At 35.4% G+C, this 284,271-nt stretch overlaps 7 protein-coding genes across 12 annotated transcripts; 3 read left to right on the top strand and 4 right to left on the bottom strand.

Moving 5' to 3' along the window:
• Positions 1-6,993: 6,993 nt before the first annotated feature.
• LOC117344192 (ceramide synthase 3-like) lies at positions 6,994-61,545 on the bottom strand. 2 transcript variants are annotated; one of them, XM_033906847.1, is made up of 10 exons: positions 61,252-61,545; positions 43,626-43,752; positions 38,599-38,705; positions 32,893-32,950; positions 22,332-22,382; positions 21,856-21,948; positions 20,750-20,878; positions 19,722-19,828; positions 18,591-18,747; positions 6,994-18,229 (listed from the first exon to the last, which is right to left on the bottom strand). In XM_033906847.1, exons 1-10 carry the CDS (start codon positions 61,425-61,427, stop codon positions 18,071-18,073), a joined length of 1,164 nt encoding a protein of 387 aa, XP_033762738.1. In that variant the 5' UTR covers positions 61,428-61,545; the 3' UTR covers positions 6,994-18,070. The 2 variants fall into 2 exon arrangements, with proteins under 2 accessions (XP_033762738.1, XP_033762740.1); XM_033906849.1 differs by lacking the exons at positions 6,994-18,229; positions 18,591-18,747 and adding an exon at positions 19,196-19,454.
• Positions 61,546-78,151: 16,606 nt separating this feature from the next.
• On the bottom strand, positions 78,152-162,938 carry LOC117343242 (ceramide synthase 2-like). 4 transcript variants are annotated; one of them, XM_033905583.1, is made up of 11 exons: positions 162,744-162,938; positions 161,933-161,941; positions 137,313-137,439; positions 131,651-131,757; positions 125,191-125,248; positions 123,525-123,575; positions 122,938-123,030; positions 122,309-122,437; positions 121,859-121,965; positions 92,156-92,315; positions 78,152-90,168 (listed from the first exon to the last, which is right to left on the bottom strand). In XM_033905583.1, the coding sequence occupies exons 1-11, from the start codon at positions 162,935-162,937 to the stop codon at positions 90,037-90,039; spliced, it is 1,167 nt and encodes a 388-aa protein (XP_033761474.1). In that variant the 5' UTR covers position 162,938; the 3' UTR covers positions 78,152-90,036. The 4 variants fall into 4 exon arrangements, with proteins under 4 accessions (XP_033761474.1, XP_033761475.1, XP_033761473.1 ...); XM_033905584.1 differs by lacking the exon at positions 161,933-161,941; XM_033905582.1 differs by lacking the exons at positions 92,156-92,315; positions 161,933-161,941; positions 162,744-162,938 and adding exons at positions 99,805-99,964; positions 149,501-151,132.
• A 10,117-nt stretch (positions 162,939-173,055) lies between these two features.
• Positions 173,056-186,815, top strand: LOC117343241 (retinol dehydrogenase 12-like). Of its 2 annotated transcripts, none has more exons than XM_033905579.1 (8): positions 173,056-173,130; positions 174,259-174,468; positions 174,971-175,139; positions 175,358-175,492; positions 177,620-177,778; positions 181,133-181,297; positions 181,797-182,060; positions 182,410-186,815. In XM_033905579.1, exons 2-8 carry the CDS (start codon positions 174,289-174,291, stop codon positions 182,721-182,723), a joined length of 1,386 nt encoding a protein of 461 aa, XP_033761470.1. In that variant the 5' UTR covers positions 173,056-173,130; positions 174,259-174,288; the 3' UTR covers positions 182,724-186,815. The 2 variants fall into 2 exon arrangements, with proteins under 2 accessions (XP_033761470.1, XP_033761471.1); XM_033905580.1 differs by lacking the exon at positions 173,056-173,130 and adding an exon at positions 173,148-173,238.
• Positions 186,816-188,918: 2,103 nt separating this feature from the next.
• On the bottom strand, positions 188,919-202,276 carry LOC117343240 (caspase-3-like). The gene is given in 9 exon segments (XM_033905578.1): positions 188,919-190,089; positions 190,793-190,963; positions 192,428-192,536; positions 193,944-194,018; positions 194,020-194,138; positions 195,498-195,581; positions 200,618-200,686; positions 201,031-201,483; positions 202,138-202,276. Coding segments are annotated over 8 exon segments (1,290 nt in total). The 5' UTR covers positions 201,443-201,483; positions 202,138-202,276; the 3' UTR covers positions 188,919-189,838.
• Positions 202,277-206,344: 4,068 nt separating this feature from the next.
• On the bottom strand, positions 206,345-236,900 carry LOC117343239 (WD repeat-containing protein 75-like). The gene is made up of 19 exons (XM_033905576.1): positions 236,775-236,900; positions 225,155-225,284; positions 224,336-224,401; positions 223,678-223,768; positions 222,928-223,040; positions 221,977-222,050; positions 221,146-221,235; positions 219,813-219,904; positions 219,017-219,172; positions 218,718-218,911; positions 216,291-216,478; positions 213,057-213,223; positions 212,748-212,928; positions 211,605-211,696; positions 210,897-210,983; positions 210,405-210,625; positions 209,804-209,941; positions 208,370-208,461; positions 206,345-207,459 (listed from the first exon to the last, which is right to left on the bottom strand). The coding sequence occupies exons 1-19, from the start codon at positions 236,876-236,878 to the stop codon at positions 207,225-207,227; spliced, it is 2,511 nt and encodes an 836-aa protein (XP_033761467.1). The 5' UTR covers positions 236,879-236,900; the 3' UTR covers positions 206,345-207,224.
• Positions 236,901-238,312: 1,412 nt separating this feature from the next.
• LOC117343238 lies at positions 238,313-244,172 on the top strand. The gene is made up of 5 exons (XM_033905575.1): positions 238,313-238,604; positions 239,956-240,081; positions 241,003-241,156; positions 242,451-242,523; positions 243,762-244,172. The coding sequence occupies exons 1-5, from the start codon at positions 238,343-238,345 to the stop codon at positions 244,125-244,127; spliced, it is 981 nt and encodes a 326-aa protein (XP_033761466.1). The 5' UTR covers positions 238,313-238,342; the 3' UTR covers positions 244,128-244,172.
• Positions 244,173-247,917: 3,745 nt separating this feature from the next.
• Positions 247,918-264,996, top strand: LOC117343312. Its single transcript, XM_033905655.1, has 6 exons — positions 247,918-247,980; positions 253,423-253,538; positions 254,087-254,212; positions 254,417-254,511; positions 255,707-255,772; positions 258,189-264,996. Exons 1-6 carry the CDS (start codon positions 247,918-247,920, stop codon positions 258,509-258,511), a joined length of 789 nt encoding a protein of 262 aa, XP_033761546.1. The 3' UTR covers positions 258,512-264,996.
• Positions 264,997-284,271: the final 19,275 nt, after the last annotated feature.

Here is a 284,271-nt window from a genome sequence, read left to right as displayed (position 1 = left end):
ATATATATATATATACGTGTATAAATTGTATATACAATGATTTATATACAAGGTCATGACCTCACAACATGGTGTCGCTATGAGTACTAAAGCTTTTTGTTGATCAACTTACTAAATCACTAAATGTTTTCAATATTACATATATTTATTATGTGCATGTAAAAGTATGATTGAATTTGGACAGAATACGGGCTTGTTCAAAAGTCCTCATCTTGAGTTATGTATGTTCAATAATCATTAATGTATTATGTTAAAAAGAACGTGTTAAAATTTATCTAGAATACACGAAGTTTGGCTGTCTTGATCATCTTCGTAAATCACTAAATATTTTCAATATTACATATATTTATTTTACGGGCTTGTTTAAAAGTCCACATCTTGAGTTATGTATTACTTTATGATCAATTACATGTTCAATAATGTATTCAGTTAAATAGAACGTCTTAAAATCTATTTAGATACATGTGGCTTAATTGTCTTAGCGCATTTAAAAGTTTCATACAACAATGTGCATTGTGTAGCGTATAATTAAGTATTTTGAGATAGCTACGTATACTTTTCAGTACATTTGTATGTTAAAAACGTATTTTTTCACGTACAAATTCATATAGACATATCTATATAGATTATATCAACAGGTTGGTCATTTACGCAATTGATGTGTGCTGTACATCTTAAATCGCTTGAAATTATCTTAATTCTTGAGATCTATTTCCATTTCCGTATAAATTAGATCCCATTTATTTATTCATTTACATATTTGTAAGGGGAGATAACTCTAGTAAAAATAGCAACCATTATATGTCGGAATCAAACGCACCCTTGAATCAAAGTCTCCTACGTGTTTGTAGATAAAGGCGGAAGTGTATAGTGTAAACATGTGAATCAGACGATAAGGTGGGTTGTAGTTCCATGAACTCTTTGTATTATATTTTCATATGTGTTTGTATGTTCTATTTATGTTCAGGTCCAGACCCCAAGCTATATGTTGCAAGCCAAGGACTGTATATACGATCGTTATTTATATTACATAATGCAAGGTCTAACTATTCTATCTGCCAATTGCCAGGGTCTTGGTGACTTATCAAAACAGAAAGACGTGTTTTCGTATCTGAGAAACAAAAAATATAACATATTCTGTCTCCAGGATACACATTTTACACTAGAAACTGAAAATCTGATTAGATCTAACTGGGGACTTGATTGTTATTTTAATTCATATCGTTCAAATTGTAGAGGGGTTGCCATCCTTTTTAACAACAACTTTGAATACAAAATTTTAAACACTAGGAAAGATGACTGTGGAAATATTTTAGCTTTTGATATTGTAATTGAAGGTGAGAAACTTTCACTTATTAATGTATATGGTCCTAACAGTGACAGACCTGATTTTTATGAAAACATGGAAAAAATTGTTACTGAGTTAGGTAATAATCAGTTTATTATATGTGGCGATTTTAACTTTGTTATAGACCCAGATCTGGATTGTGATAATTATACGCAAATTAACAACCCTAAAGCTAGAGAGAAATTTTTGGTAATTAAACAGGAACTAGGACTTATTGATACATTTAGAGAACTCAACTCTGATGCTAGAAGATATACTTGGCGCAGAAGAAATCCATGTAAACAGGCAAGATTAGATTACATTTTTATATCAGATGGATTGTTATCAAGCTTAAGTGAGTCACGCATTGAGTCAGGATACCGATCTGACCATTCAATGCCTGTAATAAACCTTAATTTTACCAAATTTCAAAAGGGGAGGGGGTTATGGAAAATTAATAATTCATTACTTCAGGATTCTGATTATTTAGACGCTATTAGATCAGTGATTGTAAAAGTTAAAAAACAATATGCATTACCAGTATACAATATGGATAACATAGAAAATATTCCTTCTGAGGAGTTGATGTTTGTTATTAATGACCAACTATTTTTAGAGATTTTATTGTTAGAAATTAGAAGCAAAACTATTTCATATTCTTCTTTTAAAAAGAAAGCCAATAATAATTTAGAAAATAAGTTGATAGAAGATATCCAAAAGCTAGAAACTGGGACAATTGTAGGTGACATCGAATTAAATAGCATTGATTCTAAAAAGCAAGAACTAGAGGAATTAAGAAGGCATAAGTTAAAAGGTAATATGATTCGGTCTAGAGCTAAATGGATTAGTGAAGGTGAAAAACCAACAAGATATTTTTGTGGACTAGAATCCCGGAATTTTACTAGTAAAATTATTCCTAGATTAGATAAGGAAGATGGAACAGTTATAACAGGGCAGTCAGAAATTTTGAAGGAAACCGAACTTTTTTATAAAAAATTATATAAGAGAAATGATGACATCCTTGATGATGATTTAGAAGAACTATTAGGTCAATATAATGTACCCAAATTATCTCCCCTTGAATCTCTATCTTTAGAAGGACCAATTACCATAGCCGAGATGGGGAAAATATTAAAAAAAATGAAAGAAAATAAAAGTCCTGGTTCTGACGGATTTTCAGTTGAATTTTTAAGAGTATTTTGGAAGCAACTTAGTCATTACATAGTCAGGTCAATCAATTATGGTTACTCGATATCAGAATTGTCTATTACCCAAAAACAAGGAATTATAACATGTATTCCTAAAGGAGATAAACCACGTAATCAGTTAAAAAATTGGCGCCCTATTACATTACTTAATACTATTTACAAACTGGCATCTGGCACAATAGCGGAAAGATTTAAAACTGTTATCACCAAATTAATAAGTAATAATCAAACTGGATTTGTTCCAGGTAGATACATTGGCGAAAATACACGATTAATTTACGATCTAATGCAATATACTGAAGAACATGACATACCTGGTCTTCTTTTGTTAATTGACTTTGAAAAAGCTTTTGACTCTGTTTCTTGGAAATTCATTTCAAAAACTTTAAATTTTTTCAATTTTGGACAATCAATTATTAAATGGATTAAACTTTTTCAAAAAAACATTCAGTCTGCTATCAATATAGGAGGTAACTTGACAAATTTTTTCGGTATTGAGCGCGGTTGCCGACAGGGGGATCCGGTCTCTTCATATATTTTTATACTATGTGCAGAGATTTTATCGATATTATTAAGAAATAATTTAGACATTAGTGGTATTGTAGTTGACAATCAAGAAATTCTTCTCTCTCAATTTGCGGACGATACTTCAGTTATTCTTGATGGCTCGGAAAAATCTTTAAATATCACTCTACAACAGCTTAATTATTATGCCAGAGTTTCTGGACTCAAAATGAATTTCACCAAGACCCAGGTAATTTGGATAGGTAGCAAAAAGTATAGTAATGATAAATATACAACAGTACACAATCTTTCATGGGGAAGCACAAAGTTTAATCTTTTAGGAATAGAATATGATGTTGATTTGCATAAAATAGTAAAATTGAATTTTGACAAGAAACTTATTAAATTGAAATCCCTCATTAACTCGTGGAGCCGAAGAAATCTTACTCCAATAGGGAAAATAACTATTATAAAAACACTACTTATTTCACAATTCAATCATCTCTTTATAGCTCTCCCGAACCCAAACGAATCGTATATAAAAAAAGTCAACAATATATTATATGAATTTCTTTGGTGTGGTAAAACAGACAAAATTAAACGTGATGTTATAATTAAGTCATATATTGAAGGTGGTTTAAAGATGATTAATTTAAAATCTTTATAACAGGTCTTAAGACAACATGGGTAAGGCGGATTTATAAAGATGATGCTAGTTGGATGTATATTACAGATAAATATATGGATACATTTGCTTTGGCAAATTGTGGACTTCAAAAACTCAAAATTACTTTGGAAGAATGTACAAATTTGTTTTGGAAAGATGTTCTGAAAGCTTGGTATATAACAATAGATGGATCCAATACTTACAATGAAAAAATCTGGAAAAATCCTTTGTGGTATAATTATAACATCAAAATAAACAACAAACCTGCTTTCTGCAAAGAATGGTTCAGGAAAGGGGTAATGTATATATATGATATTGTTAAAAAAGATGGCTCATTTTATAATTTTGAAGAATTTCAACAAAAATATGGTATAAGATCCAACTTTTTAACATTTCATGGTATTATTAGAGCTGTAAAACATTTTATAAATAGTAAACAGGAAACTTTCTCTTCAGCAATCTGTTTACCAAACATACCTTTAAATTTGAAAGTTATACTAAGAAATAAAAAAGGGACACATGACATCTATAGAATCTTGTGCCATAATCACACAAAGCCTACATCACAAAGAAAATGGAGCTTAATTTTTAATATCCAGGAAAACCAATGGAAAGAAGTTTATACAAATGTTTTTAAAACCACTAATAGTACAAAACTAAGATGGCTTCAATACAGAATCAATCATAGAATTTTAACTACAAATACAATTCTACATAAAATGGGTATAAAACAAGATAATTTATGTACATTCTGTAGAAATTTTCCAGAAACCATTGAACACTTTTTTTGGGATTGTGATAAGGTTAGTGTTCTTTTACGTGAATTTAAACAATTACTTGCTGCTAACAACATTTTTGTCGATTTTATTAAACAGGAATTTATACTTGGAAAATTTAGTTTCAGTGATGCAGATTTGGTATTAGATAACCTTATTTTACTATTGATTAAACAATATTTGTTTAAAATGAAATGTTTAGAAAAAGATATCAATTTAATAAGTTTAAAGAACCATATACTGTTTGAACTGAAAGCTCATAAGCTGATGATAGTTAAGCATAAGGCATACCGAAACAACGTTGAGTTACAAAATAATCTTGAAAACTGGCTTAACATATGATTTTAATGATTTTAATATATCTATGATGTGGTTTTATTTAATGTAACAGTTTTGTGCTGACAATTTAAAGTTTAGATATATACTTACGTGTACATTGTATACACTATTTACCATCTGTGTAATCAAACAATTAGTCTGAGGCTGCAAAAGAAAATCCCCCCCCCCCCCCCCCCCCCCCCCCAGTATGTTTGTAATGTGTAAGTTTGATTTGGTGTCTTTATGTGTGTGAGTGACTGAGTAAAGACATATAGAATGGCTACATGTATGAATATATATAACATTATATCTAAATGAATATGATGTATGCTTGTAAGTTTGAATGGACATGTATTGTATTTGTAATGTGATGTTGATAAAATTAAAATTGAATAAAAAATTTGTTAAAAAAAAAAAAAAAGTTTTCCTGATTAACTATAGACACAAACACATTAGCATTCCAATACAAAAATTTGACGTTTATACATTTACTAGGAAGATATATCTACAATCCTCTAAACACAAAGAGAACAACACAGTAAAACATGTCTAATGTGACTCCAGAGAATGGAGAACATGCTGCTGGATCAAAACATTAAAGAATATACTACTCAGATTAGACAGGTTCACTATGAATGTCTTGGTGTCAGATTAGACAGGTTCACTATGAATGTCTTGGTGTCAGATTAGACAGGTTCATTACGAATGTCTCAGTGTCAGATTAGACAGGTTCATTACGAATGTCTTAGTGTCAGAATAGACAGGTTCATTACGAATGTCTTAGTGTCAGAATAGACAGGTTCATTACGAATGTCTTAGTGTCAGATTAGACAGGTTCACTATGAATGTCTTAGTGTCAGATTAGACAGGTTCATTACGAATGTCTTAGTGTCAGATTAGACAGGTTCATTACGAATGTCTTGGTGTCAGATAACAGGTTCACTACGAATGCACAGGTAAGTAAATGTCTGCGTCAGATTAGACAGGTTTTACTGTACTACAACTGTACAGGTAAGTAAATGTCCCAGTGTCAGATTAGACAGGGTTTACTGTTCTATACCTGTACAGGTAAGTAAATGTCTGTCAGATTAGACAAGGGTTTACTGTACTACAACTGTACAGGTAAGTAAATGTCTGCATCAGATTAGACAGGATTTACTGTACTACAACTGTACAGGTGAGTAAATAGCTGTGTCAGATTAGACAGGGTTTACTGTACTTCAACTGTACAGGTGAGTAAATATCTCGATGTCAGATTAGACAGGTTTTATTGTACTACGACTATACAGGTAAGTAAATGTCTGTGTCAGATAAGACAGCGTTTGCTGTATGATAACTGTACAGGTAAGTAAATGTCTGCGTCAGATTAGACAGGGTTTACTGTACTACAACTGTACAGGTAAGTAAATGTCTGCATCAGAAAAGACAGGGTTTACTGTACTTCAACTGTACAGGTAAGTAAATGTCTGTGTCAGATTAGACAGGGTTTACTGTACTGCAACTGTACAGGTAAGTTAATGTCTGCGTCAGATTAGACAGGGTTTACTGTACTAGGTACAACTATACAGGTGAGTAAATGTCTGTCAGATTAGACAGGGTTTACTGTACTACAACTGTACAGGTAAGTTAATGTCTACATCAGATTAGACAGGGTTTACTGTACTAGGTACAACTAAACACTTCAGTTGATGCCTACTTGATCTCTTAATAGAAACAACAAATACATTTCACATAGAACATCTGGCCCAATGGTCCATTGTAGTTACCAAATATAACCTTCAGATATTGTAAAAGAGGGTTCCTGATTATTATCTTTTTATCAATTATGAAAAATATACATTGCACATAGATCGATTGGACCAAGGTAATTAACACCTAGAGATGCTTTACAATGTAATTCAATATGAGGCAGCCATAGAATGATATAATTAGATTTCTATATAAAATCTGGGAGCCTTTTATATTGTCTCCCTTGACCTATCTAACAATGGAAAGTAGAACACAATTGTTACGTACCCTGCAGAATTGTTCCCTATCAATGAAAGTACTGTTACAACATCAACAGAATATACATCCAACTCTAGTTTTGATACAGAATAGAGAGGATATAAAGTTCACACAGAAAATCAAAAATGTTCTCACCTCTCAGTATACCAAACCTAGACATATTCATTTACATTGCATAAAATTTACAAGTTAATTAGTAATCGGTTTTTTTTTTTGTTTTTTTTTTGCACTTGCCTTAAGACCAAATGCTTAACATATTGACATATTTGTCCCCCTTTGTGTAACTCTTTTGGTAAGGAAAGCACCTAATTCTCATAGGCCACTACCAGATTATCTCCAGTTACCAGTACATTTAACATACAATGTCTGCAGGCCCCAGTTTCATCAACTTCCAGAACTTTCCAGAAAATTCCTCAACTTAAAGTTGCATAGGAAAACATTACAGAATTTAAGGAAATATATGTAATCCTTTCCTAGGGAAAATGTTAAAGGAATGTTGATAAAAATGTGGCCTTGATGTGTCAAGGAAAATTAGAAATTTATGAAAAGTAATGGTTTACTGGTACATGTAGGCCTCAGATTACTCCAAAATACATATACATATATATACCATCTAGTCTACTGTAGGATCAGGGGAGATAAATCAGAGGGATCGGTACAGACTGATCAGGGGAGATTATCAGAGGGATCGGTACAGACTGATTAGGGGAGATAAATCAGAGGGATCGGTTCAGACTGATCAGGGGAGATAAATCAGAGGGATCGGTACAGACTGATCAGGAGAGATTATCAGAGGGATCGGTACAGATTGATCAGGGGAGATAAATCAGGGGGATCGGTACAGACTGATCAGGGGAGATTATCAGAGGGATCGGTACAGATTGATCAGGGGAGATAAATCAGGGGGATCGGTACAGACTGATCAGGGGAGATTATCAGAGGGATCAGTACAGACTGATCAGGGGAGATTATCAGAGGGATCGGTACAGACTGATCAGGGGAGATTATCAGAGGGATCGGTACAGACTGATCAGGGGAGATTATCAGAGGGATCAGTACGGACTGATCAGGGGAGATTATCAGAGGGATCAGTACAGACTGATCAGGGGAGATTATCAGAGAGATCAGTACGGACTGATCAGGGGAGATAAATCAGGGGGATAGGTACAGATTGATTAGGGGAGATAAATCAGAAGGATTGGTACAGATTGATCAGGGGAGATAAATCAGGGGGATCGGTAGACTGATCAGGGGAGATAAATCAGAGGGATCAGTACAGACTGATCAGGGGAGATTATCAGAGGGATCGGTACAGACTGATTAGGGGAGATAAATCAAAGGGAACAGTACAGATTGATTAGGGGAGATAAATCAGAGGGATCGGTACAGACTGATCAGGGGAGATAAATCAAAGGGAACAGTACAGACTGATCAGGGGAGATAAATCAGGGGATCGGTACAGACTGATCAGGGGAGATTATCAGGGGGATCAGTACAGACTGATCAGGGGAGATTATCAGGGGGATCGGTACAGACTGATCAGGGGAGATAAATCAAAGGGAACAGTACAGACTGATTAGGGGAGATTATCAGAGGGATCAGTACAGACTGATCAGGGGAGATAAATCAGGGGGATATGTATCGGCCAGGGGAGATAATCTGGTAGTTTCCTGATCAAACATGTATAAATCAGCAAAACAGTCTCAAATGACATTACAAAATAAAATTTGTTCTAAGGAAAATCCATGCAAGAAATCACACAATGATATACTATTACTAGTATCAAACTAAAATAAATATAAAAGTCATTTGCAAAAAAAATCTAATTACAATTATCATAGACTTAAGAATGAAATTGATGAAAAGGAAAGAAAAACAAAACGTTAAAGAAAACAGGTAACACAGGCATAATTAATAAATAATCTACAACCCAGTGTACCAGAAAATCGCATAAATAACAAAAAACATAAAAACAGAGAGGTCCACAGTACCAACATTTGTATGAGTTGATATGGCACTTTTACCCTCAGTGTAAATAGGTAAACAAACAATGGGAAGATTGGTAACAAAGTAATGGCCGGAATCATTAAGAACCAATTTTGAGCGATTGATTGTGCTTTCTCATCCATTGCAAAATATCACATTGGTTACAAGTTTAAAAAAAAAAATGTAAAATCTATAAAATTATGTTGAATTTACGGAAGTGTCATCACTCAGACTTGTATATCACATCCAAAACCAATTTCATCCTCGATCTGTATAATCACAATATCATGTGCAAAAGTGTCCTCCAGCATGTGGTAACATATTAGATATATATTATATATGGTGTATATAATTATACCTATTTTATAACCATGTATTGCTCTGCTATTGTTATGTATTACCAGGTTACAAACTATCGCATGTGTTTGATTTGTCTCCCTTGGGGGAACACTTTACCGTATTTGACCGGGTATAAGCCCATGCTCAGGGATAAGCCCACCCAACTATTTTTTACATTTTCTCTGCAAAGGCCCATATTAGGGAATAAGCCAATCCACATTTTTAAATGTCTAATCCACAATGGAAAAAAAAATATCAATAAAAGACTTATAGGCCTACATCCAGTAAAATACGATATTATGTTGAAGAACTTTTTTTTGCAGGAAAAATATGGTTGCATTATTTCACTGCCAAGACTTGGTATTACCAGGATTGAGGATCTGATTTTGATAAATTATGCTGATTCTTTGATTTTATAATCTGATTAAAATCACATTGTATATCTACGACAGTCCTTAAAATGTGGTAATTAAGTGTACCGACTGCCTGTAAATATTTATATAAACTGATGATTATTAACAAGAAAATGATGGTAGAAACAGTATCCTTATATACACTTGTATCATAAGAGTATTGTTGATAGTTTTGGGTATAGGTTAGCAGGTTTTCCATATTCACAGCAATTCCAACCTAGCATATATAATCCATTCCAAATTCAAATATCACAATATCACTAATCCAGGCACAATGCAACAAGGGACATATATTGCTCCTTTTAAGAAGCTTTCAGTGAATTTAGGCCCGGTGAATATTCTTTACTGAACTGAAGCCCGGTGAATATTCTTTACTGAACTGAAGCCCGGTGAATATTCTTTACTGAACTAAAGTCCTAGTGAATATTCTTTACTGAACTAAAGTTCTAGTGAAAATTCTTTGCTGAACTAAAGTCCTAGTGAATATTCTTTACTGAACTTAAGTCCTAGTGAATATTCTTTACTGAACTAAAGTCCTAGTGAATATTCTTTACTGAACTTAAGTCCTAGTGAATATTCTTTACTGAACTAAAGTCCTAGTGAATAATCTTTACTGAACTAAAGTCCTAGTGAAAATTCTTTACTGAACTAAAGTCCTAGTGAATATTCTTTACTGAACTAAAGTTCTAGTGAAAATTCTTTACTGAACTAAAGTTCTAGTGAATAATCTTTACTGAACTAAAGTCCTAGTGAATATTCTTTACTGAACTAAAGTTCTAGTGAATAATCTTTACTGAACTAAAGTCCTAGTGAATAATCTTTACTGAACTAAAGTTCTAGTGAATAATCTTTACTGAACTAAAGTCCTAGTGAATATTCTTTACTGAACTAAAGTTCTAGTGAAAATTCTTTACTGAACTAAAGTTCTAGTGAATAATCTTTACTGAACTAAAGTCCTAGTGAATATTCTTTACTGAACTAAAGTTCTAGTGAAAATTCTTTACTGAACTAAAGTTCTAGTGAATATTCTTTACTGAACTAAAGTTCTAGTGAAAATTCTTTACTGAACTAAAGTTCTAGTGAATATTCTTTACTGAACTAAAGTTCTAGTGAAAATTCTTTACTGAACTAAAGTTCTAGTGAATATTCTTTACTGAACTAAAGTTCTAGTGAAAATTCTTTACTGAACTAAAGTTCTAGTGAAAATTCTTTACTGAACTAAAGTTCTAGTGAATATTCTTTACTGAACTAAAGTTCTAGTGAATATTCTTTACTGAACTAAAGTCCTAGTGAATAATCTTTACTGAACTAAAGTCCTAGTGAATAATCTTTACTGAACTAAAGTTCTAGTGAATAATCTTTACTGAACTAAAGTCCTAGTGAATAATCTTTACTGAACTAAAGTTCTAGTGAATAATCTTTACTGAACTAAAGTTCTAGTGAATAATCTTTAACAAGTAAGTAATTATAGTGAAATGTCATTTTCTTAACTTAAGTCATGGAGAAATTCTAGTGAAGAATCTTTAGTGAAGTCCTAGAACAGTTAAGTTCTCAAAAGGATTCTCATTTTTTCTCCTTGAAAAGTTTAGAGATTTGTACAAATCTTATAACAAACCATGATATACACTCCTTGTGTGTTATCTATATTACTGGACATTGTGTACCAAACTAAACAGGGAATCTCATAGCTCAAATGAGTTTTGGCATCAGAAACTGTTCACTGGTATGATTGTACTTTCATTTAAAAAATCTCATGAAATCACAGATAGCATGTAAATATATATTTTATACACAAGCTCAATATCTCGGCCACCATAATGTCCAACTGCTGTACTTGTGTGTGGACTATTTCAACATGAAAATATTCAACAGAACTATTTTCATGTATCAATTTTATACAACAAATGTAGCCAATCAAACATAGGTCACTAGATATTATTTTTGTCACAGCTAAATACCACATCATTACAGGATAAAAAGGCCAATACCTGCAGCTCATCATTTTATCTGAAAGTATTTAAATTGCAGTATACACCAATACCGTTTTACTGAATTGCTATTCTTGGATAGATCAAACTCTGCAGACTTATCACAGCTTTTATATAAATGTTAGGTCAGAGAGTGCAATAAGTTCAAGCTGACTTTCTACTTTCCTTCTTGTAAAATCTTGTGATATTAGGACGAGGATGTGAACACATTATTAGACAGCGAAATATATTGCCACATTATTGAAGTACGAGTAGATGTGAAAAATTCCACACAGCAAAGAATCAAATTTGAAATCAAAGCATGTCCATGTTCACTACAGTGATAATGTGTTGTTATTCTGCTATTTCTAATCTCGCAGAAACACAATTGATAAACATCACCTATTAAGTATGTCACACAAGTAAATATATAACAATTAATTGCCAATCTTCATCAACAAGTGATCTTCGAGATATAACCAATTATATTATGACTGTCAATATAACATTATATAAACAATTCAATCATAACTGTCAATATATATATAACTAAATGTATCATAACTTTCAATAGAATCTATATTTAACAATGTTATGGAAACTGTCAATAATTTATATATAATTGTATCTCAGCTCATCATAATGTGATTACAAAAAAGAACAATTATTCTGATATAGTTATAATAATATCATTATAACTTATAACTTACATGTATATCCCAATAGAATAACAAATGCCAACTTTGATAAACTGAACAAATAAATAATTGGAATTAAATATATATTTCTATAATTACACCCAATTGTTTCTGTTAATTTTAATTTTACAATTTGAAACCAGGATTGACCAAAAAACAATCTTATTTTGTTAGTTTTTTTTAGAAGCCAGTGTATAAAGAAGGCGCTTCAGATTTGTCATCTATCCCCTTTCCTAGAAAAGTAGGGGTGGATTTTACAGAGGCAGGCATGCTGAAAAGGTCAAATATGGTATATCCCTTAATCTTAGTTTTTTATGGTAAGAACTGTAAATATTTAAATAGAACAATTATCTTATAACAAGATAATGCCTACCTAAGCTATCTGGTGGGGAACAAATTAACAAGTAGATATTTTAGTCTCCTGAAAATATTCTATCATTGTAATTGAGGACCCTATTGTGTGATGGTGGGGTGGGGACCAATTAGTATGCATTTGATATGGAAATCACAAATTTCAAAAGGCGGTTGACAGATCATGTGACCACTTATACAGGTTAACATGGTAACAAACACTGATTTTGGCCAAAACTTTCTACCGTTACGTCTTCATTTTAGCTTCAAATTACAGTAAAAATATTGTATTTACAATCACAACTTCAAAAGCTTAACTTTATCAATACTGTTATAACAACACAAACAAAAGCAACCCTTGTGAATGTTGTGAACTGTCTATATCAACATCCGATAGTGTGGATCGAAAACAAAATATATATACTATAGACTTCAGGTATTTCCTAGCTAATGATATCTAATGATATAAGCAACACCCTCTGCACATCTAACATTCTAAAATACTCTTTATGAGACAAGTATATCAATTGGTTCATATTTTTTTTTTATACATTATCCAAAATTAATCAAGGCACAATTTTTTTAAGAATCTTATTTTCGAGTTGGTTTTGATAATTATTAGACAACAACAACAACTGATTTTACATCATCAGCCTCCGAATCTCGAGCCGATAAATCACGCCAATATAGAGATGATATATATTCTCTTTCATATACTTAAATCTAAATAATTTATCTACACATGGTTCATGAGTTAATGTGTCTATATTTGTACTTCTTGAAATATCAGAATAGCTACATTTGCCAGAAGCTAACAAAGGCATGGGGGAAAATATGTCCAACATACTGAATTCAGTATCAACACTGAACACCTTCATCAATGATGCTATCCGCAGTCTGCATAGTTGTATATTTCATATACTCATTTTTTTCAAACATCAACATCACATGAACATTCGAATTATTCTAAAACACATTTTGCAGTAATATCAAACACTGAATATAAACTCTTACATACTGAAGTCATAGAATTAGCCCAGTATCATTCCTCCCTCTTTTCTGAAGATGTGGCCTCAAAGTTGGCGACATATAGGACACAATAACTGATGGCCACGGCCACAAGGCGAAGATAAAATTAGATGGTCAGTATAATGTAAAAAACTTTCAGGTATTCATAATCGTATTCCTAGAACTGACTGCTCTTTAGATGCTAATGCAGCGAAGAAATTTGAAGATGTGAAAAAAATTAACATCAAAGTACATTGATATGTACTGGTATATTTTGGTAAGTAATAACTCTGTGTTACATTACTATGATCTAAACTAGGAGTTGTGTGATGTCATTCGGATGTCTCGAGAGAAAAATAAAATCTTTAGCTATAAAAACTTGTGTTACCTTATTCAGTTTCATAAAAGATATTGATTTTACATTAGAAATCCTGGAGATGGAATGTACATTTATTAAATATTTTGTTTGACAGAAATTGGAACAAATGATATTTCGGTAGTCTGAGAATTCAGTTTACTGTAGCTAGGATTGAATTTTGCACGAAACATTTCAGTGTCTACCCCCTGTCACCTTCATGATCAAAATTATAATCAAATTGACATGTCTTTGCTAAGTATTTTTTGGCTCGCTTACACCTTAAATAATTTTCACGACAGAACATTTTTATAATAGTTACTGGTGTGAGTTAGCAAGTGATATAATTATACAAACATATCAGAATGCTCTATCTTTGCTCCGACACACAAAATATAAAGTTTTCCCCATCAATTATAAAGAAATCTTTAACCAAGAAATTCAAATTTTAGCATAAATGCAATGTTGATTTATATATAAAGGATTCTATATACGTGTTAATCGAAATAAATTTTGTTTTTATAATTAGTGATTTTGAAATCCTTTTGTAATGCTAAAATGTTTCTCAGACTTTGAAACACTAAACACTGTGTACATAGTATCTAGTTACTGTACATCAATGATATGAATATGATGAAGTTTGACTATTGATTTATTTCAAAATTGAATTGAAAATACAGTAACTCTTAATCAAATACTAAATATGTAACAAGCAAAAAAAAGAGGTTAAAACTGCAAAATCTGAAAAATCTGAAAAACTGATGGCGATAGATTTGGTGTAACATATTGCTTACAAGTCAATAGAACATATGCATAGTTATATCATCATCATCATCATCTGATAGTCGACCAGTTCATCATCAACTTCATCCTGAAGAAATCTCCACAAAATATTTATTCTTCCAAGTCAAATTCCTCCATATCTACACCCTGAACTCTTCCCTTGCAAACTTAACTCAATATGAGTCATTTTCTTTCATACATTTTCATGCAGACTTTTTTTAGAATATGAACATGTTTTGGGCCAAAAAAGTCAAAATTGAATTATGAGCTCCAGATTATCAGTGAATCACTATTATCGTAATATCCACATACTATATATGTATAATGTTGTTACAAACCAACAAGAATATTTGTTAATTAATATAAAACATAAGTAATTAATTATAAAACATTAATTAAATATTGAACTTTGAAAAAAACCCTGATAATTTTTAGTATAAATTTCTAAAGCAAACACAAAACATTTCATTTTGGTGAAGAAAATTATGTCATTGCTAAGAAAGAAATTGCTTAGATAAGATATTTTACACTGAGGCAAATGTTTTCTGGCAAACTAATACCGGTACATCAAGGGAGACATAAAAAGGTAATTTAAAGTGAGAAAAGAAGTTAATATCTCTAAAAAAAACAAAGTACACGTAGCAAACTATTGTTACTGTTTTGTTGTATATACAGACATTAGGATGTACTATCAGACACATTAGTATACTACTAGGCTATATTACTGTTATGGCTATTCCAGAATTATATGTGAGGGAGGGGTGGGAGGCAGTTGCTGTAAAATCTGATGGATGATTGGGGATATAAACCACATTTTTATAGTATATATTCTTTTCACTAAATATGCTTTGATATTCGAAGGCTGGTGGGATCTCTGGAAAAAAGCCTCCCACCCCTCTCAAATAGATAATTTTGGAACAGCCCTTACTACAAATCAGAATGAAAATTCTCAAAATGTTAGGATTATCTGTGTTAATGTTAATTATATTACCAAAGGTGTCTTCTCAACATCACAAAGCATGTGACGTAACCCAGATATCAAAGCATTACTCATTCCTTCCCTGCTTCCAAAGATGATTCCAAGTGTATCTAATACAAGTTCAGAGTCGACTGTGATGAGTAAAATCAGGTTTTGACACCTGGCCGCTTTTTCATTGAATTACTTCAAAGGAAAATCCTTAACTAAATATTTTTTCCATGGGAATGCATTAGAGAATTTAAGAAATAAATTTTAGTTAATTAAAGAACCATCCTTTAATTCTGTAATACTTTCCAATGGAACACTTATGTGAAGGGATTTTTTTTCTTAGAATTGTTACCACTAAATATGTCACCATTACTTACAGGACAACCAACAACTGTTCATTCCATTGGGGGATGGATGTATACTGAAGACCTGAATCAACAATCTGTTTTACGATTCAATCACCCCAAAACTAAAGGACGGTCCCTTAGGGTTTGGGAATATCAAAAGGCTTATTAGTAAGACTAAGTCAATACACACAACGCAATCTACAGCCCATTTAACAGTAGAATAGGATATCATGAATCTCAATTCGGTTTGGACAGTGTATGAGGCAGATGAACATGACTATGAGATGTGTTAAATATATGGTAGGCATTTGAAGTATCACATACACATGTACAATTACTTTCATTCTTATTCTTGGTGTAATACATAATCATTGCTTAAAATCATCATAAAATTCACAATTATAATTGTCTTCAGAAACTTGTAGGCTGTGGTTGGCTGAGTAAACATATTGACTATTTCTCTCTTTTTGCCTGAACAAAAAACAACATGTCAAACCGTTTCCCCTGTTTGTCTATCAAGTAAGTAAAGTTTGTCCATTACGGTAATTAAAATTTGTCCATAAACTAGAGCAGTGACCTCTGTCCATTAAACTAGAGCAGTGACCTCTGTCCATTAAACTAGAGCAGTGACCTCTGACCATTAAACTAGAGCTGTGAACGCAGTCCATTAAACTAGAGCTGTGAACGCAGTCCATTAAACTAGAGCAGTGATCTCTGACCACTTTCAGTATCTATTGCGTTTTTTACTGGTTGACAATGGGCAGATAAATTGAAGAAAATAAAGAACTATTTGCCTCTCTGGCAAGCCTTGGCAAGTCTACTTGAAAAAAAACATTTAGCTAATCTGCCAGGCCATTAAATTTCAAAAATAGCATAAAAAAGTGAAACTTATTGACTACCAGTAGTTTTTATTTTTGTCTAAAAGTAGAATAAAAAAGAACACTTATTGATTATTTTTCCTTCTTGTCCAAACATAAGCAAGAGGAAAACTTTTATCGACTGGATTTTCCTTATTATCTACACAGTACTTCCCAACAAAGCATTTAAAACAAGAACAAAACTGATCAACCAATTTTCACTGCTTGTCTACACAATTACGTCCAACTTAAACTTAAACCACACAGGTTTTAATCGAAATAACAAACATGGATAATATATACCACATGTATAACAAATAAAAAATAAAAGGATTTCTTACACAGAATTTGACAAAAACCGTATCAATACATTACAATACAACATACTTTTTAATTTTTTTTTTTACAAAAACACAAATTGCAGTAATTCTAAACAAATTTCAAACATGTAATTATATAATATGTTCTGATACAAGTTTTGGTTAAGAATAATCAAATACTATGAATAATTGTCTTGGTTTCCTATAAAAAATAATATATTTTAATATAGTACTACCTTATAACAAAGCTAATAAGGACTTGTCAAAATCAAGTCTCATTTTTTGGTATATCTGTAATAACCAACCTTAAAATATATTTCTGTCTGACATGTTGCATAAATTATACCATGAATTACTCATTAATATGCAAAGGTTATAGGTTGTTTACACTTAGGGAAACATAATTCTTAGAAGAAACTGAGCTCTGGTAACATTAAAACCAGATTCTTTGCTGAAATTGAAATTATCATAAAAACTGCAGTAGGAACATCTAAGTACCATACATTTTTAAATTAAATTTTTCAAACAAGAAAAAACTAACATAAACACTAGCTATGTTCCTAGCTACTTGGTATGTTCTTCGTTTGATTCCCATGTACCTGGATGGACTTTTAATGGACATTATCTGTTAAACAACCTTGGAAGGAATCATACATTTGGTTTTATTGATATCTGCGGAGGGAATGTGGAGTGGTGATCTTTAAAATGGGTATCTGTTTTTTCTTCACAGTCTTGTGGAGAGTATTGGATATTCCACCAATCCTAAATTCCTTGTTTTCCGGCTGGACATAAATCTGGACCAGGCAATCAGCCACTACAAGCCAAACATGGAATTATCTAGGTAGCATTCTCCTGAATACAAAAGTCTTATCCTAAGACTTTCGTTGAAGGAGTCCATCTCGATTCACAGCATCTCCATTGCCCATGTGAGTCAGAACGTTGTTAAAGTCTTTCATCGATTGATTAGCATTGTCATCACTGTTCTCCTCTTCGTCATCATCCTCTGTGTCACTGCGTACATCCTTCTTCAACTGAAGAAATTAAAAACAGTTATCAAGACACCAATTCACTGAGACTCTATTCTGTGGGTTGTAATATTAAGCCAGTCTTAACAGTGTTTTTGACTGGGAAATTTCCTGATATGGCAAGCTGGTGGAAGTTTCTTGTGAAGCAAAAGTGTAATATTAAACGGGAAATTTGAAATTCATGTTGCTGGATTTCATGTCCTTCAATACAGGATTTAAGGATTGTGGTAATTTTGATATCTTCATTGGGACAAATATACAGTTTATTATGAAACTAGGTCATGAACTCCCAGATGTGGGAACTGTAATTATCATTAACTACACATGTACAGAAACAGAAGAAGGAAGAAAAACAGGACATAGTTACCTCCCCTTCGGTGAATTTCTGGAATGCTATAGAGAGGATGGAGTATGTCCAAAGAATATGTAGTACTTGGAGGAAGAGCAGCAATCCCACGAAGATGTTGTGTACAGGGAAGTGATCCACATACTCATGGATTTCTATCATACCGGCATACAGCATTCTACAATTATAACATACATAATCCTGTAACTTAACCATACAGCTGGCATACAGCATTCTACAATTATAACATACATAATCCTGTAACTTCACCATACCGGCATACAGTATTCTACAATTATAACATACATAATCCTGTAACTTCACCAAACTGGCATACAGCATTCTACAATTATAACATACATAATCCTGTAACTTCACCATACCGGCATACAGTATTCTACAATTATAATATACATAATCCTGTAACTTCACCATACCGGCATACAGCATTCTACAATTATAACATACATAATCCTGTAACTTCACCATACCGGCATACAGTATTCTACAATTATAACATACATAATCATGTAACTTCACCAAACTGGGATACAGCATTCCACAATTATAACATACATAATCCTGTAACTTAACCAAACTGGCATACAGTATTCTACAATTATAACATACATAATCCTGTAACTTCACCAAACTGGCATACAGCATTCTACAATTATAACATATATATAATACTGTAACTTCACCATACCGGCATACAGCATTCTACAATTATAACATACATAATCCTGTAACTTAACCATACCGGCATACAGCATTCTACAATTATAACATACATAATCCTGTAACTTCACCATACCAGCATACAGCATTCTACAATTATAACATACATAATACTGTAACTTCACCATACCGGCATACAGCATTCTACAATTATAACATACATAATCCTGTAACTTAACCAAACTGGCATACAGCATTCTACAATTATAACATACATAATACTGTAACTTCATCAAACTGGGATACAGCATTCTACAATTATAATATACATAATCCTGTAACTTCATCAAACTGGGATACAGCATTCTACAATTATAACATACATAATCCTGTAACTTCATCAAACTGGGATACAGCACTCCATAATTACAACATAACACAACTTGTATGTTAATGAGCTTGATGACTTACTTGAATGGAAAGACATAGCACCGCGTGAAGAGCCACAACACCACAAAAACACCAAACAACACCTCACATAACGTCTGCTTCTTACAGTACTTGGCCATTTTTGCACTCTGAAAAATCAAAAATGGGATGAGAGTTATGGTATATGAGGTAAATTTTTATTTGCTGCTGTTTAAAATTTAACTCTTTCCGTACTTTGTGTTCTTTCCAGATTCCGTACCGGAATTAGTTATTAGGCTCGCCCCCGGAAGTTTAAACAAAATGGCAGACAACATGTGCATTTTTGGTGTTTTGTTTTGTTTCATATAGAAACAGAAAGGTTAGTGTTATCTTTGTACATAATTAAGAAAAACATTTAGCTAATTAAGATCTAGATTAGATTTATCACTCTGAAACGTCCTAGACTCTGATATCTAAACTGCAAATGTATATAAGAATCACGTTTTTTGTTTTTTGGCCCTGTTCCTCTACCTCCAAGGGGAGCTCAGGGGGACGTTGCCTTTAATTACATGATAATTTACTGGTAATCTCCCTGGCCTAAGAATGCTAAATCTGATCAAGACCTACTCACTCATGTTGAACAAGTGGTGTTTTAATTCCATGTTCTATTCTGAGTTACATTATGCACTCTGCCCTAGACATGTTATTCCCTGGCCAAGGAATACCTGATGTCAAATTTAGTCAAAGGAAAAGCTGACATGGAAGAAAAAACAGACCAAATACAAGTTAAAAAGTTCACTAATTGGTCATTGATGATTATAAATAAAATCATAAATATAATTGTCTCAAGTTGATATATTTCCTTTCAGTATAGAAGATACATCACAACTTTGAAGAAGGACCGATGAAGAAGGACCGATGCTGATTATTTCATTGATATGGAAATTCAAACATGAATCAGGTTCCAAACTGAGATGTCTATATTTTCATATTCATGAAAATCGCTTCATATCTCGATTCACATTATCCAAGTTTTAAGACTGATTATTTCCACCCACTACTACACTGTGGTAGGCTTTGTCATCACTTACTGCCATCCAGTTGTCTGCGACGTCATGTGTGATGACAATCAAGCAACCAATCCTAGAAAAGTTGATGCCCCAGGAGAATCCCATTAGAGCCAATGTAATGAGGTGGTGAAGTGTCATCTCCATCCAGTCCTGTAACGAGTTAATTAAATACACTCATTTCTACTGTTGTAACGAGTTAATTAAAGATACTCAATTCTACTCCTGTAATGAGTTACTCCATTAAATACACTCATTTTTACTGAGTTAATTAAATACACTCATTTCTACTGATTTAATTAAATACACTCATTTCTACTGAGTTAATTAAATACACTCATTTCTACTGAGTTAATTAAATACACTCATTTCTACTGAGTTAATTAAATACACTCATTTCTACTGTTGTAACGAGTTAATTAAATATACTCAATTCTACTCCAGTAATGAGTTACTCCATTAAATATACTCAATTCTACTGCTGTAATGAGTTAATTAAATACACTCAATTCTACTCCTGTAACAAATTACTCAATGTAATACTCAATTCTACTCCTGTAATGTGTTACTCCATTAAATATACTCAATTCTACTGCTGTAACGAGTTACTCCATTAAATATTCTCAATTCTACTGCTGTAACGAGCTAATTAAATATACTCAATTTTTCTCCTGTAACAAGTTAATTAATTAAATACACTCAATTCTACTCCTGTAACAAGCTTATTAAATATACTCAATTCTACTCCTGTAACAAGCTTATTAAATATACTCAATTCTTCTCCTGTAACGAGTTCCTCAATTACTTTTACTACTTTTACAGTATCATATGATCGCATTTTAAGATTGTAATATTGTAATATTATAATTGTATGTTAAGTATGATTGTCGCGATATGCAATGGTATGACTACATTGTATAGTGTGGTATACAAGTAATCAATTAAATATTATAATATACAATTAAAGTCGTGTAACAAGTTACTCAAATGAACCAAGTTCCAATTCTTCAATTGTTTACTCAATCAAAATTACTGAGTTCTTGCTAGTTTACTAAGTATATATGCAGTTGTTGAGTTACAAAACTTTCTCCTGTAATCAAGCACAATAATTAGACTGTAGTACCACTTACCTTTCTTCTGTAATCAAACATTAGTGAGAACAGCAGACCCCAGTAATACCCCATCTCTATCAAATAATACCAGTACAGGCCATCAGTTATATGCTGAAACAGAAACATAGAAAAAATGTTAGAGTTACCTCCCCTCTCAACACAGAAATATTAGCGTTATCTACACTTTTAATGTAAAAAATATGAGAGTTATCTACTCTTTTGATGTAGAAAATATGAAAGTTATCTATAATTTCAATACAGAAAACATGACAGTTTATCAGAACAAATTTCATACAAGAGAATTTCTTTAACTAAGTCCATCAACTGCTTGATAAATAAGATTTCAAATTTAGACCTTATCCCATAAATCATAAACAGATTCAGGGTTTACCTGTTAATTAGATTTCAACCTTGCCTGATAAAATCACTAACGAATTCAAGATGTATCTGCTAATTAAATTCCAACCTGTTAATCATATAATTAAAGAATGTACCTGATAAGGCCAGCCTATGAAACAGTACTTTGTCTCCCAAAACCAAGGCTCCTAGAAGATAAAAAAAAAAATCATTAATTAACAAAATAATCATCAATTAACAAAAATAATCATTATCTAACAACTTACTGTTTTCTATGAAAACAAACAATAGAACAGCTACAAATTCTCACATTCTAAACATTGTTAAATAAATTCTGCATTTTTATTTTCATCAATACCCAGTACATTAACAACTGATTTATCTGAATATTAATGACATGTATCAAATGTTACTTACAGGACAGCCATAGAAAAATAAATCCTATTTATCTAGCATGTACTAAAAAGGTACATAAGACTAATTTACATAATGCAGTGGTAATTGATATTGAATATTTTAACAAATTTTAATTACACTTTCTACAATTACAATTCAGTATTGAACATCCAATCATCTAACATATCAGCAATATAATTAATGAACACATATTTATTTCAATGTCTTGGAAATATTATCAGCAGTTATTGAGATTTACATCAGATTTTGCAGATATTTCCCTTTCTGTTCAAGATGGATCAATAATACATTATCAATTGTTCATGAAATTACAGGCCATAGACAGAGGTGTACCCTGTATAACACCATTGACCAACCATATCCCATCGTCGGATACCCATGGCCGATCACACTACACATGTGTAGACTAGCTAACGAATGATCAGCTATGGGTATCCAACGATGACCATAACCTTTATAGACTATTTAATAATAAAAATGTATATATCAGATGTATTGTGATAATTGTTGTGTAGGGCGATATTCCACTGTCATACCAGGGAGGTTCCTCGTCACCAACATGCCACTACAAACTAGTATTAATCGCTGAAAATGCATAAAAATAACTGGAGCATGCAAACGGGGATTTAAACATTAAATCATGGGAGCGAAACACATACAGTGTATATGGATGAGAAATTAGTGATTTATCTGTTTTAATTTACATTATCTATCTGATAAATATGTAACCATGACTTGAGTTTACCCAGGAATTATTTTTGTTTAAAATTTTATGACAGCAATTTCATCAAAGAGAATCAGAGATTTGTGTTCATGTAATATTGAATTGATTAACCAATTTATCAATTATTTATCAAAATTTAATAAACAAATTTAATTTTAAAGTCAATATTACAGAAATACATGTACATCAGTGTCAGATTCTATTTATCTGTATCATAATTCAGTAGGTGTGGTATATGAGTTTGGTAGTGTGTGATATGACATAGCTGGATACAGTTTGTGTCTAGGACTTAAATCCAAATCTTAAATCCAAACATACTGTAATATTTTCTACTATCCCTGCACCACGTAATAGTCCATCAGTCCTGAAGAATTTAAATTGAATGAATTAAAATGAATTCCTATGGAAATTCAAAACAAGAGGCCCAATGGGCCTGTATCGCTCACCTGGCTCTACAGCAACTTTGAAGATGATTGAGGTCATTTCTACAGATACTATGCTGATTATCATAGTAAGCTAGGTTTATTCATATTAATAAATTTTCTAGTCCTTCATTGCAGCATTTTATTTGCCTAATATCTGGTCTAGGAGGCTCTTTGCTATCGCAAAATTATTGTTAACAGATTTAAGCCAGTTTCACCCCTGTGACCTTAAATTGTAGGTCAAGGGTCATTCATTTGAACAAACTTTGTAGCCCTTCACCCCAGCATGCTACAGGCCCAATATCAAGTCCCTGGGCCTCTTGGTTATTAAAGCTATAGTCACACCAGATCGTACGATTTCTGAATCGTGCGATTGGGGGCGATTTGGCCGAGTTACGACCGATCGGCAATGTTTGTTGCGATGTCTATTCGCGATCGCATACTGCGATTGGTCCTACGACTGGTGGTAGGTCATCGTACGATTGGTGGTGCGCTTGGTCGCGCAATGACTTACGATTGGAGAAGATTGATCACAAGATCAATCGTAGGCAATCGAAGGCAATCGTAGACAATCGTGCGATGAGTGGTGCGATCAGTGACCAATCGCACGATCAGTCGTGGCAACCTGCGACTGCTCGCACGATCAGTCGTGGCAACCTGCGATTGCTCGCACGATCAGTCACTCGTCACCATTAGATTGGCGTAATCGAACCGCCTCTCGATCCAGGGATGCACCCAGTACCCAGTACTTCTCGCTCGTTGGTTTTGACGCCGTAGTGATGCTGCAGTAACAACATTGCTTGTATATCCGCCATTTTGTTACCTGTACCCAGGAAAGTGGTTTGCGAGGTAAAGACTGGTGGTGCGACCGATCGTAAGGTCGTGCAAACACTCGGGACAGGTCGTGACTAATCGTACGACCAATTGTGAGGACGTACGATCAGTGGTACCACCAATCGTAGAGTGGCACGACCAGTAGCACAACCAATTTACGACTACTTGGCCCGCGATCATGCACGACTGGTCCTGCGTTCATGTGCGACTGGTGGTACGACCGTTCTGCGACCACTTGCAATTTAGAATCGCAGGTCAGAAGTTTTGAACATGACCATCGACCTTGCTGCGACTGGTTTTGCGCGTGCGGTCACCCACGACCACTGCGACTAGTCATGCGCTCATGCTACGATTTCCCTGCGATTCCGATTTTCTTCGGTCGCAACCTGGTCGTAGGTCCGGTGTGACTGGGGCTTAAGAAGAAGTCATATGAAGAATATAGCCTATTTGACCAATATGACCTTAAGTGAAGGTCAAGACAATTCATTTGAACAAACTTGGTAGCCCGTCACCCAAGCATGCTACAGGCCCAATATCAAGTCCCTGGGTCTCATGGTTATAGAGAAGAAGTCGTTTGAAGATTATAGCCTATTTGACCCATGTGACCTTGAATGAAGGTCAACGTCATTTATTTGAACAAACTTTGTAGCCCTTCACCCCAGCATGCTACAGGTCCAATATCAAGTCCCTGGGTCTCTTGGTTATTGAGAAGAAGTTGTTTGAAGATTATAGCCTATTTGACCCATTTGACCTTTAATGACAGGTCAAGGTCATTAATTTGAACAAACTTTGTAGCCCTTCACCCAAGCATGCTACAGGACCAATATCAAGTCGCTGGGCCTCATGGTTATTGAGAAGAAGTCGTTTGAAGATTATAGCCTATTTCACCAATGTGACCTTGAATGAAGGTCAAGGTCATTTATTTGAACAAACTTAGTAGCCCTTCACCCCAGCATGCTACAGGCCCAATATCAAGTCCCTGGGTCTCATGGTTATTGAGAAGAAGTCGTTTGAAGATTATAGCCTATTTGACCCATGTGACCTTGAATGAAGGTCAAGGTCATTTATTTGAACAAACTTTGTAGTCCTTCACCCCAGCAAGCTACAGGCTCCAATATCAAGTCCCTGGGTCTCTTGGTTATTGAGAAGAAGTTGTTTGAAGATTATAGCCTATTTGACCCATGTGACCTTTAATGACAGGTCACAGGTCATTTATTTGAACAAACTTAGTAGCCCTTCATCCCAGCATGCCACAGACCCAATATCAAGTCCCTGGGCCTCTTGGTTATTGAGAAGAAGTCGTTTGAAGATTATAGCCTATTTGACCAATGTGACCTTGAATGAAGGTCAAGGTCATTTATTTGAACAAACTTTGTAGTCCTTCACCCCAGCAAGCTACAGGCTCAATATCAAGTCCCTTGGCCTCTTGGTTATTGAGAAGAAGTCGTTTGAAGATTACAGCCTATTTGACCCATTTGACCTTGAATGAAGGTCAACGTCATTTATTTGAACAAACTTGGTAGCCCTTCATCCCAGCATGCTACAGGACCAATATCAAGTCCCTGGGCCTCTTGGTTATTGAGAAGAAGTCGTTTGAAGATTATAGCCTATTTGACCAATGTGACCTTGAATGAAGGTCAAGGTCATTTATTTGAACAAACTTAGTAGCCCTTCCCCCCAGCATACTACAGGCCCAATATCAAGTCCCTGGGCCTCTTGGTTATTGAGAAGAAGTCGTTTGAAGATTATAGCCTATTTCACCAATGTGACCTTGAATGAAGGTCAAGGTCAATTATTTGAACAAACTTGGTAGCCCTTCACCCCAGTATGCTACAGGACCAATATCAAGTCGCTGGGCCTCTTGGTTATTGAGAAGAAGTTGTTTAAATGAAAAAGTTGACGCCGGACGGCCGGACGGCCGGCCGGACAGACGGACGGACGACGGACGCCGCACCATGGCATAAGCTCACTTGCCCTTCGGGCAGGTGAGCTAAAAATGATTGTCAAAAATGTGACTTTCCAGTACAAACTACAAAGTTTTTCCCCACGCTACACAAACTTGAGATCCAAGATAATAAAATTCACCATTTTGGTATGCACCATAAAAATTTCCATCTATGAAGAATCAACATTTAAATCTGATTCTAGGGTCTCAGGGGACCATATAATTCACAGTTCTGGTGCAAATTTTATTGAAATTGGTTCAAGGGTTTTGGAGAAGAAGTAAATTGTTTATTGATGCATGATGACAGGACAAAGGCTATTAGAATAGGTCTCTTGAGACTTCGTCTTGGGTGTCCTAAGAATAAAATCCAAAGGATTAAGATATTTGTCATATTATCACACTTCGGTGATTGTATTTTTACTCTCCCACTTTCTAATTTCATTACATAGATAGGGGACAACGCTTTAGATGGCACGTCATGAATGATATGTGTCACAAAAATCATAACTTTACTCAACATGATATACATCGGCTACACTGCAAAAACAGATGATGTCATCCAATCGTCACCGAGACATGATTTTAAGAATACAGTGGAATGAGATTTTTGACATTTTCGACTCTCTAGGAAGCGTAATGACAATTTTTTCTCTTTATTTGCCCGGACAGATATCCACATTATAACCGATTTGATATTGTCTTATATCAATCCAGGGTTGAGACAATGCTCTTTACCACATTCTCAACAATTGTATATCATGACAACAATACAATGACGTCATGTCGACAATTCAATCATGTCACTTGACAGTCTTGCATTGACATAACCACAATATTACACACTTGGCGAGCCTCCTGTTTGGCAACTTATATTAATTATAATTCATGTTGAGATCCCCCCTGTCTCACCCAAAATGGAATATATACCTGTGAAGTTAGGGAAATGTCTCACCCAAGAATATATACCTGTGAAGTTAGGGAAATGTCTCACCCAAGAATATATACCTGTGAAGTTAGGGAAATGTCTCACCCAAGAATATATACCTGTGAAGTTAGGGAAATGTCTCACCCAAGAATATATACCTGTGAAGTTAGGGAAATGTCTCACCCAAGAATTTATACCTGTGAAGTTAGGGAAATGTCTCACCCAAGAATATATACCTGTGAAGTTAGGGAAATGTCTCACCCAAGAATATATACCTGTGAAGTTAGGGAAATGTCTCACCCAAGAATATATACCTGTGAAGTTAGGGAAAAACTAACTTATTCGAAAAGTACCTGGTGACCTCGAGTTCAAAAACTATATTGAGTAATGGATTTAAGATTAAATGTATTGTTCTATTATATTACAACTTCAGAAACTCAGAGTGTCAATGCCTACAGCACCCTGACAATGCATCATACAGAATAACCTAATGTCAAAAAAGTAACAATGATTGACCTTAAGGTCAAGGTTAACTGATGTCAATTGTTAATGTAAAAATATTGACAATGCACATACAAATACAAATCTAAAACAGTCATATGATAATTAGATTATGGATTATTTGCAGGGAAATGTACCTTGAAAATATGCTATTAGTTTAACCAATTCAGCTTGTACTCCTTGTTTACAAGACACAAGCATGAAAGCTGTGATATGTGATGTCAGTCATGTAAATTAACATAAATTATAAAACTTTTACATTTACAATCACCACTGCATATTTATTTATTGATTTTACTTCAAACAGCTTGAAGAAGCTATAATCAACAATTCAAAAAGCTGATGGATTTGTCAGTTTCAAAAATAAGCCATGAAATCCTTACTAAAAAAGAATATAAGCTGTAGCTTATTGTCAAGATAAGAGTTGATACATGTCATATCCTAGTTTTTATCGGGAGATTACAATACGAGTAGTTTGTGTTTATTCAACATGTATAGTACCTTCACTAAAACCTTCCTATATATCACCAATATCCATGCCATGCCTAAATAAATAGGGAGAATAACTGAAAAATGCCAAACATGCACATCCAGTTTCAAGAGAGAGTAATGTTTTAAAATTCAGCTCCTAAAAATACCTCCATCATTTGTTACAATTTAGTAGGAATGTCATTCATTTCTCTTTCCATTGAGCACTTTCTGTATAATGCTGAAATTCAAAATTTATACAAGAAAATGTAAAGCCTTTCTTCACAAATGATGGCAATGATGAGATTTATATTATTTTTGACCTAATTGGCATACTTGCCCCTGAAACACACCCCTATTTTCATAATGCCCTAATCAGTTAATATATTGTATGAGGTAAAACTTGGGATAACCTTAAGCTTCAATGTAGGTTCACTGCCATATTGGAAGCCTTTTTTGTATTCAAGTTTTAATTGATTTGAGGTTCAAGCCAATAATTCACCTTAAATTATTCATTGTCAATTAAACACCAAACAACACACAAAGTAAAAATATCCAAGAAATATAATAAAAAAAATATAGGAAATAAAACATTGGACAAGCTTACGAAAATATGAGAATTTGTTAATGTAAAATGATCTTTTTTTCAAAATCAGTGATTATATTAGGTACATATGTATACTGACGTGACATTCCATTGTTAAAGGTTATCTGATAACTGTGAGAACTATCAATGATTATAAATATACTTTTTGCTTTAACTTACATTGAATATTGATATGAATATTCATTTAAAACATGGCAAAAAGTATATAAACCTTAGTAATAATTAATTCAGGCTGCCAAATCTTTTTTTAATATATCTTTAATTACTTAATTAAGTTTAAATCCCATAAATATCTTTAATATCTAACCATGGAATTTTTTTCATGTGTACTCAATTTGTATTCCAGATATCATCAGATCAGTGATGCAGAATTTTCAGAAGTCAAAATTAAATATCAAAGCCATTGATAAAATGTTTCAGGAAATGATATGGATATTTATATACTGTGTTCAGATACCTCCTGCTTTATGAAATAACATCTTGAAATCCAAGGTAAATACTAGGTATAAGATAACAATATGTTAAACTATAAAATGTGTTTTGATACCCAAGACTAATTAAAACAAATCCCAGATCTCGAGTATGATACAGAGCCTCTTCAGAGTATTAGATGCTGATGTATATGTTTAACTAATTTATAAGTTTATATACTTATGTACATATCTAATTTTTAGAAGCTATTTAAAACATTACAAACTCATGATCAGGTGTTTCTTAAACAATCCCCAAAAATACACAAATAGGGCTTAGGATCGATGATTTACCTTAGCGGAGGGGAGGACGAATCTATAAATATTAACACATCCGAAAGTCAATCCTTACCTGTCTTCATTAACAAATCAGTGAAATCTTAATAAACATCATCACATTAAAATCAAAGGTCATTACTCAGATTTTCCATGTCATTGTGTTAAAAACAGAGGAATTTGGTCAGTTTCCATGTCATTGTGTTAAAAACAGGAATTTATCCAGATTTTCCATGTCAATGTGTTAAAAACGGAGGAATTTAGTGATATTTTCCATGTCACTGTGTTAAAAACAGAGGAATTGAGTGAGATTTTCCATGTCATTGTGTTAAATATGGAAGTAATCAGTCAAAATTACCATGACAGGCTTTATATGTTTAGTATTATAAACATTCAAAATACCACGTTCCTTTATCATGAAATTCCTTAATTACAATAGTACAACTCTTCCACTTTTAGAATTCTACTTTTGGGGAAATTAAATTACATGTACTAGATTTAATTTTATATGTGTTGTGTTGTGAAGCCACATGTATTCAATATAAGCATCAGAACAGCTGCTGTGATGTAGGTAATAATAGCTGAATAGAGCTAGAAAATTTGATTCTGAAACAGCTAGAATTGAACAACAACCTCACTTTGAATACATATCTTTTATCACCAATACATATGAACAATTACATATGAAATCAACATCTATGGAAAAGAAATGGCATTCTGTGACTTATAAGCTTATATACGTGCAAAGTAACAAGAGGCCCAATGGACCTGCATTGCTCACCTAGTATTCATTTTTTTGATGATTCTCTGCCTTTCATTTAATCAAAAGAACTTCAATCTAGGCCTTTCATGTAATCAGAAGAAGTCCCTTCATATGTTTGAACAATTTGACCTCTGTTCAAACTTAAAGGAACTTTACCCCAGTGACCTTGACTGTGGGTCAAGGCCATTTCTTTTTTGCAAACTTTGCCTAGGCTTATCAAAGGAATCTTCCACCAAATATTATGAATCGGTGGCTTGTGGAAAGTGAGAAGAAGTCAGCAAATGGTTTTAAGAAATATGACCACTGTGAGCTATTGGTGAAGTAATTTGTTTTTGCAAATTTTGTTGGGCATCATTCAAGGAACCTGTCAGCCAAATATAATGACTCTGGGACACTTAGTTAGTGAGAAGAAGTTGTTTGAATGGAAAAGCTGATGCCAGACAGACACCGGACGACGGATCACTGACAACAGACGGCGGACACTGAATCATGGCATTAAAATATTCACATTGTTTCTACTTCACCCACATGTTCACAGCCTTCTCATCAGCAAAAAGTAAGCTTAACTTAAGAGTAGATCCAGGATTATCTTCATTACTATGACTATCTATAGCTTATGTTTTATAACTATGGTTACATCCTTTTGAGCTATATACAAGTTTTTGACAGCAGCCATCAGAAAAACACAACTTTAATATCAAATAAAATTTATTTTCAGAGATCTGTCAAAAACTGATAGACACATGTAGAGAAGATTTAAGTTCTTGAATAATTTTCCAAAAATTGAGAAATCAAAATGCTGCTCAAGACACAAAGTTTTTTTATTAACTTTTAAAAAACATCGGTCAAAAACTAAGAGAGAAATCTGTACAGACACTGAAGAAATATTGTTACGATCTCACAATACATTTATCAGTAAACACAATTATAAGACACTGCTACCTTAACCATAAAGAACACATAATAGAAATTGTATACAACAAATTCCTTTGAAGACAAAAACTTTTCCACAAAGATCATTCATGTGTTATAATTACTTGGTCTATAACTAATGCTGAGCAAAAGTACTGGTATATATTGTACCAGAGAATTGTTTAAGTTACTGAACCATGAAAACCTTGTCCCTGTCTCATATTTTCATACCTAATATATGTTGCCCTATGACGATAAAATAACTTTGCTAATATACCTTTTTTTTTAGCTTAAACAACACAAAGGCACCTTGTCCATTGATGTGCATTATAATCCTATTACAATATGAATCACAATGATGTCTGCAATGATCAAGGTATTTCCACTTAAGATGAAAATCCCTATCGTTTTAAATTGATATGTTTTTTTCCTGATCATTCTTTATTTCTGTTTCTGCTGGTAACTTATAAGTAAGCTGTTTCAGTGTTCCTGCGTTCCTGGATCTGCCCTTGTAACAACTACTAGACAAAAATGTTCTAACTAAATATATTTATTGACTATATATAACATAAACAGAAGACAACTATCTATAACTATTTATTTGAAATCAATAGGAGCAGATTCCTATGTACAGTATGATTGTGTCAATTTCATTCAACAAGAGCAGATAACTGCGTACATGTGTATAATAAAGTGTTCTGTCTGCGATAAACAAAAGTAGACAGCTCTGTTAATTAGTATGACTGTCAATTTCATTCAACACGAGCAGAAAACTGTGTACATGTGTATATTAAAGTGTACTGTCCTCACTAAAGACCATGGTCAGTAACATGGAGTAATGATGTCACTATCACTAACCAAGAGCAGATAACTCATGGATCAGTATACCTTAAATGGTGATGGTGTCAATAATATAAAGGCATTGTGATATCCACTAAGACAGTACGTTGTGCAGAGTAGCTAAAAGACTTTTAATCTACTTCTCCATTCATGCCTTTTAACAGAAATTGCGCAAAGAATTTCAGTCAAATTTGATTAATTAATTTTGTTCAGCTTTTATTTTGTATTTCAATCATATAATATAATTTCTTCCTTTCACTTTATCTAGAAGATAGATTCCATGTCTACCTAAAACAAAATTGTCTGCACCAGTAAAATAATATCTACATAATTGTAAAGCAGCCTTCTTTTTTTTAAATTGAAATGTATGGTTATCAAAATGCCATGTCTCTGATCAGACTGGATTTATTACAGTGTAAGGTTGAAGAGTTTAATAAAAATACTGAGGTTAGTTAAGAGAAGACATCAATTACTATCCAGACATCACGTAACATAGATAAAGCTCTTTTGACAACAGTTAAAACTAAGGAAAATGGAGGTGTGTGTGCTGATGTTAATGTACACTGTACAGGTATACAACGTTGTAATACTTACATCCCATAAAACAACAACTCCATACACGAAAATGCCACCGTAGAATAGGAAATTCCAGCTGTGAAAAATAAAGAATTTGGAACATTAGCTATATATAGTGGCTCATTAAATTGACCTTATCAGATTTAGGAAAAGTAACCAAACTGAAAAAAAAGGTAACTCATGCTCATCTGGAAATTTATAGGATTTAAACATCTGGTGTTATGTATACATCTGTTAAAATGTTACCCAATTAGTCCTGATACTAGTTAGCAAATTAAGCCTGGTCTGAAAAGCATTTCCATGCAGTCATATCCACATCATAAGCATTTTATGTTTCCAACAAATTTGAAAGTTGTTCTCAGAAAAAAGAAAATTGTTATGTTTTACAGATAGTGTGGCTTTCAACTAAGGCTACTTTTACATAATTACAAGTATTTAAAATGGTCAGTGTGGACCTGAAAGAATTCAATCAGATCAAGTAAAGATCAGGACCAAGCCCGTGGCCTATGGAACATTCCACCATGGCTATATGCCTGTCTGAAACAAAATGGCGGACTCTTGGTGCATTTTAGAATTTCTGGATAAAACAATGTTTGTACACACATACCGCGGCCGGTGTACCATGGTAACAAGGGAACACATTTGATTTTTAGTTGTTTGTATCTTATCAGACTCTACCCAGAGTTGTCATCCCTTACACTCAACAACTCATGTCTGTTAGTGTCACCAAATTTGAACTAAATTGATCAAAGGACTGTATGAGCTATGGGCCTTTATCATATACCAAAACCTGTGTATAGTGACCAGTTTACAAGCAAACTTTCCACCCATAAAAAGTGCATGCAGATCTACATAAGGTTCCTAATATATTAGTTCATAGCAAGAGTAGTTTGGACAATACAGGGCTTCTGTAATGTGTTGGTTAACATGACAACCAAAGGTTATCAATCATTTTGAGAAGTTTTGAGAAACCATTATCTATACCAATATTAACACAATGTGTCAAATAAGGTTATCCCCTGTTGACAGGTTTATACAAACCAAAGCGAGACAAACAGAGAGATAAAAAAAATCATAAACAATCATACTGGGTAATGATAAAACAATACATGTACCCTACCAGCCCCCACTAAAAAGAGGAACAGTGACCTTGACCAGTTGACTCAAAAAGCCTGAAACTCAAAATTGTTCAAGATATTATGATCCTTTTAAATTTGTGAAGTTTGATCAAAATCCCTCCAGGAATGAAGCCACAAGAGTGCTGACAATCTTTTGCATTATGTACATATATATACGTACAAGGCAGACGAAGAGGAACCTATAGTCACTCTGGTTTCACCAATAGGATACTAAAAACAACTGACTCCAATTCAACTACTGTGTAGAAGATGTCTTTTGTTTAAGCATGGACAGATGTTAACATTTCACTTCTGATAAACTGAAGAGCATACATCCTGATATGACTTGAATTGAATTATTAATTAAAGTGGTATTAATCTTCTTAGTATCAAAACAGTGGTTTTACAAAAATGATCTGATTACTATAAGTTGGATTCTTTACAAAGGAGATTAATAAACTTGTGAGAAATAGATTTTTGCCACAGCCCGAAATTAACATGTACTTTTTCTTAAATGTATAGAATGAATAAAAAAATCAAAGGCATGGACTTTAACCTAGTGGAAAATGGACAAAAACCTGGAAATTGGGGCCTATAAAGTTAAGTGAAAAAATATCCAAATTCAAAATTTCATTTGCAATGTATCTGACCCCAAAAAAGATTTCCATACAAAACATTCAGCATATTATTGTTATTGTTGTGTTCATGTCAAACTCTGCTATACTTCTTAACTCTGTAAGTAATGGACAGACAGCTGTAAAGCACAAATTCATATCCCTGTGACAGTTGGGCAGACAGATTTGATATGTAAACATCTTAACCCTATTCGGAAAGGACAGACAGTTGTGAAGCGTAAGCTTCTTAACCCTGTGACAGTTGGATAGACAGCTGTGAAGCATAAACTTCTTAACCCTGTGACAGTTGGGCAGACAGCTGTGAAGTGTAAACTTCTTAACCCTGTGACAGTTAGGCAGACAGCTGTGAAGCGTAAACTTCTTAACCCTATGACAGTTGGGCAGACAGCTGTGAAGCGTAAACTTCTTAACCCTGTGACAGTTGACCATGGGCAGACAGCTGTGAAGCGTAAACTTCTTAACCCTGTGACAGTTGGGCAGACAGCTGTGAAGCTTAAACTTCTTAACCCTGACGGTTGGACAGACAGCTGTGAAGTGTAAACTTCTAAACACTGTGACAGTTGGGCAGACAGCTGTGAAGCGTAAACTTCTTAACCCAGCTGTGACAGTTGGGCAGACAGCTGTGAAGCGTAAACTTCTTAACCCTGTGACGGTTTGATAGACAGTTGTGAAGCAGAAATCCAACATTACTGAAACTTTTGTTTCATTAAAATCAATATCTATAATTTCAAAATTTATTTCATGCCAAAAATATCTGACAAATTCCATATAACAGTTTTGTTATGATATTTACATAAGTACTGGTTTTATACGCAATGTATCAAACTGTTATCTTATTCCAACATGATAGCTGGGCTTGCCAGGAGTCTTCCCCCGACTGGCAGACTTAGGGAGGTGTTATTAGAGTACAAGACATTAGTCTCTGACATTAGTACTATAATCAATATTAATGGGAATCATTCTAGAGTTATTCAACTGTTACCACGCCAAATCCACATAATATATATTTCTTGGGAAATACCCAGTCACCTAGCTAGGCCATGTTTATTTTTCTATATAGTAAAAACATTCTTATTTTTAAATATTTTTGAAAAAAATATGAACAAGTGGCCTTATCAGTTACCCAAGTTCTGATATATTATACTGATAGATGATTTTTAATTCTAAACTCATTTCTTTAATGTAGGTAAAATGTAGGTCAAAGTGACCTAGTTTGGTACATGACACTACCTCATCTAGATGAGCCCATTACTCAAGTAAGAAGTTCCCGCGACTTAAGCAGTGTAGATTATATTGTAGAACAAAAAACAAGAGATCCCAGAGGGATCTTGGTGCCCACCATTGAATGATCTTCATAGGTTCCATGTCAGATTGATCTTTTCTCTACTTTTCCCTTCATTTTACTAATCTGTGCAAATTGAGACATCCCTCCAGTACTTTTCAAACAAGGGAATCCTAGCTATATAAGAAATTTGAGATTTAACGATAATGGCTGTTTGTTTGTCAGGTTGTTTTCAGGACAGACTGGTCCAAAAATGCAATACAAGGGACAAAGGGGAACCTACTTATGAAATTTGAGAAAGATCCCTTCAGTACTTTGAGAAATAGCGACAAACTTCAATTGTCAAAATCCAAGATGGCTGCATGTCGGCCATGTTGTTTTCAGATTGGCCTCAAAATGCAATATGCATAACTAGGCACCAAGGGGAACCTTCACATGAAATTTGAGAAAGATCCCTTCAGTACTTTTTCAGAAATAGCGATAACAAACTTCAACTGTCAAAATCCAAGATGGCTGCCTGTCGGCCATGTTGTTTTCAGATTGGTCTCAAAACGCAATATGCATATGATCCCTTAAATACTTTCTCAGAAATAGTGATAACAAACTTCAACTGTCAAAATCCAAGATGGCTGCCTGTCGGCCATGTTGTTTTCAGATTGGTCTCAAAACGCAATATGCATAACTAGGTACCAAGGGAAACCTACATATGAAATTTGAGAAAGATCCATTCAGTACATTCTCAGAAATAGCGATAACAAACTTCAATTTTCAAAATCCAAGATGATTGCCTGTCGGCCATGTTGTTTTCGGATTGTTCTCAAAACGCAATATGCATAACTAGGCACCAAGGGAAACCTACATATGAAATTTCAGAAAGATCCATTCAGTACTTTCTCGGAAATAGCGATAACAAACTTCAATTGTCAAAATCCAAGATGGCTGCCTGTCGGCCATGTTGTTATCCGATTGGTCTCAAATCGCAATATGCATAACTAGGCACCAAGGGGAGCCTACATATGAAAGTTGAGAAAGATCCCTTCAGCACTTTCTCCGAAATAGCGATAACAAACTTCAATTGTCAAAATCCAAGATGGCTGCCTGTCGGCCATGTTGTTATCCGATTGGTCTCAAAATGCAATATGCATAACAAGGCACCAAGGGGAACCTTCATATGAAATTTGAGAAAGATCCCTTCAGTACTTTATCAGAAATAGCGATAAAAATCTTCAACTGTCAAAATCCAAGATGGCTGCCTGTCGGCCATGTTGTTTTCCGATTGGTCTCAAATCCCAATATGCATAACTAGGCACCAAGGGGAACCTACATATGAAATTTGAGAAAGATCCCTTCAGTACTTTCTCAGAAATAGCGATAACAAACTTCAATTGTCAAAATCCAAGATGGCTGCCTGTCGGCCATGTTGTTATGCGATTGGTCTCAAAATGCATTATGCATAACTAGGCACCAAGGGCAACTTTCATATGAAATTTGAGAAAGATCCCTTAAATACTTTCTCAGAAATAGTGATAACAAACTTCAATTGTCAAAATCCAAGATGGCTGCCTGTCGGCCATGTTGTTTTCAGATTGGTCTCAAAATGCAATATGCATAACTAGGCACCAAGGGCAACCTTCATATGAAATTTGAGAAAGATCCCTTCAGTACTTTCTCAGAAATAGCGATAACAAGAATTGTTTACGGACGGAGGGACGGAAGGACGGACGGAGGGATGGACGGACCACGGACCAAGGACGCAGGGCGATTTGAATAGCCCACCATCTGATGATGGTGGGCTAACAAGACATCTCAGAGGGATCTTGGCTTCCACCATTAAATGATCTTTATAGGTTCCATATCAGGCTCATCTTCCCTCTATTTCCTCTTACTTATCTGATAACATGAACACATGGAAGCTACCTGTGAAGTTTGAGCAACATCCCTCCAGTACTTTTCAAGAAATATCAATAACAATTTTCAACTATAAAAATCCAAAATGGCCACCAGTCGACCATATTGTTTTTCCGGTCAAAATATTCAATTAAAATGGCACAACCATGGACCAAGGGGAACCTACACATGAAGTTTGAGGAATATTCCACCAGTACTTTTCAAGAAATGGTGATAACATGAATTATTTATGAACGAACGACTGATGGAAGACAGATGAATGATTGACCACGGACACAGGACGATTTGAAGAGCCTACCATCTGACAATGGTTGGCTAAAGAGTATAAAAGGACAGATAGATGAATTGATACAATCATCTGTTTAAGGCTAAAGTATAGCTGTCTCTAGTACAAATTGGGGTATGATGACTAAAGAGGATGATGAATTACCCAAAAAGTTAAACCAAAATCCTTGGGATGATGATAAGGTTCAAAATTATTTCTAACAAAAATGTTTGCACCGTTTTACTTCACTAATGCTAAACCCTTAGAGAACCTCTTAAAAGAATCAACAGCATAACGTCATTATTAAATGATGGGAGAGTTATGATACATTTTTACCAAAACATCAATAGACAGACAATTTCATTGAAAGCTGATTCTGGTATACCCATCTAAATTCATTTATTGATTGCAGGGGTTATAATCAGCAATATATTTTGCTACGATCATTAAAAACCCACGGTTATCACAACTGCCTGTGGATTGCACGTTAAATTATTTTTTGCTATTTTTACTTACCAGCATTCACAAAACTTCTGCATGTTACCAGGTGATCCCTGCTGTCTCCGTACTCGAAACCATCGCTGAACCTCTCGTTCAGTTAAACTAGTTTTCTTTACTAGGCTCTGGAAGGATTAAATTGCACAAATTTTACAACATAATTAGATTGAAGGACTTAGAATGTCTCCTAAACAACAAAAAATAGCTATCACATAAATTTTCTCTACACCGTGCCTACATGTACTATATATAAACTGAATGAATTTCGCAACGCTCAAATTAAGGTCACCTTATAAAAAGAAAACATTAATAAACTTCACTAAATAACTTTCTAAATTAAGTTAGACATGTTCTCCACTTGCAATTTCTTTTATTTGAAAACATATGCATGTAGAGAGAAGCCGGTACACCAAATACCGAGTCCATGCTACAAATAACAAATGGATATACTAAAGAAATTCAACCCCAACACAAAGACTTTAACCTGACTCCGACACTGACATGGCATTGAAATATAGCCCCCACTCTAATCCTAATTCTCTGAAAAAGCAATAATGCTTTAATTTGTAAATTCAGTATCCCATGCGGTGTAAAACCCAATATCTTTTTATCTCAATAGAAATATATATCACTCTACCACCACAAAACTTATATGTGCTTACATACAAAATTTGTCTTTGGTTGACACATGTACAAAAATATAAGCCCCAGAAAAAGTGTCACACTCAAAACAAGGGCCATAACTCTGTTTAAAGTCATAATTATGCAAGAAACCCGTCCCAGATTCTGTATACGATTTTGACAGTCAACCATCCCAAGAGATGCAATCACATACAAAATTTGGCAATAATTTGTGATACGCCTGGAGAAAGTGATATTGTAAACAAGGGGCCAAAACTCTGCATAAAGTGTCACACATGACTCAATTTCAGTATGTCACAGTCTGCCATCCAAATAGATATAATCAGGTACAAAAAATTGGATGATATATGGACAAACTGATGCACAGGAGGTATAACAAAGTTCAGACTCTCAGCCATCTCCATTTTACAGCTTAACCCATTTTTATAAAATCAATTATATATATATGCATCACTGTTGTTATTTCAAGGCTCCTAATATATCATGGCACGAGGCCAAATAAATGACTGTCTACCATCATCAACTCATCAACATTTCAACAGTCTGGACGGCTGCCTGAAGGTATCAATCTATTAGAACATTTCCTGCCTTTTGTTTTATTTCAAACTGAATTAACGGGTATACAGAAGGTCCATAGTCTTCTTGTTCAAAAATAAACTGCACTGCAGACAGAGAATACAGACATTTCTATAACATTTCCTATGCGTGGTACACAGTTTAATACGAGAACAACCACGGAAATATTTATGAATGACATTTCAATGACTGTAATTCAACATACATCAGTTTTTGCCTGATGAAGGTGATAACATATCATACTAATACACATTGAAACATCACACAGTAACATTTCACTAAATGTCTTGCCTAAGTAAGTACAGTATTTATCCTAAAATAAGCCCCCTCCTCTAGCTAGTGTAAAGTTAAGTACAGTATTTATCCTCAAATAAGCCCCCCTCCTATAGCTAATGTAAAAGTTTAGTACCAAATTTATCCTCAAATAAGCCCCCTTCCCTATATTGTGTAAAAGTTTAGTACCATATTTATCCTCAAATAAGCCCCCTCCTATAGCTAATGTAAAAGTTTAGTACCAAATTTATCCTCAAATAAGCCCCCTTCCCTATATTGTGTAAAAGTTTAGTACCATATTTATCCTTAAATAAGCCCCCTCCCCTAGCTTGTGTAAAAGTTTAGTATGAAAAGTTAGGGAACCACTATACCTTAGAATAACTATCTAAAATTGATGAGTCTGCAAAAATGAAGAAGGGGGCTTATTTGTTGACATAGTCTTACTTTTTTGCATATAATATGGAATAAGGAAATTTACTAGTTTCATGCATTTATCAATTTAAAAGTAATTCTGTGTAATCTACAACAATGTATGCAAGTTCTAGAGTAAACAAACATAAGTCGAGAAACTGAAAATAAATCTTTTAACCTTAATTTGTCACAAGGTAATTATGTATCTATTAATTTTTTTATGTACAGCATACAACTCTATATATAGAACTAATTACGAAAGATTTGTAAATTAAATGTTGATTACCAGTTAAATATATGTATTGATTTGTGGTATTTTTACATCAAATAATCAATTTGGCATTAATTTACCTGTGTTTCCTAGTCAGTTAAATTTGATCTCAAAATTCAATATGCAAAACAGGGGCCCATGGGCAGCAAATTTAAACATATATACAATTTGAGAAAGATCCATACAGTACTTAACAAGAAATAGTGATAAGAAGAATTGTTTAAGCACGATGGACGACTCCCGACAAAGACCAAATTTAATAGCCCATCTGATGATGGTAGGTTAAAAATTGTGATCAGATTACAAAAAGCAAAGATGTATTTATCACATCTTCAACACATCTTAGAAATGAAAATTGTTTACTTTGCACTTAACTTGCTGTGGATCAATATAGTGTTTATTCTAAGTAAATATTATTTTCAGTGAGAAATTTGACAGCATTTAAGTAATGTACTTCTTATGTATTTATGAGTTATACTGGTGCTCGGTAAAGTATGCCAAGGAGAACAGGACCAAAGAAATTCACACGTGATCTCCAACAGATCATTATAATTAAACGCTCGTGAATATGTACATACTTTTACTGTGCAGATATCATTAGTGTTATATAATGATCATTCCAGAACCTTTGCTAAACTTTGATGGCACATTTTAAGACCTCCATCAAAGAACTAAGAGATATTCCCCCAAGCAGAGTCAGTAGGAATTTTACCAGAGTGACATACTCCTATCAAAGGACTTTTCCACTGCTAGCGACACAGAAACCAAGGTCCAATGGCTCATTGGCCAGTAGAATTGGTCTGTGGTCAAGAAACTGACTTTTTGCCTGATTGGCAAGTGCTGAATTTCTCCTATTTTTTATCTTTTCCTTTGAGTTATTTACTAGTATTACTTAGATAAGTCAACTTATTCAGTTTAATTGGACCACTATGTTTCACAATTCGGCCATGTTTCACAATTTGGCCAGTACTTTTGATCCCAAACTTGCAAAAAGGACAAATGATGTTTTACCACATAGGTTAAAATGATATTCAACTCCTTACTGTCTTAAACCATATTTTATCACATAGGTTAAAATGATATTCAACTCCTTACTGTCTTAAACCATGTTTTATCACATAGGTTAAAATGATATTCAACTCTTTACTGTCTTAAACCATATTTTATCACATAGGTTAAAATGATATTCAACTCCTTACTGTCTTAAACCATATTTTATCACATAGGTTAAAATGATATTCAACTCCTTACTGTCTTAAACCATATTTTATCACATAGGTTAAAATGATATTCAACTCCTTACTGTCTTAAACCATATTTTATCACTTAGGTTAAAATGATATTCAACTCCTTACTGTCTTAAACCATATTTTATCACATAGGTTAAAATGATATTCAACTCCTTACTGTCTTAAACCATATTTTACCACTTAGGTTAAAATGATATTCAACTCCTTACTGTCTTAAACCATACTTTACTACATAGGTTAAAATGATATTCAACTCCTTACTGTCTTAAACCATATTTTACCACTTAGGTTAAAATGATATTCAACTCCTTACTGTCTTAAACCATATTTTACCACTTAGGTTAAAATGATATTCAACTCCTTACTGTCTTAAACCATATTTTATCACATAGGTTAAAATGATATTCAACTCCTTACTGTCTTAAACCATATTTTACCATTTAGGTTAAAATGAAATTCAACTCCTTACTGTCTTAAACCATACTTTACTACATAGGCTAAAATGATATTCAACTCCTTACTGTCTTAAACCATATTTTACCACTAATTAGGTTAAAATGATATTCAACTCCTTACTGTCTTAAACCATACTTTACCACTAATTAGGTTAAAATGATATTCAACTCTTTACTGTCTTAAACCATATTTTATCACATAGGTTAAAATGATATTCAACTCCTTACTGTCTTAAACCATACTTTACCACTAATTAGGTTAAAATGATATTCAACTCCTTACTGTCTTAAACCATATTTTACCACTTAGGTTAAAATGAAATTCAACTCCTTACTGTCTTAAACCATACTTTACTACATAGGTTAAAATGATATTCAACTCCTTACTGTCTTAAACCATATTTTACCACTAATTAGGTTAAAATGATATTCAACTCTTTACTGTCTTAAACCATATTTTACCACTAATTAGGTTAAAATGATATTCAACTCCTTACTGTCTTAAACCATATTTTACCACTAATTAGGTTAAAATGATATTCAACTCCTTACTGTCTTAAACCATATTTTACCACTTAGGTTAAAATGAAATTCAACTCCTTACTGTCTTAAACCATATTTTATCACTTAGGTTAAAATGATATTCAACTCCTTACTGTCTTAAACCATATTTTACCACTAATTAGGTTAAAATGATATTCAACTCTTTACTGTCTTAAACCATATTTTACCACTTAGGTTAAAATGAAATTCAACTCCTTACTGTCTTAAACCATACTTTACTACATAGGTTAAAATGATATTCAACTCCTTACTGTCTTAAACCATATTTTACCACTAATTAGGTTTAAATGATATTCAACTCCTTACTGTCTTAAACCATACTTTACTACATAGGTTAAAATGATATTCAACTCCTTACTGTCTTAAACCATATTTTACCACTTAGGTTAAAATGAAATTCAACTCCTTACTCTCTTAAACCATACTTTACTACATAGGTTAAAATGATATTCAACTCCTTACTGTCTTAAACCATATTTTACTACATAGGTTGAAATAAAATTCAACTCCTAATATAGCTTACTGTCTTAATTAAACCATACTTAACCACATAGGTTAAAATGAAATTCAACTTCTTACTCTCTTAATTAAACCATACTTTACCTCTATCACATCATCTTTGGGAAATTTAGCTTTTTTATATTCTACTTCCAAGATTGGATTTGGCACAGCATTCCTAGGTCGTTTGACTCGAATTCCAAACTGTCTTCCAAACGGAATAAATATTAACCTGAAAAATACGAGAAAAAATATCATATTATTTATTCATCTGCAATAACATTTAAGTTAAGATAGCTGAATATTTGGAATATACAGGTCCTTCCATCATTTTATTATCATTTCAAAGTTCAAACATTGTTCATCCCCTCATTAAGAGCTAATGTCATTTCTAGTCAGGATCTCCTTGTAGTAGAGTGCACGTGACTTCCTCGAAGTCACTGGAGTGGACATAAATGATAAAATGCAAGAGGTCCAAATGTTCTCCAGAGCAAAATTGGGGGTGAAGTTTCCACCTCAAGAACACAATTAACCACTGCAACAACATAAAGTCCAGTGATCATGACCTCAAAATCCTGTTCCTACGAAACACTTATTAAACCACACAATAGCTGTAATAGACAGTATAAAGGTTCAAGGTCCAGAAACAATAATATCGTACAGATACATTACTACTTCACATACACACAGTAGCCACCGATTTCCATAACATTTGAAAACAACTATATTGAAATGTATGCCTTCCTTCACATTTCAAAGTATCTACACTTGAAATTTTAAAATGTTAGTGATTTAATTTCTGACCACAAAAAGTACCAGTATACATGTATATATATTGTAGCATAAGAATAATGCTACCCTTAGATATACATGCACAGTGCATTCCGCTTAATTGGGTTGCCTATTTGCGGGGACTTTTTACCCGATTAACCGACTTATGCAATAAGCCGAAATGCACGTCGCCATCTTGGATTTGGTCCGTAATGGTTGTCAGACTTGGGTCGATTTTGGATGAAAATATTTGCGTTATTATTGTTAATAAACGGTGTTTTTGTTTGTGCTTTTACTGCTGTCAAATTGTCAGATTACTATTACTAATTGTATAAAAATACATGTACATATTGTATTACAATAATAAAATTAAACCTTCAAGATTGTTTCTTATTCGCGACACAGTACAATCGTAGCACCTCAAATCCCCTCATACATCCCTGTTTCATCCACGTGTTCCTAATTTGACATACGATCTAAGGACTCGCCGACAATTACAGCTAGACTCTAAAATCAGTTATGTTTATCATAGAGACATTCTTATGTTCGCTATGAAGTTTAAAATATTCCATATTATTTTCAATTGCCAAAGCACAAGAGATCGGAGAAACCGAGTTTATTTAGGTCGCTTCCTGTGGTATAAATTCATACGAACTTGACACTGGCAATCACTGATAAAACAACACAAAATCCAATGTAATGTTTTTATTAACCAGTTCTAATCCTTACCTGAATAGGAATTATAAGCTAACGTCGGGCGTCTGTCCTTTTACTGCTCGCTACTGGTTTTTTTTAATAACTCACCTGTGTACCGGTGTCGTCACATTTCCCCGTGGCGAACCCCTCACTTTGGATTCGCCACATACAGTAAGCGGTGATATCAATCGATCTGTAGCAATGTCAGACCCAGGTCAAAACCTATTGTTTTGGTTTCTGTTCCGAAGATTTTACATCCCAAAAGTAAATGTTTAATTGTCTAGTAGCTTAATTATGCTTTTAAACCCCAATTACGTTGGCCTTGACATTTTAACCATCTAAATTACCGATTTTGTTGATAAATGTGTAAAACTTAAAGAAATATGTGATGACTTTCGTGAAAATCGGAGCATTTCTATTTTTTGTCCCGATTGTTCTATTCGAATAACCGAAAAATACGACTTTTCCAACCCAATTAAACAAATTTTTTTAACATGATTTAAGAGAAAATGGTTTTGGTTTTTGAAATTTTACCCAATTAAACGAAATACCCGATTAAGCGTTACCCGATTAACTGGAATGTACTGTATATACATTTATATATTAGTGATGGGAATCGGCTGAGATTTCAACATCGATGATCGGATGAACTCGGTTAGTGTCAAACGATCGAATTTCAATTGTTAATCAGTTAGCCTAACATTACATATCATGCATTTTTACCAAACTACACACATGTATATAATCTGGTAAAGTTCTGAGGTGTGTGGTTCAATTCCTTGTCGAAACATTTAGCATTTCTCTGGGAGCCGAGATCGTGGACTGAATTGTATGCTATATTGTTGTTGTTTTTGGTGGAAACATGGATAGCATGCACATATTGCAATAGTCCTCAGTGTACTAGGGGCCCGGTGCTTTAACTATGTCAGAGAAGCATATTTTCTACTGACATGGGTCAGCTATTTACTTAATAATGTACTTTTAGTATGTCTGGCATGAGGTCAGATATTTATCATGTCTGGCATGAGGTCAGATATTTATCAATGTGTTTTAATTGTATAAACATTTGTACGTTAGCTCATTTAATACAATTTCAGGTAAGTTAGCATATTTAAAGACTTGACCATGTGAATTGTATTCACTTATGAAACGTACTCAATTACCTTATTTGGAAAATAATTTGTGCAAGCGCTAGCGCTTTAACCTATGAATAACCTACGAAATGAACCAGCTGACAGCATATATTGGCAAACTGATTGGACTTTATTTAAAGAAAATTTTCGGTCTTGCAACAAAAGTCAGAGCTATATTCAAAAAGCACGGTATATGATTGATCCCCATACAAATAAATGTCTTGGTCAATACATTGTTCTGGTTCGTCACCTTGCCCCAAGCAGGGTATTCCAGTTCATGTTAGCACAAGTGATTTTAAACCCAACTAAAAATAACAGATAATGGTGTTTTGGTTGAGATATTAAGCGCTATTTCCTTAGCCCTAACAGATTCAATTTCAGGCAAGTGTAAGCCGGTAAGACAGGAAATATATTGGGTTTCTTTGGACTATATTTATCCCTTTAAAGATGGTCACGGTTCTATGATTTGGGTAAATATATCAACAAATATGGGGTCACTCATGCCATATTTAGCACAATACTTTTAGTCATTTATATAAGAAATTAGCTACTGGCTTAATGTCCTGATGATAAAGAAATTTTTTTATAATCATTTTTATGATTAATATAACTTTTGGTACATTATATCTTGGCCGATCAAGTTTTACTATTCACTCATTTTTGCCTTTTAAAATTTGGTTCAATAGTTGACAAATCTAACAAGAGATCCCAGAGGGATCTTGGCGCCCACCATTGAATGATCTTCATAGGTTCCTTGTCAGATTAATCTTTTCCCTTTTTTTCCTTCCTCTTACTAATCTGTATAAATTGAGAAATATCCCTCCAGTGCTTTTTAAACAAGGGAAACTTATATATATATATATATATGAAATTTGAGATTTAGTGATAATGGTTGTCTGTCGCCAATGTTTTCAGATTGGTCCAAAAATGCAATACGACAGACCAAGGAGAACAATATGCATAACTAGGTACCAAGGGGAACCTACATATGAAATTTGAGAAAGTTCCCTTCAGTACTTTCTCAGAAATAGCGATAACAAAATTCAATTGTCAAAATCCAAGATGGCTACCTGTTGGCCATGTTGTTTTTCGATTGGTCACAAAATTAAATATGCATAACTAGGCACCAAGGGGAACCTACATATGAAATTTGAGAAAGTTCCCTTCAGTGCTTTCTGAGAAATAGCGATAACAATCTTCATTTGTCAAAATCCAAGATGGCTGCCTGTCGGCCATGTTGTTTTCCGATTGGTCTCAAAATGCAATATGCATAACTAGGCACCAAGGGGAACCTACATATGAAATTTGAGAAAGTTCCCTTGAGTACTTTCTAAGAAATAGCGATAACAAACTTCATTTGTCAAAATCCAAGATGGCTGCCTGTCGGCCATGTTGTTTTCCGATTGGTCTCAAAATGCAATATGCATAACTAGGCACCAAGGGGAACCTACATATGAAATTTGAGAAAGTTCCTTTTAGTACTTTATGATGATTAGCGATAACAAGAATTGTTTACGGACGAACGGAGGGACGGACGGAGGGAAGGACGGAGGGAGGGACGGACGGACCACGGACCACGGACGCAGGGCGATTTGAATAGCCCACCATCTGATGTTGGTGGGATAAAAATCTACTTATCCAACAAAATCAACTTTGAGAGAAATATAGAATATAAGGAAACTGCTGTGCTGAAACAGAATAAAAAGTAAATCTGTTGAAAGATTTTAATTAAGTCCAATTTAACCTCTTTTTCGAATGCAGTGATAAAAAATTGTCTAAAGAAACATAATTAACAAAATTAGTCGAGAACATTCAAAACGAAATTCACGACACGCTCTTCAACGCTAATTAACAAACTCTTTTTTTTTATATGATCAGCATTAACGTGGAATAAACTACCTGAAAATGTTATTTCAGCAAATAACATTTAAACAAATTTAAAACAAACTAGACAAACAACGGAGAAACAAAGAAATGTTTTTTCAATTAGAGCTAGCTGCAATCATAAAGTTGTTAAACTGTATATAATATTCATAATAACACTTTGTATGTACTTTTTGAGTCAGGTAGAGGACTTTATATACCTAATTTATGAACCGGAAATAAACTTATCATATCTGATCTTATCTTTAATTTTGAATATATATAAATACATGTTATGCCCAAGCATTGTAAACATTGCACAAATGATGTCATAATTATCAGGTAAGATGAAACTTCCCTAGCTCCCTGACAGATAATAAAGTGCACTTTATATCTAAGTATTTACAATGACTTTTATTGGAGTACTTTAGAACAATTTCTGATGTCATTAAGTTTACACACATAAATATAATAATTGTCGGGTCAATACAACGATCTGTTATATCAACACAGATCATTGATTCTGTTTGGACCTTAACCTTCACTTCTACTATAGGTACATGCTCTATGTACATGTGATATCTATAGGCTGGGCTGACAACAACCGGTACATATATCAAGGATCAATCTAACCTTGATCAGTACGACCAGGTAGTACCGTATTTACCTGTCATCCCAGCCTAGATATATCATAAGTCAAGGACTAACCTTCACTTCTACTGTACAGTAAGCCCAGTCTTTACGGTACAACCTGCAGGTAGTATCATAATTACCTAGCCCAGCCTAGATATCATAAGTCAAGGACTAACCTGCACTTCTACTATACAGGTAGTACTGTATTTACCTGTCAGCCCAGCCTAGATATTGTAAGTCAGGGACTAACCTTCAGTACGACCAGGTAGTACCGTATTTACCTGTCAGCCCAGCCTAGATATCATAAGTCAACGACTAACCTTCACTTCTACTATACAGGTAGTACCGTATTTACGGTACAACCAGGTAGTACCGTATTTACCTTTCAGCCCAGCCTAGATATTGTAAGTCAGGGACTAACCTTCACTTCTACTATACAGGTAGTACCGTATTTACCTGTCAGCCCAGCCTAGATATTGTAAGTCAGGGACTAACCTTCAGTACGACCAGGTAGTACCGTATTTACCTGTCAGCCCAGCCTTGACGGTACAACCAGGTAGTACAGTATTACCTGTTCAGTCTAGCTTAGATTTTATAAATTATGCAAGGGCTACCTTCAGTACGACCATGGGGGCCAGGTAGTACTGTATTTACCTGTTCAGTCTAGCCTAGATATTATAAGTTATATACAAGGCCTAACCTTCAGTACAACCAAGTAGTACTTTTACCTGTTGTCAGTCCAGCCTAGATATCATAAGTTATACAAGGACTAACCTTCAGTAGTACCAGATGGTATTGTATTTACCTGTTGTCAGTGCAGCCTATATATATATATATAGTTTAAAGACCAGTCTAAATATCGAAATAATTATAACAAAGGATTTTTTTCTGTAATACCAACTGAATTCCAGGCCCATAAACAGGAATAAGCCCATCATCCACTTTTTAATGTGTAATCAACAATGGAAAAGTCTGTGTTACCCTGTCTGTATGTGTTACCCAGTCTATAATTATAACTTAGTATAAGGGTTACCACGTCAGTCTATGTTACCCTGTTTATATGGTTTACTATGCCAGTCTGTGTTACCCAGTCTATAAGAAATGTGAACTACACGTTTGTAGCCACTTGTAGAATTGTTGTGTATGGTGTAAGAGAGGAAGACGGAGTCCAAGTAGTTGTATCTTGGTTTATTTACGTGTGTAGAACTGCTCAGTACAGTCCTTGGAAACCGACTACATAATATAGTAACATCTAACCTTGTATAGTCCTAAAGTCCGAGGTATGAGTATATATGATTGATTGATACATGATAATACGGAAGACGGCTGTCATATAGCCTAAGACAATATTAGATAACCATGTACAACATGTACCATTAATATCAGCAAATGTGTTATATAAAAATACAGATCTAGGAATAAAATCTGATATATATTTTTAACTAAATTTTAAAATAATTTATTATATTTCATTCGTCCCTTTGTCAAAAATGATTTCAAATTAGATATCATTTCGACATCATATAAGTAAATTCTAAAATAATTAAGGGTTACCATGTCAGTCTGTGTTACCCTGTCTATATGGGTTACCATGTTAGTCTATGTTACCCTGTCTATATGGGTTACCATGTTAGTCTGTGTTACCCTGTCTATATGGGTTACCATGTCAGTCTGTTACCATGTCAGTCTGTGTTACCATGTCTATATGGGTTACCATGTCAGTCTGTATTACCCAGCTGTCTATAAGGGTTATAAAATATCAGTCTATGTTAACCTGTCTATATGGGTTACCATGTCAGTCTGTGTTACCATGTATATATATGGGTTAACATGTCAGTCTGTGTTACCCAGTATATATGGGTTAACATGTCAGTCTGTGTTACCATGTATATATATGGGTTAACATGTCAGTCTGTGTTACCCAGTATATATGGGTTAACATGTCAGTCTGTGTTACCATGTATATATATGGGTTACCATGTGAGTCTGTGTTACCCTGTCTATATGGGTTACCATGTTAGTCTGTGTTACCCTGTCTATATGGGTTACCACGTCAGTCTGTGTTACCATGTCTATATGGGTTATGATGTTTATGTCAGACAGATCTACCATGTCTATATCAGACTGGGTTACCATGTCTATGTCAGACTGGGCTACCATGTCTATGTCAGACTGAGCTACCATGTCTATGTCAGACTGGGTTACCATGTCTATGTCAGACTGATCTACCATGTCTATGTCAGACTGATCTACCATGTCTATGTCAGACTGATCTACCATGTCTATGCATATGTCAGACTGAGCTACCATGTCTATGTCAGACTGGGCTACCATGTCTATGTCAGACTGATCTACCATGTCTAGGTCAGACTGATCTACCATGTCTATGTCAGACTGATCTACCATGTCTATGTCAGACTGATCTACCATCATACTTGCCAACTTTCCCGATTTAGTCGGGAATTTCCCGATTCCAGACTCCCTGCCCCGTCTCCCGATCATATAGATAAAACATAGTGTATTCTCCCGATTTTGGAGAATATGTCTTGATAACCCCGTATGGAGCCCCTATTCATCTTGTTAGATTCACTTAGGCCTATGACAGGTAACGCTTGCTAGCTAGTGAAAGACATATGTGTAGGGCATTGGTCAGTTAACTGACCTGCTCACAGACCGTAACGAAATTCTGACACTTCACTGACTGCAAGGGTGACAATACCCCGATAAATAAACAATTAATTAAACCAATTAAGCTGAGGACGCGTGGTGATGGTTTTGTAGCAGGTCAGTCATGGTTGATTAAACGCTTGTAAATGGCTTCGTATACTGCCTTTGATGTCAAGCGCATAAACGACCTCTACTTGAAAGTATATCTCGGACAGAAAAAGTGAAAATAACACTGGCAATGTTATCAACGGAGTATCAAATTTGACAGATTACTTATTGAAATGTTAACTACATTTAAACATTGGTTGATCTTTAGATAATTAGCACAAGGAAATAAATTCACAATAACGACCATATAGACCGAAGGCCTGGTTGCCGGTAGGTAACGTCGTTTCAATCACCGTATCATCAGCATACTTAGTGTCAATTAGCAGAGACTTATTTTGGCAGAAACTTTCCCAATTCACATTTTGAAAGACAAAAACATGTCCACAAATACTCACTTTCTTAAACTAAATACTGTCATGTTAAAAACTTAGAATTTAAGTATCAGTTGTAAGCCTATAGTGAGTACAACTGCTAGTACATGTACAGCCCTTTTTTTTTTTTTTTTTTTGTATTATTGTCTTTGTTGTAATCCAAAGGAAACTTTAGAAATTTCATTCAGATATCATATTGTACTCTAGAGAATTTAATTGACTGACATCTATCTTACAACATAATTTTCATAACATATCTAAGTAAATACTTTTATTTAGAGTGAACAGTGAGTTAAATAATTTCCAGAAATAATTAAAAATGATGTAATTTTGCAGCTATTTTTTTGTGCCTTGTTGCTTATATAATTATCTTTCCAAACTTGAATAAAAAAAATCATTGGCCAAGCTTGAAATAAGTTTTTTTCCCCTTTTTTTCAGTGAGGGAATTAAGGAAGCTTAAGTGATCATGCAAGGAATTTATTTTCCAATAGCAAATTATCTCCCCTTAGTTTTTGTTTGCTAAATGTGTCACGCGTGAAATGTGTTTTCCGGTCAAAAATGTCGCTCACGCACTTTCTCCCCCATGAGAATTTTAAAAAGTTGGCAAGTATGTACCATGTCTATGTCAGACTGATCTACCATGTCTATGTCAGACTGATCTACCATGTCTATGTCAGACTGATCTACCATGTCTATTTTAGACTGAGCTACCATGTCTATGTCAGACTGAGCAACCATGTCTATGTCAGACTGATCTACCATGTCTATGTCAGACTGATCTACCATGTCTATGTCAGACTGATCTACCATGTCTATGTCAGACTGATCTACCATGTCTATGTCAGACTGGGTTACCATGTCTATGTCAGACTGATCTACCATGTCTATGTCAGACTGGGCTACCATGTCTATGTTAGACTGATCTACCATGTCTATGTCAGACTGGGTTACCATGTCTATGTCAGACTGATCTACCATGTCTATGTCAGACTGATCTACCATGTCTATGTCAGACTGGGCTACCATGTCTATGTCAGACTGATCTACCATGTCTATGTCAGACTGATCTACCATGTCTATGTCAGACTGATCTACCATGTCTAGGTCAGACTGATCTACCATGTCTATGTCAGACTGGGCTACCATGTCTCTGTCAGACTGGGTTACCATGTCTATGTCAGACTGATCTACCATGTCTATGTCAGACTGATCTACCATGTCTAGGTCAGACTGATCTACCATGTCTAGGTCAGACTGATCTACCATGTCTATGTCAGACTGGGTTACCATGTCTATGTCAGACTGATCTACCATGTCTATGTCAGACTGATCTACCATGTCTATGTCAGACTGAGTTACCATGTCTATGTCAGACTGATCTACCATGTCTATTTCAGACTGGGCTACCATGTCTATGTCAGACTGGGCTACCATGTCTATGTCAGACTGAGCTACCATGTCTATGTCAGACTGATCTACCATGTCTATGTCAGACTGATCTACCATGTCTATGTCAGACTGAGCTACCATGTCTATGTCTGACTGATCTACCATGTCTATGTCAGACTGGGCTACCATGTCTATGTCAGACTGGGCTAACTACCATGTGTTTGTCAGACTGATCTACCATGTCTATGTCAGACTGATCTACCATGTCTATGTCAGACTGATCTACCATGTCTATGTCAGACTGATCTACCATGTCTATGTCAGACTGATCTACCATGTCTATGTCAGACTGGGTTACCATGTCTATGTCAGACTGATCTACCATGTCTATGTCAGACTGATCTACCATGTCTATGTCAGACTGGGTTACCATGTCTATGTCAGACTGATCTACCATGTCTATGTCAGACTGATCTACCATGTCTATGTCAGACTGATCTACCATGTCTATGTCAGACTGATCTACCATGTCTAGGTCAGACTGATCTACCATGTCTAGGTCAGACTGATCTACCATGTCTATGTCAGACTGATCTACCATGTTTATGTCAGACTGATCTACCATGTCTATATGTCAGACTGATCTACCATGTCTATGTCAGACTGATCTACCATGTCTAGGTCAGACTGGGCTACCATGTCTATGTCAGACTGGGCTACCATGTCTATGTCAGACTGATCTACCATGTCTATGTCAGACTGATCTACCATGTCTATGTCAGACTGATCTACCATGTCTAGGTCAGACTGGGCTACCATGTCTATGTCAGACTGATCTACCATGTCTATGTCAGACTGATCTACCATGTCTATGTCAGACTGATCTACCATGTCTATGTCAGACTGGGCTACCATGTCTATGTCAGACTGATCTACCATGTCTATGTCAGACTGATCTACCATGTCTATGTCAGACTGATCTACCATGTCTAGCTATAGGTCAGACTGGGCTACCATGTCTAGGTCAGACTGGGCTACCATGTCTATGTCAGACTGATCTACCATGTCTATGTCAGACTGATCTACCATGTCTAGGTCAGACTGATCTACCATGTCTATGTCAGACTGATCTACCATGTCTATGTCAGACTGATCTACCATGTCTAGGTCAGACTGGGCTACCATGTCTATGTCAGACTGGGCTACCATGTCTATGTCAGACTGATCTACCATGTCTATGTCAGACTGATCTACCATGTCTATGTCAGACTGATCTACCATGTCTAGGTCAGACTGGGCTACCATGTCTATGTCAGACTGGGCTACCATGTCTATGTCAGACTGGGCTACCATGTCTATGTCAGACTGGGCTACCATGTCTATGTCAGACTGATCTACCATGTCTATGTCAGACTGGGCTACCATGTCTATGTCAGACTGGGCTACCATGTCTAGGTCAGACTGATCTACCATGTCTAGGTCAGACTGATCTACCATGTCTATGTCAGACTGGGTTACCATGTCTATGTCAGACTGATCTACCATGTCTATGTCAGACTGATCTACCATGTCTATGTCAGACTGAGTTACCATGTCTATGTCAGACTGATCTACCATGTCTATTTCAGACTGGGCTACCATGTCTATGTCAGACTGGGCTACCATGTCTATGTCAGACTGAGCTACCATGTCTATGTCAGACTGATCTACCATGTCTATGTCAGACTGATCTACCATGTCTATGTCAGACTGAGCTACCATGTCTATGTCTGACTGATCTACCATGTCTATGTCAGACTGGGCTACCATGTCTATGTCAGACTGGGCTAACTACCATGTGTTTGTCAGACTGATCTACCATGTCTATGTCAGACTGATCTACCATGTCTATGTCAGACTGATCTACCATGTCTATGTCAGACTGATCTACCATGTCTATGTCAGACTGATCTACCATGTCTATGTCAGACTGGGTTACCATGTCTATGTCAGACTGATCTACCATGTCTATGTCAGACTGATCTACCATGTCTATGTCAGACTGGGTTACCATGTCTATGTCAGACTGATCTACCATGTCTATGTCAGACTGATCTACCATGTCTATGTCAGACTGATCTACCATGTCTATGTCAGACTGATCTACCATGTCTAGGTCAGACTGATCTACCATGTCTAGGTCAGACTGATCTACCATGTCTATGTCAGACTGATCTACCATGTTTATGTCAGACTGATCTACCATGTCTATATGTCAGACTGATCTACCATGTCTATGTCAGACTGATCTACCATGTCTAGGTCAGACTGGGCTACCATGTCTATGTCAGACTGGGCTACCATGTCTATGTCAGACTGATCTACCATGTCTATGTCAGACTGATCTACCATGTCTATGTCAGACTGATCTACCATGTCTAGGTCAGACTGGGCTACCATGTCTATGTCAGACTGATCTACCATGTCTATGTCAGACTGATCTACCATGTCTATGTCAGACTGATCTACCATGTCTATGTCAGACTGGGCTACCATGTCTATGTCAGACTGATCTACCATGTCTATGTCAGACTGATCTACCATGTCTATGTCAGACTGATCTACCATGTCTAGCTATAGGTCAGACTGGGCTACCATGTCTAGGTCAGACTGGGCTACCATGTCTATGTCAGACTGATCTACCATGTCTATGTCAGACTGATCTACCATGTCTAGGTCAGACTGATCTACCATGTCTATGTCAGACTGATCTACCATGTCTATGTCAGACTGATCTACCATGTCTAGGTCAGACTGGGCTACCATGTCTATGTCAGACTGGGCTACCATGTCTATGTCAGACTGATCTACCATGTCTATGTCAGACTGATCTACCATGTCTATGTCAGACTGATCTACCATGTCTATGTCAGACTGATCTACCATGTCTAGGTCAGACTGGGCTACCATGTCTATGTCAGACTGGGCTACCATGTCTATGTCAGACTGGGCTACCATGTCTATGTCAGACTGGGCTACCATGTCTATGTCAGACTGATCTACCATGTCTATGTCAGACTGGGCTACCATGTCTATGTCAGACTGGGCTACCATGTCTATGTCAGACTGATCTACCATGTCTATGTCAGACTGGGCTACCATGTCTATGTCAGACTGATCTACCATGTCTATGTCATACTGATCTACCATGTCTATGTCATACTGATCTACCATGTCTATGTCAGACTGATCTACCATGTCTAGGTCAGACTGGGCTACCATGTCTATGTCAGACTGGGCTACCATGTCTATGTCAGACTGGGCTACCATGTCTATGTCAGACTGGGCTACCATGTCTATGTCAGACTGATCTACCATGTCTATGTCAGACTGATCTACCATGTCTATGTCAGACTGATCTACCATGTCTATGTCAGACTGATCTACCATGTCTATGTCAGACTGGGCTACCATGTCTATGTCATACTGATCTACCATGTCTATGTCAGACTGATCTACCATGTCTAGGTCAGACTGGGTTACCATGTCTATGTCAGACTGATCTACCATGTCTATGTCAGACTGATCTACCATGTCTATGTCAGACTGATCTACCATGTCTATGTCAGACTGATCTACCATGTCTATGTCAGACTGATCTACCATGTCTAGGTCAGACTGATCTACCATGTCTATGTCAGACTGATCTACCATGTCTATGTCTGACTGATCTACCATGTCTAGGTCAGACTGGGCTACCATGTTTATGTCAGACTGATCTACCATGTCTATGTCAGACTGATCTACCATGTCTATGTCAGACTGATCTACCATGTCTATGTCAGACTGATCTACCATGTCTATATGTCAGACTGATCTACCATGTCTATGTCAGACTGATCTACCATGTCTAGGTCAGACTGGGCTACCATGTCTATGTCAGACTGGGCTACCATGTCTATGTCAGACTGGGCTACCATGTCTATGTCAGACTGATCTACCATGTCTATGTCAGACTGATCTACCATGTCTATGTCAGACTGATCTACCATGTCTATGTCAGACTGATCTACCATGTCTATGTCATACTGATCTACCATGTCTATGTCTGACTGATCTACCATGTCTATGTCAGACTGATCTACCATGTCTATGTCAGACTGGGTTACCATGTCTATGTCAGACTGATCTACCATGTCTATGTCAGACTGATCTACCATGTCTATGTCAGACTGATCTACCATGTCTATGTCAGACTGATCTACCATGTCTATGTCAGACTGATCTACCATGTCTAGGTCAGACTGATCTACCATGTCTATGTCAGACTGATCTACCATGTCTATGTCTGACTGATCTACCATGTCTAGGTCAGACTGGGCTACCATGTCTATGTCAGACTGATCTACCATGTCTATGTCAGACTGATCTACCATGTCTAGGTCAGACTGATCTACCATGTCTATGTCAGACTGATCTACCATGTTTATGTCAGACTGATCTACCATGTCTATATGTCAGACTGATCTACCATGTCTATGTCAGACTGATCTACCATGTCTAGGTCAGACTGGGCTACCATGTCTATGTCAGACTGATCTACCATGTCTAGGTCAGACTGGGCTACCATGTCTATGTCAGACTGGGCTACCATGTCTATGTCAGACTGATCTACCATGTCTAGGTCAGACTGATCTACCATGTCTATGTCAGACTGATCTACCATGTTTATGTCAGACTGATCTACCATGTCTATATGTCAGACTGATCTACCATGTCTATGTCAGACTGATCTACCATGTCTAGGTCAGACTGGGCTACCATGTCTATGTCAGACTGGGCTACCATGTCTATGTCAGACTGATCTACCATGTCTATATGTCAGACTGATCTACCATGTCTATGTCAGACTGATCTACCATGTCTAGGTCAGACTGGGCTACCAAGTCTATGTCAGACTGATCTACCATGTCTATGTCAGACTGATCTACCATGTCTAGGTCAGACTGATCTACCATGTCTATGTCAGACTGGGCTACCATGTCTATGTCAGACTGGGCTACCATGTCTATGTCAGACTGGGCTACCATGTCTATGTCAGACTGATCTACCATGTCTATGTCAGACTGATCTACCATGTCTATGTCAGACTGATCTACCATGTCTATGTCAGACTGATCTACCATGTCTATGTCAGACTGATCTACCATGTCTATGTCAGACTGATCTACCATGTCTATGTCAGACTGGGCTACCATGTCTATGTCATACTGATCTACCATGTCTATGTCAGACTGATCTACCATGTCTATGTCAGACTGATCTACCATGTCTATTTCAGACTGGGCTACCATGTCTATGTCAGACTGATCTACCATGTCTATGTCAGACTGATCTACTATGTCTATTTCAGACTGGGCTACCATGTCTATGTCAGACTGATCTACCATGTCTATGCATGTGTCAGACTGGGCTACCATGTCTATGTCAGACTGATCTACCATGTCTATGTCAGACTGATCTACCATGTCTTTGTCAGACTGATCTACCATGTCTATGCATATGTCAGACTGGGCTACCATGTCTATGTCAGACTGAGCTACCATACATGTCTCAGTCAGAGAGTTGGGCAAACATGTCTGTTTGTCAACAGGGCTACCATGACTGCACAATCATCAGTTATGTAAACAAAACACTATTTCATACTTCTTAATAGTTCTACCATTTGTATTTAGATGACACCTGTCAGGTATGGCCATGAGATGATGCGGACTATGTGGTACTATTTTTAGGGTACGTCCGAAATTTAAAAGTTGACTGCCATCTTGAAAAACATATAGAAATAGCAGAATGTAGAAAGATACATGAAATAGTAAAATTTCTGTCTGTAGAATTTGGAAATTTATCAAATTTGTGGAGAACATGTCCAACAATAGACCAGAGAAATCAGGAATTGTTTGAGATTTATTATTGTATGTGTTAATTGTTTTCACTACACCGCTGTGTGTACTGTAAATTGTCCATTTCTAGGTACCCGGTGCTTATTTTTAGATATTTTGTTGACTAAAACAGACAAGTGCTTTTATGCATGGTTTTAGAAGAATATCAAAATTTAAAAAAAAATTGTACACCAATTTTTTTTTAAATGTAATATATATGTTCCAGATAGCTTTCATTAATGCATATTTGCACACATATTTTTACAAAAAATACATAACAATATTAATAATTGAAATGAGGTAATTTAAGTAAACAAAATCCATGTGTTTAGCTGATTAGAATGCTGTTTTACATGTTTGGTTTGATTTATTTTGTTTAACGTCCTATTGACAGCCAGGATCATTCAAGGACGTGCCTGGTTTTGGCGGTGGAGGAAAGTCGATGTACACGGAGAAAAAACAATGACCTATGGTCAGTACCAGGCAACTGCCCTACATGGGTTTCAAACTCACAAACCAAGAATTGGAGGGCTAGTGATAAGAGTTGGGGCAACTCTACCACTTGGCCACCGCAGCCCTTGTTTTACATGTATTAAAAACTATTATTAGCTCATAGTACATACATGTGTACATGAACAGGGAAAACAAATGACTGTCAAGTGTCCGACAGGAATCGAACTCTGGTCTGTGGCATGATAATCCACAGCTCTACCTCCTGAGCCAAAGAAGCACCTATACGAATATGAGGTCTTATTCCAACTGATTACATTGGTGGATACTACGACCTCATATCCCATCAGTGTGTGTTTCTTGTAGCTGCCAGTGTCATAAACCATCTAAAACAATAATTCATGTAAACAACTATGTGTACACTTAATTGTTGACAAAGAATTAAGAACTTTATGCACAACCTGCTGATGGACACCTCTTAGGCTAAATATAATCAAATCCACAATAATTCACTTGTGACCTACTGTAATTTGTAAAAAATATTGGGTCACTAAAACAACTTTTCATTTCCTGTTATTATAAAATACAGAACACCTATGAAATGGATAGAGTAATGCAATATTTTCGCAGAGTTTCCTTTGTTTCGTCTATTTCAACTCTAAATTTGGATATAATGCGGAAATAACCCCGAGAGGTCACAATCAAAACAACTATATGGCGGTATATACAAATGGGACCTACGCTTAAACGACAAGAAAGGCTTATAATCACTGATTTTGGATATAGATATGGACACAATATTGTAACTGTGTTTATTTATCATAGCTTTAATTAATCGAATTATGTAAGTCACATCGTATAAAATGTGAGTTATAACTTTTAAGTGACTTTAATAAGAGGTGTCACAGCAACAGGTCCTACGTAGGGCCGTAATTAGAGGTTACATGACAGCCTGTCAAAAGTTTCCAGTCGTGTTAACCTCTAATATTGTTGGAGTAAGGTCCATCAGCTGAGCGACAGAGGCCGTATGTTTAACACTATGTACAAGCCACCTACCGCCCCTTTCGCACAAGTTTAACTATTTAACACAATCAAAACACATGTAATGAATTGATTTTGTTAAAACATACTATGATTTATCATGAGACTAATAAAATATTTCCTTGTGTGCATGATGAATGATACAAGCTTTCGACATTAAAAAATATTTCCACCTTTTCACTTTGTAAAGTTGGGGTGAAAAACCCTCCACTTTAGGAAGGTTGAGTGAAAAACTCCAGATGTTCAAATGTTATCCAAAGGACTGTATCATATATTTATATATATTACTATTATTCTATTATTATTATCATTTTTAAAAAATGTATTGTACTGAAGATCACTGTAAAGTGTAAACTTTCAATTTCAGGGTACAATAGGTATTTCAACTAAAAATAGTGGGCACCAATGGGATTTTGGTTATTGGACAATCTGACAATAGTTTGACGAATCGTCAAAAGCCAATACAACAGATAATGTTACGGTTAATGACCCCGGTTAGTTGGGCGTGACCCGAGCCGGTAGCCGCTACCCGTTGATAAATCCGATATTACGATTGGTCCAGGAATAACTCGCGAGCGTATGGCGTGATTTACGGACGGGGTGATTTTAACGTGACATTCATAATTAATAAAATTCAACATACACATGCTCAGGTGCTGCTAATGGTCATCTATATTGTACACAAACTTACCTAAAACATGCAAATCTAATCACGGTCATTAGTAGGCCCATGAGGATCGAGGGCAGACCGATATCTGAAAATTGTCCATAGTATACTCCGGGTGTCTTGGACCTTAAATCTTCCCATTTTATGCCAGGTGTAAGCCAAAACTTCTCATCCCAAAACCATTCGGAAAAACTTGCCATATCGCTGTGGTTTACACAGCACACGACTTAGTTACACACTTGTCCACAAAACTTGTCAGCAGTCGACTTTTTTAGTTGGATAAACCTGTGTATACACTACGGAATGCGCACGCATACAGAATTCGTGGTCCTTTGAGCGCTTTACAAGTTCACCGGTTAGGCCTACACTCTGCCGTTCAAACTTGCGCACTGTTATATAACATGATGTATTTTGTTTGCTTTATGCCTGGATGGTTTTTTCTAACAAAAGAGGGGGTTTGTTTAATGGCTATGGTAAACCATCGCCGAATAAGCTAACTTGAGGAGAGACCAAGTTCCATTTTATACTCAATTACTATACAGTGCGCGGTAACTAGAAATACATCAGTCCGAATTTTCTGACGATCTTATTAGGCCTACACCCTACAAGGTAACTTTAACATCAGAACCCTTCGGATTAGAAATACATGTACGATAGCTGCATTTGGCCGTTTGAATATCTATTAATTATTAAACTTCAGTAAGAATGAAGTTTAATAATATTTTTTTTACTTAAACTAAAAAGTTATCATGGATCAGTTTTCTTCAGTCAAAACGATTTAGAATTAAGTGTAAAAAATTTCAGCTTAACTTAAATAATTCACGTTTATATCACTTACTTAAAGATGAAATCGTTTTAACTTCAACTAGAATCTATAACCTTTTTTCAGCATACCTCAATTCAAAATCGTTTTAGTTAAAAAGAGTTTGACTTTAAAAGTCGGATTTTTTTTTTATCGTATGTCAAATTCCTTTTACTTAATCTAAAATAATGCATAATCGAAAACAGATTTTTCAATTAAGCCTATTTAACTTCAGCTTGTACGTAATAGATATTAAAGCGGCTTGTCATAGCTGAAGAATCTTTCATAGGAAAATAGGGTCCCCTATACAACATTTGTTCTCGGCATAACTTGATACATGTATTTCCTAAAACAGGCAAATTCTTCTTCTACTTGGTACGATAATCATGAATTGGTGGAATCCATCGTCTATATACATGTATAATTTAACAAAGACAATGTAATAAAGAATTTTTATATTCACCAGTGACCTAGAGAGTCGTTTCCTTGAAAACTGGAAACACATTTCACGTGAATATTGTAAGTCTTTAAATGACTTTAATACGTATAGTATTTGATAATTAGGCTATAAAGAATTTGATTATTATGGAACAATTCATAGCTACAAATATCTGAGGTTGCCTTCACCGTAATTTTCAGCTACATTTTACGTATTTCTACAGAAGATTTTCAATAAACGAGTTACCTACCCAATTCATAATAATTCATTAATGCTAATTAATATAACGTCGTACCCAGGTATTTATTCTGACATTCCTACAAATTCATTGGTTCTTCCTAGAGAAACAATGGGTTATTCTTGAAATTAAATATCTGTGACGTCATTTTCATCTTAAACTACGGAGCTCGAGAGGGAAATGGCTACTTACCAATAATTAAAACACTGACTTGTACGATCCATGATTACTAAGTGGATAATGTTGTACTTGTGTAATTAAATAAGTCAAATATCGAAATAATTTGTAGAAAAATAAGTAAGGTTTCAAAATTTTAAGTGAAAATTAATTATGTGATAGAAAACCGTCCCAGGGTCCAAGCTGCTATGTGGACAGACATATATTTGTGGCTGTAATTACAGATATGTATACGACATCGATATGTATGATGAAACCGTCCACAGTAAATATAAAACTAGGCGAAACATTCAGAAAAAATAGAGTTACATGTAAAAAGAATAGGTGCAAATCGGTACCAACTTCGGGCTATCACGACAACTAACTTCCGATACAAATGCCAGAGTCCAGAGATATAAGTGACACCAATCTTCCACAAAGGCCGGTCAATAATCAACAATCGATTAGACACCATCAATCTATCGTCAATTACATCTGGCCACTGGCGCCCAAACTCCCATGGCATTCTACATCATTACGGTCAACTGCAGCAGGCGGGCGAATAAAGGTACCTCCTCCAGAATCAGGAAGGGAGTTGTTCTGTGTTTAAGACGACATTGAAGAGACCCAAACTGCTGACCAAATTGCAACACTTGGCACCAATTGGCCTTTTCCTTTCTTGTCCACCGTTTGTTTGTTTAGCTTTATTTCCTCTGTTGGTATATCTTCGACGCCCTTCTCATGCCTACAGACAGACTCAAACGGTATATGCACCTGTAGGTATACCCGACTCGCTATATATATACAATAGCACATAAGTTCTACACCAGGCAGAAGCGCAGAAACCAGAGTTCCAAAACTTCTGGATCATCGGAGAAAATATGCAAGGAAACAAGGTGAGATAGTCTTACAATGTTGTACCACTCTACAGCGAAAAAAAGGAGACGAATCGAGAAGCAACCTCTGTGATATAAAAAGTGGTAATAGGCCACGGCGCAGATTGACAATATTCAACCGACCACAGCGCAAATTGACAATATTCACCAGACCACAGCGCATATTGACAGTATTCACTCGGCCACAGCACAGATTGACAGTATTCACTCAGCCACAGCGCAGATTGACAGTATTCACCCAGCCAGAGCGCAGATTGACAATATTCACCAGGCCACAGCGCAGATTGACAATATTCACCAGGCCACAGCACAGATTGACAGTATTCACCAGGCCACAGCACAGATTGACAGTATTCACCAGGCCACAGCACAGATTGACAATATTCACCAGGCCACAGCACAGATTGACAATATTCACCAGGCCACAGCGCAGATTGACAATATTCACCAGGCCACAGCACAGATTGACAATATTCACCAGGCCACAGCATAGATTGACAATATTCACCAGGCCACAGCACAGATTGACAATATTCACCAGGCCACAGCGCAGATTGACAATATTCACCAGGCCACAGCACAGATTGACAATATTCACCAGGCCACAGCACAGATTGACAATATTCACCAGGCCACAGCACATATTGACAGTATTCACCAGGCCACAGCACAGATTGACATATTCACCAGGCCACACCGCAGATTGACAGTATTCACCAGGCCACAGCACAGATTGACAATATTCACCAGGCCACAGCATAGATTGACAATATTCACCAGGCCACAGCACAGATTGACAATATTCACCAGGCCACAGCACAGATTGACAATATTCACAAGGCCACAGCATAGATTGACAATATTCACCAGGCCACAGCACAGATTGACAATATTCACCAGGCCACAGCGCAGATTGACAATATTCACCAGGCCACAGCACAGATTGACAATATTCACCAGGCCACAGCACAGATTGACAATATTCACCAGGCCACAGCACAGATTGACAATATTCACCAGGCCACAGCACAGATTGACAATATTCACCAGGCCACAGCGCAGATTGACAATATTCACCAGGCCACAGCACAGATTGACAATATTCACCAGGCCACAGCACAGATTGACAATATTCACCAGGCCACAGCGCAGATTGACAATATTCACCAGGCCACAGCGCAGATTGACAGTACTCACCAGGCCACAGCGCAGATTGACAGTATTCAACCGGCTACAATACAGATTGACAATATTCACCAGGCCACATCACAGATTGACAATATTCACCAGGCCACAGCACATATTGACAGTATTCACCATGCCACAGCGCAGATTGACATATTCACCAGGCCACAACACAGATTGACAGTATTCACCAGGCCACAGCGCAGATTGACAACATTCATCAGGCCACAGCTTCATCGATATTTCTTTTTCTCACCATTAGGAAATATCACAGAATTATGTTGAGCTCCTTAACGTCGTAAGATGTTTGCCTTAAATCCAATAATTCTGTCCTAAGGAAAATAAATTAGGTGAAGCAATTTCCTTTTGTTAAAGAACGCTGATGAAACCATGGGCTGCCGAACTACTGCCCGACTCTGTGCTGAACAACAATGGTAGTCCGCAAAATGTTGAAAAAATTGGAACTTTAAAACGGAATCTTCGGCATGTAATGAACCAGACAACACAGCTTGAACTTTAAAGGTCGTTGATACTTTGACCGATACCCGTTTCTCGAAAATGTTTTTTTCCTGCTACATTTGATTTTTCCACATTAAACGCCGTTTCTTCATACCATCTACCTAATAGACGGAAGGTCTTCATTCTCTTTGCTTACGGCAAACGGCGACGTAGATACCGGCAAATGCTAGCTTCTCCATACCGACTATACAGAGACATTCGGTAGTCTAATAAGTCATGGGTTCCAGGTTCGATACCCAGCGGAGGCATTAAGATAATGGCCACTGTTTCCTACACTAAGGTGTATACGTGACCATGAACTATTTTTAGACATATTCTTGCAAAATGGAAGGTTGGATGGGTGACACAGTTGTTACACACTTGCCTTTCACCTAGGAGGCAAGAGGTTCCAGTCTCCGATCGCGATCGGACGCGAAAAGGTATGGGGTCTTCTCCTACATTTTGGACCGATCTTTTTCAAACTTGGTATACATTCTCCCTAAAAAAATTCCAACTCGACTGTTATTGAAAAAAAGTTATATTCCCCTTTGTTTATGTCAGTAATAATTTTAGTAGGATTTATAAACGTGATGTGATGTTGTGTTTGCTTGACAAGAATTTTGATTCAACGATTGTTGCAAAAGTTATTGCCTTTTGTTTATTTCAGTATTTGATTTTTGTCTGGAGAGTTCCTCTTGTATTTTCGAAGATTTCTTTGAAACTTAGAGAATGCATTAGAGTCATGATAAAAAGTAATGCCTCCCTCCCCCCCCCCCCCCCCCCTCCAAAAAAAAAAGGGGGGGGGGGGGGGGGGGGGGGGGGGGATCCAGAAGTTATTGGTGTCAATTTCTGGTGTTGAAGTACTTGTTTTTCCTCAAACAGCCAGAAATTAAATATTGACTTTGCAGTGAAAAGTGAGATTAACAGCATACCATGTAGCCCCACTTAAGGAATGCAAATCTTATGTTAATACAAGATAGCACATAACAATATATGACATTCGATGGGCGTATGTTTTTCCGCCCGGGGGTACAGGTGATTATTTGAGGCCGTTGTTATGGAAACGCGGCCTACCAGGACAGGTAACAAAGATACTGCTAGGTCATTCAATTCAATTTTGATCTTCAGACGATTTGTTTCTTTAAATCAATTAGACGATTTCTTCAAAATCATTGACCGTATCGATCGCACAACACAATGATTGGCGGTATAGCACAGAGTTGTATTACAACGGGTTTCCTGAATGTCATTGATGAACCTTGGTTCAGAATTTCTTTCCCGATATATCCGGGGGCTGACCTTACCTGCGCGATCTCAATTACCTCAGTTAAATGTGACATGAGTTCTTGGAAGTATGACAGCGTATATTTTAAATTTTCCGTGGTTCCTAGAATAGCGAGATATATGTGTCCCATAGTAGGTACGAGACTCTCGTATTGGTTGAGAAGCGCGTGCGGTTTATAGCCGACCAATGAGATCGTTTAGGAAGCGTAAGAATAGGTAGGGTTAGTTTGTAAGGCATTTTACGTTTTTGGTCAGTCAGATACCTATACCAGATATGATTGTTATATAGGTATATGGGTCAGCTCAGGAAACAACAGGTTAAATTCAACACAATTCCGTGAAATTCGAGGAAAATAATAGCTTATATAGGAGGCAACACAGGGACTTGAGAATTTTTTCAGTCTACATGTATTTGGAACTCCCTAGTGTGTATAGCACATATTCAGACGTTTTGTGCTATATACACACTAGGGAAGGTCCATGAAGCACTGAGCTGGTACACCCCCGTCTCCCTAAAATAGGTTTTCGGGTTGGGTGGCAGGCTTGGGAACACGGTCTGGGAGTTTGGACACACGATTTGTCTTAGGATTCAACCGTGTAATACCAATGTCACGAAGATGAAGAGTCCCCGATTGAAGAAATCACTACAATACAAAGAATAACACAGTTACCGTAGACAACACGTCGTGTCAGACTCAGGGTAGGGTAGAGTTGTAACCATGGCAACCAGAAAATGTCGCTAAAAGAGAGGAATTATCGAGTGTGAGTTACAACGTATGAAAAAGAAAACATTACACAATTTAAAATTATATGCAAACATTCAATTTTAATTAACGCCGGCTCTAACTAACGACTCTGAACGGCCACTTTTAACAAAAAACAAAACAACTTATAAACAGAAATAAATATCTGAGTACTTATACATGTATATAAAAAATAAAACAAAAAACAAATATTCATATATTTATTTCTGTTTACAAGTTGTTTTGTTTTTCTAATCGGATTGGCGGGAATAACTTCCGGGAAACGATAGCAAAATATATGACAATGCTATCTCGATGTTTTTAGTTCCGTTTCAACTCCATCAACCATTTGTACAAGCTGATAGCTTACAACGATGTATCTTCTCAGAATTGTTCTGACGTGTCATCGACATTTTTCTATCTCAGTCCGGCATTAATCGACGTCAGGCCGATATGAACTCGGATAACGAAAGATGGCTTTCTCACCTGCGGGTAACAACCAAATACTCCCGGCGTGTACCGATGTTACAATTAAGTACAGACCCTAGCAATGGACGCATTAATTCAATTCTTTATTAATCGTAAACTGATACAGTTCATGGATATAAGATTTTTTTTTCCCTCCGGGGGGCCGAATAAACCTTTCCCCTTTTAAAATTTTCCTTAAAAAATTCTTCCAAAAAAAAAACCCTTTCCTTTAAAAAAACCCCTTGAATTTTCCCCTTTCCACCCCCCCACCTTTAACCGGGGCCCCAAAAATTTTTAAAAAAGGGAACAAAACAACCGGGGAAATCCAAAAACCCCCCTTCCCTTTTCTTTCTTTAAAACCCCTTTTCTTAAAAATTTTTTCCCCCCTTTAATTTTTCAAAAAAAAACCCCTTTTCCTAATCTCCCAAAAACAAATCTTTTCTCGTTTAGGAGCCGCAGATACCGGCAAATGCTAGCTTCTCCATACCGACTATACAGAGACATTCGGTAGTCTAATAAGTCATGGGTTCCAGGTTCGATACCCAGCGGAGGCATTAAGATAATGGCCACTGTTTCCTACACTAAGGTGTATACGTGACCATGAACTATTTTTAGACATATTCTTGCAAAATGGAAGGTTGGATGGGTGACACAGTTGTTACACACTTGCCTTTCACCTAGGAGGCAAGAGGTTCCAGTCTCCGATCGCGATCGGACGCGAAAAGGTATGGGGTCTTCTCCTACATTTTGGACCGATCTTTTTCAAACTTGGTATACATTCTCCCTAAAAAAATTCCAACTCGACTGTTATTGAAAAAAAGTTATATTCCCCTTTGTTTATGTCAGTAATAATTTTAGTAGGATTTATAAACGTGATGTGATGTTGTGTTTGCTTGACAAGAATTTTGATTCAACGATTGTTGCAAAAGTTATTGCCTTTTGTTTATTTCAGTATTTGATTTTTGTCTGGAGAGTTCCTCTTGTATTTTCGAAGATTTCTTTGAAACTTAGAGAATGCATTAGAGTCATGATAAAAAGTAATGCCTCCCTCCCCCCCCCCCCCCCCCCCCCCAAAAAAAAAAGGGGGGGGGGGGGGGGGGGGGGGGGGATCCAGAAGTTATTGGTGTCAATTTCTGGTGTTGAAGTACTTGTTTTTCCTCAAACAGCCAGAAATTAAATATTGACTTTGCAGTGAAAAGTGAGATTAACAGCATACCATGTAGCCCCACTTAAGGAATGCAAATCTTATGTTAATACAAGATAGCACATAACAATATATGACATTCGATGGGCGTATGTTTTTCCGCCCGGGGGTACAGGTGATTATTTGAGGCCGTTGTTATGGAAACGCGGCCTACCAGGACAGGTAACAAAGATACTGCTAGGTCATTCAATTCAATTTTGATCTTCAGACGATTTGTTTCTTTAAATCAATTAGACGATTTCTTCAAAATCATTGACCGTATCGATCGCACAACACAATGATTGGCGGTATAGCACAGAGTTGTATTACAACGGGTTTCCTGAATGTCATTGATGAACCTTGGTTCAGAATTTCTTTCCCGATATATCCGGGGGCTGACCTTACCTGCGCGATCTCAATTACCTCAGTTAAATGTGACATGAGTTCTTGGAAGTATGACAGCGTATATTTTAAATTTTCCGTGGTTCCTAGAATAGCGAGATATATGTGTCCCATAGTAGGTACGAGACTCTCGTATTGGTTGAGAAGCGCGTGCGGTTTATAGCCGACCAATGAGATCGTTTAGGAAGCGTAAGAATAGGTAAGGTTAGTTTGTAAGGCATTTTACGTTTTTGGTCAGTCAGATACCTATACCAGATATGATTGTTATATAGGTATATGGGTCAGCTCAGGAAACAACAGGTTAAATTCAACACAATTCCGTGAAATTCGAGGGAAATAATAGCTTATATAGGAGGCAACACAGGGACTTGAGAATTTTTTCAGTCTACATGTATTTGGAACTCCCTAGTGTGTATAGCACATATTCAGACGTTTTGTGCTATATACACACTAGGGAAGGTCCATGAAGCACTGAGCTGGTACACCCCCGTCTCCCTAAAATAGGTTTTCGGGTTGGGTGGCAGGCTTGGGAACACGGTCTGGGAGTTTGGACACATGATTTGTCTTAAGATTCAACCGTGTAATACCAATGTCACGAAGATCAGTGTCCCCGATTAAAGAAATCACTACAATACAAAGAATAACACAGTTACCGTAGACAACACGTCGTGTCAGACTCAGGGTAGGGTAGAGTTGTAACCATGGCAACCAGAGAGTGTCGCTAAAAGACAGGAATTGTCGAGTGTGAGTTACAACGTATGAAAAAGAAAACATTACACACAATTTAAAATTATATGCAAACATTCAATTTTAACTAACGCCGGCTCTAACTCTGAACGGCCACTTTTAACAAAAAACAAAACAACTTATAAACGGAAATAAATATCTGAATACTTATACATGTATAAAAACAACAACAAAAAACAAATATTCATATACATTGTATTTATTTCTGTTTACAAGTTGTTTTGTTTTTCAGAGATCGAATTGGCGGGAATAACTTCCGGGAAACGATAGAAGAGTTATCAGCATTTCATCGAAATATATATGACAATGCTATCTCGATGTTTTTAGTTCCGTTTCAGCTCCATCAACCATCTGTACGCGCTGGTAGCTTACAACGATGTATCTTCTCAGAATTGTTCTGACGTGTCATCGACTTGTTTTCTATCTCCGTCCGGCATTAATCGACGTCAGGCCGATATGAACTCGGATAATGAAAGATGGCTTTCTCACCTGCGGGTAACAACCAAATACTCCCGGCGTGTATCGATGTTACAATTAAGTACAGACCCTAGCAATGGACGCATTATTCAATTCTTTATTAATCGTAAACTGATACAGTTCATGGATATAAGATTTGCATACATTAAATTACAATAAATATTTCCAGGGTCAACCATACAAAATCTAACTCTCTGCTAAATAATTTCCTCGTTATATGTTTGCACAATGAACAAATTTTCCTAAATTACACAATTCTTTTGTATTACCAGATGATAGAAATATAACTATTTTTATGTAGGTGGTTAACAGTTATAGTTACTTACTTATGAAGGGTGTCAAATGAGCCTCAGGTCAGTATCAGGCTGGCCAGGTAGATAAATGTTCTAATCCTCTTAATTAACATATGATGGACAACTAATTAAGTTATTCCACGAAAGAACATATTTAATGAATTATTAATCAGATAATGCATGTTTTATATATTGCGAAGATTTCCTTCTGCCTATATTGTCGTTATTTAATATATTTGACGCTGGTTGTTGTCCCACTAATTGGGCATCTGCTACCATTATTCCTGTTCATAAGAAAGGAGCTTGTAAAGACCCTAATAACTTCCGAGGAATTGGTTTGATAAGTTGTCTTTGTAAACTTTTCACTTCTGTTCTTAATTAACATATTGATGATGTTTGCACGAAATATGACAGATGCTCAATTCAGATTTCATCCTGAATTGAGCACTATTGATGCTGTTTCGCATTCAATTATACCCAAAACATTATCGTCTATATAAGAAACGTTTGTACTGTTGATTTCAGAAAAGTTATTGGGCATACACGTATAGAGGTAATATACTGAAACGAAAAAGAAACGCAACTTCAAATTGTAGGTTTAATAAAATAATACTTGTGAGCATTATGTTTAAATTTCATATGTAATAGTTAATATTGAATATTGATGTAACATCCTTTAAATGTTTAGAGATTTTTAAGAACAGGTCACTTTGCTAGAAGGTCATGATTGGTAGTACCCTACGTGAATCCAAGTTGAAATGGCAGCAGTTTTGAAACCGTGCCCTAATATCGTGTGTCCTCCTCGAACAGTTATCACATCTCTAATTCTTTGTTGCATTGAGTTCATCAGGGCATTGACTTTCCGTATTGGAATGTTATTCCATTCTTGGACGAGTGCATTTGCTAACTGAGGGAGGGTATTTGGGGGGTTACGGCGATTTCGAATTCTTCTGTCTAATTCATCCCACAAATGCTCGATTGGGGACAGGTCGGGGCTATATGGAGGCCAATCTATAGGAACAATGTTCTGTGTCGCAAGAAAGTCTCTACAGACTCTTGCAACGTGTGGTCTCGCGTTATCTTGCTGAAAGGTTAGATGATGCTGCCTAACAAACGGCACAACATGGGGCCTAAGGATCTCATCCCGATAGCGTACGGCCGTTAAATTCCCATTGACTATCACCAAAGGCGTCTTCAAACCATGGGAGATTCCCGCCCAAACCATAACTGATCCACCCCCAAATCGGTCGTGTTCCAAAACACAGGCGTCAGCAAAACGTTCGCCTCGACGCCGGTACACACGTTGACGGCCATCTGCTCGAAATAACGTGAATCGAGATTCATCGGTGAAGAGCATAGACCTCCAACGTCTCATAGGAAAACGTCTGGGCATATGTGCCGTTGCCCATTGCATACGACGTGCTCGACGTTGCGGTGTTAGTGGTAAACCAACGTACTGTCGCCTTGCACGCAAATTAGCCTCACGCAGTCTGTTGATCACTGTTTGGGGATGAATTCGACGGTTATGATTACCAATCGTATTCCTTGCCGTTTCAGCGGCCGTTAATCTCCTGTTACGCAGGTGTGCCAACCTAAGAACCCGGTCTTGACGTCGCGACGTTACGCGTGGACGTCCTGATCTCGGCTGGTCATCGACTCTTCCTGTTGCGTTAAGACGTGAAACTAATCGACTAATAGTCGATTTGTGAACTCTGAATTGTCGAGCGACGTGAAGTTGCGTGTTCCCTGCCAGAAGCATCGCTATAGCACGTCCTCTATCAACCTTTGATAACCGTGGCATAATTGTAAAAGGAATTATTGTTTGCAAAAGTATTGGCGATGATGTGGCTCAATGTTAGTGATGAATTGATACTGGTTTGAATGAAAAAAGAACGCATATGTTTGTACAGGCACGGTTTTTGATGTTTTTACCGCGCCGGAAGTGCATATGTCTCTAGTCACACTTGGGTGATTTTGAAGATTGGTATGGGTGTTAGGCAGGGTGCATGTTTATTTCCGCGATTTTTATACAGATATGTATATTTAATACAAAATTAATCACAATTTTCCATGTTGCGTTTCTTTTTCGTTTCAGTATATAATGTAGTGGAAATTATAGATTTCTTCAGCTGTTTGGGAGTAAAGCTCAAGTACATCTGTATAATAATAAATCTAATGATAAACAGAAACAATTAGCTGATCAAGGCCGGGAGGCTGTGTTTTCTCTCCTTTTCTGTAGTTCTAATATGATCTTTAATTGTACAACCTTATGGCATCTGTTTGATACATATGTTTGTAGTATAATGAATTACGCTTGCGAAATTTTGGGATCATCGAAGGCGATAGACATTGAAAAGGTGCATTTATTGCAGTATATCAGAATTAATTCGGCTGTGTTTTCCGCCATTTTGTATGCATGAATTGTTGTATGATATATGTATCTTGGAATCCTATATGCTGTGTTTCATTTGAGAATAAATATATCCCAGTCGATGTAGGCTTATTAGACACTATTGATGAAATATGAGATTACACATAATAATTATAAAAATAAAACAAATTCATGTAAGTGTCACGTATCAAGTCACCTTAAAATAAAGGGTTTTAATGTGACATAAAGCATTTAAAAAGAACTGACTTCCGCACAAACTTTCAAGATAAAGCCAAATTCAAGTATCGTTATACAACACATCAGATATATAAACCGAAAAGATAAATTGTTTCCGTATACCATGATAACAGTACAGTGTATTCTCTACCACCATCAGACATGGGGTCACAGGGCAAGAGGAAACTCGGACTAAGTATAATACTGATAAAAGCTTAACATCCGGTACTTGCGTTTTATAGTATTGTTAAAATGTCGAAGAACTTCTTTTTTGTGAAACCGGTACTTAAATTGATAATGAACTATTATTTTTATTTCAAATGAAAGTTAAATATAGGGTCTTGCCAGGGAGGTATATAGAATAGATATATAGATTTAACAGAAGAAACACTAGTAAATAGAGGCTTTAACTAGTCAGTAGAACGCATGATACAACTGTTTGTCGCTCTAGAACTCATCGGTGATGAAAAATAGTGAAAATCCTGAAAGTATGTCCGGAAAAAAGGGGAGGGGATGAACATTTGCTAAAATATAGAAAAGGATTAACTAAGTTTATGTTTTAACAAATTTCGTATTTAGATAATTTAAGTAGCTGAACAGTCGCCACTATTTATCACAGGGGCCTGATAATTTGTTACTGCCTGTGTATTTTGACATGCACTTGTGTGCACCACAGGGGCTTGGAAATTGTTACGTTTAAAATTTAAGTTACCTGTATTTGGATTTAACCTAGTTAGTGTATATAACATATTTCCAAACGTTTTGAAGGGTTAGATTAAAATCATGTAAAAATGACACCCCTTTTTTTTTTTTTTTTTTTTTTTTATTATAAGGAGAGTCTGAACATGTGCTATTAACACTAGGGAAGGTAACAAAAACTCAGGTCCCTGTGTGATAAACCTCGCGGAGTAACAGTCAAGAGTTATAACTAGTCAGAATAAGAGTTGGCACTATACAATCTATGAGAAATGCGTTCGGACAAACAATTTGTCTTAAGATTCAACCATGTAATACAACGATTACGAAGACGATATTCCTACGATTAAAGAAAGCTCTATAACGTATGACTAACACAGGTACAATAGACAACACGTGCCGCACAGAGTAGGGTATATCTGTAACCATGGAAACCAGAAGGTGTCGCCGAAACAAATGAATAAACATTTCTTTCAGTGTGGATTTGTCACGTCTTTGGCCTTTTAAAGTAGCTACACATTCTGTAATCTGACGGTCTGCACTCAGTACAGCCTGATAAAATCAATTCTTTAACTCCAACAGGAGAAAAGAAAATGTGACGTGCTTCAAAACCACGCAAAGCTGAAGGGGAACATTTAACCGTAAAGAATCACGCGACAAACGCGATCCTCATAAAGAAAATTCTGGTGACAAATTGGGACTTGAATGAGAAGGATTTTCCTTATATACTGATGCTTTTACGTTTTGGTGCATTTTAAAAAAATAATATTCTGAGATTGTTTCTGGTAGCTGGGATTTGCTGGTGGACTTAAAGTCTCAATAACATTTGGCAGGGAAACATGCACAGCGTCAATTGATAAAGGCGGATACGACCAGGTCAGTGTTTATCGGCTCGTCTGGATTCCTGATTGATTGTTTCCATCCCAGACTGTATTGGAACTACAGCCAGAAGTCACTAAGATCACCACGATTGTTTAAGTAGAATGTTTTGGGTCTTTAAAACTGGAACAAGGGAATGCGCCATGTGAACTGCTACCTCACCCTCTTTCCTACAAAAATCCTTTCTAGATTTCCTAGTTGTTTTGCCCCCTAATAGCATCACTGACGAGTCCTAGAAGGGCGACCCCCCCCCCCCCCCCCCTTATTGTTATTTGGCTTAATATGCTGTATATTTTAATTAAGGTGTCGTTCATTTGTGCTATTTATTACAATTTACCAGTGAAATATCGGAAAGTATTCATTCTATAAAAGTGATATTTGTCACTAGTGAAAAACATACATTTATTGCCCTGGTTGTCCCTACAACCAGGGCAATAAATGTATGTTTTTCACTGAAGACATGACGATTTGTTTACCCAAGGTATGTTATATTTCCCGAGGGCGTGAAAAATATCAAAATATTAGCCACACTCGTGAAATGTATTTGGTATTACTGAAGACACTGTTAGATCTACCATCTATGTACTCCTTTGAAATACTGGTAGATCTCGCGACACCAGTTCAGGATACACCACTGTGCTTGTCACTAAATAGTAGGTCGATTTCTATCTGGATTTACACATCGTCACTGACGAGTCCTGGAAAGACAAATAACCTGTGTAATGCAGCTATGATTTCGTATCTAGTAAATCTGTTACCCGACTTGTATTTAATGTGGTATTTTTCGGCGGTCAGTCCTATAGAAGGTTCGCTATCAGCGCGATGTTTATATTATCATCACGGTGGCCTTCCAACGCGAGATCGATATAGTACATCTATACAATATACCCGATATGGTATTGTTCACTTAGTTTGTATATATACATGTGGCTATTATCACGCGGGACAAGCATGGTAAACCGGACAATGTCCGTGTCCTTGATTACAGTAATCGTTAGTCAAGAAATGGCCTTGACCAGCTCCCATCATATGACACATACCTGGAATATAGGTGCGTGAATTCTCAATTACCGAATACAGAAATTGAATCATTCGTGACGCGTAGTGCTACGCCACCGTCATACTTTCTGACGTTGAGGCCGATATTATATTCATTATAATAGAAAAGAAAGTCAAAGGCCTCCGCTATAGAATATTGACCTTCACACAGGCGAATGCAGCTTGGACCAAGTAATTTTATGGTATTCACAAGTAGTTAGTAGCAACGTCACGCTCGCTTCGTTTTCGCCAAAGCTAGTAAATTCTTCACATTCACAATTAGCCATCATTAGTGGATAATTAGTACTTATCGATTTGTTTGTACCATTTGTTGGTGTCTTTCGATACTTTGTGCTCTAACTGTATGGACCAACCTTAACTAGTTTACTTTTCTCTAACTAACAACCCGTTTGGTCATAGTAATCTAGGTAAACCACCCATAGTTACGCTGTGCAAGAAGATTAGTCAAGCCAGAGACCTATATAGTTGCTCTATCTATATTATTATGTCTCTGGTCAAACGAATGCTTGGTTCTGACGACCCCGATAGATGACATCTTATAAAGTTCACGACTGATCACAGACATTTAGTCTTTCATGTTGTATGAAGACATGGAGATTTTGCAATGAAGACGGTATTCTGTCTCGTAGGAAGTTTGCGTTTGATGTCCAGCGGATCTATAAAGGACACAGATCTATACGGTATTTTATTAAAATCCAAAGGATCTAGATACGAAGCAAGTCATTGACGCAAAAAACTAAAAAGTCTTTTGATTTGTCAAACAAAACCGGCCAGAAAAGCAAGTTGACATAGGTGATTGGCATCATGGGACGTACTACAAGATTATATATTTTAGTTTAATCAGAAGTTACTGTGTGAATTCAAGCCAAGACGACGGACATATCGAAGATGTACGGGATAACATAGGGATACTTGAGTTACTTTATGATATTCATTACGGTCAAGGCCAGATGCTGTTAAGGTCAAGGCCAGTTTATAAGGTTTAATGTCAGACACCGTTTGTAAGCTCAATGCAGATACCGTTTGTAAGGCCAAGGCAATATACCGTTTGTAAGACCAAGGCAAGATACCGTTTGTAAGCTCAATGTAAGATACCGTTTGTAAGGCCAAGGCAAGATACCGTTTGTAAGGTTAATGCAGATACCGTTTGTAAGGCCAAGGCAAGATACCGTTTGTAAGGCCAAGGCAAGATACCGTTTGTAAGGCCAAGGCAAGATACCGTTTGTAAGGTCAATGCAGATACCGTTTGTAAGGCCAAGGCAAGATACCGTTTGTAAGGCCAAGGCAAGATACCGTTTGTCAGGTCAATGCCAGATACCGTTTGTAAGGCCAAGACAAGATACCGTTTGTAAGCTCAATGCAGATACCGTTTGTAAGGTCAATGTCAGACACCGTTTGTAATGTTAATGCTAAATACCATTTGTATGGTCAATATCTGGTATGTGATAAGGCCAAGGCAAGATACTATTTTTAAGGACAAGACTGGGTACTATTTGTACACTCAAGTTGAGAAAGTGTTGGTAAGATCAAGGTCAAAGACCGTTTGTGAGGTTAAGGCCAGAGACCGTTCGTGAGATCAAGGTCAGAGACTGTTCGTGAGGTCAAGGTCAGAGACTGTTTGTGAGGTCAAGGTCAGAGACTGTTTGTGAGGTCAAGGCCAGAGACTGTTTGTGAGATCAAGGCCAGATACTTTGTGAGGTCAAGGCCAGAAACTCTGTGATGTCAAGACCAGAGACTGTTTGTGAAGTCAAGGCCAGAAACTCGTGAGGTCAAGGCCAGAGACTGTTTCAAGTTCAGGTAATGTTTGTAAGGTGAAGTATAGGTAAATGCAGGTGAAACCAGGGGAATATAAATTATACACAAAGCCTTCATGAAAGAAATGAAATATTTTATTGACAAATATTCTGGGCACATCTAATCCAGACTTGGATCAGGCTAAATACTGCACCAGTGTACATCATGGACCCAGTCCCATCTGTGTGGCTATGATGGACCCGGTTCCTATCTGTGTGGCTATGATGGGTCAGGTCCCCATCTGTGTGGCTATATCTACATTACTATGCCTCGGCACCCATACTTATCATGCTACTGCTTGTATCGCTTCATGCATACTATAATTAAATCCATATTTTATTGACCTTATACATTCATCTAACAATATGCCCAGGCCTGGTAACAATGCTGTTCAGTCAAAATTCTTTTAACGCATGCAATTTCCTTGTCCTGCAATGAACCTATCCTCGACTTCAACTCCAGGCATATCATGGGATAAATATGGTACCATAAGGTCAGAAACATGTCTACATAACATAGCCCCATTCCACTTCTATGCTATATATTATGTTAGCTATACAGAAGTGATCTGATTGGTCAGTGGCATGATAAGAGAGTATTTCATTGGCTGGATATGATATGCCTCTGGTCTATGAGGTTGTATCTGGACTGTAATCACGATAATAACCGGATTAATGTCATATCCGACCAACAGAATAGTTATGGTATCCCCATTTTGTACACGGTAATGTAGCAGAATAGATTCTTCATTCTCACTTTCATACATATTTATCTGTAGAATCACAAATCTTGTTCTATTCATATAAGTAAAAAGATTAAAAAGATTAAATTGAAATACATTCATATCATGTTGATAATAAAAATATTTCTCCTGACTTTATACAGATAAACTTGTCTGTGCAAAATTTAAAAACTACTGCTTTTGTAAGTGGAAAAAGTGTACAAAGTCCAATGGGAAACCAGTCATATTCACTTTAAAAAAATTAAAACCATTTTGATTCTTCATATTAATTTGAAACGTTTTCATAAGAAAATTCACTGTTTATATTCCAAGTGCATATATAATTGATGAACACATAATTGAATTACAAAAATAACAACGAATTAATAAATGGAACAAGAGTTCCGCGAGGCGGAACAATATACGCCCGTCAAATGTTTTATGCATCTCATTACACTGTAAAAGTGGTTAGGTGGCATGCTATAACCTTCATATAATGGCATATTTCTGCCATCGATTTTCCAACTTACGACTTAAAGACGTCGACATATTTCCGAGAAGATGTCAACATTATAAATAAATATCAACATAATTTGAAAAATATGTCAACTTATTAGCTTAATTGCCGAGATAAAATAACACCGTGATAATCATCTAGGAAGTCGTAAACTTGGCATATTTCTTACATCGACTTCCTAGATAATTATCACGACAATATTATCTTGGTAAGTAAACTTTTAAGTTGACATATTTTCAGTTTATGTTGGCATATCATTTGATGATGTTGACACCTTCTCAGAAATATGTCGAAAGGCGGCGACTCGATGGCAGAAATATTCCTCCATACCCTCACCTTTCACTACAATGCTTAATTTTCTTACAGTTTGAGGAATACAAGTAAGCAGGAGTTAGTCTCTACCTCATCCTGATTATAATGCCTACCCAGTTTCAAAGAAATCGGTAGAAAACTTTGGGAGATCTCCGGACAAGATTCAAGTACAAGAAATGAATAAAGAGCAATAACTTTTGCAAAAATAGTTGAATCAAAATGCCTCTTTGGGAAACAAATTTGATATTATGATTATAAAGCCTACATAATTTCAATGAAAATTGGTACAGAAATGTAGATCTTCTGACAAAAATAAATAAACAAAGGTCAATAACTTTTGCAAAAATACCTGAATCAAAATGCCACTCGGGGAAACACAATTATATAATATGATTATAAAGTCTACCAAGTCTCAAAGAAATCAGTCAAAAAATGTAGATCTCCGCACAAAAATCAAATACTGATATTCCGCACAAAAATCAAATACATTTATGTACTGAAATAATTAAAGGGCACTGCACCGAACAGATGGATAGATGGACGTACAACGCCATACCATAATGCTGTCATCAAATTTGACGGACGCATAAAAACTGACAAATCGAAAAAAAATATATATATAAAGAGAAAAAGAAAAAAGGAGGTATTAATCAATTTAAGCTTAGTTTATCAATGAGGTCAAACCCAAGGAGTTACTTTCTGGAAAAATCAAGGATACCCTGATCCATGTCATTTCTTTCCAGTGAAGTTACAAAAATCATAAATATCACTTCAACTTAACAAAACAAAGTAACAACAACAAAATCAAATGTGTGGTAAATGGCTGTAAATCAACTCACTTTCATGAAGAATCATTTTTATGTTTATGCTACAAATACATTATTTGCAAAAAAAAAATAAAATTTACAGATGGGAAAATGATGGATACCCGATACCCTACAAATGCTGACTCGTCAGTCTTTCTACCAGTAGGACACAGCATAGTAACTGTATAGTTGTTCACAGGGCTGATGTTTTGCTGCTATTCCAGTTGGACCTAATTCATGCTATTGAATTCCATGGAATACTGTTTTGAAAATATCCTCAGTGCCAACTACACAGTATATCATCAGCAAGCCAAGTTAACAATTACTGTGAAGGTTTTACAAGGGATTCTTAGCTTCTACCATTTCTGAGGGCAGAATGAAATCTTGAAATATGACTCATATATCAAAACTGAAACTAATAGGGAAAATACTGGTTTCCTTCACAAAAAGTCCATTGTTTTTGCTTCAAACATTTAATAACAACATTCGTTTTTTATAAGGTTTGCTATCTACAAATCAACTTGCATTCTTTATGAGATATCCTGTATAAACAGGTATATTCATCTTTATGAGATATCCTGTATAAACAGGTATATTCATCCAAGATATTGCACTCTAAATATTTTAAGAACTTTCATCAGAATGAAAAAAATCTTGTATATCTAATCTTGCTAATAACAAGAATTTTCATTGGCTGAAAATGTTTTAGGTCATCAGCCAATGACAAAAGGACGTAGCTGTTTGAAAATGTCAGTTCTGATTGGCCGATACAGTGACGTAATTTTTTAGTGATTGTGTGCAGTAGATTGAATCTGAAGGATACACTCGAATATATGTGTTATGTTAAGGAGCCATAACACAAGAAAATACAGTGTATATACTCTATGAAATGAACGGTGAATTAATAATTAAATAATTTTTATGAAGTATCAAATATTTGATCACCATCCCTCCTCCAACAAATGTTAAGTTGGCTTGCCATATATACTATCAAATAATCACTTGACCTTTGAGAATTTGAATCTCCCTTAACAAATGAACACAGTATGATGACATTTCAATATAATAAATTACTAGTACTGTATATGAAAGTGGCCTAATAGTTATAAAACTAGTCAAGGGGTTAGTATCATGGTATCTATTTTGTAACTAACCCTTCAGGCAAAACAATGTAAAAAAAAAAAAATTGAAACATGAAGCCCAAGTGATTTACAGTGTGGAGTTGAAGGCAAGAGATCAGCTAGAGTAATGCTTCTAGCTTCATTTTTTTCTTTCTCTTTCGTGAAAATAGAAAAATAAATGACAAGTTTTAGGTTCAACTGCTTATAGGCTCAAAATGAGCAACTTCTGTTAGATTTACAAATATATTAGTAGTTTAATCTCAAAGTAGACACAAAAATATAACTGGCTAGAGTATCAAACCCATCTCTAACTGTTCTGTAACATTCAGTCATGCTCAACAGCTTAGAGGATGCTAAAGCTAACTTTCCTCCCATGGAATATTCATCCAGTGTTGCTACGATTGGGTAGATACAAATTTTGCATGTAGAAATAAGTAATGACTTTACTATAAATCTAAAATTGGCAAGAAAAATTTGGTTTAAAAAGATTATACAAAATTTCATTTGAAAGAAAATACATGTGAACTAGACCTAAACATGTATTACAATTATGTTATCAATATTCATACAATTATATCGTGAATGTATCTGGGCACTGGAAAATGTAGTTCTACATATGCATATATTCTTTAAAGCTTATGACAACAACAATGAACTCTGAAAAAGTTTCTGAAATCCAAGCCTTTTCATCAATATTAACAATGAAATCACAATTTCCTACTAAAACTACTATATCCATTACACAGCTGTCAATTACGACCAGATGTATTGTCATCTAAGCACTAAATACAAAGTTAATTAAAATCCCCCTACATAATTATCTTACCCAAAATATGAAATACTAAATCAATTTTGTGTATTCCATTTGATTTATTACATTCCCCACTCTCTCACCTTGACCACTTTCACACAGTGACAAACTAATACTGCAGTGTTCTGTACATTAGTACATTCCCATCTTTAAAACCAAGAATTCCAATCAATATACATATCTATTCTCTGTATCCTTAGAATATGTCACAGTAAAACAAAGGATTTGCGGTTAAACCATTTGATTGGTTTCAGACCAAACAACCTGACCAATCAAATGTCTGGTTTCTTTCCTTTGATGACTGCAAGGTGCCATACCTCAACCAAATTTAGCCAATCAGAGACCTTTGATCTGCTGCATGATGCATACTCCTGTACAAAGTCCAGCATAGTCATTTTACATGCATTTGGACAATAGCAAGACTATGTACAAAGTCCATGACACATTCCTCTGGTAGATAGAACATCCTAGGTATGTATATGATATACAGGAATGCTGGGATTTTGTAGACAGTTCAATTCTACTAAACCACCTTTCAATGTGTCATGTGATTTGATGGTCAGGTGACACAACTGAAGAATTAAAATCAGCAGTTAGTAGGGCAAATTTACACCTATTCCATTGTCATAAAAACAATGATGCCAGGTAAATAATATTCGGTGATTTTCTATACTACTCGCAAAATATTTAGATTACAAAGTTCATAGAGTTCATCCCTTCTATTCTGGTAATGGACGCAAATACTTGAGTAGGTAGCAAAGATTTGTTTATGTTGTTTGTAACATGAGGGTTATTCTTCTGAAGCGTGACAAAGTTAATATTGTTTTTGTTGTTACATAGTGCGTAAATCAGTCTTGTACGAATGTAGGTAGCCTTTTATAGGGCACATCATCTTATGGTGAGGAATACCACTGCATTGGTTATAATCTAAATATTTTAATTTCAGAAATGTATTATTACCTTATCTCCATCCAAAAGATAAAGTAGTTTTTTTCTCTGTTTTAGAGTTACTTCCCTTTGACAGTCAACTTTTTTTTTATTTGGAGATCCTTTAAATACATTTCTTGGATAAATGATTTTTGTAAAAAAAATGTTAATGTGAAACACAGTCACAAAAGACTGGTAAGCCTAAGGTTAATGGTCAAATTTTAATTTTTCCTTTTTATTTCTTTGATGTTTTTTTCTCCAAATAATTAAATTCCAAACGATGAAAATTATGTCAAATACATCCTTGGTATGACCTTTAATGGAAGCAAATGACTTTTCATTAATTTACATTTCCACCTCTCCTTATTATACACTTTACCATAAATAGTAAAAAATAGTCTTATATACACAGCTGTACATAACCTTAAGCAAAAGTGACCCTGCATACATGCATGACAGTATCGTTGGCAGTGGGTATTCACGACTAGATAAAATAAACCTACATCATTGGACGAACTGACCACAACACAAACAAGCTTGTTTATATTTTTTGCCTAGTTTTGATATATTTCTTTAACACTTATAAGCTAGTATGGTGAAAACATATCTGGGGTTTAAAGGGGATCTTATGACCTATGTGTGATTCTCTACCATTCTGAATTAATTCTATGTCAGTTCATACTCCCATCCATTTAGACGATTATATTTGATGTAACACTACACTGATCTGAGTTGGTGGAACTTTTGTTGTGTAACGGGCACAAAAACTGACCATAGAACGTCTCAATGCTAAAACGCATTACCGACACGACACACCTAAAAAAAAAAACAGATTAAAAAAACATCTCATTGCACAAAATAAAATTTTGATCCCTCATCAAATATCCAGTCATTACCAACAGATGAAGGCACAGAATTTGTTTTATGCCCTCAACAAAAGGCAATGAATAATTTAGTATTTGTATAACTGGGACCATTGTTTAGCTGTAATAGTCTTGACAAGTTTGGCACACACTGACTGAAAATAGTTTTCTATCAGATGTACTAGAAACAAGTTTTTACATTAACATCATTCAATAATCAAAACTCGTGCAGATTCCAAATTTAATTTCAGTAGATTTAAAACAAATCATTCACTGTCAAAACATGAATTACTACATAACAATGTAGACCTACTGAATAAAGCAATGCTAAAAACAGTAATATCGTTAAAAAATACACTCAACCACAGACAAAACACTTAACACGGTTCAGGATTACATCAGTTGCAAAGCAATCTGCATACTAAATGGGAAACACAGAGTATTTAGATTTCAAACCATACAGCTACCCCGGACCTCTCCGAGTCCGTCTAGGTAAACCCCACCCCCAGCTCTAGGCTATCCAGGACTCACGTAGGTAAATCCGCCCCCCATCTCTGGACTACCGGGGACCTCACTAAGTAGGTAAACCCTGCCCCCAACTCTGGACTACAGGGGACCTCATTAAGTAGGTAAACACCGCCCCCAACTTTGGACTACCAGGGACCTCACAGAGTCTGAGTAGGTAAACCCCGCCCCCATCTCGGGACTACTCGGGACTACTCGGGACCTCACTGATGAAAGCTCTGGAGTATTGGAGACCACACTAAGTATATCAACCCTTCCCCCAGCTCTGGACTACCGAGGACCACACTAAGTATGTAAACCCTTCCCCCAGCCCTGGAGTATCGGGGACCCACACTAAGTATGTAAACCCTTCCCCCAGCCCTGGAGTATCGGGGACCCACACTAAGTATGTAAACCCTTCCCCCAGCTCTGGTCCTACCATCAGCTCTATTTCACCCATTTTCTGAATCCCTAAGTGGCCAGCAAGGCCTGTATCTTTCAATCGTTTTTATTTATTTTTTCCTTTAAAAATATGAAGGGTCTACTTTTAAAAGCAAACAGTGTCAATGACATCTGTTCCCCTCTGCTTCTTTAAAAAGTACAAACTGTGATTTGGTTTGAATTTTGCTTTTATGCTGAAAGATGAGTGTATTTTTTCTGCTGAAAGATGAGTGTATTTTTTCTACCACGTATTTGCATCAGAATTGGTTTTCACGTCATATTTTTCCCACTAAGCACCATTAAGACATTTTCCCTAAATTTAAAAAAAAAAAAAGTTAATGACTGTCCTTGTTATCAGTATAACATTATTACAATTTTTATGATTTTGACACCAATTTCCATGAAATATTATCAGAGAGAGAGAAAAGTGATCTCTATGCATGAACTTTGAGGCTGGCCAGAAAACCTGGGTCAGATGGGTGTAGAATCACTTATCAATCACTGCTATCCTGTAGGGAGGGCGGTTTGTATCCACTGTATACATTTCAGTTTAAAGACATACAGTGTATAAACATGATTTACAATACAATAATTACATCTAAAAATGACTGAATATTACCATATTTGATATACAATATTGTACCAGATAAATATAATACAACAGTAATGATCCCATCTCCTAACAGGTGTTCCAATATAAATACCTGTTAACAGTCAAGATATGTAAGGGTAGAAAAAAAATCTACAAATCAATAATCATAAAGGTCTAAATACATCATTTTAATTATTTTGAATTCTTTAAAATATAACAAAAATAGTGTGAAGGAAAACTAATGCTGGATTTCATACTGATGGTTTTTACCTGTTGAAAAGGTCTTCGAGGTTTGACTTACTGTCTACAACCGTCCGGTGTGGCACACTGGAGTGTTGGACAGAAGTCCACCCCTCGGGTGTGGGATCTACAGAGAGTCAACACCCCACCATTCACGGATGATGCTATCCCTATCAACTGGTACTGTACATACATGTTTATGCGTAATAAATAAAAAAAAAAAATGTTGATATTGTAAATTTAATTTTCATGGGTTATACTTTCGACCTGAGTTAAATGTTAAAGAGTTTTATAAACAACATACATTTTTTTCTTCTCATATCTAGTTTGGTTAATTTGAATTGTAAGGGGTTGATGTCTTAACAGGTTCTTGTGTCACACAACCTTCACATTGACATTTTAGTATAAGAAGTTTAGGAGCATTCTTCCAACCCTATGTTGGGACTATACTTCAACAAAGTTTAAAACATCATAATGGACTATCAAAACTGTCAATGCAATTTTAATGAATCGAAGGCTGTAAAAGTAGAAAGATTATATGTTATAACAATGACCAAGGTCAAAGGTCAAAGCTCCAGTGATGACCGAGATGAAGTGTTGTAATGTCTGAATTGATAGTAGCCTGACATGAACATCAGTAAATTAAAGAAAACAAATCTTCACTAGTAGACATTTTGATCAAACATTTCTCATAACAGGTGGGTAAATATCAGTCGACAATATAACGAAGAACATTGGTTATGGTAGGTCCTCTCTTTTACTACCCTACATTCCCCTTTAGCCTCAAGTCTATATCTCTGATAAAAAAAATGCCATGGTTGGTGAAACTTTGTGTGATGACTGGCTTAATTGTCTTCATACTACTGACAAAATGAAGTGAAGGACATTGTTCAGGTCATGCTCTAATCCACCTGAACACCAGGGGTCAATCCGTCTGGAACTTGACCCTCTGGACATTAGACCCTGACAAACAGATATGGATATTGTTAGGACAGATGTCAGTTAAGTTGTGACAATCACTTTTAGGTATGATGCTGGTACTCTCGCTAGCGACAGTGTCATACACCCAATAGAACAGTCACACAGGGAGTGGTCAATTATACAGAAAGAGAACCAATATCATTTAGGATAAACCATGTTCATATAAATTAAAATATCATTAATCCAAACCATACTTATTTAGTTGACCAACCCTCCAAGGCCATTTATCCGGTTTTCCCCATTCCAGTCACCAGTTTGTCTCAGGCTCTCTATCCAGTCACCACTGATCTGTTTATCCCTATATCTAGTCACCACTGATCTGTTTATCCCTATATCCAGTCACCACTAATCTGGTTGTCCAACTATCCAGTAACCACTAATCTGTTCATCCCTTTATCCAGTCACCACTAATCTGTTTATCCCTTTATCCAGTCACCACTAATCTGTTTATCCCTTTATCTAGTCACCACTAATCTGTTTATCTCTCTATCCTGTTACCACTAATCTGTTTATCCCTTTATCCAGTCACCACTAATCTGTTTATCTCTCTATCCTGTTACCACTAATCTAGTTGTCCCACCACCGAGCACATATTAGAAGGCTGCTTGTTTTTTTTCTACATAAAGTCATCAAATGAGTCCAGTCTTCTCATTTGGTGAATGGTGGACTATTTACAAGAAATGAAATAAAGGTGGCTGTATTTCCTATCAGGAATGATCTAAAAAGTGACTGGATTATCAATCAGGAAAAACATGACTAGATCAGCTACAGGGAATAAAGGTGGCTAGATTATCTTCCAGGAATGAAAGTGACTGGATTATCTTCCAGGAATTTATTGGATTATCATCCAGGATTATATGACTGTATTACTTAATTGAAGGTGACAGGTTTATCGACCAAGAAATAACATGACTAGATTATTGACAATTGGACAGTAGTTGTTTGGTTTACTCCAGATTACTGTATAGCTATACTTTGAGTACACATGACCTATTGGTAGACACCTATATGTACCCAGTATGTACTGTTTGATCAATGAGGTGCCTGGTGATTAGGCTACAGCACAGGGACTTGGTACATTACCTTCCTATGGTTCATATACATATACTTATGTACTGAATGTGGATTTGGAATTGTGTCAAAACTCTGTGGCCTGCATCTCTGTGCTACTGGTGCCCCCTGGCTGATTACTCTAACCCTAACTAGATACAATTGATATCACATTATCAGAATCTCTTATCAACTTGCCATCATGATAACCGCATAAATATTGCATTTATTTACATGTAGACACAATCAAACAGAATCCATCATTAGTAGGGTTTAACACGATTCAGTTGACTTCAATTTCAAAGTTAAAAACTTTTGTATGTGTGTGAGGTTTTTTTTTTTTAAATTTTAGTTTTGACATCACCGACATTTTATGATGATGTATGCTAAAACTGATGTATTGTTGTATTTCATCAAAATAACTTTTCATCATTTTCAGACTTCCATTGTGAATCTACACATTAAATTGTAAAGACAATAGGACACTGATGTACACATCACATATCTACCCCTTATAGTTTTGTAACCACATTACATGGATTGAACATCTAAATTACAAAAGATTTCCATTTCCTTGTCTGATATATCAGATATTTCCTCCCTTGCTACATAGGTTACGTAACATATGTTCAGTATAAAGTTCATATACATGTATATACAATGTACTCGAATAATATTCTTTCATTCCATTCATGATATCAAACAGGTTACACATGCTTCCATTGTAGATCAACAGGTCTGGCATTCTAATCTCATTAGTTTACAAACAGCACTTTAATACCAAAAGTTACAAAACAACTCAGAAATACATTAAAAACCTGAATAGGATATTTTCAAAAAATAATTATAGTTTGAGTTTACGACCGTTATCCAGGACCTCATGACCCAACAGTCTACAGGATTTAGATTAAATCATTTAAATGCATTGTCATATCTACATTTTAAATAGAACTTTTGAACTAAATTATTAATTTGGTGATTAAAAATTTAAATATTATAAATGTTTTTTTTAAATATATTTAGAAATCTAATGCATACTTCAAATCTTGAAGCATTGCATCAGTTGTAATATAAATAAAACAGTTTATTACTACCTGTACATAATTGCCTGAGACTCTGACCATATTTCAGAGACCAAAGTATAAATTACTACAACAAGCTTAATTGCATTTAAATTGAAATTTAACACTCATATCATCACTCTTGCCAACGAACATAGAATGTATAGTGTTTGTGACATTGAAATGAGTAACGAAGCTGCAAGTTTGGCACTTACAACCCCTGAACCATACTCATAACAGTGGTCAACCGGTCAGGCCGCATATCCCTTTAACAGTGCCCAAGCACTGAACTTCTGGCTTCAAAATATTTATGTTCCTAACAGACCAAAAACAAATGGCTCAAATCTCAGCACAGACAAGGGCACTTGTATACAGGATACACTGGTCACATGACTAGTGTCATACCACTGACGACCTGCGCTTCCAGCGAAGGCTGGATTGCTTATTTAACGTCTATACAACAGGCCTAAGGTCACGTAGACATTATGATTATAAAATTCCATTCTCCACTTACAACATACACGCCAGATGACAGAATACAAAAAACTCTCCATATAATAGGCTCACGAAAAGTTTCATATCAATAACAACATCATATATTGCACAACAGCCGCTCAGCTGAATACTCAAAACTACAGGAGCCTGACACCTATTTCTAGGCATCAAAGGACAAAATAGGATCGTTGCAATCTCTTACAATATTTTGGCCTTACCACAGTAGAGAGTCGCCAGGGGAGATAACTCTCTATCACACTTTGTCTGCAGTAGATATAACTGTCTGCTTAACATAGCACTTCAGTTCAACTTTGACTAAAAACTGTCAGATAAAACGAACCGTTCTAACCTGAAGAAGAAATATTTCAATACATGTATTTGAGCTGTATTTACAATGCACATGCAGCCACACAATTGCACAGTAATAAGCTTTGTTTAATTAATTAGTATAAACAGAGGCAGGACTGATTTCCATGGCGACGTGGCCCCCTGGCATTCTTGGCTGGCCACTGCGATGGCACTAAGACACTGCCTTGACCTTGTTGTGATTGTGGTTGTGATTGTGATTGTGGTTATTGTTGGGTTGAATCGCATGTCCATTTTCATCTTCACTGACATTTTCCTCTTCAGAGCTACGAATATCTGTAACCTCCTGTGAAGGAAAATAAGAAGAATTGTCAATTTGTGAACTCAAAATCAGGAATCATTATCATATATGATAAATCATAAAGACTAAACATTTTTGAACAATTTTGATAAACAATTTTTCACTTTCTGTAGATTTCAATAGCATTCTGTGAACAATATTTAACTTATGGAACACATACTTGGCAATATTCTTCAGGCGATGATAATCTCCAGTACAACACTAAAGACTGGATTAACACATTGGAGCCATACTGTACATACAGTCCAATCAATTAGTGGGTGTATAAAGTTTGACAAAGTTATTTACGAGAAATGTTTCCAACCACTGGAATCAGTATTTTGACTGTTTCCATGTTAACCAAAGAAATATCACTAGCTAAAACTCCTCCACAGCAGAAAGTGCTTCTAGACAACTCAATTGATGTTTGTAGGAAATTTGTGGAATTATTTGAAATGATCTAGATATATATGCTCTCGATATGCTTAAATCTGTTGTTTTGAAAACTTGTTTCCATGGTAACCAAAGAAATATCTAAATAAGAAACTCCTCTATAGCAGAAGGCACTACTTGAACACAAGATGGATGTGTGCAATTGAATTTGTGAAGTTATCTTGAACGATTTTTTATATACACTAGAAACTCAGAAATCAGTGATTGTGACTGTTTCAATAATAACCATGAAATAATTGAAACTGAAAAATGTTGCATAGGAAAAGGCATTACTAGATAACTTGATTGAAGTGTCTAGAAAGTTTTCTGAAGTTATCTCAAACTGTTTTGGCGATATGCTCTGGAAATGCTGAAATCTGTGATGTTGACAATTTTTTCTCATGGTATCCATGAAAAAATATTGAATTGGAAAACTGTGTCAAAATATAACTCAATTGGTTTCAGAGATACAATCAGGAAATGCCCTGGGACGTACAGATGGAAACTGTTTGTATATAACCCTGCCAACCTTTGTTGGGCGAGGTATGAAAATGAACAACTCCAAACTTTATAGAAGATCCATCAAATACGCCTGGAGAGATAGCAATAACAAACTTTGACAAAATCCAAGATGGCCACTGCATGACCATTTTCCTATTATAAATTATAAGTTCTTTCAAAGACCATTGGAAAGGGACATATTAACTTAGGGAAAGATCCTCCATTTCAAATATTGCAATGAAATGTCTAGTGTTCAAATCTCAAGTTCTTCACCTAAATATGAAATTTGAGAAAGACTCCTCAATTTCTTCGCTAAGACTAAGCTAGTCCACCTATGGAATAGAGGACAATTTATCCAGTACTGTTCCACGATAGATGGCCCCACCACAGAAGAAAATTGATCTGAGCAGTCCATCATGTGACAATGATTTATGCATATAGTCTACAGGACCAAAAGAGCTCACAAGCTTTCCAGTTTTTTGTAGAGTACATGTTACTATACACATGTTGTGTCCCTTGGCCTACATATCTTTTTAAACTCTAAATAGGTTGAAATATCCTCATTCATACCACCAAAGTAGTGTTTCAATATTGACCCTTTCTTTCCCTTGATAAAAACATTACCTACATTGTATATATCTGTAAGCTTGGTGCCTTGCAACCAAGTATCTTAATTTTTATCGAAATCTTCACTAACAGAACTGAAATTTTACATTCGCGTTAAACTGGGTCTATAAGTTACCAGAATACAAAGTTTGACTGTATAACACCTGGATCTCACTTGGCCAAGGGATGCACAAAGTCTTATCAAAATTAACAGGTCCATTCTGGATTCTTAGTCTTATAAATGAAAAGCCAACAGGCAGACGACAGATGCTACATCACAAACTGCATAAACTCACCTACATTTCTGGCATCAAAACTAACAACAAAAAAGCAAGAGAGAAAAAAAAAAAAAAAACGGCCATAAAATCACTAATCACGGTTGGTGAAGCATGCCTTGGACCAGTGGTCTGCAGCAGTGACCGGCGGTCAGAAGACACAAATTTGCAGTATATACCTCTCCAGTGTTTGTGAGGACGTCGTATGTCACCTTGACGATGAGGGAGAACCAATAGGCATGCAATACCAGCAGTAGGCATAGCATCGCGTTAAACATATACACGGCGGGGAAATTTCCCACTAGTATAGGTAACTCAAAGTAGGTAGAGTAGATCACCCTAGAAAAAAATCAACAGAGCATACGGATATACATTTCATCATATACTGTTTGGCCAAGACGCATTGCAGTGAAACCTTTTCAAATGCGATCAATTTCATACACATCAATTTTAAAATTCCAACATATTTTTTCTTAGTAAAAAAAAAAAAAAACAAAATCAGAATATTTTCAGTATGTTTATGAATTTTGTCAGTGAATCTTTTTTCAGATTTGTTAAGATTACAGGAGTTTTAATAATTGTGAAGGAATTTTAAAAGCGATGATGAGGATGATGCCATAAGAAGTGGTCTCACTGCACTGTGATCTAAGCACAGTGGTTTCATGGTTGGCACTGCTGTCTGTAAGTTGTGTTGGAGAGAAATGTCCTGCCTAAATAATACTGTTTTTTTTATCATGTTCATTATGAACACTCTAAAACAGAATTAAAATGTTGTGACCCATTGTAAGGACACATCTGTATTGAAGACCTGTTGACTTGAATGTTGTATAATTTTACTGTAGTACCCATTCACACACTATACCTATGGTACAGATGTGCCGAATACCATTATTGGTACCCGTGGGACCTGTAAAAAAAAACCAACTCACACAATCACACAGTGAATCGGAATTAAGAAGGGTGGAAATATTGAATCTAAAAGGTAGAAATGGTCCACACACAAAGTTACTTAGTAATTAGTAAAAAACAATTTAAGATATGAAACACAAAGACAAGACACAACAAACCAAACAGTTACAAAAGCATGCATATATCTAGTGCAAGCTAAGGGCAGAAAAGGCCTTGTGAGGTGGAAATAGAACAACAAGTCAAGCTAAGGGCAGACAAGGCCTTGATGAGGTGGAAATAGAACGACAAGTCAAGCTAATCAGTCACTTCATGATTTTTTTTCCCACAAGCAAGTAAGCAGAATTTTTTTTATTAGAATTTCCTTCAAAGATGCCACATTGGGGAAAAATAACATTCTGAAGATCTTAATTAACTGGGTTATATGTGAACTAAATAAGACTTATATAGGCTTAGCCTGTTGTCTGATTCTTTTAACAATGCTATATTTTATTCATTATACCTGCAGCATCCAATTTTTTATTCCCCCCCCCCCCCTTTTTTGTAAATTCTTTGTTTTTTCTCTGTAATTTGCGTGCATTTGTATTTGAGGTGGGGAAATCCTTCCTATCAGATGAAAATCAGAAAATTATACAGATGGAATGATTTCAGTAAATAAGTAAATAAAGATTTTATTATACAGTAAGAGTCCGTGAAATCTTACAGCTGGACACATATGTTTTTGAGAGCATTCTCACAGTGTGAAAATAGCTTAATTTCAAAAGTCTGACTTATTAAATAACCTAGTAAAACACTGAGATTTGATAGGAAATTACTGCTTTTAATAAAATAACATTTCTGTATGTGACAGATTTATTAACGATTTATAGAAGTTATAACCTTCAGTTCTCCAGAGTGACAAGAGACATATACATGACTGAAGTCTGTACTTGACATGTATAATGTACTGTCATACCATTTGAGGAGAGTTCAAGTTGTATAGGTACATAGATCAAACGATCACGGAAACCTATCTATGTATAGTACAACACTTTGTAACCCCAGCTGATTACATCATCCTTAGATGATGTTGAAACAAGACCTAAGTCTAAATGAGGCCGAATTTATCGAGCTTACCTTGTATTCAATGGTACTTAATCGAGGCAGAATTTATCAAGTTTACCTCGTATTCAGTGGTACTTAATCGAGACAGAATATCAAGCTTACCTTAAATTAAATGTTACTAAACACATGTTATCATTTTGTTGTTTATCAAATTATGTCTTCTGAAATTATGATTTTTTTTTTTTTTTGGGGGGGGATACTTCTGTTATCAATCCTCTTTTCTACATTTACACATTATGCAATCTGTGTGATTTGACTTTGTGAAATTTGAACTTTTGAGAATTATCAGATTGCCTTGACACCAAACATCATGTCAACAGCTGATAATCTATATATATACAGCTCACCATTCAAGGTAAACAAAATTCTCCACTACATTTTGATTTATGAATTGAGAGTGTCTCTCTGTATTGCCTGATGGGAGGACCTCACGGGGCCAGGGATCTGATCAAAGCGATGACTCAAATATTACAACCTGGGGGAAAATACATCAAAAAATACAATTAACATGTAGTCAGAATACTTAGATTCAATTATGTTAAAATTGCCTTTTACAGAATATGATAGACTATTTTAAAGAAACAACTTTTGAAAATTGTTGAATATTATTCCATCAAAAGTGGAGCTGCAGATTTGAAAACCATGAATTCTATTTACGTGATGATGGTGAACACTTTGTGAACTATATTTGTATTGACCTAGTAACATATTATCTTTATCATACTGATATACATGTAATAAATACAATTTATCATGCAGTTGTTAAACTTTAGTCGTGGTTTTATCAAACACTGATATCACTATCAAATCTATGGGTCTTACATATGAATCCTAAACTAAATATCCAAGAAAAATAAAATTCAGGTAGCTTACTATAATTAAATAACCAACAATATGCAAGGCCAGATATATTTAAGAGGTATATAGTGAGTATAGTATATAGTGAGTATAGGTTAGAAATATGAGCAGTTGGGGTGTGCACAAGCATCCATCACCTAATGTGATGGGCAGAAAAAACCTCGAAGTTTGATCAAGGACACAGTTTACAGCAATCTTGTGTATCAACACAAATATTCAGCAGTAGCAAATGTTAAATGTGGACATTAAGTTACTTTTTTTTCATTATCTACATTTTTTTTCTTTTTTTTTTTTGTATTTTATAAATGAAAAGCAAAGCAAAACAACCAATGCACTAGCCATCAGACAGAAGTACTAAGGGGGACAACTCCTACTAGAATATATCCAACACAATCCTAAAGAACAAAGAGAGATAACTCCGACAGAAAATAGTACAGAAAGAAAAGGTACAAAGATAGATAACTTCGACACAAAATAGAACAGAAAGAGAGGGCAGCACTATGAAAAATTTTGACAGTTTGAAGTGCTAATATCTCCAGGGGGAGACAAAGAAGCCTGAGCTTACAGGTGACATGTAAGAGCAGCAAGAATGAGAGAATAAATACCTAAACTTCTCCATCTGGTGGAATTTTTTTACTAAACTTTCCTGCAATCTGAGATTTCTACTTCAAAATCTATTTGTTATAAATATGTTGCCTCTTTTTTACCTTTATAATTTTTAACGTTTGTTATTTTTTCTATTAGAAAAACATTGACCAGTTAAAACATATCTGATCCCGATATTCATATAGAAATGATTTCTGTTGTAATTGGGGGAGTAGAGCGAGTTACCCCAAACCTAACAAACAAACCTGATATGTTTTATCCCATTAGTGGTACTCCCATTAAGCTCATCCTGTTATGAAATAATAAAATACATTACATCTCATCCATTCCAGAAATTTTTAATAATATATCTTTTCAATGAAATTGTTCCCAGAAAATTCTTTCATATGTACTTTCCTCTTTCGTAAGGAGTGAAACTGAGACACTTGTACGTTTATAATACGTAAATAGAATGCTGAGAGTTAACTAATATGTAGATTTAAGTATGCAGTGAGTCTGTGTTTTGATATTGTACACTGCTAGCAAAAGAAGCGTGAACAACTGGTATGAAGCATGGGAGTGTTTTAGCTCCTATTGCAAGTTTGAAGACTATAAATAACTTTTTGTGGAGACAGGAAAATCTTAATGATCAAATATCAAATAAATTGATGGTCGGGAGGCTCAGTGGTTACACACTTGCCTTTTACCGAGGCGGCCATGGTTTGATTCCCCGACGTAAAAAGGTATGGGGTCACCTGTTCTACCACCTGGGTATTCTTCAGGAACTCCGCTTTCCTCCCACACTAAGACCACCTGAACGCCTTTCAGGCCAGCAAACATCATTAATATCAGCTGCATAACATGTCTTATAATTGTTGTAAAATACATAAAGTTTACATTTACATCAAATATCTACTGCACCTGCTTTATTACAAGCAAAGCATTTTTCTTCTTTTGTTGTCAGTATGTAACCAGAAGGAAGCCATGCTACCCAGTGTGGAATTCAAGTGTGATGGCATTCAGTGATCCTGTCCTTCAGTGACCCTGCCTTCAGTAGTGGCCAAGTGGTTAAGGTGTTCCGACACTTTATCACTAGCCCTCCACCTCTGGGTGGCGAGTTCGAAACCCAATTGGGACAGTTGCCCGGTACTGACCATATGTCAGTGGTTTTTCTCCAGGTACTCCACCTCCAAAACGTCCTTAAATGACCCTGGCTGTTAATAGGACGTTAAACAAAAACAAACAAACAAAGATCCTTCAGTGACCCCGTCTTTCAATGACCCCGTCCTTCAGTGACCCCTTCTTTCAGTGACCCTGTCCTTCAGTGACCCAGTCTTTCAATGACCCCGGCCTTCAGTGACCCCGTCTTTCAGTGACCCTGTCCTTAGTGACCCGGCCTTCAGTGACCCCGTTTTTCGGTGACCCTGTCCTTCAGTGACCCTGTCTTTCAAAGACCCCTTCCTTCAGTGACCCCGTCTTTCAGTTACCATGTCCTTCAGTGACCCCATACTTCCCTGACCTCATTCTATAGTGACACCATACTACAGTGACCCCGTCCTTCAGTGACCCCGTCCTTCAGTGACCCCATTCTTCAGTGACCCTGATCCTTCAGTGACCCTGTCTTTCAAAGACCCCTTCCTTCAGTGACCCCGTCTTTCAGTTACCATGTCCTTCAGTGACCCCATACTTCCCTGACCTCATTCTATAGTGACACCATACTACAGTGACCCCGTCCTTCAGTGACCCCATTCTTCAGTGACCCTGATCCTTCAGTGACACCGTTATTCAGTGACCCTTACCCTTCAGTGACCCCTCTTTCAGTGACCCCATCCTTCAGCGAGACCATCCTTCAGTGACCCCGTCCTAAAGTCACCTGTCCTTCATTCAGCGAGACTATCCTTCAGTGACACCATCTTTCAATGACTCCGTCCTTCAGTGACCCCATTCTTCAGTGACCCCATCCTTCAGTGACCCCGTCCTTCAGTGACCCCGTCCTTCAGTGACCCCATTCTTCAGTGACCCCGTCCTTCAGTGACCCCGTCCTTCAGTGACCCCGTCCTTCAGTGACCCCATTCTTCAGTGACCCCGTCCTTCAGTGACCCCATTCTTCAGTGAACCTGTCCTTTAGTGACCCCATCCTTATGAAACTGTCCTTCATGGAATTTGTCCTTCAGTGTCCCAAGCCTTCAGTGACCGTGTCCTTAAATGACCCTGTCCTTCATTGTCCCCATCCTTAAATGACCTTTTTGCTTTAATAGGAGGTAAAACAATACCAAACTAAACCTTCTCAAACACTTTCAAAAACTTTCTATGTAATCCTTTTCTTTCCTTTCGAGGAAACAAGTAGTCTACATAATTGAGTATTTGGACATTTTTCATTGTCAAGAGAGAAAGAATACTTGCATTGTCCACTTTTTAGATACAATTTATTTATGGTTAGGTGGAGCGAGGATGCTAAGCATGCCCTGGATCTTTGGGTAAGGGATGGTATACAGGTATTAGTACATTCATTTCCATGATGCTGTGTCCTAACATCACACGACTTCTCAAAGATATCCATGCAAATTCCTATATGTAGACATATATGGGGCGCAATATAAATGTTTCATATGATCAATCTATTCTAATACGAGTGAATGGTAAAGTACTACTGCATTAACATAATTATGGTATACTAGCCTCATATTTATACATATTTAACTCGCTCTACATCTTAATGGCTATAGTAATGTATTAGATGTACAATTGAGAGGACTATATGCTATTTCATCAGAACAAACTGGATGTTAACAAGTTCACCGGTTTCCCCTAAATGACATATTAGGCAATGTAAGAAAGAGAAACCTTGTAGTAAAGACCTCTTCAGTCCTGGATAAAAATGTATTAAGTCTATATCCTACCTTACACATTATATGTTATTTGCGTTAGTTGTCTCCCGTACGGATACATTACATATACTTTATATGGTATATCTGTTACTTGTGTTAGTTATTTTCCTTTAAAATAAACTTATATCTGTTATTAGTGTTAGAATTATCTCCTTTAAGGACATATGTATGCTATATACTAGAGGCTTAGGAGGATTATCAGGTTTTCCGGTTAACTGTTTTGTGTGGTTTCCTCCCAAAAGAATATTACTACCTTACACATTTTACTATGAATTCAGGAGTTATCTCCCTTGAGGATATAAATTACCTCACACATTTAACCAATCATTTCTGTAGAGTTATCTCCCTTAAGAATATCTACTACCCTGCACATTATACATGCGATTCATGCTATAGTTATCTCCGTTACTTTTCATTATACGTGAGTGTATTATGAATCTGGGCCCACAAATTCACAAAGCTGAAATCATTCACTCAATAGCATGATTTCTTAGTTTGGAACTCTTTCTTGTAAGAAGGTTTTTTTTTAATAAGGTACACTCCATTACATTAAGGTACCTATGGCCTTAAGTGAGAATTCATATTTCTTACATTTAGAAAATATATAATTATTCTATTATTTTTTTTTATTTAATACCCTGAATTTCTCAACAAGGTTTCCTAGCTATAATTATCAAGCCCTGAATGAAGTTATCCAGAAACTGTAGCAAGAAAGCTCATGCCTGCATCTCAAGCAAAGTATTATTTGCTGTTACTGTTCTCTGATTTTTTATGAATGCTGTTAAAAACCTAAGCAAAAATACTGAATTCCTACAGAAAATATGTCAGAGAGGTTGTTTTTTTTTTCTCTGCAAATTTTGAAATGGAATAAAGAAGAAATAAAAAAAAAACATAAACATGATGCAACATGTTTAGAAACAAGATACAACAACTAAACATGAAAAAGAAATCCAAAAGATCAAAAGACAACAACCATGCAGAAAGTCTAAACATATATCGCAGACAAGGGACGTGACTATTAGTCCAGAGTTCAGCCGGATGTTTATTTTACAGAAAGTATCAGGTATGTAAGAAAGTCAATAAACATTTTATCCTTATCTTTAGCAGAGCTAGAAGGGAACAAAACTTGACAGAAGAATGTAATAAGTATTCACTTTTTTATGGATTTGTATCAATCATCTTTCCCCCTTCCAGGCAAGTAGCTATTAAATAACTACTTTGTAGAGTTATAATTGATTATTATCTCCCTGTTCCACTATCTGAAACAGCCAGTGCATCTCTTTGGACAAAAAAAAACAACAAAAAATACTAAAAAAATGTATCTGAAAATATTAAATCAATTAAAACACCAAATTAAATAATTCATGATTTGATATATAATTATAGGAGAAAAAAATACCACCACTTAAAAAATCAAAAATAAGATTTGTGTAAACTGTGTGCTCCATGCTTCTAGGAGGTTTTCCCAGCAAACCAGTAAATTTTACCTTTCGATTTTTGTACCACCCAAAATATAAGACGCGGATTATCAGCACTGTCCATACACAATGCAGAATTTGCAAGGAGATCAAGAGAATGTTGTAGGTATAGTACACTGGCCCGAATCCGACGATAGGGTGGGCATAGAATAGTGTACTCGCTATGATCCTGCAAAAACAAAAACACCAGGCAAAAATCAGGGCTAATTGTCTAAACTAAAAACCAGGAACAAAATTCAGGGTCTCACATACAAACAATAGTCTAAATCTTGTATCAAACAATGCAGTTAGATGTGATATAAGTAATGATGTTTTACTGTATTTATCCAGTTATAAGCCCTGGGGGTTGGGGTGGAGGTTTGGGAGGGAGGGGGGCAAACACAAGTATGAAGTAGGCTACTTGAAGGACAATGAAAATGGAAAATAGCATTTAATTGTTAGTATATTTCCTGAACTATAATATAAATAGGTGGGCTTATTGCCAGATATGAATTTTTACAAGACACAGGCTTATTGTCAGACATGGGCTTATTACAAGACACATGTTTATTACCAGACATGGGCTTATTACAAGACACAGGCTTATTACTAGACATGGGCTTATTACAAGACACAGGCTAATTGTCATACATGGGCTTATTACAAGACACAGGCTAATTGTCATACATGGGCTTATTACAAGACACAGGTTTATTACCAGACATGGGCTTATTACAAGACACAGGTTTATTACCAGACATGGGCTTATTACAAGACACAGGTTTATTACCAGATATGGGCTTCAGACATGGGTTTATAACAAGACATGGGCTTATTACAAGACACAGGCTTATTACCAGACATGGGCTTATTACCAGACATGAGCTTATTACTAGATAAATACAGTATATAATATGTACATATCAAACTCAAACTGATACACACTAAGAAAGAGGCTTCACAATGAATTATTTAAATAATAGTCCTCAGTTGTTACAAATCAGTGCATCAAAAATCATATGTATGAGAATTTTGTTGTTATTAGCAGTTTTAAAGACACTTTAATATACTGAAGGATTGATTTCAAGAATTCAACATCATTCCAAAATACCCATTGAGCAATAATCACTTTAAAAGCAAAGCATCTTTCACGTGAGTTGCATTATTTCAATAATGATTACAACTTGTGTATCAATTTGAGTATTCACTCTGGCTAGAACCCTGTATGTGACTTCACCATAATACTGACATCATGTTGTTTTCTCTAAGAAAACATCAAAATAAGTCATCATCAACATCCAACAAGCTTTCCAAATCTGTGAATTCAACATCACTTTGGAAAATTGATGGACTTTCATACATGCTTAAATCTTGGCTAGGTCAGTTAGTAAAATGAGAATATTCTGTGTATAATCCCCTAATGTGTATATAAAGTGTGTGTACTATACACCCCTGGTGTGTATATAAAGTGTGTGTACTATACACCCCTGATGTGTATATAAAGTGTGTGTACTATACACCCCTGATGTATATAAAGTGTGTGTACTATTCACCCCTGATGTATATAAAGTGTGTGTACTATTCACCCCTGATGTATATATAAAGTGTATACTATACACCCCTGATGTATATATAAAGTGTGTGTACTATTCACCCCTGATGTATATATAAAGTGTGTGTACTATTCACCCCTGATGTATATATAAAGTGTGTGTACTATACACCCCTGATGGGTATATAAAGTGTGTGTACTATACACCCCTGATGTGTGTATATAAAGTGTGTGTACTATACACCCCTGATGTGTATATAAAGTGTGTACTATACACCCCTGATGTGTATATATAAAGTGTGTGTACAATACACCCCTGATGTATATAAAGCGCGTGTACTATACACCCCTGATGGGTATATAAAGTGTGTGTACTATACACCCCTGATGTATATAAAGTGTGTGTACTATACACCCCTGATGTGTATATAAAGTGTGTACTATACACCCCTGATGGGTATATAAAGTGTGTGTACTATACACCCCTGATGTGTATATATAAAGTGTGTGTACTATACACCCCTGATGTGTATATAAAGTGTGTACTATACACCCCTGATGTGTATATATAAAGTGTGTGTACAATACACCCCTGATGTATATAAAGTGTGTGTACTATACACCCCTGATGGGTATATAAAGTGTGTGTACTATACACCCCTGATGTGTATATAAAGTGTGTGTACTATACACCCCTGATGTGTATATATAAAGTGTGTGTACTATACACCCCTGATGTGTATATATAAAGTGTGTGTACAATACACCCCTGATGTATATAAAGTGTGTGTACTATACACCCCTGATGGGTATATAAAGTGTGTGTACTATACACCCCTGATGTATATATAAAGTGTGTGTACTATACACCCCTGATGTGTATATATAAAGTGTGTGTACTATACACCCCTGATGTGTATATATAAAGTGTGTGTACAATACACCCCTGATGTATATAAAGTGTGTGTACTATACACCCCTGATGGGTATATAAAGTGTGTGTACTATACACCCCTGATGTGTATATATAAAGTGTGTGTACTATACACCCCTGATGTGTATATAAAGTGTGTACTATACACCCCTGATGTGTATATATAAAGTGTGTGTACAATACACCCCTGATGTATATAAAGCGTGTGTACTATACACCCCTGATGTATATAAAGTGTGTGTACTATACACCCCTGATGTATATAAAGTGTGTGTACTATACACCCCTAATGTGTATATAAAGTGTGTGTACTACACACCCCTGATGTGTATATAAAGTGTGTGTACTATACACCCCTGATGTATATAAAGTGCGTGTACTATACACCCCTGATGTATATATAAAGTGTGTGTACTATACACCCCTGATGTGTATATAAAGTGTGTACTATACACCCCTGATGTGTATATATAAAGTGTGTGTACAATACACCCCTGATGTATATAAAGCGCGTGTACTATACACCCCTGATGTGTATATAAAGTGCGTACTATACACCCCTGATGTGTATATAAAGTGTGTGTACTATACACCCCTGATGTATATATAAAGCGTGTGTACTATACACCCCTGATGTATATATAAAGTGTGTGTACTATACACCCCTGATGTGTATATAAAGTATGTGTACTATACACCCCTGATGTGTATATAAAGTGTGTGTACTATACACCCCTGATGTGTATATAAAGTGTGTGTACTATACACCCCTGATGTATATATAAAGTGTGTGTACTATACACCCCTGATGTGTATATAAAGTGTGTGTACTATACACCCCTGATGTGTATATAAAGTGTGTGTACCATACACCCCTAGATGTATATAAAGTGTGTATACTAAAAACCACTGATGTATATATAAAGTGTGTACTATACACCCCTGATGTGTATATAAAGTGTGTACTATACACCATTGATGTGTATATAAAGTGTGTACTTTACACCCCTGATGTATATATAAAGTGTGTGTACTATACACCCCTAATGTGTATATAAAGTGTGTGTACTATACACCCCTGATGTATCTAAAATGTGTGTACTATACACCCCTGATGTATAAATAAAGTGTGTGTACTATACACCCCTGATGTATATATAAAGTGTGTGTACTATACACCCCTGATGTATATATAAAGTGTGTGTACTATACACCCCTGATGTATATATAAAGTGTGTGTATTATACACCCCTGATGTGTATATAAAGTGTGTGTATTATACACCCCTGATGTGTATATAAAGTGTGTACTATACACCCCTGATGTGTATATAAAGTGTGTATTATACACCCCTGATGTGTATATAAAGTGTGTGTATTATACACCCCTGATGTGTATATAAAGTGTGTACTATACACCCCTGATGTGTATATAAAGTGTGTATTATACACCCCTGATGTATATAAAGTGTGTACTATACACCCCTGATGTGTATATAAAGTGTGTATTATACACCCCTGATGTATATAAAGTGTGTGTACTATACACCCCTGATGTGTATATAAAGTGTGTACTATACACCCCTGATGTGTATATAAAGTGTGTACTATACACCCCTGATGTATATATAAAGTGTGTGTACTATACACCCCTGATGTATATAAAGTGTGTACTATACACCCCTGATGTATATAAAGTGTGTGTACTATACATCCCTGATGTATATAAAGTGTGTACTATACACCCCTGATGTGTATATAAAGTGTGTACTATACACCCCTGATGTATATATAAAGTGTGTGTACTATACATCCCTGATGTGTATATAAAGTGTGTGTACTATACATCCCTGATGTATATAAAGTGTGTACTATACACCCCTGATGTGTATATAAAGTGTGTACTATACACCCCTGATGTATATATAAAGTGTGTGTACTATACATCCCTGATGTATATAAAGTGTGTACTATACACCCCTGATGTATATATAAAGTGTGTGTACTATACACCCCTGATGTATATATAAAGTGTGTGTACTATACATCCCTGATGTATATAAAGTGTGTACTATACACCCCTGATGTGTATATAAAGTGTGTACTATACACCCCTGATGTATATATAAAGTGTGTGTACTATACATCCCTGATGTGTATATAAAGTGTGTGTACTATACACCCCTGATGTGTATATAAAGTGTGTGTACTATACACCCCTGATGTATATATAAAGTGTGTGTACTATACACCCCTGATGTATATAAAGTGTGTGTACTATACACCCCTGATGTATATATAAAGTGTGTACTATACACCCCTGATGTGTATATAAAGTGTGTGTACTATACACCCCTGATGTATATATAAAGTGTGTATTATACACCCCTGATGTGTATATAAAGTGTGTACTATACACCCCTGATGTGTATATAAACTGTGTGTACTATACACCCCTGATGTATATATAAAGTGTGTGTACTATACACCCCTGATGTATATATAAAGTGTGTGTACTATACACCCCTGATGTGTATATATAAAGTGTGTGTACTATACACCCCTGATGTGTATATATAAAGTGTGTGTACAATACACCCCTGATGTGTATATATAAAGTGTGTGTACAATACACCCCTGATGTATATAAAGTGTGTGTACTATACACCCCTGATGGGTATATAAAGTGTGTGTACTATACACCCCTGATGTGTATATATAAAGTGTGTGTACTATACACCCCTGATGTGTATATATAAAGTGTGTGTACTATACACCCCTGATGTGTATATATAAAGTGTGTGTACAATACACCCCTGATGTATATAAAGTGTGTGTACTATACACCCCTGATGGGTATATAAAGTGTGTGTACTATACACCCCTGATGTGTATATATAAAGTGTGTGTACTATACACCCCTGATGTGTATATAAAGTGTGTACTATACACCCCTGATGTGTATATATAAAGTGTGTGTACAATACACTCCTGATGTATATAAAGCGCGTGTACTATACACCCCTGATGTATATAAAGTGTGTGTACTATACACCCCTGATGTATATAAAGTGTGTGTACTATACACCCCTAATGTGTATATAAAGTGTGTGTACTACACACCCCTGATGTGTATATAAAGTGTGTGTACTATACACCCCTGATGTATATAAAGTGTGTGTACTATACACCCCTGATGTATATATAAAGTGTGTGTACTATACACCCCTGATGTGTATATAAAGTGTGTACTATACACCCCTGATGTGTATATATAAAGTGTGTGTACAATACACCCCTGATGTATATAAAGTGCGTGTACTATACACCCCTGATGTGTATATAAAGTGTGTACTATACACCCCTGATGTGTATATAAAGTGTGTGTACTATACACCCCTGATGTATATATAAAGCGTGTGTACTATACACCCCTGATGTATATATAAAGCGTGTGTACTATACACCCCTGATGTGTATATAAAGTATGTGTACTATACACCCCTGATGTGTATATAAAGTGTGTACTATACACCCCTGATGTGTATATATAAAGTGTGTGTACAATACACTCCTGATGTATATAAAGTGCGTGTACTATACACCCCTGATGTGTATATAAAGTGTGTACTATACACCCCTGATGTGTATATAAAGTGTGTGTACTATACACCCCTGATGTATATATAAAGCGTGTGTACTATACACCCCTGATGTATATATAAAGCGTGTGTACTATACACCCCTGATGTGTATATAAAGTGTGTGTACTATACACCCCTGATGTATATATAAAGTGTGTGTACTATACACCCCTGATGTATATAAAGTGTGTGTACTATACACCCCTGATGTATATATAAAGTGTGTACTATACACCCCTGATGTGTATATAAAGTGTGTGTACTATACACCCCTGATGTATATATAAAGTGTGTATTATACACCCCTGATGTGTATATAAAGTGTGTACTATACACCCCTGATGTGTATATAAAGTGTGTGTACTATACACCCCTGATGTATATATAAAGTGTGTGTACTATACACCCCTGATGTATATATAAAGTGTGTGTACTATACACCCCTGATGTGTATATATAAAGTGTGTGTACTATACACCCCTGATGTGTATATATAAAGTGTGTGTACAATACACCCCTGATGTGTATATATAAAGTGTGTGTACAATACACCCCTGATGTATATAAAGTGTGTGTACTATACACCCCTGATGGGTATATAAAGTGTGTGTACTATACACCCCTGATGTGTATATATAAAGTGTGTGTACTATACACCCCTGATGTGTATATATAAAGTGTGTGTACTATACACCCCTGATGTGTATATATAAAGTGTGTGTACAATACACCCCTGATGTATATAAAGTGTGTGTACTATACACCCCTGATGGGTATATAAAGTGTGTGTACTATACACCCCTGATGTGTATATATAAAGTGTGTGTACTATACACCCCTGATGTGTATATAAAGTGTGTACTATACACCCCTGATGTGTATATATAAAGTGTGTGTACAATACACCCCTGATGTATATAAAGCGCGTGTACTATACACCCCTGATGTATATAAAGTGTGTGTACTATACACCCCTGATGTATATAAAGTGTGTGTACTATACACCCCTAATGTGTATATAAAGTGTGTGTACTACACACCCCTGATGTGTATATAAAGTGTGTGTACTATACACCCCTGATGTATATAAAGTGTGTGTACTATACACCCCTGATGTATATATAAAGTGTGTGTACTATACACCCCTGATGTGTATATAAAGTGTGTACTATACACCCCTGATGTGTATATATAAAGTGTGTGTACAATACACCCCTGATGTATATAAAGTGCGTGTACTATACACCCCTGATGTGTATATAAAGTGTGTACTATACACCCCTGATGTGTATATAAAGTGTGTGTACTATACACCCCTGATGTATATATAAAGCGTGTGTACTATACACCCCTGATGTATATATAAAGCGTGTGTACTATACACCCCTGATGTGTATATAAAGTATGTGTACTATACACCCCTGATGTGTATATAAAGTGTGTACTATACACCCCTGATGTGTATATATAAAGTGTGTGTACAATACACTCCTGATGTATATAAAGTGCGTGTACTATACACCCCTGATGTGTATATAAAGTGTGTACTATACACCCCTGATGTGTATATAAAGTGTGTGTACTATACACCCCTGATGTATATATAAAGCGTGTGTACTATACACCCCTGATGTATATATAAAGCGTGTGTACTATACACCCCTGATGTGTATATAAAGTATGTGTACTATACACCCCTGATGTGTATATAAAGTGTGTTTACTATACACCCCTGATGTGTATATAAAGTGTGTGTACTATACACCCCTGATGTATATATAAAGTGTGTGTACTATACACCCCTGATGTGTATATAAAGTGTGTGTACTATACACCCCTGATGTGTATATAAAGTGTGGGTACCATACACCCCTAGATGTATATAAAGTGTGTATACTAAAAACCACTGATGTATATATAAAGTGTGTACTATACACCCCTGATGTGTATATAAAGTGTGTACTATACACCCATGATGTGTATATAAAGTGTGTACTTTACACCCCTGATGTATATATAAAGTGTGTGTACTATACACCCCTAATGTGTTTATAAAGTGTGTGTACTATACACCCCTGATGTATCTAAAATGTGTGTGTACTATACACCCCTGATGTATATATAAAGTGTGTGTACTATACACCCCTGATGTATATATAAAGTGTGTGTATTATACACCCCTGATGTGTATATAAAGTGTGTGTATTATACACCCCTGATGTGTATATAAAGTGTGTACTATACACCCCTGATGTGTATATATAAAGTGTGTGTACTATACACCCCTGATGTATATATAAAGTGTGTGTACTATACACCCCTGATGTGTATATAAAGTGTGTATTATACACCCCTGATGTGTATATAAAGTGTGTGTATTATACACCCCTGATGTGTATATAAAGTGTGTACTATACACCCCTGATGTGTATATAAAGTGTGTATTATACACCCCTGATGTATATAAAGTGTGTACTATACACCCCTGATGTGTATATAAAGTGTGTATTATACACCCCTGATGTATATAAAGTGTGTGTACTATACACCCCTGATGTGTATATAAAGTGTGTACTATACACCCCTGATGTATATATAAAGTGTGTGTACTATACACCCCTGATGTATATAAAGTGTGTACTATACACCCCTGATGTATATAAAGTGTGTGTACTATACACCCCTGATGTATATAAAGTGTGTACTATACACCCCTGATGTGTATATAAAGTGTGTACTATACACCCCTGATGTATATATAAAGTGTGTGTACTATACATCCCTGATGTGTATATAAAGTGTGTGTACTATACACCCCTGATGTGTATATAAAGTGTGTGTACTATACACCCCTGATGTATATATAAAGTGTGTGTACTATACACCCCTGATGTATATAAAGTGTGTGTACTATACACCCCTGATGTATATATAAAGTGTGTACTATACAACCCTGATGTGTATATAAAGTGTGTGTACTATACACCCCTGATGTATATATAAAGTGTGTATTATACACCCCTGATGTGTATATAAAGTGTGTACTATACACCCCTGATGTGTATATAAAGTGTGTGTACTATACACCCCTGATGTATATATAAAGTGTGTGTACTATACACCCCTGATGTATATATAAAGTGTGTGTACTATACACCCCTGATGTGTATATAAAGTGTGTGTACTATACACCCCTGATGTATATATAAAGTGTGTGTACTATACACCCCTGATGTGTATATAAAGTGTGTGTACTATACACCCCTGATGTATATATAAAGTGTGTGTACTATACACCCCTGATGTATATATAAAGTGTGTGTACTATACACCCCTGATGTATATATAAAGTGTGTGTACTATACACCCCTGATGTATATATAAAGTGTATACTATACACCCCTGATGTATATATAAAGTGTGTGTACTATACACCCCTGATGTGTATATAAAGTGTGTATTATACACCCCTGATGTATATATAGTGTGTGTACTATACACCCCTGATGTATATATAAAGTGTATACTATACACCCCTCATGTATATATAAAGTGTGTGTACTATACACCCCTGATGTGTATATAAAGCACGTGTACTATACACCCCTGATGTGTGTAAAAAGTGGGAGTATTATAAACTACTAATGGCCTTACATAGTGTTTATATTACACACTCCCATTATTATACTTGATCTGATAAACTTGATCAGTTAATGTTTTAATGTTTGTTGTGCCCCCCCCCCCCCCAATTTTTTTTTTACAAAATTTGTCAATCTGATATATGTATATCATGTATAAAGGTAAACCTCAGTCAGTTTGAACAGAATTAAATATATACTGATAAACCTGTTCAAATATAAGCATGATTTCAATGGATCTTAGTTGAAATTGGTAAAAAAAAAAATAACTCTGACAAAATGTAAATCAAGGCACAAACATGTACCTGACACATCCAATACAAGGCTGATAGTAACAACAACAGCCTGGCATAGAATGATGACACATTTTGTGGGGGTAAAATGACAGCATTTCATTTAATTCAATCTTAATTTATCATTGAACTTTCTTCATTTCATGATCATTATTGTGAAGCAGAGGAGGATATGGTGTATGCACCAAATGAGTACACATTTCATTTGTGTCACGAGTTAGACTACCTTGTATCGGAGACCTTAATATTGAGTTTATGCATGGTTAAGTTTTATTTGAATCAGGAACTATTGAATAAATTATTTTGTAATGAATGGTCAGTTTAATAAATAACATAATCTACATAACTTGTTGCAGTAAAATTTGGTCAGAACACCAACATGTCAGGTAATAGTCCTAATATTTATTAAAATTATTTGACAACTTCAAAATTAACCATTGCTAAATGGGACACATGGGGATTGTTTTGGCTCGACATGAATGCACATGACATCCAGGGCTTTATCTGAGGGCTTTTTGGGGCCGTTAATAGGCCCCATTCCCAAATGAAATTATTTCATATTTAAGCCAAATTCCAAAAATTTGCAATTTACTCCTGAAAAAATATTTCCCAACTTATCAATTTTCTTCCCAAATTCAGACAAAAAGGCCCCTTTCCAAATCAGTGAGTAAAAGCCCTGACATCATTGACCATGACCTGGGGGCCAACTCTTTCAAACTAAAGGTGAACTATCCACTAGCTAGAAATCATTGCTTTTAATAAAAAAAAAATTCAAATTATCCGCCGATTCAAACTGACCAGAGGTTTACTGTATTCAAAATCAATAAATTATTTTCAAAGACAGAGGCAAAGGAATATGAAATGTAGCCTTGTTTGTGAATATATAGTTACCTAGTTTGTTGTGTTCTGTGGAATGTGGAATGTGTATCCCTGTGTGTGAATGAACTGTGACAAGTCCTCCAAGATGTATATGGTTAGGTATGATAGTCATAACATCATAACTGTTAATTTTGAACACAACAACCGATAATATTAATAAGAATGATGTTCAGGATCATGCAACATTCTACAAACACACACATACAGCACACATCGCATCATCAGTTACCTCCCTTACCCTCCTGTACATATAAATCATTATACAAATCATCAGAAGATTTTGAGAAGAGAATGATTTGAATATCTCAAAAATGTTTCAGTAGGAATTCAAAGAAAGAACAGAAACAAAAACCTAATATTTCTCTTCAAATAATTGTACTAATATAAAACAAGAGTCATAAAAGGCACACTGTCCACGTCAGGCTTAAATAAGGATGCTACATGGTTTTAATATACACAATGTCATTCTAGGCTAGGAGACTTAGAGAAGTTTACAGAAATCGCTGGAATATTTACTGTACACACGACACCAAGAAGGGTCTACAGAAATCACTGGTATATTTACTGTACCAAGAACCCTAGGAGGGGCCTGAAGAAATCACTGGTAAATTATTTACTGTACACAGGATACCCAGAGGGGCCTACAGCAATCACTGCAATATCTACTGTACGCATGACACCCAGAGGGGCCTACAGAAATCACTGGTATGTTGACTGTACACAGGACACCTAGAGGGGCCTACAGAAATCAATGGAATAACTACTGTACGCATGACACCCAGAGGGGCCTACAGAAATCACTGGAATACCTACAGTAGAGAGGACACCCAGAGGGGCCTACAGAAATCACTGGAATATCTACTGTAGGCAGGACACCCAGAGGGGCCTACAGAAATCACTGGAATATCTACTGTACACAAGACACCCAGAGGGGCCTACAGAAATCACTGGAATATCTACAGTAGAGAGGACACCCAGAGGGGCCTACAGAAATCACTGGTATGTTGACTGTACACAGGACACCTAGAGGGGCCTACAGAAATCAATGGAATAACTACTGTACGCATGACACCCAGAGGGGCCTACAGAAATCACTGGAATATCTACAGTAGAGAGGACACCCAGAGGGGCCTACAGAAATCACTGGAATATCTACTGTAGGCAGGACACCCAGAGGGGCCTACAGAAATCACTGGAATATCTACAGTAGAGAGGACACCCAGAGGGGCCTACAGAAATCACTGGAATATCTACTGTAGGCAGGACACCCAGAGGGGCCTACAAAAAACTCACTGTATGTTGACTGTACCAAGAACCCTAAGAGGGACCTACAAAAATCACTGGTAAAGTATTTACTGTACACAGGACACCCAGAGGGGCCTACAGAAATCACTGGAATATCTACTGTACACAGGATACCCAGAGGGGCCTACAGAAATCACTGGAATATCTACAGTACAGAGGACACCCAGAGGAGCCTACAGAAATCACTGGAATATCTACAGTACACAAGACACCCAGAGGGGCCTACAGAAATCACTGGAATATCTACTGTACGCAGGACACCCAGAGGGGCCTACAGAAATCACTGGAATATCTACAGTACAGAGGACACCCAGAGGGGCCTACAGAAATCACTGGAATATCTACTGTACGCAGGACACCCAGAGGGGCCTACAGAAATCAATGGAATAACTACTGTACACGGACACTCAGAGGGGCCTACAGAAATCACTGGAATATCTACTGTATGCAGGACACCCAGAGGGGCCTACAGAAGTCACTGGAATATCTACTGTACGCAGGACACCCAGAGGGGCCTACAGAAATCACTGGTATGTTGACTGTACACAGAACACATAGAGGGGCCTACAGAAACCACTGGAATACCTACTGTACACAAGACACCCAGAGGGGCCTACAGAAATCACTGGAATATCTACTGTACACAGGACACCCAGAGGGGCCTACAGAAACCACTGGAATATCTACTGTATGCAGGACACCCAGAGGGGCCTACAGAAATCACTGGAATATCTACTGTACACAAGACACTCAGAGGGGCCTACAGAAATCACTGGAATATCTACTGTAGGCAGGACACCCAGAGGGGCCAAGTTTACTCATATCTGATGGTACAGTGGAAAACTAGATAATACTTCTTATAAATGAGGTAGATGTTACATTTCTCAAAGAATCAGAGAAGGTTGTTAATTAGTTAATTATTTCTTCAAATTAGAGGAAAAAAGGCGCTTTACTGCAAAATATATTCAACAAACAAGATATATTTATTACAATTTGACTTTTCAAGTTAAGGGAATGCATTACCCAGAAACAAAAAATGAGATCATGATTCAAAAGTAAAAACTGAGAGCACAAAAGACCATAGTTTCTATGGTGTGGTTATAATATTGAAATATTTTATTAATTTTTCCATTAAAATCAAACAGAAATTCATCAAAACAAGAAATAATTCAAATGTTGTTTAAAATAATAAATAATAATGAATTTGTTACTCTCACAAACTGAAGAGATTAACTGAAGTGAAAATATCTATTTTGAAATATACAAACTTTTTCTAACATCTTTAATCAGTCCTATGAAAGACTAATCTTTTCTCTACTTAACCCGTCTTTCCTATCTTCCTCTTAATCATTTAATGATTGCATATGAAGTCCAGAAAAGATCTTTTTGAAATGTATCAAGATCTTTTTTGAAATGAATCAATAACAAACTTCAACTGTCAAAATTCAAGATGGCTGCCTGCCCGCCGTTTTGTTTTCTCGTTCAGTTCCAAAATTGAATGGGAACAACTAGGGACCAAGGGGAAATTTCAGTCAATTTGACCCTTTTTAGCCCCGCCCATCAGCCCCTGGGGGTTAGTCAGGGCCAACATATGCATACCATCAAACTGTTATCCCATACTGATAATGTTGACCAGGTTAGAATGAGTTCCAATACAAATCCAACAAATAATATTCAAAAATGTGATTTCCCTATATAAACTATAGTAAAGTTTACCCCCTCCCCAGGGGCAGACATTATACCCAAAGGGTCATTAAATTCACAATTTAAGTAAAACAACATGAAACCCTTCCTTCTATGAAAATTAGTTGATTCTATCTTATATAGGTATTGAGAGGAAGATTTTTGAAGTTTTAGTCAATTTGACCCTTTTTAGCCCCGCCCCTCAGCCCCTGGGGTTCAGTCAGGGCCAACATGTGCATTCCATCAAACTGTTATCCAATGCTGATAATGTTGACCAGGTTAGAATGAGTTCCAATACAAATCCAACAAATAATAGTCAAAAATGTGATTTCCCTATATAAACTATACTAAAGTTTACCCCCTCCCCAGGGGCAAATGTGAGACCCCAGGGTAATGAAATTCACACTTTTGGTAAAGCACCACAAGACCCTTCCATCTATGAAGAGTGTTTGACTCCACCATATCTGAGAGTAGAGAAGAAGATTTTTGAAGTTTTAGTCAATTTGACCAATTTTGGCCCCACCCCTCAGGCCCCTGGGGGGTGGGGACCATATAATTCACAATTTTGGTTGACCTTCAGCCATAGTAACTTTCTGCCAAATTTCATTGAATTTGGTTAAGTGGTTTTGGAGAAGAAGTCGAAAATGTAAATAGTTTACGGACGGACGACGCACGACGGACAACGACGGACAAAAGGCGATTAGAATAGGTCACTTGAGACTTCGTCTCAGGTGACCTAATAAAATCCAGTAATGAAGAAGAGATATTGCTTTTAAGAACTGATCAGAAAAAAAGTGTGAATTAGATGTTGGACCATATAAATCAGAAATGAATCCATTATGATGTATGCCAAACAAATCAGAAATGAATTCATCAGAAACTGTACGCTAATGATCAGATATGATTTCACCAGAAGATGAACTTTACAAATAGGAAATGACTTCGTTAGAAGCTGTACTTACCAAATCAGAAATGATCTAACCAAAAGCTGAACTTTACAAATAAAAAATGATTTCACCATAAGCTTTACTTTTCAAATCAGAAATGATTTCACCATAAGCTTTACTTTTCAAATCAGAAATGATTTCACCACAAACTGTAATTTACAAATCAGAGATGATTAAATCAGAAACTGTACTATAGAAATCAGAAATGAAAACATGTACTTAAGGTGTTATTATTACAGTAACAATTTTTTTTGTTAATTTTAAATTAAGACAATTTTAGAAAATTAAGAAATTGGAAAAAGGTTTGTTATCTAATATCAAAAGGCCAGATGAAATTGGAAATAAGTTTGTTATCTAATTTCAAGAGGTCAGAGGAAATTGGAAATAAGTTTTTTTTTTATATTATTTGCAGGCCCAGAAGACCTGCATCACTCACTTGGAGATATCCCCAATTATTGATATACTGGACATTATACCTTTCCTCTCCCTATATGACCCCTCTACCTCTCTGTCCCAGGGGAATGAAGTGTTCTTTATTTTAATCACCATGTCCCCTTCACTAAAGAATGCTCCAGACAATGTTAGGTCAAAATACCTTCATTAAACAAAATTTTACTATAACCCCTTCTCCCAGTACGGGTCAGACCCTTTAACAACATTGAATGGAGTTCCACCCAAAACAATATCTCTGACCAATTTACTTAAATTTTCTTTATCAGTAAGAGGGAAAAGCATTTTAAAATCTAAACTTATATTTCTCCAATTGAACCCAGCCCTTTTGCCTCTAAAAGGGCAAGACCCTTCACTGAGCCCCCATTACTGAATTAAGCCAAGAGCATTTGGTCAAAAACCTGTCTTTTAGGAGAGATACATTTCTATTCTTATCCACATTCCTGCCACCCAGGAGGGGTAGTCCAACCATCGGTTCCTACGACATAAAATTGTTTTCCCGTCCAGCAGCATTTCTAAACTGTATAGATAAAGTTGACAGACGTGACAATGCACCTTGGCATAAAAAGTGTTCATTCTTTTGTCATTTAATTATATATTTGAAACAAACTTGTTTGAATGATTTTATGCCATCAAAAACATTAAGAAATAGCATTAATAGTTACTTTTGATTAGCTAGTAGACCTATATAATTTCTTTTCATTTATTCAGGCTAGCTTTATTCAATTTTTATGTATTAATTATCTAAACTATGGAGTCATATCACAAATGAAGACAGTGAACTCTTTCTTTTTTGTTGTTTTCGCTCCACTTTGTGAAAATATTTCAAATTTTGGCCATAAACAAAAATTAAGATTTTTTCAATTGTAAAGTGGATGTACTTCTGAAACAATAATTATCTTTGTTTTTATTTATATTTTTTTGAATTTATCTATTTATTTACAGGTGTTTCAATGGAACCTGGAAAATATATAAAAAAAAGCAATCAGTAAAACTAATTTTTCAGCATATGAAATATAATCTGTGCTGAGTGCATAAAACAATCTGGATTTTATTGGCTACTTGAAAACAACCATTAGTTGTGCGTGGCAAATCCAAAAATATGTTAGAAAAAAACACTGGTTAGTACAGCTGTGCCCTTGTCATAGAACGTAATAAAAGTGTCTATGGAATGCACAACTTGATCTAGTTACTTAGAATCAGATATTGGTGAAATTTCTGGGTTTTTTTTATTGATTTAATTTTCTTAAGCAGGGAAATTTTCTGCAATTTGTTTATTGCACCTGGAGTGAAGCATTTATCTACAGCAATACATCAAAAAAATTCAAGCAGTTTAAAACCCTTTGGACCTATAGCAACTGTTTGATACAAATGTAGGCTAATGGCCACACATTGTCCACCTGTAGATCTGACCACACAAGACAAACATCCGTTGTCCACCTGTAGATTTGACCACACAATGACAAACATCTATTGTCTACCTGTAGATTTGACCACACAAGACAAACATCCATTGTCCACCTGTTACAGGTTTGTCCTAACAATGCCAATGTCAACCTGCAGGCTTTAAATCTCTTAATCATAAAATCTTATATAAATCTCATCATAGCAAACATCCAATTTGAACTTATGTAAGAAACACAAACAAAAAGTTTGACAAAAAAAAAAAGGTCAATATTTACCCCAAAACATGAAGTGTAAAGACAATTCAAATTTAAATAAAAGACTAATCTGCCTCCCACAGGATGGTGTGACAAGATTTATAGGTTACAGTTACGAGTAATATCATAGCAAATTTGGTGTTATGCAAGAATACCAAATAACAACACAACCTCCATACCACCTTTTAAAGACAAGAGATCACAAAGGGATCTTGGCGCCAAACACTGAAAGTTCTATTTATTCTTTGAATGATTGATCTTTTCTCGTACCTCGTATTGACCAAATTTACAGCACTTTAGTTCTTCAGTCTGAATATTGAACTTTTACAATTAGTGATAAAGAAGAAAAGACAAATGACATTGGAAATATTCATTGCTTGATATATCAGAAAATATGATTACAAACTTTATATGTTGAAATTATAGCTGGCAACCTGTCAGCCATTCTGTCTTCCGATCAGTCTCGAAATCTGACAAGCACAACTAGCTAGGGACCAAGGTTAACATCTATGTTAGAGATCCATCAAGTACTTTCCAAAAAATAGTGTTAATGTATGGACAACGGACCAATGGCAGTTTTAACAGCCCACCATTTGATGATGGTGGGGCTAAAGCAGCACACAACAGCTTGGATGAGGACCGATACCTTAAACATCTCATCCACAGGAAAGAGGACTCACTACAAATATCCACTCCCAAATGTTTAGCAACATTCATTTTGTGAAAATATTGCCCTCATGGTTTCATTAAATGTTTCTCTTGTATAAATAAATATTGCCCTCATTATAACAACGAAATTCTGCCTTCATGTCAACAATAGTTTACTGCCCCCACAGAAACACATGTAAATATTACTGCCCGCATTGTAACATTAAAATTTTTCCCTTAAGTAAATAAAAATTGCCCTCATGGAAACATTAAAATGATTGCCCTCAGAACTACATTATTTTTCATTATTGTTAGTATTACCCTATTTTCCCCACGGAGATGTTATAACATAGCGTCTATTGTGACGTATTTGCCCTCAGGTTAGTGGCATTAATGCCTGCCATATTGGTTATATCATGAAAGTTTGCCCCATTGTAAATTAAAACAGGTATAAATAAACAACAACCCTCACCCAGAAGGCAAGCAAACATCTTATTTATTTTATGTCAGTGAACAGTGTGCCTTATATATCTTCTTTAACACAAATGAGTAAAAAAAAAACACCAATCCAACCAAATAAAAAAAATCCATAAAAATACCAACAAAACAGCAGATTTTATGACAGTCACATGCAAACGATACCAATAATCATCTAGAATCTTCTGGACTAAAATAGGATCAGAATTTGTTACCGTAAGTGGTCACTTACAACTAGAATAGCAAGCTCTTAAACATATCTGGTATACTTATTGTAAACATCAAGCACATTCACAACAAATATCTAAGGAAACATGCAAAAATGGGTAGTTCTATTTCTCTTTTTCTAGATATTTTAGATTTCTTTCTCTAGTAATACGAAAAAAAATTCCTTTGCTTTAGGATGAAATTTTCAATAATTGCTACTAGTTTAAAATGTTGTGCTCGACTATTGGAGTGAAGTACTTGACATGCAGAATTAGTACAACATTCACACACTTCTCACATGCTACAGGTCCAGTATAGTATGGTTACAGATGAAGCAGGGATACAAGCTGTCTCTACACCAATAAAGCGTAATAATGTTAATACATGCTGGCGAAGTCGATCATAAGACTCGGCGTAATACATAGTGGATATAGCTCATATTGTGAGGACTATACGTCTTATGTCTCAAAATCATATTGTGTAATATCACTCAAACTAAATCAAGCCTTAAATGCACCTATTTTGACATTCATATATGTTTCAATGAATCTACAAAATGCTTTTATACTAAAGGTCTACACTTTGAATGCAATGTATATGTAATGATATGTAAATGCATGAAATACAAATAAATATTTAAGCATTTAATGACTATTATCTATTGTAATGCATTATTACTATGGTGGCTAACCTTGGTATGATGAGGAAGAACTGTACCAGGAAAAAGAACGAGTCAAGTATGTGCTCATTTACCACTGCATGCTGCAAGAACGACTAAGAGAGAGATAGTGTAATTCTGTGGCAAAATAAATAATGCATAACTTTGTATAAACATTGAAATTTTATATTTATGTATAGATTATATTAAGGTAATTATATATAAACAAGCAAAACAAACTTTCACCTATAACAACTTATTATCTATCTGCAACTCGTAGTGGGGCAAATATACAACTCCAAGTGGGACAAATATACAATACAACTCATAGTGGGGTAAATATCACAATGCAACTAACTCCTACTGGGGCAAATATCATACAACTCCTACTGGGTCAAAAATTATACAACTCCTAGTGGGGCAAATATCATACAACTCCTAGTGGGGCAAATATCATACAACTCCTAGTGGGACAAATATACAATACAACTCCAAGTGGGACAAATATACAATACAACTCCTAGTGCTGCAAATATACAATACAACTCCAAGTGGGACAAATATACAATACAACTCCTAGTGGGACAAATATACAATACAACTCCTAGTGCTGCAAATATACAACTCCTAGTTGGGCAAATATCATACAATACAACTCTTACAATGGCGCAAACATATACAATAAAACATTTACAGTTGGGCAAAAAAACACAATACAACTCTTATAGTGAGGCAAATATCATACAACATGATATTCAATATCTAGTGTGGTAAATATAACACACTACTATTCCTAGTGCAGCAAATATCATACAATACAACTCCTATAGTGGGGAAAATATCATACAACATGATACAATATCTATTGGGGTAAATATACAACATAATACAATTCACAGTGCAGCAAAAATCATACAATGCAACTCCTAGTAGGACAATTACCATACAACATGAAACAATATCTAGTGTGGCAAATATACAATACATTCCTGGCGGGACAAATATCATACAATACAACTCATTATCCAACATGATATTAACACAACAAAACACCTCCTCATACTTGGGGAAATTATCACAAAAAAAAAATGAAAAATAATAATAATAATCTCTAAGCTCTATGAAAAGCACTATATATGTGTACAGACAGAGCCTGTTTAGTCTGTTTGAACTAGAGTTTTAATTATATAATGTTTATTATGTGTGAAACTGAAAGCAGGGCACTAACTCTTCATCTACTAGCAAACACTAAACTACCAGTCTCCTAACCCAAAACTAAACTACAGTAACTACCTGTCTCAAAGTTTGAGCAGACTCGCTTTACTTACAAATTACAACTATACAAAAAAATTTGAGTAAGGAAATGGCTCCTTGAAACAGGAAGGATGTGAATTAAGTCACTAAGTATCAAAGTAAGTAGACTCTGTTATAATCTAAATTACATATGACCATATTTTTTTAATATTTTTTTTTAGATGAATGTAATCAATGATGCTTTACCTTTCTTGGTGTAGAGAATTTTAATGAGTTTGCAAAGAAACTTAATCAGTTTCTAAGCATTCACACTTGAAAGGAGAAGGGGAGAGGATAATGTGCAAGTTAGCAGCTTGATAGCAAACATTTGACATTAGAATGTCTCACACTGAGAAAGGTGGTGGTATAGTGGGGTAGTCACAATATACAGTGGACAGAACTCACTTCTGATTAGACAAACGTTCTACAGGTTTAACACCGGTGTCTGAACACCTTAACTAACGTTGGGTTTAGTATCAAACCAACTTTGAGCGTTTTAAGTCAGAAAAATTGGTTTTATTATTACTTCTTTAGCCTACCTAAAACACTTTTAACACAATGGTAAAAATTCCAATTATTCAAATATTATAAAGTCATAATAAATCATGCATGCTTGAAAAGAACATGCTCATCTCTAATTGAAGTGCTAATCAATGTTAAAATGTCATTTTGTATTAAACAGAATTATTTCCTTTTAACACACCAACATGCAAAAGAATTAAAAATAACTATCTAATTTTGAATCTGTATTTAAATAAGTAAAAGTATATAAACATTTCACTTAAGCAATCAAATAAGCAATTGGGTTTCTGATTATGAATCATGATTCTATAAATTTGTTTTTCGGCAGAATTAAATTTTGCCATTCTCTGTCTCTATTGCAGTTGTGCTGGTTTGACATTTTATCAATATTACCATAAGGCATTTTAACAACAAATTTTGAACAAGATTGCTAGCACTTTACTGATAACATGTAGAGTGAGATGTTATCTGTATAAACTGGGGTCGAGAGACGAGATCTACTGCAGATATCTTGGTCAAAGGAAGAGCTGATTATGTAGAGATAAACAATGTTGTGTATTCGAGGGAGGGACAATTAGGATAGATCTCCCAACACAGACCCACAGTGTAACAGTGTGCCCTCCATGATAAAAACAGGTCAAATATTTACACAGAGTTATCTCCCTTCCATTGCATATAATACCATATTTTTCATGTTTGAATCTTTTTAAACTTGATACTGCAGAATTTCTTGCAATGTATAATTTACAAACAAAGCAAATAAACACTATTTTGATATTTATAATAATAATTTAACATGAAATTGCAATGTCCGTTATGATGTTGCAGGTAAATATTTCATCTGTAAGTTTACAATAAATACATACAATTTAACATGAGCAGTCACTTGATAGATTCTAATGTAAAATATCGGTTAAATTTTATACAGGTTTAATACACAATAGGACAATAAGATTGTATATAACAATGATTTATATGAATGTATAAATCAATAGAATGATTAATTATTATGATATACTGACATAATATCTATATAAGGTCATAAAATTATAGTGAAATTAACTTGATTATAATGATAAAATTTCATTCAGTTAAAATATAATATCAATGTTCGTAGGAAGTAGAATTTTGTTGAGGATAATTTTATAAAGATAATTATATCAGGTGGCAGCGATCTATGGTCCATGCTAAACCATCTATAGAGTACGTACATTCTCACTCACACGGAATCAAAGCTCTCATTCCATGTTGTTATGAATAAATAATCACCATGCACCAAATAAAAAGCACCTACCGGACTGGGAATATGACAAGCCTGGTAACGAACCAGACTATACCAAAGATGGCGAACAGCACATCACAAAGACGTTGGGCTTTCAGATACTTCGCCATTTTAGCTGCCTACAAAATGTTAGAATTAATGATAATAAAATCAAAGTTATTAAGATATAGGCAATATAAATCTACGTTGAAACAATCATTGAATTGAGCAAGATTGTCAACACCATTGTTTTTATCTTGTTGTCCAATTATCTAGTCACACTCAATCTGGATGTCCCAGTTTGGGGTAATACATTTTCTCAGTCCTCAAAATTGTCATTTTCTAGTCCATAAAATAATATTTTCTTACACAACATATCTTTTTCTCTTTTAAAACAAGGACAAAGTCTTAAGATTGACACAACAAGGGAGCTGTCAAAAATGGGACAAATTTGGTTGCTCTAATTGGCTGTTGCTAAGATACCTCCATCCAGAAGTCGACAGCGTCGTGAATGACCAATACCAAGGTGCCGACTCGTACAAAGTTTCCTGACCAGGAGAAACACAGTAGAAGCATGGTGGCCACATGGTGGGTAAACATCTCCCAGAAATCCTACAACCAAATGACAAACAACTGTGAAGTGTCTTAAATCACAAGGGGCATAAATGCCATAAAATTTGGTGAATATGAATAAACCAAGGTACACAACTCCAGTGTGTGTGACGATAATGACTTTATCCTGACTCACAAAGTTTTGTTATACTGACCAGTTCCTGTAGAGACAAATTGAGGGATACCTCGATTCCATAATAACCTTCTATCTTTATTTTGGGGATACGTTTATTTCAATAAATATTTTAAGTAGTTCATACTATTGAATACAAATGTATTCAGATTTCTTTGTTCCTTATTGTTGGAGCCTGACATTTTGTCAACTAAAAGCTTTAATTATTAAATTCTGATCTTTACACAATGAACAATTATTATAACATACAAATCTTTTATGCATCATGGAATCTCAACGGGGGTAGGAACATTTCTGAAGACCACCTAAATAAGTTAAATGTACATTTTCAGATCCTAAGTATTGAAAATACAAGAGAAAAACTTACTTTCCGTTTGACATCTATAAACTGTGAAAACATCAATGATGAGTAGAATCCTATCTCTATCATGTAGTACCAAAATATAGATGGTGGGATATGCTGCAAACACAAACACAAAAAAAAACATCAATATACAAACTGAATTTGTAAACATACATTCTAGCATAAAACAACTTTCTTTAAATGTAAATTTTCTACAGTAGGACAATTCTGTAAATACAGGGCCTGAACAAATTCTCAAAGGTTTTGTTTGGCCATGGTCAAGTCCAATGACAATGCTTGGCTAATAATGCATTTGTTTTCTTAAATACTATGCAAAATCGATGTATTAAATATGTGTTAAAGAACAACCATCCAAAAGCAATTTTCAATCAGATCATGTGTTAAAGTTCATCAAAGTAATTGAACTTTTTTGCTAATGAATTTTTATAAATTAAAATGTATACATTCAACCACTGCAACACGCAGTACGGTGTTATTTCTAAATTGTTATAGATAATATTATTCAAGCATCTTACTTTCCTTTGATCTACAATTTTTATTTTACAAATCAGAAATTAGGAAACGTCACCAATATATTACTGTATACTTACATGGTGAGGGTATCCAACCCAGCAATTTGTTGAATCTGCAAACCATGGTTTCTGGAATATACAAATGAAAAATATCATTAATTTATTACTAACACAGCAGTTATTTCAGCTCTCGATCTCCACCATACTGAAATACAATGACATCTACAAGGGAGATTAAATGAACACAAAACATAACATTTTATAATGGCATATTTTACTTCAATCTAAAGATGTCAACAAATCAAAAACATACAGAAAGAACTAATGTTAAATTTGACCTCGGTCACCTCACCTTCACATACCCATTCGACTTGTTATCTAACCTATACACACACTATTAATAACCAGGATTTAAATATCATATATCACCAGAAACTATGTATTATTGATGATTTATTTTGACAAAGTCCTAAAATTTAATGCTATCTTGGTCACAATCTATTCACACATCCATTAGTGATAATGTAAATATACACGTATCATTGATAACATTAAAAAAAAAAACATGATTTATTTATCACCAGAAACAACATTAGATCAATTACAACAGTATACTGTATGTTTGCTGGGTTCATCACATGGGTCATTTTGAAGGGGTGTACATGTAGTAGCTGGTGGCTACCTCAAAAACTATGAAAATTGTTTTGTAATGGCCCAAAACATGCTATCCTGATCAGCAACTGGTGTAAAATGTCTTGCCTAAGTACACAATCAGGAGAGCACAGGATGGTACAGGACCTCAGCTTCCTGAGAAACACAATTAACCCGGAGTATGGATTGACCATCACACATCGATCTTCACCTGAGATTGCACTGTCCTATGCTCTACAGACTGACCTATATCACAGTACACTGGCATATTTCAGCATTTCGTAGGGTGATTATGTACATGTATATCTTTCACCATGTTCCCAGAATTTAATTTATGTACACTTTATAAATTATCAGATCAAATTTTTATTTTCAAAATTATACTCTGTATTATATAGATATCATTGTTATTCTTTTAACTGAAATAACTGTATTTTGTGAATGAAGACCAATGCTATTTTTATTACTGATAAAGCTGTTTTTTATGAATACAGATGTTATTCTAATTGCTGAAAAAACTGTATTACATGAATACTGATGTTATTTTTATTACTGAAATAATTGTATTATATGAGTATGGTTGTTATATTGTATTTATATTTCATCAGTAAGTGTAACAGATGTGACAAAATATTGTTATCACTGTAGTGTAAAAGATGATACTTTATTGATTTGATATAGAAGGTTATTTTTCAATTTATCAATGAATTACAGAATTCAAAAGACTCATCGTATACTGAGTATTATTACTGAAGACTAATAGAATCTTACACGGGCCTGTCCTTTGCACAGGGATATTTTAACTTGAGTGTAAGAATTTTGCTGGTCGAACGATTGCTAGCCAGCCAAACTCTTACACGAGGGTTTTGAGATATCCCTGTCCACAGGATATTAATGCTGTTTTCAAGTTGTGATGAGGCTACGCTATGTACAATGACGATGTTACGCTCGTTACGCTATTATGAGTGGCGTCATATAGCATGTGTGAGTTGTCTTTTTCCCTACCCCGGTAAAAGACGGAGTTGTTCCCTACCAAAAATGGAGATTCACCTGTGAAGTATGGGAGAAAAGATGTTATCTATAATATACTTACATCCCATAGGACTACCACTCCATAGATAAACACAGAAAAGTAGAAGGCAAACCTCCACCTGTAAAAATACAACAGTTTTTCTACATTAAAATCAGCATATACACATCAATATAAACAAACAAGATTTTTTTCAATGATGTCTGTATTTTTTTAATATCATAACAAGGCATTTTACAAAATTTTAAGCCAAAGCCACCATCTGAGACCCAAACAATAAATTAATCATGGAATTTAGATTTTTTCCCATTAAAAAAAGAAGAAGTAAAAATCAGCAGACACATTACTAATATCTGAACAAAAAATTGATGAAAGACCTCGGCAATAATAAATGAAACATTGCTTTCAGGTTTCATTTTTACACAAAAACATACAGAAAAACTTACTTAAGACAAACAAGCTTAATACAATTTGCTGCTTATTACGAAGTAAATTAAAATCAAAATCCCCTAAATTTCTGATACAATGAAATAACTCCTCTCGTCCAGTGGGATTTTGTTATAAGCAAGTCCTACTGTAATAGGAAAATTAGAGGGAAAAGTTTATTTTCATCATTTAAATTTACAAGTTCAGTGAAAGGTAGCGTGAACAGGTTAATTGTATACACCAGTAACACACTGGTGTGCTGTATATATAACTGTGTAATTAATCCAGGTAGGTATTGGCCTATACAAGCTGATGAGAAAAACAGGTTGTTGATCAGGAAACAGTCCCAAACACTCATCCACCTGTCTCATGACCTAATATGTCTACCTGTCATCAGGAGACAGTCCACAACACTCATCCACCTGTCTCCTAATATGTCTACCTGTCATCAGGAGACAGTCCCCAACACTCATCCACCTGTCTCCTAATATGTCTACCTGTCATCAGGAGACAGTCACCAACAATCATCCACCTGTCTCCTAATATGTCTACCTGTCATCAGGAGACAGTCCCCAACAATCATCCACCTGTCTCCTAATATGTCTACCTGTCATCAGGAGACAGTCCCCAACACTCATCCACCTGTCTCCTAATATGTCTACCTGTCATCAGGAGACAATTTGTCCTCAGGAGACAGTCATTGACTGACATCCTTCTGTCTCCCTACACATCTAACTGTCATCAGCAGACAATCTGTCATTCGGAGACAATCTGTCCTCAGGAGACAGTCATTGACTGACATCCTTCTGTTGTCTAATACACCTAATGCAAAAAACACATCTCTTTTTATACCTTTCCCCTTGTGACTTACAGGTTTTATCACCAGAAAGCATACAAGCAATGAGTCTTAGAACTTGGGATGATGATAGAGCCACATAAATCTTCTAAAAGGCCAAAGCCTTTTGGAATTATCAATGGATGGTGTGACCGTTTTCCCTAGCTAGTTCACAAAGCCATGTTGTAAGTCAATTATAGATGAGTCATTCTGGTACATTTCATGTTTTATGTCCAAGATCAAATCCTTGTTCACTATAACTTATGACGATCAAATGAAATGGCCTTTATCATTTACTACACTATGACCTTATGTGTATTATTATCTTTTGTTGTTGTTGTTTTTGTTGTTGTTGTTGTTTGTTTGTATTTTAGATACCTAACCCAAAACATTCAATCTAAATTAACTTGTTGAGGATTGATACATGCAATACACCTCCAGTTTCAATGTCACCATACCCTTCCTTTGATGTTAAACATACTAAGAGATGTATTGGAAGGTTCTAATATAACCATCATTTTGATAGAATTGTATTCCTCTTTTCATATGGCAGATCAATTTCAAGCCTAGTATGATCAATTTGAATATTTACAAAGGAAAACTAATCATTTTTTACTTGAACCGTCTTTCAGTTTTCAAACGAATTCCAATAACATTTATAAGAAAGGATCGCCTAACTGGATTTGATATTGAAATTTAAATGAACCGATACCTGTACAGAATGTCTGACACATGCAATAAAAAGAGAAAAATGAATGTTGCTCTCCTTTGAAAGTGATACACAACTCCTACAAGGTTCTGCAGACTAGTATCTGTCAGCAATATCATCTGATACCCAACAAACTGATGAGTGGTCAAATGATCACTGGGAAGCCTGAAAGATAACTTCAGTGGGGTACACATGCCGTGGTCATCACCTATATCAGAACTTAACTTGGGTGGTCATCATCTCTCAGACAGCCATCACTGTGAAAGAAAACTCTATGTAGACAGATGGGAGTAGATGTGGACAACTTGAAATACAAGAGAAGGGGGAGGGTGGGTAGGTTGGTTGGTTGGTTGGTTAGTAGTGAAAGAGGCCTTTAGTGGGGTTGATAGCACTGCAAAGAGATGGGTGTCAGTGGTTGTTGTGGAGGGGGTTGATAGCACTGGGAGGAGAGGGATGTCAGTGGTTGTTGTGGAGGGGGTTGATCAGCACTGGAAGAGAGGGATGTCAGTGGTTGTTGTGGAGGGGGTTGATAGCACTGGGAAGAGAGGGATGTCAGTGGTTGTTGTGGAGGGGGTTGATAGCACTGGGAGGAGAGGGATGTCAGTGGCTGTTGTGGAGGGGGTTGATCAGCACTGGAAGAGAGGGATGTCAGTGGTTGTTGTGGAGGGGGTTGATCAGCACTGGGAGGAGAGGGATGTCAGTGGTTGTTGTGGAGGGGGTTGATCAGCACTGGGAGGAGAGGGATGTCAGTGGTTGTTGTGGAGGGGGTTGATCAGCACTGGGAAGAGATGGGTGTCAGTGCTTGTTGTGGAGGGGGTTGATCAGCACTGGAAGAGAGGGATGTCAGTGGTTGTTGTGGAGGGGGTTGATCAGCACTGGGAAGAGATGGGTGTCAGTGCTTGTTGTGGAGGGGGTTGATCAGCACTGGGAGGAGAGGGATGTCAGTGGTTGTTGTGGAGGGGGTTGATCAGTACTGGGAGGAGAGGTGTGTCAGTGGTTGTTGTGGAGGGGGTTGATCAGCACTGGGAGGAGAGGGATGTCAGTGGTTGTTGTGGAGGGGGTTGATCAGCACTGGGAGGAGAGGGGTGTCAGTGCTTGTTGTGGAGGGGGTTGATCAGCACTGGGAGGAGAGGGATGTCAGTGCTTGTTGTGGAGGGGGTTGATCAGCCTGGGAGGAGAGGGGTGTCAGTGGTTGTTGTGGAGGGGGTTGATCAGCACTGGGAGGAGAGGGATGTCAGTGGTTGTTGTGGAGGGGGTTGATCAGCACTGGGAGGAGAGGGGTGTCAGTGCTTGTTGTGGAGGGGGTTGATCAGCACTGGGAGGAGAGGGGTGTCAGTGGTTGTTGTGGAGGGGGTTGATCAGCACTGGGAGGAGAGGGGTGTCAGTGCTTGTTGTGGAGGGGGTTGATAGCACTGGGAGGAGAGGGGTGTCAGTGGTTGTTGTGGAGGGGGTTGATCAGCACTGGGGGGAGAGGGGTGTCAGTGCTTGTTGTGGAGGGGGTTGATAGCACTGGGAGGAGAGGGGTGTCAGTGGTTGTTGTGGAGGGGGTTGATCAGCCTGGGAAGAGAGGGGTGTCAGTGCTTGTTGTGGAGGGGGTTGATCAGCACTGGGAGAGAGGGGTGTCAGTGGTTGTTGTGGAGGGGGTTGATCAGCACTGGGAGGAGAGGGGTGTCAGTGGTTGTTGTGGAGGGGGTTGATAGCACTGGGAGGAGAGGGGTGTCAGTGGTTGTTGTGGAGGGGGTTGATCAGCACTGGAAGAGAGGGGTGTCAGTGCTTGTTGTGGAGGGGGTTGATCAGCACTGGGAGGAGAGGGGTGTCAGTGGTTGTTGTGGAGGGGGTTGATCAGCACTGGAAGAGAGGGGTGTCAGTGCTTGTTGTGGAGGGGGTTGATCAGCACTGGAAGGAGAGGGGTGTCAGTGGTTGTTGTGGAGGGGGTTGATCAGCACTGGAAGAGAGGGGTGTCAGTGCTTGTTGTGGAGGGGGTTGATAGCACTGGGAGGAGAGGGGTGTCAGTGGTTGTTGTGGAGGGGGTTGATCAGCACTGGGAGGAGAGGGATGTCAGTGGTTGTTGTGGAGGGGGTTGATCAGCACTGGGAAGAGAGGGATGTCAGTGCTTGTTGTGGAGGGGGTTGATCAGCACTAGAAGAGAGGGGTGTCAGTGGTTGTTGTGGAGGGGGTTGATCAGCACTGGGAGGAGAGGGATGTCAGTGGCTGTTGTGGAGGGGGTTGATCAGCACTGGGAGGAGAGGGATGTCAGTGGCTGTTGTGGAGGGGGTTGATCAGCACTGGGAAGAGAGGGGTGTCAGTGGTTGTTGTGGAGGGGGTTGATCAGTACTGGAAGAGAGGGATGTCAGTGCTTGTTGTGGAGGGGGTTGATCAGCACTGAGAGAGAGGGGTGTCAGTGGTTGTTGTGGAGGGGGTTGATAGCACTGGGAGGAGAGGTGTGTCAGTGGTTGTTGTGGAGGGGGGTTGATCAGCACTGGGAGGAGAGGGATGTCAGTGGCTGTTGTGGAGGGGGTTGATCAGCACTGGGAGGAGAGGGATGTCAGTGGCTGTTGTGGAGGGGGTTGATCAGCACTGGGAAGAGAGGGGTGTCAGTGCTTGTTGTGGAGGGGGTTGATCAGCACTGGGAGGAGAGGGATGTCAGTGGCTGTTGTGGAGGGGGTTGATCAGCACTGGGAGGAGAGGTGTGTCAGTGGTTGTTGTGGAGGGGGTTGATCAGCACTGGGAGGAGAGGGATGTCAGTGGCTGTTGTGGAGGGGGTTGATCAGCACTGGGAAGAGAGGGGTGTCAGTGGTTGTTGTGGAGGGGGTTGATCAGCACTGGAAGAGAGGGGTGTCAGTGGTTGTTGTGGAGGGGGTTGATCAGTACTGGGAGGAGAGGGATGTCAGTGGTTGTTGTGGAGGGGGTTGATCAGCCTGGGAGGAAAGGGGTGTCAGTGCTTGTTGTGGAGGGGGTTGATCAGCACTGGGAGGAGAGGGATGTCAGTGGTTGTTGTGGAGGGGGTTGATCAGTACTGGGAGGAGAGGGGTGTCAGTGGTTGTTGTGGAGGGGGTTGATCAGTACTGGGAGGAGAGGGGTGTCAGTGGTTGTTGTGGAGGGGGTTGATCAGCACTGGGAGGAGAGGGATGTCAGTGCTTGTTGTGGAGGGGGTTGATCAGCACTGGGAGGAGAGGGATGTCAGTGCTTGTTGTGGAGGGGGTTGATCAGTACTGGGAGGAGAGGGGTGTCAGTGCTTGTTGTGGAGGGGGTTGATCAGCACTGGGAGGAGAGGGATGTCAGTGCTTGTTGTGGAGGGGGTTGATCAGTACTGGGAGGAGAGGGGTGTCAGTGCTTGTTGTGGAGGGGGTTGATCAGCACTGGAAGAGAGGGGTGTCAGTGCTTGTTGATAGTGCTGGGAAGAGACACATAAGTAGGCCATAGTGATATAGTCACCACTGGTGGAAAACTAAATAGGATTCATTCATGAAGAATATTATCCCTGAGTGGGGCGATCACATGATTACCAGGAAAACACAGTAAAAATGGAATCAAACCATCATATTACCAAAATCAATATCTCCTCATCACTGTGTACATGAGTCTATATGTCCCCTGCCACACATAAATTTCCTACGTCCTGTGACTATAGGTTGAGATGACTCAGCTAAAATACTAATAGAACAGTTCACAATGGAGAAGTGTACTTATCAACTGGACCTGACCATTATAGTACTGCTGAGATGTTGGTTAATTCTCTTACTAGATTGTCAAATACAAAGGACCAGAAAAGTATACAAGCATACACCAATGATAAAGCCTTTCTGGAGGAGCTATCTTACTGATGTAGTAGTCTGAACAAGCTGGGGTGAAGACATTTACAGCTGTGTAATAGGGGTCTAAAAATCACTAAACCTTCATATTAGAGAATAAAGTTCAATCTTATTTTTAATCAAGTGCTTAAATATCACTGTAACTTTACTTGAGTTAGTCACATGACTATAAGTTCTGGAACTACCTGACTAAAGCATTAACGAAAGTTACACCACTTGCCCAAGTTTGAATAAAATTGATTTCAGGACTAATGAGTTATTGGCACAATACCTGTGTATAATGATGTGGTTACCATGACAACCTAAATTTCAAAGAGAGAAAAAAGCCTGCAAACACATCTCCCAATATTTCTCAACTTATTTCAGTGTTGTTTGATTGAAATTTGTTTGTGAGTAGTCAAGACAAGATAGGTTTCACCACGTGGCATCAAGGGCCATAACTCCAGTAAAAATTCATGGAACTTGATGGCTTTCAGGCAGACACAGGAACATGTCATGAATAATGTGTGCGATGTTTCATGGAAATCCAAGCATTACCCTGGGAGGAGTAGGCGGTACAAAAATTGTGACTACAGGCAAACCTACAGATTCCAGTATTCAAACCCTTTGTCTATTGGTAATTGGTACCATCAAATCTGGTGGACAGCTACAAATGAACAATATATAACCACCTGGCATTCACCTGTTGTCAATGACTATAAAGTAAATTAAACACTTGGAGAACATTATAAAAGTCCTTACGCAGCTTCTGTGAAACGCTTCATAAGGCTTGGACGATCCTGATTCCTCCTCATCCGAAACCATCTTTCAACTTTTCTCGTAGATAAATCTGTCTGCTTTGATAAATTCTGCAAATGAAAAAGAGAATCAAAACAATTAAAGAATGTCATTATTTTGGATTTCGGAACCTTTACTGAACATGAAAAAACATAGCAATATTGTCAAATTAAACCCGATAGAAAATAATGTGATATTTGTTCTTATCCAATTAGCTGTATAGAATATGTATAGCCAAGTAACAAAAGTTTCTATGATTGAGGAAAGCCTCAAAGTGTTATACTTAAGTCCCAACAATATATATATATATACAGTTTCTATATACAGATTTATTTATATCTATTACCACTATTTTATATATGTAAAATTGCCAAATATATTTTGTAATCAATAACTTCAGCACATCATTGACATTTAGCATTGCATATATAATGATTGAAAAAATAATAAATATCTATTTAATACATATTTAATATTAAATAAATATTTACTAAATATATAATAAATACATAATAATTATATATTGTGCTTTAATTTGATATAAAAAAAAAATTCTCCTTTTCCCTGCCTTTCCATTTTTCTTTTTGTACTGTTTACTGTTATTTTTGTTGATAACACTTATGAGCGAGATAAACTTTTTTTTCTTCAAATAATTGATAAATTCATGATCAAAAAGAAATGAAAACCGAAAGGTCACAGCACAACACAGCATATCATTTTGTTTTAAGGTTTAATTTCAATTCATTGTTAATTTGACAACCACGTATACTATGCTTTAGGTCTGAGGGCCATAGTCAACACAGCAAAAATTAATAAGGCGGACACTATTGACATATGGAAACATAAATCAATCATGGTTATGGAATTATTTAAAATCTCCTCACAACAACTAACAAATTATTCAGTGTTTAAGTAAAACCACACTACAAAGACTATTTTGTAATCAAGAATCCTTGGCAACATGTGTACATACAACCAGTTTAGACTCTACTTCTTAACTCTATTGAAAAATGTCATCTTAAAAAAACAGTATTTGGTGACCAAATTCACACATAACATAATTTTTCGGTAGATTTGGATGATGACATACAGACAAAGATTGCTACAGAAACCAAGAACCAGGTGCATGGGTCATGTAATCTGGCCTATGTCCAACCACATTTTCTCATCTTGTACAAAAAACATTCAATAAACAAATTCATACATTTTAGATTTATCCCTCATATCATGATAAATTTTGAAATGTTTTCATGAGTGATTCCATAACACACTTGAAAGGAATTCAGATACTTTCCAATTTACATTTCTGGCATACATGTATCGTAAATTCTTGAGCACATATACTGTTGGTAAAATACGTACTACCTATACATACATCTCTCAGTCTCTTGGGATATGTTAGACCACATGCAAAATTTCTCTTTAGTTTCACCTTTATATCCACATATTTTAGAATTATTGTACAGCCATAGCCATATTACAGGAAATTATAGTCCAGTATCCATAGACGATTTTCAAAAGTCAGGGACCACCAACCTCTTTATTTGGAGTGGAATTCAAGATGGCAGCCAATTTTATATTTGACTTTAGTCAACCATAATTAATGGACAGTTAATTAATATTTTGTTAATTCCCAATAATTTTTTTGATATTGTCATAACAAAATGTTTAATAATGAAGTGATATATGACCTTGACCTTCGACCTTACACTTAAATCAAATGATTTAGTATTTGATTACAAACAGTTTTCACTTTATAATAGATAACAAAATATTTACCAATTAAATGATACATATTTGATCTTGACATTTTGACCAACTGACCTTTATTTGCTGTGATGAATTGTTCATGTTTTACATAAATGTCTACCAGCTAAATCTTACCTTGACATCTGACTTAATGACCTTGACATATCTTTGATACAGTGACATGTGACCTAAGATTATAGTTACTTTTATACAATTTATTTGATCATTCCGGACTGACCAGTTTTTGCTGAACAGCTTAAATCATAACCAATTTTAATATACATGATATATTTGTATATAGAAATTGTGCCTGAAGCCTGGAATCGAAGTGGACTAAATAGGGTCAACCCAGTTCTCGAGGGATATTATCAAAATCAACCTTTGGAGTTAAACACAATATAAAATCAAATACACCCATCATTATTTCACAAAATAAATCACCAAATTTGCTTTCAAGATAATCTGTTCATTCATAATTTTGTTTCCTTTACAAGCATTTGAGGTAGTTTATGTTGAACAGACTGAAGTCTTGACTAGATTTTTTCTACCTCAAACTTAAAATCATTTGAAGCAGACATAGAAATCATTGAATAACTTTAAGCAACCTTTTCCCTCAAGAAGCTAGGGTTCAGTGCTAGTGGTAGATCAGAAGGCATAATGCTAGTCAGATTAACAGTGGTAGGCAATGAAATAATAAAACTACACCATACCAGAAAAACTTCCTGAAACAAAATATACAATCAATCCAATCAATTACTGCATAACATCATATGCAAACCATACAGAGTTATCTCCCTTAAAATATTTCATGTATAAATAATTCAGAATAATTTATACATAAATGACATACAAGTATATGTTAATTATGTAAGCTCTTTAAAATATCAACAATAAACATGTATCTATCAAATTCACATCACTTATTACAAGGTAACCTACGTATACATCTATCATTATAACATGTCACAATCTATTATTACAATGTAACATGCATCTATTATTATAACATGTCACAATCACTTATTACAATGTAACATGCATCTATCATTATAACATGTCACAATCACTTATTACAATGTAACATGCATCTATTATTATAACATGTCACATGGTAACATACATCTATTATCATAACATGTCACATGGTAATATACATCTATCATTATAACATGTCACATGGTAACATACATCTATCATTATAACATGTCACATGGTAACATACATCTATTATTATAACATGTCACATGGTAATATACATCTATCATTATAACATGTCACATGGTAACATACATCTATTATTATAACATGTCACATGGTAATATACATCTATCATTATAACATGTCACATGGTAACATACATCTATTATTATAACATGTCACATGGTAATATACATCTATCATTATAACATGTCACAATCACTTATTTCAAGCTTATAATTAAGTTAACATACATCCATCATTATACTATTTATCATTATCAACCTATCATTTTTATTTAAACTGTACATGTATGTGCCAATTTTTGGAACAAATCAAACAATCCATACAATTATAGGTATGTGGAGATACAAGAGATCCCACTTAAGATAAATGACTAGCTCTGTATGTGTGTGGATCCCACTTAAGATAAATGGCTAACTCTGTGTGTATGTGGATCCCACTTAAGATAAATGACTAACTCTCTATGTATGTGGATCCCACTTAAGATAAATGGCTAACTCTGTGTGTATGTGGATCCCACTTTACATAAATGACTAACTCTCTATGTATGTGGATCCCACTTAACATAAATGGCTAACTCTGTGTGTATGTGGATCCCACTTAACATAAATGACTAACTCTCTATGTATGTGGATCCCACTTAACATAAATGACTAACTCTGTGTGTATGTGGATCCCACTTAACATAAATGGCTAACTCTGTGTGTATGTGGATCCCACTTAACATAAATGACTAACTCTGTATGTATGTGGATCCCACCTAAGATAAATGACTAACTCTGTATGTGTGTGGATCCCACTTAACATAAATGACTAACTCTGTGTGTATGTGGATCCCACTTAACATAAATGACTAACTCTGTATGTATGTGGATCCCACTTAAGATAAATGACTAACTCTCTATGTATGTGATAATTCAGATCCCACTTAAGGTAAATGGCTAAGCTATAACTCTGTAAAATACCTATAGCTAAGGCAAACCTTTCAATCTCGAGAGATAGTGGCCAGACATGTTAAATTATATTGACACCACCATTCATAACCAACACTTCAGATGTGAAGTTAAGTGGGTGGGTCTACACACTTAAGTCCTTTTTTGTTTGCATGAATTTTCAAAATAAAACATTTTTACTGAATGTGTAAATTCAGATCAATCTATTGGCATTGGATTGTGAAAATGGTTGCAAGAAACACAGGTTTCTATTTCTTCTCAATACGAAGAGGCCCAAAGGCCTCATGTTCGACATGTTACACTGGAATGAAGGACTACATGGTTTGTGTAAATGAATGACCTTTATTTATATCCAGGGTCACAGTTGATAAATTTGTTGAAAACAATAAACAAGTTATTATGAAATCTCAAATAACAAGTGGTGACATTTAAGACTATTATTTTAAGTTTCAGTATATCAAAATATCAAACCTATAATTGGGATATTTTGGTTGTTGCATTTTGGTTCATTTAGGTGCCAGCATGAAAGTATCAAAACCACAACCAAATTTTACCATCAGTATCAAAATGCAAAACATTCCAGATGCAATTTTCATTCCCTATATGATATGTCTGATTACAGACCCAAGTTTCAAACTAGGGGGAGATAATCTGGTATTAAAATTTAGCTGTAAGGCTGGTGGCAAGCTTAAGTCTTTAAAGGGGTTGGTCAATTGCTATATATAGTAGCACGCTCTCACTCTGTGAACCATCATGACTTCAAAAGCAATCACACTATTTCTTGAAATTAAAACTGCCAGTGTGATTTTAATTAAAGAAGGATTAACAGATAGACCTACACTCTGCACTGAAGAATTTGATGTTGTGTACATAGATAACTTCAAAACTTCAACATCCTTGGGAAAATACAACGTTTCATATCTGTTCTTGGAAGGCAGAAATTGCATTATGAACATCAGGATATATGCCAAAATTTGACACAGGGCTAATGGCAATGTCAAATTTAGACACACCAAAATAATATCCCAAATTTGCTAACACAAAAATATCCCAATTTACAGTAACCTAGACAATTTGGTAGCATCATACATCGTCCATTCTTAGAGTATGCAAAATTGATTGCGGATTTACATTCCTGCAGCAACCAAAAATGGCATTGATTGGAAAATGAGGTTATACCCAAGGGGCATTTTAAGTTCCATCCAGCACACCAAAATCTCATCACCTGGACACAGCAGCATGACATTACATTTTTTCATAGGTAATGATCGTTTAGGGCTTTCGAACTAGACAACAGCTGACGTCCTATGATGATGTTGTGATGAGTTCCAACAACAGTACATCATAATATCATTACTGGACACAATAGCATGCCATTCCTACATTCTTCCGGCATGCTGAACTGTTTGAGGTCTCTGATGCCCTCTCAAGATCCGAAGTCATCGGTAGGATGCAACCATGGTTGATAGCCACTCAAGGGCTACTTTATAGTGCTGTCACACTGTAACCACATTCCGGCAGGCCTCAGCACCATCCTGCTGCCTTTTATGATCAGATCAAAGCAAATCTTGTGGCCAATGTATACAATGCTACACAAGAATTTTAAAACAAAAACAAACATCAATTTACAGAAATAGCACTCCAAAGAAATAAATCTCTATTTTGTAACTACATCATGTATACTACATTTTTTGTATATTTACCTGCATTTTGTCATGGTCTGGGAATTTGTGACACCTGAAGGCATTTTCTAGGACTGGGTTGGGTGGAGGTTTTCTGGGTTTTGTATCTCGGATTCCAAATAATCTACCAATGGGAGCAGCTACATACCTGAAACAAAAAGTTTTTACATAAGTACACAAGGGAAATCACTTATCTACTCACTTAACATTATAATTTTTATACAGGCATAATTAACTCAATAAGGAGGTACAGCGAATCTGTTTGCAACACACACAGCGGGCTGGCAAGGATATGCTGTAATGTACAAATGGAAGATCATACAACACGAACAACAACCCCTGAGCTACTATATGTATTCCAGTTTGTCGTATGGTCTAAAATTACCTTTTTTCTTTTGACATTACAGGTACACCATAAAATTGTAGTGTAACTATATATTCATCACAACAGAACATTTCTTTACTTAATTTAAGACAGAATACTAACAACCAAGCTTGATAACAATCTTGATTCAACTCTTTACAATATTTCTGCGCATGTGCACATGGATATGCTATTACCAGGTTTTTGAAAGTTTTGTTCGACTAAGAATCACAGTGTGTGAAAATCGCTGTTGAATTTTGGGGAAAACAACAGAAACTGCCCATACTTTTATGCACATTTGTAAAATAAATATATCAACATGATTTCTCTCCTGATTATGTATGGGGATTAGTTAAGGATGTACTTGTTGTATAAATGTTTATCAAACATAATGTTCACACATATATGCACTTTCATGTTTTTTAATACATTCCATAGAGATATGAAATGCACTGATATTATCTGCAGATCACATGCTTTATTTATATACATAGCACTAGAACTCACACATAAAACATACTATATATATATATGGCGGCCATGATTAATGACAGGACAAAGCAATATATGGCGGCCATGATTAATGACAGGACAAAGCAGTTATCAGCAGATGTTGATGTACAGATGTGTAATGGTAAACAGGCATTTTATATATAGGTCGGTGTTATAGACAACCAATCTTTTTATATCATGTAAATCACATTCCAAACTGCAACATTCCATTCATTCCCAGCTGTCAAATCTACATTTACCATGGTGGTCTGTACCTATATTGGCAGTTTCTTGATACCTGTTCATGTATTATGATTTACTTTGGTACACAGGTCAGTTTAGTTAAATTTTGTTTTCCAACTATCTACCCAATCTTCCTGATATTCTTTCAGTTTCCCCCAATATGCTACTATTATATATGGGGTATATATTATTTTACAACAGGATTAGATATTGTCAATATTATATTTGGAACTTTGACAACAACCATATTCATTGTCCACAGGATCTTTCAGAACAAGAAAAAATTTAAAATACATTGGTTTCATGTTAAAATGTGTGAACTAGCTACAGCAGTTGTACTGCTGTGCCTATATATTTTGTAAGTTCTATATATACAGAATCCAAAAATAGGTATAAAGAATGAGTACTGCAGCACCCAATGTAATTTTTTCAACAGGTTTAATTTCGTTGAGAAAAATTTGGAAGACCTATAATGCAATTTGTCAACTTCATTATACGAAAAATATCAAGATAATTTCTCATGACTTGGCAATATTTCCCATTAGAAGTGCTTGCTGGTATTATTAATCAATTGACATAGAGGTAGCTATATAGCTAACAATACTTAATAGAAAGAGACGTGATCTACGACTAGACAGCTCATTAAAATTGAAGTCACTGTCTTATTATCTTAGAGATCATAGTCTTTGCGATATAGCTCAGTGCCCCTATATTTGGTTCCTACATTGTGATCATGAGAACTCAATGAAGCTAACATTAACAAAAGACATACCCCAGTAGGTTAAAATGGACACTATCTTAAACACAAGGCATATTGGCTGTCAGACTTTCGACTTTAATCACAGAAAGTCACAAACATAACACTTGTCTAAAGTATAGTTAACATCCTGAATTTCTTGTTTTCATATTATCAAATCATACAAATTTTTGGCATTTTATGTGTATAATAAAGCATCCACAACACAGAATCATCTCTCAACATGTACAACACTTAAGTTTTTTTTCTTTTTCTTTTACCTAAACATAAAAACTAATCAAATTATATTATACAAAACAATATTTATGTTTAATTTTTGACAAAAATCAAGGGGGCAAATTAAAAGATCTGCATTTTCAATATTAGGAATTTATACAAGCAACCTTTTGATCCTTTTAAAAATGTTTAGTACATTAAACTCCGACAATGAAACCAATGTTCAAGTAGTGGAAAGAGGCGTAGTACATACTAGGGACAATGTAAATGATCTTTGAATCATGTAACAGTCATGATAGTAATGATAAGAACTCAGTCAATGACCGCTATATATATGTCTGCCCATTGCTCATCAACTGACAAACAAAACTATCATATATGTTAATTAAGGTCACTGTCCCGACAACAATTAAATGACCTTTAAACGTGCATATCTGTACATGTATTACTGTCTTAGAGAGGTATAAGGTTAAGGTTTAATTACTGTCTTAGAGAGGTATAAGGTTAAATTTCATAAAGTTTCAGGCCTGTTCAGGACATTAAGAGTTTGAAACTTAAATTATAAAGGGAGAGTTTTTTATTTTACAAACATGTCCACAGTTCAATTGCAAATACAATGTGTGATACACTTAGAGTGTTGTTGATCCGAAGGTCAAAGATATGACCGACTTGTTTGTATGTGTCTGCCACATGTAAACATTTCACTGATACTACTACCCAATACCTCAGAATCTCAGTGTCCAGTATTTCATAGTAAACAGTATAATGACTATATACATAAACCTTTGAACACTTTTAAATATAGATGTACGTGTGGTATTACACAGCTGCGGACATCCTGGAGCTATCTCTGTTCATATATTCCACACCATAAGTCCGGCTATACACACACATATATATATATTGTATCTATAATTATAAGTTTTAAGTTAATACAAAAATTTGGAAAAATACATCAAGGCACCAAAATCAAATATTGGTGTATTCAAATCATGAATAATTTTTTAAATGATGATGTTTGAAATCTTTTTATGTTTTGAAAGATTGAGACGGCTGCACTCGAATCGACTCCACTAGAGTACAATAAACATTTGTACATACTTATCACTCCAGAGACAGACAGGAAACAAGGTGAAGTTCAAGTTTAAATCTCTTGAATTGTATTTGTTTTGAAGCGACAAAAATGATCACGCTTCCTGCTACAAACCATGGCAGTGTCTCAGAATGTTATTTGACAAATATGCTATCTTGATGGCTATGATGGGAGAAATATAACACATCAGAAGGAATTAGTTTATTGTGGGGGGAAACTTACATTACATGTCTGAAAATGGATCTAGAGACTTAGAGACTACTGGTAATCAAAGTTCATAAAATCTTCTGTATCCTTGGTCTAGTACCTTGACACCTTAACCCAGTCTACTTGTTTGATTCTGGACAATTTCAATTCAGAACATTATTACATAGTGTTTATTGTTTATATCAATCATACTGGTTACTGCTAAAGCAATACGGGATGGCATTTACAGGTCTGACGGGTGATTACATTTGCTACCTTAACTGTGCTGGTATTTACGGGTATGGCTAGTAATTGTAGTGGTACATATACTTACTGGTGGTATATGTATTCATGGGTGGTATTTATAATAACAGGTGGTATTCATAATTATATCTACAGGTGGGGCTGTTTACTGTACTGGTGTTTATAATTACAGGTGGGGCTGATTACTGTACAGGTATTTATAATTACAGGTGGTATTTATATCTACAGGTGGGGCTGTTTACTGTACTGGTATTTATAATTACAGGTGGGGCTGATTACTGTACTGGTATTTATAATTACAGGTGGGGCTGATTACTGTACAGGTATTTATAATTACAGGTGGTATTTATAATTACAGGGGGTATTTATAATTACATGTGGTATCTATAATTACAGGACGGGCTGATAATTGTACTGGTATTTAAATTTACGAGTGGTATTTAAATTTCTGGGTGGGGCTGGTAAAGAGAAGTGCACATGAATGAACCTCAAATGTTTAGACAGATATTTTACATTGGTTCACAATAAGGTCATGCAGCTTAAAATAGAAGAAAGGAGTCACATGACCTTTTAAGCACATTGGCATTTAAATTGATCTGCTATTTGCTTTGACCTCAATATTGGACAAATATGAATTTCCACTCCTTTTAAAATGTAAAACTATATAGTGTGGATAGAGAGGACGAACATTAATGAATGCAGCCGGAGCTACTGATCACATATATACCCGTATTGAAGATATTTCACTCCTCAGGGTGTGTCTGCTAAGTGTTGACTAATGATCTTATTTAGATCCTTGGTATGACTTTGACAGGTCTATTGGATTGAGTCATAAGACTCTGAGCCCCACTTGCAGGTATTAAACCAATTTGACTGCAAGCATTTGTTGCTTTCCTGCATATTATGATATTGCACCAACACTGTCAGTAGTCAGTGACACGACACCTAGCAATGGGCAGAGATGACATGTACACTCAGCAATGGGCAGAGATATGCGACGACACCCAGCAATGGGCAGAGACGACACCCAGCAATGGGTAGAGACGACACCAAGCAATGGGCAGAGACGACACCCAGCAATGGGCAGAGATGACATGTACACTCAGCAATGGGCAGAGATGACACCCAGCAATGGGCAGAGACGACACCCAGCAATGGGCAGAGAAGACACCCAGCAATGGGCAGAGATGACATGTACACTCAGCAATGGGCAGAGATGACACCCAGCAATGGGCAGAGATGACAACCAGCAATGGACAGAGACGACACCCAGCAATGGGCAGAGACGACACCCAGCAATGGGCAGAGACGACACCCAGCAATGGGTAGAAACGACACCCAGCAATGGCAATCTTATTGCAAAAATGTTGCTTTTAAGGATTTGTAGATCATCAATAACTGTATCAACTATACACGATCATAGACTGTAAAAGCATTATACAATTATGATAAGAAGTTATCAGACAAAAAAAAATTAAACAAACAATATTATAATCATATTAACTGAATTTCAAAATATGTATGCCAAGTGTATAGGAACTTATAAGTGTATATACCTATACACCTAAGAAAAATAAACTTGGGCATACGTACCCAAGAACTCAAGTATGCTATATATATATAGACTGGAAATAGAGGTTATTATGTCAAAATGCCTCAACAGGCTTTACACAGATGTCACATGATAATGTGTATTGTGCAAACACATGAACACTTAACTGCATACATAGTTCAACATGTAATCAATGCAAGATATTGTAGGTAAGGTATTATGCTAAAGTATTGTCATGCAAATTAAAATGAGATAAAAACTGCTATGATATATACAGCATCCTAATGCATCAAAGAAAGTAGAACAAGTTAAGTCGGTTAACAATATCATTATATATTCAGAATCCCGAGTAGCACGATCCTGTTACAGATAATAGAGAACATCAGGTGGAACATCCTCATATATATTTTAGATTTTCTAAAAGTCTAACACTACAATTTAAAAAAAACAAGGATGGATAGTATTGCAACAGCAATACAAAGTCCCCTGCCTACACCTATTCATTTCCCATTATTTTTTTTTTAAAAGGTTTTTCGAAAAAAACAAATGTGGGATGCACAACTACATGTTATACTGATCATGTATACCAAGTTTCGTTAAGATCGGAGTAGTACTTTAGAAGGAGTTGTCCGGACAACTGTTGCGTGACAGACAGACAGATGGATGGACGGAGGGTAAACCTAAAGTCCCCCCCCCCCCCCGTTTTTCAAACGGCAGGGGACTAATAACAAATATGTTAAACGTGCTATTCAAAAACTCTGATATGAAGATCATATTGGGATAAGTTAAGCATATTCATTTACTTTAGAGTAGCTATATATAGTTTGTTCAGTTTTTAAGTCTAGTACAATGTAATGTTTTATTTAACGTCCTATGAACATGTATATGTACAGCCAAGGTCGTTTAAGGACAACCTGCCCTGTACATGTTTTTAAGATGCATGAATGCAGTAATTGTGTGTTTCGGGAGGCTGTGGTATATATGTTAGTGTCTGTCTCCTTGTTATAACAAGGAATTTCCGATGCCAACTTTATAGTGCTGTCTCACTGAAGCATGTAGCTACATGTAAGCAAAGACACCAACTAAGCCGACAATAGGAAAAATTTAACCAGTCGTCCCACTCCTAAAAACACTGAGCATTAGTTGCAGGAATAGTAACTACCATTTTTATAGACTCTGGTATGTCTCAGCCAGGTGACAGAACCATTAAAGCCTTCCTCACAGGGGCTAACGCTGAAATAAAGGCCAAAACTGAGGCATTGTCAAGGGAGCCATTAGGAAGCTGAACATTTCTTGGAAAGAGAAATTATAAGATCCCAAATTCATTCACCTTTACCAAATCATGCAATAGGGAGAGCAGGTCTAAAATAAAAGAAGACATTGTGTGTTTGGGGCATTCATGAAGTGAATACGATACAGAGCAAGAATTCACTCAACACTTAAACATGATGAAAACAATTCTTACACAGATTGAAGGTATTATGATCAATCTGTTAGTCACCACCAGGAACTGGTGACCATATAGTTTGTCAGGATCATTAGGGATGACAAAGTCATAAAACAAATCATAACACAGTCATATACCAATGTGAAGCCATATAACAGTGGTCTAAAACACCAATGAAACAGCTGTAAAATCACTATCTTCTAGGAATTAAAACTTGGGTTTCACTGTGGACTACAGACATTATTACTGTCAGCGGCTGGTGTACATTTCTTCAGGGATCGATGAGGACAATGAACATCAAGTGAAGTTCATGGATCAATAAACCATTGTTTTGCATATTATTATGACTGTACACATGTTCGGCCCATTAAAATAGTGACCAAACACCATATAGACATCCTGTAAGTCTCCTATGTTCTTTTGATCTCTCATCAACTATAGCCAAACTGACTTCACTTTATTACAGAAATATGAATAACTTGTTGACCCAACACAAACACCAACACCAGATAATATTACTTATATATATAATCTATTGGATTTCCTGGCTGGTATAGTAAACCATGCAAATATGACTTCCTATTTGATGATAGTTTAATCCCTAAACTTCCTGCTGAAACTTCCCGGAATTTCCTTGAAAAGTAATTATGTATTTATAATACCAAGTGCTGATATATATCTCACTATCTGTCACACAAATATATACAAACTAGTAATTACTAAATGTCAATTACTATATATCTATCAGTATGGCAGAGAGTGTGTTACACATGTATTTTTAACATTCCATAAAATATTTACACATATACCAGTTATTCAGCAATACAGTATATAATTAGCCCATGCCTTGTAATTACCCCACCCAAGTCTATTACAGTTCTATACCAACAAATGCTTATTTCAATGCTTTACAATGTGTATCTCTACTTCAAATTCATTTGTATATACTATGTGTTGGCACCAGCGATGGTTCTTACATTAATGATTGGAATCCTGAATTTACTATTTTTTTAAATCATTTATACATAGTTCTGTAATTTAGAAACATAATTATATGTCTACTTTATTGTGAAATTGGCTTTTGTAAACTATCAACCATTATCATGTGGAAAAAAGTAGCTTTTAGTGTCCATAACTGTTTACTTGTTGTTGTTGTTGGGGTTTTTTTTTTGGGGGGGGGGGGGGGGGGGGGGGGGGGATTGTCATACTGGAGTGTTCATCGATCACTTCATGAAACACTTGTGTGTATGTTTACCTGTATACTATTACTTTTTAATAATTTTGCAAAAAACATATGTTCCACTAATAAACCTCGAGACTATAGCTATATAGGGCCTGTTGAACTGAAGATGTAACAGTGACTGATGTTACTAATTATATAATTAAAACCTTAAACAAAGAGAACACGCCTGCTGTACTGGATATACATTTCTATTGTCAGCCAGGTGTGATAATCAACACTAGCCATGTGGCACTAATTAGTTCACAGGTGTAACATGTACACCCAGGCTTGATCATAATATTCAAAGGGCAGATTATCCCATCATAGCATACTTACAGTGAAATAGTTTCATCTACTCATTCTATTGTTATTTCTTGTTATATTTGGCAGACAATTAGATTTGTTTCAAAGATGAAAAAAAAAAATGAAATCATAATTTCTGTCCCTAATGATAGCTGAGATAACAATCTCTCTGGATTTATATTCAGTAGGTTTGAAATTAAAAAAAAAATCTTCTTAGTCAATTTAAATTTTGTTGAAAGCTTGTCATGAGAATAAAATGATATCACAACTTCAGTCTGTCTCTATACTGATATAAAAGGGGGAGGTGTCTTGGCAATTATATAAACTAGTACAGATCGAGTGACAAAATGGCCCTTATTGATGCTTCTCCTGTTTAAAATGCTGACAGAAACTTATTTGCCTACTGGCATGCATGACAAGTGCAATCAATGATTGCGAAAGCTCACTGACGGCAGCAATCACACTATGCATTCATTTTTTATGTATGTATATTGTATAAGCATGTTATTTTGAAATTGTATGTCACATAATATCGCTCCTAGACCTCTAATGAATGTATAAACCAAATAAGAAGGGTGTGGCCTTACAAGCTTTCCAAAACTTACCCCCAAAATCTTTAAAGTGGGTTTTTGTGTCAACCCCCAAAATCTTTAAAGTGGGTTTTTGTGTCAAAAAAAGTAAGTCCACTAAATGGTAAAATGCCAAAAATAAATCACAAATGTTTTCTGCATGACTGTACAGCATCACTCCTGGATCTCTAATGAATGTATAAACCAAATTAGAAGGGTGAAAGGTGTATACTTTTGGACTTGCCCCCAAAACTTTAAAGTGAGTTTTGTTGCCAAAAAAGTTAAGTCCACAAAATGGTAAAATGCGAAAAAATCACAATTTTTCTGCATGATTTTGCCATTTATATAACATCACTCATAGACCTCTAATGAATGTATAAACCAAATTAGAAGGGCATGAGGTGTATACTTTTGGACTTACAAGTTTTCCAAAAACTTACCCCAAAAACTTTAAAGTTATGGGGTGGGACGCGGACGCCGACGCGGATGCCGGGGTGACAGCATTAGCTCTCGGTTACTCGTAACCGGTGAGCTAAAAATGACTTTCCAATGCCTGTATGAATTTCTTGTTTCATTATTATACCCAACAAAGCATACTTGTAGTATTGCATTGTAAGTTTGATTTTTTTTATGAGATCAAAGAGTGCTTAATTCCTTTCTATTGACATGGGTACCATAATCTGTTACTCACAACCAACATTTGGTCATTTCTGGACATAGATGACATCCAAAATGTTTTGCATTAATTGTCTTTTATGCTTTGCAGTAGTAAAGTTGTCCATATATAGACTTAGCAATTACCCAATATATTGATCAAGATCCTCAACAGAATAGAAAGTGGCAACTGATACAGATCTAGGGGCAAAGGAAATATATATATAAACATACGGTAAAAATTAAATAAATATTGACGAACCAGTTCAAATTATTCGAAATTATGCTTCAGAAAATAAGCGTGATTTACTATTCGAGTCAATATCGCCGAAAATCTTGGCAGAGTGAAATCATTAGACACAAACACATCCATCGTAAATCTGATACGTAACAACGGCGGTCTGAACAATGACACATTTATAAGTTAGTAAAATGATAGTATTTTATTTAATTCAATGTTAATTGATCTTTAAACGTTCTTCATTTCGCGATAATTATGATGGTTATTGCACGAAGCCGCTCGGTTAATGCGTAGCTACAGTAGGCCCCAAAACAGTACAGTGCACGTTTCATTTGTGACACAAAAGTTAAACATTTGTACAGTATAATCTTTGCATGGTTATATTTTTTATCTGAATCAGAAACTATAGCTATATTATTGTAATAAATGGTCTCTTTAATACATCAAAATCAGTCTACATTCTACATAACCTGTTGCGTTTACGAAAGCACTAAGTACTGTAAAAATAGGCGATATAAGTTGGTAAAATTGGGTCAGAACATCAACATGTCTGCTTTTGAATATGCCCAGTCGTATTATCTACCAAACATAGATGATACCTGCAAAATTATCCATTACTAATTGGGACACCTGTGGATTGTTTTGACTGGATATGAATGCTCTTCACGTCACTCAACACGATCGGGCAGCCGATCCTTACCGCAAGCGACACCTCGCGTGGCCTGCTTACCTAGCGTGAGGTCGCAGGTTTTCAGGTAATACCTTGATTGGCAATACTTAAGAGATGTCCAGTCACAATTAAATAATCATAATGCTAAGTTAACACTAGTTATAAGTGAAAATACACAGACGATTTCTTAGTTTGCCATACAGCACGAATACAAATATCGCATGTTATTTATACATTGTCGGGGCCTAAATTTGCAATTAGCTGTCTCGTGCGTGGTGTATTTTGGTACTTAGTGTAAAAAAACTGAATTAACGCTAAAATATGTGGCATATATCAAATCACAGACGCATTCTAATGATTACGCATACAATCTAATAACCTAGCGCTAAACGTGCTTGCTGATCAAATTTAAATCTTGGCATTTTTTCTGGGCCGGTCATCGGGGCCGAGTCGTCACGAGCTTTCAATGGAGTTTACGGGAAAAAAATCTTACTTTACATTCTTCATTTGACAAGTTCGAACTATCCAAAATGGTGTCAGTTCTAAACAGCCTGAGTTCGAACTATTACTAGCTAAAAAAAATATTGTTTTTCTAGAAAAAAATGTGTGTTCGAACTATCCGTGTGTTCGAATTAATCGGAGGTTTACCGTATTTTATCTCCAAAATTTGCCAAAAACATATGGCTCTATCTATAATTACCAGTAAGTGAAATGCTTTTAGCATCGTAAGTATTATCAGTATACATTTTGTATATGGAAAACTGGAATGGTCACTCAAAATTGAAATATAATTAAAATGAAAAGGAAACAAGACAAGGCCACCGGTACCTCATACAATGTACCTTAATTATATATGATAACACCTATACATGTTATACAAATTGATTTGATTGTCATCTTGTATATATCTGTCATCTACATGTGTATACATATATATATAGACTTGATTGTACATTTGTGGAATGAAGGTGACAGTGTGCATGTATCATACAATTATAACAGTCATCAAAATTCATGCCACAAATATATTAATATTATACAGTATGCCTGCTGGCACACTATATGATATTATGCAGACTTATGTCTACAAGAGAGTCAGTTCAATACTTGGTTTCCCCATAAGAATATTAATATGGCTATTTATTATACATCCAAAATGCCACGTATTATCACAGGTTTATAAAACAAAAAATAATACAAAAGTGATAAAACTACAACAATACATTATATCTACTGAAGACCCAGCAATCAGTCTACTTTTATTCTATATGTTACTTATCAGTTTTTAAATTCACTGTTTGTACCGCACAAAATTGAGCCATGTTGAATTTATCCTAATTGATAAGTATTCAGTCTTTGCATGATATCACTGTCCATATATGTTACTGGTAGTCTGGCCTCTGTACACAGTATGTTAAAGATAGGTCCAATTTATTTTAAGAATTCAATAGTTGTACAGCAAGTTACTGGTATTAAGGATAGGTTGTATTTATTGTCCATTTTGTTTGTTTGTTTGCTGGGTTTATTGCCCGTAAAAAGCTAGGGTCACTTTGAGAATGGGTCTCCATGTAGTAGAAAGTGGCTACCTCACTGAACAACAGCTAGAAGCCCACCGCATGCCATCTAGAGCAATTAGTGTAAAGTGTCTTGCCCAAGGACACAACCACGACAGCACAGACTGGCCAGTTTCTCAGCTTCTCCTAAACAATTTTATTGTATGTTACTGGTACATACTGGTTCAACTGTGGCATTTAATGGATGTAAGTATGTATTACTTGTAAGCTACATTTATGAGGGGTGCATTATGGGTATGGAGACAATAGTATTGAACCGGATGATCATTTTATTTGTCAGCAATATAACTGGTCTAAATTAGACCTCTTTGGAAACCTTTGTGATACATAAAGATCCAACTATGAATTTTTATCATATTTACCTCTCTGCAATCTTCCTTATCAAAAATATCACCAGCCCCAAGTACAAGGCCCATCTCAGGTCAGTGTATTGAGGGTGACGTATTCCATCGTCTTTATCAATGAAGTCGACCCATGAATGGCCTGATCCACCAAACCAGAACCACTCACTCCAAAATATTGTTCTCACATAGTTGTAAACTTCCATCATAATCATCACACAAACTTCCATAAGTACACAGGCAAATTTTCACAGGTTAAACTTATAGGTCCCAACACATTTAAAACTCAAACTTAAAATTGTTGATCCAACCTCTCAGTTTACGTGCATCCAATATAAAAATTCCATTTGCTCATGGTTACAAAGGAGGAATGTAAGTCAACATGTTGTCAGGTCCCACACTTCAGACTGACAGGTCAATATCAAAAACACATGTGCATCACATGTAGTCCTATAGTATTCTTTTACGAACAGATGTTTGAGACTAAGAAGAGTCATTCACTAGACACAAGTCATCTTTGTGTTGGCCAAGTCAGAAACACACACAAAAGTAACACGTCTTGCCAAATGTAGAATCAGAATGTTAAGTATGAATTTCCAGTTTCTGAATTCCGTCCCTTTTCTTCCAACTAATTTCTAGCGCTCACAACAAAACAAATTTCATCCTGCTATCAAATAATGATATCTTCAGTCCTACATCACACCACACATTCCACTCAAAACTAGGGTCATTTCCTCCCACAGGGTTCATCTATACACACTGATGACCTTGACCTCCTCACACTCCTATATGTATGTGTATACTACTACAAATTATGAATCACTGAGTCCTATAGCCCCTGGACAAGTTTTCAGATAAATAATTGTTAAAGGACATCACATGATCAACAAGAAGTTCATCAATATAATAATTTATTCTGTAGGAGTAATAAAGGTATATGTCAATGTACATAACCATCCCAGCACAGGTAAGTTCATTAATATACACATTCTCTAGTCCGGGAGATGCTATAACACTAAAGTACTTGAGCTTTTCTCCTTCAGTAAATATCCCAGGGGGACATATGTACAGCACATTACACAAAGAATGTAGAAGGGACCCTGTGAAATGGCTTTTGAAAAACTCTGGTTTTCATTTGGATGGGGATTATATTCTGAAGAAACCAAACTTATGACCACACCTAGCTTTAAACCATCTTTTATTTAACTAAAGACTTGATCACCAGCGGATGTGTTCTCTAGTTCAAATTAAAGCATAAAGGTAGGTTGGCGTCCCCTCAATGATGGCACCCGGCAAAGTATCTTAAAATACACCACATGTTCAATCTGAATGTGACAGTGATATACAGATCTGTGTGTCAAGCTACATGTGTCAATTCTATGTGTCAATGTGTGTGTCAAACGAAATTTATCAACTCTATGTATCAAGGAACGTGTCATGTGTATATCAAGGTACATGTCATGTGTATGTCAAGCTACACATGTCCATTCCATGTGTCAAGTTCATGTCATGTGTATGTCAAGCTACACATGTCCATTTCATGTGTCAAGGTACATGTCATGTGTGTGTCAAGCTACACATGTCCATTCCATGTGTCAAGGTACATGTCATGTGTGTGTCAAGCTACACATGTCCATTCCATGTGTCAAGGTGCATGTCATGTGTATGTCAAGCTACACATGTCCATTCCATGAGTCAAGGTGCATGTCATGTGTATGTCAAGCTACACATGTCCATTCCATGTGTCAAGTTCATGTCATGTGTATGTCAAGCTACACATGTCCATTTCATGTCAAGGTACATGTCATGTGTGTGTCAAGCTACACATGTCCATTCCATGCGTCAAGGTACATGTCATGTGTGTTTCCAGGTACAAGTGTGATGTGTCATGTCTCGGTGTCCAGGTACATGTCATGTCTGTGTGTCCTCATACATGTGTTATGTCTGTGTGTCAAGGTGCATGTGTCATGTCTGTGAGTCAATGTACATGTGTCATGTCTGTGTAAGTTGTAACCAGGTACATGTCATGTCTGTGTGTCCTCATACATGTGTTATGTCTGTGTCCAGGTACATGTGTCATGTCTGTGTGTCATGTCTAGTAATTAATATGGGATGCAAAAATGTGTCCCTGTCCCCCTCCCCATTTACTGTGAATATAAATCCTCCAAATTATTAAAGATAACATTCTACGATTTATTTACGGAACACGTTTGTCAGTATCATAATTAGATAAACATACTAGGAGGATGTAGCCGGTTAAACATTATAGTTGGGTTCCAGCCCAGCATATTGTTTCAGTCTGGTGACTTTATTTAAATAATTCAGGTTTAAAGTTCTCAACATTTCCATATGATGATATGGAACAAAATGGATCTTCTATTGATCACTGAGGATTGTAAAGAGACAGAGATAGAATTGCTGTTCTGTGTATGGTTTGATGTCAACATGTTTTATTTTTAGAGTTATATACACCTTCCTGCCTTTTGCAGGCAGAAATGGATACGTTTACTCTTGTGATGATCTAGATGACGTCAAAATATTTTCTTTTTTTAGAAGAACTTTGAGGGTGGAAACTCAAACAAATAAAAGAGGAAATGTTGATGAACATGTGTGTTACTGATGTTTATAAACATATGTTTGAAACTTCATGTCAATATAATGAATAAACACTGATTACATGATATGGAGGGCATATATATATGGACACATGTGCCGTGATGACTGGTCACATGATCATGATAAGGCTATGAAAACAGTAGTGACACCATGACATTTTCAGTAAGCTTTCAAAATTATGATTCACAATTTATTGCAGTTGAATTATTGTAATTCAAGGGCTGAAGCAATCTTATGCAATGATATGATATTTGAATAGATCGGCTTGTTTTTCCCAATATGACAGATCATCATTTGAATTCACAAGAGTTGGGCACAAGCAGACATAAATTACTTTATTTCTTGTTCGAAATTAAAATCACTTGTACATATAGCCTAGGGTTTAGGTGAACATGAACAAATTGATGAAGACAACGTTTAGGTGAACAAATTAATGAAGACAACGTTTAGGTGAACAAATTGATGAAGACAACATTTAGGTGAACACATTAATGAAGACATCGTTAATGTTTAGGTGAACAAATTAAAGAAGACAACATTTTGGTGAACAAATTAATGAAGACAACGTTTAGGTGAACACAGTGATGAAGACATCGTTTAGGTGAACAAATTAATGAAGACATCCTTAACGTTTAGGTGAACAAATTAATGAAGAAAAGGTTTAGGAGAACAAATTACTCAAGGCAGGGACATGTAGAGCATTTTATGACAAATTTGGCAGGAAATATCTAAGTAAAAAGACTTCATATATAACCAGATATAGGTAGCTGCCTTGTTTATTATATAAATATCTATCAGGGAGCTAAGAAAAGGGCCAGTCTGTGCTCTCATGGTTGTGTTCTTGGGCTAGACACTTTACCCTAATTGTTCAGGATGACATTCGACAGGCCTCAGTAGTCGGAATGTTGTCACCAACTATTGCAAGGGAGTTCATGGGGCAATGACATAGTCGGTAACCCCAAAACCTTCGATTTCCTCACACCAGTATGCATTTTTCATTGTAAGTGAGCATTTCCTAACTTAACATGTTAAATACTCACTTACACTAAATTTACTCACACAGCATCAAAAGCGCATACTTACATTGAAGAAAATCATACTGGGGCATGGAAATCAAAGGTTTTGGGGTTACCAGTGTAAACCCAGTTAACAAATTAAAATAACCTATATATGGGGACCAACATAACACAGCACAGATCTTAGTGACATTATATACTAGTTGTAAATGATTTTACGAAGATAATTAATTTAGATCAAGGGGAGATAAACTTACATAAAAGCTTACAATGATGACAATATGTCACTTATATCAACAGTCATTATAATGATGACACTATATATAGCTATTTAACTTCTATCAAGAGGAGACAATCAGATAGAGAGATAATTATATAAGATAACATTGTTATCAGTGGTATAATATTCTGTCGTTGTAAAAGGTCAATGGTACGCCTTTAGGCTACTGGCTGATAGCAGACTGTCAGAAGAGGACAGTCATTATCTAGTCACCAAGAATTTTAGGTATGTTTATAACATTCCTTTAGTGTAATTGGTAGGTATATAGATGTACATGTATGCAGAAAACTTTGAGGAAGGTTATACAAATAAATAGATTTAGAACCTGCTGAGGCTGCGTATAAAGTTAGATTTATATCACAAATCCAGAACCTGCTTATCAACTTTATAAGTCCCTGAGGGAAGAGAATTATCCAAATTCCTTAATATTTTAAACACAATCATTTAAAATCCAAATTTTAGGAAGGGGTACTCCTAAATAATTACCTGCTTGATTGTTTTAAAACATTGTCAAATAATCAAGAACTCAAGGTGCAACTGGTTAATCAATATCTACCAGTGTGAGCGAGATGAGTTAATGTGATACGAAACACTCATAAAATGGTATCTCCAGAGAAATGATTTCCAATTTCACATCAGACCTACGTTTGAGTACATTTTGTGAGAGTTATCCCCCCTGTGAGCGCTGACACACTTAAGATGTATTGAATACAAACTTTACCTCAATAAGCTACATTAATCAGCCAAAGTGTTACAATTACTCTACTTTTCTAAAGCGATAGCCAGGAATGAATGCATGCATATATGTTACATATTGACAATGATGATATAAATTAAATACTTTTTTTTTTTAATTATTTCCCTTGCCTATTGTCATATGGCCTTCCTGTATCATGCTGTATGCAGGTATATAAATAGCCTGGCAATTGATATTGTATACCTACAGGAAAATCAATACACTTGCCACCAAGGAAGGCTAAACAGCATGTGGACGCTCTGCATAGCTGCCTACACAACAGGTAGGCCCCACCTGATCATAAGGCTTGACCTAACACCAGATGAGGTCATACATACTATCCAGTACGTCAGCTCATTAAACATAGCTAGCTTAACTCCATATTTTCTTTCTGAATTACATTTGAAGCTGTAATCAATCCATACCTATTTTAGGACACAAGATAATTTTGAATCACAAACAAGCAGCTTTAACGATAAATTTCATTATTTTCTTTTAAAGAAAATAAAAAATGTCTGTATTATTTAAAAATAATGAATCTAACAAGCTCCAGAATATCTTGGTCTTGATTAACCAACGAGAAAGTATGAGTCAACAAGTAATAATCAATTCCAATATTGAATGAGTGACATTAGGATACATATAGGGCGCATTTCCTGTTATTCCCTGCAGTGTAACAGAACAGCAGGCCAATAATACATGTAGTTCCTACTGTAACATATTATACATTCAACACAAACTGTACAGTCAGTTACACTGGATTTAGACATGCATCAATTCTAGTGCATATCAAAATGCTTACAATTATCATCAATAAGGAGAATTATAAGGCATTATAATATATAGACAATAAATATTGATAATCATTCAATTTTGGGTCAAATATGTGTTTATCTTTAAAAATTATTGTACTGGGTGTATGTTAATGTATGCCATTGTATTGTCCATTCATGAACTTGTTCTTCTTTTGTTACATACATTGTGTGCATACATTTGAACATTTCTATAGGGATTTCACCAAGACCTATAAATATTTAAACTCTAATTTATATGTATAGAAATTTGAAGGCCATCCACACAATTTTAAGTATGCATACACACGTCTGTTTGGATTTCTTATTAATTTCTATTACCATCACTGGTAGTAACACATTTCATTTTGAAACAGGTTATATACCAGGTACATATAGTACAGTTCTATATGATGTCCTTTATTTTCCACCCAAGTGTCAAATTTAATACAATCTGTGATTGAACATATCAAATGTAAGCGAAAAACCCATGCAACTTTATTTGAACTTTCTTTTCTAGAGGGTGAAACAGGCATAAATTAAACTGTGCCTAGTGTTTTGTTAGGATACAGTACATAGGAAATACATGCCAACAGCTGTAGTGTCCCAGTAAATATTCCACAAAATTTACCAGTATTAAAAAGATACCAAAGTTTGATGATTTCTCAAACTGTCTGACATGAAAACCTTCTGAATATCTTCAGGAAATCATTAATGATCCCATTAAAGTTATAATTAAGAGACATCGTTACTGAGGGTTCTCAAAATGTAGAAGAGCTAGGACTCAAATGCCTAGATGCATGTGTACATTTCCAGATATATAATTTGCCATATATATTACACATACATACACACTCTCACACACCATTAAGCTAAATAGAGAGAAAAAATACAATGTTAAATTGAGCAAGGATAATGCTGTAGCTAACAAGTATTATTAATGAGTCATCAGTCTTTTCATCTGAGCAAGGTAATTCCATTCTTCAGAGTGTAAGCTGCATGTCAAACTTTCAGTACATTATGTAGCTTGAAAGGTTTGTTTAAAAGCAAGAATCCTCAATGAAAAGAATTTTGCATCTAGGAATAAACATTCACTGTTTTAAATTTACATAATAATATTGAAAAAAATTATTATTTAAGGTTTACGCTGGCATTATACACTCAATAAAGTTGATACAGTGATAAAACTGCCAATATACAACCCACATCCAACTCATGTGAGGAAACCACAAACATTTCAAAAATTTAAATCTTTCTTAAAAAAAAATATTAAAAAATCATCACTTGGAAAAAACAAACATTGCTGTAGGTGTATCCGCTCGTTGTGTGGTGCCAAACAATGGCAAGATATGGAGGAAGGCCTTGGTAATATGGTGAATTACCTTGCTGTGGATTTACCTTTGAACATTTATTTAATTTACAGTAACTTTACAATGTCACATCTCACACTATGATGTTACACTCTTGATCAAATGCAATCAGACTGTACTTTCTAGAAGCCTAAAAAAACGTCTGTATCAGTTGTTTCAGGGTGGGAATTGCTAATATCACAATGTAGACTTACTATTATACATGTAAATCGACTAAAGTGTATATAATCTTATAACCCGAGGGCTCAGACACATTTTCCCACGTCCTCAAGATTGAATACTGCAGGCAAAAACAGTTAAAAAGTCACAAAACTGTTCTTGATCGGTCATGTAGTTTTTTATTCTACATAAAATTTATTTCACAGGAAATGAATTCTATGAAATCCACTCTTTGATCCAACTTAGAATAACTGTGTTGTTAGATTAAATTCTGGATGTTTGATTACCTTCTTCTCAATACATGACATGGAACTAAGCTGTAGTCTGTGTAGTCAGCTAGTTCAATAACATACAATGAGTCGGGTCACTAAATATCTATTCATTTTAGTCTTAAGACACCCCAAACAGGGATTACATGTTAATCCAGTGTTAACAGGATGTTGACTCAAAAGTGTTTAAAAATAGTTTTTTTTTTAAGACACCTAATATTTTTTCAAAATATCTTATTATTACAAACACATCTGTGTACCAGGTACTGGGTCTAGCCTAGGCCTTACGATAGGTAATTTAGTTCACTGCTGTTTTGTTTGAATTGACTAGTCATACATATATGCACTCAGACAAAACCACAAGAGTTTAAAAGGTGTGTCTTGGGATTAAATTCTACAGTGTAGGATGTATCGGATTAGGAAGAAAAGGTTTTACACAAACATTGCTTTCATTTGGATAATTATTTGTAAAAAAATATAGCAAATTCTACCTACAGCTCTATTCTCTTTAAGATATTATTTCAAAGAATTTGCCATTGCCGAATGAACATATTCACCGAGACAAAATACACTGCTATTTTAAAGAAATTTAATCTACTGCAGAATTTTCATTTATAAGATAATACTAAGATATTGCTGTCCGTTACGTACAGTGCTGTCCATTTCAGGGCTGAACTTGAGCTCGGATACTGTTGAGGAGCTCGATGTTTCTATTATAAAGGAGTCAGAGTTTCTAGTTTTTAGTTTGTGAAAACAAAACAAGCTAATTAAGCTGCTTTAGCGATTTCTATTTATATTCTTCAAAAAGTAATCAATGACTTACGAAATGTTTGATCTTTACAAACAATATTCCCAATTTGTTTAGTTTCTCTGTTTAATCAACATTCTAGTTACATTTTTGCAGTTATTTCTAACAATATTATGTATATAAAAACAATATGTTTACAAGCTTATGGTATAAACATACTCAAATCATATGTTTTAAAATCATCAATGAAATGTTAAATATTATTCTGCCATTGTTTTATTTTAGTAAATTGTGAAAATTTCTGAACGTGTGTTAAGTATATTATCAAGTGTAGAACATAACACATTATAAAGCAGTACTAATACTCAAACCACCACATTCCATAGCTCAGGACATTAATCAAATAATGGAATCTGTTAATCAACTTATAGCTCTCCCCCTGATGTAATCATTTTATGACTGATCATGAACATGCCATCAACACAAATTTGAGTCACAAAGTACAACAATATTGAGGTTGTAACCCATGCAAGGTATAAAATACATGCATCACATTCACAAATTAAACACCAATTTAGTTTAAGTGAAAATTTTGGCACAGTGATAATGTAGGTCTGACAAAGCTTTTAATCATTTTAGTTAAAATTTCTGAAGTACAATTCAATACAAAAACTTTCATCAATATTGTAAAAAAAAATGATGTTTGACTTTTGACACTTGACCAATTTCTGTAAAATTGTTTGACCCTTTAAAGTGACACCTGATCTAGATCTGACGCTAGTTTTTACTGACACTGGACAGGACATTCTGAAACATTGTGTGACCCTGTATAGTGACACCTGTTTTTACTGACACTAGACTGGACATTCTGTAACATTGTGTGACCCTGTAAAGTGACACCTGTTTTTACTGACACTAGACTGGACATTCTGTAACATTGTGTGACCCTGTAAAGTGACACCTGTTTTTACTGACACTAGACTGGACATTCTGTAACATTGTGAGACCCTGTAAAGTGACACCTGTTTTTAATGACACTAGACTGGACATTCTGTAACATTGTGAGACCCTGTAAAGTGACACCTGTTTTTAATGACACTAGACTGGACATTCTGTAACATTGTGAGACCCTGTAAAGTGACACCTGTTTTTAATGACACTAGACTGGACATTCTGTAACATTGTGTGACCCTGTAAAGTGACACCTGTTTTTACTGACACTGGACAGGATTGGTTTGGTTTGTTTTTGTTTAACGTCCTCTTAACAGCCAGGGTCATAAGGACGTGCCAGGTTTTGGAGGTGGAGTAAAGCCGGAGTACCCGGAGAAAAACCACCGGCCTACAGTCAGTACCTAGCAACTGCCCCACGTAGGTTTCGAACTCGCAACCCAGAGGTGGAGGGCTAGTGATAAAGTGTCGGGGACACCTTAACCACTCGGCCACTGCGGCATTCTGTAATATTGTGTGACCCTGTAAAGTGACACCTGTTTTACTGACACTAGACTGGACATTCTGTAACATTAAGTGACACCTGTTTTTACTGACACTAGACTGGACATATTCTGTAACATTTTGTGACCCTGTAAAGTGACACCTGTTTTTACTGACACTAGACTGGACATTCTGTAACATTAAGTGACACCTGTTTTTACTGACACTAGACTGGACATATTCTGTAACATTTTGTGACCCTGTAAAGTGACACCTGTTTTACTGACTAGACTGGACATTCTGTAACATTGTTTGACTCTAGATCTGTAATTAGACCCATAGACTTAATTAACACTTGATCATGAATAATGTGTGCATGAGTCGACACTGAATAAGTGACCCTCAGTTAATGCATGGACACTCAAAAGATATTAACCACTATCTAAGCTGGACATCCATATGCATGTATACAATGTCTTTCAGGATTCTTCACCACATTTAAAAGGCTGTGAATTCTCTATTCTGTAGCAAAAGAGCCTACGGACAATTTGACATCATACAGACACTTTGATGATCATTATGTGATTAAAGACAAGGTTAAGTGTAAACAGACCTGAGTAAACTCTACCAGATGTTACCTAAGTGGGTTTGCATACATACATACATGTATACATTACGTACTCAGGTGACAACACTATATAAATGTCTAATGCTATGACATAGATAGTTGTATTGATAATGCACTTAATTATCCCTCATCCGTGTATTCTTTGCCCTCAGGTGATGATCTTAAGACTCTCTGGTGGTTAAATCGTCATGTCACCCAATTAATAATAATTTAAAGACATCATTTTTATACTGCACTGGAAGACCAAATTCTGACAAAACGATACCATGGTATATCTGTTCATGATAAGTGATTTTTAGGCAAAGACAGTGTGTGTGAAACAATTCAAAAGATTGATTTTTTTTTTCGAAAAGGGAAATTTCATACAAAATTCCTTTATGTCTTACAAATCTTTTCAAGACATTTTAGCTGTTGATAGCTGGACATTAAACAATATGAAACATATTACTAGATACATATTATGCTAGACATATTTTGGCTTTCCTGAAGGACTGGTCACTCTAAATTAATAGAGTATCCACTTTATTTTATCTCTTTAAAAATCTTTGTACTAATTATATAAGGGACTGTCAACATTTAGGAAATAGTGTTTTGTACTGGCATAAAGAAATCCTACAAAAATTACTGCCTACTGCTAAAAGCAGTAATATTCCAAAAGATCTCTAGTACTGTAACAGATTCCATATGTACAAATCTGTTACCATAGTCTGATGTCCTAGGCTCTGTATAGCAGAGAGAGAGAACATTTTTTATTTTCTATGAAAATGTAGGTCAGCAAGGCTAATTATGATAGAAGAATGTTTCCAAATCTCACAGAATGCTAGCTGACTAGTACTGCTAGCTAGTACAGAGAGCTAAAGCTGCATGTGGGTATCTCATTATGTAGAAAAGTCAAACCATTTAGGCCAACAAACAGGCTTTGCAACCCATTCAGGATAATAAAGTTAAGAGTTAAAGTAACAGGACAAAATAAGATGGACAGGAAATAATACTGAAATGCAGGAAAATATTAAAATACATCATGATCAGCAGCTCTTTTCATTTTGGAACAAAACTAAACTTTAAAATTTCAATATGATGGATCATTGAAGAATGTACATAAGATTTCCAAAACATGGTCTGTCCCTTATATATATATATACACCTGAAGAGCTTGCTCTCAAAGCATGTGAAAGCGCTAGTGTGAATTTCTGGTTTGTGTTTTTTATTATTATTACTATATATATATGTATATGCCTGTAATACATTTACAATTTTTTTAAACAAAGCAATAGATGAAACAGAGAGTGGTATGATATTCAGCAGTACATGTACACTTAATTAGTAACTTTGACTTTGAAGTGTTATAGGGCCAGGTAGTTTTACCCAATAAAACCAAAAATAATGAAAAGCTGATTAAATACATGTATCCAAGCCTCTGCTCTTTTAGGCTTCTAATTAAAGCTTAATTATAATCTAGTTGCTCCAATTAATATCCACCACAAATATTTACTGAAGGTTCCAGGGCACCATGGCTATTCAGGGATCAATATAGGGATTTTTTTACTACCGTTTGTGGGTATAGTTTCCCCTCAGGATTTTGTTCCATTTTCCCTCCTCATACTTCTGTTAAATTCACTGAAATATTGTATTTTTCCCTCATTTTCATGGCAATAATAATCCCAAATACTCCAGATTTGCTTTCCTTATTAACCATTTGCTGTTTTTACTTGGAAAATGTGTTTTTAAAGCAAAAAACTGAAACTTTGTGATGTTTAAATTTCCCCTTTTCAGAACTGATCTTCCCCTATGGTCCAAAAAGGGTAGTTTCCCCTAAATTCTAGATTAATCCCTGCCATTACATTACCCAGGCAGGCAACAAGCACATTTGAATATCAAGGATAAAAGTTCACTATAGATTATTCTATATAATATCTGTGATGTGTAAAATAAACACGACCGTCCTTCCAAAGATTAAAACCTAATGTGATCATATGACATCATATGACCCTATGATGATATCAAGTGGTGGATCCACCGTGGTCAGGTCACATTTAGATCCAATCTTTTATTACTATATATACATAATTTGTAATACTATTATTTTATCTTACAATCTAACATAACCAATTCCAAATAATTTTCTTGTGAGTAGTTTCTTTCAAAAAGACAAAAATAATTCTTTTTTTTTACAGATCTATGTATTTATATTTAACATGACAATTTTTTCTATTATTTTTTATATAGGATATATTTTCTCAAAATGAAGAACTGAACATTTAAAAATTTCAATACAAAAAATATTAGTTGTAAAGATATAAGAAGAAATAGTGTTAATGAATTCTTGACATTCAGACATGAAACAGTTAGATATCATTCAGCATTCACCTGGCAATCATAACAATAAAAGAAAAAAAATGCTGTACGTACGTCATACAGCTATTGAATGAAAAGTCAACAAAAATACATGTAATTTAATAAAAATACATTACAAAATTAACTCAGCCCACAATCAGAAAAACAACATCATTAATATAAGATGAGGTTGATTTGTTTGACAGACAAAGAATTCCACAATAAAGTAATAAAATTGTATTCTAGACTGGTGTCTGATATCGAGTCCACCAACAACACAATACATGACCTAGTAAGCTATATAGCATGGTACATGAAAAATGTCCACGAATAAACAAACCCCAAAGTGATTTTGGTATCTTTCCATTATCCAGTCTAAAAATTGGAGATGATTTAGTGGTAAAAGGTTATTTTTAACGTATAAGACCTAGGCCTATGCTTCCATAGTTTTATTGTTCCCGATAAAATGAAATTATCATTGTGATCTGATCAATATAAAACATTTTTGTAATACAGAAAGTACCACACCACATTTTATGTAACATGGATAAACAAGGATGGTCACAATTGTAGATAATAAACATCTCCCAGTGACGATATGCCATTGATTCCGAGTCGAGGGAATGAATCATACAGTAGCCAAGATGATGAGGCACAAACCGAGGCGGCGCCAGTTTCTAACTCCCTGCACTGTATCAGTTGTGTTATGTTCTAATTAAATATGTGACCTAAGAATTGACCAAAACGAGTTTATAGGATACAGTATTAATTACTGCTAATGAATCAAACAAATATTTGTGTTTATATATTCATTCGTGTGTGGGTTAATAGCAGAACAATGCGTATTCATACTCAGTACCGGTGAAACAGAAATCCGGTCACTCACCTTTCGTACAGCTTCCGTACGGCAAAGAGCAAACAACCACAAAATATCACGTATTTTAAATCTGACACAACTGGATGATAGAAATCGTCACTGTGGTTTTCAAAGTCTTTCCATGTTACACTTTCTGGTAACCAAAATTTTTCATCCCAAAAAAAGCTATGAAATGCCTGGAACGCTTCCCGAAGAAACGCCATCTTGTCTACGTTCTGATCTAATAAGAAAGTCGGCCGTCTGGTATATCCGGATCGTTTCAGTGAGCTATGGGAGACAACCACTGAATGTTTTAATATGTTTTTACCCAACATTGTCTTTTGGTGTATAACAATATTAAATTTACAAAATAAAACTGATTTTTTTTCACAAGAGGGAGTAGGGGCTATTATATAGACATATAGACACATAATGGTATATATAATGACATATTATCCAAGCTTAAGCTTATGTAGCAGACATCCCATAGGAAAATATTCACGTCAGGTGCAGAATCCCGGAAATGTCGTCCGAATACTGTAATCATGTACGCAATATATGTTCTGCCGACAGTAGAGTAAAATGGTACACATTCTTCTTCTTCTTCTTCTTCTTCTTCTTCTTCTTCTTCTTCTAGAATAATGTATGTGTTGAAGTGGATAGGAAAAGATTCCTCGAAAACTTTGTCTAAAATTTTAAAGAATTTCATCTTTAAAGGAAAAATGAATTCTACTGTAAGGACAATTTTTTTTTCCAAATATCGGAAAAATCCAGAACTGAGTAACTTGAACACTCTAATAACTATGTTGTTTTCTAATGATCCCGAATGTGTTTGCTTCACATGAGCCTTTTTATCAAATATATTATAGTATATTATAGAGTATATTATATACTCAACTATGTTTGGAATGTTTGTTTAAATTATTGTTTGGACAGAAGAATGCAATGAAGTTGATTGCATCATCATCATCATCATCATCATCATCATCATCGTCGTCGTCGTCGTCGTCGTCAGCAGCAGCAGCAGCAGCAGCATCGTTCTACACTTCCCTAATCTATTCAATCCTCTTAAGTTATGTGTATTCGGTAATTCTCAAACATTGTAGACAGACCTTGATGGTTTTCTTACCTTATCCTGAATGTCTAAGGCATATACATAGAAAGTGAAATTCATCATGTGCAAATATAGATTCGTTTTATTTTTGCATCGTGTTTTGTATGTGTACAACATTGTTTCATGTCTTGTGTTATTGTGATACGTTGTAAAAACTTAAGCATAAAAGAATCTGACTTTTAATTCTATTTTTTATTCATTTATTTATATATTTTTTATTAATTCATTTATTTATGTTTTTTATTTTTGTTTATTTCTTTTATATTTATTTAGTTATTTTTTTTTTATCTACTAATTTATTTTTTTATTTTATTTATTTATTATTTATTTGGTTTTTATTTATTTCTTATTTATTTATTTATTTATTTTTGTGACTACTTTTGGACCGTAATGTAAAAAGTGCTTTCCGACCTTGATCTTCGACGTGTTAAACCAAGATTCCAAAATAACCGCTCACCATGTTGTTGTATGTATATTTCAATTTGATTTTAACACATTCATTGTAAAGCCTTTTACAGAGGATTAGGCACAAGTTATTTCAACTTATCTACACCTTTTCCCTATATACATTTAACACAGAAGTGTAGCAATGCAATGGGAAAAAAAATCATATTTCTACAATATTAAATAAGTGCATCAAGCACTCAGTTGCTGGATTTTATAAACGTTTGCACATATAGATACATTTGAATCAATGTCCACGGTAAGATTCGGATTTCCAAACAAGAATGTTTCCAAGTTGAATTTAACATAAATTTACAAAGTTAAAATTATGGATAAGGATATCCCTTTCATTTATAAAAAGACGACATTCTATAAAGAAGTGAAAGACATTCTCACAAGGGTTACCACAAGTACATGCAGCATTATTTACAAAGTTTGCACTAAATAGATCATAATTAAGGGAACTACACTGGTGTCAGAACCTTGTATGCAAAAAAAAAAAAAATCATCTTACGATCACCGACCCCAAAATATATGGGTGAAGGAGACTGTCAATCTGACTTTAACGAGGATACGAATAAATCCAATGTAGGTATATAGATATATAGATTTATTCTGGCAGCATACATACAATATGTACAGGATTTACATCCTTTGGTTGTCAGCTCGTAATAAAGTTATTGAAATAATAAATAATTGTTCAGTTCACAGCTTGATTTTCTCTTTGAAACAGTACTTTTGTGGCTGATCTTTCCAATGTTCATTAAGTTTATATTCGAATTGTTTAATTGATGTGGCATTTACAGCATCAAATGGAAGACTATTCCACATATCCACAATTATCTACGTGAAAGAATATTTTCTGACATCTAATCTTGGGAATCCTTTATTTTAAAGTATGTCGTGAGTGATTGGCCCTACATTTACGGAAAACAATTTCCCGTCCTATTTTCCGGAGATGATATTGTCAGAGTCTACATTGAGGAATCCTGTCGTTATTATTTCGCAGACAATAGGGTTTGTTTTCACCAGTGACTAGGTGAAAGTCGATTATTTAGGAAGGCTGGAGTTAATTTGTTGTGCATCTTATAAAGCTGTTGTTATTTTCTACGTTTTCTACGGCTATATCAAAAGTTTCCAAGTCTGTTTCATAATAAAAATCACCAATATGGGCATATAATCTGAGGTCGGTTATAATACGAAGAGCTTCGCTTTGCGAGTTTCCGATTCAAATCGAGCAAACTCATCCCAAAATTCGAAAACATATTCCAGGACTGGTCAAAAAGTTTCCGTAAAACTTCCGTTTCTCCTATAACACAGGTATAAACTTGGAGGATACGATCTCCCCATTTTGTATCAAAATTAAAAGTTACGCCTAAATGTTTATAATGATCAGTAAAGGTTAGGGATTCCCCATCAAATATTGAATCTAAATCTTCATCAGTGTTCACAGAATTACTGATAGATAATATCTGTCTTTTCGGGATTGGTAGTAACCAACAATGTTTTAGCCCATGCATTTAACTTATCTAGATCCCTATTCAAAGCTGCTTGAGTTCTGGTCGAGACAGAGGTTGGTGACTTTAAAAGTGAGGTGTCACCTGCAAATAGATGAGAGGCAGATTCAACGATATCAGCAATATCATTGATATAGATTAAAAACAAAAGCGGCCCTAGAATCGAGCCTTGAGGAACGCCTGCTTCATTTAGACTAACAGTAGAATTAGAAATATTTAAAAATAACTTTTGATCTCTCTGAGTTAAGTATATTTCTAGCCAACAATACAATTTACCTGAAATCATATACAGTTTTTAATCTAACCAACAAACCCATATTCCAAACGCTTTGGAAAATAAGGGGCCGCGGTGGTTAAGGTGTCCCGACACTTTAGCACTAGCCCTCCACCTCTGGGTTGCGAGTTCGAAACCTACGTGGGGCAGTTGCCAGGTACTGACTGTAGGCCGGTGGTTTTTCTCCGGGTACTCCGGCTTTCCTCCACCTCCAAAACCTGGCACGTCCTTAAATGACCCTGGCTGTTAATAGGACGTTAAACAAAAAACAAACAAACCAAAGCTTTGGAAATATCACAAAAAACTACACATGTATGTTTTTTCTCTTCAAGTGCAGTACATATATGATGATGAATATCAATAAGTTGGTAAACTGTCGAATGACCATGCATAAAACACGATTGATGTTTGTAAAAAAAAAAGAGAATTTTCTATGAAATAATTATGCAACAATACAATACAATACAATACAATACAATACAATACAATACAATACAATACAATACAATACAATACAATAATGTTTTATTTGAATGTCAGACATAATATTACAAATGTACAATGAGTTACAGTAAAAACATGTTTAAAATGTACATGATGTCCAGTCGTATTCGGACGGCTTATGAGACACTTTACAAGATATAATTTAAGTTACAAGAAACTTTATTTAACGTCGCATACATATAAACAAAGAACATTAGTTCATGCCAGCTATTATTGGGACAAATATAAGTATGATAACAAAATTAGACACAACAAATACTACATTGGTAAATAATTAATTTTTCTTTGTTTTCATGGTAAATACTCAAATGTGATTGGTCGAAAAATTCTTTTCATTCTTCTATGAAAGAAATTCCGAGAATGGCGCGAAAAATGTGACGTCACAATACGACAATTGACGTTGCGTATTGATTTGAGAAAAAGAATCCCATTTAAAACCAGTACAATTGTACATAAAACATGTTTTAAATTAGAAAATAATTTTCAAAAATTAATTATAAGCGTTGATGTCATTTTTTTTAGTTTCATCGGGGTATGAAACAAATTTTGTTTGCACACTTCTGTAAGAAACCGATACGCGGATTCATACAGTTTGCAAACAAAATTTGTTTCATACCCCGATGAAACTAAAAAAAATGACATCAATGCTTAAATAAACAGAATAATAAAGTTCCTCATAAATTACATGATCTAGAATAAACACTTAAATATATCACAAGTATCATTTTAGAGTTTATACAGTATAAGTAAGAGCAATAAAATAATATAATATCATTTTTTTCCAAATAAAAGGCATTCAAGGTTATCATGAAAGCTTTTAAAACAGTTAATTTCTAATTATAAATTTTGATTGTGAAATTAATAGCACAGAGAGCGGGTGATTGGGGATCCCTTTTGACTTTAAACATATCTATTGTCCATAATAGGTACAAAGGATTTGGCACAACTTATGAAGCCATCTCCTATAAACAAAACATTTTACACAAGTGATGACATAGACATTTACAAGTTCAAAGTTGAAATAAGTCAATTTTACATAATTATGCAAATAGGGATATAAATATAGTCATAGCTTACATGTTTAAAATCTCTTGCTGGATTTGATGAAGGCCTGCTCATGTTCAAACAGATAATTATTTACATCCAAAGCCAAGTCTTCATTACCAAAAAGTAACAAATTTAGATTAATTTGTATATTCAAGTAATTTGTAAGGTTTATATAAAAAGTTCATATAAAATAAATTATAGCAAAGAGAGCAGGTGATTGGAATGCCCTACCTACCAAACTCACTGGCCTCTACACACTTTATATTAAAACTAATTAACAGTTCTGAGAGTAGGTGATTGGGAGTCCCCTCCCTACCGTACCCTCTGGCCTAATAGATAAACAATTACATGATTAAATGAATAACAAATAGAAATTTTTCTGATATTTTTCATGGAACAGAAATGTCATACCATCGGACAGTAATTAAAATTTGACACTATGAAAGAGTTGTAAATTACAAGTCTGCCTTGTTTAAGTTAAAAAGCTTCCAATACGTTTAAAATCGACAGTTGTTGTGAGGCTTTCCAACAGATTTCAGAAATATGTGCCTCAAAATTTAAAAAAGAGTCAATATTAACACCAAGGAGTTTAACCACACTCTTAGTGGTAATATTTGCCCCTCGTCAACAGACTATATAGCTTCTACTGTACGTTTCCCTATGCAAATGGCCTTAAAATCAGGGTTTGCCTTCATTTGGTTTAATTTGAACCAGTTTATTAAGTTAGTACAGTTGCTTTAAATATTATTTTTTCAAAACATAAGGGTCTTCGTTTGAGTCTCCAACTGTGTTATCGTCTGCATAATTGTAAAGTTTAAACGGTTTCACGTATAAATATATATCATTTACAAAGACATTAAAAAGCAGAGGGCCCAATATAGATCCCTGGAGTATTCCCTTGGCACATCCAACCAATCACCGCATTTAGTGCCAATCTTTACCTGCTGCTTCCTGCTGCTCAGGTAGCTGGACACCAGGTCCACAGAACCTCTTCTCAGACCGTAGGATTCCAACTTTCTGACCAGCAAATTATGAGGTAGGCAGTCGAAAGCCTTGGACAGGTCCATCAGTATGGCGGCGACATACTCGTGGCTGTCCAAAGCTTTTCGCTCATCCTCAACAAGGCGCAGCAGGATTGACATCCAAACCTGGTCGAAGGGCTTCAAGGAAAGGATTGAAAATATTGGTAAAAAACCCAGTCAGTTTAAAAAAACCTATATGTATGCTCTTTGAATATTAGATGTCTAACCTTTAGATAACAGAGCAAATGATGTCACTCTCTTAAAGTCTACAATTTGTTGATATCAATATTGTGATTGGTTCATATATTACGTAGATCATTTACAGTTTATAATAAACCTCTAATGCATGACATATGAATAGGAAACCTATAAAGTTCAGGAGTGACCCGATGAAGGATTTAAGGAATGTGTTTTTGTGGACAATGGATAAGTGACGTGTATTAGATGTGTAGCTAGAATGTGCCATGCATTGGGTTTTAATTAGTTTTAATTAAATGTATTTAAGGATATATATTGTGTACGTCATTTATGAACCCTAATTTGAAGTATTTCCTAATGTAGCAACATTCACCTTACTCTAAGATCTCTAGATCTGTCTTTCTTCCTGTCATTTGTTTTTGCCTTTCTTTCTTTCTAATCATTATAAGTATACTGTGTCGCTATCACAATCTTTGTAATACATATTTGTGGAGAGGGCTTTTTTAAGTTGTTAAAAACTTGCGCCCAATCCAATTGTGTCTAAACAATAAAATACGTTCAAATATGATGACATAAATTTATTCACAAATTTTGTTCTGATCATTTGTCGAAAGAGCAAACGTCTATGCTTTATAAAAATATATATATAGATTTCGAAAAAAAATATTGAAGATCATTATTCTGCAAAACGTATAAAAACTTGCCTCTGGCACTTAAAGAACAAACATCGTTGCGTAGTGTACTAAATTGCTGAAATAACTCAGCACGTATATCGTTGTAAGTAGGACATTCACATAGGAAATGTATTTCATTTTCAGCAGTGTTCATACAAAATGGACTATATCTTTTGACTAGGCATCCGAGTCTAGTTTCATATGGGATGTGACGTCATTTGTATGCAGAAATGTTAGAAGTTTGTTTCCCTGGTTTCGGTGATTTTTGAAACACGTATATTCGGGAGTACATCCTGAAAATGTCCCTATGCTTTTTATATAAACAAGATTACCAGCCCATATCTTCATGAGCTCCGGTATTTGAGGCGTGCTTCTTTAGACCTAGGAATATTTTCACCGCACGATTCAATATTGACGTTGTTCCGAGAGACCCCATATAATGCACTGTACTGTACATGATAGGCTGAACAAGTAACTCAAACGTTTTGTATCTACAGACACTTCCTTCAGTGCGAAAAGACGAAAATTAACAAAACTTCAATTTCGCCTTTTCGCCCCGAATGCACGCAAATTAGCGACTTTACTTCTCGTTTTTTCGACTTTTCAACTTTTTCGATTATGAATTACATTAAAACAAACTTTCATGTGTGTTTGTTATTGCAAAATAGTCACATGCTGATGAACAGAAAATAAAATGATAAACACACGCATTATCATTTGCAGACTTGGTTATGTATGAGCAAAGACGTATATACAAGTCTCTGGTATGAGGAAGCTATTCTGGAAAGAGTCCAATATCAAACGGTCTAACTTAAGGGTTATTCGCACATATAAGGAGTTCATTTTATGATTTTTAACGAACATCTACAAATGTTCTTCTAAAAAATGCTAATTCTGAATGAGCTAGTAATTAATAATATTTCTATTTTGTTAAATCCCAGTCGGAAGTACACATTTAAGTTTAGGTCATCTCATCCATCGACAGAATGTGTAAATGCGTCTTATGCATGCGTTTATATAAGCCCGGAATACGTAATCACGTGTTTTTTCGTGCTAATATATATTTCGGTTTGGGTTATTTCGTGGGTTTTTTCGCATTATTACGCCTTTTTCTGCATTTTTACGCAAATAAACGGCCTAACTTTCCGTTAAACGTGTTTTTTCGCCTAATAACGTGTATCAATTCAATATATTTTATCTTATTGACACTAACAGGCTTTCGTATTCACCTCACGAGCTTACAAAATCAGTAACATTTTCTGCAGTTTCTCTGGTGAAGAAGATAGAAATACAAGAAATACAACATCATCAGCATAGAACAATGACACAATATCCATGTCGGCCACGTTATTACCATTATCGAACTGACTTTCCTTCAATAATATCATTTAAGCAATGAACAGTGATGTTTATGTTGTTATAGTCGATATGACAGCAAGATGTATGGGGGCAAATGCAATGGGAACCCGGCACGTCATATCGCAGAAGACAATATTAGAATATCTCCACGTGAGATCAAGATGTAAACCATTAACTACATATATAATTCTACAACTATTTAAATTGATGTCAGTCTATTTAACGTAAAGTCTGACAAAGCATAATGTTTGAATCAGGACAAAAGGTGCTTGGCACATGCATGCAGATCAATGAAAACAAATAGTCACAACAAAGCGTCACTGAAGAAAAGTTTGTCACAACAAAATACCGAAACAAATTTATTCACATCAAAGTGCCAATGAGAGAAAGTTAAATTGATTTTTTCCCCAGATTAGCCTCTATCGATTGTAACATAAGTATCAACCGGTCGTGAAATGCTGCCATGTTACCATTGTATAATAGTTTATGGAAGAGAACGTTCCTAAATTATGTAATTTGACTTGAGTCCAATTAATATTCATTTTTTGAATTTTTCAAATAAAATATGTTTAAGTTAAACTAGAAAGTAAAAACGGTGCTTGTGTTGGTTTTTGTTTGTTTTTGGCTTACAGCGAAGAGAGTTTTCCATGTTGCTGAATATGAATGACCTTGATATTCACTGGGTCAAACTGCGAGTTCCATAAGCCCTGGGGTCATCCCGGCTAGTAGGATAAATCACTCTGACATTCATGAAAAGGCGTCCCAGATGACCTCTGGTCACACATGCAGCATCGCTATGGGTCGGTGTGTAACCTGAGTTCGTGACAGTTATTCTTTAACTTCACAAACGTCATCAGAACATCAGGTTAGCAACTTAAATAAAGTCACAAAATGAATTAAATATGATATTATTATTATTAGACAATTGGTCCATAGTTTAGTTACATGTATCAGCTAAAACATCAACGAAGCGCACGCGCAGAATATCGTCGTGTAAAACTTTAAAACGACACTTGGTGACCTAATAAAAAATGAAAAAAAAAAAAAAAAAATTGGCAAGGATATCGCGTTTTGTATTTCTTTTGCAATCCATTCTGCGCAGACAAGATGCCACGAATGACTACATATACCATACGAAACGTAATTAATATATCTTATCTAGCTCGAAAAAATACATTACAAAATATCAAACTAAGACATAAATCATTAGCATGTGAATATAATGCTGTTTATGATATGCAGTGGATTTACTTTTATATGGCGTTTTGTATATTATACATTTTTAGATGTTCATGATAGCATGAAATGGAATTAGTTTAAGACAGATGATGGATGCTATCAACAGATATGTTATCCAATACTTCACTGACCACTGAAAGAAACTAAATGCAGGCAAATACGGTCAGGACAATTTATTAATATGCCTGGGTACACTTTTGAATGCAGGCAAATACAGTCAGGACAATTTATTAATATGCCTGGGTACACTTTTGTAAGTTACATAAACACAACGGACATTAGACAATCAATTCATACAAGACTAAGCGCTCCCGAAACAAGTTTAATTATATTGTTATTTTTTGTACATAGTACTCCGAATAAATCATGAAACCATACAACATTCTCAACACTGATTACTATAAAACTACTTGGAGACTTGATTTATGCAAATATTAGCTGTACAAGGAAATCAACGATATCATAACAAGTTATATCACTACATACAGATATATTGAACATAAATTCCAAATAAATAGATGTCTAGTTTACGTCCATCTTATGCTTTTAGAAAAAAAAACCCGTTAAGAATGTCTCATTACTAGAGAAAAGGAGGGTATTATCGTCAGGCGATAGTTATCGTCAGTTTTTACCTATGTTTTGAATATTACATTAAATGATTCACTCAAGTTGTTGTAGTTTTCATTGAACAATGCAAGAAGGGAGGTAACTCCTATAACGTGAACGATAGACGCGTTCAACCCGGAAGTGTCTAATCACGACACTTGGTTCCCTAAATATAGTTCCAACTTCACCGTATCATATAACGTTTAAATCTGAACCAAGTATTTTTTATAACAATTCTTAATATTTTTTCGTATAAAATCAAAAAATATATGAAGTGTTAATTATAGATAACATCTGAAATTATTAAAGCAATGTGTAGGCGTAGTGATCTACAATCGTCGAGGGTCAGGCATCAACGTTTTCACTTCCTGTGTCGCGCCAAAACTGAGCAGAAAAAAAAAACTGCAGAATTTCTTCAGGTAACGATGCATGAAATTATGATTGCATTACAACACATGCTCATTGCATTATCATAATCAGCAGCGACCGTCTTTCCATGCTCTGTTTGTCAACTGAGCACAGGACGGGTACGGTAGCTATTTATAAATGTTGCAACAGCTTTTACAGCTGCACACAAGATGTTAGGCCGATGTCTCGCTTTTTTTACGTGTTCATGAACGACGAAACAAAATGCGTAATTTACTCGGTTTCATTCCCATCGTCGATAATTTTATTTCCTGAATAATTCCTTGTAATTTAAAATTTGTGTTAGTGACACATTGATAGCATAGATGTATTGGGCATAATCACTTGTAACACCAAATCAACAGATGGGCGGGGCCATGCAGTTAGTATTGCCCATCACGTTACAGTAGTCTGTAGGCCTAGTGAAATGGTTAATTTGCTGTACTTATCGATATATATAATCATAGGTTTATGGTATTGGTCATTTGACTGATTACTCGTTCAGTTCTGTGTTAATTTGTGACTAATGTGTCCGAAGCGAAGCATGATTATAGAGCTACTAGTGTTAGTAGAAAAAAATAATTTAGTTGGGATAAATTACGGAGACTATTATATTAATTCATGATTGGTCATCACGAATTTTAATGATCAACGATCGATTGCTGATGAGTCATGAACATATATTTATAATGAAATATAAAATGAATTATGCATTTACAAAAATAGTGGAAAATGTGATGGATATCAATCTATCATGTTTTGATGTAGATTTATCATTAATTTTATTCTTTTAAGTCCTTTTCAAGTATGCTGTGAATCTCAGCTATTTTGAAAAGTTCCATGTTGTAGTCAATTAAAACCATGATCAATTATACATAATCGGAGGTAAAACGACAAGTACTCGTTGATTAATTCAATCAGAAAAAAACACTACTATAATGGATTTAATACAAATACAGATGAAAGTCGGAAAGCCAGTTTATTATGTTTAATTTTCTATAAACAATTCTGCTCCTCTGATGTAAGATTTATCTATGTCTTAACAAACATGAATAGGTATGTTTTATTTGCTTATTTACATTCTGATCCAACACTTTTGTAACTACTAATAATTATATATAATGATGCCTTTCCTCCAACAGCCATAATTGTGACAACATAACTACAAAATCATGACAGGGCGTGTCATAATCATAACAGGAGCAAACTCTGGCATCGGATTCCGTGCTGCAGAACAGCTGTGTGAGGCAGGAAATGATGTAATTCTAGCCTGTCGCAGTGAGGAACGTGCCAAGGCGGCCATTGAGAAGATCTTCAAACGGTCGCCGAATGCATTGGCCACATTCATGCAGGTATATATAGTACACAGCTGTACTAGAGTAACCAGTTATTCACAAAAGGAGGACCTGGCACAAGTGTGACCTGTTACCAACACAAGTTTATCAATTTCTTATAAAATTTTGACATATTACATGAATTGTGATTTAAATCTACCTGGAGTCCGGAGTGAAGGAATCTCAAAATTTTGTTAGTACCCATAGACATTCTGGAAATATTGGAAATGTTTTTTAACACATATTTTGATCCATCAGATTTATGAGAAATGCTTAATAGACTTTTTAAATTGAAAAAAAATCTGTCCCAATCGAAAGCCCTGTGATGTCACAATTATCTATGGTATACCTTATTTTATAGAGAGGCAGTATGGGCTTAGCATCACAAATTGTAACTTACATGTTACCTATAGTGACACATATGATACTCCTTGATGTATAGGTTACCCAGATGTCCTTAATATGTGATATATAAGTCTGATAACACTGACCTGTAAAAATGTTCTGTTAACTCCTCCAGTGTGACTTGAGTGACCTGACATCTGTCAGAAAGTTTGTGGAGGACTTCCATGCCACAGGGAAGAAGCTGCATGTATTGGTCAACAATGCCGGTGTTCATCTGTCCAAAGACAACCGCCGACAATTCTCGGCAGATAACTTTGAGCTCACCATGGGAACTAACCACCTTGGTATGGCATTCTTATTTCCTTATGCTTGTAGTAGTTTCAAGTTTTAACATGTTGTGATTTAGTTAAATAAAAAAGCAATTCAAAATTTATCTTTTTAAACATGCAAAAGCTAAGAAAAGATTTTAGGTCCGTGAAGCTGGCAGTATTGAGCTTCCGACTTTCAACAAAGTATACAGATGTATTGTAGACGAATGTATTCACTATTCACTGTCCTCTAGGACCATTTCTACTGACCCACCTGTTACTGGACGACCTGAAGAAAACTGCAGCAGATGGCGACGCAGATTGTCGTATCATCAATGTGACATCATCTCTCCATGATCCGGCTGCACCCCCAAAGACCCCATTAAGGAGTAAGTATGCATATAAGGCATTTTGAGCTTGCGACTTGCACATACATTCAAGTAAAGCGGATCAGTTGCAATATGGCCAACATAGACCAAAACATGTTTATTTTTATTTAACTTCTCCCTTAATCTAATCTTGTGGTTGAACACATCGCCAATCGAAACGTGCTGAAATTGTGCACACATATTGGGGCACAATCAAGTAATTTTGCTGTCTTGTCACCGGCATATCGGAATCAAGTTCGTCCATAATAAAACCAAAAAGGTATTGTCAAAGCACTAATCTTCACATAAAAAGCACCGATTTTTCCTAGATCCCAGCCTTCAAAGAGGAGCAAGTCTGTAAATTACGATTTGGAAATTTCTGACATATTCTTAAAAGGTACTAGAAATTTCCTAATGAAATCTTACCCTGAATTAGGTTATATCCTGTATGATTAATTATATAGATAAAACATGTTAGCACCATACAATAATAATTATTAGTGAACTTCACACCAAAATGAACCTTATCACTTTGAATTTAAAAGTGTAATATATAACAAGCATAAGATTTAAAGCCATAATTATCCATTCATATTTGATCCAATTCAATAGCTGTGTACTATAGTGATATAAAATTAAAACAAAAGTAAAATGTACTTGCAGTTCATAGCATGCAAAATAAAAATACATGTAACAGGGATGTGATTCTTCTCAGGAAACGAGGAAATTTGCGGATTCGAATTGGCAAAATATCCTGAGGCAAATCTGTTGAGAAATTATTTGGGGAGGAGGGGTGTCTAATTTTGTGTCTTTGTTGAGTGTGGTAAGTTTGAAATAAAAGCGAAGTATAAACATGTATGTTTTGTCTCTTGTTGCCCCAAGGTGCGTTTATAGAGAGAAACTTCGAAAAAGGAATTTAGATGAAATTGCTAAGGCAGAAAATCTTCAAATTGAAGTTAGTCATAATTTGAAAAAAATAAAAACAAGATTTGAAAGCAGAAGAAGAAAAACTCATAAAAGTATAAGAAAGAGCAGCAAAATTAAGAATCTTGAAAGCAGTGGCTAAAAAAGAAAACGTGAAAAATGAAAGTGTTAATTGATATGCTGAGGATTGATGTGTAATTCTTGTATTTCAAATAAATGTTAATCTTTTCAAATGCAGAAATAGAAAGAAAGAAACATTAAAATGCAAGCAAGAGTTGCAAAATTAAGAATCTTGTAAGCACATACTAAGGATTGATATATCTGCTGTATGTGTAAGACTGAGGTTTGATGTGTATTTTTGTATTTCACAATAAATGCTGATCCTCTAGATCGGAAATTCATATATTTATCTTCGTATAAGAGGCTTAAAAGTCGTTAAAACACAGGAGCTTGAGGAGGATACAGTCCTTAATTACTGATTAAAAGAGAAAATTCATCCATGTTTGTTTACTTGTTAAAAAACTTTTCTCCCGCTCATATCTACACAATTAACGAACCAAACAATGTGTTACTAATCCTTTCTTTTGATTCATAGTTGTTGTACAAGAGGGTGTGTTGTCATAACAATGTAACCATGCAATGATATTTCGCGATCAGGCATATGTTAAAATATATCACCAGCTTTCTGAAGAAATAAAAATGACTGCATCGGACATCTGCTGCAGAATATTGTACTAAGGGTATCCAGTAGACCCGTGACTTCTCTAAGTCAAGTTGGACTCTTCGGAATAAAGTACCATGTCTATTCCACATGTGTTGACCCTTCAGATTTCTGAGTAGTGATTTGACTTCAATTGCCAAAAATCAAAGGGTCAACTGGCCATGGATACCCTGGTACTATGGATTATATAATCTTTCATAAGGAGTAATATATTTTTATTATTTGACCAATGTCAAATTCATTAGTAGTTGACAAAGTAGTCCCTTAAAAACTGACAAGAAAATTCTTGTCAGTACTAGGCATAAATTGCGTAAAAGATCCCCACACTATTTGATGAAGATTATGATCGCATAAGTAAAAAAATCTAACTTCAAGATAGTATGCCTTTGCAGTTTTAAAAGCAGAAGAATTGTGAAGATTGATGCTTAGAACTTACATAGGTTCAGATAAAAAAGAAAAATGTGACTTCTGTACATTAATCATAATATCATTTTGCTGATTAGGGCATGCATTAGACGTGGAGAATTTTTTCCTGGAGAAAGAAGGGACCTACAACAACCAGCTTAGCTACAAAAATTCCAAGTGTGCAATGATTCTTACCACATACGAATTATCTGAACGTCTTAAGGACACCGGAGTGACGGTCAACACACTGTGTCCAGGTAAGTTATGATCAATAGTGTTGGATGTCAAGTTCCTGATCGATCATCAAACAAATCAATAATGTGACGGAGCTTGTTATATAAAGATTAAATATAGCCTGACCAACAAATTTCTGCTTATTTTTGGAAATGTTTTCGATGTATTGCGTCTGTGCATTTAAATTTTGTCAATTCAAAAGGCCAAAATCAGATTTTGAAAATGTAGTGGAGACTTGACACTTAGAATAAAGAATAAAATATCAGATCATATTGACATTGTCCTGGTAATAAAGAATAAAATATCAGATCATATTGACATTGTCCTGGTAGAAATGGCTATCTTTGTACCATCAAAAAATCAGTCACAGGTGATACTCTATATATAGTACACATGCAGTGTTTCAGCTAGGTCGGCTACCAGGGCACAGCGCCCTGCCTCCATATTCTAAATTAGAAATGCGCCCCTGCCCACCTCTTTTCCTGGAGTACTGCTGGGGTTTTTAGTGTCAATGTTGAATTTTGCTGCGTATATATACTCCAGTTCTGATTTTATGAATCCATGCAATATACAGTTAGTCCGTCACTAATTGGACACTTACCTATAACATAAGTCCCAGGGCTTTTTCTGAGGGCTTTTTTGGGGCCGTTCATGAGCCCATTTCCAATTGCAATTATTTCATTTAAAGTCAAATTCCCAAAATTTGCAGTTTACTCCTGGAAAAATCTTTCCCAATTCACCAGTTTTTTTCCCAAAATGAGACAAAAAGGCCCCATCCCAAACCTGTCAGAAAAAGTCTTGAGTCCCCTAACCTGTAGACCTGTATGTACTGTACCGATGGACACTGCCCTGGTCAGCTGGGGATCAAGCTGGTGTTTAGATTAATTTAACAGTGATGAGTCGATAGGATCGGTTGGTAATTCAATTAAATTATAATCACGGAGGCTTTTTGAAGATGGACATAGAAATGATAATGGATGGAAATGTTGTTTTACTTATGTAAACAGCTGTTGACCGACTGAAAAGACCAGGACCACGTGTTTGGCGTATAGGCGATCGATCATATGATATTATATCTTGGAAATTTTTGTCAAGCGCGACGCAAAATCCTTTTGGTGTCTCCCAAAAAAATTTAAATAGATGAAATCATTTTCCATTTTCGTCAATGATGGTTGATTTTATATTTGATGAAGTTTAGCGGGGCGCCGGAAGTGGTTCATTGTAAACGCAAATGTCGCAAATTTCTTGTTGGATTGACTGCTTTTAATGCCCAATGCTTATATTTCATAAATGAATAAAGGCCACATAAAAGGTATCTTTTCATGTGAATTAAGGTAGCAAAACTTGTTGGTGAAAAGCCCTACTAAACAGAACAAAACGATAGGTCTTGTAACCAGTTGGTGAAAAGCCCTAATATTTGAATGCTAATGTCATTTTATGGATCTAGTCAAGCATATTCATACTGCGTTTTTAGGTCATCTGACCCGAAGGGAACCAAAGATAGTCATCATGCTTCGTCCGTCGTCGTGCGCCGTGCGTAAACTTTTCACATTTCAAACTTCTTCTCAAATTCCACCATTGGGATTCAGCTCTAACTTACCAGAAATGATCCTGAGATGGTCCTGACCAAGTGTTGTTATTTTTCGGGTCAGTCAGAAATCCAAGATGGTCGCCATGACAACCATCTTGAAAATCACATTTTAAACTTCTTCTCCAGTTCAATTCGTGCCATTGAGCTGGAAATTGGTGAGGATGTTAAAGAAGGAGAGCCAACAAAGTGTTTTTATTTTTCGGCTTTGTAAAAACTTTGACATGGAAGCAACGGCGGCCATTTTTTAACATGATTGCGCAATCATGGTTTTCCTGAACAACACCTATTTCAAACTTCTCAAATTCCACTAGTGGGATTCAGTACTTACTTACCAAAAATGATCCAGAGATGGTCTTGACCAAGTGTTGTAATTTTTCGAGTCAGTCTGAAATCCAAGATGGCCACCACAGCCGCCATTTTGAAAACACATTTGAAACTTCTTCTCAAGTTCAGCTGGTGAGATTGAGCTGAAACTTGCCTGAAATGATCCTTGGATGGTCCTGACCAAGTGTTGTTATTTATCGGGTTAGTCAGAAATCCAAGATGGCCGCCATGGCAACCATCTTGAAAAACACATTTTAAACTTCTCCAGTTCCACTGGTGCCATTGAGCTGGAAATTGGTGAGGATGTTAAGGAAGGAGAGCCAACAAAGTGTTGTTATTTTTCAGCCTCATAAAAACTTTGACATGGCAGCAACGGCGGCCATTTTGTAACATGATTGCGCAATCATGGTTCTTCTGAACAACACCTATTTCAAACTTCTTCTCAATTTCCACCAGTGGGATTCAGCTCTAACTTACTAGAAATGATCCTGAGATGGTCCTGACCAAGTGTTGTTATTTCTCGGGTCGGTCAGAAATCCAAGATGGCAACCATGGCAACCATCTCAACCATCTTGAAAAACACATTTTAAACTTCTTCTCAAGTTCCACTGGTGCCATTGAGCTGGAAATTGGTGAGGATGTTAAAGAAGGAGAGTCAACAAAGTGTTGTTATTTTTCGGCATTGTAAAAACTTTGACATGGCAGCAACGGCGGCCATTTTGTAACATGATTACACAATCATGGTATACTGAACAATAACTATTTCAAACTTCTTCTCAAATTCCACCAGTGGGTTTCAGCTCTAACTTGCCAGAAATGATCCTGAGATGGTCCTGGCCAAGTGTTGTTATTTATTGGGTCAATCAGAAATCTAAGATGGCCACCATGGCCAACAGTGCCACTAAACCTGCTACAGACAATGCATACTACAATAGTATAAGGGTCTTTAATTTAGAGTCAGATGACCGTTAAGGCCCCTGGGCCTCTTGTTCAAGTATTTGGTCATATTTTTTACCATCATAATTTAAAACAATATTTGAAGAAGTAAGAGAAGAAAGAAGATGCTAACAAATAAACTAAATAAAAAAAAAGAAGAGAAATGACAATTTAACAGATTGCTATTGTCTTATGAATCAGGCCATATGTAATGCATGTACTGTACATGTACTTGAATTGCCATGAAAAACAAGGTAGCTACCTAGACAATATATGCCCCGAAAAGACGTCAAACGCAAAAATGCCCTTTTCAAATCCTAGCTGAAACATTGACCTGGGTTCTGACAGATTAACTGTTAAAATAACCTTATGGTTTTGGTCAAAGTAGTGCTTTGCATATCGCTGGATAGCCATAATGTATATCTGGATAATCTGCCCTAAAAACAAATGATGTCTGGAAAAAGTTCTGTGCAAAAAAAAAAGAAGTTTGTTTTACTCATAAATCACTTAAAATGATTCATTTCAGGCTTCATACCCAGTACAGAGTTGTGTCGACATGCAGGAGGAGGTCAGAAGTTTTTCCTGCGATACATCCTGGGTACAATTCTACGTCCAGTGATGAAGCCTGTGAAAACAATTGACGATGGTGCCAAAGCTATTGTGGATGTAGTTGCAAACGAGGATTTAAAAGGTACCACTTTTAGTAACATTTAAAAGTTTTTGTCATGCATGCTAAAATATTTCCAAGAAATCCAGACCAAAAGTATGTACAGGTGTGACTGGTAAATATTAATTACAGGTGTGACTGGTGAATATTAATTACAGGTGTGACTGGTAAATATTAATTACAGGTGTGAATGGTGAATATTAATTACAGGTGTGACTGGTGAATATAAATTACAGGTTTGACTGGTGAATATTAATTACAGGTGTGACTGGTAAATTATAATGACAGGTGTGCGACTGGTAAAAACTATTTACATTTGTGAGTGGTCAATATTAATTACACATGTCACTGGTTAATGCTAATTACAGGTGTCACAGTTAATGCTAATTACAGGTGTCACTGGTTAATGCTAATTACAGGTGTCACTGGTTAATGCTTTTTACATGTGTCACTGGTTAATGCTTATTACATGTGTTACTGGTTAATGCTAATTACAGGTGTCACTGGTAAATGCTATTTACAGGTGTCACTGGTAAATACTACAAGGATCTGGTGGAGATAGTTTCATCAGAGGAGTCTAGGAATAAGGAGTTACAGACAGCTGTCTACGAGCTCAGTGCCCGTTACTGCCACTTAGAAGGTTATGAACCTCTTGATGCACCCACCCCTCCCCCTGAGGAGCCAAAACCCAGTCCAAAAAAGTCCAAGAAGGTGAAAAAAGCTGTGGTGCCTGAAGAGACGGCTGGTCCTAGTGGTGACATTGAAGTTGCAAAGGAGGACAAAAAAGGTGAGTAATAGGTGAAGCTCAACAGTACAATATAAGTACAAATTATAAAGTGTTGTTTCAGATTTTGACAAAAAAAAAAATACAAAAATAGTGAGGCAGTTTGATTGTATAGAAAGTATAAAAACATTTTGTCTTCATATAAGTTGGCTTTGATCATTGACAGCTTATTCTGCTACATCAATATAAAAACTTTGATCTTTGAAATTGAAATGTTTCAAATTATGTCAAATTTGTATTTTGTTGACAGAAGGAATCTTTAAAGATGGTACAAATTAAAAAAAATCTCTGCAAACTTTCAAATTCAATATCAAAATCTTTGCAAAATTTCAAATTCAATATCTGATTCTAGAATCTGAAGATAAAACTGATGATGAAATTAAATTTGCTGACGAAGATGACAAACCAGATGAGACAACAGTGAGCAAGACAGAAGAATCCAAGGAAGAAGTGAAGGATTCTGGGAAAGAAGAAGCTCCCGAGGATACCGGAAAAGAGGAAGAACCAAAGGATACCAAAAAAGAGGAAGAACCAAAGGATGCCAAAAAAGAGGAGGAAGTTAAGGATGTAGAGAAGGAGGAAGTGAAAGATTCTGAGAACGAAGATGGAGTGAAGGATTCAGAGAAAGAAGAAGTAAAGGACAGTGGAGACTACAAAGGATATTGAGTCTGTAGAAGAAGGAAAGAAGATAGAGGAATCGACTCCCGCTATCACAGCGGAAATCACTGTGGCCTAGGTATGGCAGAGGTGACATGTTACTAGTTTAATACAGGAAATGGTCTAAGAGATGAATGTGTACATTATGATATTGTGCAATACATGATACAGTCACCCAAAAACTGTGACATTTAACAACTGTTTTCTTAGAAATATTTGAAGGACTTAAGAAATGTTGTTCGTTGAATACATAAAAATCTGTGTATGTTGTATTGGTATGTGACACAGCTTGGCAGTCCATTTGTATATGGAGACTGCTTTTGTAGACAAATCCTGCTTTTGTAGGCCATTACATTTCCTTTCCATGCAATTAACATTAAACATATATAGATTGCATATTGAATTGTCACACCATGAAATAAGAATCTCATTGTTTTAGCCTTTCAGTTCTGTTCACAGAAAAAATAATTTTGTAGATGGTGCTAAATATTAGATCGGCCTATATATATTTAGATGCTTAAATTTTGGTCCAATTTAGATATTTTAACATTTAATATGTTACTGATGGAAAAAGGATTTGTTTTTAAAAGATTTTTTTTATGAGGATTCAATGAAAGCACCCTTTTAGTTTCTCCTGTATTACAGATATTCAGCCAAGAAATGCAATGTCAGGAGACCAGTGCCTTGTAAGGGGATGGACGTCCTGATGTTATTACACTGGACAGAATTTCAAAATATCTGATTATCTTGTTCTTTGACTGTCATTGGTCTACAGAAAGTAGGTTACGGCCATTTTTCTTTCAGAATTTCAATTGAATATAGAAGCTTGTATCAGAAGAAAAAGTAAAATTTCATGCATTTTTTGAAAATTTTAATCAGCTGATAACATTTTTTTGTCAGTGCTGAATTATTTCTTAGAGTTAATATGCAAGATGGTTAAGGATTGGTACACCTTAAGTATTATATTGTAATTAGTGAATCGAAATACCAACGGAATGTTAAAAAGATATATCTTAATTTTCATTTATAGGACCAGGCCTGAAACCTGCTGGTAGTAAACTAATACACCAAATTTTTATACAGTTTTATTTTGTAATGTAAACTTACTTTTGCTACAAGTGTTTTAAAAATACAGATATTTATATATATATATGATGTTGTTTAGTGCCTGTGCAGTCGTACCGTGGAGTTGTTGTGACTGACGTTTTATCTGTACAGCAACAACTATTTGGGTGCACTTTCAAAGTATGTGGAAGATGATACTTCAATCAACTTTCAACATTTAATTTTTTCAAAGGTTGTTAATGAGATTACTGGTATGCTACGCAATTGCCATCAGCTTTCACTTTGCAAGTCACATGCAGTTGATGGATGTAGAAGTATACACAAGTCATTTTTATACACTAAGCATTTACATAAAAGCTTGTCTTATACATTATATGCTATTCACAAGTATATTCCACTTTTTTGTTTGTATTGTTTATATTTAAATCAATTTACTTTTTATACACATGGTATTTTATTAAAAGTCTACCATTATTTTACAATGCATAATGTTTAATTAACAATATATGTTGTCAATTCACTATTTCATGGATTGATATTTCAAAGTATCATTTCACTGGACTGCATTGGTAAACACGAGTTGAAAACTTTAAGTCTGATAATTTTGATCTGGAGAATTTGTTCCAGACACAGGATACCAGCCATCAGAATTTATGTTTTTTATGTTGCTGAATATTTTGCTTTTCTGATCTGGATATTTTGTTCCAGACACTTAAGAGGTACCTGGTATCAGAATTTATGTAGGTAGATGTTGCAGAATTTTGACATGAACAATGTTAACATTGAGTTTACGAAAGCTTCTCATGTATAATATTTGATATTCTTATAAGGAAATGTATTTAAAATAAATTTAATATGAATTGAAGCTATGTTGGTTAGATCTTTCAAAACTGAATTACCCAGGTAATTCCTGAGTTAGACTCATTTTACCAGTGCAGTCCTTTACCATACTAGTATTATTTGTATATGTCCATTCTAATTATTTACCGTTGTAGACTTCATAACTAGCCAAGAGACTGGCCAACTATGTCATTACCTCTAGTTAAGTCAAACTGGACTACATCGATGTTGAGGTTTTGATGAGTTAAATGCTGAATCAAAATTTCACTGATTGACTCAAAAACACTCTTAAATTATTGAAGATCAACTGCTATAGAAAAAAGGGAAAGATTTTTTTGTGTGTTTCAATTTGTTTCAAATGGGTGTTTTCATTAGCAGGTCCTGCAAAATCTTAAATGAAACATTTCGGGCATAAATCTTGACGGCCCATAGTGGCCTGGCCTGAGAGCAATATAATAAGACCACTAGGTGTGTCGAGGCTAGTCTTGAGAGCAACATGACTACAAGGTTCATCAAGGCCTAAGACCACCAGGTCGGTCCTTTCTCCTGTAACAATTCTGGTCCAAACATTTGGACCAGCTGCCATAAATGAAAGCGACCAAGTTAATTCTTACCATGACAGAAGTTTGGGCAGTAAATGTTAGATTTGATGGAAATATATTCTCATTAGCAACCTTTTATTTTGTATGAATTATTGCTATACACTTGTATTTATATAACATGTGTACACTTGTGTTCAAAACGATATACTCATTTAATGATAAACCAATTTTTTTTTACCTTTTTGTTTTGCCTGGAAAAATATTTTTTGTATTCAATAATTAATTTACAAAGTTATACATGTATATGTTTCATACAGGGTTTTATTATAAGGTTGTTAAATAACTTTTGATAATGCTTTTTTTTTTTTTTTTTGCAATAACACAACCTTTTCACTTTCATATGTAACTCTTTGTCCTGTTTTAGGGGACAATTTTAAGTCCCATTTTACTCACTAGGCACAGTATTTATATGTGTTCTAAACACCATTAGATGTGACAACAATAGATCTGCCTGAAAATTAAACATGGGCGGTATGTGATGAACAAAATAAAAATCTTTTTAAATTCTACATATAATATCCTTACAATAGTCATCCAGCAATAAGCAAATGCTTCAATAGTGAAAATGCTCCCAAATAATATTTAATATGCTTGCATTAATCCCACCATAAACTGTCACAATATATCTGTTGGGGGTCTCTTCGGTGTTTATTACAGGATAAATACAATACTGTCCTAATCATTGTTACTTAAAAAGTTGAAAATAATATGACAGTATTTTGTAAAAACCAAAGTGAATGCTATTGGTAAATTTACTTTTCAAAGAGTTTGGATTAATACACTTTGATGAAATACCTTATAAGGAAGCCAAAATTTTGGTTTGGCATGTATGCCTGTATATTTTCTTATATTATTTTGTTATGTCAAACAATTCAATTTCTTTTCTTTTTTTTTGGTCTAGAATTTTATTGCTTGATGCAATGTTGAAAGCTGATTTTCTAGTCAAGATACAATGTTTTTTGTCAGTTTAACAGGTTTAAAGACTTTGAGAGCATTTTGATTAAGTAACTGGTTTAGACATTGGTCTGTGAGAAGACGTAGATTTGTGTGTTGTAGGCAGAGATTCTTGCAGATAGACTGATATTATTGGTTAACAAAGTATATTCTATAATAGTTGTTCACCAACTTTTTGTTACATAAGATGGTTGTTGATTGGTTACACTGATTTGTAAGGACATTCCTGATTGGTTGTGGGTTTAGACTTGTATGTTAATTAGGTATGCCTTGTTATGAATGGTTTGATATATTTTGTTATTGTTGACACCTGGCAGTAGTCGGTTCTCTGTGACCTTGTTCACCATTCAAGTCAAGGTTACAGAACCAAAAATGACCTTAGGTCGACTAGAGTAATTTGAAGCCAGTATCTTAATCAAAACACTGACGTTTATTGTGTTACTCTATTACTGGGAAAGATGTGGAATTTAAGTGGCAAACTAACATAGATCAAGGTCACATTTGTGTTAAACCTGGGAAACTTAATTAGGTCAAGGTCAAATTTGTGAGCACATGCTTTGGTCATGGTATTTGTTGTCATTGCAATGTACTATTTTGTAATATACTTTTTATCAAAATTTTAATAAAATGTATATAGTTAGCTCTGTGTATTTTCTCCTTATTACCCGAGAATGCCGAAATATTTCAGAAGCAGTATTGATCAAGTCACTAGCACTTCTACAGTTGGGCAATATTACATTTGTACTAGGGGGTTTTAGAACATAATCATTCTTAGCTGTTCCATTTACAGGCTCATACTGTCAGTAATGAATAACTTATATTAGTGTTAATCTAATTAGGATCTACAGGCCTAAAAGGCATGTTAAGTGTTGAACTGCTTTGCTGTGATATTTATTGTGAAACTGGGGGGATTTCCTCTCTGGCTGTCTCGTACGTAGGTATCATTGAAGTTTGTCAGCGCTCTGGAAGTTTTTTTTATTCCTTGAGGGTTTTCTATCAAACTTCACATGTACACAATGACAAGAGGCTCAGAGGGCCTGTATCGCTCACCTGGATATTTCAGAAATATGACAAAAAAACTCTAGTTGAATTTTATAATAACCACTTTAAGGATCTAAACTTGATTTAATCGGTATATAAAACAAGAGGCCCAGGGGCTTTAACGGTCATCTGACTCTAAATTAAAACCCTTATATTATTGTAGTATGTATTCTCTGTAGCAAGTATATAGTGGCACTGTTGGCCATGGTGGCCATCTTGGATTTCTGACTGACCCAATAAATAACAACACTTGGTCTGGACCATCTAAGGATAATTTCTGGTAAGTTAGAGCTGAATCCCACCGGTGGAATTTGAGAAAAAGTTTGAAATAGATGTTGTTCAGGAAAACCATGATTGCGCAATCATGTTACAAAATCGCCGCCATTGCTGCCATGTCAAAGTTTTTACGAGGCCAAAACAATAACAACACTGTTGGCTCGCCTTCCTTGACATCCTCACCCATTTTCAGCTCAATGGCACCAGTGGAACTGGAGAAGAAGTTTAAAATGTGTTTTTCAACATGGCGGCCATCTTGGAATTCGGGCCGACCCGAAAAATAACAACACTTGGTCGGGATCATATCAGGATCATTTCAGGCAAGTTTCAGCCCAACAGCACTGGTGGAACTTGAGAAGAAGTTTAAAATGTGTTTTTGAAGATGGCGGCTATGGCGGCCATCTTTGATTTCGGACCGACCCGAAAAATAACAACATTTGGTCGGGATCATATCAGGATCATTTCTGGCAAGTTTCAGCTCAAAAGCACTGGTGGAACTTGAGAAGAAGTTTAAAATGTGTTTTTCAACATGGCGGCCATCTTGGATTTCGGGCCGACCCGAAAAATAACAACACTTGGTCAGGATCATCTCGGGATCATTTCTGGCAAGTTTCAGCCCAACAGCACTGGTGGAACTTGAGAAGAAGTTTAAAATGTGTTTTCAAAATGGCGGCTGTGGTGGCCATCTTGGATTTCAGACTGACCCGAAAAATAACAACACTTGGTCAGGACCATCCCAGCATCATTTCAGGTAAGTTTCAGCTCAATTCCACTGGTGGAACTTGAGAAGAAGTTTGAAATGTGAAAAGTTTACGCACGGCGGACGGCGCACGACGACGGACGAAGCATGATGACTATAGGTCATCCTGACCCTTCGGGTCAGATGACCTAAAAATCAAAGCAATCGTTGGTTTCAGAGAAGTCGTTTATATAGCTAAATTGGCCCATTTTGGCCCCGCCCCTCAGGCCCCCGGGGGTCGGCTACACCATTTGTACAATTTTGAGTCCACACCCGACAAGGATGCTTCTGACCAAATTTGGTCAAATTCCGATCAGCAGTTATGAAGAAGTCAATTGTTGACGCCACGGTATGGCATAAGTACACCTTGGTCCTTTGGACCAGGTGAGCTAATAAAGAACCATAATATCTCTGAACAAATTAAATTTCAGGTATTTTGGGTCAAGGTCAATGTTACTGCTACTATTTTCAGTAGGGGACATGTATAGCTTTAACAATATCTTGTACAGGCAAAATTCCTTGACATGAATTTTACATGAACATTTTCTTTCACATCAAAAGGGCAAGAAAGTAAAATTCACATGAAATTCACGAGAATTTCTTGTGAAAAAATTTCCTTTGAGGAATTCTGCCTGTGTATGCTTGTTTTTCAGCTAAAACGATCATTGGATTAAATAAAACAAACACTTTTGCATTTAATTTACCCTTTACTCACAATATTTTAGGTACTTTTAGCTAAGTTTCACATATACACATCTATTTCACTTTGACAAAAAATGAGTTGGAAATATTACTAGTTGTCTGCCTTTTTATGGCAAATTTTGTAGATACATGTATACACATACTTTACATGTAAGCTAATGTTTATTGGAAATACAATACATCGTTTGCAAGTTTTGCCAGATTTTACACATACCTATCCATTTCGTGTAGACTAATGTCCTTTTCAAATATTACAAGTCCTTGGCAAGTTTTACATTTTGCATTCAAATATTTAGATTTAGATTTTGTGTAGCATTTGCCTATATGTCGTTAGTGAACCAAATTGTATTCATGAGACTGTATACTACAGTGATTTGGTCAGTGTAGGAATACAGCTCCAGGTGTTGTAGGTTAAAAAAAATGCTCGTCAGTTACTTTCCACCTAGAGAGCATTCGAATGCTAGCATTTATTTACATAAGCCACCACAAAAAATAAAGCAACTTCACAAATTATCAAAATTATCAGTGTCAATGTCATTCTATTTATATGTTGTCCAAATTGTATTCACATCGACTGTATACTACCATTTGGTAATAGTTCAATGCTTAAATAAAACTCAGGAAGTCTGCCAACTCAATAATTTATCCTTAAAAACTCAATTTGCCATCCTATACAAATATTCTCAACACTCACAACCCTAAATCTTGAAACTACAAACTGGTGTCTCGCATGTGAATATTACTAATGAAGAATGCTGATATTTAGTCAGTTTTACTGATGAAAGATGACGCTGCTACGAGGAAGAAATTCTCGGTTTACAGTAAAACTTATGAAAATGGACAGATTTACAGGTGACGATAGTCGAGTGTAGCTGCCTACTTTATTAAATCATTGGTTTCTATATTCATTTTAGGTATAACATTTTAGTTAAAGTCGTCCATGTACAAGGCATTTGTACAGAAACACTGGTTTTCTTTCTGCCATCTTTGTCTGTTCCTACATGTTTCCATCGATACTTTTCTGTGCACGCAAATGTGTGCCGAACCTTCATCAGCATAGCCTCCACATGATCTGTTCCATAGTTCTGTTCGAATTGATGCACCACTTCTCGAAGAAAATGCGAGCCTGAGATTACACTTCTGAACGCCTTGAAACCTGTGATCGGAGAAAATGATTTTAGTGTATGACAACAAAATTATATCATTAACAAGGTTAACATTGTGGGTCGGCCAGCACCAGTTTCTTTAGTCTCATTCCCTTTATATTGCAGTATAAAGTGTACTTAAGGAGTCAAAGTAACATATGAACATGATAGGTTGGCATTTTAACACATATACAGTAAGTTCTCCACTGGCTAGAGGATCTTGATGCCCATTCTTGGTTGCAAGATTTTTCAACTTCTTTTTACTAGCTTTTATCATTATCTGTTATTTTGACAGGTTGTCATGACAACGTGTGACATGGCATTTGACATGTTATATTGACAAAGTGTGACTACATTTGGCAGGTAATGATGATAAAGTGTGACATAACATTTGACAGGTTATATTGACAAAGTGACTGTACAACATTTGACGGGTTGTATTGACAAATTGTGACTGAAGAATTCTTCTAATCAGGTTCAAAATTGAATGCTTCAAGTGAATTTTTCAAAAAGATCCATGGAGTACATCTGAGAAAATGCAGTAACAAAATTCAACTGTCAAAATCAAATTAATTATCAATGAAATCAGAAAAATGTGAATGTATGAAAAATCACGAAAAATACATTATAGAACATACCAACAATTATGACTCGGATCATGTAAGCTGACAAGTTTAAATGACTGTGTAGCCAAGTGTAGTAATATAAACTGACCAGGTGTAGTTGCCCACATAATGAGAATATCTGCGTCCACAGGGATGGATATACGGACTGAAGCTGGGAGAGGAAGTTCACCAATATCAATTGGGTCATGGTCATCCTGAATAACCTCCCCTTGGATTTGGCTACCTCGGCAAGCCTGTACTAGAAACACTTTGGGTTTACCTGAAAAGGGATTCAAGGAAAAAAAGTTACATAATTTAGAATTTATATTTTTACATAAATTCTGAAATAAAAGGCCAAGTGGACCTGCATGACCCAACTGGTATTCTACTCTTTGATGATTCTAGCTAGGACTTTCAGTCAATCAAAACATGCTAGTTTTATTTTGTGTTGATACATGTGACCTTGAATATGGATCAAACCATGTCTTTCCCTAATTCTGATTGAATTTGACCTTGAAATCTTTCAGTCAAATATGTGATTATCAAGGCCTTAGCTTAGTATCAGAACTCTGGGTCTTCTGGAACTTGGGAAGAAGATTCTTATATTTTTAATGAAGATATTAAAATTGTTTTCCCTGTGACCTGTGGATATTTTGTAAGTCATTTTCATTGATAAGAGAAAACTTGATAGCATTTCATCCTTGGTAACTGACCTGACACTTATTGGAACCCACTACACAGGGACTTAAGAAAATTGACAAGATGATTTTTATGGTTTTTAACATATTTGCCCCCTTTGATCTTGAGAATTGGTCAAGGTCATTCGTATGAAGAGACTTGATTGTACTTTTTCTTGGGTAGGGTCATTGCTAGCCAAGAGTAGTTGGATTGTAAAATTAATTGGACAGCAAAGATAGCAGTACCCAAATTATTATGGTTTACTAGAATGAGTTAAAAGTTGAGGAACAGACTCTTTACCTTATAGTACAAGCTCACTAACACTTTGTGTTATGTGAGCCAAAAAAGACATATATAGGTTTTACAATCTGTTGACCCCTGTGACCTTTAATGTGTGTCAAGGTCATTTCTTTTGCAAACTCTATTGGGATTCATACCTAACTATCCAAATATCATCATGGTAGACCATTTGGTCAACCAGATGACAAACAGATATTGCACAACTGCTTAAGCTCACTTTGTCCTTCAGGCCAAGTGATCTAAAAATAGTAAGATTTGACTTGTAATAAGGAATGACTTCCATCATATCATTAGCCCATTCTACCATGAAATACAACCATGCCATCAATGACAATAGTAACATACATCTATATTTATGGCATCACACTAAATTCAATAATGATGTCATACGACTGCAGAAAAAAAATCCAGTCCAATTAAAAAACGACCTTTCTTATTTAGAAACTTATAATTTGATAGTTATATTCTCATTAGCAGAATCTTATATTCATAGTTATTTTATATGGAATTTATTATTTCATATGGAAATTAATTTCAATTCCTTCATTAATCGATCATAGCATCTACATTACCGGTATATACATTATTACCAAACTCATGTAATAAATTCTGTATATAGCCACTATAATTAAAACCCTCCACTTCCAATAGAAAACCCTGTTTACACTAGTGAGAACATTATCAGTTATGTAATGAACTGATTAGGATACTGACAAATTAACCTTTCCCCACTTACTAATCCAACAATAACTTTTCTCATACTTACCTGCAAATGCTTTTATCTCATCATTCTTAAAAAAGTTGAAAATTGTGTCAAATTTGTACACTCTCTTTTCTTCTACTTCTTCCAGGTGGTCATGTGGGAAGATTCCATCCTGTAACACACCATTGGTTTTGTTTAATTTTGGTTTATTTTGTTTAACGTCATATTAACACCCAGGGTCATTTAAGGACATGCCTGGTTTTGGAGGTGGAGGAAAGCCGGAGTACCCAGAGAAAAACCACCGGCTTAAGGTCAGTACCTGGCAACTGCCCCATGTGGGTTTCGAAATCGCAACCCAGATGTGGAGGCTAGTGACAAAATGTCGTGACACCTTGACCACTCGGGCACTGCAGCTCCTTGTAACAGACCAATCAGACAGCAACCTGATTAAAGGACTTGCACAACTAAATGGTTTACTATATGTTATTACGAGTGACCCCATCCCTTCATTTGCTCATTTGAAGTTCAATTTATGGTTTTTGCTATCGGATAAATGTTCTTATTGTATAGGTTTCATGCCAAAAGAGCACACGGGTACTCGAAAGACAATAACCCTGATATTTACAGTGCACTGGGGAACCCCCATCTGGGGAATTACCACCTTTTTACACCTCAAATCCTATACGTCATTCTATTTTCAGTAGGAGTATATATTTTTGATTTTCCAAATCTCAAGACCTTACTCTTTAGTCTCGTATATAAAAAGTACCAATTTCATAAGGCATGTACTCAGGAAAACAGCTACCAACCTAAGAAACACATTTTTCTCATGGACTTGGTTCAGGCACTGAAACACCAGCTCATCGGCTGATTTAGTTGTGTGAGTCCTAGCTTCTAGTCTGTCTATAGAGGATCTGACATGAGAGACTATGTCTCGAGGAATTTATGAAACATATCAAGTTATTGAGGTTTTTAAAATTCTTTACGGCACAGTCAAGAGTTTATTCTTATTATCACATAACTCGCATCATCCTCGGCCCCCAGGGGAAAATCACACAATCATTATTTGAATAAGGCAATATAGTTGCAATTATGAGAATATTATGGTAAGTGAAAATTCTATATTGCAATAAAGAAATATGATATACATCATGCTGTATGATAAGTTACAATAAAAAGATACCATGCTGTAATATAAATGTAACATAGTCGGATAAGGGTGGATCATGATGTATGGATAACGAACACAGAAATACCAAACGGCTGCAAAAGTATTATAGCAAGAAAGAAATAAAGGAAAAAACGCAATGCGCATGTCCTGTATTTTCCGTCAGTGGTCAAACCTGTTTCATACCTACATACATCACACGAACACACTCTCTGGACAATCACGATTAACACATACAAGACTACATTACACACAACGTAGGATACGCACAACGCAATAATCACAGAACGAGCACCGTACGCAGAAGCAAATAAACATGGCGTGGGATACGAACAACACAGACATAACACAACGAGCAATATAAATATAACCGAGTGTGACTCATGTCACATAAACAGCTGAGACAGGTACCTCATTTCCATGGCTCATGACAGCCACGACGAGAGAGTGGTACTTGTCAGCAGTTTCATGGTCACTGAGACGCTCCTGTAATCCCAGCAGATACGCTGGCAAGTCGATCATATTTCAAGTCCTGTCGAGTTTCCACTTCCCACTGCAGGCTGTCTTTAAAAAATCCCTTTAAATTTCTCTCATCTTCCAATGCGCCTGTAAACAGCATATACTATTTCAATTATTTACAAACATCCCTATCTCTGATTTTCTGTGAATGGGCTATTTTTCTTATCCCATACTTCTATTACATTTGATTCAAATTTTCTCACCTTTCTATTAAAAGTTTGAAGCCAAACAGATACCCTTTTAGATTAAATAATGATAATTTGTATATTGTATTCAAATGTATTCTTTTTTCAAGATTTATTTTATTCTAGAAAGTTAAGCAACATGCACGTCTTCAATAATAACAAAACTAACCAGGGTTATATAAGACAGCTCTTTTCAATACTTTATTTTTTTCTTTTCTTTTTCCTTTTAATTATATGAACTCTAAGAAAGATTCATCGAGAACTTTCTAAGAAATAGCGATACAAAATTACAACTGTTAAAATCCAAGATAGCAGTATATTGGCTATTGTTTGCTTTCCTGATCAATCACAAAATTGAGCATACAGAAATTATAAATACCGACTGTTATCGGAGACATATTTGCATCCTACATTGTATAATGTGACTGGTTCCATGCTAGTCTGATCATTATTGCACTTTTCTCCTCTTTCCTCAAAACAAATATCTATTTTATCGACATGTAGTATTCATAAAATATAACTATACTTTTTTTAATGAAGATGCACGACTAGATACAAAAAAGAATCTACAATGAAATTATCGTTATTTAAAAGATCCATATATGGGCACAATTAATTAAGAATAGAGGGGAACCTGCACATCAAGTCGTAGATATGTATACCCTTCCAGATATAGCAGAAATAAGTTTTAATTGTCAAATTCAAGATGGCTGCCTGATGGCCTGATTGTTTTCAGCATAAGACTTAGAATTGAAACGAAACAACTATATTGACCAAGGGAAACCTTGTATCCTTTTATTACGAACTTCAACTGTCAAAATCCAAGATGGCTACCTATTGGCCATATTGTTTTTCCCAATAAGACTAAAAATTGAAGAGGCACAACAAACAAAATAATCAATTGATTAATATGATAAATATGGACCAAAGGGAACCCAGAAATAATCATTCAAGTATTCAACAAGAAAAAGCTATAACAAACTTCAACTTTCAAAATCCAAGATGGCTGCATGTTGGCCATTTTATTTTTGGCAATTTTGTTTTTGAAATCAGACTGAAAACTGAATTGGTACAATTAAGGACCAAGGGAATCAACATATGAAGTTTGAAAAATATCCTTCCAATGCTTCTCAAGAAATAGCCATAACAATGATAGTTTACGACAGCATAAAGACCACAGACGAAGGGTGATTTGAATAGCTTACTGATAATGGCTAAAAATAAACAAGGTTTCAGAAAATTGAAGTTTCCCTAACATTACCTTCCCTTTTTTGAGTGAAGTTGAGGATCACCAACAGTCCTGTTTTACCATTAGTCTTGTAAACATAATCATCAGGTTCATCATCTGAAAAAAATTGAAGTATGATTTTCTAAGCGTTATGCTAACATCATTGTCATCTAAAATAGATGATATAATGTTGTCTAACACAGAAGACATGACACCACTGATATCTAACATAGAGGAAAATCAATGATGACACCAATGTCATCTAACATGGAGGATAATCAATGAGGACATCACTATCATCTAACAGAGGATAATCATTGATGACTTCACTGTCATCTAACATGGATGATAATCAATGATGACACCAATGTCATCTAACATAGAGGATAATCAATGATGATATACTGTCATCTAACAGAGGATAATCATTGATGACTTCACTGTCATCTAACATAGAGGATAATCAATGATGACATACTGTCATCTAACAAAGGATAATCAATGATGGCATCACTATCATCTAACATAGAGGAAAATCAATGATGACACCAATGTCATCTAACATGGAGGATAATCAATGAGGACATCACTATCATCTAACAGAGGATAATCATTGATGACTTCACTGTCATCTAACATAGAGGATAATCAATGATATACTGTCATCTAACAAAGGATAATCAATGATGGCATCACTATCATCTAACATAGAGGATAATCAATGATGACATACTGTCATCTAACATAGAGGATAATCAATGATGACATTACTATCATCTTACACAAGGATAATCAATGATGACATCACTGTCATCTAACAGGATAATCAATGATGACATACTGTCATCTAACATAGAAGATAATCAATGATGACATTACTATCATCTTACACAAGGATAATAAATGATGACATTACTGTCATCTAACAGAGGATAATCAATGATGACATACTGTCATCTAACACAAGTATAATCAATGATGGCATCACTATCATCTAACATGATAATAAATGATGACATCACTATCATCTAACATAGAGGATTATCAATGATGACATAATATCATCTAACATAGAGGATAATCAATGATGACATAACTATCATCTAACATGGATGATAATCAATGATGACATCACTGTCATCTAAAAAAGGATAATCAATGACAACATCACTATCATCTAACATAGAGGATAATCAATGATGACATACTGTCATCTAACACAAGGATAATCAATGATGACATCAATGTCATCTAACCTTTGAGATAATCAATGATGACATACTGTCATCTAACACAAGGATAATCAATGATGGCATCACTATCATCTAACATAGAGGATAATCAATGATGACATACTATCATCTAACATAGAGGATAATCAATGATGATATCACTGTCATCTAACATAGAGGATAATCAATGATGACATACTATCATCTAACATCGAGGATAATCAATGATGATATCACTGTCATCTAACATAGAGGATAATCAATGATGACATACTATCATCTAACATAGAGGATAATCAATGATGATATCACTGTCATCTAACATAGAGGATAATCAATGATGACATACTGTCATCTAACATAGGATAATCAATGATGACATTACTATCATCTAACATAGAGGATAATCAATGATGACATCACTGTCATCTAACATAGAGGATAATCAATGATGACATACTGTCATCTAACACAAGGATAATCAATGATGGCATCACTATCATCTAACATGATAATAAATGATGACATCACTATAATCTAACATGGAGGATAAATCAATGATGGCATCACTATCATCTAACATGGAGGATAATCAATCATGGCATCACTATCATCTAACATAGAGGATAATAAATGACGACATACTGTCATCTAACCTTTGAGATAATCAATGATGACATCACTATCATCTAACATGATAAAAAATGATGACATCACTATCATCTAACATGGAGGATAATCAATCCTGGCATCACTATCATCTAACATGGAGGATAATCAATCCTGGCATCACTATCATCTAACATAGAGGATAATCAATGACGACATACTGTCATCTAACCTTTGAGATAATCAATGATGACATCACTATCATCTAACCTTGGAGATAATCAAAGATGACATCACTATCATCTAACATAGAGGATTATCAATGATGACATAATATCATCTAACATAGAGGATAATCAATGATGACATAACTATCATCTAACATGGATGATAATCAATGATGACATCACTGTCATCTAAAAAAGGATAATAATTGACATCACTATCATCTAACATAGAGGATAATCAATGATGACATACTGTCATCTAACACAAGGATAATCAATGATGGCATCACTATCATCTAACATAGAGGATAATCAATGATGACATCACTATCATCTAACATAGAGGATAATCAATGATGACATCACTGTCATCTAAAAAAGGATAATCAATGACAACATCACTATCATCTAACATAGAGGATAATCAATGACATACTGTCATCTAACAAAGGATAATCAATGATGGCATCACTATCATCTAACAGAGGATAATCAATTATGACACACTGTCATCTAACATGGATAATAATCAATGACATACTGTCATCTAACATGGATAATAATCAATGATGACATCACTGTCATCTTACATAGAGGATAATCAATGATGACGTACTGTCATCTAACACAAGGATAATAAATGATGATATCACTGTCATCTAATAGAGGATAATCATTGATGACATACTGTCATCTAATATAGAGGATAATCAATGATGACATACTGTAATTTAACATAGAGGATAATCAATGATGACATACTGTCATCTAACATGAATAATAATAATTGATGACATCACTGTCATCTAACAAAGGATAATCAATGATGGCATCACTATCATCTAACATAGAGGATAATCAATTATGACACACTGTCATCTAACATGGATAATAATCAATGACATACTGTCATCTAACATGGATAATAATCAATGATGACATCACTGTCTTCTTACATAGAGGATAATCAATGATGACGTACTGTCATCTAACACAAGGATAATCAATGATGATATCACTGTCATCTAATAGAGGATAATCATTGATGACATACTGTCATCTAATATAGAGGATAATCAATGATGACATACTGTAATTTAACATAGAGGATAATCAATGATGACATTCTGTCATCTAACATAGAGGATAATCAATGATGACATCGCTATCATCTAACATAGAGGATAGTCAATGATGACATACTGTCATCTAACATAGAGGATAATCAATGATGACATCGCTATCATCTAACATAGAGGATAGTTAATGATGACATTCTGTCATCTAACATAGAGGATAATCAATGATGACATCGCTATCATCTAATACAAAGATAATCAATTATGACATACTGTCATCTAACATGGAGGATAATCAATGATGACATACTGTCATCTAACATGGAGGATAATCAATGATATCACTTTCATCAAACATTGAAGATAATTAATGATGACATCGCTATCACCTAAAATAGAGGATAATCAATGATGACATCACTATCATCTAACCTTTGAGATAATCAATGATGACATAACTATCATCTAACCTTGGAGATAATTAATGATGACATCGCTATCACATAAAATAGAGGATAATCAATGATGACATACTGTCATCTAACATAGAGGATAATCAATGATGACATACTGTCATCTAACATAGAGGATAATCAATGATGACATACTGTCATCTAACATGAATAATAATAATTGATGACATCACTGTCATCTAACAAAGGATAATCAATGATGACATACTGTAATTTAACATAGAGGATAATCAATGATGACATTCTGTCATCTAACATAGAGGATAATCAATGATGACATCGCTATCATCTAACATAGAGGATAGTCAATGATGACATACTGTCATCTAACATAGAGGATAATCAATGATGACATCGCTATCATCTAACATAGAGGATAGTTAATGATGACATTCTGTCATCTAACATAGAGGATAATCAATGATGACATCGCTATCATCTAATACAAAGATAATCAATTATGACATACTGTCATCTAACATGGAGGATAATCAATGATGACATACTGTCATCTAACATGGAGGATAATCAATGATATCACTTTCATCAAACATTGAAGATAATTAATGATGACATCGCTATCACCTAACATAGAGGATAATCAATGATGACATCACTATCATCTAACCTTGGAGATAATCAATGATGACATCACTGTCATCTAACATAGAGGATAATTAATGATGACATCGCTATCACATAAAATAGAGGATAATCAATGATGATATCACTATCATCTAACCTTGGAGATAATCAATGATGACATCACTGTCATCTAACACAAGGATAATCAATGATGACATCACTATCATCTAACACAAGGATAATCAATGATGGCATCGCTATCATCACTTACAAGGATAATCAATGATGACATCACTGTCATCTTACACAGAGGATAATCAATGATGACATCACTGTCATCTTACACAGAGGATAATCAATGATGACATCACTGTCATCTTACACAGAGGATAATTAATGATAATATCAACTATGACTTCCTAGGGCTTGGGAGACAGTTATCTAATTATCTAAAATTATTTTTTTGACTTTCATAGTGGCCATTAATCTCTTAAGAATTTCTTGCATCTCTGAAGGATTTAAAGAATTTTCACTTGATAGCAATTTTATGTAACATTTTATTTGAAGGTAACGTTAGATATACTGGTTGATTTTGAAATAAGAGAGGAAAAATGTAATTAAAAACCAGACCAGGACTCGAACTCATGACCCCCTAAATTCTAGACAGAAATTCTAACTATTTGAGCTACCTGGCTATCAACATTCTGCCCAGCCAGTCCCGCTACATTCTTCCTTCCTTCAATAAAGTATTTGACCCCAAAGACACACATGAGGCCATAAACCAACTTCTGTAGGTATACTTAGATAAGTGTAAAATGTAAAAGGAGAGGAAAAATGTAACAACCAGACAAGGATTCAAACTCAGGACCTCTGAACTCTAGACGGACTCCCTAACCATTGGAGTCCAGTTCAGTTCCACTACATGTTTATATACTTTTATCAACTAACCTCGTTTCTTTTTTGGAGCACTAGGCTTGTCTGTATTTCCTGGGGATGGGTGCTGTGATTCTAATTCACCTGTAAAATACATAATTGATATAGTGGTGGTATATATCCTAATTAAAGAATTCAATTATTGATTCCAGCAGTTCTGGAAAAAATTATCACAAACCGCTGGTCCCATAGATTTCCTCCAAATGAAGTAAAAATATAAATTCTCCTAAAAAAGGTGTCATATTTGAAATTGGAAATCATTATGAAAATGTAATAGATTCTACATTGTTAATGTAGAAATCCAATTATCTGAACTTTTTTATGTGATCATTTTGAAGAATAGACTTAACCTGGTCACTATACTCTTCAAAGAGTTGCTGCAATTAATCAAGGTATTTATATAATATATATAAACAGACGTAAGATACCTGTATTTGCTCCAGGTACATTTAGGTTCGTTTTACGACTGCTGGGTGGATTAGAATCGCTCTGTGGCTGTTGTACAGGTGAAGAGGCTGCTCCAGGGGCTTGTAATCCCAGCTGAGTTAAATCATCTTCTGCCTCCGTGATTACATCTAATACCGTAAAATCAAATTCTTTTATAATCTTCTTCAGTTCATCATATTTTCCTACCGATATTGTATTGTTTCTTTCTAAATTCTTCAACAATTCGATTGCATTATTTGAATTTTTCAATGCTAGAGGTTGAATATGAACTCGACAAGAATTCTTCAACTGGTCAAATTCATGTCCATTCAATGCTGGATCAAAATGGTTGGCCAAATCATTCAGAAGCCTGGTATGGCGAGATTTCATTTCCTTAGTGATTCTGGTTGCCATGGCGTTGAAGACTTATCAATGAGACCTTGAATCAATGAGACCTTGAATCAAAGGAAAGACAGAAGTTAGTGCTAATTTTGCTAGAGTGATCAACATTAAATTATTACTAAACTTGAACTTAAAAAAAAAAAAAAAAAATATATATAATGTTAAAATGAGTGATGTGTCTCCCTTTATCACGGAAAGCTCAAATTGGATTGTCTCCCTTGCACTGCCAGATTTTCAACTAATTCAATTTACTCTCGCTAATTGATTATCCTAGACAATTAACCAATGGAAACTTATCATTCATTCAACATCGGTATACATTTCTTTCAATGAATTATGAGTTTTCAATTGCGGTTGTGTTATAATGTTTTTTTTGTTAGAGACATGTACATGAATTTATACATGTTTATATTACGTAGTAATGTACTCAGTACCCGTCTTGTGTATACATGTATCTAGTTATCTGTAACCAATTAGTACTGCCAAAGATGTTTTAATATTACAAGGAAATTATCTTTATGTCCAAAATTAGGGTTTATCATAAATAACAAGTTACTTATAATCAATGAAAATTACCACTGAACCACGACCCGGAAGCGTTGCCTTCACTGGCTACAGTCGATTGTTTAAAAACGATAAACCTTTACAAACATGATATATACATACCGATATAAACTGTATCTGTATTCAGACAACATTAAACTCACCTGCAGCAGCTGTCTTTTAAAACATTTGTCTAACGGTTTGTCTATTTTCCTAACGATTCCAGTCTATATTAACAATGGGCAACGTTGTTTTATTAGGGCGTCCCGAATACACAGTTTAAATTCAGACCGATATTACATCACTTCCGAAACTGTGCCTATCGGGCATTTAAATTCGGGGTATAAATTGGGTCGACACCGTTATTTAAAACAAAACTTGAACGACATTTTCTAAAATTTTGAGTCCAGGAGCCAATACCTGGTGAAAGTGCTCTCGCACATTCTAATATCTTTAAATTTTAAGTTATCATACACATAACTCACCATCAGGCAAATACACATGTATGTTTTTAATACTTTGTTTATTTTATTTATTTCTATCTATCTTTATCTAATTTGTATCTGTGTGTATATATATATAGTCTATTACTGTTTGAGTCGCTTTTAATAGATCATTAAAGCTAATGTTGATTTGCATGATATATTTACCGACTACAAATAAAGTTTGAATTAAATTGAACTGAACTGAACTGAATAAATAATGCCACACCAATGTGGCAGATTTAAGGTAGTGGCGTGGCCCCCCCCCCCCCCCCCCCCCCCCCCCCCAAATGTATGAATCTATCGTGAAATACACCAGAATGAAAATCCTGAATCCGACCTTGATTAGCTTAATTATCACATAATAACTACACATATACAATGTATATGTCTACTAGGCTAAATATATATTTTTTAAAATATTTATATATTATAGTTACATTATAGTAAAGATTCGCCGACATATTTATTATCGTCCGTTTTTGTGATGGTCAGAAAAGTGACAAGCTAACGTAATAGAACTAATTATATGTTCCTGATATTGTATATCGGGCATATATTCCCTTTGGTTGAGTAAAATGTAGCTACACCAATTACAGAATGCACGTATGCACGTCACGTACGGTGCACGTGCAACCACTATATATGCAGTTAAACACGTGCATGCAATGGCGATGTCAACAAAATGGCCTGGTGTCGAGTAGTTACTAGAAACTGCTGTACCAATTATTTTTAGGCAGTTATCAGACTACATTGTATATACAAAATGGTATAGCAATTAATGAAAACAGAAGATATAGGCGGAATATACACGCCTTTTACCCATGCGACCGTGGTCCGATTCCCGATCGAGGTACGAGTGAAAAATATTCTCCGGCTACTCTGCTTGCATCTCACAGTAGAGAGTGATATTGATATTTTATAGAACTTAAAAATGAAGCTTATATAATATCCGACACAATAGTAATATTAGCGTCTGTGGATGATCAAATTGATCTGCATTAAATATTTGATTACGATTTCAGTGTCGTGTGTGCGTTACGCTCCATTGGATAGACTATTCACGCCTGTACTTGGCCAGCACACATGCTATTAACTTAACTGACAGATTTCATAATAAAACAACATATCAGAATTTTTCGTTTACATTATTTCTATCAATATAGACCCCTCCCCTGAATATATTATGTGATATAGCAGTGTAATAAGTAAAATTGATTAATATATACGCTGCCTCACCTTTGGGTGTGACCAAGGGCCGCAATGTGCGTTCAAGATATGGATGTTCAATGTGTCCTGCAATTCACATTAATTCGAGTACCTGGCTCCGCTCTTCATCGACACTCAAAGCGGTACAATGTAGATCACTCGGCTCGTGAATATCGCAGCCAGGTGCGTGAATTAATGTGAATTTCAGGACACATTGCACATCGATATCTTGAACGCACATTGCGGTGATATAGTAGTGTAATAAGTGATTTATCAATATATAAGCTGCCTGACCCTTGGATGTGACCCATGTGTTTACATGGACAAAGTGTATTGATTTACTTATGTAATTACCTGTTGACTTTCCTATGTACCTATAATCCATTGGTCAGCTATTTGTAATATAGTTCAAAGGTTACGAATTGTAAACAACTGGCCTGTTCATATCTATTAAAGGAACATCTTATATCTGTTAACGGCGTCAGACTACCTTTGGAGTCAGAGAAACAACATCCGAATAAAACTCCATTAAACTATAGGTGTGTCAAGACCTTCCATTTACAACACATCATTCATCTATATAAATAACAGGGTAAAGGGTGGAAAAAGTATCGCGATTCTATATCAAATCAAAGTTTTCCCTTCATTTTGTACTTCGTTCACATGGAACCTTGTGTCGTGTTTGTATTTAGCTCCAGATACACATATCTACATTACCTACACAATTTTATTAATTCAAAAACTGCCGTTAATGAAAAGCATGCTTTATAACTAAATTGAAAAAATATAACATTGGCTGTGTAAAGTTCAGTAACTATTACTCATGATAATGTTTATTGTTTACAGGATCACCTTCCCAGCTTCATGTGTCCCGCCACTTAAAAGAAAGGATGGGTCGAACTTTTTCTTTCGGTTAAAAAAACATAGTCTCAAGTAAATCGTGTAAGCACATAAAGGTGAATTGTGGTTTTGTTCACATGAACATTTGTCTGTTTTTTAGGCATTTGTCCCGGGTAGAATGCTCTTTACATTTAGGACTTAAAGCTGAATTGTGGTTTTGTGGCTAAGGTGATCGAACCAGTCCTAGTGTAGGCCAATGGTTTTACGATATCATGATAGCGGCAATTTTAATACACATGTTGTTAACTACTACATCTTCGTCAAAACTCCTGGCTTCAGAACCAAGAATTACAATGGGAATGGGATTTTAAAGAACGCCAGAGACCTGTTGATCGATCTTGAACATGAAAAAGTTTATCTTATCGATATATCTGATTTTCTAATATGCTAAAGAAACGTTCTATCACTTTATTGATCATAGTTTTCTTTAAACATTTGTAACATCCCTGCATAGGAAAAGATCAACTCGGCAAGGGGCTAAGGGAAAGTAGACTGGCAGTCTGACGCCAAAGGAAACTAGCAACAAAGTTATATAGGCTATATAGCTATTTTCGTGTAGTGTAACGTAATCAGAAGCCTTGGCTAGCGAAGATGTAGAAAAGGAGCAAGGCAGCATGGCGCCATAGGAAAAGATCATGGAGTCTTGTTGCTATTGAGAATAAGCGAGGCAGCTTGGCTTCATATGAAAGGAACAAAAAAGTTTGGAGCCATAGGAAAAGAGCACAGTAACTTGGCGCTTTTGAGAATGAGCTACGCAGTCCGACAAGAAAAAGAGCAAAGCAGATTGGCGTCACGAAAAAGAACAAGACAACTTGGTACCCTAAGAAAGGAGCCAAACAGCTTGGTGTTATAGAGGAGTTTGTCACAACAGCAAAAGAGCTAGATAACTTGGCGCTTTTGGAATGAGCTAGGTAGTTTGGCAGAATAAGAAAATAGCAAGGCAGCTTGGCACCGTAGGAGAAGCTCGGCGAATAACACGAGATCAAGACATGTTAGCACTATTGAGAATCAGCTAGGCGCCATGGTGAAAAAAACCCATGGAATCTTGGCACTACATTGTATTGACAAGGAGCTAGACAGCTTGGCGCCATACGAATATATCAAGGCGACTGGGCGCCATTGGGAAAGAGATGGTCAACTTTGCAGCATTAGGAAACAGCATGGCATCGCAGAAAAAAAGCAAGACAACTATGCAGCATTAGGAAGGAACAAGAAATCTTAAGAGAAATCAAGCAATGTTTGTACTAACACTGCACCCCTACTCAGATATCTGGTTACTGAATCAATGCTGCTGACGAGAGTCCCATCAAGTCAGAAAGGAAGAAGCTGTACCATTTGTAATTTTGCATAATTGTTGTCATTTACATAGATATAGATATCTAATATAGCTGGATATGGCAATCAAAGATAGTTATAAATTATCTATTCAATACATCCAGTACCAGTCGATTTGTCATTAGAATATGTTGGTAAATAGAATTGGTAAAGTGACGACAACACGACTATAAAATTCTTATCTTTCTAGTTACCTTTACATTTGACGTATCAAGTTGATACTGAAAAGTTGTTTATCTTTTTTTTGTCCAACAAATCAATTTTAATCCCCCATCTATTAGAAAGCTGCCGGGGTTGGGGAGCCCCGGGGTCAGCTCTTTGACAATAATGTGTCCTCATACAAGAGGGCTCTCATTCTTTATCATCTCTTTCTTTCTTTCTTTTAAAGTCTTTCTTTCTTCTTTCTTTCTGTCTTTCTTTTTTTCGTTCTTTCTTTCTAATTATCTTTTTTCTTTTTTTTTTTTTTTTGCAGGTTGCCCCAGTAAGAACTAGTTGGCAGGTATTAACTTTCACACGACACAACCGTGTAAACATGTAGTAGTCAGTGGGCAAACACTTCTAAACATTCTTACATTCTCGCTTTACATTGAATGACCCAAAAATTACACAAGCTTTAATGTGAATAAGATGAATATGGAAATTGGGTACAAATGGGACATTGTAATATGTTTTCTATTAGTTACATCAGATTTATCAACAAAATAAGCCACTGCACACAAAAATCACCCAGATTTATCTAGCACCCCATTTTCATTTTTTTCAGAATCATCAATTTTAAAATAGTAATCTAAAAGTGGGTCACAAATAAGTTCTCCAAAAACTGATTTCTACCCTATTGACTTATTTGTTGATAAATACTGTACAAAACTTTTAAACCAGGGGATGGGGCTTATTTGAAGATATATGAATATGAGAATATGGTAATAAATTTTATACTTGAGAAGGATACTTATTTGAGGATAAATATGGTATTAAATTTTATACTAGGGAAGGGGATATTTTTTCAGGATAAATACGGTATTTATCTTTTACACTAGGGGAGGGGGTTGTTTGAGGATAAATACGGTAATATAAATTTGAACTTTATTTAATTTATTTTTGTCAGCTGTTGTCTTTATCTTAAAAATCATGTATATTGGATAGCTCAGGAGAAAGCAGTGGAACAGATAAGTTTGATCTGACAGAGCTGAGGTTATCAAAAGACGACTCTTCTCATCCACACTCGTGTTTCTTATGATCAAAATAATCTTCCTCTTTAGCAAACTTCATTATTAACAATAACTAAAACTAATACACACGTAGACATATAAAGTTTATTATATAAATCAGGTTTTAAGACTAGCTGAATACCAGTCTAAGTTTGGTATTTCACATAATTTCTCTTTGTTCACAATGTCTGTTTTCCGTCTGACTACTTTCTGTTTTGGCGTTTGAATGTTTTTAGACACAGATTCCTCTTTCTGGTCTACATCCATGTCCGAGTCGGAATCTGAATTTGTTGGTTTTTCTTCCACATCTGCAGTATTGTCGTCGTCATCATCTTTTCCATCTTGAAGAGTGCTGGAAAAGAATTAGAAGCTTCAGTAATATATCATATTAAAATCACATAAGTTTAACAATACTTTTAAGAATGTTCCAGTCACAGGGGCTTGACATGTTCCTATGACCCAGAATGGAAGAAAATAGCTCCAGGGTAGGAACATTGGCATAGAAAGCCCTGGCCCCACTGGTGACACTAGTTTGAAGTGTGTGTATCCAAGTGGCAAACACGCTTAGCTTAGTGTACCCCCAAGTGGCAAACACGCTTAGCTTAGTGTATCCAAGTGGCAAGCACACTTAGCTTTGTGTATCTAAGTGGCAAACACACTTAGCCTATCAGTGTATAAGCACATTGGAATATGAAATGTATATGAAAGCTAATGACATGCTCAACAAAACCAATTCATAAATACTCAAGGAAAATAGGTCAGCAAATTCATTTTACAGTATCATTAGTGATTACATCACTATTTGACAAGTTTCTCAAACAAACAACCGAAGATTTAGAGATTTTTTATCACACAAACTTACCTGTGTGGTGTGTCTCTGATGAATGGAGATTGTATGTTACACAAACTTACCTGTGTGGTGTGTCTCAGATGAGAGGAGATTGTATGTTACACAAACTTACCTGTGTGGTGTGTCTCAGATGAATGGAGATTGTATGTTACACAAACTTACCTGTGTGGTGTGTCTCGGATGAATGGAGATTGTATGTTACACAAACTTACCTGTGTGGTGTGTCTCGGATGGATGGAGATTGTATGTTACACAAACTTACCTGTGTGGTGTGTCTCAGATGAATGGAGATTGTATGTTACACAAACTTACCTGTGTGGTGTGTCTCGGATGGATGGAGATTGTATGTTACACAAACTTACCTGTGTGGTGTGTCTCGGATGGATGGAGATTGTATGTTACACAAACTTACCTGTGTGATTTGTCTTGGATGAGTAGGGAGTTTATAAATGTGTTACACAGACTTGTTACAGGTGCCTGTACATGGGATGCAGTCTCCAGCAACTACAAAATAAGTTCAACATGGTAATAGAAAACTCAACACTGTATTATATATACATGTATATAGTAAATAGTTTCCTTTTGATGAATATACATAAAATGAAATAAAAACACAAACTATAAAATCACAAGCACTTTTGGTTATTTTCAGAGCAAGCTCTTCAGGTGAAAATGAATTTTTACCTGAAGAGCTTGCTCTGAAAGTAAGTGAAAGCACATGTGATTTTATGGTTTGTGTTTTTGTTTAATTATATATATATATAAATTACAACAAGGCAAGATTGTAATAGAGGAGAGTATAAGGTCACCTTTCTAGCTCAAACTAGAGGGAATTTCCCTTTAGCCTAATGTTAGGATGTTTACTTAAAGAGCAAAAGGTTGCTAGTTCGAAGCCATGCACCAGTAGAGTATTTTTCATTACTCCTTCCTATTACAGACTTGATGCCGTTAACCTGTCCAAGTGAAAGCTATCAGAGATTAAAAGGCTTCTTTGGAGCTAAAGAACCTGGGTTATAGTTGTCTTCGGGGGTGAAGACTTTGAGAAGGTAGGAGTAGTGTACAAGTGGAGAGTATAAGGTCATCTTACTACCTCAAGGTCACCTTACCAGCTCAGACTAGCAGGAATTTCCCTTTAGCCTAGTGGTAGGGTATTTGCCTTGAATGTGAAAGGTCGTAGTTCAAGCTCCAGCGCGGGAGGTTATTTTTCATTACTCCTTCCAATTACATGATTACAATCTCAATGAACGGACATCATAAAACAGCTGCTACTAATGTCAGATATCTCCCAATATGATGATACATTGAACTTCAGCGTTTCATATTTGATGACATTTCGTCCAATACAGTACCTGATTGTTAGCATACAATATATATTGCTAACAGAACTTTGAAATAACTATCTGTACTATTTGTCTGTGAGGTAACAAAATTGTCTAGAGTAGTAATTGGCTATAGATGGTTCATTCCATCAAATAAAATCTGCATAAATACTACATAACATGTTCATGTGTACTTTCTCACGTGGTTTGGAGCTTTAGAATTAGTTTGTGGCTACAAACTTTCCTCGTTAGCCCATTCAACGACAATATAACAATAATACATACTACAGTATTTATATATATTTCTGGTTCCTAAGCTATATGTTATACAGTATTCCATGTTACACAGTAAGCAAGCATAAAAATTCAGTTCAAACACATTGCGGCTCATCTTGACGAAAACAGATCTAAACATCAAGTCTAACCAAAGAAATGGAATTAATTAAAAGGTGATCAAGTCCAAAGTTTTAATTCTTCTACACCCCATGGATGTTGTGTAAGTGTAAGAATATCCAGAGTTGTCCTACCTGTGCTGTGAATTGTGCGGCTGTTGTGTATACTTTGCTGTCCAAGTCTTTGTACTCCGACAGTTCAAATCCTCTCTTTCGTTCGGTGGTCAGCAGGACACTGAACGGGGTTTGTGGAAGTTTGGTTTTCAAAGGTATCTATGGTAGAAAAATAAACTGTTACAAAAGAAAGATTCTGGACCTAACAATTCTTAAATAGCTTTGTGCCGCAATAGTCACCCCTATTAGTTCCAAATAAAGGTTCACCGAATTTGCAGAAATTATGTACCGAGTATGTGCAAAAATATGTGATATACAACTCATTATTAGAGCTTAGTGTAATATTATATAATAATTTATTGAAAATTTTACTAAATCATTTTTTTTTCATACTAACATTTAAAAGAGCACTTATTGCATTTTCGCTAAATGGTTTTCTACAATATGTTACAGTGAAACTGTTTTGGATATGTCAACACTAATGTTTAAGTTTAAACTTTAAAATCATTTATTCACTAAAATTTGAGTGCACCAAAATAGTATATTCACAATTAAGGAGATAGACTTGTCTCAGTGACATCATAATTTGGTTTTATTGTGAGGTTCTACGACAAGAACGTACTGGTTTTGTCGGTGTTTCTTCATCTGCCTTTGGCGTCAGAGTCATCAGGTCCTGTTTGCTGGTTATCCAGTACAACTGGGATTCAGACTGCCAAGAGAGTTGTCCCCCCTTGTCAACAGAACTTTTCTTTTGCTGAGGAATGAAAACTCCCCCTTCTACACCTTTGCCAAGATTTTTGCGGGAATAAAGGTAGGCAGGATCACATGGTTTGAACACATACACTGAAAATGAAATCATCATCATCATCTACAAAGAAGCAAATTCAATTTTTTGGAGTTTAATGTCATTTTCTTTGTAAAGGTATTTATCTTTATGAAGCATAACAATAGTGCTTATCAGGTAACAGATAGAAAATAACTTATTTTTGGTTTATTTAGATCTGACAACTGGTTCTATATTTAGATCTGACAACTGGTTCTATATTTAGATCGGACAACTGGTTCTATATTTAGACAACAGACTATATTTGAGTATTAAATCTTTTTCACTTACGACTCTCATTTTCTCCAAACACAGCCATAACATCACTCAGGGGATCAGATATTAAGTGTGTGGCCTTAATCCTGGCAGTCCATACAACTGAAACATAGAGTAGGTATATCAAAGTGTGTGATAATAGGGGTAGACATCAATCTACGATACACTGCAATACAAGATCTAACAATACCCCGTAGGAGGTCATCTCCGCATGACCTTTGTGGTCAGCCAATCAGTGTACTGCCATGACCTTTGAGGTCAGCCAATCAGTGTACTGCCATGACCTTTGCGGTCAGCCAATCAGTGTACTGCCTATGAAATTTTCGCTGTGATTTCATTCTTCCGAAGTATAAAAGATTACGCAACATTTCAGAGATAGCAACAGTACACAATATAGCTTTGCCCACTTTCATCATCGAGAACACCTCAACAAATTTGTAGTTTAACAAACGTGTGCTGCCTGTGTTGTGGTTTTTCGATCATCGTTCGAGAGATGGACAGTGAAGGCAACAGCATTGTGGAAAGAATATCTAGTTGAAAGGGAATAACATGGCATAAAGTCCAACATAATCTACCCACCTTCTCCGGTTACCCAGATTGTCATGGTTGACTGATCTACTAACCTTAACAGGTCACATGATCCCAGACAGTCATGAATGACTGATTCACTCACCTAACCAGGTCACATGATCCCAGACAGTCATGAATGACTGATTTACTCACCTGCACATGTGATGAGGTCCCACACTGTAATGTTAAACCTTGTAGTCGTGACCAGATAGTGACTGCAGGACTTCTTCCCAAACTCCATAAACCTGTCAAAACATTGAACTTTGTCAGATTGATCCTCACTCATGTCGGTGTCACCATTATATTGTATATACTCAATGTATCAGCTGCGGATATATCTGGCTAGATGATTAAGCTCCGAAGATCGTGAGTTTGAGGTACGGTACATATTGTACTTAAATTAACTACATGTAAAATGTGGTCTAGAAGTTAATTAAGTCCGAGTTCAACCACAATATCAGTGTTCAGTGGGTTTTTTTTGTGTGTGAAATTTTGGTGTTTTGTGACATAAAAACACACTCTGATATAAGTATATAATCTATCATTCTATCATTACTTTAACGGCGATGTTTGCTCACCAACTAAAGATTACGGTAGATTCAAAATGAACGCCACTTAGTATTCTTGTCATTTTTATACAAATATTCGCGAGGAATTTGACTTCGCATTTGACTCTCCTCGCGAATTAACGCGAAAATAAATCCCACGCGAAATAGAAGTAATTTATAGTATAAACTTGGTGTAAGGCTTCAAATCACCTCTACACATTTCTATACAATTATCAATATCAGACTGTTAGTGAACATGCAACCTATTACAGATGTAATTCTTCAATAGTCTTTTGACATAATGAAGAAAAAAAAGTGTTACTGCTGTAAAGTACTGTTGATCGATACTCTCCTCCCAATGACAGCTGTTTCTGATGTGACATTTATATTTATTGGGACAACAGATGTGACATTTATATTTATTGGGACAACAGATGTGACATTTATAAGGTATATGGACAATATATATGACATAAGCTATTGGGACAACATATGTGACATTTATAAGGTATTGGGACAATAGATATTGGGACAATAGATGTGACATTTATAATTTATTGGGACAATAGATATGACGTTATCTGGACAATAGATGTGACATGTATATGTAACTGGCAACAGATGTGACAATTACAAGTTATTAGGACAACATATGTGATATAAGTTATTGGGACAACAGGTGTTATATAAATTACTGGGGCAGCAGATGTGATATGGATTATTGGGACAACATATGTGTATATCTCACTCTATTTTTCCCTGTTGACTGCTCAATGTTTCTCTCAGTACGTTGTTGTCTGGGTCCCACAGGGTGACGCTGGTGCCGAATGCAACCCCCAGCAGAGATCCGTCAGCAGTGAAAGAACAAACACCAGCAGGTTTGTCGTGGTAAAATCCTACGGACTCACAGCTCCATTTAGTGTTGGCCCCTACCAGATTAAACAAACATCACATCAAATCAAGCAACATAAACTATAGTCACCATGTTTAGATGAAGCCAAACTTCTGACCTTATCAATTACTGTTTGATAAATGAAATAGGAAGATGAACACTTACTATAAATATTTGTATCGTCCATGTTGGACCAGATTTTGAACTTGCCGTCCAAACTAGTTGTGACCACCATTGGATCTTCATTGTTGCTACTGAAGTCGTCAGGGCGAAATCGTAAACAGGTGATAATTTTATCGTGTGGAACTTCAACTGTTGTGTTTAAAGTATACCTGAAAGAAGATATAATTCATTTAACATCTGTATAATAGTATAGCCCAAACATTTAAAGTCTGTATAATAGTATAGCCCAAACATTTAAAGTCTGTATAATAGTATAGCCCAGACATTTAAAGTCTGTATAATAGTATAGCCCAAACATTTAAATCTGTATAATAGTATAGCCCAAACATTTAACGTCTGTATAATAGTATAGCCCAAACATTTATAGTCTGTATAATAGTATAGTCCAAACATTTAAAGTCTGTATAATAGTACAGCCCAAACATTTAACGTCTGTATAATAGTATAGCCCAAACATTTAAAGTCTGTATAATAGTATAGCCCAAACATTTAAAGTCTGTATAATAGTATAGCCCAAACATTTAACGTCTGTATAATAGGATAGCCCAAACATTTAACGTCTGTATAATAGTATAGCCCAAACATTTAAAGTCTGTATAATAGTATAGCCCAAACATTTATAGTCTGTATAATAGTATAGCCCAAACATTTAAAGTCTGTATAATAGTATAGCCCAGACATTTATAGTCTGTATAATAGTATAGCCCAGACATTTATAGTCTGTATAATAGTATAGCCAAAACATTTAAATCTGTATAATAGTATAGCCCAAACATTTAAAGTCTGTATAATAGTATAGCCCAAACATTTAAATTTGTATAATAGTTTAGCCCAAACATTTAAAGTCTGTATAATAGTATAGCCCAAACATTTAAAGTCTGTATAATAGTATAGCCCAAACATTTAAAGTCTGTATAATAGTATAGCCCAGACATTTATAGTCTGTATAATAGTATAGCCCAGACATTTAAAGTCTGTATAATAGTATAGCCCAAACATTTAAAGTCTGTATAATAGTATAGCCCAGACATTTAAAGTCTGTATAATAGTACAGCCCAGACATTTAAAGTCTGTATAATAGTATAGCCCAAACATTTAAAGTCTGTATAATAGTATAGCTCAAACATTTAAAATCTGTATAATAGTATAGCCCAAACATTTAAAGTCTGTATAATAGTATAGCCCAGACATTTAAAGTCTGTGTAATAGTATAGCTCAAACATTTAAAGTCTGTGTAATAGTATAGCCCAAACATTTAAAGTCTGTATAATAGTATAGCCCAAACATTTATAGTCTGTATAATAGTATAGCCCAAACATTTAAATCTGTATAATAGTATAGCCCAAACATTTAACGTCTGTATAATAGTATAGCCCAAACATTTAAAGTCTGTATAATAGTACAGCCCAAACATTTAAAGTCTGTATAATAGTATAGCCCAAACATTTAAAGTCTGTATAATAGTATAGCCCAAACATTTAAAGTCTGTATAATAGTATAGCCCAGACATTTATAGTCTGTATAATAGTATAGCCCAAACATATAGTCTGTATAATAGTATAGGCCAAACATTTATAGTCTGTATAATAGTACAGCCCAAACATTTAAAGTCTGTATAATAGTATAGTCCAAACATTTAAAGTCTGTATAATAGTATAGCCCAAACATTTAAAGTCTGTATAATAGTATAGCCCAGACATTTATAGTCTGTATAATAGTATAGCCCAAACATATAGTCTGTATAATAGTATAGCCCAGCCATTTATAGTCTGTATAATAGTATAGCCCAAACATTTAAAGTCTGTATAATAGTATAGCCCAAACATTTAAAGTCTGTATAATAGTATAGCCCAGACATTTAAAGTCTGTATAATAGTATAGCCCAAACATTTAAAGTCTGTATAATAGTATAGCCCAGACATTTAAAGTCTGTATAATAGTGTAGCTCAAACATTTAAAATCTGTATAATAGTATAGCCCAAACATTTAAAGTCTGTATAATAGTATAGCCCAGACATTTAAAGTCTGTATAATAGTATAGCCCAAACATTTAAAGTCTGTATAATAGTATAGCCCAAACATTTAAAGTCTGTATAATAGTATAGCCCAGACATTTATAGTCTGTATAATAGTATAGCCCAAACATATAGTCTGTATAATAGTATAGGCCAAACATTTATAGTCTGTATAATAGTATAGCCCAAACATTTAAAGTCTGTATAATAGTATAGCCCAGACATTTATAGTCTGTATAATAGTATAGCCCAAACATATAGTCTGTATAATAGTATAGCCCAGCCATTTATAGTCTGTATAATAGTATAGCCCAAACATTTAAAGTCTGTATAATAGTATAGCCCAGACATTTATAGTCTGTATAATAGTATAGCCCAAACATTTATAGTCTGTATAATAGTATAGCCCAAACATTTATAGTCTGTATAATAGTATAGTCCAAACATTTAAAGTCTGTATAATAGTATAGCCCAAACATTTATAGTCTGTATAATAGTATAGCCCAAACATTTAACGTCTGTATAATAGTATAGTCCAAACATTTAAATCTGTATAATAGTATAGCCCAAACATTTAAAACAAGGGCACTTCCTATAAACATATGTTGGAAATGATGTTTGGTTTGGTTTGGTTTGTTTTTATTTAACGTCCTATTAACAGCCAGGATCATTTAAGGACATGCCAGGTTTTGGAGGTGGAGGAAAGCCGGAGTACCCGGAGAAAAACCACCAGCCTACGGTCAGTACCTGGCAACTGCCCTACGTAGGTTTCGAAATCGCAACCCAGTGGTGGAGGGCTAGTGATAAAGTGTTGGGACACCTTAACCACTCGGCCACCGCGGCCCCTTGAAAATGATGGTTTATTTCCAAAAGGTCATTACGAGCTTATTTCCAAAAAGGTGTTATCAGATTATTTATAATAGATAATGCAGGTTTAAATTTTTAACACCTAACACTTGTCTGTGACTGTTGCATAGCAAGATAATTTTGGAATATAATAATTGAACAATGCTACTGTCTTTAACTTAAATTCCATGGTAACACATCATTTTATAGACTTTAAACTGTTTAAAAATCTCCTCCAGTGAAATAATCTGCTTAAATACTGAAATTAAGAAATTTTCTTTTTTCTAATATCATTGTAACTTCTTTACAAGTGTCTTACCATATCATCAACCTCACATCAGTGTGACCTACATACCTTTGTGTTTCGGTGTTGTACTGCCAAAATTTTAGTCGCATCTCTGGTGTCATAACCCTATTGTTCCAGTACTCAACAGTAGCAAGCCAGCTGCCAGTACTGTTGAATTCTGCCTGAACAACTTCTGTCACATCTAAAGGACATTTCATGTTCTCCGGGGAGATATAATTCTGACAAACAATATCCAACTGCAAAAGAAATCAGAATGACAATTTAGATATTCTAATACTCTATACAGACCTTCTACAGGTATCACTAACATTTTACATTGTATAAATATATCACTATAGTAACATCTTACATTGTATAACTATATCACTATAGTAACATTTTACTTTGTATAACTGTATCACTATAGTAACATCTTACATTGTAGAACTGTATCACTATAGTAACATCTTACATTGTATTACTATATCACTATAGTAACATCTTTCATTGTATAACTGTTTGTCACTATAGTAACAACATACATTGTATTACTGTATCACTATAGTAACATCTTACATTGTAAAACTGTTTGTCACTATAGTAACAACATACATTGTATTACTGTATCACTATAGTAACATCTTACATTGTATAAATATTTGTCACTATAGTAACATCTTACATTGTATAACTGTTTGTCACTATAGTAACAACATACATTGTATTACTGTATCACTATAGTAACATCTTACATTGTATTACTGTATCACTATAGTAACATCTTACATTGTATAACTATTTGTCACTATAGTAACATCTTACATTGTATAACTGTTTGTCACTATAGTAACATCTTACATTGTATAACTGTTTGTCACTATGGACAGAGTAGAACTGCAGATGACCTGGTTTGCCATTGAGTACTAGAGGTATCACTAACATTTTACGTTGTATAACTATCACTATAGTAACATCTTACATTGTATAACTATATTACTATAGTAACATTTTACTTTGTATAACTGTATCACTATAGTAACATCTTACATTGTATAACTATCACTATAGTAACATCTTACATTGTAGAACTGTATCACTATAGTAACATCTTACATTGTAACTATCACTATAGTAACATCTTACATTGTATAAATGTATCACTATAGTAACATCTTAAATTGTATAACTGTATCACTATAGTAACATCTTACATCGTATAACTGTATCACTATAGCAATATCTTACATTGTATAACTGTATCATTATAGTGAAATTTTACACTATAACTGTATCACTATAGTAACATCTTACATTGTATAACTATCACTATAGTAACATCTTACATTGTATAACTATCACTATAGTAACATCTTACATTGTATAACTATCACTATAGTAACATCTTACATTGTATAACTATCACTATAGTAACATCTTACGTTGTATAAATATCACTACAGTAACATCTTACATTGTATAACTATCACTATAGTAAAATCTTACATTGTAGAACTGTATCACTATAGTAACAACATACATTGTATTACTGTATCACTATAGTAACATCTTACATTGTATAACTGTCACTATAGTAACATCTTACATTGTATAACTGTCACTATAGTAACATCTTACATTGTATAACTGTTTGTCACAATAGTAACAACTTACATTGTATAACTGTCACTATAGTAACATCTTACATTGTATAACTGTTCGTCACTATAGTAACAACATACATTGTATTACTGTATCACTATGGTAACATCTTACATTGTAGAACTGTATCACTATAGTAACAACTTACATTGTATAACTGTCACTATAGTAACATCTTACATTGTATAACTGTTTGTCACTATAGTAACATCTTACATTGTATAACTATCACTATAGTAACATCTTACATTGTATAACTATCACTATAGTAACATCTTACATTGTATAACTATCACTATAGTAACATCTTACGTTGTATAAATATCACTACAGTAACATCTTACATTGTATAACTATCACTATAGTAACATCTTACATTGTAGAACTGTATCACTATAGTAACAACATACATTGTATTACTGTATCACTATAGTAACATCTTACATTGTATAACTGTCACTATAGTAACATCTTACATTGTATAACTGTCATTATAGTAACATCTTACGTTGTATAACTGTCACTATAGTAACATCTTACATTGTATAACTATCACTATAGTAACATCTTACATTGTATTACTGTATCACTATAGTAACATCTTACCTTGTAGAACTGTATCGCTATAGTAACATACATTGTATTACTGTATCACTATAGTAACATCTTACATTGTATAACTGTCACTATAGTAACATCTATCATTGTATAACTGTATCACTATAGTAACATCTTACATTGTATAACTGTTTGTCACTATAGTGACAACTTACATTGTATAACTGTCATTATAGTAACATCTTACGTTGTATAACTGTCACTATAGTAACAACTTACATTGTATAACTGTTTGTCACTATGGACAGAGTAGAACTGCAGATGACCTGGTTTGCCATTGAGTACTAGAGCCTTGGACCTGGGGTCAAAGTTCAGTCCAGCTGGACAACAGTGTTTCTTTTTGTGCGACATAGTTTTGGTGAGTCCCTGAAACACCTGGGCCACAGAGAGGTTACTCGTCAGCAGGTGTATCACTGAAACAGTAAACAGTCAGAATCACGCGTTTAGCATAGTTCTAGCTTTCATACTTGATTGAATTGTTTTTATTAGCAAAAAAATTCTTCTCAGCTGAGACATACCGTTGTCACGGTGACTGGTGGCATATAAAAGGTTGTCTGGGGAGATGGCCACATGGCACAGCGGTGCCCCGAGACGCGGTCGGAAATCCCGGTATTCTGAGTTGTACTGCCATTTGACCAACACACACTCGTGTCCACCACTGAGGAGGTACGAACCTGTTGAGCAACAGAAGATCATTATATGTGAGTAGACTCAACGTTATAAAGGCAATACTTATGTAGTTTTGTTTTTCTGCTTTTGGAGTAGTAAGAATTTTTATTAATATACATGTGAATGATACATTGTCCCAGACCTGATTTCTGATGCAGATAAAATGATACAATTTCTCCCCGACACTGTTAGGAGATGGCAAAATTTTCATAATTTTGTGTAAAGGCTTTTGAAAAAGCACAAAATGTTTAGATTTCTCTTCAAGAAGACAGTGACACATCTGGTGAGATACACAGCTAATTTACCACCTGATATAATACATGGTACAGGCGGTAATATTAACAGTTATTCAATTTCACTATATTTGCGGTCATTGAATATGGCTCGAAAATAAATACATCTGTACCTAGCAAATATTTATATGTACAAACAAATATAAAAAAGTTTAACTGCAGAAAGTTTACACTCGCTAACTAAGACATGCTTGGACAGCTGCAAAATATTACTATGGAGTTTAAACTTCATGCTATTTTTTTGCACTAAATGGCTCTAATTGTTGATGGACTGTAAAACAATACAAATCAGGATGCAAGAGAAAGGATATTTCATACACTTATTGTTATAAATATTGGAGTGAAAATCTACCTTCTGTTGTGAAGGTCAAGTCTAGTACAGGAAGGGCGTGCCAGTGAAGTGTTGTCTTCACAACATGGCTCTGGTCACCAAGGAAACTCCACCTAAAAATAGAGCAGAAAACATCATAATAAACAAACAAAAAATACACAACATGCAAATGAATTTATTTTACAACAATTGTGAAACAAGTTGAATCAACTTATAACATTCACTCTTGTTAGGGCCTGTGTAGAATTGTGCACGAGGTCTTACTGAGGACTGTATCTTATGACAGGTCCATGATGTTGGTTTGCTGAGTTTATTGCCCCATGAACAGCCAGGATCATTTTGAGGTGGGGTCTCTTTGTGCTAGGGAGGACTGTCACATGCCATTCTGAGCACCCAGAGCCCAAGGAATCAACCACAACAGCACAGACCTATCATTTCTCAGTTTCCTAGGAAACACAAACTGACACAGGTCGGGAGCCCCGACCCACACTACTCAGATCATCACCTGAGATTACATGGCTGGCGCTCTAACCTACTGAACTATTGTGGCCCCTATCACAGGTTCACAAGAGGTCTTGTTCACAAACTTTTTGTCAGAGGTGCATATACCGACAAAGCAAAATCTAATATCCCACCACAGATGGGAGTTATTATAGATACACAATGCAAAAAATCCACCTTAAAAAATTTTAAGTCATAAATGTCCCTGCTCCTACCCAACAATGCATTCTGTGCAAAGTGTAGTGAACTTTGACCCTTTAACCTTGACCTATATATTCACCATTGGAATTTTATCTGGTGTAGAACTTGCATTGATGTTGTGATATTATGGTGTAAATATCATTCAAATTTATTTAGGTCTTCTCAAGGTACATAACATCATCATGTATGTCACTGATTCGGAACGGACGGACATTGGTACAGTAAAATGGCAGGGGCATAAAAATACAAAAGGGTTTATTTAAGAATTTACATGAATATATTTTTTTGATGTTATGAAGATAAGACAAGCAATAAAATCGGATTGTATACTCTAAATAACCCAAGAATAGGTTTATGATGAGAGAACCCTCCATTTTATCTGTAGCTCCATAACATAAAAATAATAAATTCAAGGTAATCCTTACAATTTAATTTATAATATATATATATTACATATAATGACAATCCACTTTTATTGACAGACTCTTTTCTTTAAGAAATTATTTAAATGCAGTGGCAGCCAATCAAAAGTGACGTTACAAATGGCGATGTCATTTTTAACAATATGGGCCAATGAAAGTGCTTGTTACAAGCAAGATTAAATTATAATAGAATAAATGGATGAACACAACCCAGTAAACGCTCCACATACCATAGTAGTATCTTGCCAGTGCTGGTCCCTGTGGCGATACAGAAATCGACGGGGTGACAGGCGACACAAGTGAGGTCGGGGAAGGAAAACCTTAAAAAATCAACAATGTAGTATTAAAGAGTTTTTACTAGACATGCAAATTTATCAATAACTGTATCCAATTTTCTCAATGGTTTCAAGTTATCTTTCATCATCAATATCATCATGTTCATCCTGTCAGAGCTTATTTCGGGAAAATGAAATATCATTTCTCTAGCATTTTTACAAGGATTTAACAAATACAGGATACATGCTTGTTGTAAGGTATTAAAGGTAAATCAGGTACTTTTGCTAAAATTACAAATACTTGATTAGAATTCTTTAAGAACAAATAATCTATAAATTATACACTGATACAATTCAAGGAAACCAGATTCTACTGTGAGGCCGAGTCTGTATGTCGGATATGACAGTGTATTGGTAAGCCAGTGTCGGCAATGACAGCAGAGCATGGCACCATTGTGATGGATATGGTCGGATGACAGAGGAGTATACGTAGTTAAAAGTCAGTGGTCGGTAAAGTCAGGTTTCACTGTATGCTTTATGCAGTCTGGATACATTGCTAATGGAGACAGTTACCAATGGCAACAGAAATATAACATGTATGTTAATTTTTCAAAGGATATACAATCAAAGTTGGATCAGCAATATGTGTAAAAAGATTCACTTCAGTGAGTGTAATTACCAGCCACAGCACAATCTTAATGGATGATTTAAAATGCTAGAAACCAGAAAATATTGTCTAGTGTTGAACGAGTCTGAGCAAAATATCCATATAAATAGTTCACCTACTTTTTTATCTTCGACGACTTTGACGTCGATTTGATATATAACATACATCCCTTAACTGCAGCGGTGAATTTTCCCTGAAAATAAATTGATACATTGCAATTAGTCATACATTAACACTACATATTAGGGAGCAGCATGATAAATCAAATTTACTTCAATGGGAATCGAACCCGGGACCTGTGGAGTACTAGTCTATGCTCAACCAAACAAGCTAAAGAAAAGTTTTCTCTAGAGGAGCTGTATATTGCAGCTAGTATTTATCAGGGAGCATGATAAATTAAATTTTATTCAAATGGAACCAAACCCGGGACATCTGGAGTACTAGTCTATGCTCAACCAAACAAGCTAAGGAAAAGTTCTCTCAAGTTGAGCAAGTATTTATCAGTTACAGATATATGTCATCAGAATTAATAGCTCTTGTCAAGTATATCGAACTATGAGAATACATAAAGTGTAGTTTCTAAGTATGAGTACCTAAATTTGGCATTAATAGCATTCTGTGATTTTCCGATATTTGTTAGAAAATTGACCAATGTTTCTAATGTACAAGATGTTGGAATCAATATAAATTGATATCATTAAGCTAAAAAGAAGCATGTTATTTTCATATTGCTTTTAACCTAGAAAATCCAATTTATTTTATATCCATATCAGCAATGAAATGAATACAGATTTGTATGATCAGCTAAGTGTTTAAAAGTATATTAGCATATGAATCAAACGCATAGCTGATTAGAATTTTCAGTAATCTGCATATTAATTGGACAGATTGATGATATATATATAAATACTTTAATTTTAGATGTTCAGGGGTAGCATATACTAAACAAAGTCATGGACAGATGATTTTAATCCGATTGGACTGGCAGCTATAGGTACAATAAAAGAACTACCGAGTTCAATAAACCTTCATAGATGACTCATCTAACTAACATTAGTGGATCTACTAACCTTACAGCCAATGGCTGAGCACCGTGGATCACTGGATATCCGAGGAATGTCTGTGACAGTTGTGACGGATTCCCCCTTACTAGCAGTCAACAAATCACAGTGGACCAAGTCATCTGTAAAGGGGAAACAAACTTAATTTCAGTAAGTAGTTAATTGATTTCCGAGTCATCCCACCTCTACTTCCCATTCGTTTCTATCAAGTTGCTCAATACTGATATCAATGAATCACTACCAACAACTAAATATACCACAGAAAACGATTTTTCTGAAATTAGACACTTTATAGAAAAGGTGCAATGGAGAACCACATACAATGCTACATTTCCATTCAATAAAACTGATTTAGTACACATACTGTGGGTAATAGTATTGTGATGTCAGGAATACATAGGAATACGAAGGCAGATGTGCCCTCTCTTTTCCTGACATAAAGGGTTGTCACAAGAAACCAAGATTATGTAACCTCTGGTGAAGATCTGAGGTGCGTAGTTTTACGTGTAGCGGTTTGTATTTCTCGGGAAGCTGAGAGACGGGCCGGTCTGTGCTGCCATATGGGGCCTCCCATATGTTGTTCAGTGAGGTAGCCACCAGCTACTACGAGGATACCCCACCTTTATATAACCTTGTGTGTTCACAAGACAATAAATCCAATGCAAAAGTAGCAAAGTAGATGTGGTTCAGTTTGCTGGGAAAACCTGGTTCAGAAATGTGTTACAAATGTACCATCATAAATTTTGATTGGAGACTTACATGATTTTCCACATTGCAGCAGGACTTGTACTTGGTCCTGGTCACCGGGTCGTATCCAGATTCCATGAAGCGGACCCTGCAATCTTATCTTCTGTAAACAGAGAGATTAGAAGCTGATGTCAAATCTATTCAAAGTTGTGTCATGTTTAATGATTCAGATTGAACACTGCAATATTCGGCAGCATGCTATCAATCATACTATGGGTACTGTTTACTTTCGATAAAAAATGCCCCAAGAAGTAACCCAGATTTTTTTGGTTCAATTTTCACAAATATAGACCTTCATATAATGTTAGCTTAGTGTAATTTTAAGCCAGAATTATATTTTTTCTCAAACAGTAATATGATGACCAAATGACTAAAAGAGTACTTTTATTTATATACATTACAGATGATTGAACTTAAAATGTATATACCGTATTGGTAAGCCATTCATACATGTCAACCTCTGAAACCCCAAATATGGAGATCTCCCTCATTCCACATCCCAAATCAGGGGTAAAGTTAAGTACGCATGTAAAAAATTGTTGCAGCCCATAAGTTTAGCTATTTGTATACGTCGTACAGGTTGAGTAAATTGTACTTTAATACTTGGAAACATAATTATATTGATTTAACGAACATAATAACGATATTTCAGCTTCCTGAAAATACTTACCTTCAGTAGCACACAATCAGCATAGTCCCAAAAAATCACCGTCTGATCCAGTGAGCTGGACAATAACTGTAACAAGTAGTCATTACAGGTTACATATACTGACAGATAAAATATGGCTTAATTGCCTCAATGATTAGGTATAATCTCAAAATCAACATTTGTGGTCCCTTGATCACTGATTTTGGAGCTTGTGCCTTGTACATAGACTAACAATTTATGTTTTTAATTATATCTAAGGATCATTTAGTAAACAACACTATGGGATGCTCATTCAAAAATCAATATTAGATAGAAGACTTGGAGCCTATTTGTTAAAGGACACACTGATTCCTTTATTTTAACTGAAATTTCTGGCATTTTCCGTCTTAAACCAACTTGTAAATCCCTATGTAAAATATATAAGTTTTCATCCAACAATATGAATCATGCTAATTATACATGAAAACAGATTTAGACCTGCTTGTTGGCAATGGTGATCATTCGGTTCCCATACCCTCTCATAGCAAGCATATTTGAATACTCACAATTGAAGCACAGAATGTCTAGTCTTATAAAAATAGCCAGGGATTAATTTAAGCTCTAAGCTTGTTTTCCCATCTGATTTTAAATATCTGTAAATGAAAATAGCCAGACATACCTATATAAAGTTTTTTATAGGGATAGTACATTAATGGCCATATTTTAATATGACATGTCCCTGTGAATCAAACAACAACTACTATTTAATATTATATACATGTAACCAACTCAATTTAAAGACTTCAAACAATATGTACTATAAGAAAAAGATACAATGGATATGAACACCGGTTAAATTACCTGAAGTTTGTTGAGAGAGTTGATGACGAGTCCTGTAGTTAAATGTGTATGTCCTTTTAGATCATGTACACATTCCCCACTAACGGTACTGTAAACTTTCACTAACGTCTCAGCGCAACAGAACAGGAACCTGATAAACACAAATACGTAGTTGACAAAAGTCAGGACTAACTTTACTTTGCTACCTTACAAACTAGATATATACAAGAACTCCTTATAACGGAGTAGCAAACGACAGGTAAGTAGCTATCTGATAACATGTGAATCAAAATCGGTTGGGGTATTTACCGAAACGGACCGAAACGGAGATGGAATTACCGAAACGGAGGAAAATGGGGCTTAATTTAGCATTCTTTTCAGAGAACGGACCCGAATATATATTCTACAGTGCCTAACTGTGTCATATGTAAAATATCGGGGGTTTATTTGACCGAGAAGTATTTTAATTCGATTTTTTAATCATTCGCGATTAGCGGCCCGATTGTCGTCCGGGTTGCATTACCGAAATGGCCGATAATGGACCCGAAATCGATATTTTTACAAGAGAATGGACCAAATATTGTATTATTTGGTGTGTATAGATGTCAGAGGTAAAATATGTTTTATTTATTTTGCCTAGAAGTATTTAAAAATAATTATTAAAATACCCGATTGATGGCCCAATTTTCGATTGAGACGAACTACCGAAATGGAATTAAATTTACCTGAAATTATCTGTTTTTGAAGAGAAAGGACCCAAAATATTATTCTTCAGTAGATAATTGAATAATGTATGAAATATGAGGGGTTTATTTAACCTGGAAATGTTTGAATTTATTTTTTAAAAAACCTCGCGATGTCACATTCAGATTGTAAACAGAGTCGCTCGCATAGGGCGTGAGTAAAAGAAAGAGCCGGAAAACGGAAATCCGGATTATCTAAAAACATGCAAAAATACTTATAAATTTAGTTATAATTAATAAAAGGATTTCTTATTCTTTATAGGTTTTTAACAGAAATACCGTGTTTGATTCTCTAAAATTGTTGTGGAACCTTTGGTAATTTTTAAAACAATTTATTTTAACAATTTATAAAAATAGTGATTTTTTTATTCTCGCCAATCCATATTTCAAACTTGAAGTAATTAATGAATTGAATTGAAGTCAAGGCAATGAATTAATATTTTTCCTATTATTTTTTAATAAACTGCAAAAAAGTGTCCAGATGACTTTTTGTGCCATGCTGTCACAAAATTTCCATTATAATTCTAAAATCAAAAATTAATATAAAAATATGATAGCCTGTCAAAAAAAAGCGACTGTAGTCTACAGTAATCCTAATCATTCAGTGGATAGTGGTACATATATAGGCCTATGCATATTTCTGTAATATGAACAGATCTTTTTTCTTATAACTTTAGAATGATCGAATGTTATCAAATTTAGATTAAGTCTCATCAAGAACAATAAGTGGATTATTGAATTCTAAATGAAATCAACATGTCAGTGTAACTTCAGCAAAAATTCATTATTGTTAAAAATCAGATCCATGAATAATATCTATTCTAAAAAAATCAACAGAATATTCATAATCCATCAGCTGTATACATGTACATGTATATAACAAGAGATCCCAGAGGGATCTACGCATCCACCATTGAGATTGATCTCTTTTCTACTTTTCCATTACTTTAATTCTTTTAATTATATGGGAAACCTACATATGAAGTCTAAGTTAGATCTTAAGAAAAACTTTTGGAAAAGTATCAATAACGGATTTAACTGTCGATACGTATGGTGGGCTGGCTGCCTTTAAGAAATTTTGTTTTCCTGATCAGACTCAAAGATAAATAGGTAAAAGTAGGGAACAAGGGAATTTGTTAGGCAGTACTTTTCAAAAAATGGGAATTATAAGGAATTGTTTATGTACATGTACTTCCGTCTGATGATGGTGAGCAAAAATCTTTATACTGTAGGTTTTCTTTTTTTATGAATAAATTACTTAAAACATTCTGTCTTTTTTAAGATATAGGAAATATTTAGCTACTTCTAACTAAGTGTATAAGTAGTGATGATATGATGATTAGATATACTTGATTAACTAGTTGTTTTACATAACATGATCTGATATTAGTTTTTTGGTCGCTTTCGGGTCCTTTAATCACTTTAAGTCCCTGAGAATCATTCATGTGTCTTATTAATTAATTAGGACAAAACAACTATAATTGATTTTTGCTATACTGTATCTATATATCTTAATTTATTTTGAAAGATATAAATATCTTGTCATTTGTACAACCCTAAATCATGTTGTAAAGATTTTCAATATTTACTTGTCATTTTCAGAAAGGTGTGTACGTAACTCTGTAGGATCATGCAGATATTGTTAGAAACATTGGAAAACTAGCAACGCATTATTTTAATGATTTCCTTATAATACATGTATACTGTGCTGCTTTACATTAAGACATAAAATTCAGTAATCAACAGAAAAGTTGTTGAATTGAATTGAAAACCTTTTAGAAATCTTATTAACTTTCATTCACACACATTTCATAATTAAGATACCGTATAATTTAGTGTAGAAAAAAAATCAGGAAAGCTTATCATTTAAAACAAAATCTCTTAAAGTTTGTACAATAAATTATGATGTTTTCCACAAACTTACTCACGTTTTCTGTCATATATGTTGCATACTTCAATTAATGAATACAAAAAAAATTGCAGTGTCTCAAATTATAATATAATAAGTACCCAACCATGCAACCACGTTGCTCTGTGTTGTATTAATTTTAATTTTAAGAATGATTAAGATCAAAGAAACAATATAAAAACAAATTATACCTGTGGCTGTGCAAACATGGGCATTTCACTGTTGATACACCTGAAGCCATTAATGATATATTTCTTTTCAGGAGAATACAATATCAATGAAAAACCTACCAAATACCTGTGTAACAACTTATTGTTTGTGTAACAAATCAAGTAGTTGTTGTTTGAACCTTGGAACCAGTTCTTTACATTGCAGAATCAACTGATGACTGAAGTCACTTATACATATACATGTATGTATATATGTAGCACTAAAAAATCAATAAAAAATATCATTTTTTTTATGAGGGGGCTTTTGTCCACTTTTTGATTAGAATGAAGGGGCTTTTGTCCTAGGAGCTAATGTCTGGAGGGGCTACAGTTCTCCTGTAATGGCATGGGGGGGGGGGGGGGGGGGGGTGGCTTTTGTCCGTACCTCCTTATAATTACCATGTTGATGTTTTATAATTCCAAAATTCTCATTATGATGAGCAAATTCACACACATGAAATTGTATAATGCAAAAATAAGAATTTACATTGCATGATAATATAATACCTATTACCTAATATGCAAGAAATAGCGAGTGCAGGACAAAGAAGATTATGATCATTTCCATTTTTATGACATTGCTATATATTATTACCTTAACTTGGTGAAGAGTATATGATTATGAACATTATATAGTTAACTACTTAATTGGATCCAATTTCTGTATGAATTACTTACTTGACAATATTAATTTGCGATATGTAAATTTTACATATTACTCCACATCACCCTTTTAGCCAACTAATACTTTCAGATATGAAAGTTATTTCTAAAATATTTGAAGATTAATTTTTCACACCTTGGGAGATGATTGACATGCCTGTGGAACTTACACTAATTGACCAGTGTATTGAAAGTCCCCTTAGGCTATAACTGAAGTGTCCAGGTGTAACACACCTGTGTTGAAGGTGGAGAGAGAGAGAGATTTCACCTGTGAGATATATTTAAGAGTTAATTTCCTAAGATTTAAATACAAATGTATAACAGGTATAAATTAAATCTTTGTTAAATTATGTTCAATGAACATCAGTATAAAACTCAAAAGTTGAGTATGAATTAAAAATATTGTATCAGGTTCTGAGCTTGTTACTCTTCTTTTGTGCCTTGTGCAATTACTTTTGTGCCTTGTGCAATTAATATTAAGTACATTAAATATTCCATAATAACATTAAAATATAACATAGGCAATATTAAAAACATATGTTATTTTGATTATGGCACATTTTACCAAAATAAGAATATATCTAATAAACCCATAATAAACCTTAAATTATATATATATAATAAACCACAATATTCCAAAATTGTTTTAATTTAAATGAATAAAAAAATCAACAACAAAAAACTGATAAGAGGGCGTCATATAAGCAAAATATTTTATGTATATTCCATGGAGGCCCTAAAAAAGTTCAAGGAGAATAAGACCATCAGTTGTGTATTCAGATGGGCTTCTAAATTTCAAACTTGCCACAGTGAAGATATGATTAAAATGATGGTCCATTAGATGGTTTCAATTCATAAGAAAACTTCAAGAGATTCTACTTCAAGTGTACTAAACATGTATGTTTAATGTTTTCCATAATAAGGTAAACTAAAGGCTAAGACATATTGTTTTAATTTGCTTAGCTTATACATAGGATTTCACATCAATATATATCTATACGTATATTTAGATGGATTTTTCCTTGTGAAGTAGGCATGTCATCTAAATTACAAAATAAAATAAAATCGAACACATCATTCAATACATGAATTTTATTCAATTATTTGAGAGATGGTATTTTGCCTCAATTACTAATAATATTCAGACCTTTTCTATAATTAATTGAAATAAAACATAAATATCCATAGGTTTTTAAAAGATCAGTTTTGTGTTTGTTATGATATTAAAATTGATTAAAAAATATACATGTATAAAAAAAATTTACAGCATAAATGAACACTTTTAGTTCATTATAAACTCCTGAAGTGAAAATTTCATCAATATTTAAGACATGTTTCATATTAATAAGTCGGACCAAAGAAACACTTTAACTTTTTTTTTGCAAATTTTGACACTGTTGTAGATTTATAAATTTGAATTTACCATTTACATGTTTCCAACAAGGAATTTTTCCTAAGTCTAGACTTGCATTGATTTCAGTGATAGGATGATGATATTTCGACCCAATATTTTTTAGATTAACAAGAGGCCCATGGGCCTTAACGGTCACCTGATTTTTGAAATATTTCAGTAAATTTGAATGAAAGAATGAATTTCAAAACAAATGATAGTCAAAAATGTGATTTCCCTATAACTATAGTAAAGTTTATCTCCTCCCATGGGGCAAACGTGAGACCCCAGGGCTAGGAAATTCACAATTATGGTAAAGCACCTTAAGACCCTTCGATCTGTGAAGAGTATTTAATTCTACCTTATTTGGGTTGTAAGAAAAAGATTTTTAAAATTTCAGTTAATTTGACCCTTTTTGGCCCCGCCCATCAGCCCCTGGGGGTCAGCCAGGGCCAACATGTACATACCATCAAACTGTCATCCCAAGCTGATAATGTTAACCAAGTTAGAATGAATTCCAATAAAAATTCTACAAATAATAGTCAAAAATGTGATTTCCCTATATAAACTATAGTAAAGTTTACCCCCTCCCCAGGGGCAAACATGAGACCCCAGGGTCATGAAATTTAACAATTTTGGTAAAGTACCTTAAGACCCTTCCATCTATGAAGAGTATTTGATTCTAACATATCTGAGAGTAGAGAAGAAGATGTTTGAAATTTCAGTCAATTTGACCCTTTTTGGCCCCGCCCACCAGCCCCTAGGGGTCAACCAGGGCCAACATGTACATACCATCAAACTGTCATCCCATGCTGATAATATGATACAAGTTAGATTGAATTCCAATACAAATCCAACAAATAATAGTCAAAAATGTGATTTCCCTATATAAACTATAGTAAAGTTTACCCCCTCCCCAGGGGCAAACGTGAGACCCCAGGGTCATGAAATTCACAATTTTGGTAAAGCACCTTAAGACCCTTCCATCTATGAAGAGTGTTTGATTCCACCTTATCTGAGAATAGAGAAGAAGATTTTTGAAGTTTTAGTCAAATTGACCCTTTTTGGCCCCACCCCTCAGGCCCCTGGGGGATGGGGACCATATAATTCACAATTTTAGTTGAACTTTAGCCATAGAAGCTCCCTGCCAAATTTCATTGAATTTGGTGCAGTGGTTTTGGAGAAGAAGTTGAAAATGTAAATTGTTTACGGACGGACGACGCACGACGACGGACAAAAGGCGATAAGAATAGGTCACTTGAGACTTCGTCTCAGGTGACCTAAAAATCAATTTTGTGAAGTCAAAATTTACATGTTTATAATTTTTTATCATATATGGTACAGAATTTAATGATAATTGTACAAATATATCATAAATTATCACTTAGTCAAGTAAAATGATATTAGTTAAAATCCTGACTATTTTAATATTATTCGAACATACTCATTTGATGATGAGAAAATTACAACTCTTTATTCCCAGACTCTTAAACTCTTAAATAGTACGCATATTGAAGTCCTTAAATATTGGATTGATCCTGCATTAAAAACCCAATTCTTCACAAATCTTTACTAATAAGTTAAAACTCTTAATTCTTGAACCCATAGACCTTAATTTTTAACTTGTTAAACTTTAACAATTTTAGTTCCATATTTGAGATGCCTCAATATCTAAATTAATGAACATATTGTTCAAATAAAAATGTTAATAGTCAAAATCCTGATATTTTAAGATAATTCAAACATACTCATTTGACGATGAGGAAATTTAAATGTCATCACGTGATGATTTATGATTAAAATTCTTAATTTCCAGACACTTAAATTCTTAAATCTTAAACAAAATTAACTCCAGATTTTGGACAGGGGAGATGATGCAGGTGTAGAAGAAATGACAGTCATGGAATCTGCTGCAAAACATCTTATAGGTTGATCATACTCTATTAAATTCCTGAATATTCAAAAAAAAAATCAAACATCATCATTTGATGTTCAAAAATTCAAACTCTCATTTCCTTAGGCACTTATATACTCCCAACGTTGGAAGGATCCTGTCACCAAATCAGAAAACCTTAAATCCTAGACATACTTAACTCCTAATATTGGATTGATCATGCCATTTATTAAATTTCGAATTTTTCAATCATAATCCCATAAATATTAAACTTTTAACTGCTAATATTGGACAGAGGAAAGAATATTCTTCTTCTTCTTTTTCTTCTTCTTGACTTCTTTTTTCTTCTTCTTCCATAAAGTAGAGGGATACAAATCCTTAATGGCTGCAGAATGAGCATATCTTACATAATGAAGGGGGTATACAAATTCTACAGCTACTTTATATATATATAAATTGGGCATATCTTACAGAAGTTAGGGGGATACAAATCCTATGGCTATAGAAATGAGCATTTCATATGATAAAGATATGATAGAATTTACTTATTTATGTTCTACATGTAAGAATGAAGGAAATAAGGCCTTTTGTAGTCATTTAACTGAAGAAATGGAAACAATTCTATATTTCATAATATCAGAGTTTTTTGTTCTGAATGCATCAAACAGAATTGCAAAAGTTTACTAAATATCTGAGCCATCCTTCATATCTACATCATCTCTACAAATAAAGATTTTCCATGTTACATGGTACTAGGTGTAAGATATTTCAGTTATTATAAGTTATTTATGATAATTTAACAACTATTAAAATCTAAAACTATAATTTAATTGCCTGTCTATACTTAAGTTTCTAAACTTCTAAAGTATATGGACAAATAAACTGGCCCTCAATAAACAATTCTTGTTATCGCTATTTCAGAAATCATCATAAGTACAGAAGGGATCTTTCTCAAAATATCTACCCCCATTGATCACGATAATTACACCCTTGTAAAGTACATATCTACCCCAATTGATTATTACACATCCTACATATATACCCCATTGAATATTACATCCATGTAAAGTACATATCAACCCCCTTTGATTCATAGAATATTACATAATTTCCATTAACCGAGCAGTTCGAAAAAAAAAAGACAGATACAACGAAGAGAGGCAATTTTTTTTTTATCTTATAACCTATGATAAACTGAAATATATACATTCAACAATTCAAGTACAATATTTTTAACTAAGTGTCAGATATTTTCCTAAATTATTCATTTCATTTATATTCTGAGTAGTAACCAAACCATCATATCAGGTCTGGTATAAGTTCTGGCATTGAAATCTCCAGTTATGTACACATTAATACATTTTTGTATTTGATTTATAATTACCACAGGTAGTTGTGGAATATTGCAAAATTTGAAATAAGTCTTATTTTAGAGTTATTTTTGGAGAAAACACTGATTTCAGGTGCAAAATAGCAAACCACAAACAAGCTATGTTTTAGATTTTCTTCAAATTTTTACCATTACGCTATCATGTATATTTTCAACTAAAAACATCTTACTTTTTAGCAGTTTTATAGAAGATATTTTATATTACTTTCATCAAAACCAGTTTTCCTTGGGAATACATATTTACAATAAACATTTAAATAAAATTCATCTTTTTCGAATAACCAGCATTCACTTAAACATATATTGTAATAAATGGCAATTATAGCTAATCACTTCTTCTTGATAGCTACTGGAGGATTATATCCAAAAGGGGTCAGTTTTATATAATTGATATAAACAACTTCTGCTCTGAAACTCAGCAATGGATATCACTCATATTTGCCTGGTAGCATCACTATGGGGCCTGGGTGGGGATTCAAAATTGTACAAATGGTGGGGCTGCCCCCAAGGGGTCTGAGGGGCGTGGCCAAAAGGGGTCAATTTGGCTCTCTTAATATAAACGACTTCTTCTCTGAAACCAAGCAAGGGATATCGCTCATATTTGCCTAGTATTACGTAACATCCTTTTGGGTAGGGATTCAAAATTTTATAAAGGAAGCAACTGACTCCCACTCCCCCCGGGGTGCAGAGGGCGGGGTCAAAAGGGCTCAATTGGTTTAAGCAACTTCTTTTCTGAAACTAAGCAATGGATATCACTCACATTTGTGTGGTAGCATCCCTATGGGGTTGTGCCAAAAGTTAATTTTATTTCATGGATTAATGTATTTTTTTATATAAAATCCTCACGTACCCATATAAAATGCCTATGATATATTGACATAGCAATACCTGCAACAAATATATTTAATCATCATTCTTGTTTCATATCTCATGAAATCCAGGTGAGCGATACAGGCCCTCTGGGCCTCTTGTTTTTAAAGTGCTTGTTGGTATTAAATATGAGTATACAGACATGTTTGCGTGAAATAGTTGTTTGAAATCTTTATTGTATTTTATTCCAATTATGGGTTTTATGCATTAACTGTGCTTGTTTTAAAATCAGTTATACAATATATATTACATTATTTGTTCACACAAAAAGTTGATTTATTTTTTTCATAAGTGTTTAAGCTTTTAACATATTTTGAGGGGAATATTTTCTATCATCCTATATTAACTATATAAGGCTAACTGCATGTTAGAAGCATTGTTTTCTTGTGTAACTGTTATATATATATTCCAATGAAATTTACATTATAACTTTTTCTCTTTGTGCTTATCACTTTGTCCATGCATACCTATACAACTGATATTATATTGCACATTTGTTTTCTCATTTTCTTTTTTATTAAAATTTAATCTTTGTATTTTTCATTTTACTTAAAAATATACCTGTTTGTTATATGATACCTTTTTGGCAGTGAATACACGACTTTGTAAAATAATTAGTCTCCTTTTTATTATTCCAATTATGGGGTTTTATGCAAAATACAGTGCTTGCTTTAAATTTGTAAATTTGCAGTATTACAGTGCTAAATTCATTAGTTATAGAACATATATTTTATTATCTGTTTACACTAAAGATTTATTTGAGTGATTTTCCATTAGTGGGTGAAGTTTTCAAAAAATGATATCTCACAAGGGAAACATTTATTCTATAACTTTGACTTGTTTCATATTGCCAACTGTTTATTTCATGTCTTTGCCTTTTGTGCTCAATAAAATGTGAAAAGTAATTATTTGTCTTATCTTGTTGAGGTTTCAATTATTTGGATTATAAACAATGGTTAAAGCACTAAGTTTAATTTTGTTTTCGAAAGATAATTAAAAACATAAATGCTCATGTATTATGCTACATGTTTCATTTCATTAATGAAAACTGAAATGATATCAAGTTTAAAAATTTGAATCAAAATTTTTACCAAAGATAGGTCTGAACAACAATGTCTTCTAGTGATCATCATGGGAATGAAAACGACAAGATTTATAATTATAAATGTCATATTGATATCTTCAACACAATTATTATGGTAGTTTGACCGACGTGACTGCTGAATCTATCTACATAAACTATAAACATCGGAACCATACAGAGATGAGCATTTTGTACTGACATCAAGAGTAGCAAGGGATGGCACACATTGAATGTCATATAATGTTGCATTGAAATTCTTATGAGTGGTTATAACCCTCACCTTGACTTACACTACAAAGTTAAATATTTAAAAGTTTAAAGAAATCGTTTGAAACAAATACTGAAATAAACAATGTGCACTAGATTGCAAAAATGGTCAAATCAAAATTTTTTTCATGGAAACACATATTTTGATAATAAAGCCTTACCAATTTCCCAATAAGTATAGAACGACAACACATTATACAATGCATATCATAATAATCTCATCAAATGTTCTGTAGGCGAAGAACTGTTGTAAAAAAGCATAACTTGTCCCGCAAATGTTTGTCATTTAATAATTAAAATATTGGATAAGTAAGTTTTATATTGTGTACTTGATGGAATTAATTTGTGTTACTCACCCTGAACTGACATCATTCATTAATAGCTGGAAAATCTCTGATATCTTCAATAACACAAAAATGTTGAAGTCCAAATCATGTCATAAAGCAGGTGGAAGTTTTTTGTTTGTTTTTGTTTTAAATAAATATCCGGATTTCTGTTTTCCGGCTCCTTTTTTATTCATGACCAATGCGTAAACGAAAATTAGGTTGTGGTTCGGGTTTTTGGATAATGATTTTAAAATACTTCTAGAGAAAACATATCAAAAATGTTTTACATATGACTTCTTTATATACCAAAGAATACTTTATTGGGTCCATTACCCCGTAAAAATATCGGTTTAGGATCCATTATCGGCCATTTCGGTAATTCAACTATGACGGCAATGGGGTCGTGGATCGGATATTTTGATAATTATTTTTAAATACTTCTAGGCAAAATAAATAAAACATATTTTACCTCTGACATCTATACACACCAAATAATACAATATTTGGTCCATTCTCTTGTAACAATATCGATTTCGGGTCCATTATCGGCCATTTCGGTAATGCAACCCGGACGACAATCGGGCCGCTAATCGCGAATAATTAAAAAATCGAATTAAAATACTTCTCGGTCAAATAAACCCCCGATATTTTACATATGACACAGTTAGGCACTGTAGAACATATATTCGGGTCCGTTCTCTGAAAAGAATGCTAATTTAAGCCCCATTTTCCTCCGTTTCGGTAATTCCATCTCCGTTTCGGTCCGTTTCGGTAAATACCCCAACCCAATCAAAATGAAACCAAACAGTTTGATGTTGACAAAATCATTAACTACTCCATGCTAAGCCAGTGAGGATCATGCATTATACTTTAAAATAAGTCTATTAAAATCTTACTTTGAATCGTGTGAAAACAAAGGCTTTGAATGGACCAGATTAGCTCCGGCACGCACTGAAGCAACAATTTTCTTCTCGTCCACGTTTTCCGTGGACGCAGACATCTTGGAAAATGACGTCACAACAAAGAATATGCTAGTTTCTGACCAGAACAGCGGTGGAAAAAATCCGGAAAATGTGCGGCCAAATCCACGAATGATAACCCATGCTGGGAAGATTAATTAATCTATCACTTTAACTTTTTGACTTTAAACATAGTTTAGGCACATTTTTTAAAGTTATAGACGATCATACAAATATATTACATGAAAACATTTAGATAGGCATAAACATATAGAATATCTAACATAGACAAAGGTTCGCAAGAAAGAGTTCGTGAATACACATCAAAATCTATTAATCATATTATCACGTATTGATTTTAGAGGATTAGCGTTAAAATATATGATCACATCTAGTTGATATTCAATTCAAGAAAATGTATTGAGTTTGGCTTTGCCAAGTATTATCAGTAATCAGATATAAAATAACCAAATACTATTTCTGAAAACAATATTATTTCAATCAGAGACATATATATGACATGATGTGTGATACATACGTCTCTGTTTCAATACAATGCTAAATCATCATAACTACAGGAATTAATTGTTATTCCTTTTTTTTATCATAGATAATCAAACTCCATAAGCTGCGTTATTATGATCAAAAGTTAGACAAGCATTAATCCGTTTTTTTCGATCGGGATTAATTACGTTTCCAACAGGGTAAAAAGAAACAAAAAAACAAAAAAAAAAAAACAAAAAAAAAGAAAGAAAAATCAATTTCCATATATGCAATTAATATCAACAACAAATACTATTAGCATCGCTAAAATGATCGTCTATTAGACAGAAAATAACAAACCAACAGTAGATTTTTTAAATGCAATTTCCACCAGGGCCAACAAGTGTGATTTATATTAATTTTTATAACTTATTTCGCAGTTGTTGCAAAAGAAATAATATTAATGATATGTTTAAATTATAGAAACGGTTTTGAAATCGTTCATTTAATAATGAAAAACAAATCTTCCATTTTATCCAGCTAATGTTCCTTTGATTAATGACCCTGATCATCCAAGTCATTGCCACACACTGTGAGTAATACATTAACCATAAAGCAGTTTTACTCTTTAAGTTGGGCGTTCCACACGCTAAGGGTTCTTTTTCCTGGCCATGACATTCCAAAATTCATTTTGAAGTACTCTTGACAGTTCCCTGCTCGACACGCAGCATTGAAATTGATCTACAAGGAATCATAACTTATCCATTTCGATGTTGGTATAATGGAGAGATAGCAGGCAAATGTGCGACATGCTATTTCGATTAAATTGCAGTTTAAAGCAGTGACCATCCCGTGAGTGAATGTGTTGATTGGACGTTTGACAGTGACGACCGGCCAATCACCTTTATCTATTGATTGTCATTCTTGATATTAGGTTCTGCAGCCACTCTGTGCGAAGCTGTAACGTCATTTCTCCCGCGCAGCCATTATGACGTCATAAGATCGTTGGCGACCATTGCAAAATGACGTCTTTCAAGAAGCAACATGATGGTATGGTAGTTTTCTGTTTGTGCGTTGTAGCATGCGTATTTCTTCCATCTGTCGAATCATTCAATTTGATCGCTGACTATTACACCCAGAATGGACAATTTGGCGTTTGTTCGGAAGTTATTACAGGAGAGAAAAGCGCCTATTTGCGTTCTCATGTCGGAGCTTATCAGTTTGGAACTTTGATCGGATACCGCGCTAATGAGGACTGTGCAGTTGGATTTGACTCCGGAGAAGGTATTCCAGTATTGATACATGTATCAAATCACACCCCTATCTTAGTGAAAAGTGTATAATTTTGTCTGTGCATTTGTCCGTTCGTGAGAGTGTCCATGATAAGCTTGTGTACAAGATAAGGCAACATGCCAAAAGTATTCGTCATGCATTTTGTCAAATTTTCAATTCATTTTTGATGACTTCTATTTTCACTTGAAAATCCATGAAAATCCATACAAGGAAATTCAATACATTAGTAGACAATTGTAAGCTCTTTCACTTGATATTTTTAATATTTTTCCCGTGCTTAATTTTCACAAAATAGACGAACATATGCACCGAAAGAAAAATGTGACGTCGTTTTCTGCTTTATTCTTACTAAATAATAACAAATGATAAAATTTTAAAATTGTAACGTGCAATATCTCTTAAAATCGACGACGGAAATTTAAACAAATATCAGAAGAATGAGTAAATTATTATCTACAGATATGTAAATTTTCCCCCAATAAATTCCGTTGAAAAAGGACGTTATGAAAATAATAGCCTACTAACGTTCCACAGTCGATTCATCGTCCGCTAGCACACCACTTTGGTTCCATTTTCATTGTCACACGAAAAAAACAATAACATGCGTTGATATATAAGGATTCTAAACAAAAGTACTTTACTGAAGTTTCTGTGCGTTGATATTTTAGCCAGATTTTAACTGAAATTCAAAGTGAATCGGAGCTCGACACCCCCCCCCCCCACCAAACCCTCAACCCTCCCCCACTTCCGACGTTTCCTTTTCAAATGTTATACACTTTCTTTATATAGTATGAGTAGGGGCTAATTTCTTCTCTCCGTAAATACTAACCAGATACAGACGACTGTGTTGAAATCTAGTTAATACATTGTGTGTATGCATGAAATATATAGTCAAAATATTACGTGACCAAATACTTTTGTCGCGCCACATTCCCACTACAACATCACACGCCAAGGTCATCACATCATGGCGTTCTATACTGAACGGTTAGGTTTTTGGTGAATGTCAAAAGTCACTTTGAACTTTTGTTACTTTATGAAAAAAAAACATGTTTCTCACCCTCTATAAGGCACCGTACGTCCATACCTCGAAACATCCTTTATGTCACTCACAGGCGCACGTGTACGCCAATGCTAAAACGACCAGCTATTGGAAATGAAATACCTCACATACATGGGGAGAATCAGGAAACTAGGTTTATCAGCATTACATATAGGACATTGAGAAGATTAATGTAAAAGACCCCAGCCCCACCCCCGTCACTTTTCAAACTCCCACTTATAAACAAAAATTACTACAAAATGCATGTCTATAATTATTCTAATTCATTTTATTCCAAAGGCAAACGAGTTTTGGTTCAATTTCTGAAGTTCAGCCTTCAAGAACCAACTAGTTCCGGATGTCAGGATTACGTTACGATCGAAGAGCTCGGGAGGGACGAAAACTTTACATACTGTGGGAGCCAAGGTAACGTGAAACGCGTGCACATACTAGTCCGAGTTTCCTCTGACCCTGACGCCAGACATAGACATTCTGACAGATACCTTCACCAGGATCCACATTGTATCTATCAGAATGTCTATGTCTGGTGTCAGGGCCAGAGGAAACTCTGGTCAGTGCACATGCGTATGTACATGCATTGTTTTGTATTGTGACGTTGTTTTGTATTGTGACGTAGGGAGATGTTCATTGTTTTTGGATACTATGCATTGTTTCTATATTTATGTGGTGTTGCGAAAAGTGTTGATCTCCATCTGTTTGTATAGTATCCCCACCGACCCTCACCTCGGAGGACGAGCGAGAACAGATCATAGTTCCTTTAAAAAGTTTTCAAATATATAAAACGAATCTTACATGAGATAACGTTATACATGTATATCAAACGAGCGTATTTATACTCGTTTAATCCAGAAACGCATGAACATGTAATGGTCTGTCACATAACTATTATATTTTGGCAAACATTTGGTAGAACATTATTGTCAGGGATTGCAATGAAATGTAAAATGTCTTTGGTGACGTCACTATAAATGTGTAATGTCAAGTACTTACAGGTTGCAGTCATGACGTCACTTTTGAATCAAAATTCCGCTAGGTGTTTACCTACACGATTTTTGTTATGGTAACAAGGTAGTGATTTGATGTATGAACATATAATTACATATGCCTTTTTTCTCAATGCAAATTTAATGTGTCCCGAATTAGTTTTATTTTCCCACAGAAAAGCCAATCGTCTACAAATATGTGATCTTCTATGTCGTAAAGTGGGTTCAGTTGTGTTACCACGGGATATCAAGTACCAAGAAAACAGATCCCTACAGCATCCATGGCCGTACTGTCATAATTGTTGAACTAATTTTTTACTTTTCTTTTGGTTCTATTTAACAGCCGTACCTGCGTACGTTTCTGATACGGAAAACATCACAATAATCTTCAACAGTGATGGGACTTCTGAACAGAGCGGCTTTAAAATCCTTCTGACGTCATTCCGAACGAATGCTGGTGCATGTCAAGCAGGGGAATTCAAATGTGATGTCACAAGGTACACTGCGTCAAAGAGCTTTAACGCCACATACTCCCGAACAACCTAAAATTCTAGTTGCACACGTATATTAATGGCATTCTAAGATGCTCATTCACGCTCTCCCAACATTAAAATGACCACTGGCCTGGACGCTTGGCCGGGGGAGTCCTTGAGACATCAGTGTAAAACAAGAAATATCTTAAAAAAAAGATAAACGGCATAGTTTTAGTGCTGGTGGTTATAATATTTAACTGATGGTGAAATAAATGAACGAACTAATGCGTTTCAGTACAGAAAACAAAATAATATCAGTTTGAATCACGAATCAAGAATACAATTTTATTAATGTGTCATTTGAAAAGATACATCCATTTATTCAGCTTGCATTCAATCTTAACTTTGTTTCGTTTTTAACTGCATATCTGTATTTTGCATTGACCGCTACATTGACCAATCACATACTTTATCTTGACCGGTAACGCCACCTGTCGCGTCATATCCAGGCCAAAAGAAAATTATACGGCTATGCCGAACAAACATAGTTTACATTTAATAGTTAATTTTAAAATGTAGCAATATGCATACAACAAAACATCGATAAAATCGTAGATCGGTGAAGTTGACAATGTTCAAAAGCTAACCAGCAATCCAATAGACGTCCGGAAAAATCGGAATTCGAGTCTATTCCCTTTTCTTCTCTCGTTAAGTCCCAACGAATCATTTCCTTTCCTAAGGAAATACTCGGGTTTTGCCGATTCCACACACTTTTGTGTCTTTTTTGGCAGAATCTGTCTGCGTTTTCGCAGTTCCACGCTTGCGGCAAACCCGCTGTTGCATTGTGGGACTAATTTTCAGAGAAACTTGGTCCGGCAGCCACAGTTATTATTTTTGGGAATTCCCCGTATACTTTCATAAATACACATTTTATTTCAGTTTCTGATTCACGATAATCTGTTAGATATGTATCAGGTCCGAAAACTGTAAAAAGCTCATATGTGTAAACATTGATTTATGTTTTTTTCGTGAGTAGGTGGCTTTAAAACGTGCACTCATAAGACTCAATTGAAATGTACTCGGCTGTTAAATTGCAATTTTAAGGAAGTTATGATGCGACCACATTGCAAATTGTGAAATTCGCAAGTTATAAAAAGAGACAAAACAACTCTTCCTCTAAAATGCCTTTAAAATCATGACAAATTTATTATTTGAAGGACTATTTTACCTCGAATATTCATTATTCCCATGTTTATTGTTGGGAGACGTCACCAGTATTGTTTTCTGTGTTACAAATTGTTTAAACATTGCTTTGTAGATGTATTGACGACTCGCTGAAGTGTGACGGCGTGAACCACTGTGTTGACGGTGCTGATGAGGATAATACAAAGGTGACTGCACTTTACATTCACCAAGCTTTCTGAGAAAACTGAAACTTTAAAGACTTGGATTTTAGGAATGATCCTTGATAATAATCAACTTGTAGGGAATGGTCCTCAGATTAAAAAATACACAAACTAGAGTATTATTTAAAATGTATTTCATTTCAGCCGATGTATAACACTCATGTACACTTTATGGCAAACCAAGTTGTCATTTATTCAACCAACTTGGATTAGTGAAGTGCTGGACCAACATTGCTCCATGAATAAATGATAATTTGGCTTGCCATTGCCCAATTTTCCACTGGGCCCTACACCAAACATAGTGTCAGGGTCAGAGGAAACTCGGGCTAGACTTGCCATAACAATCTATTATTTAAAGTGATAGATAGTCGTCAGAACTATCATAAATACCACCTCAGGTGATGGAAACAGCTTAACTAGGTTTTTTTAGTGTTCAGCGTCATATCTATTAACAACTAAGATCATTTAAGGACGGCTTCTCGTGTGTGTGAGATGCGTGCACGCATGTGTTGAATGTGTTTGTCTCCTTGTGATGACGTGGAGCTGATGTCGACTTCATAATGCTACCTCATCGAAGAATATCAAGCGTGATTAATATAAGTTGATACATCTTGTTTCGCAATTGTTATAAAGTTTACAATTACACTAGGTCAATGGTCGTATTGTAACGTCACGTTTTTTGCGGCAATTACGTTTTGGGTGTGAAAATAAAAAAAAAAAAAAAAAGTAGAAAGGTAAATACCCGTAGACTCATTGTTAAACTTACCTGTACGTATACACATCATAAACAGATAACCGCTTATAATACAGTTGATTAAATCCCCTTGTCTATTGCTTGTACACATTACTCATATAAACACTGATTTAGCAAATCTACATGTATGTGTTCCTCTGACGATTTTTGGTAATAGTTTCCGGTTTCGAGACAGAGTATCGATAATACACAACACACTGAATCAACATGGATAGGATGTATGGACATTACATAATTATCTATATATACCGGTAGGTAATATATATGCTGAACGCCAAATCAAAACCATAGATTTAAGGGAAATAGCTAAATTTCAACCCGCCAAAATTTTACTTTCAGTTTTCATGACCAAATCATCAAATTTTATGACCGCTAAAATTTCCCGCTATACGGTATAATAAGTAGAAAAGTAATAATATACAAAATGAAATACTAAATGTTCTACATTATTATCTTTAATCCTTTCTAGGCCGGTTGCACCTGGTTTGACCATGTCGTTGGCGCTGTGATGAGTCTTGGAGAACACACGATTCTCGCCATTGGCATTTTGGCCGGAACCATAATTGTCGTCATCATTGCAGCGATCATTGTGTACCACGTGGTCATCAAAAAGAAGAACAGAGTGACACCCATTTCACCGGACAAGCCGACAAAAACGAAAGCCACAACTTCCGACTCGGCCGCCACCGCCTCCGACAACCCGAAATCTAGTAAGACGGCCTCGCCTTCCAAGTCATCCGACAAGCACAGGAAGGCTACGACTTCGTCCTCTAAAAAGACAGCTACGAAAAAGCCAAAGAAAGCACAGCCCGTGGAGGAAGACGCTGATTGGTAGACTAGTCACATAGTGTACCATTATAGATACTGTCTTTGTTTTAAATGTTGTTTGCGTTGTTATTTTTCCAAAACGGGTGTAATTTTACTTATCATTTATATTATCTACATCGCTACCCCAGTTACTGACGTCTATTGAAGTTTGCCATGTAATATATGTAATGTTTTCTGTAAAACTTGGATGTGGTTTAGCATCTTGATTAAAATTTGCTCGAAACCAAGAAACTATTGTATATCGTTGGACACTATGAACTATGCTTGATCAATGAACAATTAAACGTTGTTTGAATGTTCTTATCACTTAACGTTCATTGACGTACGCTGTCAGATATCTTTACTGAAATTAGTGATCTTGTGATGAGGCCCAGGAAGTCTTCCCTTATATCTGAAAATTGTCGGAACTCTCCGGAACAAATGACCCTTGAACCTTGTGGTGACGTAATTCAGCATACAGAGGATAAGGCTGAGATTCTCTTCCCAATTCAGTTAGGCGGGGGTGGAGGTTGAGTGAACCTGGTATTGATTTTGCACGGGATAGAAACCGATATAGGACATGGATTTCTGGACAAATCAGAGAGCATGGTTAAGTTTCCACCTGGGTTCCATGATGTATTCTGTCCTGTAACCTACGTCTTGTGTGATTCCCAGACGAGGATGAGTGGAATGGTGAGCTCGACCTCCTAACGTGTCTTTGTTTCTTGCCGTAGCAGGATTGGAGTGGTCGGCAGCGGATTCCCCGGAACAGTCTTCATGGCTGAAGATATTTTTACAGTGTCCTGGCTACGTATTGGTTTCACACCTGTGGCCAGTTGTTCAAAGGTGATAAGGTTAATCGCAGTTTTATAACAATCTTAAAATCCTGAGAAAATCATTTCTTGCCAAACTATCTTCACAACATTTTTGTGAAATTTTGTAGCGTTCTTCAATCTCTTTCTATCTGCCTATTTGCAGGAATATGCACACACTGGTTTTGAAGTAAAGGAGAAATGAGATTTTCACTAACCAAGTGATTAAGCTAATCACCTTTCGAACAACTGGGCCCTAGTCGGATGAGTCACTAGCTCATGTTTGCGGCTATTGCGACTTTATCATTGGGGGGAATCCTTTGCTCAATGATGACGAGGAAGGAAAGTTGGGCCTGGGTCGTTGTTATCTGTGACTGATGTGGAGACAGATATTGAACGTCTTCCTGGTCCATGCGGAGGTCGGTGCTTCGATGTGTCGATGGGTATTGTTAGGAGTCATATGTGCTACATCGAGTTTTCTGTTGGATTGAGGGTCATCTGTGTGGTGGCGTTGCTTGCTATAATGGAAGGTCCGCTGACATTACGCCCCCGGTGGAAATAACTCGTTACCACCACTAGTCTTTTGTTATGTCGGGTACCGCGGGTGAGGGTGAGGGGAACGGTCACCATGGTCGGTTGCAGAGCTGCAAGCTGACCTCGGGTTCTTTGTGGTTGATCAGTCGTCCACCGGAAAGAACCTTGCGGTATTTGGTGTGCCGTATGTGGCCCACAAATTCAGGATATTATTCCTTGACAAATTTGTTGAGTGGTCTAATGTTTCCTGCTCCTATACAGCGGTCGACTTGGTGTAGTTCCTTGGGCAGTGTCGTCTGTAGTGCCTATTCTCCGGACGGCAGGTATGCATGCCCATGTCCGTTTTGTACCCAGCAGCTCGGGGATGGTATCTGCTACGGGGTTGTAGTCGTCCTCTGGCGCTGGGTGATGCTGGATGATGTGACAGCGCTTTTGGGGATTCTCAACTTAACCACTGACTTGGCAGCTCTTGATTTGGAACAGAGGTGGGGAGAGCTGACTGACCCATGCATTGCTAACTTGGGTCGACCGGTCCTTTGTCCGAAGTTTTGGTCCGAACGTCTGTTCTTTCTACGGAAGATGGGTCTTTGTTTCTTATGTTGTCCTGTTGTGAGGTCGGGGGTTGAGATGATCAGGTTCAGTTGTAACTTTTGCTGAGAGCACTTGCTTATATCAAAATGCTGCGAATATACCAGATGAGTTGACTACTCTGAGCGAGTGTTTATGTCAGCACGTCCCGAAGGTGATGTTTGGCCGTGCGTGACTACAATCGGTGTTGTCTACACCTGGTTGTACACGGACGTATATTTACGTACATGGGTCGTCCGTCACGACAATATAAATGCAGAATAGGTGACAGATAGAATTGCACCCTTGGTGATAGCAATAGCAGTTAACGGCCTTTTATAAGCGTATATTTGATAAACAAAACAAAACAAAACGACTCGTCATCGAAATTCCTACATCATCTCATTTTCTCAAGTAAGAGTATTGGGTCCAATTCTATTCATACTTCTCATCACTGTTATACCACAAATATCACACCACCCTCTTTTCCTAAATTGGCGCAATAGCAAAAATAAAAAAATATTATTAAATTTGAATTTACTCCAAGAAGTGATAATTTAATAATTAATTGTAATTTTTTGCCCTAAAATCATATCATCTTGCATATCAGAACAGGAAAGCAGGAAAAGACGAAAGGAAATATAACACCATCTAAAGGATGAGAACACCAAATTAACCACACTTGTAAATACTACCGGAAAAACATGTCAGAAGATGACAATTAATTTTTTCGAAACCACATACCGGTTTCCATACAGAAAGAGGGCCAGTTCTAAACCGGAACGAAATCATATACAGTACTTGTTTTGATATTCATGTATACTTAAACCCCTTCATAAATAATGTACATGTAGTGTATTGTGTTGATTGCCATGGAAAGTTCAAGTTTTATTCTTCCATAATGTACGTTCAGATGGAATCGACCATTAGAAGCCCCGGTATGTTAACTGTCATTTCTCATTTCAACATATTCTTCTCATACTTTCGGCAACGTACATCAGAGCGAGTCTCTCTGATAATCAATCTTCGTTTACATTTATATTCATGTTTACATGTATTTATGCATCTTACAGGTTATGAATACTTTTCGCACATGTAAGCCGTTTTGCTCACAATTATGCACAACGAAAAAAAGTCCGTGTACTTGTAAATATCGTGTCAAATTGTAATTTTCAGAACACCTGTCTCTGGAAATATCTTCAGTAAATTCCATCCCCTTTACCTGTTTATAACTTCCATAGATACCTAGAAGTTATGAAACATTATTTCCACATGTGTTCATATCTGTATAATAAACTGGTCGGTTGAAGTTAGTATAGACATGTACTTCTGTGATCCTAGCTGTGAGCTGTATGTGCAATCAGTTGAGAGTATGACATAACACGAGCAAAATATAGATTTACATGGATACCAATAGAAAAGTACAAGAAACGACCAGGTGTATGGGAAGAGTAAGCGTCTTCTGTATCATCGACGACAGCCGCCGTACCAATCTAGGTCACGACGACAGCCGCCGTACCAATCTAGGTCACGACGACAGCCGCCGTACCAATCTAGGTCACGACGACAGCCTCCGTACCAATCTAGGTCATAACGACAGCCACCGTGCCAATATAGGTCATAACGACAGCCGCTGTGCCAATCTAGGTCATAACGACAGCCACCGTACCAATCTAGGTCATAACGACAGCCGCCGTACAAATCTAGGTCACGACGACAGCCACCGTACCAATCTAGGTCATGACGACAGCCATGCACCAATATAGGTGAAATGAGTTAAGTGATATCCTCACAGTAAGAACTAGCAACATTGGTGACAACCGCACCACCACTCATATCAACAAGCATCACACACTCCTGACTTTCTACAACACATATAATTGAATATGTCCTGGTGCGATTATAATGTCGACCAAAACACTTCCCTATGACAACGACCAACCTGCTTCTTTTCGTAAGATTACGAAGGTAATGACTAAGGTTGGCATCTTTCACGGAAATCGTGATAATGGGACATTGAATCAAATGAGACCTAAAACACTACATGTATGTGTAGGGAAGCAAGGGTGTTTCTATAAGCAGTTGATATTGAAGAGTCTGTCGTGTCCTTGATTTCAAGTCCCACAGGGTATATTCGTTTGACATGGTCAATGGGGATTTTGCTATCTAAAGAAAATTACTATCCAGTGAAATTTCTATACCGCTTTCTTTTATATCAAATTATTCTTTGTCCTCTTGAATATTTCCTGACAACTGCAAACTGCCGATGCCATGCGTATTCTTATGGCCAACGACGCAAGCATAGTCTACTGACCCATCTCGTTGCTAAGTTGTATAGGTAAACGTTTTGAGCGTGTAGTTTATAATGATGTTTATAACTTCTTAATCGAAAATGGCCTCATTCATAAGTATCAGTCTGAGTTTCTATCAAACCATTGAACTACTCATCAGCTTATTGGGCTGTATCATTCAATAATTACTTCTTTAGAAAATTACAAGCATTCTATTTAATTTTTTATGTGATTTTTCAAAGACCTTGGCCGCGTGTGGCACAACGAAAACAATATGTTTTCTTTAACGATTCGCTATCCTCATTTAAGACCATAATGCTGGTGTTCCTCGAGGTTCAGTTCTCGGTCCACGTTTCTTCCTATTATACATAAATGCTATTTTCTGTGATCTTTCTCCTCTGTCTAGGCTTTTCGCAGATGATATCTCTTCTTGCTATTCGTCCAATAACTTAAATATTATTGAAGCTGAGGCAAAAAGTTATTTGAAAAAAACTTGAAGTTTGGTCCAAAGAATTGCCGATGTTCCCCTTTAACCCTACCAAAACTGAGACTCAAATAGGCAGCTTCTATTTGTTCCGTTCTTCACATTTGACAATACCCCCATCCAGATCACTAACCAGTATAAATACTTAGGAGTTATCCTTGCCACTGATTGTAAATGGAATATTCATGTAGAATACATAGTTAATAAAGTAACAAATATATAGCTAGCTACCCTTCGTAAATCAAAACTTATTTTAAATAGAAATTCACTAGAAAAAATGTATTTTACTTACATACGACCTCTACTTGATTATGCATGCGAATTTTGGGACAACTGCGGTAAAACAAATTCATTGTTATTAGAAAAAATAAACTTAGAAACCGCAGGAATAGTCACAGGGCTTCCCTTATTTACAAAAAAAACCCCATATTTCTTATATGGAGAAACCGGATGGTTACTCCTTGCAAAGAGAAGAGACGCTCGAAAAGTGTCTTTATTTTATTCAATAGTTAATAATCAGTCACCTGATTTTCTCATCGACTTAATGCTAATGTATATTGGAAATATAGCTTCTTATAATTTGCTTGAAATGCACATTTACTTAGAGAGCGACTATTTGTTTACAACTGTCTAAAAACTCTTTCTTTTCTTCTGCTTCAAACTTTGAAACGACTCGAATAACAGTACTAAGTATTAGAAACTCCCCTTCTCTAAGTTCCTTCATGTAACAAATTTATGTCAGTACGTAAACAATACATTCTTCACAGCCAACTAAGAAATCGAGCATGTTCACTAAAGTACGATATTTTTAGAGCTAAGTAGATTCGTCTGATTGTCAATGTGGGCATCCCTGTGAAAACTGCTATCATTTTTTCCTAATTTGTCCCTTAATGTAAGTTTACTAAGAAGAACACTCATTGCTCAATTTGTTATGGTACTGTCCAGTCGACGTAGACGTTCTTTGTAAGGGTGATCGTAATTCTTAGCAATTGTACCAGTACAACACCGAAACTTTTCTCACAATTTTACATCAGGAGTCCCCCAAGGAACCTGTTTGGGACCTTTCCTTTTCCTCGTTTATATTAACGACTTCCGTGAATACATACAACCGACGAAAGTATCATATACAAAACAAATCACAACAAGAACGACACAATAAAACTACAAGAAGGCCTATGCAGCAGCAAAATGGGAAACCGATTGGATGATGAAGTTTCTCGGGATTAATGATCAGGCTATAAAACTTGCAAACTCTGCACGCTTACATTTGAAAAAAAAAAGGATATCTATAATTCGAATTTAGGATATCCATAATTCATTTCTGGATATCCATAATTCGAATTTAGGATATCTTAAAATGTTTTGAATTTAGGATATCCATAATTCGAATTTTGGATATCCATAATTCGAATTTTGGATATCCAAAATTATTTAATGATATCATAAATTCGAATTATGGATATCCAGTTTTGTTAATAAATAGTAAAACGGCGCCCCATACAAAATACACAATGATAACGCTCTCCACAATCATACACTCCAACAACTAGACTCTCCTTCCTGTAGCAGCAGTACAATGCACTACACTTGAGGACTTCAAGGCACAAAACCCTACGTAGCCCTTGAAGTCCTCACACACCAATCAAAATCACTCATTTTTTTTACCTTCATCTTATCTGCACATAAAAAAATCACTGTATATATCAACCCTGATAATATAACCGTCGTTTCTGACGGAATTAGCAAACCATTAAGAAGAAGAATTGTAAACACAAGCAGCTGTATATCAAAAGTAGTTGTGACGCGGCCTCGAATTCAAACCATGGTTGTGATTAGCTTGCGTTCTGCGTTTATCGGTTGTAAGCATTCTATATGGAAATATGACATCATGGTCGACTGTGAGTGTTTATTCCAGACGGATATGGTACAACGGCGACAGCAGTACAAGTAGTGTGAGGAACATGGGCTGGTTCCTGTGTGATGTGCATGTACAAAAATGTAAACGTTGATTTCTCAGATCCAAATACATTTTGCATTATATATCTCTTCTTTTTGAAATACAACTTTGAACGCACGACCAGTTATATCTAAATATGATAATTTCACCGGTGCCGCCGGATTTTAACAGTGGGTTTTTACAAAGAAGAGGACTAGACTAATATTCTTTAAAACAATAAGTCTGTATAGATTCTATCACTATGTTAAAAAAAAGTAGCATCAATTATTTGTCCATCTTTGTGATAAGACACGCCTTGTAAGACTGTTTTACGATTAGGAAAATATATGTATATCAAATATGACCATGTCGACGAATGGAGATCGCCATGCCACTCACGCTTCGTAACCATAACAACTGAACGTACAAACTCAAAATCTAAACTGTGGTAAAGTATGTATATCTCAACTGAATTAGACTTATGTAATATAAAAAGAAATATAGAATTAATTGTCTGCAACCATTAAACATTTATAGAAAATTGGGCTATTTACATCCTTATTATTACATAATCTCCTGTCTTTTTATGAAACAGTCTTAGCAAAAAACATTTTTTTTGCAACAAATGTAACATATTTGTGGTGCATTTCAATTTCCGCGACAACCGGTTTAAAGAACAACTATGAAAGAAATAATGGAAAGATTTATTGAAGATGTGCCCAAACGTTTGATGTAACATTATACTTCATAGTCAAGATTTATTATTTCGCTGTGTAGAACTTTAGTTGAGAAAATGTTCAGTCCGGATCCCCAAACCAGTACATACTACTCAAATTTTAGCACAAAAAGTAAACATCCGGCATTAATAGGCGGGCAACACAAAATCTGCTTTTGGAACGTACAAATGCTTATTGAAAATGGAAGAAATCCAAAGAAAGGTAACGTTAAATATACATTGATGTTAGACTCTAGATATTTATTTTCATGTATTTACGCGCTAAACTCGTTGTCATTCTCCAAAGGAATCATATTGACTAGAAGAAAAACGAGCAGTGTTGGGCCCGTTGGACTGTTGGAGGGAAAGAGGACGGATACGCGTATGCCATTCAGTTTCTGCTGACATAATACACATTGTAGATATAATGCATGGTGGGTGCATTATCGTTTAGATGAAAGAGGAAGATATTAAAAAACAGGATTTTAACCCATCGCCGAATTCGAAGGACATGACTGACTTACAAAAAAATGTAACAGAACTCGTGCACGGCTCTTCATGGGTCATTGGTACTCCTATACATGTACGTATATGACGTCTTATTCCACCTGATTACATTGGTGGATATTACATGACAGCCTGTCAAAATTTTCCTGTCTTTTAAACCTCTAATAATATTGGAGTTGAGTCATTGGGTTTTAACTTAGTATGTTTAACAAGGTAAGTATACAAGCGAAGCATTTTTAATACGATAAATAATGGATGCAGACTGTAAAGCTCTATATCCATATCAATTGATATTAAAGCATTTACATCTAATAGATATCTACTTAACATTTTAATACTTCTGGTGTAATTAAAATGTATTTTCTATCTACATTTAAAAAAATGTAAATATAGCTAAATTGTTTGTTGGCATTTTCCCCAATTTTTGTCCAGTAGAATTTCAAATTGTTTTACATTTTATAACATGCTGTTGTTCCAGGCATCTACAACATAAAAGCTATAAAAAAAAAGAAGTAATTCCTGATGTCCAGGTTACATTGCTTATTGAATATTTTTAGTGAATGTCTTCTTGTCCTGCTGATGGTATCCATTTGGAACATACAGAATTGTAGGTGTTGTGACTCATTCATCACAGATAGTTTTCAGGATTTTAAATACTTTGATTCATTCCTCTCTTTTCCTTCGATGTCCTAAGGTTGGCAGGTCTAATCTCTGGAAGCATTCAGGGTCAATCTAATTAAAATTAGACTTGTAATTTCCGTTCCTCTACGATACACTGCAATACTTGTATTGTAGTGTATCGTTGAGAAGTGAAAATTACAAGTCTAATTTTAATTAGATTGCATTCAGGGTATGTCAAGTTTATAAATCTAGGTATGAGTTTTGTAGCTCTCCTTTGGAAGTTTTCTGCGCCACCCTTCGCCACCCTATGCAACTCTTTATAAAGGGCTGCAAACTCTGCTCACTTTTCCACTGTTGAGTTATGTCTTAGTTACGAGACCGGTCAGGTTTTATACTAAGTGGAAGATATGGTTCCCTACACAACACGGACAGCACAGTAGTGTCTTTTTCCCAGCCGGTTTTTATTTAATTACTGTTATTAGTTGGAATAAATCAATACAGGGCTTTTTCTGAGGGCTTTCTGGGGCCGTTAATGGGTCCCATTCCCAATTGGAATTAAATCCAAATTCCCAAAATTTGCAGTTTACTCCTGAAAAAATCTTTCCCAATTCACCAATTTTCTTCCCAAAATGAGACAAAAAGGACCCTTCCCAAACAAGTGAGAAAAAGCCCTGCAATAATTTGTGTGAATATTTGCCAGATAATTCTCTAGTGAATGACGCTGTGATAAAGTACAATGACAGAAATAATTAATCATGTTTTGTGTTTTATTTAGAAATCAAATATGGCAACCTGACCTTATGAAGATTCTATCCACACATTTAAAAAAAAAGTTTTGACAATTTCATCATTACAGAACTTAACACAGAAGTTAAAATCGGAGTACCAAGTCAAGTCTAGGCATCTCGCTGAGCTTAAAGAAGAAATCATCACCATCAAAAAGGAAATGCACAGAAGCTTAGGACAAGAAGGGTGAGGTATTTTTTTTATAGTATCAGAATGAAAGATGCCTCAAAATGTTTAATGGTAGTGTGTCCTACAGACTTTCCTGCATATTCAAGCATTCATTAATTATTTTTCTTAATTTTTTTTTCATGAAATTTTATAAGATTGATTCAATTGCTGGCATTTTTCGGCAAATCATAATTTTTCAAATATTCATTCATGTGATATGCTAAATGTAAATAAAATCCAGTGAGTTGCAACATGTAATGGATGATACATTTTTCAATTATCAACTTGAAAAAAATTTACTCCACTATTGGAAGATAAAAATTGTAATTCTGGTAGTAATTTGTCACATTCCTTAGAAATGTGAAAAAAAAATCATTGAAAGCATGTCACATTCCTGTGAAATGTGTAAAAGATCGTTGAAAGCGTAATCAGTAAACAAAAACTGTTCTTGTGGAATCCAGATAGTAATATATCATGATATATAATGGAAAGAATAAAATGTGAATTTATGAATGACTGTTAATAGCCAGTGTTTTTAATGTCTCTTGTCTCTTGATCTCTCACAGTTCAACACAATATCAGATCAGATCTGGAGTTGCCTCCCTTGCAGAAGCTGTAGAATGGAGGAAAAGGTTGCATCTACTGACAACACGCTTACTGAACATACACTTGGATGATAGTGCTGAACAAAGGTATGGCATATATCTCAAACGAACCTTCACTGATAAGTCAGGATCCTTATTAATACAGGAACTTTTATGCGTATATCTCAAACGAACCTTCACTGATAAGTCAGGATCCATATTAATGCAGGAATGTTTTTATTCTGAAGGAAATATGCAAGGAGCAACAAGTATACTGTAAACTATGTTTTTTTCATGTTGTTATTGGACCAGATCCTTGAAGAAGCTACAGAGGTATATACAGTTGTCCCTGATGACTGGTCCCACACTGGACACAGAGGTCAACGAGATGGTGGCGATCGTTGCTGGTAAGTAAACCTTATTGAGCCTTATTACCATGGTCAGTATTGTAATACCAGGCTAATGAATTTTGTTTTTACATTTATGTAACATGACATATTTCTTGTGTATAAACTCTGCAATTACTGTATATTTTTGCCCTTGAGCAACACAAAAGATATTCGCCCCGTTTTAAATTTGCCCTATACTACTTTTAAGAAATGGGTTTTCGTCGTTTACATTCGGAAAATTCCGTTAGGAATTCTCGATACAGTTGCACTTGAAACACTCAGGATTTATCAAGTTCCCCCATTTTCTTTCTTTGCATATCCCGCTGGGGTGTGAAATGCAATCAGGTGTGAAATAAACAATGATTACCTGTGTTCAGATTTACTTTTAGCCTTTATTGATTCAAATAATATCAGGTATGCATGGTCGATTTTAAGCAAACACCATGAATTGTAAGTTCACCGTGCCCTGACTAATTACTGACCAGTATTTTCACTTGTACATCGATGGAAGCCACAAGCGACGTTGAACTCATAAAATTAGCCTTCACAATGCTATTTTGTGTGTATCATTTAAAAAAATGACTGGATTTTAAAGCTATTCCTTGTGTATTGAATGATATGGGCCGCGATGGCCAAGTGGTTAAGGTGTCCCGACACTTTATCACTAGCCCTCCACCTCTGGGTTGTGAGTTCGAAACCTAAGTGGGGCAGTTGCCAGGTACTGACCGTAGGCCGGTGGTTTTTCTCTGGGTACTCCGGCTTTCCTCCACCTCCAAAACCTGGCACATCCTTAAATGACCCTGGCTGTAAATAGGACATTAAACAAAAACCAACAAACAATTTTGAAAGATTTCGCCAAGAAAATATTACATTTTTTTTTTAAAACAAATGAATAGACAGTGTACACAAATATTATTATAAATTACATTTGTTTTCTTAAAGAAACAGAAGATGATATTGATATTGCATAAATTTATGGCAGACAATTTATAGAAAAAAGGAATTATATGATTTGGTGAGATTTTGTCTCTAATTTAAATTGTCATCAATATGTGAAGTCCTATTATCACAGGAACTGACTAGCATGATTCTCCTCAGATGCTTCTTAATGCCACAGACTTAATATAGGGAGGGTACTACGTAGAAATCACTTTGTACATTTTGCATCCAATTAGTATATTTGGGTTTATAGGTATCGATCATTTCATTTCAGATCTGAATTTGTTACACGAAAATCTGTGTGGAGTAAAAGAGGAAATAGAGAATGACATTAATACAGGTAATTAAACATAATATATTGAGAAAATCGTCAATACTTATCATATATTTAAAAATTAGTTTTTCTTCTGTATGTGTTGTTAACTGGTGTGTAAACTGCATTTTTTTTTACAGATATAATAGATGACACACATTAGCACGTCATGTTAAAATATCTGTTAAAAAAGATGCATTTTACACACCAGTAAACAATAAAAAACAAAAGGTAATTTTGTAGATATGCTGATGTTACTTCAATAAAGATATCTATATAGATCTACTGTATAGCCGGTTATTTTCGCAGGTCAAAAATGAAGTGATTTTCATTTTTAATGAAAGAATACCATTTTAGCAAAATAAAATTTCATGATCTGGTTATAAAAGGATATCTGATTTTCAGGAATATTGCTCCCGATTTCGAATTACAAACCGTTTAACATTGGAATGCTGTTATAGTGTGTCATAACTGGTAAGAAATTTAGACCTTGGTGTGACATTTCAATGTGATTGTTGATTCAACTTAAAATTTATAAGCATATAATCTGTTCTGAATAATTATAATTGTTGAAATAACCTTGCGTGATTGGAGACGGCCAAATCAGCTGATGATGATACAATATGATGAGCCTTAATCACAGTTAATTTTGTGGGTTAAATTAACCTGTGTCTTATCATTTCACAGATCATATTTCCGCGACCCGTCAATGGGCCGCAAACTAGCAAAATATAATCTACGAGAAAAATAACCGGCTATACAGTATATACTGAGGTAACTGTTTGGTCCGGTTAGTACATAAATATACTGAGATTAACCAATAACTCTATATACATGTATGTACAAGAAGAGTATACTGAGTTTACAGTCAAGTCCAGTAATTTTATAGAAAATTTGGTGTGGAGAGGTCTTCATTTAATACGTTTGAATTTCTGTTTCACTGTATTAACACACTACCAGCCAAAATTCATGTAATAAATACACCATAACACTAAAAACCACAACACTTTATTGCTTCCAATATTCTTGGCTTATTTTTACACAATAGTAATTTAAACTCTTTTAATTATGAAATAGTTTAAAAGAAAAAAAAAACAAAAAAAACTCAACGTCAAAAATAATATCTCAATTGAAATCTTTCCAAAATTCCTTCAAATCTTTGAAGAAATACAAATTCAGATATCTGATTTCTCACCAAACATAATATTTGACAACCAGCACAAAATGTGTATTTTATCATGAGTATGGTTTCGTGAATACGAGTCCATGTGCTCCAGAAAGATTTATTTGTGTCTGTGACAACATGAAATGTCATGTTCTCAAGCTAAGAACTAGGATAGTGATAATAGAGCCATGAGGGACATTACTGCACCCACGCAGGAAGGAACTATGTCCCTGATGAGGTCATGATGGAGACCACAAACTTCTCCATAACCTTCATCATTTTGGAAATCCTTTACTTTTCAGTTAGAAGTCAACATCTTTGAAATAATATTCGCTGTAACTATTCCATAACATAGAATCTTCTGCGACATGGACATATCGTGAAATGAGGAAGCAGCGGTGTTATGATCAAGAAATGTAAAAGTCATAATGGGGAAATTCAATCTCCATGTTTATCATGTAGCTTAGTGGTAAACTGACCCAGATAGTTATGTTGTAATTAAATATGTAGAAGAGTCGACTATAATTTCCTTGATTTATAGTTTAGAAGGGTCAGTTAATCCATACATTTGGATATGTTCTTGCGATTTGAAAATCTCTGCTTCTAAACTCTTTTGACAAATTCAGCCATATATGAAAAAGCACCTCGCTAAGAGAGAAACACTTTCTGTTTCTGGAGGTGTGGCAACGATCTTTTGGAAGATCGTGCTACCAAAATCAACATGTATACAATAATTCCGAACCACGCATATGCTCAATGTATATATAGTTGGTATCCGTATTTGTTTTTCACTAAATATGGTTATAGTTCCAAACCAAATATTTCTCATTCTTGGAAAGAAATTAAAACTGTCACAACAAAAGAATGCACAGTCAGATAACTGAAATAAGACATTGAAGAATGGACAAACACGCTCCGTTAAAACTCAAATTGCATTAATTCCACTTTTCGAAGTGAAGAGGACAGTGCCACATTATCCATGAGTTAATAACACTGAGAACGACAGTCAAAGGGTTAGTTGGGCAACTAGCCGAGCCAGCAATAAAACAATTAGAAGTTCCATTATAAACAAAGCAAAAAGTAATTGTTAACCTGTCGTGTAAAAATTCGGGAGATGTATTATGTGAAGGTAGGGGTTCGCTTGTAAACAAGCAAGCAATTTTTCGGGAAGGAACTGCAATGCTAAAGAAAAAGAAGTATTTGCAAACACGGTTCAAATTGCTTGGTATTGAATGTTCCGTCTACAATATAAAACAATGAAATACATTCTGTTTTCAGCATTACGAGCACTGGCTAAAGCTCACCTTCAACTGCAGAGACAAGCTGAGCATGATCCATCAATTGATGGAGACTCGACTGACTACATGACACATTTTGTCAAACAGCATGTCAATCTACGCCGACGGAAAGTGCCCTTCCGAGACCTGACCAATCGGATTGTCTCATCTGATCCACAACATAGAGATGGCATCTCTAAATCCTCCACTCGTTCTGTTATATCTAATATTGAGAGTCCTGATATCTCAACTTATTCTGGGTTGTCTGGAATTGATGCAAACACCGGAAGACTAAATGGTTCAACACTCTCGAAACACCGGTGATAGTGATACCAGAGACACCATTGAAAAGCAGATTGTCAGTCCACAAGGAATGCACGGGGTGTGTAAGGAGAATCAGCAGCTGTTGGGCGGAAGTAATGATTGCACGAATTCAAACCAAAAGTACGGTCACCACAGCAATCAAGAAGAGTATACTACTACAGGTTTTGTGAGGGGTCACGGACAGGGAGTAAATCAGAATAAAAGCTTCGAGGATACTCCCAACAAGGTTTTTCGGGAGTTTGATTTTCGACCCAAAGTCGCTACAGGGCTTAGTATCGGGCTCAAATGTCGTCATCATGGTAGTTCTGGTGGTAAAATAAAGCTGTCCCATTTCAGTTCCCCAACCAAACCCGTATGTAACAATACCAGAAAGCATCCTGCCCAGGATCGTCAGCAGAATCAGGTATGTAACCGCGCTATTAGAAATCCATTTTGCGATAGTTCACAGAAGCCAATCGTAGACCACGTACCAGAAAGCCATGCTATGGAGCCTCCTGCTAAGATGCCAACAGAACATGTTATGGACATTCCATACATTGACGATGTAGCCATGTGACTCCAGAATTCTTATGTGGCAATTAATATTTCAACAAACAGGTAATCAGTGTTTAGTTTTCACCATATTGACATTAATGTGTAAATGCAGCGTACGCTTGAAACATAGAGAGTGCAATCGTCGCTAGGTAAACGTCCCGAAACATACCAAGTGCCATCTTTGTTAGGTAAAGGTGTCGAAACATAGAGGGTGCCATCTTCGCTAGTCGGGTCCTAAAGCATACAGGGTGTCATCTTCACAAGGTTAGGGCCTGAAGCATACAGGGTGACATCTTCGCTAGATAAGGGTATCGAAACATACAGGGTGACATCTTCGCTAGGTACGGGTGTCGAAACATACAGGGTGCCATCTTCGCTAGACAGGGGTCCCGCAACCTACAGGGTGTCATCTTCGCTAGACAAGGGTCCTGAAACATACAGGTTGTCATCTTTGCAAAGCAGGGGTCTTGAAACATACAGGGTGCTATCTTCACTAGATAAGGATCCCGAAACATACATTTTATAGGGTGTGATCCTTGCGAAGCAATGGTCCCGAAACATACAGGGTGCCATCTTCGCTAGAAAAGAGTCCCGAAACATACAGGGTGCCATTTTTGGTAGATAAGGGTCCGTCCCGTGCACATGCACTTATTTTACCCTTGTCGGTGTTGGTCTTTACAAACATCTAGCGGAGACTTTGAGTTATCGTTCTTTACGAGCAAAAAACTTGAGATGTTTACACGACTCAAATAATCAAGGAAAAAGGAAAACAAGTTTTATAACAAGAGTTATTTGAGGCGGACTAGGAAAGGAAATCAGATAAAATGTTTGCATGCTGTCTGTATTCAACATATATCGTCCTCCTCTGTTTTCTATTTTTCATTTACATATATATATATTTTTGCAGAACGCTGTGACCATTCACGAAAATTTGTAAATATATGTAAACAGCTTGAAACGAAATAGTACCAACAAAGGTTTCATGTTATACATAACTTGAAGTATTTTTGGTGTTTTAGAAACTGTTTGACTTGGAAAGCTGCTTGATTCTTGTTCTCTTTGAACACTTACATGGATATTTAGCTCGCCTCGCCTCTCGAAGAGAGGGGGCGCTTATGTATTATCTAATTGATATATTTTGAAAAAGTCTTTTTGATTTTTCACGATGTTTTTGAGCTCTGAAAATCGATAAAACGAGGGGGAAATATGATTATGTGGAGATCATTGATCAAGTACAAGGATAATTAGACCATGTGTTCTGGAAGAGTAAGCGTCATCTAATCTTAGTGAAGTCCATGTTATGTCACGTACTCAAAATGTGAACCAAGATAATCAAATAATGATATAAAGATCGTTTTCACCAGAGTTGTAGACTCGTAATGGGAGGTGGAGTGGCGATGTTGGTCAGTGAGATATCCAAGAAACTTACAAAGGCTATACTTTAAACTGATATAGATATGATGTACGTAAATATTTTTTTGAGTATATTTTATTGTCAGTATGTAAACAGCTTGAAACGAAATAGTACCAACAAAGGTTTCATGTTATACATAACTTGAAGTATTTTTGGTGTTTTAGAAACCGTTTGACTTGGAAAGCTGCTTGATTCTTGTTCTCTTTGAACACTTAAACGGATTTTTAGCTCGCCTTGCCTCTCGAAGAGAGGGGACGCTTATGTTGTCATGTCGGCATCAGCGTTGGTTTTTAGTCCCCTTCTGGTGAAACCGGAGGAACTGTTGGTTTCCTCCCCGTCCGTCTGTCGGTCTGTCCACTCAGTTTTCCGCACTTTCCTCAGCCATGCTTCAAGGTATGTCGGTGAAAGTTAGCATGTAACTACAGTATGAGTAGCTACATTTCGGCTTTCAGGGGTTTCATATCGAGGTCAAGATCACTATAACTATTTTTATTTGGACCAGTAGGGGACGTGTATTACTTTAGCAATACCAAGCATGTTTTTTTTAAATGTTAAGTTTTTGGTTCAAGTGTTGAAAGGTATCAGTAAACTCTTTTTTTTATTTCTACAGGTGTACTGGAGTTCTGATATTTGGTTTGAGGGTTGCTGTGGGGGTTAACTCCTACTTCTCGGAGTCTAATGTTTTCATAATTATGATAATTATAATGCTTACAATTCATTAAACGGGTTTTACGTCCGCTATTACGGCATTGCTTGCAATGACACATAACTTAATTTATAATTTATCTATTTTACCTTTAAATATTGCGTCTATTTTACCTTTGAATATTGCAATATGTTTCGTGAAAATATCGGTATATTGCAAAGTAGACTCCAGTTGGTGAACTCACACCCTAATGCTAGTGGGAGTTATAGTGATATACAATGTGAGGCGAGCATTTTACCTAAAACGGTACTCTTATTTACTTAGTCTGTTGATTATTTTATTATATTTAATTTTTACCTTTGTCATTATAGTTATTTTTACGCTACCCCAAACTGTATTAGTCAAAATTTATATAGAATGATTTTGACGTGATTTTATTGCTTTTCTTTGAGGTTTAAACACTGTCTCGTAAATGAAACTAGATCAATGTATAATGATTAATTACCTGGGTGAGTATGTTGACACATGAATTCGGCATGTGATGGATGCATTACAAGGTTGACAATTGTACATTCGAATTGCCATATAATTTTGTGAAAAGGTTGTGCATCTAAACTATATCAAAGAGATAAACATTTTCAATGTTTCTACTCAAAATAATTCATTTAACTACACTCTTGTATTATCTAATTGATATATTTTGAAAAAGTCTTTTTGATTTTTCACGATGTTTTTGAGCTCTGAAAATCGATAAAACGAGGGGGAAATATGATGAAGTGGAGATCCTTGATAAAGTACAAGGATAATTAGACCAGGTGTTCTGGAAGAGTAAGCGTCATCTAATCTTAGTGAAGTCCATGTTATGTCACGTACTCAAAATGTGAACCAAGATAATCAAATAATGATATAAAGATCGTTTTAACCAGAATTGTAGACTCGTAATGGGAGGTGGAGTGGCGATGTTGGTCAGTGAGATATCCAAGAAACTTACAAAGGCTATACTTTAAACTGATATAGATATGATGTACGTAAATATTTTTTTGAGTATATTTTATTGTCAGTATGTTTCTAGAATAGAATTATTAGATTTTAAGTAGTGTTAATGTTTGATAACCATGTATTGAAATCCATGGATTCCAGGACTGACACTGGAAGTTAAGAACCTTTAGTCATCCTTATACAAATGATTATATATATACATTTCTATTGCCTTTTGTTTTATGTATTGTTTTAGAAGTTTACGCGTGATGTTAACTAAAGTTTTGATTAATATATATGTATATTCTGTAATGTTTTCATTTTTATTATTTCGGTGCTGAATTCACACGTGCTATTTGATGTTGTATTTGATTTAATTGTTATTTATTATTTGGTAGTTGTATAATTGCTAATATTATAATCTTTATCCGATAGATCTGTAGGCAAAGTAGTTTGATTGGAGTTACTTCCCTTGTTATACGGGATAGGCCTTATGTTGCACCCCCTTTCCATATTGTATTATATAACACTGTCTTTATTGACTTGGTCCTGGTGACACTTCTGAAAATTACATATATGTTCAAATCACTCATAAGCAATGGACATTGATATGCTCATCAGCACTTCAACAATTACATTTGTGCATAGAGAATACATATATAAACATGTACTTTATATATACAGTGTATAGATTTTATGACCTCATTATAACTGCTGTTAAATATAATGTATTTTTATTGATCAAATCTGGATTCTTTTCATATTATATTTTGACATTGATGTGTTATTTTTAGATAGCTAGTCTATGCCAATATTACTACGCCATATATTATGTTAAAAATGTCCCAACTTTATAGAGAGTATCTAAATACAGTTGCTATATTTTATCTTTTATTGTGGATCCGTGTTACCTTCAAACGCCCTTTAAATCTTATACAAATGGGATTCGATGTAAACATATATCTTCGAATCCTGGTAACACGTTGAACGAACGTAACCTGATATAGACTAAAAGGGTTGCACGGTTTAACATTTAAAAGCTAAAATGCCAGAGTGATCGACCAAATACTTTAACTGGCAGCTGCGGTAGGCTTATATTAGCTATAATATATAAATGTACAGCATACAATATAATGTGTCCGCTATGAAAACTCTACACATATATGAACTTAACGTACAGAAGATGTTGATAGTTTTAAAACAGCTTTATAAAATGTATTTAACGAAAACGATTTCTCATTTATGATAATATATAGATCCATGTATATGGTAAATACGCACATACCGTGTGTATTAAGTACGACTTAATACACCAATCGTTGTCTGACCTTGCATGGAATTACACATTTCCGTGATTTCGTTGATTCGATGATTTCTGTCTTATTTACTTCATCTGTGTATATTTCATCCTCATTTACATTTTACTATATTTTTTATTACACATATTCTGCATGTAAGTACCGTATTGCTATTTTCGTATTTGTTAGGAATATTCACTGTTTTTTGTTTTTTTTTGCCGAATCCATTGTTTATTTTCTAGGTGTCTCCTGACCATTAACAGTATTCATAGTTAATATGACACATATAGTGTATATCTTTATATCTAGATTGCCAAGAAAAGGAAATCTGTTAAAAGTTTTGTACAATTGTTTGTTATGGTGACTACTGTGGTTGTGTTTGTGTTTGTCGTCTCATCATGAATGATACACCACAAGCTGTTTATATATTATACAGTTCTTATGCCTTATTTTCTCCACTCATCTATAAATAAATTCCAATGGTAATAGCCTAGAACATATTTTTATCCTTCGCCTGCCACTGTATGTATGATTGTTTAAACAACCGCTTTCTCTTGTTGCAGTAACGCTGTGTTGTTAGTGTATATTTTTCTCTCCGAGCTTTTATATGGAACGTTTATATTCATCAACCTACAAGAGATTTCCATTTAATGTATTGTTATACAGCTTTTATAATTGATACTTCACCTGCAGTAATAAAGCATTTGTCTCTAAATTTGAGATTCCTACCATTATTTGACTTAGAATTTGTCTCTGAGATTGCTACCATTATTTTTTACTTAGAATTTGTTTCTGTAATTCCTACCATTATTTGACGGTTAGATTCCTACCATTATTTGACGGTTAGAATTTGTCTCTAAATTTTCCTATCAATATGTGACTGCTAGGATTCCAATCATTATGTGGGTGTTAGCGTTGTCATGTAACGCAGTAATGAATTGTCCTATCATCTCTATTTAAGAAATCTTTTCGCCGCATTGTACAACACGAAATCCTTCCCCGGCCATAACGCCAAACACAGAGAAAATAGCTTTTACCATATGGTAAGAATCATAGACTTAAGTTAACAACCATCTGGGCATACAAGCCACAGTGAAACAACTGTACCTATTCTATGTATCATAATCAACGATGATAGTCCTGTGCACGCGTACCAGTCGCGTAGGACGCATAACATTTACACTCCCGTGTCTTTAGTAAGTGTATTGTATTCAGCATAAAAAAATACGGTCACGTATCATATATACAAACATTGTTGATGTAATATTGGATACTGTTAAAGGCAGTTTTTTTAGTGTTAAATTTTTGGAGTTTGAATGAAAAAGGACCTTTTTCATGGCAGTTATGTAATTGATGGAAAAAACCCCACACCTTTGATGTTTATTTTGTTAAAACCTTAAATACCAAAGTGACTTTTTAAAGTAAATGCCATAGTTTGTTTATGTTTTCATATATTTGTCGTACGCATTCTGTAGTAGTAAATTATGTAAATGAATGCGTTAATGTCGTTCAAAAGTGCTTTAACATAACAATATACCAAACTAGTCTCTATAGTATAATATGTGTGAATATGTACACTGTTATTATTCTTATACATCAAACTTTGTATTAAAATCTATATGATTCCACCTAATTTTGTTGTTGTAATTCAATACATTATACTTCTTAAGACCGTGTGTATGTTCCTTTAATCTTTTTGATGTAGAAAAAGAAAAACAACAATAGGTCAGAGCTTGAACAGACCGCAATTCAGGCTAATGATAGATGAAACCAAGGTCAACTACGAATGAACCCACACGTGGCCGTTAAGACAGGACACATGTTATCAGCAAGATGCTTGACAAACACAAATGCATAACTACTTACTTTTATAATAGCGGTATGCTTGTTGATCGCCTATCCGTCCAACCGTTCGTCCAGCTGTCTGTGTGCGCACGATCATGTTAGGAGAGCTCTTTCATCGTTCATTAAAACATTGTAGTATGCACACACTGCATGCATGCACCTGGCTTAATTTTGTGGATCTTCCCTTTTAGTGACGATCTTTGACTGAATCTGGTCCGGGAAACAAATTTTTATTTGAATTATGTGAAACATCATTAATGTAGTAATCGCTCACTAGCATAACGGTGTTTTACGACGACCCATATACGAGTGGACAATATACACATAACCAATTGATGTTTGTCCGAAGTTTCCTAAAATGCGTCGTCGAAAAACTGCATATGCAGTTGTTCTTTGCCCTGTGTCGGACACATTTCATCGTCAGATTTTGCTTTACTTTTTGTTTATTTTGACAATCAATGTTAACCCGTAACCGCCTAGGCACTTTTCGAGCTTTCATTATGCTTGGTTCAGGTAATTAACATACCATTCGATGATTCCCGACTACCTGATGATGTTATTGCAATTGTTTTGCTCCTCCTACATATTAGATATATTAACTTTCTGTGCTTTGAGTCTGAACAAAAGACGCGCATTTTTTTTTCGGTATTTATTTTGTGAAAGGCCTTACAAGCGTGAGAAACTTTCAAAATGTAAGTATAGTTCTTTCATTTTGATTTAAACATATTTTATTTGTATCAATATATACAAGAGGATTGGGCACAAGTTTTCAAACTTATATGAAGCCCTTTCCCAATTATCATGATTTTTTTACAATTTTTATACAAGATGACATGACATTTGAAATATTAACAATTATATTTGGAGAGAGAGAGAGAGAGAGAGAGAGAGAGAGAGAGAGAGAGAGAGAGAGAGTATTACGATTCGAATTTATTCAAATATTCAATTGATAAATTTAGTTTAATTTTTTACTAAGCAAACAAAACAAATCCTATTTCGATAGCAGAAGATTAAACTATTCGCTGCACAAAAACACACTGCTATTTCTAATGTTCGTTATATCCTGTTCCATGGTAAGCTTTCTCCGTTCGATCCATTGCCTTCTGGAAAAAAATATTCGTTTCTCTTGCGCTATCGGAATCGGAAGAGACTTTATAAATACATTTTCTTTCTTTTTTAACTGTCAATATATATATGTATGTATAATATTTCACAATATTGATTAAGAAAAGAGAAAACGGGGAATTAAAATCTTCTTGAGTCTTGAATGTATTTCTGAGTGATTTGGCTTATCATAAAATTATCTTCAATGGATAAATCATTGTTTCCATATAACAACAGTTGCAGGTCTAGTGGCATGAAATTGTTTAGATTTCGGAACAATTCGATTCTCTGTTCAAAGTCATTTTGACAAATAAAGAAGTCGTGGTATGCATCCTCAATAGGATGTCCACACTGACAATGGCGATAATCAATAAGATGCGATTGAAAAAGGTCATTTTTTAGAATACTACATTTGTTTCTTAATCTCGCATGCAATATATTAGATTTTCTATTTCCAACTGAGTAATGGGTAGGTACATGTGTTTTATTTGAGATAGATTTTTTAAATACTGAATATGAGATACTATGTCTAATCTCTAGATCAAGTTGATTCCAAAGTCGAATAGTAGATGGGAAAAACGATTTGTTTATTAGTTGAAGTCTGAAGTTCGATAGAGAGTAATTATTTGCATCACGTAGGTTATAATGTGAGTTTTCAGATACCAAGGGAGGTAATAAAGTGGATAAGTAACTAGGAGTGAGTTGGTTAGTAATTTTATAGAATAGTTGTAGTTTTCTTCTAGAACGACGATTTACAAGAGGTTCTAATCCACTTTCAGAGTATAATGAGAGCCTGCTAGCAAAGGAAGGTAATCCGGTAATTATTCTTGCAATTTCTAAATTTAATTTTTCCAAATTATCTGCATCACTGAGAGAACATCCATCCCAAACCTCGCAACAATATTCAAATAAAGGCAGAATATATGACTTGTAAATTTTATACAGAGTTTGCCTATTTAAAATATATTTGAGCTTTCTGAGAATACTTACTTGTTTAGATACATTTTTGCATATGCTTTCAATGTGTCGAGAACATTTACAGTTTACATCTAATGTTACGCCTAGGTGTTTGTGGTGATCAACAAATTCTACATCTATATTGTTAAATCTAATGTCTATAACATGTTCATGTTCATTATTTGAAATTAGTAAGGCTTCCGTTTTCAGAGGGTTAAATTTCACCAACCAGGTTTCTGCCCAATTTTGAATTTTTGCTAAGTCATTATTTATTTTAATTTCAATTTCAAATGGTGATCGACCAGAACATAATAAAGAGGTATCATCAGCAAATAATTTTGAAAGACTATCGAGATTATCAGATATGTCGTTTATGTAAAGAATAAAAAGTAGTGGGCCCAATACAGATACTTGTGGCACGCCAGCATTAGTAGTCCTAACGGAAGATTTACTGTTTCCTACAAAAACATGCTGTTTTCTGTTACTTACATAATTTTTTAACCAAATTAGAAGTTTCCCATTAATTCCATAATTCGCTAACTTTACATACAGTCCCTTATGCCACACACGATCGAACGCTTTGGAGATATCACAGAATACTAGACAGGTTGGTTGATTTTTTTCCAAATTTTCACATAAGGTATGGTAAATTTCTATCATTTGATGGACGGTAGAATGACCAGATTGGAAACCAGATTGGTATTTATAAATAAGTGAGTTTTCAAGCAAATAGTTTTTCAAATATTTAACTACTAAACGTTCAAAAACTTTACCGATAGTGCTGAGTAATGAAATAGGCCTATAATTAGAAGAAACGTGTTTATCCCCTTTTTTGAATAATGGCATAACTATTGCTAATTTCCAGTGTTCCGGGAAAATACCAGTATCAAGAGAGTGTCTAAATATTAATGATAATGGGTAGGCTATAGAAAATGCTGTATTTTTTAACATATTATGGCTTATTCCGTCGTGACCTACAGCTTTGTAAAGAGATAAAGATTTAAGTATGTCGGTAATGTCGCTGAGTTGAAAATGTATGTCTGATATCGTAGCGTCAGTCCTTAGTTCTTTAAGACCATATTTTAAATATATCTTGCAGCATGTTGTTCTTGTTCTTTTACACAAAACTGTTTATGTATGTAAACTCAAATTCTAATAATATTCAAACGTTACCTGTATTAATGTTCTATATGATGTATAGTAAAACTCGGATAAGTCGAAATCGACGGGACCAAGCAAAATATTCGACTTATCCGATGGTTCGACTTATCCGTGTTTGTATACGGAGACAAAATACCCGACTATCATCGGTTGTATGCAGAACAAGTACTTGCGTGATAACATAGTCGAAAATAAGTTATACATAATAACAAATTAATTAATTAATTGTACATGATAACAATTATTCCTTTATTTAATAAACAATATTGTGCACAGTTACAGATAAAAACAAAGTTCATGCGTAAAATAGTCATTGACATAGACACACGATTTACACACGGGAGTCGCAAATGACAGCATAATATTCTATGAAAACGTTACATATATTATAAGAATATAAATGTATATATTTCACTCATATTATTTATCTTTAAGTCCGTTTATATTGTTCTCCAATTTAACAATATTAAACAATAAACAGTCCGGGAAAATTGATCGACCGTTCACGTGCTGATTTTGTATCAAAGGTGAAGGCCGCGGTCAGTGTTTATCGGCTGCATGATCATGCATTGCCACAATCTTTTGAACAGAGTAAAAACATCCCGCATATCATTGTTACTATTGCATCGTCGTATTCCGAATTTAGGCATACATAAATAAATCAATGACAGACAGGTATTTTTCTTTTTATTTTTCGATGGAAGATATGTAATTTATCGTTTACTTTTTACTTATTTTTTTCGGTGGCCGTGTGCATCAAAACAGTAAATAGAACACACTGTTGGTTTGTAGACTAAAACGTGCACATTTTATTCTTAGTTATGTATACCTGAACGTTTTACTTCACCTGAGCACCTGTATAAACAATGGGATGATGCGTAACCGACAGCCGGAAACTAACAATAGGCTCTGGTTACACCGTTACGGCTGATCGGTCACACTCGGTCAATAGGACGAGGCCAGCAAATTTTACCTGAGACAGCATGACGCCTCGATGTTCGACACAAAAATGGAAATTTTGGTATAGTTTAGAAGGGAGGGACCACAAAATATATTCGACACAACCGTAGTATTCGATTCAACAGTGTTCGAGTCATCCGTGCTTAATTTACTAAGATAAAGAAGGGAAAAAATCGGGACCGAACGAAACGTTCGACTCATCCGATGTATTCGACTCAACCGTGTTCGACACAAGTGAGTTTTACTGTATATCAATTTCGATTTCAGAAGAAATAATTACATATATGTGTAACAATATTTTCAGGCCTATGTTTATATCGTTGAAAGAAGCTGGAAATATGGATGCGTCTTCGATAATGTTCCCGATCCCAGTTGACGAGGTGTCTGGAAGATTTCCGTAAGTTTTTAATATTAAGAAAAGTTAATCTGTATTGACTTTTGTTGCAGTTGGTTCTAACTGCAAGCTCTCTGCTTAATTGACGTTCAAGCAAGGGCAATTCCGATTAGCTACTTTCAACAAAATGCTACTGGGAGTGATATGTCATCGGCAATATACTCTAGTGAGGTACGGTAACTAGTAAGTTTAAATGCTGATTCCTACGTATCACAAGGACAAAAAAAGCTAAGTTACGACGTTTTATCACACATCACTTTAGGAAGTTCTTCACTTGACAAGATTCTGATGGTCATCAGTCCAAGTTAATGGTCAGTGATTAAGTTCACGACTGTATGAAAACCTACGGAAGGGGTGGTTTCCGTCACAAGTGTAGCATATTCCTTACACGTGTGAACACTGGGACTCGTGGATTCTTTGGGACTTTACTTTGTTATTTTTATAATGATGTATGGAATCAATGACAGAGGAGGCATTAATACGCTGTTCGCTTAAAATAGACTTGATTAATGGCTTTCTTAACTTACCTCATTAGCTTATAGATGCAAATAGATGAGGACATTAATTACTTCTCTGAATACATACGTTTTCGTTTGATCAGCTATTCATGATTTGAACAGTGATGACGATAACAATGGATTCCTGCATATTTAACCTTAACGATACGCGTATGATCCTTAAATACCATTTTCTGGGTGTCTCGGTCCTCGTTCTGTGTAAAAGAAGGTAAAATGTCCACAAAGAAACATTTCCGTAGAAAGGCCTAGTTTACGTGTGCCCTGAATAACAATGCATATCGCTACAAACGGAATTCGTGTTATACGTTCATAGTCGCTTTGTCGGAGTCGCTGTCGGGCGTATTATGTCAGACTCAAATATATATACACGAATTGGCATTTGGTTGATTTGATTTAAACATATTTTATTTGCTTCAAAAGCATAAAGGATTATTACAGCGTTACTAAGGCCTTCTCCAAAATACATCATATATAAACTGAGAAATAACATAACGTGATCACAATGAATACCATTTGTTTTTACAAATAATTTAAAAAAGATGTATATCATTTGATATCACATTACCGAAACCTTTGGCTGGAGTTTAAATGATTTTGCAAACTTCTAAGATTGTTCGTATACTGGGTGATATTCATTTCCTTTGAGCAGTTAGTCTAAATCAGTGACAACCTCCAGATTTAAATTTCCTAAATTAGAGAAAAGGATATATAGAGGACATGAAAAAAAGAAATTAATGCTGACTATTGTATCTCACTAGGTAACGGGGAGGGGTTGTATAATAACCTTTTATAATGTTGGACTATTGTATCTCATTAGGTCACGGGGAGGGGATGTATAATAACCCTTTATAATGTTGGACCATTGTATCTCACTAGGTTACGGGGAGGGGGTGTATAATAACCCTTTATAATGTTGGACCATTGTATCTCACTAGGTCACGGGGAGGGGATGTATAATAACCCTTTATAATGTTGGACTATTGTATCTCACTAGGTCACGGGGAGGGGTTGTATAATAACCCTTTATAATGTAGGACTATTGTATATCACTAGGTCACGGGGAGGGGTTGTATAATAACCCTTTATAATGTTGGACTATTGTATCTCACTAGGTCATGGGGAGGGGTTGTATAATAACCCTTTATAATGTAGGACTGTTGTATATCACTAGGTCACGGGGAGGGGTTGTATAATAACCCTTTATAATGTTGGACTATTGTATATCACTAGGTCACGGGGAGGGGGGGTGTATAATAACCCTCTATAATGTTGACTTGTATCTCACTAGGTCACGGGGAGGGGTTGTATAATAACCCTTTATAATGTTGGACTATTGTATATCACTAGGTCACGGGGAGGGGTTGTATAATAACCCTTTATAATGTTGGACTATTGTATCTCACTAGGTCACGGGGAGGGGGTGTATAATAACCCTTTATAATGTAGGTCTATTGTATATCACTAGGTCAGGGGGAGGGGGTGTATAATAACCCTTTATAATGTTGGACTATTGTATAACTAGGTCACGGGGAGGGGGTGTATACTAACCCTGTATAATAATGACTATTGTATCTCACTAGGTCACGGGGAGGGGGGGTGTATAATAACCCTCTATAATGTTGACTATTGTATCTCACTAGGTCACGGGGAGGGGTTGTATAATAACCCTTTATAATGTTGGACTATTGTATATCACTAGGTCACGGGGAGGGGTTGTATAATAACCCTTTATAATGTTGAACTATTGTATCTCACTAGGTCACGGGGAGGGGGTGTATAATAACCCTTTATAATGTAGGTCTATTGTATATCATTAGGACACGGGGAGGGGGTGTATAATAACCCTTTATAATGTTGGACTATTGTATATCATTAGGACACGGGGAGGGGGTGTATAATAACCCTGTATAATGATGGACTATTGTATATCACTAGGTCACGGGGAGGGGATGTATAATAACCCTTTATAATGTTGGACTATTGTGTCTCACTAGGTAACGGGGAGGGGTTGTATAATAACCCTTTATAGTGATGGACGATTGTATCTCACTAGGTCACGGGGAGGGGGTGTATACTAACCCTGTATAATGTTGGACTATTGTATCTCACTAGGTCACGGGGAGGGGATGTATACTAACCCTTTATAATGTTGGACCATTGTATCTCACTAGGTCACGGGGAGGGGGTGTATACTAACCCTGTATAATGTTGGACTATTGTATGTCACTAGGTCACGGGGAGGGGGTGTATACTGACCCTGTATAATAATGACTATTGTATCTCACTACGTCACGGGGAGGGGGTGTATAATAACCCTTTATAATGTTGGACCATTGTATCTCACTAGGTCACGGGGAGGGGGTGTATAATAACCCTTTATAATGTTGGACTGTTGTATCTCATCTCATTAGGAGGGGCCGCGGTGGCCGTGTGGTTAACGTGTCCCGACACTTTATCACTAGCCCTCCACCACTGGGTTGCGAGTTCGAAACCTACGTGGGGCAGTTGCCAGGTACTGACCGTAGGCCGGTGGTTTTTCTCCGGGTACTCCGGCTTTCCTCCACCTCCAAAACCTGACACGTCCTTAAATGACCCTGGCTGTTAATAGGACGTTAAAACAAACAAATAAACAAACCAAATATCTCATTAGGTCACGGGGAGGGGATGTATAATAACCCTTTATAATGTTGGACCATTGTATCTCACTAGGACACGGGGAGGGGGTGTATAATAACCCTTTATAATGATGGACTATTGTATCTCACTAGGTCACAGGGAGGGGATGTATAATAACCCTTTATAATGTTGGACTATTGTATCTCACTAGGTCACGGGGAGGGGGTGTATAATAACCCTTTATAATGATGGACTATTGTATATCACTAGGTCACGGGGAGGGGATGTATACTAACCCTTTATAATGTTGGACTATTGTATCTCACTAGGTCACGGGGAGGGGGTGTATAATAACCCTTTATAATGTTGGACTATTGTATCTCACTATGACACGGGGAGGGGTTGTATAATAACCCTTTATAATGTTGGACCATTGTATCTCACTAGGTCACGGGGAGGGGTTGTATAATAACCCTTTATAATGTTGTACTATTGTATATCACTAGGTCACGGGGAGGGGGTGTATAATAACCCTTTATAATGATGGACTATTGTATATCACTAGGTCACGGGGAGGGGATGTATACTAACCCTTTATAATGTTGGACTATTGTATCTCACTATGACACGGGGAGGGGTTGTATAATAACCCTTTATAATGTTGGACCATTGTATCTCACTAGGTCACGGGCAGGGGTTGTATAATAACCCTTTATAATGTTGTACTATTGTATCTCCCTAGGTCACGGGGAGGGGTTGTATAATAACCCTTTATGATGTTGGACTATTGTATAACTAGGTCACGGGGAGGGGTGTATACTAACCCTTTATAATGTTGGACTATTGTATAACTAGGTCACGGGGAGGGGGTGTATACTAACCCTTTATAATGTTGGACTATTGTATCTGACTAGGTCACGGGGAGGGGATGTATAATAACCCTTTATAATATTGGACTGTTGTATCTCATTAGGTCACGGGGAGGGGGTGTATACTAACCCTTTATAATGATGGAATATTGTATCTCACTAGGTCACGGGGAGGGGGTGTATAATAACCTTTTATAATGATGGAATATTGTATCTCACTAGGTCACGGGGAGGGGTTGTATGATAACCCTTTATAATGTTGGACTATTGTATCTCACTAGGTCACGGGGAGGGGGTGTATACTAACCCTTTATAATGTTGGACTATTGTATCTCACTAGGTCACGGGGAGGGGGTGTATACTAACCCTTTATAATGATGGAATATTGTATCTGACTAGGTCACGGGGAGGGGGTGTATACTAACCCTTTATAATGTTGGACTATTGTATCTCACTAGGTCACGGGGAGGGGTGTATAATAACCTTTTATAATGATGGACTATTGTATCTCACTAGGTCACGGGGAGGGGTGTATAATAACCCTTTATAATGTTGGAATATTGTATCTCACTAGGTCACGGGGAGGGATGTATAATAACCCTTTATAATGATGGACTATTGTATCTCACTAGGTCACGGGGAGGGGGTGTATAATAACCCTTGATAATGATGGAATATTGTATCTCACTAGGTCACGGGGAGGGGTGTATACTAACCCTTTATAATGATGGAATATTGTATCTCACTAGATTACGTTGACAGTGTTGTTTACCCTTTTTGTCCCGAAATTTAATTTTGCTATAAAGTGTTTGATTGACATTTTAATAGAGGTGTTGATGCATGTAACAATTGGTCTAGTTTCACCAATCCCTGAAAATAAATGTAGTGTCATAAGAATGCAACATTATTAATTTTGCGAGACCCATATTGTACGTGCATGTCTGCGTCAACAGAAAGGGGTATCACGCTCACCAGGTCCGTCCGATAAGGCTTCACATATATCTAGTTTACACCATATGGGAAAAGGGTGGTGTTAAATAGGACTGTCGACTCAGATGGTTTAGTGATTCAATGCTAGAAATTATCAGAATGGTTCCGCTGAAAATGTGAATTGATGTTCGCTTTGCCCTAGTGAGATTTTACTTCTCGGATTTCTTCATAGTGACAGGAGTACGTAACATTTGGTTTATGTAAGTGTGATATAGGCTGAAAAGTTCATCGCTCGGGATTACGAGGTAAGACAAGTACTACAGAGTAACGTGTTTGTTTTACGTGTGCATTGTTTGTACTGAATATAGTTGTACTGTGGAGTAAATACCCCTGACAACTGTTAAAGTTGTTATTTTGTTAACTTTCTTTTCGCCATACTGGTAATTATAAAGTTATTTGGCTTTGGCATTTCTCCATTCAGAATTTAACGTTTATATTGACCTTATTACTTGTGATGTAGTGTTGTCCATTCCCGTCGCGTCCAGTCCCGTTGCGCGTCCCATTCCGATTTAATGTTAAAAATACAATAATCATGGATCACAGTTCATTGCATATTATATAAAGTCATACATGTTTATACCACAGAAAAATTATGCAAGTGTACAGTAAAATAGGTGCATACTCAGAACTGATACCCAGCCAGGATTGGCTTATGAGACATTTACCAGCATCACCATTGTTTTTCATAGTATTAAAGTCAAGACAAAGGTGATACTCGCTCCATAGATAAAAGCACTAGCTGATTCAATTTAAACACTCAGCAACTTCATTATTTCATGGGTTTCGGTCAATCTTCATGCAAAGGTCACGCGGCTACGATATGATTATGACATTTTTTAGTTTTAAAACTTATAAGTTATTTAAGTACCTAATAAATACTGAAACTAGAGCATTGTGATTATTAAGGTGGTATAAGATATTAAGTTTTAACGGGGTCAACATCCTTACAGCAACCAAGGTCATTTGACGACACGAGACAGGGAGACAGCAACAGTACAAAAAGGTCTACATATAAAGAGCAGTAAAGAAAAGAAAGGCCTGTAATGGGAGGAACAGATCTATTTTTGTCTCATATATAGGTCATTTGATTTACATAGGAAGGTGTTCTCATACTGATCGTATAATCGTTTTGTGACCGTGCTGATGGATACACAGGTCAGTACTCACCGAGGACGAGGGAGGACGGGGAACTTTCCTAGGAACTAGAACGACTAAAATTGCAACGCTCGATTGATAACAACAGAGAATGAAGCAATCATTGTCTTAAAATTTAAAACAGAGATTATAATCTTACACTGGTGTCTTTCTGAAATTTCCCAAGAAACGACTCACAAGGTGAAGAAATATGTAATTTAATGAATACCGCGTATTGCTTTGTTTTCAATGCCATAATCGTAATTAAGGAGATAATGCCGCGTATTGTTTTGTTTTCAATGCCATAATCGTAATTAAGGAGATAATACCGCTTATCGTTTTGTTTTCAATGCCATAATCGTGATTAAGGAGATAATGCCAATTATTTTTCCTTTTAACTCATTATTTTAGGACCGATATTAAGCACCTACCGATTTTCAACATGCAAAAATCAAATTCCCGCTGAAGTTTAAGATGAAGAGTGTATCACACACATTGTCTTATAGTTTTTTCAATGAACACAGACAATGTTTAACGAGGAAATACCGTATATTTTTAATATTGGACTAGTATTTCTCACTTGGTCACGGGGAGGGGATGTATATTAACCCTTTATAATGTTGGACTATTGTATATCACTAGGTCACGTGGAGGGGATGTATACTAACCTTTTTTAATGTAGAACTATTGTATCTCACTAGGTCACGTGGAGGGGATTGATACAAACCCTTTATAATGTTGGACTATTGTATCGCACTAGGACACGGGGAGGGGATGTATAATAACCCTTTATAATATTGGACCATTGTATCTCACTAGGTCACGGGGAGGGGTTGTATAATAACCCTTTATAATGATGGACTATTGTATCTCACTAGGTCACGGGGAGGGGATGTATAATAACCCTTTAATGTTGGACTATTGTATCTCACTAGGTCACGGGGAGGGGGTGTATAATAACCCTTATAATGTTGGACTATTGTATCTCACTAGGACACGGGGAGGGGGTGTATAATAACCCTTTATAATGTTGGAATATTGTATCTCACTAGGTCACGGGCAGGGGTTGTATAATAACCCTTTATAATGTTGGACTATTGTATCTCACTAGGACACGGGGAGGGGATGTATAATAACCCTTTATAATATTGGACCATTGCATCTCACTAGGTCACGGGGAGGGGGTGTATAATAACCCTGTATAATGTTGGACCATTGTATCTCACTAGGTCACGGGGAGGGGGTGTATAATAACCCTGTATAATGTTGGACTATTGTTTCTCACTAGGTCACGGGGAGGGGGTGTATACTAACCCTTTATAATGTAGGAATATTTTATCTGATTAGGTCACGGGGAGGGGTTGTATAATAACCCTTTATAATGTAGGACTGTTGTATCTCATTAGGTCACGGGGAGGGGATGTATAATAACCCTTTATAATGTAGGACTGTTGTATCTCATTAGGTCACGGGGAGGGGTTGTATAATAACCCTTTATAATGTTGACTATTGTATCTCACTAGGTCACGGGGAGGGGGTGTATACTAACCCTTTATAATGATGGAATATTGTATCTCACTAGGTCACGGGGATGGGGTGTATACTAACCCTTTATAATGATGGAATATTGTATCTCACTATGTCACGGGGAGGGGGTGTATACTAACCCTTTATAATGATGGAATATTGTATCTCACTAGGTCACGGGGATGGGGTGTATACTAACCCTTTATAATGATGGAATATTGTATCTCACTATGTCACGGGGAGGGGGTGTATACTAACCCTTTATAATGATGGAATATTGTATCTCACTATGTCACGGGGAGGGGGTGTATACTAACCCTTTATAATGATGGAATATTGTATCTCACTAGGTCACGGGGAGGGGGTGTATACTAACCCTTTATAATGATGGAATATTGTATCTCACTAGGTCACGGGGATGGGGTGTATAATAACCCTTGATAATGATGGAATATTGTATCTCACTAGGTCACGGGGAGGGGATGTATACTAACCCTTTATAATGATGGAATATTGTATCTCACTAGATTACGTTGACAGTATTGTTTACCCTTTTTGTCCCGAAAGTTAATTTTGCTATAAAGTGTTTGATTGACATTTTAATAGAGGTGTTGATGCATGTAACAATTGGTCTAGTTTCACCAATCCCTGAAAATAAATGTAGTGTCATAAGAATGCAACATTATTAATTTTGCGAGACCCATATTTTACGTGCATGTCTGCGTCAACAGAAAGGGGTATCACGTTCACCAGGTCCGTCCGATAAGGCTTCACATATATCTAGTTTACACCATATGGGAAAAGGGTGGTGTTAAATAGGACTGTCGACTCAGATGGTTTAGTGATTCAATGCTAGAAATTATCAGAATGGTTCCGCTGAAAATGTGAATTGATGTTCGCTTTGCCCTAGTGAGATTTTACTTCTCGGATTTCTTCATAGTGACAGAAGTACGTAACATTTGGTTTATGTAAGTGTGATATAGGCTGAAAAGTTCATCGCTCGGGATTACGAGGTAAGACAACTACTACAGAGTAACGTGTTTGTTTTACGTGTGCATTGTTTGTACTGAATATAGTTGTACTGTGGAGTAAATACCCCTGACAACTGTTAAAGTTGTTATTTTGTTAACTTTCTTTTCGCCATACTGGTAATTATAAAGTTATTTGGCTTTGGCATTTCTCCATTCAGAATTTAACGTTTATATTGACCTTATTACGTGGGATATAATGTTGTCCATTCCCGTCGCGTCCAGTCCCGTTGCGCGTCCCATTCCGATTTAATGTTAAAAATACAATAATCATGGATCACAGTTCATTGCATATTATATAAAGTCATACATGTTTATACCACAGAAAAATTATACAAGTGTACAGTAAAATAGGTGCATACTCAGAACTGATACCCAGCCAGGATTGGCTTATGAGACATTTAACAGCATCACTATACAAAGGTCCAGTATTATTATATAAACACCATTGTTTTTCATAGTATTAAAGTCAAGACAAAGGTGATACTCGCTCCATAGATAAAAGCACTAGCTGATTCAATTTAAACACTCAGCAACTTCATTATTTCATGGGTTTCGGTCAATCTTCATGCAAAGGTCACGCGGCTACGATATGATTATGACATTTTTAGCCCACCATCTGATGATGGTGGGCTATTCAAATCGCCCTGCGTCCGTGGTCCGTGGTCCGTCCGTCCGTCCGTCCGTCCGTCCGTCCGTCCGTCCGTCCCTCCGTCCGTAAACAATTCTTGTTATCGCTATTTCTCAGAAAGTACTGAAGGGATCTTTCTCAAATTTCATATGTAGGTTCCCCTTGGTGCCTAGTTATGCATATTGCGTTTTGAGACCAATCCGAAAACAACATGGCCGACAAGCAGCCATCTTGGATTTTGACAATTAAAGTTTGTTATCGCTATTTCTGAGAAAGTACTGAAGGGATCTTTCTCAAATTTCATATGAAGGTTCTCCTTGGTGCCTAGTTATGCATATTGCGTTTTGAGACCAATCGGAAAACAACATGGCCGACAGGCAGCCATCTTGGATTTTGACAATTAAAGTTTGTTATCGCTATTTCTGAGAAAGTACTGAAGGGATCTTTCTCAAATTTCATATGAAGGTTCCCCTTGGTGCCTAGTTATGCATATTGCGTTTTGAGACCAATCCGAAAACAACATGGCCGACAGGCAGCCATCTTGGATTTTGACAATTGAAGTTTGTTATCGCTATTTCTGAAAAAGTACCGAAGGGATCTTTCTCAAATTTCATATGTAGGTTCCCCTTGGTGCCTAGTTATGCATATTGCATTTTGAGACCAATCCGAAAACAACATGGCCGACAGGCAGACATCTTGGATTTTGACAATTGAAGTTTGTTATCGCTATTTCTGAGAAAGTACTGAAGGGATCTTTCTCAAATTTCATATGAAGGTTCCCCTTGGTGCCTTGTTATGCATATTGCGTTTTGAGACCAATCTGAAAACAACATGGCCGACAGGCAGCCATCTTGGATTTTGACAATTGAAGTTTGTTATCGCTATTTCTGAGAAAGTACTGAAGGGATCTTTCTCAAATTTCATATGAAGGTTCCCCTTGGTGCCTAGTTATGCATATTGCGTTTTGAGACCAATCCGAAAACAACATGGCCGACAGGCAGCCATCTTGGATTTTGACAATTGAAGTTTGTTATCACTATTTCTGAGAAAGTACTGAAGGGATCTTTCTCAAATTTCATATGTAGGTTCCCCTTGGTGCCTAGTTATGCATATTGTGATTTGAGACCAATCGGAAAACAACATGGCCGACAGGCAGCCATCTTGGATTTTGACAATTGAAGTTTGTTATCGCTATTTCTGAGAATGTACTGAATGGATCTTTCTGAAATTTCATAAGTAGGTTTCCCTTGGTGCCTAGTTATGCATATTGCGTTTTGAGACCAATCTGAAAACAACCTGGCCGACAGGCAGCCATCTTGGATTTTGACAATTGAAGTTTGTTATCACTATTTCTGAGAAAGGATTTAAGGGATCTTTCTCAAATTTCATATGTAAGTTTCCCTTGGTGCCTAGTTATGCATATTGCGTTTTGAGACCAATCGGAAAACAACATGGCCGACAGGCAGCCATCTTGGATTTTGACAATTGAAGTTTGTTATCACTATTTCTGAGAAAGTATTTAAGGGATCTTTCTCAAATTTCATATGTAAGTTTCCCTTGGTGCCTAGTTATGCATATTGCATTTTGAGACCAATCTGAAAATAACATGGCCGACAGGCAGCCATCTTGGATTTTGACAATTGAAATTTGTTATCACTATTTCTGAGAAAGTACTGAAGGGATCTTTCTCAAATTTCATATGGAGGTTCCCCTTGGTGCCTCGTTATGCTTATTGTATTTTGAGATCAATTGGAAAACAATATGGCCGACAGACCACCATCTTGGATTTTGACAATTGAAGTTTGTTATCTCTATTTCTCAAAGTAATGAATGGATCTTTCTCAAATTTTATAAGTAGGTTCCCCTTGGTCCCTTGTATTGCATTTTTGGACCAGTCTGTCCTGAAAACAACCTGGCAAACAAACAGCCATTATCTTTAAATCTCAAATTTCTTATATAGCTAGGATTCCCTTGTTTGAAAAGTACTGGAGGGATGTCTCAATTTGCACAGATTAGTAAAATGAAGGGAAAAGTAGAGAAAAGATCAATCTGACATGGAACCTATGAAGATCATTTAATGGTGGGCGCCAAGATCCCTCTGGGATCTCTTGTTTAGTTTTAAAACTTAATAAGTTATTTTAGTACCTAATAAATACTGACACTAGAGCATTGTGATTATAAAGGTGGTATAAGATATTAAGTTTTAACGGGGTCAACATCCTTACAGCAACCAAGGTCATTTGACGACACGAGACAGGGAGACAGCAACAGTACAAAAAGGTCTACATATAAAGAGCAGTAAAGAAAAGAAAGGCCTGTAATGGGAGGAACAGATCTATTTTTGTCTCATATATAGGTCATTTGATTTACATAGGAAGGTGTTCTCATACTGATCGTATAATCGTTTTGTGGCCGTGCTGATGGATACACAGGTCAGTACTCACCGAGGCCGAGGGAGGACGGGGAACTTTCCTAGGAACTAGAACGACTAAAATTGTAACACTCGATTGATAACAACAGAGAATGAAGCAATCATTGTCTTAAAATTTAAAACAGAAAGTATAATCTTATACTGATGTCTTTCTGAAATTTCCCGAGAAACGACTCACAAGGTGAAGAAATATGTAATTTAATGAATACCGCTTATTGCTTTGTTTTCAATGCCATAATCGTAATTAAGGAGATAATGCCGCGTATTGTTTTGTTTTCAATGCCATAATCGTAATTAAGGAGATAATACCGCTTATCGTTTTGTTTTCAATGCCATAATCGTGATTAAGGAGATAATGCCAATTATTTTTCCTTTTAACTCATTATTTTAGTACCGATATTAAGCACCTACCGATTTTCAACATGCAAAAATCAAATTCCCGCTGAAGTTTAAGATGAAGAGTGTATCAAACACATTGTCTTATAGTTTTTTCAATGAACACAGGCAATGTTTAACGAGGAAATACCGTATATTTTTAATATTGGACTAGTATTTCTCACTTGGTCACGGGGAGGGGATGTATATTAACCCTTTATAATGTTGGACTATTGTATATCACTAGGTCACGTGGAGGGGATGTATACTAACCTTTTTTAATGTAGAACTATTGTATCTCACTAGGTCACGTGGAGGGGATGTATACAAACCCTTTATAATGTTGGACTATTGTATCTCACTAGGTCAATGGGGGAGGGGGTGTATAATAACCCTGTATAATGTTGGACCATTGTATCTCACTAGGTCACGGGGAGGGGGTGTATAATAACCCTGTATAATGTTGGACTATTGTTTCTCACTAGGTCACGTGGAGGGGGTGTATACTAACCCTTTATAATGTAGGAATATTTTATCTGATTAGGTCACGGGGAGGGGTTGTATAATAACCCTTTATAATGTAGGACTGTTGTATCTCATTAGGTCACGGGGAGGGGATGTATAATAACCCTTTATAATGTAGGACTGTTGTATCTCATTAGGTCACGGGGAGGGGTTGTATAATAACCCTTTATAATGTTGACTATTGTATCTCACTAGGTCACGGGGAGGGGTGTATAATAACCCTTTATAATGTTGACCATTGTATATCTCTAGGTCACGGGAGGGGATGTATAATAACCCTTTATAATGATAGACTATTGTATCTCACTAGGTCACGGGGTGGGGGTGTATAATAACCCTTTATAATGTTGGAATATTGTATCTGACTAGGTCACGGGGAGGGGATGTATAATAACCCTTGATAATGATGGACTATTGTATCTCACTAGGTCACGGGGAGGGGGTGTATACTAACCCTTTATAATGATGGAATATTGTATCTCACTAGGTCACGGGGAGGGATGTATACTAACCCTTTATAATGATGGAATATTGTATCTCACTAGGTCACGGGGAGGGGGTGTATACTAACCCTTTATAATGTTGGACTATTGTATCTCACTAGATTACGTTGACAGTGTTGTCTACCCTTTTTGTCCCGAAAGTTAATTTTGCTATAAAGTGTTTGATTTACATTTTAATAGAGGTGTTGATGCATGTAACAATTGGTCTAGTTTCACCAATCCCTGAAAATAAATGTAGTGTCATAAGAATGCAACATTATCAATTTTGCGAGACCCATATTGTACATTCATGTCTGCGTCAACAGAAAGGGGTATCACGCTCACCAGGTCCGTCCGATAAGGCTTCACATATATCTAGTTTACACCATATGGGAAAAGGGTGGTGTTAAATAGGACTGTCGACTCAGATGGTTTAGTGATTCAATGCTAGAAATTATCAGAATGGTTCCGCTGAAAATGTGAATTGATGTTCGCTTTGCCCTAGTGAGATTTTACTTCTCGGATTTCTTCATAGTGACAGGAGTACGTAACATTTGGTTTACATAAGTGGGCTGTTGTAACGTTCATCGCTCGGAATTACGAGGTAAGACAAGTACTACAGAATAACGTGTTTGTTTTACGTGTGCATTGTTTGTACTGATTATAGTTATACTGTGGAGTAAATACCCCTGACAACTGTTAAAGATGTTATTTTGTTAGCGTTTTTCTCGCCATACTGATAATTATCAAGTTATTTGGCGTTTGCATTTCCCCATTCAGAATTTAACGTTTCTATCGACCTAATTACTGGGGAGACAGTGTTGCCAATTCCCGTCGCGTTCCGTCCAGTGGACAGCGCGTCCCATTCTGATTCAATGTTAACAATACAATATATTTACAATTTATCAAATGATCACGTTTATTGCATATTATATAAAATTATACATGTTTACACCACAGAAAGCAGCAAAAAAGTTGCATATTCAGAACTGATACCCAGCCAGGCTTGGCTTATGAGACATTTAACAACTTCATTATACAACGGTCAAGTATGATTATACAGAAAACATTGTTTTCAAGACCAAGGTCATATTCGCTATATAAAGAAAAAAACACCAACTCATTCAATTTGAACACTTAGCAACTTCATGATTTCATGGATTTTGGTCAAACTTGATGCAAAGGTCACGGGGCTACCTTACGTGACAATTTGTTTTATTAATATGAATATCACATTTTTTAGTTTTAAAAGTTTAAGTTGTTTTAGTACCAAATACCATGCACTGAAACTCTAGAGCATTGTGATTATTAAGATGGTGTAATATATTCAACGGAGTATACGC

This window comes from Pecten maximus, chromosome 15 (assembly GCF_902652985.1).
Source record: "Pecten maximus chromosome 15, xPecMax1.1, whole genome shotgun sequence".
NCBI classification, from domain to species: domain Eukaryota; kingdom Metazoa; phylum Mollusca; class Bivalvia; order Pectinida; family Pectinidae; genus Pecten; species Pecten maximus.
This window is presented reverse-complemented; position numbering and strand designations above follow the sequence as displayed.

Coding starts and splice junctions, on each gene's coding strand:
- LOC117344192 (XM_033906847.1), bottom strand. CDS start 61,427: ATGGCAAGTTTTTCCGAATGGTTTTGGGATGAGAAGTTTTGGCTTACA. Junction 21,949..22,331: donor TCATAGGCTGGCCTTATCAG/GTACATTCTTTA, acceptor TTTCTGTTTCAG/CATATAACTGATGGCCTGTA. Junction 18,230..18,590: donor AGAAATTCACCGAAGGGGAG/GTAACTATGTCC, acceptor TAATTTCTTCAG/TTGAAGAAGGATGTACGCAG.
- LOC117343242 (XM_033905582.1), bottom strand. CDS start 149,709: ATGGAAGTTTGTGTGATGATTATGATGGAAGTTTACAACTATGTGAGA. Junction 131,758..137,312: donor CAGACCATGACAAAATGCAG/GTAAATATACAA, acceptor TTTCATTTGCAG/AATTTATCAAAGCAGACAGA. Junction 90,169..99,804: donor GGTGGTACAAAAATCGAAAG/GTAAAATTTACT, acceptor TTTCCTTCACAG/GAGGTTACAGATATTCGTAG.
- LOC117343241 (XM_033905579.1), top strand. CDS start 174,289: ATGACAGGGCGTGTCATAATCATAACAGGAGCAAACTCTGGCATCGGA. Junction 174,469..174,970: donor CATTGGCCACATTCATGCAG/GTATATATAGTA, acceptor TAACTCCTCCAG/TGTGACTTGAGTGACCTGAC. Junction 175,493..177,619: donor CCCAAAGACCCCATTAAGGA/GTAAGTATGCAT, acceptor TTTGCTGATTAG/GGCATGCATTAGACGTGGAG.
- LOC117343239 (XM_033905576.1), bottom strand. CDS start 236,878: ATGTCTGCGTCCACGGAAAACGTGGACGAGAAGAAAATTGTTGCTTCA. Junction 224,402..225,154: donor ACTCTCTCAACAAACTTCAG/GTAATTTAACCG, acceptor TACTTGTTACAG/TTATTGTCCAGCTCACTGGA. Junction 212,929..213,056: donor GGACGATACAAATATTTATA/GTAAGTGTTCAT, acceptor TTAATCTGGTAG/GGGCCAACACTAAATGGAGC.
- LOC117343238 (XM_033905575.1), top strand. CDS start 238,343: ATGACGTCTTTCAAGAAGCAACATGATGGTATGGTAGTTTTCTGTTTG. Junction 241,157..242,450: donor TTCAAATGTGATGTCACAAG/GTACACTGCGTC, acceptor ATTGCTTTGTAG/ATGTATTGACGACTCGCTGA. Junction 242,524..243,761: donor CTGATGAGGATAATACAAAG/GTGACTGCACTT, acceptor AATCCTTTCTAG/GCCGGTTGCACCTGGTTTGA.
- LOC117343312 (XM_033905655.1), top strand. CDS start 247,918: ATGTCGACCAAAACACTTCCCTATGACAACGACCAACCTGCTTCTTTT. Junction 247,981..253,422: donor CTTTTCGTAAGATTACGAAG/GTAATGACTAAG, acceptor TCATCATTACAG/AACTTAACACAGAAGTTAAA. Junction 254,512..255,706: donor GATGGTGGCGATCGTTGCTG/GTAAGTAAACCT, acceptor ATTTCATTTCAG/ATCTGAATTTGTTACACGAA.